The sequence below is a fragment of the Sus scrofa genome, chromosome 10, assembly GCF_054392235.1.
Source record: "Sus scrofa isolate SSC_HxYL_T2T_F1_AM1 chromosome 10, Sscrofa_HxYL_maternal_Yorkshire_Landrace_v2.0, whole genome shotgun sequence".
Classification (NCBI taxonomy): Eukaryota; Metazoa; Chordata; class Mammalia; order Artiodactyla; family Suidae; genus Sus; species Sus scrofa.
The window spans coordinates 31,853,638-32,141,995 of NC_139392.1; the positions used below are offsets into that span (position 1 = coordinate 31,853,638).

At 44.1% G+C, this 288,358-nt stretch overlaps 5 pseudogenes; 2 read left to right on the forward strand and 3 right to left on the reverse strand.

Moving 5' to 3' along the window:
* The first annotated feature begins 65,627 nt into the window (after positions 1 to 65,627).
* LOC110259055 (forkhead box protein D3-like) lies at positions 65,628 to 125,301 on the forward strand (annotated as a pseudogene).
* A 174-nt stretch (positions 125,302 to 125,475) lies between these two features.
* On the reverse strand, positions 125,476 to 217,971 carry LOC110259054 (inter-alpha-trypsin inhibitor heavy chain H5-like; annotated as a pseudogene).
* A 65,273-nt stretch (positions 217,972 to 283,244) lies between these two features.
* LOC110259061 (olfactory receptor 10AG1-like) lies at positions 283,245 to 284,206 on the reverse strand (annotated as a pseudogene).
* Positions 284,207 to 285,458: 1,252 nt separating this feature from the next.
* On the reverse strand, positions 285,459 to 286,398 carry LOC110259053 (olfactory receptor 5F1-like; annotated as a pseudogene).
* Positions 286,399 to 286,547: 149 nt separating this feature from the next.
* LOC110259052 (nucleolar MIF4G domain-containing protein 1 pseudogene) overlaps positions 286,548 to 288,358 on the forward strand; it is a 9,357-nt pseudogene continuing 7,546 nt past the window's right edge.

The window sequence follows — 288,358 nt, forward strand, 5'->3', positions numbered from 1 at the left end:
TGCAGGTTTTCCAAGTGTATACTGTTTTATCTTTCGGCAGCACCCGGAAGACCGGCGACCTGCCAAGAGCCCCTGTGTCACTGCGTCCTTATCGCCAGGGAAATCAGCTCTATCCATAGGCACATTCCCTTTGAGGCGCCTTAGGCATCAGGGTCGAGCAGAGTAGACTCCGGAGTAGACGTGCCCGGGCCGGCGCTCGGGCGCTCCCCTGCTTCCTTGAGCCATTTCCCATTGCATGCGCATTTCCGGGCTGGCCTGGGGGAACCAGACCCAGAAGCCTGGTTGTGTGGGCAGAAGGGTAGCAGGGTGCGTCTTGGGGAGGGCGGAGGAGGAATCCCTCCTGGGTCTACCCACACCCACCTTGGGCTGAGACAGAGGCGAGACAGCGGGCGAGGCCCTTAGGGCCTCTGGACCACCGTCCCTCCCCGGGCCCCGGGCCTAGAAGAACAAGATCTTCTTGTGCTTGGTGCTGGGCATTCGGCCCCGGGAGCGTAACCTGCGCACAGCCTCCCTCAGATGCTTGGGTTGGAGCGGGGGTGTCTCCCCCCACTTCTCACACACGTCCAGGGCCTCTTCCACGACCTCCCCGACGAAGACCTTGGCCACTCCGGACATGGCAATGACGACGTTCTGGCCCACCGCCGAGCCAGCCACGCTCTGGATCAGACGTTTCATGGTTGCCCTGGGGAAGGCTGACCTGCGATACACTTCGTAACGGTCCAGCTGCTCCTGGCTCATGGAAGCCACGAGGGTTCGCATCTTCTGGGCCTCCTCTTCATCCACTCGGGGGTTCCTCGGTCTCTGGCCCTCGGTGTCCCTTTTCAGCCTTTTGGCTGCAGGAGGCCCGCGGCCTGTGTCCGCCTCCTCTTCAGGGGCGCGCATCAGCTCCTGCGGGCGGTCCGCGGGCCGCTCACCGCCGCGGGCCGCCCGGGGGCCCGAGGGCCCGGCTGCCGTCTCTGCCGCCAGACCTGGGTCGCCCCCTTGGTCCCAGCTCGACGCGCTGGCCTTGTCCATGCCTGCCAGCCCGCAAGATCGGGCGGGGCCGGGGATCCCTGGCCTGGGCGCGTCTGACCAGCCACAAAGGTCAGAAGAGGGAGATGCTCAAGTCTGGCTGCTGGCTTCCCGCGCGCGCACACGCACGCCCCCACAGCCGCCGTGCACGCCCCCCACAGGACGCGCTGTCCCTCCCCACACGGTGCGCCTCGCAGTGGCCAAGAACGCGGCCCCCGGAGGGTAGACTTCTCCAGCCAGGGGAGAAGAGGAACCCCCTCGGCCCAAACGCTGCACCTCCAACCCAACCCAACCAACCCACACACTGCTGGAGAGTCCCGACCTTCTAGGGGAGAAAGCTCTGGCACTTGGGCCTCCTCCTCTTCAGGGTCAGCCACGGAGAAGCGCCCTCAGGCGCGGTGCTGTGCGACGCGGTGCTGTGCGATGTGCGACGCGGGCTCCCGCTGCCTCCAGGGAGGGCTGCCGCCGCCTTATATAGGGCGCCGGGGCCCCGGCCCCACCCACCCGGGGCGTCACCTGACCGCCTCAGCCCACAAGGGGTGGGCTCCTCCCACACACTCGGGGAGGGGGCGGGGAGGGGTGGGGAGACGTGGGGAGGCGGGGCGGGGCCGGAGCCCCCAGGCCAAGCTCGGTGGCTCTAGGTAGAGCGTTCCCCCAACTTTCCCCGGTGGCGGGGGTGGGGTGTGCTCGAGGGGCGGCCCGGTGGGGGGCTGCCCGGGCAGGGCAGATCCAGAGGGGCCCCCCGAGAAGGCAGAGCGCCAAAGCTGCCTCAGAAACCATGGCGGCGGCCAGCCGGCCAAAGATCCCGCTGGTGCCGGTCCACAGCTCCTCTCCTCCTCGGGTGCTCTCAGGACGTCCGGGCCTGGGGAGGGGCCCCCAGAAAGCCGGCAGCCTCGCTCCCCGTGGGCAGTGGGGCTGGCTGCCCGAGGACCTGGGGCCTCAGGCATGTGCCAGCCAGCACATCCTTCCCCCCCCCCACCACCCAGGAGATCCGTAGGCGGGCCATTGCCTGAAGGCAATGCTTGGCAATGCCTGGCCCCCCTTCTCTTTCTCCGCCGGCTCCCTGCAAGACCCTTGTGGCTTGACCGAAGGCAACCTGGAAGGGCCACGTCTCCCAGGGCTCCTGCTCTCAGGCCGTCCCACCCCACCGTCCACCCACCGGAATCACCCCACACCGCTGCGGAGGCGGGAACGTCCAAGATCAGAGAGGGAGCCAATCCCCTCCTCACCTCCTCAGGAATACCTCGCCACCTCTTGACCCATTCCAGGTCCCACTGGGAGCCTTGCCTTGGATCTTGTGGATCTGTTCCTCCCCCATCCCCTCCCCATGTCTTTCTAAACCACTTTGGTACACCTTTGAACCTTTGTTTTTTTTTTAGGGAGTTTTTTCATTTTGGTTTTTTTTTTTTTTTTGGTTTTTGGGGTTTTTTTTGGTGTTTTGGGGTTTTGGGTTTTTTTGTTTTGTTTTGTTTTTTGGGTTTTTTTTTTTTTTTTTTTTTTTTTTTTTTTTTTTTTTTTTGCCATTCCCTGTGGCCACACCCAGGGCATAAGGAGGGTCCCAGGCTCGGGGTGAAATGGGAGCTGTAGCCACCGACCTACGCCAGAGCCCCAGCTCTGCCAGATCCCAGCCGAGTCTGGGACCTACAACACAGCTCGCGGCAACGCCGGGTCCTTAAGCCGCTGAGCGAGCGGGGCAAGGGATCGAACCCGCAACCTCATGCTTCCAAGGCGGAGTCCTTAGCCACTGAGCCATGACGGGAACTCCCATGCAGGTTTTCCAAGTGTATACTGTTTTATCTTTCGGCAGCACCCGGAAGACCGGCGACCTGCCAAGAGCCCCTGTGTCACTGCGTCCTTATCGCCAGGGAAATCAGCTCTATCCATAGGCACATTCCCTTTGAGGCGCCTTAGGCATCAGGGTCGAGCAGAGTAGACTCCGGAGTAGACGTGCCCGGGCCGGCGCTCGGGCGCTCCCCTGCTTCCTTGAGCCATTTCCCATTGCATGCGCATTTCCGGGCTGGCCTGGGGGAACCAGACCCAGAAGCCTGGTTGTGTGGGCAGAAGGGTAGCAGGGTGCGTCTTGGGGAGGGCGGAGGAGGAATCCCTCCTGGGTCTACCCACACCCACCTTGGGCTGAGACAGAGGCGAGACAGCGGGCGAGGCCCTTAGGGCCTCTGGACCACCGTCCCTCCCCGGGCCCCGGGCCTAGAAGAACAAGATCTTCTTGTGCTTGGTGCTGGGCATTCGGCCCCGGGAGCGTAACCTGCGCACAGCCTCCCTCAGATGCTTGGGTTGGAGCGGGGGTGTCTCCCCCCACTTCTCACACACGTCCAGGGCCTCTTCCACGACCTCCCCGACGAAGACCTTGGCCACTCCGGACATGGCAATGACGACGTTCTGGCCCACCGCCGAGCCAGCCACGCTCTGGATCAGACGTTTCATGGTTGCCCTGGGGAAGGCTGACCTGCGATACACTTCGTAACGGTCCAGCTGCTCCTGGCTCATGGAAGCCACGAGGGTTCGCATCTTCTGGGCCTCCTCTTCATCCACTCGGGGGTTCCTCGGTCTCTGGCCCTCGGTGTCCCTTTTCAGCCTTTTGGCTGCAGGAGGCCCGCGGCCTGTGTCCGCCTCCTCTTCAGGGGCGCGCATCAGCTCCTGCGGGCGGTCCGCGGGCCGCTCACCGCCGCGGGCCGCCCGGGGGCCCGAGGGCCCGGCTGCCGTCTCTGCCGCCAGACCTGGGTCGCCCCCTTGGTCCCAGCTCGACGCGCTGGCCTTGTCCATGCCTGCCAGCCCGCAAGATCGGGCGGGGCCGGGGATCCCTGGCCTGGGCGCGTCTGACCAGCCACAAAGGTCAGAAGAGGGAGATGCTCAAGTCTGGCTGCTGGCTTCCCGCGCGCGCACACGCACGCCCCCACAGCCGCCGTGCACGCCCCCCACAGGACGCGCTGTCCCTCCCCACACGGTGCGCCTCGCAGTGGCCAAGAACGCGGCCCCCGGAGGGTAGACTTCTCCAGCCAGGGGAGAAGAGGAACCCCCTCGGCCCAAACGCTGCACCTCCAACCCAACCCAACCAACCCACACACTGCTGGAGAGTCCCGACCTTCTAGGGGAGAAAGCTCTGGCACTTGGGCCTCCTCCTCTTCAGGGTCAGCCACGGAGAAGCGCCCTCAGGCGCGGTGCTGTGCGACGCGGTGCTGTGCGATGTGCGACGCGGGCTCCCGCTGCCTCCAGGGAGGGCTGCCGCCGCCTTATATAGGGCGCCGGGGCCCCGGCCCCACCCACCCGGGGCGTCACCTGACCGCCTCAGCCCACAAGGGGTGGGCTCCTCCCACACACTCGGGGAGGGGGCGGGGAGGGGTGGGGAGACGTGGGGAGGCGGGGCGGGGCCGGAGCCCCCAGGCCAAGCTCGGTGGCTCTAGGTAGAGCGTTCCCCCAACTTTCCCCGGTGGCGGGGGTGGGGTGTGCTCGAGGGGCGGCCCGGTGGGGGGCTGCCCGGGCAGGGCAGATCCAGAGGGGCCCCCCGAGAAGGCAGAGCGCCAAAGCTGCCTCAGAAACCATGGCGGCGGCCAGCCGGCCAAAGATCCCGCTGGTGCCGGTCCACAGCTCCTCTCCTCCTCGGGTGCTCTCAGGACGTCCGGGCCTGGGGAGGGGCCCCCAGAAAGCCGGCAGCCTCGCTCCCCGTGGGCAGTGGGGCTGGCTGCCCGAGGACCTGGGGCCTCAGGCATGTGCCAGCCAGCACATCCTTCCCCCCCCCACCACCCAGGAGATCCGTAGGCGGGCCATTGCCTGAAGGCAATGCTTGGCAATGCCTGGCCCCCCTTCTCTTTCTCCGCCGGCTCCCTGCAAGACCCTTGTGGCTTGACCGAAGGCAACCTGGAAGGGCCACGTCTCCCAGGGCTCCTGCTCTCAGGCCGTCCCACCCCACCGTCCACCCACCGGAATCACCCCACACCGCTGCGGAGGCGGGAACGTCCAAGATCAGAGAGGGAGCCAATCCCCTCCTCACCTCCTCAGGAATACCTCGCCACCTCTTGACCCATTCCAGGTCCCACTGGGAGCCTTGCCTTGGATCTTGTGGATCTGTTCCTCCCCCATCCCCTCCCCATGTCTTTCTAAACCACTTTGGTACACCTTTGAACCTTTGTTTTTTTTTTAGGGAGTTTTTTCATTTTGGTTTTTTTTTTTTTTTTGGTTTTTGGGGTTTTTTTTGGTGTTTTGGGGTTTTGGGTTTTTTTGTTTTGTTTTGTTTTTTGGGTTTTTTTTTTTTTTTTTTTTTTTTTTTTTTTTTTTTTTTGCCATTCCCTGTGGCCACACCCAGGGCATAAGGAGGGTCCCAGGCTCGGGGTGAAATGGGAGCTGTAGCCACCGACCTACGCCAGAGCCCCAGCTCTGCCAGATCCCAGCCGAGTCTGGGACCTACAACACAGCTCGCGGCAACGCCGGGTCCTTAAGCCGCTGAGCGAGCGGGGCAAGGGATCGAACCCGCAACCTCATGCTTCCAAGGCGGAGTCCTTAGCCACTGAGCCATGACGGGAACTCCCATGCAGGTTTTCCAAGTGTATACTGTTTTATCTTTCGGCAGCACCCGGAAGACCGGCGACCTGCCAAGAGCCCCTGTGTCACTGCGTCCTTATCGCCAGGGAAATCAGCTCTATCCATAGGCACATTCCCTTTGAGGCGCCTTAGGCATCAGGGTCGAGCAGAGTAGACTCCGGAGTAGACGTGCCCGGGCCGGCGCTCGGGCGCTCCCCTGCTTCCTTGAGCCATTTCCCATTGCATGCGCATTTCCGGGCTGGCCTGGGGGAACCAGACCCAGAAGCCTGGTTGTGTGGGCAGAAGGGTAGCAGGGTGCGTCTTGGGGAGGGCGGAGGAGGAATCCCTCCTGGGTCTACCCACACCCACCTTGGGCTGAGACAGAGGCGAGACAGCGGGCGAGGCCCTTAGGGCCTCTGGACCACCGTCCCTCCCCGGGCCCCGGGCCTAGAAGAACAAGATCTTCTTGTGCTTGGTGCTGGGCATTCGGCCCCGGGAGCGTAACCTGCGCACAGCCTCCCTCAGATGCTTGGGTTGGAGCGGGGGTGTCTCCCCCCACTTCTCACACACGTCCAGGGCCTCTTCCACGACCTCCCCGACGAAGACCTTGGCCACTCCGGACATGGCAATGACGACGTTCTGGCCCACCGCCGAGCCAGCCACGCTCTGGATCAGACGTTTCATGGTTGCCCTGGGGAAGGCTGACCTGCGATACACTTCGTAACGGTCCAGCTGCTCCTGGCTCATGGAAGCCACGAGGGTTCGCATCTTCTGGGCCTCCTCTTCATCCACTCGGGGGTTCCTCGGTCTCTGGCCCTCGGTGTCCCTTTTCAGCCTTTTGGCTGCAGGAGGCCCGCGGCCTGTGTCCGCCTCCTCTTCAGGGGCGCGCATCAGCTCCTGCGGGCGGTCCGCGGGCCGCTCACCGCCGCGGGCCGCCCGGGGGCCCGAGGGCCCGGCTGCCGTCTCTGCCGCCAGACCTGGGTCGCCCCCTTGGTCCCAGCTCGACGCGCTGGCCTTGTCCATGCCTGCCAGCCCGCAAGATCGGGCGGGGCCGGGGATCCCTGGCCTGGGCGCGTCTGACCAGCCACAAAGGTCAGAAGAGGGAGATGCTCAAGTCTGGCTGCTGGCTTCCCGCGCGCGCACACGCACGCCCCCACAGCCGCCGTGCACGCCCCCCACAGGACGCGCTGTCCCTCCCCACACGGTGCGCCTCGCAGTGGCCAAGAACGCGGCCCCCGGAGGGTAGACTTCTCCAGCCAGGGGAGAAGAGGAACCCCCTCGGCCCAAACGCTGCACCTCCAACCCAACCCAACCAACCCACACACTGCTGGAGAGTCCCGACCTTCTAGGGGAGAAAGCTCTGGCACTTGGGCCTCCTCCTCTTCAGGGTCAGCCACGGAGAAGCGCCCTCAGGCGCGGTGCTGTGCGACGCGGTGCTGTGCGATGTGCGACGCGGGCTCCCGCTGCCTCCAGGGAGGGCTGCCGCCGCCTTATATAGGGCGCCGGGGCCCCGGCCCCACCCACCCGGGGCGTCACCTGACCGCCTCAGCCCACAAGGGGTGGGCTCCTCCCACACACTCGGGGAGGGGGCGGGGAGGGGTGGGGAGACGTGGGGAGGCGGGGCGGGGCCGGAGCCCCCAGGCCAAGCTCGGTGGCTCTAGGTAGAGCGTTCCCCCAACTTTCCCCGGTGGCGGGGGTGGGGTGTGCTCGAGGGGCGGCCCGGTGGGGGGCTGCCCGGGCAGGGCAGATCCAGAGGGGCCCCCCGAGAAGGCAGAGCGCCAAAGCTGCCTCAGAAACCATGGCGGCGGCCAGCCGGCCAAAGATCCCGCTGGTGCCGGTCCACAGCTCCTCTCCTCCTCGGGTGCTCTCAGGACGTCCGGGCCTGGGGAGGGGCCCCCAGAAAGCCGGCAGCCTCGCTCCCCGTGGGCAGTGGGGCTGGCTGCCCGAGGACCTGGGGCCTCAGGCATGTGCCAGCCAGCACATCCTTCCCCCCCCCCACCACCCAGGAGATCCGTAGGCGGGCCATTGCCTGAAGGCAATGCTTGGCAATGCCTGGCCCCCCTTCTCTTTCTCCGCCGGGTCCCTGCAAGACCCTTGTGGCTTGACCGAAGGCAACCTGGAAGGGCCACGTCTCCCAGGGCTCCTGCTCTCAGGCCGTCCCACCCCACCGTCCACCCACCGGAATCACCCCACACCGCTGCGGAGGCGGGAACGTCCAAGATCAGAGAGGGAGCCAATCCCCTCCTCACCTCCTCAGGAATACCTCGCCACCTCTTGACCCATTCCAGGTCCCACTGGGAGCCTTGCCTTGGATCTTGTGGATCTGTTCCTCCCCCATCCCCTCCCCATGTCTTTCTAAACCACTTTGGTACACCTTTGAACCTTTGTTTTTTTTTTAGGGAGTTTTTTCATTTTGGTTTTTTTTTTTTTTTTGGTTTTTGGGGTTTTTTTTGGTGTTTTGGGGTTTTGGGTTTTTTTGTTTTGTTTTGTTTTTTGGGTTTTTTTTTTTTTTTTTTTTTTTTTTTTTTTTTTTTTTTTTGCCATTCCCTGTGGCCACACCCAGGGCATAAGGAGGGTCCCAGGCTCGGGGTGAAATGGGAGCTGTAGCCACCGACCTACGCCAGAGCCCCAGCTCTGCCAGATCCCAGCCGAGTCTGGGACCTACAACACAGCTCGCGGCAACGCCGGGTCCTTAAGCCGCTGAGCGAGCGGGGCAAGGGATCGAACCCGCAACCTCATGCTTCCAAGGCGGAGTCCTTAGCCACTGAGCCATGACGGGAACTCCCATGCAGGTTTTCCAAGTGTATACTGTTTTATCTTTCGGCAGCACCCGGAAGACCGGCGACCTGCCAAGAGCCCCTGTGTCACTGCGTCCTTATCGCCAGGGAAATCAGCTCTATCCATAGGCACATTCCCTTTGAGGCGCCTTAGGCATCAGGGTCGAGCAGAGTAGACTCCGGAGTAGACGTGCCCGGGCCGGCGCTCGGGCGCTCCCCTGCTTCCTTGAGCCATTTCCCATTGCATGCGCATTTCCGGGCTGGCCTGGGGGAACCAGACCCAGAAGCCTGGTTGTGTGGGCAGAAGGGTAGCAGGGTGCGTCTTGGGGAGGGCGGAGGAGGAATCCCTCCTGGGTCTACCCACACCCACCTTGGGCTGAGACAGAGGCGAGACAGCGGGCGAGGCCCTTAGGGCCTCTGGACCACCGTCCCTCCCCGGGCCCCGGGCCTAGAAGAACAAGATCTTCTTGTGCTTGGTGCTGGGCATTCGGCCCCGGGAGCGTAACCTGCGCACAGCCTCCCTCAGATGCTTGGGTTGGAGCGGGGGTGTCTCCCCCCACTTCTCACACACGTCCAGGGCCTCTTCCACGACCTCCCCGACGAAGACCTTGGCCACTCCGGACATGGCAATGACGACGTTCTGGCCCACCGCCGAGCCAGCCACGCTCTGGATCAGACGTTTCATGGTTGCCCTGGGGAAGGCTGACCTGCGATACACTTCGTAACGGTCCAGCTGCTCCTGGCTCATGGAAGCCACGAGGGTTCGCATCTTCTGGGCCTCCTCTTCATCCACTCGGGGGTTCCTCGGTCTCTGGCCCTCGGTGTCCCTTTTCAGCCTTTTGGCTGCAGGAGGCCCGCGGCCTGTGTCCGCCTCCTCTTCAGGGGCGCGCATCAGCTCCTGCGGGCGGTCCGCGGGCCGCTCACCGCCGCGGGCCGCCCGGGGGCCCGAGGGCCCGGCTGCCGTCTCTGCCGCCAGACCTGGGTCGCCCCCTTGGTCCCAGCTCGACGCGCTGGCCTTGTCCATGCCTGCCAGCCCGCAAGATCGGGCGGGGCCGGGGATCCCTGGCCTGGGCGCGTCTGACCAGCCACAAAGGTCAGAAGAGGGAGATGCTCAAGTCTGGCTGCTGGCTTCCCGCGCGCGCACACGCACGCCCCCACAGCCGCCGTGCACGCCCCCCACAGGACGCGCTGTCCCTCCCCACACGGTGCGCCTCGCAGTGGCCAAGAACGCGGCCCCCGGAGGGTAGACTTCTCCAGCCAGGGGAGAAGAGGAACCCCCTCGGCCCAAACGCTGCACCTCCAACCCAACCCAACCAACCCACACACTGCTGGAGAGTCCCGACCTTCTAGGGGAGAAAGCTCTGGCACTTGGGCCTCCTCCTCTTCAGGGTCAGCCACGGAGAAGCGCCCTCAGGCGCGGTGCTGTGCGACGCGGTGCTGCCGCCTTATATAGGGCGCCGGGGCCCCGGCCCCACCCACCCGGGGCGTCACCTGACCGCCTCAGCCCACAAGGGGTGGGCTCCTCCCACACACTCGGGGAGGGGGCGGGGAGGGGTGGGGAGACGTGGGGAGGCGGGGCGGGGCCGGAGCCCCCAGGCCAAGCTCGGTGGCTCTAGGTAGAGCGTTCCCCCAACTTTCCCCGGTGGCGGGGGTGGGGTGTGCTCGAGGGGCGGCCCGGTGGGGGGCTGCCCGGGCAGGGCAGATCCAGAGGGGCCCCCCGAGAAGGCAGAGCGCCAAAGCTGCCTCAGAAACCATGGCGGCGGCCAGCCGGCCAAAGATCCCGCTGGTGCCGGTCCACAGCTCCTCTCCTCCTCGGGTGCTCTCAGGACGTCCGGGCCTGGGGAGGGGCCCCCAGAAAGCCGGCAGCCTCGCTCCCCGTGGGCAGTGGGGCTGGCTGCCCGAGGACCTGGGGCCTCAGGCATGTGCCAGCCAGCACATCCTTCCCCCCCCCCACCACCCAGGAGATCCGTAGGCGGGCCATTGCCTGAAGGCAATGCTTGGCAATGCCTGGCCCCCCTTCTCTTTCTCCGCCGGCTCCCTGCAAGACCCTTGTGGCTTGACCGAAGGCAACCTGGAAGGGCCACGTCTCCCAGGGCTCCTGCTCTCAGGCCGTCCCACCCCACCGTCCACCCACCGGAATCACCCCACACCGCTGCGGAGGCGGGAACGTCCAAGATCAGAGAGGGAGCCAATCCCCTCCTCACCTCCTCAGGAATACCTCGCCACCTCTTGACCCATTCCAGGTCCCACTGGGAGCCTTGCCTTGGATCTTGTGGATCTGTTCCTCCCCCATCCCCTCCCCATGTCTTTCTAAACCACTTTGGTACACCTTTGAACCTTTGTTTTTTTTTTAGGGAGTTTTTTCATTTTGGTTTTTTTTTTTTTTTTTGGTTTTTGGGGTTTTTTTTGGTGTTTTGGGGTTTTGGGTTTTTTTGTTTTGTTTTGTTTTTTGGGTTTTTTTTTTTTTTTTTTTTTTTTTTTTTTTTTTTTGCCATTCCCTGTGGCCACACCCAGGGCATAAGGAGGGTCCCAGGCTCGGGGTGAAATGGGAGCTGTAGCCACCGACCTACGCCAGAGCCCCAGCTCTGCCAGATCCCAGCCGAGTCTGGGACCTACAACACAGCTCGCGGCAACGCCGGGTCCTTAAGCCGCTGAGCGAGCGGGGCAAGGGATCGAACCCGCAACCTCATGCTTCCAAGGCGGAGTCCTTAGCCACTGAGCCATGACGGGAACTCCCATGCAGGTTTTCCAAGTGTATACTGTTTTATCTTTCGGCAGCACCCGGAAGACCGGCGACCTGCCAAGAGCCCCTGTGTCACTGCGTCCTTATCGCCAGGGAAATCAGCTCTATCCATAGGCACATTCCCTTTGAGGCGCCTTAGGCATCAGGGTCGAGCAGAGTAGACTCCGGAGTAGACGTGCCCGGGCCGGCGCTCGGGCGCTCCCCTGCTTCCTTGAGCCATTTCCCATTGCATGCGCATTTCCGGGCTGGCCTGGGGGAACCAGACCCAGAAGCCTGGTTGTGTGGGCAGAAGGGTAGCAGGGTGCGTCTTGGGGAGGGCGGAGGAGGAATCCCTCCTGGGTCTACCCACACCCACCTTGGGCTGAGACAGAGGCGAGACAGCGGGCGAGGCCCTTAGGGCCTCTGGACCACCGTCCCTCCCCGGGCCCCGGGCCTAGAAGAACAAGATCTTCTTGTGCTTGGTGCTGGGCATTCGGCCCCGGGAGCGTAACCTGCGCACAGCCTCCCTCAGATGCTTGGGTTGGAGCGGGGGTGTCTCCCCCCACTTCTCACACACGTCCAGGGCCTCTTCCACGACCTCCCCGACGAAGACCTTGGCCACTCCGGACATGGCAATGACGACGTTCTGGCCCACCGCCGAGCCAGCCACGCTCTGGATCAGACGTTTCATGGTTGCCCTGGGGAAGGCTGACCTGCGATACACTTCGTAACGGTCCAGCTGCTCCTGGCTCATGGAAGCCACGAGGGTTCGCATCTTCTGGGCCTCCTCTTCATCCACTCGGGGGTTCCTCGGTCTCTGGCCCTCGGTGTCCCTTTTCAGCCTTTTGGCTGCAGGAGGCCCGCGGCCTGTGTCCGCCTCCTCTTCAGGGGCGCGCATCAGCTCCTGCGGGCGGTCCGCGGGCCGCTCACCGCCGCGGGCCGCCCGGGGGCCCGAGGGCCCGGCTGCCGTCTCTGCCGCCAGACCTGGGTCGCCCCCTTGGTCCCAGCTCGACGCGCTGGCCTTGTCCATGCCTGCCAGCCCGCAAGATCGGGCGGGGCCGGGGATCCCTGGCCTGGGCGCGTCTGACCAGCCACAAAGGTCAGAAGAGGGAGATGCTCAAGTCTGGCTGCTGGCTTCCCGCGCGCGCACACGCACGCCCCCACAGCCGCCGTGCACGCCCCCCACAGGACGCGCTGTCCCTCCCCACACGGTGCGCCTCGCAGTGGCCAAGAACGCGGCCCCCGGAGGGTAGACTTCTCCAGCCAGGGGAGAAGAGGAACCCCCTCGGCCCAAACGCTGCACCTCCAACCCAACCCAACCAACCCACACACTGCTGGAGAGTCCCGACCTTCTAGGGGAGAAAGCTCTGGCACTTGGGCCTCCTCCTCTTCAGGGTCAGCCACGGAGAAGCGCCCTCAGGCGCGGTGCTGTGCGACGCGGTGCTGTGCGATGTGCGACGCGGGCTCCCGCTGCCTCCAGGGAGGGCTGCCGCCGCCTTATATAGGGCGCCGGGGCCCCGGCCCCACCCACCCGGGGCGTCACCTGACCGCCTCAGCCCACAAGGGGTGGGCTCCTCCCACACACTCGGGGAGGGGGCGGGGAGGGGTGGGGAGACGTGGGGAGGCGGGGCGGGGCCGGAGCCCCCAGGCCAAGCTCGGTGGCTCTAGGTAGAGCGTTCCCCCAACTTTCCCCGGTGGCGGGGGTGGGGTGTGCTCGAGGGGCGGCCCGGTGGGGGGCTGCCCGGGCAGGGCAGATCCAGAGGGGCCCCCCGAGAAGGCAGAGCGCCAAAGCTGCCTCAGAAACCATGGCGGCGGCCAGCCGGCCAAAGATCCCGCTGGTGCCGGTCCACAGCTCCTCTCCTCCTCGGGTGCTCTCAGGACGTCCGGGCCTGGGGAGGGGCCCCCAGAAAGCCGGCAGCCTCGCTCCCCGTGGGCAGTGGGGCTGGCTGCCCGAGGACCTGGGGCCTCAGGCATGTGCCAGCCAGCACATCCTTCCCCCCCCCCACCACCCAGGAGATCCGTAGGCGGGCCATTGCCTGAAGGCAATGCTTGGCAATGCCTGGCCCCCCTTCTCTTTCTCCGCCGGCTCCCTGCAAGACCCTTGTGGCTTGACCGAAGGCAACCTGGAAGGGCCACGTCTCCCAGGGCTCCTGCTCTCAGGCCGTCCCACCCCACCGTCCACCCACCGGAATCACCCCACACCGCTGCGGAGGCGGGAACGTCCAAGATCAGAGAGGGAGCCAATCCCCTCCTCACCTCCTCAGGAATACCTCGCCACCTCTTGACCCATTCCAGGTCCCACTGGGAGCCTTGCCTTGGATCTTGTGGATCTGTTCCTCCCCCATCCCCTCCCCATGTCTTTCTAAACCACTTTGGTACACCTTTGAACCTTTGTTTTTTTTTTAGGGAGTTTTTTCATTTTGGTTTTTTTTTTTTTTTTGGTTTTTGGGGTTTTTTTTGGTGTTTTGGGGTTTTGGGTTTTTTTGTTTTGTTTTGTTTTTTGGGTTTTTTTTTTTTTTTTTTTTTTTTTTTTTTTTTTTTTTTGCCATTCCCTGTGGCCACACCCAGGGCATAAGGAGGGTCCCAGGCTCGGGGTGAAATGGGAGCTGTAGCCACCGACCTACGCCAGAGCCCCAGCTCTGCCAGATCCCAGCCGAGTCTGGGACCTACAACACAGCTCGCGGCAACGCCGGGTCCTTAAGCCGCTGAGCGAGCGGGGCAAGGGATCGAACCCGCAACCTCATGCTTCCAAGGCGGAGTCCTTAGCCACTGAGCCATGACGGGAACTCCCATGCAGGTTTTCCAAGTGTATACTGTTTTATCTTTCGGCAGCACCCGGAAGACCGGCGACCTGCCAAGAGCCCCTGTGTCACTGCGTCCTTATCGCCAGGGAAATCAGCTCTATCCATAGGCACATTCCCTTTGAGGCGCCTTAGGCATCAGGGTCGAGCAGAGTAGACTCCGGAGTAGACGTGCCCGGGCCGGCGCTCGGGCGCTCCCCTGCTTCCTTGAGCCATTTCCCATTGCATGCGCATTTCCGGGCTGGCCTGGGGGAACCAGACCCAGAAGCCTGGTTGTGTGGGCAGAAGGGTAGCAGGGTGCGTCTTGGGGAGGGCGGAGGAGGAATCCCTCCTGGGTCTACCCACACCCACCTTGGGCTGAGACAGAGGCGAGACAGCGGGCGAGGCCCTTAGGGCCTCTGGACCACCGTCCCTCCCCGGGCCCCGGGCCTAGAAGAACAAGATCTTCTTGTGCTTGGTGCTGGGCATTCGGCCCCGGGAGCGTAACCTGCGCACAGCCTCCCTCAGATGCTTGGGTTGGAGCGGGGGTGTCTCCCCCCACTTCTCACACACGTCCAGGGCCTCTTCCACGACCTCCCCGACGAAGACCTTGGCCACTCCGGACATGGCAATGACGACGTTCTGGCCCACCGCCGAGCCAGCCACGCTCTGGATCAGACGTTTCATGGTTGCCCTGGGGAAGGCTGACCTGCGATACACTTCGTAACGGTCCAGCTGCTCCTGGCTCATGGAAGCCACGAGGGTTCGCATCTTCTGGGCCTCCTCTTCATCCACTCGGGGGTTCCTCGGTCTCTGGCCCTCGGTGTCCCTTTTCAGCCTTTTGGCTGCAGGAGGCCCGCGGCCTGTGTCCGCCTCCTCTTCAGGGGCGCGCATCAGCTCCTGCGGGCGGTCCGCGGGCCGCTCACCGCCGCGGGCCGCCCGGGGGCCCGAGGGCCCGGCTGCCGTCTCTGCCGCCAGACCTGGGTCGCCCCCTTGGTCCCAGCTCGACGCGCTGGCCTTGTCCATGCCTGCCAGCCCGCAAGATCGGGCGGGGCCGGGGATCCCTGGCCTGGGCGCGTCTGACCAGCCACAAAGGTCAGAAGAGGGAGATGCTCAAGTCTGGCTGCTGGCTTCCCGCGCGCGCACACGCACGCCCCCACAGCCGCCGTGCACGCCCCCCACAGGACGCGCTGTCCCTCCCCACACGGTGCGCCTCGCAGTGGCCAAGAACGCGGCCCCCGGAGGGTAGACTTCTCCAGCCAGGGGAGAAGAGGAACCCCCTCGGCCCAAACGCTGCACCTCCAACCCAACCCAACCAACCCACACACTGCTGGAGAGTCCCGACCTTCTAGGGGAGAAAGCTCTGGCACTTGGGCCTCCTCCTCTTCAGGGTCAGCCACGGAGAAGCGCCCTCAGGCGCGGTGCTGTGCGACGCGGTGCTGTGCGATGTGCGACGCGGGCTCCCGCTGCCTCCAGGGAGGGCTGCCGCCGCCTTATATAGGGCGCCGGGGCCCCGGCCCCACCCACCCGGGGCGTCACCTGACCGCCTCAGCCCACAAGGGGTGGGCTCCTCCCACACACTCGGGGAGGGGGCGGGGAGGGGTGGGGAGACGTGGGGAGGCGGGGCGGGGCCGGAGCCCCCAGGCCAAGCTCGGTGGCTCTAGGTAGAGCGTTCCCCCAACTTTCCCCGGTGGCGGGGGTGGGGTGTGCTCGAGGGGCGGCCCGGTGGGGGGCTGCCCGGGCAGGGCAGATCCAGAGGGGCCCCCCGAGAAGGCAGAGCGCCAAAGCTGCCTCAGAAACCATGGCGGCGGCCAGCCGGCCAAAGATCCCGCTGGTGCCGGTCCACAGCTCCTCTCCTCCTCGGGTGCTCTCAGGACGTCCGGGCCTGGGGAGGGGCCCCCAGAAAGCCGGCAGCCTCGCTCCCCGTGGGCAGTGGGGCTGGCTGCCCGAGGACCTGGGGCCTCAGGCATGTGCCAGCCAGCACATCCTTCCCCCCCCCCACCACCCAGGAGATCCGTAGGCGGGCCATTGCCTGAAGGCAATGCTTGGCAATGCCTGGCCCCCCTTCTCTTTCTCCGCCGGCTCCCTGCAAGACCCTTGTGGCTTGACCGAAGGCAACCTGGAAGGGCCACGTCTCCCAGGGCTCCTGCTCTCAGGCCGTCCCACCCCACCGTCCACCCACCGGAATCACCCCACACCGCTGCGGAGGCGGGAACGTCCAAGATCAGAGAGGGAGCCAATCCCCTCCTCACCTCCTCAGGAATACCTCGCCACCTCTTGACCCATTCCAGGTCCCACTGGGAGCCTTGCCTTGGATCTTGTGGATCTGTTCCTCCCCCATCCCCTCCCCATGTCTTTCTAAACCACTTTGGTACACCTTTGAACCTTTGTTTTTTTTTTAGGGAGTTTTTTCATTTTGGTTTTTTTTTTTTTTTTGGTTTTTGGGGTTTTTTTTGGTGTTTTGGGGTTTTGGGTTTTTTTGTTTTGTTTTGTTTTTTGGGTTTTTTTTTTTTTTTTTTTTTTTTTTTTTTTTTTTTTTTTTGCCATTCCCTGTGGCCACACCCAGGGCATAAGGAGGGTCCCAGGCTCGGGGTGAAATGGGAGCTGTAGCCACCGACCTACGCCAGAGCCCCAGCTCTGCCAGATCCCAGCCGAGTCTGGGACCTACAACACAGCTCGCGGCAACGCCGGGTCCTTAAGCCGCTGAGCGAGCGGGGCAAGGGATCGAACCCGCAACCTCATGCTTCCAAGGCGGAGTCCTTAGCCACTGAGCCATGACGGGAACTCCCATGCAGGTTTTCCAAGTGTATACTGTTTTATCTTTCGGCAGCACCCGGAAGACCGGCGACCTGCCAAGAGCCCCTGTGTCACTGCGTCCTTATCGCCAGGGAAATCAGCTCTATCCATAGGCACATTCCCTTTGAGGCGCCTTAGGCATCAGGGTCGAGCAGAGTAGACTCCGGAGTAGACGTGCCCGGGCCGGCGCTCGGGCGCTCCCCTGCTTCCTTGAGCCATTTCCCATTGCATGCGCATTTCCGGGCTGGCCTGGGGGAACCAGACCCAGAAGCCTGGTTGTGTGGGCAGAAGGGTAGCAGGGTGCGTCTTGGGGAGGGCGGAGGAGGAATCCCTCCTGGGTCTACCCACACCCACCTTGGGCTGAGACAGAGGCGAGACAGCGGGCGAGGCCCTTAGGGCCTCTGGACCACCGTCCCTCCCCGGGCCCCGGGCCTAGAAGAACAAGATCTTCTTGTGCTTGGTGCTGGGCATTCGGCCCCGGGAGCGTAACCTGCGCACAGCCTCCCTCAGATGCTTGGGTTGGAGCGGGGGTGTCTCCCCCCACTTCTCACACACGTCCAGGGCCTCTTCCACGACCTCCCCGACGAAGACCTTGGCCACTCCGGACATGGCAATGACGACGTTCTGGCCCACCGCCGAGCCAGCCACGCTCTGGATCAGACGTTTCATGGTTGCCCTGGGGAAGGCTGACCTGCGATACACTTCGTAACGGTCCAGCTGCTCCTGGCTCATGGAAGCCACGAGGGTTCGCATCTTCTGGGCCTCCTCTTCATCCACTCGGGGGTTCCTCGGTCTCTGGCCCTCGGTGTCCCTTTTCAGCCTTTTGGCTGCAGGAGGCCCGCGGCCTGTGTCCGCCTCCTCTTCAGGGGCGCGCATCAGCTCCTGCGGGCGGTCCGCGGGCCGCTCACCGCCGCGGGCCGCCCGGGGGCCCGAGGGCCCGGCTGCCGTCTCTGCCGCCAGACCTGGGTCGCCCCCTTGGTCCCAGCTCGACGCGCTGGCCTTGTCCATGCCTGCCAGCCCGCAAGATCGGGCGGGGCCGGGGATCCCTGGCCTGGGCGCGTCTGACCAGCCACAAAGGTCAGAAGAGGGAGATGCTCAAGTCTGGCTGCTGGCTTCCCGCGCGCGCACACGCACGCCCCCACAGCCGCCGTGCACGCCCCCCACAGGACGCGCTGTCCCTCCCCACACGGTGCGCCTCGCAGTGGCCAAGAACGCGGCCCCCGGAGGGTAGACTTCTCCAGCCAGGGGAGAAGAGGAACCCCCTCGGCCCAAACGCTGCACCTCCAACCCAACCCAACCAACCCACACACTGCTGGAGAGTCCCGACCTTCTAGGGGAGAAAGCTCTGGCACTTGGGCCTCCTCCTCTTCAGGGTCAGCCACGGAGAAGCGCCCTCAGGCGCGGTGCTGTGCGACGCGGTGCTGTGCGATGTGCGACGCGGGCTCCCGCTGCCTCCAGGGAGGGCTGCCGCCGCCTTATATAGGGCGCCGGGGCCCCGGCCCCACCCACCCGGGGCGTCACCTGACCGCCTCAGCCCACAAGGGGTGGGCTCCTCCCACACACTCGGGGAGGGGGCGGGGAGGGGTGGGGAGACGTGGGGAGGCGGGGCGGGGCCGGAGCCCCCAGGCCAAGCTCGGTGGCTCTAGGTAGAGCGTTCCCCCAACTTTCCCCGGTGGCGGGGGTGGGGTGTGCTCGAGGGGCGGCCCGGTGGGGGGCTGCCCGGGCAGGGCAGATCCAGAGGGGCCCCCCGAGAAGGCAGAGCGCCAAAGCTGCCTCAGAAACCATGGCGGCGGCCAGCCGGCCAAAGATCCCGCTGGTGCCGGTCCACAGCTCCTCTCCTCCTCGGGTGCTCTCAGGACGTCCGGGCCTGGGGAGGGGCCCCCAGAAAGCCGGCAGCCTCGCTCCCCGTGGGCAGTGGGGCTGGCTGCCCGAGGACCTGGGGCCTCAGGCATGTGCCAGCCAGCACATCCTTCCCCCCCCCCACCACCCAGGAGATCCGTAGGCGGGCCATTGCCTGAAGGCAATGCTTGGCAATGCCTGGCCCCCCTTCTCTTTCTCCGCCGGCTCCCTGCAAGACCCTTGTGGCTTGACCGAAGGCAACCTGGAAGGGCCACGTCTCCCAGGGCTCCTGCTCTCAGGCCGTCCCACCCCACCGTCCACCCACCGGAATCACCCCACACCGCTGCGGAGGCGGGAACGTCCAAGATCAGAGAGGGAGCCAATCCCCTCCTCACCTCCTCAGGAATACCTCGCCACCTCTTGACCCATTCCAGGTCCCACTGGGAGCCTTGCCTTGGATCTTGTGGATCTGTTCCTCCCCCATCCCCTCCCCATGTCTTTCTAAACCACTTTGGTACACCTTTGAACCTTTGTTTTTTTTTTAGGGAGTTTTTTCATTTTGGTTTTTTTTTTTTTTTTGGTTTTTGGGGTTTTTTTTGGTGTTTTGGGGTTTTGGGTTTTTTTGTTTTGTTTTGTTTTTTGGGTTTTTTTTTTTTTTTTTTTTTTTTTTTTTTTTTTTTTTTGCCATTCCCTGTGGCCACACCCAGGGCATAAGGAGGGTCCCAGGCTCGGGGTGAAATGGGAGCTGTAGCCACCGACCTACGCCAGAGCCCCAGCTCTGCCAGATCCCAGCCGAGTCTGGGACCTACAACACAGCTCGCGGCAACGCCGGGTCCTTAAGCCGCTGAGCGAGCGGGGCAAGGGATCGAACCCGCAACCTCATGCTTCCAAGGCGGAGTCCTTAGCCACTGAGCCATGACGGGAACTCCCATGCAGGTTTTCCAAGTGTATACTGTTTTATCTTTCGGCAGCACCCGGAAGACCGGCGACCTGCCAAGAGCCCCTGTGTCACTGCGTCCTTATCGCCAGGGAAATCAGCTCTATCCATAGGCACATTCCCTTTGAGGCGCCTTAGGCATCAGGGTCGAGCAGAGTAGACTCCGGAGTAGACGTGCCCGGGCCGGCGCTCGGGCGCTCCCCTGCTTCCTTGAGCCATTTCCCATTGCATGCGCATTTCCGGGCTGGCCTGGGGGAACCAGACCCAGAAGCCTGGTTGTGTGGGCAGAAGGGTAGCAGGGTGCGTCTTGGGGAGGGCGGAGGAGGAATCCCTCCTGGGTCTACCCACACCCACCTTGGGCTGAGACAGAGGCGAGACAGCGGGCGAGGCCCTTAGGGCCTCTGGACCACCGTCCCTCCCCGGGCCCCGGGCCTAGAAGAACAAGATCTTCTTGTGCTTGGTGCTGGGCATTCGGCCCCGGGAGCGTAACCTGCGCACAGCCTCCCTCAGATGCTTGGGTTGGAGCGGGGGTGTCTCCCCCCACTTCTCACACACGTCCAGGGCCTCTTCCACGACCTCCCCGACGAAGACCTTGGCCACTCCGGACATGGCAATGACGACGTTCTGGCCCACCGCCGAGCCAGCCACGCTCTGGATCAGACGTTTCATGGTTGCCCTGGGGAAGGCTGACCTGCGATACACTTCGTAACGGTCCAGCTGCTCCTGGCTCATGGAAGCCACGAGGGTTCGCATCTTCTGGGCCTCCTCTTCATCCACTCGGGGGTTCCTCGGTCTCTGGCCCTCGGTGTCCCTTTTCAGCCTTTTGGCTGCAGGAGGCCCGCGGCCTGTGTCCGCCTCCTCTTCAGGGGCGCGCATCAGCTCCTGCGGGCGGTCCGCGGGCCGCTCACCGCCGCGGGCCGCCCGGGGGCCCGAGGGCCCGGCTGCCGTCTCTGCCGCCAGACCTGGGTCGCCCCCTTGGTCCCAGCTCGACGCGCTGGCCTTGTCCATGCCTGCCAGCCCGCAAGATCGGGCGGGGCCGGGGATCCCTGGCCTGGGCGCGTCTGACCAGCCACAAAGGTCAGAAGAGGGAGATGCTCAAGTCTGGCTGCTGGCTTCCCGCGCGCGCACACGCACGCCCCCACAGCCGCCGTGCACGCCCCCCACAGGACGCGCTGTCCCTCCCCACACGGTGCGCCTCGCAGTGGCCAAGAACGCGGCCCCCGGAGGGTAGACTTCTCCAGCCAGGGGAGAAGAGGAACCCCCTCGGCCCAAACGCTGCACCTCCAACCCAACCCAACCAACCCACACACTGCTGGAGAGTCCCGACCTTCTAGGGGAGAAAGCTCTGGCACTTGGGCCTCCTCCTCTTCAGGGTCAGCCACGGAGAAGCGCCCTCAGGCGCGGTGCTGTGCGACGCGGTGCTGTGCGATGTGCGACGCGGGCTCCCGCTGCCTCCAGGGAGGGCTGCCGCCGCCTTATATAGGGCGCCGGGGCCCCGGCCCCACCCACCCGGGGCGTCACCTGACCGCCTCAGCCCACAAGGGGTGGGCTCCTCCCACACACTCGGGGAGGGGGCGGGGAGGGGTGGGGAGACGTGGGGAGGCGGGGCGGGGCCGGAGCCCCCAGGCCAAGCTCGGTGGCTCTAGGTAGAGCGTTCCCCCAACTTTCCCCGGTGGCGGGGGTGGGGTGTGCTCGAGGGGCGGCCCGGTGGGGGGCTGCCCGGGCAGGGCAGATCCAGAGGGGCCCCCCGAGAAGGCAGAGCGCCAAAGCTGCCTCAGAAACCATGGCGGCGGCCAGCCGGCCAAAGATCCCGCTGGTGCCGGTCCACAGCTCCTCTCCTCCTCGGGTGCTCTCAGGACGTCCGGGCCTGGGGAGGGGCCCCCAGAAAGCCGGCAGCCTCGCTCCCCGTGGGCAGTGGGGCTGGCTGCCCGAGGACCTGGGGCCTCAGGCATGTGCCAGCCAGCACATCCTTCCCCCCCCCCACCACCCAGGAGATCCGTAGGCGGGCCATTGCCTGAAGGCAATGCTTGGCAATGCCTGGCCCCCCTTCTCTTTCTCCGCCGGGTCCCTGCAAGACCCTTGTGGCTTGACCGAAGGCAACCTGGAAGGGCCACGTCTCCCAGGGCTCCTGCTCTCAGGCCGTCCCACCCCACCGTCCACCCACCGGAATCACCCCACACCGCTGCGGAGGCGGGAACGTCCAAGATCAGAGAGGGAGCCAATCCCCTCCTCACCTCCTCAGGAATACCTCGCCACCTCTTGACCCATTCCAGGTCCCACTGGGAGCCTTGCCTTGGATCTTGTGGATCTGTTCCTCCCCCATCCCCTCCCCATGTCTTTCTAAACCACTTTGGTACACCTTTGAACCTTTGTTTTTTTTTTAGGGAGTTTTTTCATTTTGGTTTTTTTTTTTTTTTTGGTTTTTGGGGTTTTTTTTGGTGTTTTGGGGTTTTGGGTTTTTTTGTTTTGTTTTGTTTTTTGGGTTTTTTTTTTTTTTTTTTTTTTTTTTTTTTTTTTTTTTTTTGCCATTCCCTGTGGCCACACCCAGGGCATAAGGAGGGTCCCAGGCTCGGGGTGAAATGGGAGCTGTAGCCACCGACCTACGCCAGAGCCCCAGCTCTGCCAGATCCCAGCCGAGTCTGGGACCTACAACACAGCTCACGGCAACGCCGGGTCCTTAAGCCGCTGAGCGAGCGGGGCAAGGGATCGAACCCGCAACCTCATGCTTCCAAGGCGGAGTCCTTAGCCACTGAGCCATGACGGGAACTCCCATGCAGGTTTTCCAAGTGTATACTGTTTTATCTTTCGGCAGCACCCGGAAGACCGGCGACCTGCCAAGAGCCCCTGTGTCACTGCGTCCTTATCGCCAGGGAAATCAGCTCTATCCATAGGCACATTCCCTTTGAGGCGCCTTAGGCATCAGGGTCGAGCAGAGTAGACTCCGGAGTAGACGTGCCCGGGCCGGCGCTCGGGCGCTCCCCTGCTTCCTTGAGCCATTTCCCATTGCATGCGCATTTCCGGGCTGGCCTGGGGGAACCAGACCCAGAAGCCTGGTTGTGTGGGCAGAAGGGTAGCAGGGTGCGTCTTGGGGAGGGCGGAGGAGGAATCCCTCCTGGGTCTACCCACACCCACCTTGGGCTGAGACAGAGGCGAGACAGCGGGCGAGGCCCTTAGGGCCTCTGGACCACCGTCCCTCCCCGGGCCCCGGGCCTAGAAGAACAAGATCTTCTTGTGCTTGGTGCTGGGCATTCGGCCCCGGGAGCGTAACCTGCGCACAGCCTCCCTCAGATGCTTGGGTTGGAGCGGGGGTGTCTCCCCCCACTTCTCACACACGTCCAGGGCCTCTTCCACGACCTCCCCGACGAAGACCTTGGCCACTCCGGACATGGCAATGACGACGTTCTGGCCCACCGCCGAGCCAGCCACGCTCTGGATCAGACGTTTCATGGTTGCCCTGGGGAAGGCTGACCTGCGATACACTTCGTAACGGTCCAGCTGCTCCTGGCTCATGGAAGCCACGAGGGTTCGCATCTTCTGGGCCTCCTCTTCATCCACTCGGGGGTTCCTCGGTCTCTGGCCCTCGGTGTCCCTTTTCAGCCTTTTGGCTGCAGGAGGCCCGCGGCCTGTGTCCGCCTCCTCTTCAGGGGCGCGCATCAGCTCCTGTGGGCGGTCCGCGGGCCGCTCACCGCCGCGGGCCGCCCGGGGGCCCGAGGGCCCGGCTGCCGTCTCTGCCGCCAGACCTGGGTCGCCCCCTTGGTCCCAGCTCGACGCGCTGGCCTTGTCCATGCCTGCCAGCCCGCAAGATCGGGCGGGGCCGGGGATCCCTGGCCTGGGCGCGTCTGACCAGCCACAAAGGTCAGAAGAGGGAGATGCTCAAGTCTGGCTGCTGGCTTCCCGCGCGCGCACACGCACGCCCCCACAGCCGCCGTGCACGCCCCCCACAGGACGCGCTGTCCCTCCCCACACGGTGCGCCTCGCAGTGGCCAAGAACGCGGCCCCCGGAGGGTAGACTTCTCCAGCCAGGGGAGAAGAGGAACCCCCTCGGCCCAAACGCTGCACCTCCAACCCAACCCAACCAACCCACACACTGCTGGAGAGTCCCGACCTTCTAGGGGAGAAAGCTCTGGCACTTGGGCCTCCTCCTCTTCAGGGTCAGCCACGGAGAAGCGCCCTCAGGCGCGGTGCTGTGCGACGCGGTGCTGTGCGATGTGCGACGCGGGCTCCCGCTGCCTCCAGGGAGGGCTGCCGCCGCCTTATATAGGGCGCCGGGGCCCCGGCCCCACCCACCCGGGGCGTCACCTGACCGCCTCAGCCCACAAGGGGTGGGCTCCTCCCACACACTCGGGGAGGGGGCGGGGAGGGGTGGGGAGACGTGGGGAGGCGGGGCGGGGCCGGAGCCCCCAGGCCAAGCTCGGTGGCTCTAGGTAGAGCGTTCCCCCAACTTTCCCCGGTGGCGGGGGTGGGGTGTGCTCGAGGGGCGGCCCGGTGGGGGGCTGCCCGGGCAGGGCAGATCCAGAGGGGCCCCCGAGAAGGCAGAGCGCCAAAGCTGCCTCAGAATCCTCTTAAGCGATTAGTCAGCTCATTTTCTGTTATCTTACTTCGGCCAGGAGCAGGCACTCAAGGGCCTATTTTTCGTCCTTTCACCTAGTTGCATACAGAGAGCAGGCCCTGGAACAGCAAGAAGTGTCACCTTCTACCTATTTACTTGCAGGGAGCCAGGTCTGGAATTCGGGGGCATCTACGGCTTTTTAGGAAGCTGGAGTTAGGGCTATTTACTACCTTCTTGTGGTCTTGGAGGGTTAGGCTGCATTTTAATCTTTATTCCCCACTTCTTCTCTTGTTAATAGTTCTAATGTTCAAACTGGGAATGCTACAGGTCAGTTTCTCCTTTGCTTGGAAGGCTTTGGTACTGTTGCCTAAACACCATGATCTGAACTGCGCTCACTCGTTCTCTAACAAAGGCAACAAACCTATTAATTAAGCAAGGCCCAACTGTAAGCAAAGGAGCAGGACCACTAGGGTTCCCTTCAGAGCAGAAAGCAGGGTGGTCATCCCAGGACACCTGTTGAACCATCCTTCAAACCATCCCTTGTCAGCCTCTCTTTCCCTTTGATGTCTCTCTAACCTTTCTCTAAGCTTGCTCATGAAGTCTCTGATGGCTCTCGAGTGATCCACATAGAAGCAACATTCTTCTTTTAAGGCTGCACATAACCCACCTTCTTTTAGAAACAGCAGATCTAATCCCCTCTGGTTCTGTAGAACCACTTCAGACCAAGAAGTCAGGGTTTCTTCTAGGTTGCTAACAGATTCCTCTAAGGCTTGGAGATCTTCTGTCATGGCCGCATGTAGCTCACCAAGTCCTTTTTCTAGCTGCTGTGGTCCTGTGATCAGGGCAGCTGTCCCTGTCCCCACACCGGCCATCCCTAATCCAAGTATAATGGCTAGGGTGAGGGTCACGGGCTCTCTTTTTGAGCGGGTAGGCCGATAGTCATACTCATCGATGACTACTTCCTCAGGATGGTAGTATACCTGGGGGATGAGCTGGACCATGACACAGAAATCTTTGGATTGGTTAAAGACTGTGGTAGAAACACAGGGAGTTAACCCAGTATTGCATGCCCACCACCTGTTATAACCAGGTACTAAATACTGATTTTCTGAGGCCTGCTCATAAACCATAGTACTATTCCAAAGGTGTTGGTGGGATGGGGGAGCTTTTCCTATGCATGTCACCTTCCCGGAAACTTCAGTGAGGGTAAGCTTATTTCGGGACCCCCATGTACATTGATTTCTATGCTCTTTAGTCACATCGAATTTCCTTTCTCTAGCCATTCCCTCATAATAAGGAGGCCCTGAGGATAGACAAAGCCAACAAGAAGAAGTGGCATCGGGGTCCGTGGAGGTGATGGCTTGGAAAGCTCCCTGGATGAGCCTGAAGAGTCTCTGTCCTGTCTTAACAGGAACACCCGGGGAGTTTCTAGGCATGTTGGTAGGAATCAATCCAGTGGTACCGTTGTCAGGCAGCTGTGTTATGTCAGGCCGCAGTGAGGTTAATTGGGGCACCAGCAAGTTGTGTGGTGGCTCCAGGGCCGGAGGCCCCTGTTCAGCCAGTACTTTGTTGGGTCCCACTGCCACAGGGGGTTCCGTCCCCGTCTCTATCCTAAGGCGAATGGTTAAAGTGGACCCTGCTCCCCCTCCATATTTATAAAAAACTATTCCCCAGCTCATACCATTTATCCACTTTTGAATATTTTCCTGTTTCCCTTTTTCAGTGAAACTTATCTTTAGATAATCTAAGTCTGATGGGGAACAGCTCTTATCTTTATATAGTTCCATCACTTTGTACTTGCCCAGGCCGGAATTGACAAAGGAGAATTTTACCCGGTCCTGGAGAGAGATTGGCCATTTCCAGTCTCCATCATTGGAGGTGACGCAGCTCCATCTCCTACAGAAGGATTCCCCGGAACCCCCAACAGTATTTCCCTTTCTCTGTGCCTGGGCAGCAATAGAACCCATAACTACGGACTAGGTTGGGAGGTGTGCTTTTAGCAGCGGGGTTAATCAATCAGAGGCAGAAATGCAGTTCAGGCCACCAGGTGCCTCTAGGAGCGACACCTCGGGTGCTATTAACAGTGACACCCGTATCAGGGTCAATAATCAGTCAGGTAAGGGATGAGGGTCTATGGGGGTTTGAGCCATCTATAAGGCATTTACTACTGGCCTGGAAAGTTATTGTTAGACTAAGGAACCAGGCGATGGAGGCGAAGCTTAAGGGGATTCTCAGTCTTTTCAGCTCTCCACCCCGAGTGGGGAGGTGGCGCCAGCTTGACATGGGATGCATGGATCCAGGTGGAGATTCCTTCGACTTTCACAGCCATTGGTGTGGTCAAAAGTATGAGATAAGGGCCCTTCCACCGAGTCTCGAGGTTTCCTGCATGGTGGCATCTAACATAGACTGAATCTCCAACTTGGAAGCGATGTGGAACTTGCAAGTCTCCTTCTCCTGAGTAGGCCTCCCAGAGCTGCTTCCACGCTTGCTGCCTCACCCACTTGAGCGCCTTGAGCCTAGAGAACAAAGGCTGGGAAAGTAGCACATCAGCAATATGTACAGAGGCAATTTCTACCAATGGGGGGGGCCCCATAGAGCAATTCATAGGGGGTCATCCCAAACTGTCCAGGGGTGTTCCTAACCCTGAAGAGCACAAAAGGCAGGAGAGCTATCCAATCATTAATGCCAGTCTCTGTGGTCAATTTGGTGAGGGTCTCTTTAATGGTTCTATTCATCCTCTCTACCTCTCCTGAGCTTTGGGGTCTGTATGCACAATGCAATTTCCAATCAATCCCCAATGTCTTGGCCAGTCCCTGACTTACCTGGGCAACAAAAGCTGGACCATTGTCTGACCCTATTACTTTAGGTATTCCAAATCTTGGAAAAATTTCCTCCAATACTTTCTTAGCCACCAAGGTTGAAGTCTCCTTCTTAGAAGGATAAGCCTCTACCCATCCTGAAAAGGTGTCTACAAAAGCCAATAGATATTTGTTTCCGTATTTAGCTGGCTTTACCTCAGTGAAATCCACTTCCCAGTGAGCGCCTGGGTGGCTTCCCCTTAGTCTCTTTCCCGGAGGCATTCTGGAAGGATTAGCATTAACCAGCTGGCAAGGCACACAATGTTTGACCACCAAGTCAGCCACTCCCAGTAGTCTCAGAACATGATAAGGGGATGTTCTGACCAACTGTTGCAGATGTTTAGCTCCTAGGTGGGTTAGATGATGCATCTGTTGGACATACTCTAACCCTTCTTTGTGGGGTAGGATATCCTTCCCGTCTGAGGTATAGCAGGTCCCCTCTGGAATCCTAGAGAACCGGTCTATCTTCTTTATCTCCTGCCAGTCTTCTAGGGTGTACTGCCATCCGGGTTCTGGGGCTTTGGACGTTTCCATTATAGGCAGAAGGTTAACACCCTGGGCTGCCTGCTTGGCGACCTGGTTGGCCATCTGGTTTCCTTTCGAGATGAGATCTTTGGCTTTCTGATGCCCAAGGCAATGTATAATGGCTAGCCTTTTTGGCAAATGTAAGGCCTCCAACAAGCTTAGAATTTCTTCTTTGTTCTTGACTTCCCTCCCTGTTGAGGTAAGCAACCCCCTTTGTTTATAGATGGCCCCGTGCACCTGCGCAGTCACAAAGGCATACCTGCTGTCCGTATAAGTGTTTATGGATTTCCCTTCGGCCAGCCGCAAAGCTTGCGTGAGGGCCACGAGCTCAGCCTTTTGTGCTGAAATCCCTTCCGGCAGGCTTCTGGCCCAGATTGTGTGGGTCCCATCCACTACCGCCCCCCCAGCCATCCTCTTACCTTCCACCACATAGCTGCTCCCATCAGTGAACCAGGTCAGCACTTCTCCAGTCAGCGGTATGTCTGTAAGGTCCTTGTGGACCCCAGTCTCCTCAATCAATAGTTGTTGGCAATCACGAGTCACTGGTTCATCAGTCTCTTCAGGCAGAAGAGTGGCAGGGTTGAGAGCGGCTGGTGGAGCGAACGTGATCCTCTCTGTGAGAAGCAGGCTTTGATAGTGGGTCATGCAGGCGTTGGTCATCCATCTGTCTGGGGGCTGCCGGACGATGTTCTCCAACGCATGGGGGGCTATTATAGTTATATTCTGTCCCAAAGTCAATTTGTCAGCGTCCTTGACCAGTATGGCCATGGCTGCGATAGCCTTCAGGCATACGGGCCAACCACTGGCTACAGGATCTAACTTCTTTGACAGGTAGTCAACAGGTCTCCTCCATGGTCCTAGGGATTGGGTTAAAACTCCCCGGGCTACCCCCTTACGCTCATCCACATAAAGCGTAAAGGGTTTAGTTACATCAGGGAGGGCCAGAGCAGGTGCGCTCAGCAGGGCCTTTTTGATAGCATCAAATGCCTTCTGGTGCTCAGGAGCGCAGGAGAACTCCCCTTTTTCTTTGGTTAGCGGGTAGAGTGGGGCTGCTAAGGTCGCAAACCCCGGGATCCACAGTCAGCAAAATCCAGCTGTCCCCAAAAACTCTCTCACTTGCTTGGCTGTAGTTGGGACCGGTATCTGGACTACAGTTCTCTTCCGTGCCTCCGTCAGCCATCGCTGCCCGTCCCGCAGACTTTACCCCAAGTATGTTACCTCTCTCCTGCAAATCTGGGCCTTTTTAGCTGAGGCTCGGTAGCCTAGGTCAGACAATTCCAGTAGTAGTGCCTTCGTACCTTCTAAGCAGTCCTGTTTGGTGGCTCCCGCTAGAAGCAGGTCATCCACGTACTGGAGGAGTGTCACCTGGGGGTGTTGGATCCTGAAGTTGGCCAGATCTCTATGTAGGGCTTCGTCAAAGATGGTCAGGGAGTTTTTGAACCCTTGGGGCAGTCGGGTCCAGGTGAGCTGTCCGGTTCTTCCCGTACCTGGATCCCTCCACTCAAAGGCAAAAAGTGGTTGGCTAGTGGGGTGTAATCTCAGGCAGAAGAAGGCATCTTTTAAGTCCAATACTGTGTACCAGTTCCATTCAGGCGGGAGAGCGCTCAAGAGGTTATAAGAATTCGGGACCGTTGGGTGTATGTCCTGCACCCTTTTATTGACCTCTCTCAAGTCCTGTACTGGTCGATAATCATTGGTCCCAGGCTTCCTAACCGGTAGCAGGGGAGTATTCCAAGGGGATCGGACAGGAACTAGGATGCCCTGTTGGATTAATCTTTGAACATGCAGGAGTTCCCGTCATGGCGCAGTGGTTAATGAATCCGACTAGGAACCATGAGGTTGCAGGTTCGGTCCCTGCCCTTGCTCAGTGGGTTAACGATCTGGCATTGCCGTGAGCTGTGGTGTAGGTTGCAGACACGGCTCGGATCCCATGTTGCTGTGGCTCTGGCGTAGGCTGGCGGCTACAGCTCCGATTAGACCCCTAGCTTGGGAACCTCCATATGCCGCAGGAGCGGCCCAAAGAAATAGCAAAAAGACAAAAAAGAAAAAAAAAATAGTAAAGCTTTAAAAAAAAAAAATCTTTGAATATGCGGCCAAATTCCTTCTCGAGCCTCTCTACTCAAGGGGTACTGTCTGACTGATACTGGTGTAGCACTGGCCTTCAGCTGAATAACCTGTGGGGGAACTTGCTTTGCCAAACCCATCCCTGCGGTTCCTGCCCCAGCTTGGGGAAACTGCTCCAACCAGGACTGTATATCTTGATCAGGCTTTACTAGGGGAGAATATAGTCAATATTCATCATCTAATTGGAGGGTCAACACAGTGATGGGTTTGCTATTCGCAGACACTTCTGGTTTTCCTTGTTCAAAAGAAATTTGAGGAGTTCCCGTCATGGCGCAGTGGTTAACGAATCCGATTAGGAACCATGAGGTCGCGGGTTCGGTCCCTGCCCTTGCTCAGTGGGTTAACGATCCGGTGTTGCCGCGAGCTGTGGTGTAGGTTGCAGATGCGGCTCGGATCCCGCGTTGCTGTGGCTCTGGCGTAGGCCGGTGGCTACAGCTCCGATTCAACCCCTAGCCTGGGAACCTCCATATGCCGCGGGAGTGGCCCAAGAAATAGCAACAACAACAAAAAAGGACAAAAAAAAAAAAAAAAAGGAAATTTGAGCTCCCATCTTGGTCAGTAAGTCTCTACCTAGGAGGGGTATTGGGCACTCAGGGATGACCAGAAACGAGTGGGTTACCCATCCCACTCCCAAGTCAACGGTTCTTCGGGTAGTCCATGGATACTGCCATTGCCCTGTGGCACCCATCACCCAGGATTTTTTATCTTTCAGTTTTCCTAATGGCTGTAGCAGTACTGAATGCTCCGCTCTGGTATCAACCAGGAACTCAATTGGTTGCCCCTCCACCTTCAAAGTTACCCTGGGCTCGGGGAGGGGGTCCGAACCCCGTCTCCCCTAATCTTTATCTTCTTCCAGAGCTAGGACCTTCGGTCCTTTGTTTCCCATCTTGGGGCAGTCCCTTGCCCAGTGTCCTTTTTCTTTACAATACACACACTGGTCCTTGTCGAGTGGGGTCCTATTGCCCAGGTTCCCTGACTGTCTAGGGCCTGCCCTAATTTTCCTAAAATCTCTCTCTCTCTCCCTGCTTCTCTTCCCTTCAACCACTGCGGCCAAGATCTTAGTCAAATTCTTCTCTTGCCGTCTATCACGTCTTTCCTCCCTTTCTTCTCTCTCCTTTTCTTTTCTCGGTTCCTTCTCCTCTTCTGTCTCCCTTCTGTAATACACCTTATCTGCCTCTTTCACTAGATCATGTAACAGCCTCCTGTAACCCTTCCAGTCTCCTAAGTTTCTTTCTGATATCCAGAGCTGACTGCCCTATGAAGTCCAGGGCCACTGAGGCTTTTTGGGCCTCTGAGGTAGGATCAAAAGGGGTGAACCGCCTGAAGGCTTCCATGAGCCTCTCAAGAAATACCAAGGGAGGTTCGTTCAGTCCCTGCATCACCTCTCTTACCTTAGCCAAATTAGTGGGCCATCTTGAGGTGCCCCAGAGACCAGCCACCAGAGCCTGGCGATAGATTTTCAAGCTCTCCCTACCTTCAGCCATGTTGTAGTCCCAACTGGGGCGAGTCTAGGGAAATCCCATGTCAATCTCATTTTGCAACTGCGTGGGTCGCCCGTTGGCCCCAGGAACATTTTTTTCTAGCCTCTAACAGAATTCTCTCTCGCTCCTCGGTTGTGAAGAGTGTCTGCAGCAGCTGTTGACAATCATCCCAAGTAGGCTGGTGAGAGAACATAAGGGACTCCACCAACCCCACGAGGCATTGGGGATCCTCCGAGAAAGGGGGATGGTTAGTTTTCCAATTATAGAGATCTGCAGAAGAAAAGGGCCAATACTGGAGGGGCTGCAATTAGCCCCCCGGCATGGAAGGGCCATAGGTGCGCAGCGGTAATGTCACGATCTTGTCTGTCCGCTCCGGGGTGGCTCCCCTCTGGCTCCAAGTCCCAGCAGCAGGTCCCTCCACCGCCGGAGCTCCAGGAGGGGCAGAGGGTCCCCTCGCAGCACCCTGTGCCAGATAAGGGGGTGGGGGTGGGGGAACAGGTTGGGGTTCCGGCCAAGTCAGCGGCTCCTCAATCTTGGGGTAGATACGAGGAGAGGGCTTCACTTTTTCAGCCGAGTGTTTGTTTTTCTCTCCAAGAGCCAGAACTTGGGGACCTGGTTTTCTTGATTTATTTAGCCATGGCTTAACCTATGGCGGAGGATCTTCTGCCAAATCTTGCCACGTAAGGATATAGGGCTCCTGATCAGGATGAGAGCCGGGTTCAGTCTGAAAAATAATTGCTTTAACAGCCAGGATAATCTCAGAATTAAAGATCTCCACTGATGACCATCCAACATTGAATGTCGGCCATTCAGAGGCACAGAAAGTCTGCCAAGGTCCCTTCTTAACCTGAACTGACAAATTATGAGCCCTGGATTTAACTTCAGTCCAATGGTCGAGAGTCAAACTAAGGGGGGGGTCGTCACCGTCTGTCCCATATTAAAACTATAGACAAGGACGCACAAGACAAAGGCACACAAAACAGAAACAAACAGATCCAGACACACGCGACCCGTCCGCGTCTTCCACAAGCAGGCAAAAGAGTCCGACGGCCATGGAGGGGGAAGCTTTTGTTTCAAAAACAGAACTCGGTCCTCTGACCGACAGTAGGAGACCACCAGGCATCCCTGGCTCTCCCCACCTCCCGGGGCGTCCCCCAGGGTGGCAGCCTGTGATCCTCCTAGCACATCTGCTGATCACAGTCCTCCAGTCCTTATGGTCTGAGAGGACAGCTGCAAACTGAAAGCATGCATCACAGAAAACAGACACTCAGAACAGAGACGCCGGCCGGCACACATGTTCCAAAGGGGATCCCTTTACCTCCAAGTCGGTTCTGGGGTGTGAGGGGTGGTCGTGGAGTTTCCCGGCCAACCCACCAAATGAAAAAGCCAGTAGAAGGAAAATCCCCCTCATCTGGACTCGGAAGAGGCGACACCCCAAATCACTCATGAGAAGCGGTCTTGATGCAAACAGCAAGAGGATTTTTATTCCAAGCGTGCTGGGGCCCACAGTCATACGCCACACAGGGGTAGAGGACTGCGGCCACGAGTGCAGAATCGGGACAGCTTTTATGGGGTTCACAACAAAGCCCGCACTTCGCAAACCAATCATTTTAAAACATCGAGAGCCTGCGCTCCGTGGACCAATCATTTTTTCTACAGTTCCGGAGGTCCGCATTTGCGTGGGCTCCTGGGCAGAGTGACAGATTGCAGTTGAGATAGGTCACTAGGGCTTTCAATGTGTAATCAATTCTTCTATAGCGCCAGCAGTTTTACAGAATCCAGATAAGTGATTAGTCAACTCATTTCCTGTTATCTTACTTAGGCCAGGATCTCGCACTCAAGGGCCTATTTTATGTCCTTTCACGTAGTTTCATACAGAGAGCAGGCCCTGAAACAGCAAGAAGTGTGACCTTCTACCTATTTACTGGCAGGGAGCAAGGTCTGGAATTCGGGGGCATCTAGGGCTTTTTAGGAAGCTGGAGTTAGGACTCTTTACTACCTTCTTGGGGTCTTGGAGGGTTAGGCTGCATTTTCATCCTTTCAGTTCCAGGCTAGGGGCCTAATCTTAGCAGTTTCTGCTGGCCTACACCAGAACCATAGCAATGCCAGATCCGTGCCACCTCTGTGACCTATACCACAGCTCATGGCAATGCTGGATCCTTAACTTTTTTTCTTTCATGGTAGCACTTTTAAGACTTATCCAGTGATATCATTTATAAATCAACAAAGAAACATGGAAGCTGAGTTGTAGTTGGCATTTGTAATCTTATAACCTCTTTCTTGGGGAACTAGCAGCTGCCTGGGGTCCTGGCCAAGAAATTATGTCAGACAAGTTTGTAGGTGAGATTTTTTTCCCAGAACTTTTAGAGTTATAGACTCTCATGTTTAAATGAATCTTAAATATCAGGAAATCACCCTTCATCCTCACCCATCTCACAGTTAAATCCCTTTTTCAGTACACAAAGCATCACAAACTATAGGTACCATACTACCAACTTAGAGGTAAAAATAATTTCAGGATATTTTTCCTTATTGAGATAAATTTAAAATATAATATAATAAAATTAGGTATAATTAAATTAGTCAGAATAATACTACAAAATTTGCATCCAAAATTTTCTTCATTTAAGAATACTACTTAAGAATGTTCTTACATTGCACAATTTTTAAAACACCTGTTAAAAACTGTACATTAATCAAAGAGAAACACCATTTTAATTACCCCTTTCTCTATTGTTGAAGAATCAATGTTTCTAAATTTTCACCAGCTCTTAATGGTCATGTTGACATACGTGAGTAGTAATTTTTCTCCTTTAATAATGATTTCTTTAGGGTATATTCCTAGATGTTATATTGTGGATCCAAAGAAAAATAAAAAGGTAACATATTTATTTGTGATTACTTCTAAAACACTTTCCTTAATTCTGTCTAACACATTAAAGTTAAGTAAATTGTAGTAAAGTTAAGCAAGTTATTAAAGTTACTTACTTTATGTACACTATATTCCTTTCTGATCTATTAGGCAACCCCACCTCAGAATAAGGGAATGCAACAGAGCTGCTTCATTTTGTTCCCATATACATAGAATCTTCACTTTGGATAATTAAAAAATAAAGCTCTTGGCCATCATGGCACAGCATAAATGAATCTGACTAGGAACCATGAAGTTGCGGGTTTGATCTCTGGCCTCACTTTGTGGGTTAAGGATCTGGCATTGCCCTGAGCTATGGTGTAGGTCACAGAAAAAACTTGGATCTGGTGTTGCTGTGGCTCTGGCAATAGACCAGCAGCAACAGCTCTGATTAGATCCCCTAGCCTGGGAACCTCCACATGCCACTGGTGCAATGATAACAAGCAAAAATAAATAAATAAATACATACATACATAAATAAATCTTTGAAAATGAACATTTATTTTGCTTGATAGATCTTTTGGTAGTGAACACCTATGCAAGAAGTATTTTCTTTTCTTTAATTTGTATGGCTGCACCCACAGCATATGTAAGTTCCTAGGCCAGGGACTGAATCTGAGAAACAGCTATAACATACACCACAACTGCAACAAAGTTCAATTGTTTAACTCGCTGCCTTAACCCAGGGCATGAACTCATACCTCCAGATCAATCTTAGCTGCTGCAGTTAGCTCTTAATGTATTTTGACATAGCAGGAATGAGAGTAAGTTTTTTTTTTTAATTTTATTTTGTTATTTATTTTTAACCCACAGGATTTCCTGCTGTAGCACAGTGGAAAGAATCCAACTAGTATCCATGAGGTTGTGGGTTTGATCCCTGACCTCTATCAGTGGGTCAGGGATCCAGCATGGCCATGAGCTGTAGTGTGGGTCACAGATGAGACTCTGGTCCTGTATTGCTGTGGCTGTGGCATAGGCCAGCAGCTACAGCTCCAATTTGACGCCTACCCTGGGAACTTCCATGTGCCACAGGTCCAACCCTAAAAAGCAAACAACAACAACAACAAAACAAACAAACAAAAAAAACAATCTATAGAAACTATATATTTACTGACTAGGATATTGTAAATTGTATGTGGAACATAATTTTGGAGAAGAAAAATATCAATTAACAAAACACGAATTTTCTAGAGTAAATGAGCAAGTACTTAGGTTTTCCATGTAGCAATTAAATATTTTCATAAAGTGTGTCAGAAAGTATTAAAGGATGGAGAGCTTCCTATCAGTGTCCATTTATGTTTCTCACAATGTGGAGAGAAATGATAAACAGAGTGGGAGAACTGGGGTACTTGAATTTCCCCCAGGTTTATGGTCTGGAGAAGCAGTCTTATACTTACCTATGGGAATGGCAATCCACTAAGCTTTTACTCATCACCTAATTAGGTTCATACACTGCAGACATCATGCCAGGCACTAGAGTGAGGAAACACACCTGAATAGTTTTGTGTTCTGGTGGGTATCATGGAGAGTGTGTCACCAATGACTTACATAGATTTCTGGAAACTCTCTGCTAGTAAGAGGTATAATTTGATGGTGCCTTTCTTTCCACATTTAGAGTTGAGAGCTCAAAGGTCAATTCTCATGGAAGAGGGAATAATTCTTAAGTCCATGGAGCAGCTCCTCAATTTATAAAATATATTTGAGGATTACAATGTGTAAGCCCACAGACACAGGGGAGGTTCAGAAGCATGGGACACTGAGATGACTTGGCAAAGTCACTTGGATTTAGGAGAAGGAGGATAAACCTCATCTTCTGTAGTTAGCACAGTGTTTTCTCATTAAATCACACATAAAATAATTCCCCATAGAAATTTCTCTGGTGACAGGTACTAGGTACTCAAGCAAATCACATTGTGGCTTGACTTTCACATGGATTGCTCTCATCTGACACCTCAGATGCAGATGGACATGCCCTCTCACAATCTCACCAATGGGAATGCCCAGGGCATAAGGGTCTGTGCCCCCTATGCCTGACTGGGTACCTAACAGCTGTAAAAACACTGACATCAGTCCTCCCAAACCGTAAAGAAAAGCAATTATGAAAAATGCTCTGATTCTGAAATCCTATCAGTTGTCATGAAAGTTAATTTCTGGAAAAAGTTACACAGCATAGATGGCATCTGCAAACCAAGCATGAACACTTTTCAAAGACATAGCAGCACTGCTAAGAACCAGAGTGACACTATTTGGACACGTTCCCAGGTCCCTTCTGCGAAACCCACCAGTCACCCAGGCAGACAAACAAGAAGTGAAATCCACTTCTGACAATAACTTCTAATTTTTATCATATTAAAACCCTATTCTACTGTAGAGCCATCAACAAGAGCTGGGTCATGGTAGAAGCATTCAGAAACTTCAAGCTCTCTCTGGCTGTGAGGCTGAAATCAATTCTCTGCAGGGGGATTCTTCTTGCCAAAGGCTGAAAAATGCTTACTCTCTTGCAGAGCCTCTGCCTTGGGTGGGTGAGTTCCTCCTTGCTGGGTAATATGATCCAGCTACTCCTAGCAATGAGCTTATTTCAGCAGGCAGCCTGGATCCCACTGCTGGGAAAGCTGACCCCAAGTGCCTGCATGTGAGTCTGTCCCTCTCCAATGGCAAAGGCTGAATTCTCAAGGAAGACTGAAAACATCTCTCAGGACATGAGGCAGGGTAGGGGGTGTCTGTGCACTTCAGTGACTGCCTGCTACACCCCTGCCCACCCTTGGCTGAGTGAGAAGAACATCTGGAAACTACAACACTGCAAACAAACTCCATAGGTGTGACCAAGTGGGACAGTGAGTAGCTCACCAATTCATGCTCAGGGAATCATTGCCGACCTCTGGTTCAAATGACATGGACACCCAAAGTCAATGTCCCTTACATATCAGCATCCAAGGAGGGTCTGAGGCTCCCCCCATCCCCCACCATGGCAGCAGAAATAATCCTGCCAGTAGGCAAGTGCTGAGCAGAGCACAGTCTGGGAATCACCTCCCAGGGGACCTGGGTGGAATTTGTGGATAAGCCAGAAACCAGTGCTCAATGTCACATAGTGGACAGGGCTGTGGATGCTGAGTCTGTGGTGTATATGTCAGCCATGCACAAAGAAATATCCTGCTCCAAAAAATGCCAAGAGGCCCCTACTGAGAAACTTCTAGAAGGAGCAGAAGCTTGGAGGTCAGAAAGGCTTGGGTTTATAACCCAACTCCATGACACTAGCTTTGTTATCCTGGGAAAACTTCCCAATCTAGCAGTCCTGTTAATGTGATAGAAATTATGGCAACTGCATAACTTGTAGAGATATTTTAAGTATCAAAATAGATATGGTTTGAACTGTATTCCTCCAAAAGATAAGAATTCTTGCCTCTTAAGGAGCTCTGATCTTGGTGTACTGGGATGGTCAGTTAAGGATCAGGCATTGCTGTGAGCTGTGCTGTAAGTTGCAGTTGCAGCTTGGATCCCTCATTGTTATGGCTGTGGCATAGGCCTGCAGCTGTGGCTCCCTTTCAACCCCTAACCCACGAACTTCCATATGTCAATAAATAAATAAATAAATAAGAATTAAGAACTCCCCCTTGACATCTGAAATCCACACATACCCTAGTCCGCCTTGAGACCTGCAGACTGCTTGACCTCCTCCATCTCTCACAGATCCAACTCCCTCTCACCTTGCCCATCAGCAAAGTCTGGTCTAGGACTGCCTGCACCACCTCTTGCCATCCTGCCCACTTCCACAGAGTCACCAACAAACGTCTGACAACTCCATCTTTCAACTCCACAGGGAAATACACTGACAACTAAGGTCCAGCTCCTTTGATATGTATTCCCAGTATATGCATTTCTCCCCATCCAAGTAGTGGGTGCAGTCACAGTCAACACCAATCAAGGGTCATGTGCTTCACATGGGTCTTCTTTGATGTGGACAAGTACTGGTGGGGCAGGTACTACTGTGCCATCTTGTTGTATCCCATGGAAGGAAAGGTACAGCAAGACCAAATTGCTTCCAAGGTCACAGAGCTGTTGGCCAATGAGGGCAGGAATCAAACCCATGCTAGATGACTTCAGAGGTGATGAGGTTACATGGCAACCCTACAGCAGCCTCTCATTTACCAGGTTGTATTAAGCAGACATTAGGCTTGATTCAGTGTAGTAGATTCACAATGGCCACAAACTCTGAAAAGTCACTCCATCAAGATGTGGGGCCTTATTTTCATCTACTTGAATCTCGGTTGCGTGAGCAGCTGGTTTTGTCCAATAGGATGTGGCAGAAATGAAGCCAGGCAACTTCTGAGGCTGATCCTTTGGAGAGCTGTGGTTCCCAACCCCCTCTCAGCACAGTCCACTTCTTAGAAGCCAGGTCCCACATAAGGGGTCTATAACTCCAGGCCCTAGAGGGCCATGCACAGAATGAGCAGGGACAGCCAGGACTTCTGGAGGGGACTGAATACCAGCAGTTCATCCCATAAGGAAGACCGGCCCACAGAGTCTCAAGATAATAAATTTTTTAAACTTTTTTTCCTCCTTAAAATGTACTTTATTTTTATTGAACTATAGTTGATTTACAATGTTTTGTTAGTTTCTGGTGTATGGCAGCAATTATGTTTCAGATTGTTTTCCATTATAGGTTATCAGAAGACAATGAATATAATTCCCTGTTCTATACAGTAGTACCTTGTTTATCTATTTTAAACAAGGTAATTTGTATCTGCTAATCCCCAAATCTTTTAATTTATCCCCTCCTTCCCATTTGGTAACTATAAGTTTGTTTTTTATGTGTGCGAGTCTATTATTTTCTGTAAATAAGTTCATCTCTATCATTCTTTTTTACATTCCACATATAAGTGATATCATACTTGTCTTTTTCTGTCTAACTTCACTTAGTATGTCACTTCAAATAAAGCAGTTATTGTTTTAATTCCCTAAATTTTGGGATTTTTTTCTCAAGCAGGGTTTGATGACATGAGAGCATCCAAGCTTGACTGGAATTTGCTCTAAGGTTGGGGGTGGGGGTGGGTCTGTCCATGGTAATTGATAGACAGCACTGGCCACTGAGCACAGCCTTCAACCACCTTGCCCTGGGAAAACAAACAAGACTTTGATGGATGTTCCACCACCTCTGAAGCTGTAACAGGACCACTGACACACAGGTGGAGACCTCCTCAAAGTGTCTTCAGAACAGGAGGAGGGCACCCCCACCACTACCCATGCCTGGCCCCTGCACCCCTCCCTGACCCCAAATCAGCAAAATGGCTTAGAAAAGCACCCCCAGCTCTCCACCCCCCAGAATACAAGATTCCACTTCAGGCTAAGAGTTTCTAACCATGACCCACAAGGGTCCTTCCAGAAACAGATTCTTTCCCTCTGGGGAGGGGGAAGTCTGTGCAAGGGACAGAGAAACAGTTCATGATCAGAGGTGACATAGGAGGAAGCACAGGGATATGAATCACTGGAAGATGCAAATAACTCCAGCCAGGTGAATTGCCTTGGCAACCAGGTAGAGCAGCAGAGACAATGCATGAAAGTCAAATGGACTGGGTGTGGGGATGGGACACACAATGCTGGTGCCCAGAGTCCTGTCTGATCCTATATCCTCAAGCAGTGACCATCCTCACTGACTGAACACCTATTGTGTGCTCTGGTACTTGGCTCACCAAGGTGAACATGACAGTGTCCAAATGGTGCACAGGTCTATCCTGAGATTTTCTCTAGTGGGAGGGCTCACTGCCTCAGTCCATCAGGTGATAGAGTCAAGGCAGGTGCTGCCAACCCTGGAGTTCTTGGAGCACAGCTTCCACCTGGATGAAGGCTGAGCCCCTGGAAGATGCCAGACCACAGGCATGACAGCCAATGCCAGGACCCAGTGACTCAGAGGGAAGAGGATAACAGAGTCCTCCCAGACCCTGGACCAGACACTTGGGTAGGGCCTGAAGCCATCAACCATATAGCTTTCCCAACAGCCCTGTTACAGGTCCTTGTTTCCAAGCTTCCTCTTGGACTTGCTTTGCTCAGGTGAGAACACACATCCTAGAGTTTGGAAACTGAGACCTCTTTTAATAAAGGAAGAAATTTTAGAGAAAAAGGAAAAGTGTGATGATGAATGAGGAGACAAATCAACAAGCAAAAAGTCTGCAGGGAAAACAATGATCTGGAAGATGAGGGCTCAGGTACAACCCATACAACAGAACCAGCATTTGCACAGCCCTGCTTAGAATCCATACACATATTAACTATATGCAAACACTTTGCATTTTGAGACAGTCTTTTTAGTCTTTCACTTCTCATGTTTCATTATGTCTTTGTTAATGTCCCACTTTTATCTTTCATTATTTTATCTTTTGTAGCAAAATTTCTTACAGCCAATTTTTTAGGCAGAGAAAATACAGAAAATATGCTTACAGGGAACACATCATGGACCACCAATGTGAGCTCTCACCCAGACTGCTGGCTGGCCAGTCCCCCTGAATGGAACAGGACAATGCTCTGACCTCCAAAGCTGTCCCAGGACCTCAAACCTTCATGATGGTGCCATAAATGAAAAGAAACTTCAGGCATAGGTTAATGGAGTAGCCTGCACCAGTCTAAATTGGAAAGTCTTGCCTTGATCAGGAAAATTATTCAATCCATTTTTATACTTTCTGCTTTGTCATTACTAGAATGTTCACTTAACCAATGCAAATTACAAGGAAATCTATACTTAAGAAGATTTACAAGATAATTGCTAGGATATGTTAAAATTAGGGCTTTTTCTTTCCTAGGGTTTTGTTACCCAGCCATCAGGAGGTATCAGCTCATAAAGGTGACAGGAAAAAGCAAGCCCCAGAGAACACAATCAAACCTGTTTAATTAAGTGGTGTGCAGGGTGCCCAGGAAATGACTTCCCTAAAGTACTACATCTTCATTGGGAAACAGTCTTTGTCAAAGTTTAGCATCCATTGCAAACAAAAGCATAGCCACTCATTCTTCCTTAATATCTTAAAAAATCTGGAGAACAGGGAGTTCCCGTTGTGGCGCAGTGGTTAACGAATCCGACTAGGAACCATGCGGTTGCGGTTCGGTCCCTGCCCTTGCTCAGTGGGTTAATGATCCAGCGTTGCAGACGCAGCTCGGATCCTGCATTGCTGTGACTCTGGTGTAGGCTGGTGGCTACAGCTCCGATTCAACCCCTAGCCTGGGAACCTCCATATGCCGCGGGAGCGGCCCAAGAAATAGCAACAACAACAACAAAAGACAAAAAAAAAAAAAAAATCTGGAGAACTGAACCTGGCTATCTGCTAAGTACTAGGACAGGAAAAAGAGAGTAAGGAAATCCTTCTAAAAGTCACCTTGTCAGGTGAACAGAGAGACTGATGTTCACTGGGGGATGCCAAGAGGTAACCTTAGAGCCAAGGCTGTGCCTAAGCCAGGTGCCTCCATTGTGTTATACTCAAGCCCCAAAAGCTGCTGGCATCTGAAACAATGGTGACCATCACAGGAGCTTGCTGAGAGGGCTTCCCATCCACAGACTCTGGGACGTCATATCACAGCCTTGCAATAATTTCAAGTCAAAGGGAACATTAATATTTTGCCAAAGGAGATACACACTTCCTGGTTTACCTACTGTCTGAAGGGCTATTCCATATCCAAAAGCAGGAGCTAGAGTGAGACTCTTCCTGATGCCAGGCAGAGGAAGTGCCAGAACCACCATTGCAACAGGAGACAACTGAGTTTTGGTAATACCTGCCACTTCTCCAGGGTCAAAGGGCACTTCCAGGCTGCCAGGACCAGAGTCCCTATCCAGCTGGCCATTAGCATGCCCCTGCCTCCAGCCTGCCTGTGGGGAACTCTTTTCCTGGAGGGCTCTGTCCCTTTTGGGTCCTTGGTGCCTATATTTGTTAGTTTGGGCTGCTGGAACAAAGTGCCATAGGTGGGGTGACAACAAACCTTTACTGTTTCTCAGTCTTGAGGCTGCAACTCCAAGGTCAAGGTGTGGGAGGGTGGTTTCTGTGGGTTACCTGCCTGCCAGGGAAGGACCCGCTGCAGGCCCCTCCCATGGCTGGTGGACAGTCAACTTCATGTTCACATGGCCTTCTTCCTCTGTGCACATCTGTCTCCAAATTCCCCTTCTTAGAAGAACACAGGTCACTTTGGATTAGGGCCCACACTAATGACCTCATTTTATATTAATTTACCTCTTTAAAAGCCTTCCTTCCAAATACAGCCACATTCTTTGGGTCTATATGTGTTTTCCCATTTTTATTTCTCACATTTTGATGTTAAAGTACTTGAGGTTCTTTTTCTTAAAATGTTATTGGACTATAGTTTCAGGTGTACAGTGAAGTGAATCAGTTATACATATACATATACCCATTCTGCTTTCTCATACAGGTTATTACCGCCTATTGAGTACATTTCCCTGTGCTATACAGTAGGTTCTTGTGAATCATCTAAACTATACAGTAGTATATATATGTTAGTCCCATCATCCCAATCCCCTCTCTCTCCTCCATGGATTCCCACATGGTAACCATAAGATTGGTTTTGAAATCCAAATACAATCACATTCTGAGGCACTGATGGTTAGGACACTAGCACTTGAATTTGGGGGGACTTGGCTCAGCCCACAACATCACTGCTAAGAGCATCATCATTTTGTTATAGGGAAATCACAGCACAAAGAGAAGCCCAAAGTCTTAAAAAAGCAAAGGGACCTGCACCAAACCAGGGTGGGGTGAACCAGAAGGGTTGGTGTCCAGAGAACTCAAGGGAAAAGCTTTCTTCAGGTGGCCATCAAGGTTGCACCTGAGGTCTGTGTGCAGGTGGCTGGGTCTCAGATATAACTAAGAGAGAGGCAGACAGGCACATGTTGGATTCAGTGCCCAGTGCTGGGGTCAGTGCTGAGACCTGACTCAGCCCCCTGAGGGAGTGTAGGAAAGGGGCAGCCAAGTCTGCTGCAGCCCCCACCTCTACCTTCAACTATCCCACAAGTCACATTAGCCCACAACATCTCTAAACCCAATATCACTCCCTCATTGGTCTCTGAATCACTTCCTTTTTTAAACTCAAATTTTATTTCAAATGAATACCCAGAATCAAGCTAGTAAACATGACTTAACTGCTGAATCCAAAGGGTGGACCTGGAGGGGTGGGAGGCAGATTTCAAGGTGAGGACCAGTGAGAGAGATACAGGATTCCTGGACCCATAAAGTTATAAGATGTTACAGGTTGGGGTGGAGGATCTGATGAAATAGGCATAACGTGTCCTCAGAGCCAAGCTGGAAGTAACTAAAACATCTTAGGAGAGCCAAAGAAATTCAAAATAGCACCAAGCAATTAAGGAAGTTCACTGTAAAGCTAGAATTGCAGATTCAAAGCCTTAAAATCCCCATGCATCTGTAAGGAAGTAGGGCCTTGGAATGCTGGGCTGCAGAACCTAGCCTTGTAAATCAGGAAGGAGTGGCCAGAGAAAGAACCACACACAGGCTAAAACACAAGTCATGGTCCTAGCCCCCTGGTGGATGGTTAACCCAGCCTGAGACTCTGGGCCACATTGCCATGCTGATCTGATTCCTTCACTCCAAGAAGACTTGAAGTGACAAGGAAACCAAGGAATCCCCACTGTGGCACAGTGGGTTAACAAACAGTTGAATCTGTGTCCAATTTGATCCCCAGCCTGGTGTGAATTGGGCATTGCCACAGCTAGAGCACAGGTCACAGATGCCAAAGCTGTAGCACAGGTCACTGATGCAGTTCAGAATCAAACCCTTGCCCAAGAACTTCCCTATGCCATGGGTGCAGCTGAAAAAGAGAAGGAAAGACAGAAAGAAAGGGAGAGAGGGAGGAAGGAAGGAAGAAAGAGGAAATAAGGAAACTAAAATCACCTAAACAGTATTGAAACAGGTGATAGATGGATCTCAGGCCAAACACCTGTAATCTATTCCCAGTGGACAGATAATTTCAAGCTAAAAATGATGGCAGGAGCAAGAAGAGACCAGCTACTTCTCATTCTTGAGGTCAAAGAGATCTTCGGAACTACACACTCACTGAAACTTCCTTGGGGGTCAGAGGAGGGAGGGGCAGCAGACAATAGCATATCCTATTAACTTCCCAGAAATCCTGTGCTAGAAAGCATCCTGGCTAAAAGAGGTGTGTGCATACAGGGGAGGCCCTGAGTCAAGCCAGATGTGCGCTCAAGGCCAGAAGAAGCAAGATGAATGGCCAGAGGAAGCCTGGAAGGAAGGCCCCGTATAAGTGACTTAAACTATCTCCAAAGCATGTCACTCTCTTACCCTCTTGTTCTTTCTCTCTGTCTATCTCTGTCTCTCTTTCTCTCTTCCTGCCCATCTCCCCTCCATCCACTGGAGCCGGCCAGTGGCCTGTACTTGTTCCCCACCTATCTTCTCTTCTCTCTCTTCCCTCCTAATAAACATTCTGTTTGACTCACTACTCTCAATCACTTTGCAGATTTTTCTTTCCCAAAGGAATGAATTATGGGACCTAGGTTAAGTGGTTAGGGTTCAGTGTTCTCACCCCACAGACATCACAGAACAGTATTACATGATAAACCCAGAGGAAGGCTTCACTTTTATCCCCTTTCCTGTTAATACTCATTATCCGGGCCAAAATACACAATCAAATGGCAGATTTAGACATAAGATTTCACACAGGAAGTATAATTTAAAAAAAAACTGATTACTCCCTAGAATGTTTCAGAGAACATAAGATTCCCTTCATTTTTCATATAATTAGGTCATCCTTTACTAATGAAAGTAATGAAAGAATTATTTTCATCCTTGAAACAATTTTTGGTTAAATTTCATGGGAATTTGAGTTTGTAAGTGAAATTTCACTGTTACCCAAGGCCCCCACTTATTACTGATTGTGAAAAAAAATCCAATGAAATTCATAAATCGAATATGAGCCATAAATTCATGAGCTTTAGGAAAGTTAATGCTTGGGGTTTGTACCTTGAATACATTAACTATTAATTCTAAAATCATAAGTAACTGGAAGTTCTCTTTGTGAGCAATAGGAGATGTACATTAGTGTGCTGCTTGCCATCAAGGAACACCAACCACAGAGAAGTGGTTCCCAAACTCCATCCCAGGAATCTCACCCAGAAAGGCTCTCAGTCTGCCACTGGCTCCTTCTGCTGAAAAGGAAGGTGCTGCTCATCCAGAAGCCTCAAAGTCTTGCTGGCATGGCTGAGCAGGAATCTCCCATCCACTGCTCAGAGGATCCACTCTCTCCTTCTAATAGGTGTTTCTCTGCCTGTGTGCTTGAAACCACTTGCCAAAACCAACCAAAAGCCCTGTCCTGGAGATCTTCCATCCCATGGGGACATTAATAGAACTGAAGGCCAAACAGCTTTGGTGTTATGTTGACCAGAAAATAGGCACAACCTGAAAGTTTAGAGTTATGATTTACCAGTAGAGTGGGTTTTCTGACAACTCAAGCCAGGAACTCAGCCTCTCAGGTGGCATTAAGGGGCTGCTCTGAAGAGGAAAGGGAGGAGCCAGGATACTTAGGGTGTTTTGCAAAAAAGACCAGGTAGCTGAAACATGAAAAGATTACTGTTAATTAAAAAAAAAGAAAAAAAAGACAGACATTACAAGTGATTGAACTCAGCACTTTTCTTTGTATAGGAAGAGGCAAGAGTCTGGGCTGACTGAACTCACTCCCTTGATGGGTACCTCTGTTTTCTGGGGCCAGTGTTCTGCTTTTCTCCATCCTGAGTCCCCTCAGGGTGCACAGTCAGGGTGGCTGCTGTGGCTGAGGGCTTGGTGGTGAGCAGTCCCTTCACTGCCATCCTGGCTTCCCTCAGAGCTCACCCTCAGGGCCACTATAATGTGATAGCTTGATGGCTTGATGGCCACAGCATCCTTTGTTTACTGACATGGCAGGAAATATTTTTTACTCAGTTTCCTGAGTCCATGTTCTCCAGGACAGTGTGACATGACCCTCAGAGTCACTGCATCCTTTGGAGCAAACAGCTGGACAAGCCCAGGTCCAAAACTAAGGGCTGTGCTGTAGGCCTATGACCCTCCCTCATAAGGCTGCTGGAGCCCTACATGGGAAATGTCATGTTCATGTATCACCTTTGTCTCTCCATCTGGGAAAACCCCACCTGCTCATCTGGGCAGGAAATCCAAGGCCAGGGCCCCTGCCCACTTTAGACTTGGTCTCCATCCTCTAAATGCATTTTTTTGGTCTTTTTAGGGCCACACCTACAGCATATGGAAGTTACAAGGCTAGGGGTGGAAACACAGCTGCAGCTTCCAGCACTGGAACAATAATGAGAATGCTACCCAGTGAATTCTCACCAACCAGACACCAGCCCCAGCAGCAGCCATATCAGCCTCACCCTGAGCCCTCCATGATGGAGATATGAGTGTGCATTCTGGCTTATCTGTGCTAGGAATTCTGCAGATGAGCTGTGGGGAGAGGACCCTGGGGCTGCCTGCACAGTACCCAGGACCCTGTTAGGGTCTCACCAGGCAGAGGGAGCCAGCAACTAGCAGACACCTGCTAAGGAGGCAGAGGAGCCATGAGTCTTATTAGGAGAGGCCTCTGAGAAAGACCATAGGAAATAGGCTCCCTTTTCCTTAGGACCTTGTCTTGAACTCTCTATCCCCTCCCTATCAGCTTTTAACCCCTGCTGGCCCTGGACTGCATCCCATTCCCATCCTTATCCCATCCACAGCTTACTTCATGTGAGTTGGAAAGCTAGGACCATGCTCTCAGTCCAGCTGTCAACAATAAAAAAAATGCACAATCTATGGAGATCCCATTGTTGCTCAATGGGTTAAGAACAAAACTAGTATTAATGAAGATGAGAGTTCAATCCATTGCCTCACTCAATGGGTTAAGGGTCCATTGTTTTTATAAACTCAAGTGTAGGTTTCTGATGTGGTTTAGATTTGGCCTTGCTGTGGCTGTGGCATAGGCCAGGAGCTGTAGCTCCAGTTGAACCCATAGCCTGGGAATTTGCATATGCTGTAGGTGTGGCCCTAAAGAGAACAACAACAAAAAAGCATGGTATAAAAGCTGAGATGTATGTTTAATTCAGGGTACTTGGGAGGCCTTAAGCCTGGGAGGCAGCCTTTTAGGTCACTCTGAGGATGGCTGTGAAGAAGCCAGGGAGGCATCAGGATATGGAATGTGTTTTACAACAAAGACCTGGGAGCTGGAACATCACAAGATTACTGTCAGTTAAATGACCTAGCCAAAGGAAATCATAAAAAAGGTTAAAACAATCTATGGACTTGGAGACAATATTTGCAAATGATACAACTGACATGGGTTAATTTCCAAAATATACAAACACCTCATACAACTCAACAACAAAACAAACAACCCAAACAAAAATGTGCAGAAGTCCAAAACAGAAAACAAAAATGTGCAGAAGACCTAAACAGACATTCCTCCAAAGACAGATGACCAATAGGCCTCTGAAAGAAGTTCAACATTGCTAATTATTAGAGAAATGCAAATCAAAACTACAATGAGGTACCACCTCACAGAGGTCATTAACAAGTCTACAAATGCTGGGGAGGGTGGGGAGAAAAAGGAACCCTCCCACACTGTGGGTTGGGATGTAAATTAGTACAGTCACTATGGAGAATAGTATGGAGGTTCCTCAAAAACCCAAAAATAGAGCTATGATTCAGCAAACCCACTCCTGGGCATTTATCTGGACAAAATTCTGATTCAAAAAGATGCATGCACCTCAATGGCCACTGAAGCACTATTCACAAGAGTGAAGACATGGAAAAAACCTAAATGTCCATAGACACAGGGATGGATAAGAAGAGGTGGTACATATATACAATGGAATACTACTCAGGCATGAAAAAGAATGAGATAATGCCATTTGCAGCAACATGCATGGATCTAGAGATTATCACCCTGGGTGAAATAAATCAGAAAGAGGAAGACAAATACCATATGATATCACTTACATGTGGAATCTAAAATACGATACAAGTGAACTTACCTTCAAAACAGAAATAGACTCCCAGACACACAAAATAGACATGTGGTTGCCAAGCGAGGGATGGATGGGGAGTTTGGGATTAACAGAGGCAAACTAGTATATATAGATTGGATAACCAGCAATGTCCTACTGTATAGCACAGGGAACTATATTCAGCATCCTATGACAAACCGTAATGGAAAAGAACATAGAAAAGAATGTATATGTATGTATGTATACGCATTTAGTATATATATAACTGAATCACTTTGCTGTACAGCAGAAATGAACACAAAATTGTAAATCAACTATCTTTCAATAAAACAAATTTTAGAAAGATTATGGTTTATTAAAGAAAACCAGATATCTCAAGTCAATATTGTATTTTTCTCTGAGTGGGAAGGTGCAAGAGTCTGGGCTTGCAGGGATCATTCTGTTGAGAGGCACCACAGCTTTCTGGGGCCAGTATCCTGCTTTTCTCCATCCAGACACCTGACCCCTCCTGGAGCACAGTCCAAAACATCCATGTGTAAAATTTGAAATTCCTCAGAGGAGACAGAGTCCTCTGGGGCAGAGGTAGTTCTGGACCTCTGATGTGGCTGTGGCTTCCATGGCTAAACACCCTGTAGTAAGCTCACCCTGCTGGGCTCAGCACTGGTAATTCCCCATGTAACCATTTTCCCAAAATCCATCCCACTGTTATACCCTGACCACAGACAGGCAGGGACAGGGCTAGAACCATGTCTCCCAACTCCATGTCCAGCACAGCCCACAGGCCAGGCTGCCCCTTCAGGTGCCTCCCTCCTGCCCATGGGAGTTGCCCCAGGCCTGTATGGGGGCCCTGGGGCCCTGGACATGACAGGACAAAGCTGTCCAGACCTCAGTGCTGGGGAATGTCCTGCCCACAGAGGTGTGAGCTCATGGGTGGGGGGTTACTATTAATCCCTTTGCTGTTTAACAAGCAAGGCCACCTCTGATATTCTGTTCTGTGTCCCTATCTAGATCAACCTGTTCTTGCCAACTGCCTCCTGGCCCTTGCAGACAGTCATCCCAGAAGTCACAGACCCAGACACACCAGTCAATCATGGTTCCAGAGCCCTCTGTCTGGAAGGACAGTAGGGGCTGCAGGGTGGCAGAATTTCACTGCAGAAAGCAGGTCAGAAAGAGGACAGGGACAGTAGGACCCTCCCCAACAAGGAGCCCAGCCCCCAGATAAGTGGCCAAAGGAAGGACATATGGCTGTGCCCCTAGTCCAGAACAACCAAACCCCACCCTCATGCCCATGAACCTCTTTCTGGGGGTGGCCAGTCCCCAGGAATCCCAGGGGATGGATTAGTTTTATTGTGCAGCATTTGTTCTGTGGTTTTTCAAAGCTGGTCCTTGTCACCTGCAGGGCTCCAGAGGGGCCCCTCTGTCTCCCTGAGTTTCTCAGGAGGAACTCAAGAACAAATGGGATGAGGACAGAGGCAGCAGAACTGCCACAGGGGCACAGTGATCTCCCTTTCCACATGGGTGACAAAACACAAGGAGGAAGATGGGACAGCTGAGTGCATGGTGGGGTCAGGAAGGCTACTCCAGCTGCTTGGGAGAGCTGACCTTCACTAAGGCCTTGGGCTGGGCCTTAGTTAATGGCTCACTCATCTGGGTCCCTCCCAAGATCAGCCCTACTTTACCAGTAAGAAACAGAGACAAAAAGAGAGAGAGAAACCACCCAAATCAGAGCACTGATTCACACAAGAACCAAGAGTTGATCTTGGACCCAGGGCCAATGCTCTGTATGTGCTGTGCAGTGAAGGGTGATTGCAGCAGGCCTGAGTTGTCCACACCCTTGCCTGGTCCTAGGAGGTCAGCTCTGAGCCTTTGGAATGACCTCCTCAGGGGGGTGTTTCTGTTTACCTGATGTCTTGAGTGACACCAGACTCTATGAACCAACATCATGATTTATGGTGGGGGGCTTGGGGATGGGCCCCCCAGTGAGGCTAGAGACTAAGGTCAGCCATGCATGTGGGCAGCCAGACCTATATGACTGACTCCTGGTAAAGCCCCTGGACCTGAGGCTGCAGGGAGCATCCTGAACAGGCCATAGCTCAGCTGTGCTGTCATATAGGCTTCTGGGGAACCAGATGGTGTTTGTAGGTCTCACCTTGGAGAGGGGGGTTGGTGCCTGGTCCCTCCTGTACCCTGGCCCATGGGACTCCAGATCAGCTGATTTTCACCTGGATCCTTAACTGTAAGGAAGTGTAACCACAGAAGATTCTCGGACTTCTCTGATCTCTTTGAGAAAATCCCTGAACACAAGGGTGGGTTGGGGGCTCTCAAACATCCAGTCCCATAAGTGGCTGTAGTTCTAAGGTTCTGAGTTACAGGGCAGGGTGGGGAAACTGACATCTGGATTAATTTACCAGAATGTGAGTTAGCTTTATAACAGTAAGAAATGTCAATCCATAAACAATTGCCAAAAACTGAACAGAGGAAATCTGGATTCCATTGCACCCATGGTAACCAAGGAGCAGGGCAAGTGCCTTGGCTGTGAGCCCATGTCCTGGCCCCAGGTGACTTTCCTGCAGGGACAACCCTCAGGCAGGTAACAGGATCCCATGCATAGCCCACCTATATGGCACAGAACAGCTGCCATCCCCCTGGGTAAAGACTGACAGTGCTGGACAAGGTCCTGTGCTCCCTGTGGAAGAGCTCTCAAATGACATGCTCCCTGAGTGAGAAGCAGAATGAGGAGTTGCCTGGGACTCCTGAGGAAAATGTACTTCACTCACACATACTGGGCACCTTGTCCCCAACAGTTACCCTCTACAGGGGTCTGGGCCTCAGGCTCCTTCTGAGATGCCTCCAGCCCTGGCATGATCTGAGTCACAAAAGAAAGACCAGGGTGTCACCCCAGTTACTTCTCTCTCCTGTTTCACTGCTGATGGTGGCCACTGGAGAGCCACACAGAGCCAGTCCTGCAGAAGGGGTGCCAGATGCAGATGCTACAGAAACACCACCTCTGGCCATGGAAAGCAGACTTGTGGTTGCTTGGGTGGGGGCAGGGGAATGAATGGGATGGACAGGGAGTTTGACGTTGGTAGATGAAAACTGTTACATTTAGAATGGATAAGCAGTGAAGTCCTACAGTATAGCACAAGCTTGTTGGATAGAACAAGATGGAAAATAGTATATATATATATATATATATATATATATATATCTATATCTATATCTATATCTATATCTATATCTATATCTATATCTATATTTATATATAGATATATATAAAAGAATGGGTCACTGAAATTGAAGGAACACTGTAAATCAACTATACTTCAACGCAAAATTGAAAATAAAAAAGAAACACCATATACCCATTGGCCTGTCCAGGGTTCTGACAGGGATACCAGGATGGCTGGGCTCCCTCTCAGGTTAGAGCTAGGGGCAGGCAGGGGACAGTGGCCTGAGTGATATTGGCCTGAAGTCTGCATCACACCTGGGCTCTATCACACTTGTCTATGGGGATTCAACTTAAGGAAGCCCAAGTCACTTACCTAAATGTTCTTGAGAGGGGTTTGGGGGGAGCCTCAGGATTTTCTCTAAATTCCACAAGGAAGAATGATCCAGAAAGGGGAGAGTCTTCCAATGCCTCCCCCTGACTAGACCTACCAAGCCACCACAAGGCAATTTGGATTAGGGGTGTGTATTGTGCATTACTGTGTCAGGTGGTGGGGAGCAGCCAAGTCTGCAGGGTCTCTCAGGGCAGTGGAGGTGTCCATAGGACCACATCTGGAGCAATTTCCCATGGCTGCTGCAGATGTGAGGGCAGAGGGAGATGCCACTAGGGAAGAAGAGCCCCAATCAGCATGAGGGTCCAGCAAGCCTCTTGCCCCCAACCTAGGGGACCCATGTCCAACTTCTGCCCATGTTCCCCCAAACCTGTGTGGGGACCTCAGTGTCTCCCAAAGTGATCACTCTGTGAATGCGTGCATGAAAAACAACCAATGATTCTGCAAAACAGCTGGCAGGCCACATGTACTGTGGGGTGTCTTTGCCAGCACTGTGGGGGAAGGGTGTCGATACCAAGTTTTCTGCAAATGGCATTATGTCATTCTTTTTTATGGCTGAGTAGTGTTCCATTGTGTATATATACCACCTCTTCTGAATCCAATCATCTTTCGATGGACATTTGGGTTGTTTCCATGTCCTAGCTATTGTGAATAGTGCTGCAATGAACATGCGGGTGCACATGTCTCTTTTAAGTAGAGTTTTGTCCAGATAGATGCCCCAGAGTGGGATTGTGGGGTCATATGGAAGTCCTATGTATAGATTTCAAAGGTATCTCCAAACTGTTCTCCATAGTGGCTGTACCAGTTTACATTCCCACCAACAGTGCAGGGGGCTTCCCTTTTCTCCACACCCTCTCCAGCACTTGTTATTTGTGTATTTATTAATGATGGCCATTCTGACTGGTGTGAGGTGGTATCTCATGGTAGTTTTGATTTGCATTTCTCTTATAATCAGCGATGTTGAGCATTTTTTCATGTGTTTGTTGGCCATCTGTATATCTTCTTTGGAGAAATGACTATTCAGGTCTTTTGCCCATTTTTCCATTGATTGATTGGCTTTTTTGTTGTTGAGTTGTATAAGTTGTTTATATATTCTAGAGATTAAGCCCTTGTCCGTTGCATCATTTGAAACTATTTTCTCCCATTCTGTAAGTTGTCTTTTTGTTTTCTTTTTGGTTTCCTTTGCTGTGCAAAAGCTTTTCAGTTTGATGAGGTCCCATGGGTTTATTTTTGCTCTAATTTCTATTGCTTTGGGAGACCGACCTGAGAAAATCTTCATGAGGTTGATGTCAGAGAGTGTTTTGCCTATGTTTTCTTCTAGGAGTTTGATGGTGTCCTGTCGTATATTTAAGTATTTCAACATGTATGGAACTAGAGAATCTCATACTGAGTGAAATGAGCCAGAAAGACAAATACCATATGATATCATTTATAACTGGAATCTAATATCCAGCGCAAATGAACATCTCCTCAGAAAAGAAAATCATGGACTTGGAGAAGAGACTTGTGGCTGCCTGATGGGAGGGGGAGGGAGCGGGAGGGATCGGGAGCTTGGGCTTATCAGACACAACTTAGAATAGATTTACAAGGAGATCCTACTGCATAGCATTGAGAACTTTGTCTAGATACTCATGTTGCAACAGAAGAAAGGGTGGGGGAAAAATGTAATTGTAATGTTTACATGTAAGGATAACCTGACCCCCTTGCTGTACAGTGGGAAAATAAAAAAATTATAAAAAAATAAAAAATAAAAAAATAAAACTAAAAAAAAATACTAAGTTTTCTGCCTTTCCTTTCCTTAACATGCTGCTGAGTACCTTTGAAGAACCTCCTCCCCACTGCTGGTCTCCACTTTGGAAGATGTCCCTGCAGACAGCCATGCTCACAAGAAAGATCCCTCTGGCTTCACCTTCATTCCAGCCTCACGGTGGCTGGCTGTTGCCTCTCTGTGTTGATTAATTACTACTTTGAATCCACTTTGTGACTGTGATAGAGCTCTTATTAGCTGATGCTCTCCCTCTAAAAACATCCAGGGATGAAAAAGAATTTACAGGTATATATAACCGAATCACTTCTCTGAAGAGCAGAAACTAACACTTGCAATCAAACAGACTGCAATCAAATTAAAAAAAATATCACCCATGGAGAATTAGCCCTTAGAAGGCAAATATGCAATGGCCATTCAAGTGAAAGGAATAAATATAAAAGAGAAAAGAACTGTAAATATTTAGAAAAAGTGGCATCAAGCTGCCTTGCCCCATATCCCAACCATTGCCTTTGATAGGTAAACTGCATTACTTTCACATCCATGGCAATGGAACAACAGCAAAATTACATAGCTTGACCCCTGTGCTTCCCAAATACCAGTGTGCTACCTAGGCAAAGAGATGATAATTGGTAATCTAATAAAAACATCAACAGTAAAAAAGGGAAAAGAAAGAAAATTAAGAGACAATATGTATTCAAACACTCTGAATTTTATTTCCAATGATTTGAAACAAGTAAAATCTCATACACCAGCAGGGTGATAGGTTTGTTCTGGTGAATTCCATTCTCTCTGACTTCTCCCTTGTTCTGTCTAAGGAGAGGTGAAGGCAGCAAGGTCAAGACTACCTGCAGAGCTGTAAAGCCACACAGCAGTGTGCCTTTGAGCAAAATGACCACTGGACCACTGGACAACAGACCAGCATCACTGAGACCCTCTCTACCAGATGTGTCTGTGGACTTTAAACCAGCATTGAGCTCTGGACACCAGGCTCTTAACCGGGTTGGCTCAACACAGCCCCTACTTCCTCTGCAAGGGGACATACAACAGGGACACACACCTTCTGGGATTATAGCTCTTGGGTCTGCCCAGCCCGCTGCATGTGGAGGAAGGGGGAAGATGCTGCCAAAACTGCAGGCAGGGCTGTGGGCCCATGTTCAGATGTTGCATTCTTCACAAAAGGCTCACCAGATCCTCTGATGGGGCAGAGACCTCCAAAAGTGAGAAAAAACTGGTATCCATAGCTTCTGAGGGAACTTTCAGAAGAAGCCTTGGTCCTATGTGTTGCCAGAGGCTCTGGTTGTTAAAACCATCCCCTGGGAATATGTGGTTAATGCCCAGCATCACCACCCTAGAAAATTCCTGGTTTGGCTCCATGATTATTTTCAGTTTGAAACAGACATGCATACACATACATTCATATTAGTATAACTTTACTTATATTCACTCTCACCTAAATGTCTTTCTTACCAGGTAGCTGAACCTATCAGCTTCAGTAAAGCTGGCCACACACTGAGACTTGGTCCTAACTGACTTCTGCCCTGGACCTGGGCCAAACCCACAAAGGGGAGATCCAGTGTCTCCAGCAGAAGTGCCTTTCCTCCCTAGAGGATGGGGGTCACTGGACATGGGAAGAGTTTTGTCTCAAACATATGGGGTCATTCCTACTTAGTGGAAAGATTCAAGAAGACAGGTGCACCTCTTTCCATAGGAAAGCAGCCTGAGTGGGCAAGACAATCTCAACTTTGGGATCCCAGGACCAGATGGGCCTTGGGCCAGTCACTGTTTTAAAATATGCTTTCTGGAATACTACTCAGACATAAAAAGAACAAAACAATGCCATTTGCAGCAATATGGATGCAACTAGTGATTCTCATACTAAGTGAAGTAAGTCAGAAAGAGAAAAACAAACAGCATATGATACCACTTCTATGTGGAATCTAAAATATGGCACAAATGAACCAATCTACAAAACAGAAAGACTCAGACATAGAGAACAGACTTGTGCTTGCCAAGGAGGAGGGGGCTGGAGAAAGAATGGATGGGGAATTTGAGGTTAATAGATGCAAACTATTACATTTAAAATGGATAGATAACAAGTTCTTACTATATAGCAAAGGGAAATATAGCCAATCTACTAGGATAGACCCTGATGGAAAAAGAGTATAGAAAAGAATATATATATAAAACTGAGTCACTTTTCTGTACAGCAAAAATTGGCCCATTATAAATCAACTGTTTTAATATTTACTTTAATATAAATAAATAAATCTATCTTTCTCAAACTTACATCAAACATGTCCCCCAAAATACTTTCTGACAGGAGGGGACTGAATACTCACATTCATGGCAGCACTAGTCACAACAGCCAGAAGTCAGAAGCAACAGAACGACAAATATGGTCCATCCATATCCAACAGAAGATTATTCAGCCTTCAAAAGAAGAAAATTCTGTTTCTCTTTTTTCTTTTTCTTTGACTTTTTTAAAAGCTATGCCTGCCTTAAAAAAGAAAAAAAAATTCCCTGGCTTGGGGTTAGGAGTTGAATGGGAGCTGCAGCTGCAGGCCTACAGCACAGCCACAGAAATTCTGAATCTGAGTCTACCAAACACTGAAAGAAAAATTAATGTCTCAAAAAGATACATGCATTCAAATATTCATAGCAACACTATTCACAAAAGCCAAGACATGCAAACAACCTAAACGGCCATCAGTAGGTGAATGCATAAAGATGATGTGGTCCATATATACAATGGAACATTACTCAGCCATGAAAAAAATGAAGTACTGCCATTTGAAGCCACATGGATGGACCAAGAGATGATCATACTAAGTGATGTTGGAATGAGAATGACAAATACCATATAATATCACTTCTATCCTATTGGAATCTAAAATATGACACAAAGGAACCTGTCTGAAACTGAAGTGGACTCAGACATAGAGAACAGAGCTGTGGCTGCCAAGGGGCAGGGGGGGAGAGAATGTGATAAAGTGGGATTTTGGTGTTAGGAGATGCAAACTATTGCATGTAGGATGGATAACCAACATAGTCCTACTGTATAGCACAGGGAACTATCAATATCCTATGATAAACCATAATGGAAAATAATATGAAAAAGAATGTGGGAGTTCCCGTCGTGGTGCAGTGGTTAACGAATCCGACTAGGAACCATGAGGTTGCGGGTTCGGTCCCTGCCCTTGCTCATTGGGTTAACAATCCGGCGTTGCCGTGAGCTGTGGTGTAGGTTGCAGACGCGGCTCGGATCCCGCGTTGCTGTGGCTCTGGTGTAGGCCAGTGGCTACAGCTCCGATTCAGCCCCTAGCCTGGGAACCTCCATATGCCATGGGAGCGGCCCAAAGAAATAGCAAAAAGACAAAAAAAAAAAAAAAAAGAATGTGCATGTGTATATATATATATATAAATATATATGAATCATGTCGTGGTACACCTGAAACTAACATAGCACTGTAAATCAACAATCTTTCAACTTAAATAAGAATTCATATTCATTATGAACTTTCCCCCAAAATGCAAGAGAATACTTCCCAATATTTTCATGAGGCCCGCATTACCACAATACCACCCCAAGAAAACCACAGACCCATCACTCTTATGCACATACACACAAAAAGCTCAGCAAAATAACAGAAAACAGAATCCAGAAGCATATAAAAAGGTTATAAACCATGACAAAATGAGATTTATCACAAGAATGCAAAATTGGTTTAACATTAAAAAATAAATTAATGTAAGATACCTTCTTAAGAGAATAAAGGACAAAAAAGCAGCAGATCATCTCAGTGGAAGCCAAAAAATCATTTGACAATATCCAAAGGCACTTCATGATAAAAACCTCTTAACAGGAGTTCCCCAGTTTCTCAGTGGGTTAAGGGCCTGACGTTATCACTGCTGTAGCTTGGGTTGTTGATGTGGCATGGTTTAGATCCCTGGCCTGGGAAATCTGCATGCTGTGGGTGTGGCCCCAAAACCAAAACCAAAATGAAACAAAAAACAAACAAGCACAGTCAACAAAGACTAAGCATGAATCTCACCAACCTAATAAAAGGCATCCATAAGAAACACACAGGTAACAACCCTCCAGCCTAGGAAGGCTGGAGGCTTCCCCAGATGTCAGAACCAGATATGGATGCCCTTTCTCACCATTTCTATTCAACATTGTACATGGACTTCCTGCTGTGCTGTGGCACGGTGGGTTAAGAATCTGACTGCAGGAGTTCCCATCCTGGTGCAGCAAAAACAAATGTGACTGGGAACCGTGAGGTTGTGGGTTTAATCAGCGTGTCAAGGATCCAGCATCGCCATGAGCTGTGGTGTAGGTCACAGACTAGGCTCAGATCCTGCATTGAGGTGGCTGTGGTGTAGGCCAGCAGCTGTAGCTCCAATTAGACCCTAGCCTGGAACCTACACATGCCCTGGGTGCGGCACTAAAAAAAAAAAGAAAAGAAAGAAAGAAAGCAAAGAATCTGACTGCAGCAGCTCAGGTCACTGTGGAGGCAAGGGTTTGATCACCAGCCCAGCATACTAGGTTAAATTATCCAGCAGTGCTGCAGCTGCAGCATAGGTCACAGTTGAGGCTTGGATTCAGTCCCTGGCCTGGGAACTTCCATATGCCATGAAAAACAAACAAACAAAAAATATTTTACAAACAATCCTAGCCAGGGCAATAAGACAATGAAATGCAGGCACCCAGATTAGAAAGGAGATGTGTGGGATCTCCTCTCCTGGGTAGTAAACACCTTCCCATTGGCTGCCCTGGCCCCCCATCCCATCTCTGTCCCCTGGTCCCTCTGGAGGTAGACAGCCCCCATGCTCTCAGAAAACAGCCTCTCTGCCTTATAATATTACCAAAGGAATTGCCTGACTGCACAGTTGTCACTCCCCACCTCATCCATTTAGTTTTTGGTGACAGGAAATCAGGGAAGCCTCAAAACATTTGGGAACCTAGAACATAGCATTCACTCTGTGTTTGGGGAATCATTAACCCCACACGTCAGGCTCACTGCAACCAGCTTCAGGAACACCATCTCCCAGTTCATCTGGGCTCCATGTTCACAAAATAATCTGTTTCTTTGCCCCTCCCCCAACACTCCCCAAATGCCAGTTTTGCAAACATTCCACAGTCATCTTGGTGGATGTAAACTCACATGCCACCTGCCAGGAACTGAATCCCAGGGGCCAGTGGCAGGGAGATGCCAGGTCTGAGTGAAAACACTAGGCTGGCTTGGCTCTGAACCCTCATTGTGAGGCCAAGAAAGTATAGGACAGTGGCCTGACTGGTTTTGCAACTCCTAAGAGCAGAATATACATGCTGAGGGGAAATCTAGAAACACTGATGCCTTCCAGCCCATCAGGACAGGGCACTGAACTCAGTGAACTTCCAGAACTCTGGGATTCAGAGAAGCAAGGTCCCTTCCTTGGGACCTGCATGGCTGGAGACAAGGGCCCCATGTGCAGCACCAGCAAATGCCTACAGCTTGCCAGACCCCTGCCAATGATGGCATGGACAAAGAACAGTGCATCAAAATCAGGAAGGAGGCAGAACAGGGAGAGGGCAGAAAAAATCCCAGACAGGAGTTGCCATCCCATTTGCTTTTAGGGGGCCAGCCAGCAGGAAGGAGTGCCCCTTCTGCTCCTCACATAGTCCTCCTCATCCCCAGGGTAGGGATCCCAGGCTGAATTTTCTTTTTTCTTTTCTTTTCTTCTTTTTTTTTTTTTTAGGGCTGCACCCACTGTGTAGGTAAGTTTCCAGGCTAGGGGTAGAATCAGACCTGCAGCTGCTGGCTGAGGCCACAACTATAGTAATGAAGAATCCAAACCACATCTGTGACCTACACCACAGCTCATGGCAATGCCTGGATACTTAACCCTCTAAGAGAGGCCAGGGATCAAAACCCTGTCTTCAGGGATACTAGTCAGATTCATTACTGCTGAGCCACAATGGAAACTTCCCAGGCTGAATTTTCTTTTCCCTCCTCCATGGCCACCTTGAGCTCTGCTCAGGGTGTGTGACCAATCCCCTGGGCCCCAGGCCTTCTGGGACCCAAACTGGCAGGCAACAGTCCCCCCTTCCCATCCTGCACTTCCTCAGGATCAAGCCACACCATGGGTCCGTCAGAGCCCCTGAGAAATGGTCCTGGCTGTCCCCAGGCCACTCCCCACCCAGGCCGGGATTATGGGCTCTGCTTCTCATTTTTCCACATAGCCCTGGGAGGAACCCTGAGTGAGGATACACTGGGGCAGGCACCCCAACCACAGGGCCTGGCCATGCAAAGCAGGCAGGTGGCATCCAGTATCATTGTACCTAGGTGTCACCACTGTCCCTAGGAGGGAATCACCTTCCAGAACCTTGGGGGTGGGGCTGAATCTCACTCACATCTCTCACCTCCCCTTCAGGGGACTTCAAACAGGGGTGCAGGGACCCTTTCAAAGGGGCACAGGCTAAAGTGGGAAATCCATCAGTTACAGAAAAGCCAGGGATCCCCCTTTTCCCAAAGCTCCCTGCCACCCCTGGGGTCTTTTACCTACTAAAGGATTTCCAGCCTCCTCTGCATCCTGGTGGAAGGGACTCCTGGACACCAAAGGGGGAACTTCAATTAAGGCTTTAACCCAAACACCAAAAACAACAACCACCACATCACTAGGAGAAGCATTTCCAGTAACATTTTCCTTTTCCATTTCTAAAAATCCATAATGTATTCATAGTGTTTGACCACAGGACTTTCTCAATCCAGAAATGATTTATTTTAAATACTTAGTGACCTGAGGTCACAGGAAATTTTAAAAAATCAATACATGTATATTTTCCCTGCACAGAAATATGCCTGACTTACTCATAAAAGACCCACAAGCATAAAAATGTATCACATCAGGATAAAACCCCTCAGGTAAGTGTCAAACCAAGAAGAAAACAATGAGCAGCCCCAAAGCCCCTCCAGGGACCTGCCAAGGAAAGGTGGGAGTCCAGTCACAAGATAAAGTTAGGGAGCTGTTACTTTTTAAATGTCAATAGGTACCTCACAGACTAGGATCTACATCTTTGGCAAATCTTTAAACCCTGATAGAGCACATTTTCAGAGGTTGGCTTGAAAATGTATGCAAAGTCTAGGAAATTGGTTAATGGAGGGAGTTGATGTGGGAATAAAGAAGTTCAAGGTGCCATTAAGTGCTCTTGTGGGTATTTGCACCTCTCATATGAAAATGTTAAAGGAAATGTGTGAGAGGACAGACAGAGGTTTTTTAAAAAACATTTAGGGAGTTGACAGAAAAAAAAAATTTTTTGGGGAAAAAACCCTGGCCCAGCAAGGCAGGGCCACTGTGGTGTGCAATGATTATCCACCTGAGGGTGCCTCCAGGTGAGGCTTCCAATTCAGTCCTTTTATTATTTTTCAGCTGTGCCTGAGGTATGCAGAAGTTCTGGAGCCAGGGGTCAAACCCACACAACAGCAGGAGTGACATTGCCAGATCCTTAACTCAAGGAGCCACCAGGGAGCTCCCAAATTAGGACTTTTATTTTATTTTTTATTTTTTATTTTTTATTTTTTATTTTTTTGTCTTTTGTCTCTCTTTGTTGTTGTTGTTGTTGTTGCTATTTCTTGGGCCACTCCCGCGGCATATGGAGGTTCCCAGGCCAGGGGCCGAATCGGAGCCGTAGCCACCAGCCTACACCAGAGCCACAGCAACGCGGGATCCGAGCCGCATCTGCAACCTACACCACAGCTCACGGCAACGCCGGATCGTCAACCCACTGAGCAAGGGCAGGGACCGAACCCGCAACCTCATGGTTTCTAGTCGGACTCGTCAACCACTGCGCCACGACGGGAACTCCCCAAATTAGGACTTTTATTTTAAGCAGCATCTCAGGACTCTGGCCAACCATCCTCATCAGGGTGTGTTCCAAAAACACCTGACAGAGTGCGTTCCTGGAAGCCCTCTGGGAAGCTCCAGGCCTGCTTCTTTGCCCCCTAACAGAATTTCTAGGGAGCAGGCCAGAAGCCAATCATCTGTGAGGCCCATCATGTGAAATGTGCAGCTGGGAGCTTGTGGCCTCATTCCATCCTGAGAGTGAAGAAGACTCTGACATGGTCACCAGGACAATTTTCAAACCCTGACCCACCCCACCCTGCCCTGGCTTTAGGAAGCCAACAACATCATGGCAGGTGGGGTCGGGGGGGCACTCTTTATTGCAGCAGCCAAGTAACTCCTGTCAGCCCTGATGTTTCCACCCCTAACCTCCCAAGTGGCATGAGCCTCTGCTGACCCATCCCCAGGCACATACATCAAGCCTGACCAAGCTCACCCACCCCAGCCCTGAGAGGCATGGATCTGCCCCAGTACTAGGGACTGTAAAGCCCTTGAGGGGCAGGAAGGCTTGGGCTAGATATGTTCTTGTTCCCCAAAGGCCCATCTCAGTATAGCTGCCTGAGCCAAGGACATTAACATTGTTAGCCTCCTCAAAGAATTTCTTGGATTTGCTTTCAAAGGGGGAAAAAAAAGGCCTATGCCATCAAGAAGTGGGATCAGAAACTCTGGTTTTCACTTGCTTACACTCTGTCACACCACAGTAAGAAGAAAAATAATCACCTAATCAGATAAAGGTTCCCACTGGGTGATGCATGGTGTGGGATGGGGAGATTAAGGACAGGGCTCTCCCACAGCTTGGGAGCAGTCCCAGGTCCGCACTCACCGGTTGTGTGGCCTCAGGCCATAGGTTTACTCCTCTGTGCTTCAACCTCCTTATCCATAAAGTGGGAATAATCATCAATTGCACCTCTTTCTGGAGTTTTCAGTCACTTAGAACAGGAACAAGACCCTTCCTACCAGATCCTGGGTCAACACAGACCAAGGCACAATGGGACACCTCAGGCCTCACCCGGGTGTTTTATATCCCCCATCCCCCTCCTTGCCCAGACTGGTTGGTTATCCTCTCTGACCCCTATGTCACCCAATGACCCTGTAGTACTGTGCAGTAATTGTCCCATCCCTCCTCTTCTCCCCTCTAGCCTGGAACTTTCCGGGGCAGCCCCTGAGGCAGCTCCTGGCCCTCAGATGACTAACTCTTTGGTTATTTATGCAACATGCAGAAAAAAATTCAGTATCATCTAGATCTCCTCTGAATGGATGGCATTTGGATGGGTGGGTCAGGGGCTACAGGCAGGTCACAAGGGTCACCTGGCCTAGCTCTCAGCCCTTCACCCCATCAGTCCAAGATGAGGGCCTGGGGCTCCCAATATGAAAAACACCAGCCTTCATGGGCTTTGGGGCACTTTCCTACCACCCTTCCACAACGTCCCCCCTCAGTCAATGCAGAGAAGGTAAATAAGTTTGTCCAGGGTCACTTGGATGATGGAAGATTTCAAAGGCCCTCTCCCTTTGGCTCAGGAAAATAGGAGGCCCCTGAAGAGGTTGTAAATGTACTTTTCTACTGACATTTCAAGCCCACCCTCAACCTCATCTTAGTGACTAAGGTCTCCAGGTCCAACAGCCTGTGGCCAAGCTGGGCCTTATGCTTACAAAGCAGGAGCTGGAATCCCTGGGAGGTGAGATCAGGGGTCAGGGGTCAAAGTGAACTCATCCCCACAATTCCCTTGGGGTGGAGGCACACAGATTCTTTTTTTTTTTTTTTTTTTTTGTCTTTTCTAGGGCTGCTCCTGTGGCATATGGAGGTTTCCATGCTAGGGGTATAATCAGAGTTGTAGCCAACGGCCTATGCCAGAGCCACAGCAACTTGGGATCCAAGCCATGTCTGTGACCTACACCACAGTTCATGGAAACGATGGATCCTTAACCCACTGAGCAAGGCCAGGGATCAAACCTGCAACCTCATGGTTCCTAGTTGGATTCATTAACCACTGTGCCATGATGAGAACTCCAACACACAGATTCTTAATAGCTCCTAAACTGAGCCCCACTTTGGCAAAGTCCCCTTTACTCCTCTGGGGTAATGGGACACCAGAACTCTATCATTCAGGCCTCTATGTCATATCTGAAAATAAAGCACAGAAGGCAAAGAATTATCTTTCTGTGAAAATCAGTTGTGTCCAGTGTTTTCCTGTATATTGGTTAACCCACCATATCTAAGTTTCAAGCTCTTTCTTCCATAATTTTCCCCATCACCAAAGAACTGAACTATAAGATGCAGGGCTAGCTTGGAATCCCTGCATCTTCCTCCAGTGGCATTCCTCACATTGGACCCCCAGCAGGATCAGCCATCCAGGCTTCTCCCAGATAATGGCCCCCAGAGGCTTGGGCCAAACCACCTGTACATGGTGACCCCTAGATTCCAGGGGCCTTTCCCAAAACCCCAAGCACTTCAAAATAAATAAATAAATAAATGAATGAATGAAAACCTCTGGGAAATTCACCTGAATGTGAGCATGGCTTTTTAAATCAGCTGGTACTTGGAGCCAGTAGGCAGAAAGACTCCCTCCCCACCCCCAACCCCACCCCCACCCCCATGGCACAAAGGGGTCTAATTTGTTCAAAGCAGCCAAGTGTTGTCAACAGTGCCTACTGGGGACAACCTTTATAAGCAAAATCCCTTTCTTCATAAAGGGCTCCTTTTGATACTTGAAGAATCACAGCCTCTATTAGGGGCCCAAAGAAGCACCAGCTCCCACCCAATTCTTTCTTCTGGGAAAAGCAGAAATTGCTCAGCATAATAATGGAATTATTATACAATTAGAACATTGTACCCCAGAAGTAATTCATCTAGCCACTTTTGAAGCAGCCTAACTCCTACTAAGACAAAGGTCTCTCTAAGGATACTGTGACTTCCTGGGCAAAAGTCCAGTTTACCATTTAATAATCTGCCTTAGGGATGCCACATCAACCTTTCCCCCTTAACCATCATGGAACCCTCAGTAGGCACAAAGCTCCAGGTAAACAGTGGTTTCAACCCTTTATCAAACCCAGCATCAGTGTCTCCAACAAGTGGTTTAAAAGCCTGGTTTTTCAAAAGCAGCCACTCCCTGGGGCCTCTCTGAACATCCCAAAACCTTCAGATGCCAGGCAAGGAATAGGTGGTCACTCATTATTATTTAATGTGACAGCCAGGACACTTGGAGGGAGCGTGAACCCACTGCCCATGGACTCTTTCTGCAGCCATTTTAGCAAAGCTGTGGTGCCAAGTCCCAGATAGGGTCAACCCCCCATCCTCCACATAGAACTTCAAAATGAAATTACCTCTCTACTTCTTGGAGCCTAATTTAATTAGCAGATTTACTTCATGAATCTACAAACCTGAGTTCAGAGAAAAAGAAGTCATGAAAATATCTTACTACCTCCAAGTTCCACATGGAAACCACTTTATTTTCAGATGGCCTTGGAGGCATGCCAGGACCTTGTCCAGAGCTGCTGGCCACCATGGCCCCAGGTACTGCTACCTGAGCTCCTACTTGAGGGGCCCAAGCACCTTCTCAGATCTGCTGCCCAGGGTCCTTTTAAAAGCTCTACCAGGAAAGCTCAATGTCACCAGAAGTGGCCAAGCCCCATTGGAATGCCCCCAGCACCACAGAAACCCTACCAGACTGCACCCACCCTTCCATCCTGTGCAGAGTGTGGGCTCACAAACCCACCTGCCAGCCTGCATCCTCCCAACCCTGGCAGCAAGGTCCCTGCTGGCACCAACAGTCTCAGATCACAGATAGAGAGATCCATCTGGGGCCCAGAGCCCTGGGAACCAGAGCAGGAAGGTCCATTCCTATTCCTGCACCCTCTGAACCCATGCAGGGATGCCCTCTGAGAGGATCTCACCTGCTCCAATGGTTCTGGTGGCTCCAGGTTAGGCCGTGAGTGGGTGGTCTTGTCTCCAGGTCCACACTGCACCAGGAACAGCCTACAGAGGTGCCTGAGTCTTGGGCTGCATGGGCAGGGCTGCTTAGCAGCCTGGAGGACAGATGCTAGATTAAAAGTTGCCAGAGAAACTTGAGAAACTCCAGCATACTGATGCCAGCCTCTTGTATAATTCACAGGAAGCAGTGCTAGGGAAGCAGGGAGCGGTGAAGGAGTCAGTCCACCAGCAACAGCCAGGCTGGACACCCCACTCAGGCTTGGGTGCCCAGTGTGCCAAGGCCTGGAAACTGGGGTGGGTTTTCTGCTGGAACCTGAGGTCAGAGGGGTCGACCAGGGACACAGAGGTCGACCTGTGACACCCTGGCTTGGGCCCAGTAGGTGCACTGGCCAGGCATCAGGAAACCCCCTTCTCCAGCTGGGCACACCTGAATGGTTGGTCTGAACACAGGTGGCACAGGATCTCTGGTTACCTGGGGGCCACAGCATGTGTCCCCAACTCTGCATGACCCCTAGTGGCTGAGTGTGACTTCTACCGCCAGACCTTCAGAGCCCACTTACCCAGGGAAGTGGGTTGCGACCTAGGGCTAGGAGACCCCTGGCTGAAGGTGGAGGTAGATCCATCTTTGTGGCCCCATAGGGAGGCACTAGGGATGAGAGCGGTTCATGCATGGAGAACAAAGGGGGTGCTCCCGTGCTCTGCCCCCAAAACATTTTAAAGGGGTCCTACTCCAGAAAGAACACCAGGAACTGGGATGGTGAGGGGGCAGAGAGGGTGTCTCTACAGGGAAGCGACTCCCACCAGGACTCCAAGAATCCTTTCCCCAACCCCCCATCCTCAGGCTTTGGGCGCCAGGGGGGCTCCCTACTGTCCTTCCCAGCAGCGCGGGGTGCCCTCGCCACTCCATCCCCACACCCACACTGCCACACACCCCTCACCGCCGCATCACCTGGCTCAGGCATAGCTCCTGGTGTCTGGGCGGGTCTGAACCCCTGGGAGAAAGACAGCATCTACTTGCAAGGTCTTGGCCTTGGAACCCAAAATGCCCAGGTGCCCAACCTGGGCAAGCTGCGGAGCCACTGCTGCTGCTCAGCCCCTCCCCTCACTGCAGTTGGGGTGGGAGCTCAGGGCAGCGGTGACTCTTCTGGGTCTTCCCTCAGCCAAGCACTGAAGGTTGGGAACCGCCAGGGTGGGGGAGCGGTCCTCTTTCAGCCAATGGTCACCCACATACCCCAGTCCCAGATAGCTCCCACTATGGGCAGCTAGCAGGGTCTGTTGCGGCTTCTGGGGGAAGGCAGGTGCTCCGCCCTAACCACCATGCCTGCCAGTGGTTCAGGCCTCTGAGGTGTCAAGGCACTGCTTTTTTTTTTTGTTTGTTTTTAGCATATATTTCTTTCCTCTTTATTTCATTAAAATATATGGTACATGGAACATTATATTATAATTATATTATCATTATCATGCTTGATGTTCTTTAGTACTCCAAGTATCTTTTTGTCAAGAATCTCTGATGCCTTTACAAACCAGTAAACAATTTCGTCCAGCTTTACATCATATAACATTGGGATGACATAAAGTGGGGAAAACAAGAGTTGAAGCTAGACAGGAAGGCTTTGGAATAATTCAGAAGAGACCACACAAACTCTACAGAATGTATTTGAATCTGTTCTACTCTTTGGATCATATTCCTCCCAGAAGAGATAAAAGAAATCCTTACTCCACCAGAGCATGCTGAAAATACTGACTACACTCCAGGGACTGTTGTGTTAGGCATTATTTCCTGTGTGCAGGGAACACAGCCTGAGGTTTGGAGTCAGACACGTTGAGCAGAGGCCAGATATTTCAACTCTTAAGAAATTTTTGGAATATTACAAATTCTGAAAGACTCTAATAATGTTTTCCTTTTACCAGTTTTTGCATTACTGCAGAACTGTGGCCTACTCTCTTTTCGTGCTTTTATATTTCATGCAAAATCTAATAATAAATGCAGAGAGATTTAAAATATTATTTATTTATTTTATGATTTTTATTTTTCCATTATACTTGATTTATAGTGCTCTGACAATTTCTATTGTGTAGCAAAATGACCCAGTCTCTCTCTCTCTCTCTCTCTCACACACACACACACACACACACACACACACACATTCTTTTCTCACATTTTCATCCATTGTTCCATCACAAGTGACTAGATACAGTTCCCTATGCTATACAGCAGGATTTTATTGTTTATTCACTCCAAGTGCAATTGGTTACATCTATTAATGCCAGACTCCCAGTCCATCCCACTCCCTCCCCCTCCCCCATGGCAACCACAAGTCTGTTCTCCAAGTCCATGGGTTTATTTTCTGTGGAAAGGTTCATTTGTGCCGTATATTAGATTCCAGACATAAGTGATATCATATAGCATATGGTATTTACCTTTCTCTTTCTGACTTACTTCACTTAGTATGAGAGTCTCTAGCTTCATCCATGTTGCTGCAAATGACATTATGCTGTTCTTTTTTTATGGCTGAGTAGTATCCCATTGAATATTCTCTGCCATCAATCATACAAATGTTTTCTTAGGTCAGTCTCCCAAAGCAACAGAAATAAAAGAAAAAATAAACCAATGGGACCTAATCCAACTGACAAGAGCTTGCACAGCAAAGGAAACCATAAAAACAGACAGTCTACAGAATGGGAAAAAAATAGTTTTGAAAGATGCAACTGACAAGGGCTTAATCTCTAAAATATACAAATAGCTTATACAACTCAGCGGCCAAAAAGCCAACAACTCAATTGAAAACTGGGCAAAATACCTGAATAGACACTTCTCCAAAGAAAATATACAGATGGCCAACAATCACATGAAAAAATGTGAATCCACTGAGCCAGTGCTGGGAGGAATAAAATCTGCTTCCTGTCATAAAGCGTCAGTGTCCTGTCTTTCTGTATGAGAATCCTACAACACTGGATATTCTGAGAAGCCCAAAAGAAAGAAAATGAGTTCCATGCTCTTTTGTTTTGTTTTGTTTTTGTTTTTTGGTTCTTGTGGACAATGTATAAAAGTTGATTCAGAGAAATGAGAAGAAAACTTTGGATATGGCAGATTAAAATGAGATAATTGGAGATACTTAGTAAATATCCATAAATTGTGTTATGGAATAGACTTGGTTTCAACCTTTACATAATTTCCAAAAGCTAGACTTTACTAATATCACAGGTTTATTTTTTTGTTTTTGTTTCTGTTTTTTTTTTTTTCTTTAAGGCTGAACCTGTGGTATATGGAGGTTCCCAGGCTAGGGGTCAAATTGGCGCTGTAGCCCCTGGCCTATACCATACTCACAGCAACACCAGATCTGAGCCTTGTCTGTGACCTACACCACAACTCACAGCAATTCAGGATCCTTAACTCACTGAGCAAGGCAAAGGATTGAACTTGTGTCCTCATGTGTTCTAGTCAGATTCACTTTTGCTGAGCCGCTATGGGAATACCCTAACATCACAGTTTTAAAGTGGGTATGGAACATGTGCAAATGGAATAATAAAAGAAGTTAGCTGAGAAGGGAGAACAAAAATAGAGTTGACCCTGTCTCAGAGGATGAGATTCAGTATCTTCAGAGGCAGTTGGATTCATGAGATGGACCAGTCTACCTATTTGAGTAAATACAATTTTAGTTGAAATGCTTACATGTACCATAACAATCTGTAATTACTTCCCTGCCTATCTCATTTAAATGTGAGAATATAGAACTCAAAAGACAATTAATGACTTAGCCAAAAAGTCAATTTTTATTTTGCTCTTGTTTCTATAATTATTTCTGGATTTCTGTTCCAGTTAACATTGTAAACTTAATCACATGTTTCTCTCCCCATATTTTTATATATTCCCTACAGAAGAGTAACATATTTCATCAGCTACATTTACCACATATTGAAATTAAAAAAGCTTTTACCCCTTTGTTGGCATATTTCTAATGTAAGATATTTGAGGGATTTGTGGTGAATATAAACTTATAGACTATTTTTATTATACTGGAGATCATTGTATAACATCAATATCAGATGGTCAACTTAGTCCACCTCAAAGCCTCCAAAAATGAGGTAGTGCTCCCTGAGGGGTTACTGTACAGTTTTTACTTGATTTGGGATTGTCTTGCTTTGAGTTATTTCATCAGACATAAAGATAATTATTCAATGCCATACACACTTAGTTTCTTGATCTCATCAAATGGTTTTTGAATATGTTACAGAAGGCAGATTGTTAGGTATGAATAGAGAAGGGGAACATGGGGCCAGATGGCAGGAAACTGTGCATTATGCAAAGAGTGGGGTCCATGGGCAGACAAAGAAAAGTAGGAACCTCCACACTGACCGACTCACACATTTTGGGGTCATAAGTTCCCTAGAGACAGACTAGGAATGGTGGAAAAGAGTGCAGATCTCCAGCATCTGAATGTAACCTGTTGCTCTTCATGCCCTCATTATAATAAAATTATAATAGAGTTAGCTATGCAGATAAGTATTACCCATCATGCACCAACACCATGACACTTCCAATAAGAGCTAAATAAGGGAGTTCCTGTTGCAGCTCAGTGGTTAACAAATCTGACTAGGAACCATGAGGTTATGGGTTTGATCCCCGGCCTTGCTCAGTGGGATAAGGATCCAGCATTGCTGTGGGCTGTGGTGTGGGTTGCAGAGGTGGCTCAGATCCCACGTTGCTGTGGTTCTGATGTAGGCAGGCAGCTACAGCTCTGATTAGACCCCTAGCCTGGGAATCTCCATATGCAGCAGGAGCAGCCCTAGAAGAGGCAAAAAGACAAAATAAAAAAAAAAGAGAGAGAGAGCTAAATAAGGATTAAAATCCCTCCACCCTTTAAGAAGTTGGAGCTGAGATGAAAATTAAGGAATAGAACCCCCAAACCCAATCTTCCCAGTGAATAGTCTGACTATGCAATTGGATGTACCTTATAAACAGTATGCCAAAGAAAGAGTGCATCTGCTTGACTCTCTGTCTGCCTCCCTTTAAGAGGTGTATTTCTTTTTTTTTTTAACCTTTTCTAGGGCCACTCCCAGGGCATATGGGGAATCCCAGATTCCCAGGCTGGGGGTCTAATCAGAGCTACAGCCCCTGGCCTACACCAGAGCCAGAGCAACATGGGACCCGAGCCATGTCTGCAACCTACACCACAGCTCATGGCAATGCCAGATCCTTAGCCCACTGAGCAAGGCCAGGGATCAAACCCCCAACTTCATGGTCCCTAGTCGGGTTCATTAACCACTGAGCCATGATGGGAACTCCCAAGAGGTGTATTTCTCACTTAAATAAACCCTTACTTTTCTGTCTCAATTTTTCTCTCATTTCTATATCTCTGCTGTGAGGAGACAAGAACCTAAACTTCAGGATCATTTCCACTTGATTCATGGCCATAGTCAATAAAAGTCATCCCTCAAAAATAACATTTTCATCCACATCTGTAACACAATGCATATTTTACTTATTTTTGTCATTTACTGTCTTATAATTTTCTGTTTCATAGTACAATAAAATCACAAAAACAAAGATGGGATACTAGGATGAAGTTGGCACATAACATCTTGAATTCTTTGAATAAATGAATATATGAGCATGTGAATGAGTAAATTCTAGACATATAATATACATATTGGGGTAAAACATAATAATACTATTATATTATGAATAATGCTAAAGTTATAATTTCCTATCTAATCTGCCTCACACTGTTAACTCATAGGGCACTGAGACTTATCTTTAGTCAGAGGAAACAAGCAACCATTGGGAAATCCCATGGGACCTAAGCTTCCTGAATTACCATACAATAAGGATATTTAGGGGGAAAAGCATGCATTGAATTCTTCTCTAAAAATAACCTGCATCCCTCCAAAATGCTTCAACTGTCTTTTTCTGCCATTATAATTCATTCTTCTCAAAGGCACTTCCTAACTTCTTACTAGAACCTTTTTAAACATTCAGGATAAAGAGAAATTTATTCCACATGGAATTTTGTAAAAAAGAAAATCTATGTCTTATTTGGAGCTGAAGTTAAGTATTTATTGTTTTCACTTGGTTGTTAATACTTTATCCTCCAAAACCATATGTAGCACTTGAAGGTTTCCTGCACATAGGTAATGGTATCATTCACATAACTTCACTCTCTTCTGTTATTGTTCCCTTAGATTCATTTAATTTGATACATGTGATTTAATCTTTCATCACATTTATGATTCAAAAATACTTTTCAATTTAATATAAAACTCAGTAGGTGCATAATCTATAACTGAAGATTTTTTTTCACCAAATCACTATTTGTTTCCAATGACTGTTGTAAGAAAGTCTGAGGTGCCCAGAATTGAAAGGAAAAATCATCACCCTCAAAAATAAGTGTAATTTGGAGTTCCTGTCATGCCACAGTGGTTAACGAATCCGACTAGGAACCATGAGGTTGCGGGTTCAATCCCTGGCCTCCATCAGTGGGTTAAGGATCTGGTGTTGCCATGAGCTGTGGTGTGGGTCACAGATGGGGCTTGGATCCCACATTGCTGTGGCTCTGGCATAGGCCAGCGGCTATGGCTCCAATTCAACTCCTAACCTGGGAATCTCCACATGATGTGGGGGCAGCCCAAGAAATGGCAAAAAGGCAAAAAAAAAAAAAAAAGTACAATTTCTTGGAGTTCCCATCATGGCTCAGTGGTTAACAATCCAACTAGGAACCATGAGGTTGCGTGTTTGATCCCTGGTCTTGCTCAGTGGGTTAAGGATCCAGCATTGCTGTGAGGTGTGGTGTGGGTCACAGACAGAGCTCAGATCCCACATTGCTGTTGTTGTGGAAACCGCAAAAACCATGGCAACGGAAGGAGACAAACAGCACTCAGAGAAATTGGAAAGCAAGGTTTATTCAGCATCAGTGCGGGGTCAGAGGAGTCACCTCCAGAGTCTGAGCACCAGGTATTTGTTCTCAGTAATTTTATACACTACAAGGTCTTGATTTTCCCATGTAAGCATCCCGGACCTCCCCCATCCCCAGGCAGACAGTGTTCCTCCCTAAGAAACTGAGCAAGCAAGGTTACAGAAGCGGAACTGATAAGCAATGCTGGGTACCTGATTAGCAGGGCTGCTGGCTTGGACAGAGGGCACACAGTTGTTACATTATTACAAGAAGGGTGGTATAGTGATGAGCACAGCTGGAAAGGATTGCAGTTGCCTTCTTAGCCAAGGGGGGGTTGTTCTTTATTTAAAACTCCATTTCACTGTGGCTGTAGCATAGGCCAGTGGCTACAGCTCTGATTAGATCCCTAACCTTGGAACCTCTATATGCAGTGGGAGTGGCCCAAAAAGACAAAAAAAAAAAAGTATAATTTCTGATATACATTTGCTCCTTCTTCTTACCTACAAGTCTTCCCCACACCTGTAGCTTCTCAATCTACCTCCTACACTCTGTATTTATAAACAGATTTGGGATCAAGGTCCATAGTCCCCCATTTAGCACCAGGAAATAATGGTTATGTTCAGTTGTGAGCACAGGTGTTTTGTATACCGTATCCTTCCTTTCCAGTGATATCTATCCTGGAATGACTTTCTCATTGCAGACCAACCAAGGGCTCAGTACTGTAATAAGGATTTTAGAAATGATAAAATTATAAAGTATGAGCCTAATTTTCAATGTTTCTCTTATGAGAATTATCCTGGGGAATAAGATATATAAGAACAAATGATACACGACAACATATAATTCTTACTTATTGTTACAATATATGCATATAAATAAAATAGTAGTGTGAATACTGTGAATTGAGAAAAACTGAAATATTTCCAAGTAATGTAATCTAGGGAATAATAAAAACATGTAGTAGAAGATAAGTCATCAAATACTTTTAGTTAGCTCAACTAAATAGGCATCCTAGCAGTTAAATTTACACATATATTTTTTGCAGCCAACAAAGATCATTTGATTATTCTCCTTTTAAAATGAAATAAGAATTGAATCAACTCACCTGACTGCAAAAGAATTTTATTTATTTATTTAATAAAGTTGCTTTGCTAAGGTTGTGGATTCTGGGGAAATTATTGCTGAGGATTCAACTTTTTTTTAATATAGTGATAAATCTGAAAAAATAATAACAATCTAGAGTATGTTGCAATGAATAGTGTAAGAAAATGACTTTTCCTCTAATCTATTAAAAAAATCAGTGAGGTTCCTGATGGCTCAGAATGTTAAGGTCTGGTGGTGACATCACAGATGCTTGGGTGGCTGCTGTGGCACAGGTTTGATCCCTCACTAAGGAAATTTCATGTGCTGTGGGTGCAGCCAAAGAATGAAATCAAATACAATAAATTCAGAAATGATAAGAGAAAAGTCAACCAAAAGTCTGAACCTTAACATTAAGCTGTGTCACATATATATGCCAGCAAAACCTTAGGGATGTTAACCCTGGAGAATAACATTGAAATATTGCCTAGGAGACCAGGAATAGAGGAATTAGATGAAGTAATGCTTATGTGATATTTTGTGGTTGCATATCATTTTTTCTAAAGTTTGGTGAATAATTTTTTCTAAAGTTTGGTGAATAATTTAATCATGAACACTATCTGTATTTTAAGAATGTTGAACCAGAAAATGTATTTTATCTTTAAATACTTGGAAAATTCAGAAATATACCAAAGGAAAATAAGCTATTGAGCAGCAATCCCCAAATTCTTAATCATTATTGCATTTCTTGTTTTCCCTGTTTATATGAATATATATTTATCAGTGTGGTCTGGATATAAAACTTATATAGTAAGTATCATGTCATAGTTATAGTGTTTAGTACATGTTCCTTAACTTAACATTGTACTGTGAGCTTCATTTTCTTCTTCATTTTCATTTTGTATGAAAATCACAGGGTTTCTTAGGACAATACTGTTTGCATTACTATTCCAAATATGAGCACAATTCTATTAAAATCTTACATTTATTATTGAAATTGAAAAAAAAAGCTGGCTCTGGTTTTCAATTTATAGTTTAGCTTTATGAGAAGGATAACATATTTATTATTTAAAAAGCTGCCATATCTTAACATATAGACATTGTGGGAGTTCCCATCATGTCTCAGTGGTTAATGAATTTGACTGGAAACCATGAGGTTATGGGTTCTATCCCTGGCCTCACTCAGTGGGTAAATGATCTGACATTGCCATGAGCTGTGGTGTAGTTTTCACAAGTGGCTCAGATCCCTTGTTGCTGTGGCTGTGGTGTAGGTCAGCGGCTACAGCTCTGATTGGAGCCCTAGCTTGGGAACCTCCATGTGCCATGGGAGAAGCCCTAGAAAAGGCAAAATGACAAAAAAAAAATAGACATTTCAATGTCAGTGACTTTGCTAATACTGTTATTAGAAAACTTTTTTTTCTAGAAAGCATCATACAGTAACTATTTTAGATTTGGTGTTCTAAAATTTCAACTATTAAATTCTATTCAGGGAGTTCCCGTCGTGGCGCAGTGGTTAACAAATCCGACTAGGAACCATGAGGTTGCGGGTTCGGTCTCTGCCCCTGCTCAGTGGGTTAACGATCTGGCGTTGCCGTGAGCTGTGGTGTAGGTTGCAGACGCGGCTCAGATCCCACGTTGCTGTGGCTCTGGCGTAGGCCGGTGGCTACAGCTCCAATTCGACCCCTATCCTGGAACCTCCATATGCTGCGGGAGCGGCCCAAGAAATAGCAGCAACAACAACAACAACAACAACAACAACAAAAAAGACAAAAAGACAAAAAAAAAAAAAAAAAAAAAAAAGAAATTGAACCTGGGCAGCCTGGATGAAAACCAGGAATTCTCCACAGGAGGAGTTCCCGTTATGGCTCAGCGGTAATGAACCTGACTATTATCCATGAGGACACAGGTTAGATCCCTGGCCTCTCTCAGTGGTTAAGGATCTGGCCATTTTCATCAGCTGTGGTGTAGGTCACAGATGCAGCTTGTATCCCATGTTGCTGTGACTGTGACTGTGGCATAAGCTGGAAGCTAAAGCTCTTATTAAACCCCTAGCCTTGGAAATTCCATGCATCATGAGTGTGGCTCTAAAAAAAACAAAAATTAAATAAAAATAATTTAAAAACACAAGAAAACCCATTTCAGAACAACAACAACAACAAGACCTTCTCTCCACAGTATCCAAAAACCAAATAGAATGAATGATTGGATCTCTGGGTTGCTCAGTTTCACTAAAAGAGTATAAAAAGGGGCTATAGAGATCTAAACTTAAATGTAAGTAAAAGGAAAGGGTGGCTCTTTAGGAATAAATGGAGACAAAAAATAAAGCTTCACCATGTCTCTCTGCATTTCCCATATTCTCTGACTAATCTTCATATTAGCCTAGAGCTCTCTCTCCAGGATCATTTCATTTTTGATGTTCTCAAAATTTTCTACTGCTTTAAAATGATCTGCAAAATTCTCAAAACCCAGCTTATACATATCTGAAAGGTTTAGGTGCATTCTATATAAAAGTCTCATTACAGGGCTTATGTACAGAGAAATGAAAAACCAAGGCTTTTTACCAGGAAGCAGCATTTATTCATGCTGGCACTAGCTCAGTGGATTAATATCCAGAGGCTGAGCCCCAAACTCAGGGGGGTATCACCTTATATACCCCCTGCTCATGAATACAGGTTTTGCTATATTGTTGTAGAACTACTCATGGGCACACAAATGTTGGTGTTGCATGTTGCCTTTCCTTTGTTCTGGGAAGGCCCCCCCCCACTACACTATTAGCATAATTCAAAAGCATACTCTAATCATCCTTTGAAATCATGATTTGACCCAAACCAAGCTTCATTGATCATTGCCTACAAATGGAGAGACCATTCCTGCAAGTATATGTAAAAATAGCATACTTGAAAAAAATAAAACTTCAATTCAAATTTGCCTCCCAAATCCAGGCTGATATATAAATATGTGTGTATAGATAGATATAGGAATATAGATAGGGATAACTTTGATAATGGAAAGTATAAAGGGTAGCCAGGGCCTAGTGTTCTGGTTTCCAGGATAATTCAAGTGATTACTGGCAATATTCTTAACTCTTTATTTGATTTAATATGAATCATTAGTCTGTCACATATTTCAGAAAAGATTAAAGGGTTAAAGTAGATCTGATAATGGACCTTGTAAGTCCCAGTCCAGTATTATTTCTTATTACAAAAGAAGCAGTGTTTTATTTCCTTAAGTTTATCTTTGTTTGACATAATGTAAATAAATGTTGCTTTTACTTTCCCCCAAAATTCCCACTCTGACTCTATATTCTTTTTTGTTGTTGTTGTTGTTGTTGCTATTTCTTGGGCCGCTCCCACAGCATATGGAGGTTCCCAGGCCAGGGGTCGAATTGGAGCTGTAGCCACCGGCCTACGCCAGAGCCACAGCAACGCGGGATCCGAGCCGCATCTGCAACCTACACCACAGCTCATGGCAACGCTGGATCATTAACCCACTGAGCAGGGGCAGAGACCGAACCCGCAACCTCATGGTTCCTAGTCGGATTCGTTAACCACTGCGCCATGACAGGAACTCCGTGACTCTATATTCTTAATTTGTGGTCTCATTCTCCATCAAAGTAGTAAAGAGTAGAATTTTTTTCATAGAGTCCAGTAGTACAAAATCCCTCTGCAAATTAGTAGCAATGAGTATGAATTTCTTTCACTTACAGGCAAAACAAATAGAATACCCACTAGATGGCAAGGCAATACCACAATTTAAATCAAGACACACATCAATGTAGTCATTGTTTCAGAGATACTAAAAGAGAAACAAATAGAAAATAAAACATTCATGCTTTGACTATAAAGTTGGAAGTTGTTCATTCTATCTCCCTTTCTTTCAGTAATAAGGAGACATGTTCAAAGATGGTAAATTATTTGGCCATATGCAAGCATACCTCAACTTTGAATTTTATTATTGTTTCTCCAATTTTCAGTTTTGAACTAGAAATGATGTTTTGGCTTTTGGTCACTTACACAAAAAATTTGGAACATAAAGAGTATTATGATGAGACAGAATGTCATTTAATTAATTAAATCATGGCTATATTATCTAATTAATTGAATTCTTCATAGTCCATGATTTAATTATTGTCATACTTTTACTATTGGAGAAGCAAGTGACTGTCTTACTAAACAAGAATTTAAGTAAAGCCTACCTATGTTATGTGAGACTTTTGTATATTTGGCACAATTGCTGACACATAGCAGTTAATAACTAATTAATATTTTCCCCAAATCAATAGGAGATGAGTATTATTTTCCATTTTTGAGAGATTAAAAAAGTGAGATAGCTCAGAAAATCCACATAATCTGTTCCAAAGACAGGCACCCATAATTAAATGCAGTTCTGAAAGGCATTCATTTGTGTCAGATTTATTTTATTTTTTTTCCATTTTGTCCGGATCGGGCAGAAGATGAGGTACTGGCCCTACTACTTACCAGGATAAGATTTCCCTAGATAAGACAAGTCACTTAATAATATCTGGCAATATTTAATAAAAATGAATCTGAATCAAGGTAGGTACTTCTAAGAACCAAAAGACTTAGAATATTTGAGTAGACACTGCATGGTGGTGTAGTTAGTGACATCTACCTGGAAACAGCCAGAGTTTAATAGCCTCTGATAGGACTGAACAAGGACTAACTGGGCATGGCAAGAAGGCCAGCTTATCTGGCAAAGGGAATCATTAGAATATCAGGGAAGGTGAATTTCCATCTTGGCTCAGCAGTAATAATCCTGACTTGTTCCATGAGGAATGAGGGGTCAATCCCTGGCCTTGTTCATTGGGTTAAGGATATGGTGTTGCCATGAGTGAGCTGTAGTGTAGGTCACAGATGTGGCTGCAGCTCAGATCCTATGTTCCTGTGGCTGTAGCATAGGTCAGCAGCTGCAGGTCCTATTTGACCCCTAACATGGGAATTTCTATATGACACCAGGTGTGACACTAAAAAGTAAATAAATAAAATTAAAAAAAAATTCCAGGGAAGAATACTGATGTTTAAACTATGGACACTCTCTACACATTTTAAAAGCATAAGATACAATTATTAGTTGAATGTGATGGTTTATTTAATTGTTTTAACCTTTATTATTCACTGTGAAGGATATCATGTGGACTTTTGTGGCCATTGATGATAGCTCTCATACACTAGAGAGAATTCTACTTTTTATCTTCAAAATCCTGCTTTATATGCACATATTTGAATACTAATTTCACTGAAAGGAGAAAAAGACGGAGGAGAGTGCTAGAGTTTTGAAAATAAAGTGTAAATACATTAGTTCTGAAGTCATGAGTAAATGCAATGAGATATTTTAAATACTAAGGTTCAGTGTTTTATAAGTTAAGATGTTATGGTGTGATTTAGTGGAATGGTTGCTTTTCAGTAGTTCTCAATAGTTCTTCCTTAGCTTATCTATGATTCTTGAACTTCTAGTAGAAAAGTTTTTACTTGTCCTAAGATGTAAGAATTATTAACACATTATTAGAGTTGGTCTTATATTACTTACAACAGTGACTAGAGGGAAGAGGAAATGAAAACAATAAGAATGAAAGGGAGGAAAGCCAGCCTGAGGTACTAAGACTAGTGATGTGGGAACTGAAAGTAGTTCAGTTTCCCACATCTTTGCAGTTTCAGGATGGCTGATTAGGAAGAGTTGAACAGTTAGTAAGAATCAATTTGAAAGAAGCCAATTTATGCAAATGAATGAGGTGTTAAAAGAGACTCAAAACTTTTACTTAAACCTACTATAATTATCCTCAAAAGCCTTACTGAATGTCAAAAACAAATATTTTGGAAGTCTGAGATGACAAACATTTTGAAAAATAGAGATGTTTTGTTGTCCTTCTGGTTGACTATAAAATAGAATATTTCATTTTTAAATTGAGCCATTTTAAATCTATTATGTTTGTAAATTAAATATAAGATAATTACAACAAAATATGACCATGTATATATACTTCTTGATTCTAAATTTGTTGATTTTTTTTCTATTTATTACCTTTCCACATAGGACATATAACAGGTAAATTTTTCATGTATAACATTATCCACATATTATACTTCACATATTTGCACTTTTTGTATTTTCACTCAAGGTTTCATTTCTGTGTATGTGTGCTCAATAATAAACAGTGAGAATAGGAAAGAGATATAAGTTTGCTTTTTTTTTTTTCCTACAGAACCACTTCTTGAATTCTACCAGGGTAAAATACCCAATTATGTTTGATAACAGCAGTATACGGTTACATGGTAATAGGACTATATGGTTACTTATATTCTATAAGTCAGTCTTCATTTCAGTTACCTAAGATGTTTACCAGGAATTAATGTTTTTAAGAAAGGGACAAACTTTTCAAATAATAATCAAAAAGGGAAAGCCTGGAGTTCCCTTTGTGGCTCAGTGGTAATGAACCGGACTAGTATCCATGAGGACACCAGCATAATCCCTGGCCTAGCTCAGTGGGTTGGCAGTTGCCATGAGCTGTATTGTAGGTCACAGACACAGCTCCAATCCCACATTACTGTGGCTGTACACAGGCCAGCAGCTGCAGCTGCCATTAGACCCCTAGCCTGAGAACCTACATTTGCCTTGGGTGTGGCCCTAAGAAAGAAAAAAAAAAGAAGAAAAAAAAAGAAAAAAGAAAGAAAAGAAAAAAAAAGAGAAAGCCTTCCAAATAAAAATCAAATTTCTATTTCTTCAACTTTTGAATTCTTTGTTTTATAATTTGCCCAATGACAAGGAATAATATGCATCACTATATTTCAATACATCATAATCTATTAAATATATTATGTATATCATCATATTTCAGGTGTCTTCAAACTGCTTCAAGTCAGGGAAATAAATGACATTACAGAATTTATTCTCTTAGGATTTTCCCAGAAAAAAGGAAATTGAAGTCCTCTGTTTTTTCTGTTATTACTTTGTTACCTTCCAATTTTGATTGGAAACCTGCTTGTTATGATTTCTATACCTACAGTCCATTTATTAACCAGCCTAGGTATTACTTATTGAGTTACCTCTGGCTCTCAGACTGGTTACACATCCAATTTGACTCTCAAGGTGATTGTTGACTTGCTGTCAGTAAAGAAGACCATTTCCTACAATGGCTGCATGACCCAGATTTTACCGTGCACTTCCTTGGGGGATTGAGGTCTTCATCCTCACAGGGATGGCCTATAATCACTATGTGGCCATCTGCCAACCCCTGCATTATATGGTTATCATGACCAGGCAGAAATGTACCATGATTGCTGCTTCCTGTGCTGGGGTATTCCTACATTCCTTCAGTCAGGTTCTCCTGGCCATCTTTTTACCTTTCTGTGGCTCCATTGCAATAGATCATTACTTCTGTGATGTGTATCCTTTGCTGAACCTGGCCTTCACAGACACAAGCAGAATTGGTCTCCAGGTCATTGCCAATTAGGGCCTGATGGGCCTGATGACTTTTGTGGTCTTGATAATATCTTATGCTGTCATCTTATATACTGTCCACTCCTACTCTTTAGAGAACTGACAAAAAATTCTCTCCACCTGCAGTTCCCAGATCACTGTGGTAGTCCTTTTTTTTTGCTCCTTTATTATTTATTTATATTTGAACAGCCACTACTTTATCAGAAGACAAAGCATTTGTTCTTTTTTACACTATCATTGCTCCCATGCTGAACCCTCTTAATATACACTGAGAAATATGGAGATGAAGAATGCCATAAAGAAGCTATGATGCCACATCAAAGGAAGAAAGGAAATTAACAGAAAGACTTCCTTGATTTTTAAAACTGAGCTTGGTGAATATATGACATCTCTACTCCAAAACCTTTAAAATGTGTAATGCTTACCTGTCGTCCTTGTGTCTAGCAACATACATAGGATCAAATGTGAGCAAACATTTACAATTCCCTGGATTGTCCAGGCTCTCTGCTATGCTCTTCTCTAGTTTTCTTATTTACATCTCTTCTGCCCCATTCATCCTTTGGCTGTGTAACCAATTTAGATATTTAGCAGCAGACTCTCAAAGGCACCATGCAATTCAGGTCAACACTGAGAACCCATATTACTCATTCTTGTGTGTAACTATATTCAATGAAGCCAATTCTTCATTGGCTTCATTCAATTATGGTTTAAAATATAATTCCAATCTTTTACTTCCATCACTTAAGAGAATGTTCTTTAAAATATCTAATTTATGACCTGCAAAAATATTTCTTAAGGAAGTCAGCTTCTGCTCTGATTATGTTGTAGTCAGTGGAAATCTGGGGTTTCACATATGCTTGAGGCCAGTACTCTTTCCTAAACCACACATGGAACAATTTTCTTTTGTTTTAATGCATTTTTTATCCCAGCTTCATTCATGTATAAATCAACTGCCACTCACTGGCTAGTTCTAGCACCTTAGACTGTACCAGGTAGGGCATGAATTCTGACCCCAAGATTGCTTACTAAGTATGAGAACTGGCACCTATACCCAACACATCATCTATTACATGGAAGTGATAATGAGAGCACTCAGCTCACAGTCTTGTGATGATTTGATTTGTGAGGTGCTGAAACACTGCCTATTACACAGTATATTTTCCATAAGCAGGAGCTATTTTTATTGCCCAATCCTCTGTTATGCCTCAAAAAAGTAACCATTCTAATGATGACTTTCCTCTAGAGCAGTAGGGTTGGGAGGGTGGAGAAAAAGTTAGGGAACACTCACCTGAAGGTCATGCTCCTGTTACTGGTGAAATTAAATTTTTCTTGTAGTAAGTGGAGAATATCACTTAAAGTCAATGGCTACATTTTTCCAGCACTGTAAAAGTTTAACACAGTTTTTGTTTTCAGTAGGAATTGAGAATCATCCCAGAGAAAATTTGCCCAACATCAGAAAAGGCTAGGAGCAAAATCAATCCACTGGATACACATTCCCATTGTGGTGCAGTGGTTAATGAATCTGACTAGGGACCATGAGGTTGCGGGTGTGATCCCTGGCCTTGCTCAGTGGGTTAAGGATCTAGCATTACCATGAGCTGTGGTGTGGGTCACAGATGTGGCTCAGATCCCACATTGCTGTGGCTATGGTGTAGGTCAGTAGAAATGATTAGATTAAGAAGAACTATGGGAGAAATTTTTAATTAAAAAGAAAAATTAAAATCATTTTTTGTTTTTAATTAAAACAATTAAAATGCTAATAATCAAATGCTGAAAACTTGAGACTCTATTACTATATGGAAAAGAAAAACAAAAGATACAAAATGAGTAAGGGAGATTATAATTAATAGTTTAGATAAAATTTGTGTATACTTAAGATTTATGAATTTGCCTACAATTACCTTCTGAAAAAAATGGTTAAAATAAATTCTTATTAAATAAAACATTCTTGAAATGTACAATAAAACATAAAAATTTTAAATCCTGCACATGCAGATATAAGATGAAATATTGCTGAAATTAAAAAGAAACTTAAGGGCTTCTTCCTGGCCCTCCAGCACTGAGCGTCGCTAGACACAAGGAATGAACATGCAGCTGGGTGCTGGCTGCTGGGACCCAGTCTGCACACCCAGCAGAGGCCACTGGCCATGGAGCCAGCACCTGCCCTCCACCCCAGCCATTGGCTACTGCTGCCAGATGCTGCTACTACTTCTGCACTGAGCACCACAGGGAGCCTTGCTACCAGCTGTGCCCAGCTGCTGAGCAAGAGGCAGGGGTCTGTGCATGTTTGGGCACCACTGATGCCCCCACTGTTGTGACACCCTCTAAAGCTGTGTCCAGGGAAGCCTGGCAGTCTACATCTCTCCACCAGCCCTGGTGCCTGGGACCTGAGTGCACCGCCATGGAGGCACCTGAACTGGCTAAGGTAGCCTCAGGGAATGCTTACTCCTGAGGGAGCCAGGAGGAGACCCCCAATAGAGTGCCCACATACTTCCCGCCAGCTGGAGGCACCCTAGCCAGAGCCTCCCACCTGCCTCCTGCAGGACTTCCACATGCTGGCCACAGTGTGAAGAGGGTGGTTCTGAAAATTGTAGCTGGTCCAAGAGAACAAGACCAAGCACCTCTTTACCCTGAATGTGATGAGCAACCCAAAGCCATCTACCTGAAACAGGAGCAGCACATGCACAATGAGAAATTTGCTGAAGGAAGTCAGCCACCCCTTCCCATTGAAGCTGTTCTGAGGGGCCATGATGACCACTTCCAGTACATGCTGATGGAATTCCTGCCTGATGGCAAGCTCCTCAGCTTCCTGCACAACCCAGGCCCTTCTTTGCCACCACTGGGCTCTTCTACTCAGCAGAAATCTTGTGGGCAAAAAAATTTCCAAAAAATAATTTGAAGAAAAGTTGCAGTTAAATATTATTTTTTCCCAACATCTACATCATATCCAAATAGCCTTCATTCTTGCTTTTATTTTTTGACATATGTGTCTAAGGATTAATCTGCCTTGCAATGTGTGTATGAGCAGAATAAATAATAGCAAATTCATATTGAAGATTTATTGTATGTCATATACTCAGTATTTCTTTTCATCTTCACAAGGGCCCAATGAGATGAGCACTAAAGGTCCTTATTTTACCTATGAGAAAACTCAGTAACAGATTAGATATATACTTTGCCTAAGGTTGCCAGGCATTGTTCCACAAACTGCCTGGTAAATATAGGGAACAAGGAAATATGGAAGAAAGAGGCAGACCACTCCAGATTGGCAGATAATAGTTTTTATAAGCAAGGGAACTTATGCAGGAGGCTTGTCTTGGATGGCTGCAAGACAAGCAGATCTCTGCCCCTGCCTGCCAGAAATTTCAAGTTCATATAGAGGCCTTAACTAGATTCAGTCAGATATTCAGTGCAGATGGTCTCAATAACACCTTAATCTTAGACTGCATCCATGAAAATGTCTCTAGCTATGGGAACAAAAAATGGAGGAGGTGGGTGAGGAGCCTCTGATTGCCTAGGTACAGCTCACTGTTCAACCAGTGGCCATGGCCCTTGGTAGCCTCCCCTAACATCAGAAAAGGAGGACATAACCAAAAAAATGTTGAGAATAGCTACTTCTAGAGGAAGGGAAGCAGTGAAGAGAAGATGGGAGATATGACTGACTTTGGAGATGATAATAGTGCTCTATTTCTTGATTTGGGTGGAGACAGGGTTATTTCCATCATAGTTTTCTGTCTCTGTGTCCATCTCTTTCTCTTGGTCTCTCTGTGTTGCAAGTCTTTTATGTGTTACGTTTCATAATTAATATATTAAAAATATATGTGCCTTTAAAACCATATCCAAGGCACTGAGGCAACCCAGGATAGAGAATAAAGTTTGATTTGCCTTCAGAGAATTAACTTGAAAGCAAGTCCATGTATTTCACTTTTTCCAGTCTGTTTCCTACACTCAAGGAAACCCATATTTTTTATCATGGAAAAGTTTGCAGGAGTCCAGCTCCAGCAGCCAGGGATGCGCACCCTGTCGGAGATGGATGTTGTCAGTGAATGCACATGGAGACAGCCTCTTTGTCTCTTTTTCAGAGTGCTGGACTGCTCAAATTTTATTGGCATAGATGATTGTTTATATAGACAGTTTTCAATTACACCACAATGTTAAAAGTACACCCAAAGGTCAAGTTCTAAAGGTTAACTCCCAGATTATGCTTCCTAAAAGGCTACAGACATAAGGATTTGGCATTCACAAGTCTTATTTTTAGATTAGTGTTTATCTTGAAAGCGTCACGGCAGGAGGACAGTATGAGAAAATCAACTTCAGTTAGCTATCACTTAAAGTTTCTAAAATCAAGGACAACTCTTATAGCTAGGTTTCTTTGACCATGAATAATATATGTATAACTTCATCTAAGTCAGTAGTACATACCAACTTCGAAATCTTACAGTATAACTAGTTAGTAGATAAACACTATGTTTTTAATTAAATTGGATTTGAATAGGGAAAAGTCCATTAGGATGAAATTTTTATATTATTGTTATAATTTTGTTAAATCACAAATCACCACAGGAAAATAAGAATGGAAAATAAGAATAATAAGCAAATAACAGGAAAGACTGAGGAAAAACTGATTAAAAAGCAAAACAACAGGAAAGACTAGGTCACCTGGGAAACAATCCATGTTCTCCAGTGAAAACATGGAAATTGTTTTACCGGGAAAGCCCCAATTCTTCCCCATTGACATCAACATGAGAGCTGTGTAATCTGAGGCCTGCCCTCAGTTTTTCACCATACAGGAATGCTGAAGCCTTCCCTCAGTTTTTCACCATACAGGCAGGCTTTTATCCTGACCAGAAGCCCACCTTTGGCTTTCAACATTCAGGTGAGCTCCATTCCTTGGTTAGGAACCTGCCTTCAGGTTTTTCTGCCATCAGGCAATGTCCCTTCCTGGAGTCCCTGCATCTCCTCGGCTCCCCGCAAAAGTTAATGAATATAATTGTATGTATTTAAATTGTACAACATGATGAATTTATGTGCATATATATGGTGGAATTATTACCAAGATTAAGGCGATGAACACATTTGTCACTTCATACAGTTAACCACTTGTGTGTGGTGAGAAAGCTTAAAATCTACTCTTGGCAACTTTCAAGTATATAAAACCATATTACTAATTATAGTTCCCATGCTGTGGATTAAATCATTAAAATTTATTCCTCTTATAATTGAAAATGTGTACCCTTTGACTTACATCACCCCCATTGAATCTTGTTTTAAGATGTTATGATCCTTTTCTCTGTGATGCATCCTTTGATCAAGGTCATATTTTCATATTTATTCCTACTATTAATACATAAGAACTTCCATGGATTTCCTTCTGAGCTTTCCTTTCTCTACTTTTTTTTGGGCCATGTCTGCCACATGTGGAAGTTCCTGGGTCAGTTGTTGAACACACAACATGGCATTAATCAGAGCCACAGCAGTGATGCTGCCAGATCATTATCCAGCTGAGCAACCAGGGAACTCATTCTCTTCTCTGTTCTGCAGACAGAACATTTTCACTTTGGAGCACAGAGAACACATGGGAGTGAATCTCCTTCCTAGGTGAAGAAGTAAGTCTAGAAATATCCCCGCGGTAGGGGAGGCAGAGCAAAGCCTTGAGAATGTCATAAGTTTAGGTTGTGACTTAAACATAATGAGTTAATATTAAGTCATAAGGAACAGAAGGAGGAAATAAGCAGAAGGAGAAGCATATGCTCTGGATGAAGACTGCTGTGGTGTGTTAATCAAAATTTAGCTCGGTTATTCACAAGACATATTTTGTATAGTTAGAACTTGGATAGAATCTAGGCAACTATGAATGTTAAACAAATGTGCTTCTGTTCAGCTGCCTATCTTATAAAAATAAAACCTCAATTTCAGTCATTTGGGGGAATTTATTATGAATTACTTTTTCTTAATTAAGTTGTCACCTTCTCTGTCAATTCCTTTTTCTGAGAAGATTTGAAAAAGAAAGCATCATCAACATAGAGCAATATTGAGGAAAAAGTATGGAATTCATTGGACCACTTCTGTTGTAAATATTTGATACCTTAGGGAATAATTATTCATTGTATCTTAAGCACTAATTCATTTTTTGCATGCAATCTCAGTGTATCATTTAATTTTCTAATTTTAAAAATTTACTATTTTTTGACTGCATCTGCAGCATGCAGAAATTCCCAGGCCAGTGATTAAACCCACAGTGACAACACCTGATCATTAACCTGCTGCACCACAAGGGAATTCTTTAGTTTATCATTTTATATTTAATCAAAATTGATAAATTTTCTTCTCAAATTTATATTTTAAATAAAAAATACAGGATGCATAGATGTTTACTTTTTGACCAGAGTTAGGTTGTAAAGAAATGGTAGACTGGTATTCAAATCAAGTTTAAAGATTCCTGGTTTAATGCTCATTTTTTCCCACCAAGAGCTTTTATTTTTTAAATTTTTTTTCTTTATTTATTTTTTCATTCTTCGTAATTTTTAATTTAGAAATGAATCTGCTAGTCCCCATTTAGGATAACATTTGTTGAAGGATTTTAATAGTTACTATTTATCAGGATAAGGAATTTCTTTTTTTTTAATATATTTTTTTAATTTTCCCACTGTACATCAAGGGGGTCAGGTTATCCTTACATGTATACATTGCAGTTACAGTTTTTTCCCCCACCCTTTCTTCTGTTGCAACATGAGTATCTAGACATAGTTCTCAATGCTATTCAGCAGGATCTCCTTGTAACTCTATTCTAGGTTGTGTCTGATAAGTCCAAGCTCCCGATCCCTCCCACTCTCTCCCCCTCCCATCAGGCAGCCACAAGTCTCTTCTCCAAGTCCATGATTTTCTCTTCTGAGGAGATGTTCATTTGTGCTGGATATTAGGTTCCAGTTATAAGTGATATCATATGGTATTTGTCTTTGTCTTTCTGACTCATTTCACTCAGTATGAGATTCTCTAGTTCCAACCATGTTGCTGCCAATGGCATTATGTCATTCTTTTTTATGGCTGAGTAGTATTCCATTGTGTATATATACCACCTCTTCTGAATCCAATCATCTGTCGATGGACATTTGGGTTGTTTCCATGTCCCGGCTATTGTGAATAGTGCTGCAATGAACATGCGGGTGCACGTGTCTCTTTTAATTAGAGTTTTGTTTGGATAGATGCCCAAGAGTGGGATTGTGGGGTCATATGGAAGTTCTATGTATAGATTTCTAAGGTATCTCCAAACTGTTCTCCATAGTGGCTGTACCAGTATACATTCCCACCAACAGTGCAGGGGGATTTCCTTTTCTCCACACCCTCTCCAGCACTTGTTATTTGTGGATTTATGAATGATGGCCATTCTGACTGGTATGAGGTGGTATCTCATGGTAGTTTTGATTTGCATTTCTCTTATAATCAGCGATGTTGAGCATTTTTTCATGTGTTTGTTGGCCATCTGTATATCTTCTTTGGAGAAATGTCTATTCAGGTCTTTTGCCCATTTTTCCATTGATTGATTGGCTTTTTTGCTGTTGGGTTGCATAAGTTGCTTATATATTCTAGAGATTAAGCCCTTGTCCGTTGCATCATTTGAAACTATTTTCTCCCATTCTGTAAGTTGTCTTTTTGTTTTCTTTTTGGTTTCCTTTGCTGTGCAAAAGCTTTTCAGTTTGATGAGGTCCCATGGGTTTATTTTTGCTCTAATTTCTGTTGCTTTGGGAGACTGACCTGAGAAAAACTTCATGAGGTTGATGTCAGAGAGTGTTTTGCCTATGTTTTCTTCTAGGAGTTTGATGGCGTCCTGTCGTATATTTAAGTCTTTCAGCCATTTGGAGTTTATTTTTGTGCATGGTGTGAGGGTGTGTTCTAATTTCATTGCTTTGCATGCAGCTGTCCAGGTTTCCCAGCAATGCTTGCTGAATAGACTTTCTTTTTCCCACTTTATGTTCTTGCCTCCCTTGTCAAAGATTAACTGACCATAGGTGTCAGGGTTTATTTCTGGGTTCTCTATTCTGTTCCATTGGTCCATGTGTCTGTTTTGATACCAGTACCACACTGTTTTGATGACTGTGGCTTTGTAGTATTTCTTGCAGTCTGGGAGAGTTATGCCTCCTGCTTGTTTTTTGTTTCTCAGGATTGCTTTGGCGATTCTGGGTCTTTAGCTGTTCCATATACATGTTTGGATTGTTTGTTCTAGTTCTGTGAAAAATGTCCTGAGTAGTTTGATAGGGATTGCATTGAATCTGTAGATTGCTTTGGGTAGTATGGCCATTTTTACAGTTGATTGATTTTCCCAATCCATGAACATGAAATATCTTTCCATTTCTTTACATCTTCTTTGATTTCTTAGATTAAGTTTTATAGTTCTCGGCATATAGGTCCTTTACCTCCTTGGTCAGGTGTATTCCGAGGTATTTGATTTTGTGAGGTACAATTTTAAAAGGTATCGTATTTTTGTATTCCTTTTCTAATGTTTCATTGCTGGTATGCAGAAATGCAACTGACTTCTGAATGTTAATCTTATATCCTGCCACTTTGCTGAATTTATTAATCAGTTCAAGGAGTTTTGGGGTTGAGTCCTTAGGGCTTTCTAGGTATAGTATCATGTCATCTGCATACAGTGAAAGTTTGATCTCTTCTCTTCCTATATGGATGCCTTTTATTTCTTTGGTTTGTCTAATTGCTGTGGCTAGGACTTCCAAAACTATGTTGAAGAGCAGTGGAGAGAGTGGGCATCCCTGTCTTGTTCCAGATTTGAGTGAGAAGGCTTTCAGTTTTTCCCCATTGAGGATTATATTTGCTGTGGGTTTATCATAAATGGCTTTGATTATATTCAGGAATGTTCCCTCTATACCCACTTTGGCGAGGGTCTTGATCATGAATGGATGTTGGACTTTGTCAAATGTTTTTCTGCGTCTATTGAGATGATCATATGATTTTTGACCTTTTTTTTGTTAATGTGGTGTATGATGCTGATTGATTTGCATATGTTGAACCATCCTTGTGAACCTGGGATGAACCCAACCTGGTCATGGTGTATAATTTTTTTGGTATGTTGTTGGATTCGGTTGGCTAAGATTTTGTTGAGAATTTTTGCATCTATATTCATCAATGATATTGGGCGATAGTTTTCTTTTTTGGTGGTATCTCTGTCTGGTTTTGGAATGAGGGTGATGGTGGCCTCATAGAATGTCTTTGGGAGTATTCCTTCTTCTTCAACCTTTTGAAAGCGTTTAAGGAGGATGGGCACCAATTCCTCTTTATATGTTTGATAGAATTCGCCTGTAAAGCCATCTGGTCCTGGACTTTTATTTGTAGGGAGTGATTTTATGACCTCTTCCATTTCATTTCTAGTGATGGGTCTGTTCAGTTGGTCTGTTTCTACTTGATTCAGTTTTGGCAGGCTGTAAGATTCTAGAAAATTGTCCATTTCTTCCAGATTGTCAAACTTGTTGCCATACAGTTGTTCATAGTATTCTCTTATGGTTTTTTGTATTTCTGCTGTATCCGTTGTGATTTCTCCTTTTTCATTTATAATTTTGGTGATTTGGGTTCTTTCTCTCCTCTTTTTAGTGAGTCTGGCCAGGGGTTTGTCAATTTTGTTCACCTTTTCAAAGAACCAGCTCTTGGTTTTATTCATTTTCTCTATTGATTTTTGAGTCTCTATTTTATTGATTTCTTCTTTGATCTTTATAATTTCCTTCCTTCTGCTGACTTTAGGACTTTTTTATTCTTCTTTTTCTAATTTGTTTAGGTGGAGGGTTAAGTTGTCAATTTGGGATCGTTCTTCTGTTTTGAGAAAGGCCTGGATTGCTATAAATTTCCCTCTGAGCACTGCTTTCGCAGCATCCCATAGATTTTGAGAGGTTGTGTCTTCAGTATCATTTGTTTCAAGGTAGTTTTTAATTTCCTTCTTGATTTCTTCATTGACCCATTGGTTTTTTAGTAGCATGTTGTTTAGTCTCCATGCAGTAGGTTTTTTCTCTTTCCTTTTCCCATGGTTGATTTCTAATTTCATGGCATTGTGGTCAGAGAAGATACTTGAGATAATGTCTACGCTCCTAAATTTATTGAGATTCGCTTTGTGTCCCAATATGTGGTCGATTCTTGAGAATGTTCCACGAGCATTTGAGAAGAATGTGTATTCTGATATTTTTGGATGTAGTGTCCTGAAGATATCAATTAAGTCTAACTTTTCTATTGTTTCCTTTAGGATCTCTGTTGCTTTATTGGTTTTCTGTCTAGAGGATGTGTCCATTGATGTGAGGGTGTATTTAGGTCTCCTACTATGATTGTATTCTCATCAATATCTCCCTTTATGTCTGTTAATATTTGTTGTATGTATCTGGGTGCTCCTGTATTTGGGGCATATATGTTGATGATAGTAACATCCTCTCCTTGGATGGATCCCTTAATCATTAAGTAGTGTCCTTCTTTGTCTTTATGTCTTTTGTTTTAAAGTCTATTTTGTCTGATATGAGCATTGCAACTCCTGCTTTTCTGTCTTGTCTATTGGCGTGAAATATTTTTCCCCACCCTTTCACTTTCAATCTATATGTATCTTTTGTCCTAAGGTGAGTTTCTTGTAGGCAGCATATTGAAGTTTTTTGCCTTTTTATCCACTCAGCCCCTCTGTGTCTTTTGATTGGGGCATTCAGCCCATTGACATTTAAGGTGATAATTGATAGATGATTATTTATTGCCATTTGAACCTCGTGTTCCAGTTGATTCTATGGTTCTCCATTCTTCCTTTGTTTTTTGGTTTTTTTTGGTTGGATGGTCTCCTGTTATTATCTGCTTGAGTGTAATTTTTTTTCATTTTTTGCCAATGCAATATTTAGTTTTGGCTTGTGGTTGCCCTGTTTTTTACGTATACTAACCCCTTCCCATAATTGTGTGTTTTAGCCTGATGGTCCTGTAAGTTCAAACACTTCATTATTATATTAAAATTAAGAAGAGAGACATACATATAAACAAAAAGGGTTATTTACCTGCTGACATCCCTTGCCCACATCTTATGGTTTTGATGACTCTTTTTTATTTTTTTATTTTTAATTTTATTTTGTTTGAAGCATGTTCATGATTAAATATATGCTGGCTTATTTGAGTGCCTGCTCTCTGATTGCGGTTTCCTCAGTCCTAGTTCTCCCTCTTCTTCTTCTTTTTTACTTTTCTTTTTTCTTCCCTTTCCTTCCTTTCTTTTTGGTTTAGAGAAGCCCTTTCAATATTTCCTTAACCTGGGTTTTGTGTTGCTGTATTCTTTAAGTTTTTGTTTGTTGGGAAAAATTTTTATTTCCCCTTCTATTTTAAATGATATTCTTGCTGGATAGAGTATTCTAGGTTGCATATTTTTTCCTTTGAGCACTTTAAATATCTCTTGCCGTTCCCTCCTGGCCTGTAGTGTTTCTGTAGAGAAATCAGCTGATATTCTTATGGGGGTTCCCTTGTAGGTAACATTCTGTTTTTCTCCTGCTGCCTTTAGGATCCTCTCTTTATCACTAACTTTTGCCATTTTTATTATGATGTGTCTTGGTGTGGGTCTATTTGGGTTCAGTTTGTTTGGGGCCCTCTGTGCTTCTTGTATCTTGAATCCAGTATCCTTTAGATTTGGGAAGTTTCCAGCAATAATTTCTTCAAATATATTTTCCATTCCCTTATCTTTTTCTACTCCTTCTGGAATTCCTATTATGTGTAGATTGGCCTGCTTTATATTATCCCATAGGTCTCTTATATTGCTTTCCAGTTTTTTGATTCGGTTTTCTGTCTGTTGACCGGATTGAGTGATTTCCATTATTCTATCTTCCATATCACTGATTCGTTCTTCTGCATTATTCATTCTGGTTTTTACTGCCCTTAGTTCAGTTTGCATCTCTGCAAATGAATGTTCTAGTTTTTCTTGGCTCCTCCTTATATTTTCTAGTTCCTTTCTGAGGGTATCTGCATTACTGTTCATATCTTCTCTTAATTCCTTCAGTATTTTCACTATTTCTCTTTTGAACTCCAGGTCTGTCAGACTGCCGAGATCTGTTTCATTGTTGACTGTTTTAGGTGAGTTCTCCTGTTGGTTTGACTGGGGGTGGTTTCTCAGCTTCTTCATCTTGCTTGTTGTTTTCTTTCTCCTGAGGGAGTTGTACTCTCCGTTATCGGGCAGTGTTTGCCTCGTCACTGCCGTGGAATGTTTCCTGAGGGCTGGCGTTGTTGGTCAATCTTTTTTGAGGCAGTGTGGCTTTTCTGGAGTGTTGATGGGGCTAACAGCATTTATTTGAAGCAAAGGAGGGCTTCCTGAGGGCAGACAGGACTGGGAGGTCCACAGCACGATGGTAGCAGATTTCACTTGGCCATGCAGAGCTTGCTCTGGTGTTTTTAGGCTGTGGGGTTCTTGCAGGGGGTTGGCGGTGTTGGGCAGCTGTTCCTCAGGAGTGCAGCACCCCCTGGGGGCTGTAGCAGCTATCTGGGTCTCTGGGAACCTAAGAGGCTCTTCCCTAGGGCAGCCCAACTCAGAAGGACAGCCTGAGAATGTAGGTGGATCTTTTCACAGTCTGGCCGAGCTTGTTGCAGCTTTTCTGGGATGCAGGGGCTCTTTCCTGCCTGGAGCTGGCAGTCCTATGCAGCTGATCCACTAGGGCACCCCCTGGGGACTTGGGCGGGTAGCAGGGCTGTTGGAGACCCAAGAGCCTCCTCCCGAGGGCAGCCCAACTCAGAAAAACCGTCTGAGATCTTTTCCTGACTTGGCCATGCTTGTTGCAGCTTTTCTGGGCTGCAGGGGGTCCTGCCTGGAGCTGGCAGTCCTATGCAGCTGGTCCACTAGAGCATCCTCTTAGGGCTTGGGCAGGTAGCAGGGCCGTTGGAAACCCAAGAGGCTCCTCCCCGGGGCAACCCGACTCAGAAAATCCGTCCGAGAATTAGGCCAATCTATTCACAGCCTGGCTAAGCTTGTTCTAGCTTTTCTGGGCTGCAGGCGTTTTCTCAGGGGCTGGTGGTGTTTGGTGCTGCTCTGTGGAAGTGTAGCCCCTCCAAAGGCCAAGCAAGCCTGTGCAGGGACAGCCCCTGCGGTGGTAGGCTTCAGGCAATTGTTGAGGCCAGCCCTCCTGGATGGCAGGCAGCCCCAGGTCTGTGAGAGCATAGGGCGTGGTGGGGGTGGGGGGAGGGAATGCACTGGGAAGCACAGCTTTCTGCCAGCTAGCAGGCCTGTACGCTTGCTGTGGTGTGGGTGTTATTCTATGGGGACCCACCCCTTCTTCTCTCCCCTCCTCAGCACTGGCACAGACCAGGCTCTTCTCCCAGGTTCCCTCTGATGCGGTTTTCCACTTCCCTACCCCTGGAGTATTGCTCCCTTCCTCTGCGACAGCTTTGTTTTCTAGTCTCCCAGGCAGTCTCTGCCCGGTCAAATGGTTTCTAGACCTCCCAAGCAGTTTCCGCTCTGCCCCGCCCCCCAGCCTGGGGTCTAACTTCTGGAGCCGAGGTCTAGGTGCCCAGCCCCCACCCAGGCGGCAACCCCCGGCCCTTTCTTGGGGACTAACCTCTTGAGCCGAGGATTCGGTGCCCAGCCCCCACCCAGGCATCTCAATTTTTGGTGACTGTGCCCGTAGATCAGATGGTCCGTTGGGTTCTTGATCGGCTTTTCCATACTCCACCTTACTGCTACACTCTTCTCTGCATCTGGAGATTCCTCCGGTTCGCTTGATCTTTCGCCCTTGTAGGTGACTTTCCAGGGTGCGGGATCCCTTTCTCCTCCGCAGTTCCCTTTCGGGAGCGCCCGTCCCGCTCAGATTCACCTTCTCTCACTCTCCTCTTTTCTCCTGTTCTGCCCAGTAATATCACGAACTTCTTGCCGTTATTGGAGTTTAGGTTCCTCTGCCAGTGATTGGTTGCTGTTCTGTGCGAGTCATTTCTTCTGTAGATGTGCTTTTTTTGTTGTGTTTGTGGGAGAGGGAGCGCGTGTCCCCCTACTCCTCTGCCATCTTGTCCTCTTCTCTCTAATTTAATTTTTTATTACTCACATGAATTTATCACATCTGTAGTTGTATAATGATCATAACAATGCAATTTCACAGTGTTTCCATCCCATAACCCAAGCACATCCCCCCAACCCCCAAACTATCTCCTCCAGAAACCATAAGTTTTTAAATATCTGTGAGTGAGCATCCATTCTGCAAATAAGTTCAGTCTGTCCTATTTTCAGATTCTACATGTCAGTGAAAGCATTTGATGTTGGTGTCTCATTGAATGGCTGACTTCACTTAGCATGATAATTTCTAGGTCCATCCATGTTGCTAAAAATGCTGGTATTTCATTCATTTTAATGGATGAGTAATATTCCATTGTGTATATGTACAACAGCTTGTTGATCTACTCCTCTGTTCATGGCCATTAAGGTAGTTTCCATGTCTTGGCTATTGAAAAGAGTGCTGCAATGAACATTGGAGTACATGTGTCTTTGCAAGTCGTGGTTTTCTCTGGATAGATGCCCAGGAATGGGATTGCTGGATCAAATGCTAGTTGTATGTTTAGTTTTCTGAGGAATCTCCATACTGCTTTCCACAGTGGTTGCACCCATGTACAATCCCACCAACAATGTACTAGGGTTCCTTTTTCTCCACATCCTCTCCAGCATCGATACTTTATTTTATTTATTTTTTTCCATTTTTTTATTACTCAAATGAATTTATCACATCTGTAGTTGCATAATGATCAAAACAATCTGATTTCACAGGATTTCCATCCCACAGCCCAAGCACATCCCCCCACCCTCCAAACTGTCTCCTCCAGAGACCATAAGTTTTTCAATATCTGTGAGTCAGCATCTGTTCTGCAAAGAAGTTAATTCTGTCCTTTTTTCAGATTCCACATGTCAGTGAAAGCATTTGATGTTGGTGTCTCATTGTATGGCTGACTTCACTTAGCATGATAGTTTCTAGGTCCATCCATGTTGCTAAAAATGGTGGCACTTCATTTTTTTTAATGGCTGAGTAATATTCCATTGTGTATATGTATCACTTCTTCTTGATCCACTCCTCTGTCAATGGACATTTAGGTTGTTTCCATGTCTTGGCTATTGTAAATAGTGCTGCAATGAACATTGGAGTACATGTGTCTTTGCAAGTCGTGGTTTTCTCTTCATAGATGCCCAGGAGTGGGATTGCTGCATCAAGTGGTAGTTGTATGTTTAGTTTTCTGAGAAATCTCCGTACTGCTTTCCACAGTGGTTTCACCAGTTTACATTCCCACCTACAGTGCACTAGGGTTCCTTTTTCTCCACACCCTCTCCAGCACTTATTGTTTATAGACTTTTGGGTGATGACCATTCTGGCTGGTGTAAGGTGGTACCTCATTGTGGTTTTGATTTGCATCACTCTAATAATGAGTGACGTTGAACATCTTTTCATGCATTTCTTGGCCATCAGTATGTCTTCTTTGGAGAAGTGTCTGTTTAGATCTTCTGCCCATTTTTTGATAGGCTTGTTTGTTTTTTTGGTATGGAGCTGCAGTCAATACTTTATTTTAAAATAGACTTTGTGTTAGATGATTTGGCCCAACTGTAGGGTAATATAAGTGTTCTGTACATGTTAAAAGTAGGCTTAACTAAACTATGACATCCCATAGGTGAAGTGTATTAAATTCATTTTCAACTTATATTTTCAGCTTATTATAAGTCTATTGGGGTGTAAACTCTTTGCAAATCAAAGAAGATCTGCAGTATTTCCCAAAGATAAATTTTACCACTGTTACTTATAATATGTAGATGACTATATTAATAATTTAACTTAATGAAGGAAATTATGTATGACTGGGTCATTTTGCTGTAGAGCAGAAATTGATAGAACATCATAAATCAACTATAGTAGAAAAATAAAAATTAAAAAAATATATAATTTTCAAAGGAATCATATTAAAAAGATTTTTGATTTTAGGCAGTCCTCCATTTCCCCAGCATGTGATGTAACATCTCCCTCAATTATTGTAGTCCTATGATCAAGAAATGCAGTCCATTTCAAAAAATTGCCTAAATTCTGAGTTGAGTGATTAGGATTTTAAGGTCTAGTCCTTGAAATATAGCAGTGGGAGTAGGGTAAGTACTGCATATTGAGCTTGGCACACTAATCTTGTTAGCTATATTACAAGACTAAAAGTAGTTGAAAATATAGCACAAGTTAGATTTTTTGTCAATGAATGATATTTAGAAAATTTACTTATCTCTTTTACTTAAATTTAGTATAAAAGAATGTTTCCAGGTAAAATATGATCATAAAGTTAATGATGCAAATAAATAAAGAAGAGCACTAATTGAAATGAGCAAGTATTTTGGAACTTGTACAACTTTTGTTCACTGCTGGAATAACTTATGGACACCAAAAATGAATAAAAAATATGTCACTCATCATAGGGTAAACTTTGTGATCACAAAGTATTCAGCTTCTATCTGTTGCAAGGGTTATTTGTGGGGATTTGCAAATATTATTTTCATTTTCTGTTTTTCTTGTTTTTTATGGCCACACCTGAGGCATATAGAATTCCCAGGATAGAGGTTGAATCAGATCTGAAGCTGCTGGCCTAAACCACTGCTACAGCAATGCCAGATCCAAGCCACATCTGTGACCTACACCACAGCTCACAGCAACACCAACACCTGATCCTTCAACCCAGGATCTGGTGTTGCCATGAGCTGTGGTGAAAGTTGCAGATACAGCTTGGATCTGGCATTGCTGTGGCTGTGACAAAGGCCAGTAGCTGTAGCTGTGATTATACCCCTAGCCTGGGAACCTCCATATGCCCTGGGTGCATCCTAAAAAAATGCAAAAAAAAAAAAAAAAAGACAGGAGGTAAGTGATAATGAATACAAGGGTATTTTTTGGAGGGATGGGAACTCTCATTAACTTAATTGTGTGAATGGCTTTCATTCTTGTCAAAACTGATCAAATTGTATACTTTAAATATGTGCAGTTTATTATATGCCATTAAAAGTTTAAAAAGTAACATAGGTTAAGGATGTGTAACCAAAGAATGAGTTTGTAAGAGGAGATCCCTCAAGACTGGGATTCAGACACTGTTGTAAAATGTAATATTTGCCAGAACTTCCACAGTCAAAGAATAAGCAGGAAGTGTGTCTGGAGAATAGAATGTCTCAGGTTAGAAGAAGGATATTCAGAGGTTGAGTGGAGACAACCAGCTTGATTCAGGGTTGTTTGAGGCTGAGGTATGTATGAATCCTAGTAGGAAGTCTAGGGGAAAAAAGAAACTTTCTTGGATGCAGGCTTGGAGTTGCTGAAGGGTGAGAAGTCAGATATAGGCTAGGACTTAGGACCCTTGTTTTGGAGAGGGAGATATAAGATCCAGGTTTCAAATGTCTGCTCCAATAGTGTCAGGATGGTGTAGTGAGGTTATGACGAGTTTTGTCTTTGGGCCATGAGCTAACTGAGGAATTGCATACTTGGGTATCCTTTTCTCTTCTTTTCTTTTCTCTTCTGTCTTTTTTTAATGCCATGCCTATGGCATATGGATGTTCCCAGGCTAAGGACTGAATTGGAGCTGTAGCTGCTGGCCTATGCCACAGCCACAGCAATACCAGCTCCAAGCCACATCTGTGACCTACACCACAGCTCATGGCAACACAGCATCCTTTACCCACTGAGTGAAGCCAGGGAAGGAACTCTTGTCCTCATGGATACTAGTCAGTTTCATTACCACTGAGCCACAGTGCGAACTTCTTTTTTTAAATTTTCCTTTTAAAATTTAAAATTAAATTATAGATAATTTATAATGTTGTGCCAATTTTTTGCTGTACAGCAAAGTGACCCAGTTATACATTATCTACCTGTCTGTCTATATATTGTCTTCTTTTTCACTTATTATCTTCCACTATATTCTACCCTAAGAAACTGGATACAGTTCTGTGTGCTATACATTAAGACCTCATTGCTTACTCATTTGAGATGAAATAGTTTGTATCTACTAACCCCAAACTCCCCATCTATCCCACTACCTCCCAGGCATAGTTTTTGGAAATGGAGCAGAATCCTGAAAGAAGTAAAACAAAAGGACCAGAACCAGGAGGAAATATCTTTTCTCCTACAATTTAACTGCAGTGTCCTCTACTGACTTTCTCAACAAGTATGCTCATTGAAGCTCCTTTACCACAGGACAGGGAAGGAAAGAGTGAAATGAGCTGAGAGGCAATAATTTCCTAACTGGTTCACCAAACAGAGCTCAATACTGAAAAAAAAAAAAATCTCTTTTATGAACACACATTTTCTTAACTTTCTGTAGGTCCAGAGAGCATCAGCAATTTGTCTTATCTTCAAGTTTATATGTGAACAATTCTTCAAATTCTTTTCAGCTTCGCAATTCACACAGCAACAATTGCTTTCACCCAGCATCATTTAAATATCAGTTAACATCAAGTCATTATAGATTAGAGAAATTGTCATGTCACACATAATTTTCAGCTCATCCAGTCTGACATTTCTAAAGTAAATAATTTGGGTTCACTGACGTCAAAGCTAATAGCAGTCTCTGAATCCAAGTCTACTTTTACTTCCACATAAAGCTTTTAGCATATTAAATAGGACAAATTGATTATGTTTCTCTTCTGAAAATATCTTTTGACATGAAACTTTTCTCATGGCATTTTTCATCTTTGTATTTCTCACAATATAGATTATAGGACTGAACATAGGAGAAATTATGGTATAAAAGAGAAAATACTTTATCCTCAGGGAAAGTGGTAGGAGTTCTGAGGTAGGTAAAGATTAAAGGTCCAAAAGATAAGGTAACCACGGTGATGTGAGACCTACAGGTAGAGAGGGCTTTGTGCTTTCCTTCAGCTGAGTGATTTCTTAAGGTAAATAATATAATGTCAAAGACCCAAACAAGAGAACAAAGGTTACTAAGGTAACCATTCCTGAATTGGCAACCACAGGGACACCGTCATGTAGGTATCAGTACAGACAACTTTCAGCAAAGAGAAAATATCACAATAATAGTGATCAATTTCACTGGGGCCACAGAAAGGCAAACTGATAATCATAGAGAGGTGAGAAAAGGAATGGACAGCCCCACCAGTCCAGGCATCCAAGACCAGAAGTTTGCCTCTTGTCCTGTTCATGAAAATCATGTGGTGGGGAGCTCTTGCAGATGGCAACACAGTGGTCAGAGGCCATGACTGTAAGTAAGGAGATTGCAATAATTCCCAAGAAGTACAAGGAAAAGATCTATAACATGCAATTACCATAAGAAATGGTTTTCTTTCCCAGGAGCAGGTCACTGATCAGTTTGGGTGTCATACATGTGGTATAGCAGATGTCAATGTAGGATAGTGGCTGAGGAAATAGTACATTGTTTGGTGAAAAAGCACACTGCATCAAATGGAGACAAGGATCAGAAGTTTTCCCAGAAAGATGGAAATATAACAAAATAAGAACAACACAAAGCAAAATATCTGTATGTTCTGGTCAGAGGAAAGGCCCAAAAGAATGAACTGTGATATATTTCTATGATTTTCCATATGCTAAGTTTGTTGCATATTATTCAAAAATAGTTGAGTATCCAAAAGAAAAAATAAAAAGCAATTGGCATTTGGATGAGGATATTTACAGCAAAAATGTAGTCATATAAAATCATTAACAAATCATGGAAATCCAATTCATAAAATGTTATTGATTTTATTGGTTCTTGGGAATTATGGAGAAACTCTCTAGTAGTTTTCATTTCTATCTAAATATCCTATAATACTGGGAAAATTAATTATGTATTCCATTCAGTGTTCCCTGGTTTTAAAGTTTAATGATTAACATATTACTATTTCCCAAAGGGAAAGGGGAAAATTATGTGAATATCATCATTATTGTTTACAGAAAAATGAACATTTATTGCATTATTTCTGTTTTCTAGTGACAAGTTAAATGTGTTTTTTTACACACAGTAAAATTTTCATTTTACGTCATTTTTGTTTCTCCAACAGGATGTGGACTACTCCCCTGTATTCACTGCATGTATATGTATAAGGAATATAAATAAAATTATGATGTATTTGCCTGAATTTTGAACTGCTTCAGTGGACAATTTATTTGCAATACAGAAAATTTAATTTGCCATGAGTGAAATAAACAACTTTATAAACCTCAGAGACAATCTTATGGTAGAAACCAACTAACTAGAATATGTAACTGCGAATCTTAGAAGCCTTGCCAAGATTGATATCATAAAAACAATTGTAAAATATATGCATCTGTTCCATTTACCTTTTTAGTGTTAAAGTCAATGCTTTTGTGGTAAAGTGTGCATTTCTTAATACTAATGGTATAATAAGTGAAGGAAAAAGAAAACTGCTTAAATTTCACAAGTGTTTGAACTATGCACCTTTTATATGTTTTATTGTATTTATATGTTTACAGTGTAGGCACTGAAATTCAGTAAAAGGTAACATTAAAAACAACACTAAATCATAATTTATGATCAGAAAATATTTAAGTATCATTTGTTGAAGGAAAAAGAGAGTTTCATGAATTTGCTTACATCATATTCTGTATGATTTTTAAGACATGAAGAATGCAAGAGTAGGAAAAAATGCACCCTGTAGAGGGGATCCCACCTAAACACTATTCTTCACTCTGATGAGGACTTGTGTGAAATCCAGACAGCATTTCTACCTTATTTTTAGATCAGAAAGGGAGACAATATCCAGGAGTCTTTTTAAAGTACACAAATTTTTGCTATAAAGCTATGTAAATATTAACAAACTCAGCATTGCCCAAGTCATATAGCTATATTACTACATGAAATAATTTTAGCTAGCAAATAGACATGACAATACTTTTAGTACCATCTTAGTTTAATATATATGATTACATGAGGATGATGATTGAGTTGGCCATATCTTCAATATCTCACCTTGTTAGTGTCCATTTTTAAATGAAGACAATGGATCTCATCATCATATTTTCTACAGACCAAAGTACATAAATAGAATGTATTAATTTTGCCTGGCTTATTAAAAATATGTTGTCACAATTGCAGTTACAATAGATGTCCATAATATGACAATGACGTATAATTTTCCTTGAGCAAATTTAAGTAAGCTAATTTAAAGAGAATCAGGGAGTTCCCGTCATGGCGCAGTGGTTAACAAATCCGACTAGGAACCATGAGGTTGCGGGTTCGGTCCCTGCCCTTGCTCAGTGGGTTAACGATCCGGCGTTGCCGTGAGCTGTGGTGTAGGTTGCAGATGCGGCTCGGATCCCGCGTTGCTGTGGCTCTGGTGTAGGCCGGTGGCTACAGCTCCGATTCAACCCCTAGCCTGGGAACCTCCATATGCCGCTGGAGCGGCCCAAGAAATAGCAACAACAACAACAACAACAACAACAAAAGAGAATCATTTACAAAGAAGGACATTCATTATAGGAATGACTTGATCATAGAAAAATGATCTATTTCACTGTTTCAATACAGAAGAATCTGATCAAAAGTAAATCAATCAGCATCCTCAATCAGAAAGCTAATACACTCATAGAAACTAAATCTGATTTTCATTCAGTCTGGCACTGGCTCCTCTGGATGAAAGCAAAGGGGAAAGGGAATTATAGAGAATCAAAAAAGTAGGAAATATTGGAATATATATTTCATATTCTTACAAAATAGCACATTAGTGGTATTGCTAGGTCATGGTAAAAATACACATTTACAGCTATAAGAATTATGGTGTAGACTAGCATTTCTGTGAATTCAAATTATTTTGTAACATCTTGGGAGTTCCCATCATGGCTCAACAGAGGCAAATCTGACTAGCATCCTTGAGGATCTTGGTTCAATCCCTGGCCTCACTCAGTGGGTTAAGGATCCTGTATTGCTGTGAGCTGTGATGTAGGTCACAGACAGAGCCCAGATCCCACATTCCTGTAGCTGTGGTGTAGGCCAGCAGCTACAGTTCCAATTTGAACCCAAGCCTGGGAACTTCCATATGCCACAGGTGTAGCCCTTAAAAACACACAAAAAATTATTTTGTCATATTTTTGTCAGTTTTTAATGTCCCTGTTTATACTATTAAGGAATTAATTCCTTATGGTTAATTAAATAATGTTAATGAAATTAATGTATAAGTGAAATTTTGCTAAAGATACTAACAATAACACAATCTAATGAATAAACTGAAGGGATAGAATGACCTTTCTTTGAAAGAAAACTTTCAAAACATTAAACTCATATATAATGAAAGTAATGTAAGTGGTTTTTATAAAGGCAATGTGGAAAGAATTAGAAAAGCTGAGAAGTGTAAAATAGAGTAAAAACTAAACTCATTATGTTGATTCAACATTACTATATAACTGTAAACAACCAGTAGGGATCTTTCAGTTTTTTAAAGTTTCTGACATTCACACATTTGACATTGGTTGAATTAAGAAATCCTGATGACTGGCTAATTTTTCACTTCAATTTTTAATATGTGGGTTTATATAAAACTTGCCATAAGGTCAGAATTTATTTGTAGATTAACAAAAGGCAAATTTTATCATAGAGCATAAGTTTAGACAATCACCAAACTTTAGTTTCAATAAAGGTTTTAAATATTTTGCTTTCCAAAACTTACATGTAAAAGAGATGACTCATAGGAAGTATAAGTGCACATGTAGGTGCAATAAGAAACAAAGTGTCCTTTTTTGAATTTCTCCAAAATCCCATGGAAAGAATATTTGACCTGCCTGTATCTCAGAATCCTTATGTATGCAATTAAGATTCTGATACCTAGTTAAAGAAAATAAGACATACATGAACTCATCATGTGAATTTCTCTGGTATGTTACCTAGTACATAACCACCAGACAAATTTCCTTTCCATACAATTAACTTAACTGACTGAGGTGAGTCTAATTTATTTTGGAAGAATGATCATTTGAAAGGTGGTAGTTCTCTGTAGATTAGATGCATAAAAGTCACAGAGAACCTAAACATTTCAAAAATTTAATAATATTATTCTCTGTTATTCAAATTCTTCTTATAATATGCAATTAAAACTAAGCATCACTAAAGCATGCCCTACTCTTACCCAGATCTTTATATCACAATTAATGTATGGCCTCACAATAACAGAGAGAACAAATGTCAAAAAACATGTAATTAGCCTAAAAAATTCAGGATGATTCCTTTTGAGTTGCCTTCAGGTTAATTTTTAGCTCCTTAAGAAGCCTGCTTCATTCGTTCTCTACATTTGATACCCACTGTGTTAGCCTTTCTCTGGCATATAAACCTGAAATGAAATGCAAGACTATAAACCATTGATTCAAACAAAGCTAAATTAATTCTCTGCAAATATCGTCAATATTGCTTTTCTGGAAGAAATCCTATTGTATTTCAAGGGAAATCAAGAGTTATATACCTTTGAATTCAGAGAATTATATAGCCATTTACAGGGATGCAGTTTGGTCTTTAAGTTGCAAGTATAACTTGTTTTCACCTGAACTGAATCAAGAGTAAACAAGGAACAATTTTATATACCAGCTAAAGGAGTGTGCACCTATACTCCCTATGAGTCACCTCTTTTATACCTATGCCTGGAGGAAATTTTATCTGAAAGAGCTAAATATAAACTGTAAGAACTTACATTTTTGAAAGCTGGAAGAAATTGTTTTCCCAAAATCATTTCTAAAAAAGAAATTGCCATAGTCACTAACCAGTCATCCAGGGTTATATTTCTCAGTTCTAGGAATTTTCAGGCTGTAAATTCTTTTCACCTTTTGCATTAGCCAGGATCTGGACACTGACTCCAGAGGGCAGTATTCTTTTTAATTTTTATTTTGTTTTTTATTAAATTATAGTTGATTTACACTGTTGTTCCACTTTCTGCTGTACAGCCTAGTAACCCAGTCATACATATATATACAGTATACGTACTCAGACCCAAAGAAGCTAAGGAAATTCTGACAGCTCTAAGTTTCCCTTTTGAAAAGCATGAGGGAAATGTATGCAGTCCCAAGGAAGCACAGGTTTTCCTTTAGAGATATGTATTTCTCCTGAGGGGAAGTACAAAGAGAATATAAGTGAAAGATGCAGAGTTTTAATAATAGACAAGGACAAGCAACACAGATGTATGAGTCACTTAATAAAACTACTAGCTAGCTGGCACCCTAGTCCCAGAGGTTTCAAGGTGTTTACTTCCACATTTATTTCATACTGGGTTTTGAAAGAAAAAGGAAAAGGGAATAATTAAACTAAATTTACTTTCCTTTCTTTTTGGAAAAATAAAAAGATACACACTAGCTGTGAAACTTCTAGTGGGACTCAATATTGTATATTATTAAAAGATATTGAGTATGATTGCCTGTACTCTACACTGAATCCTTGCTACCTGTTGCCTGCAGTTTGTTATTCTCATACTCCTAATGTGCCCTCCACCCCTCTCTCTCCATTTTGGTAAACATAGTTTTGTTTTATATGTTTTAAGTTCGTATCTGTTTTGTGTATAGATTTATTTGTATTATTTTTTTAGATTGCACACCTAAGTGATATGATATAGTATCTGTCTTTCTCTCTCTCTGACATTTCATTTAGCATGATATACTCTAGGACCATCCATATTGCTGCAAATGGAAAATTTTTTTTGTCTTTTGTCTTTTTAGGGACACACCCAGGGGGTATGTAGTTTCCCAGGCTAGGGAGTCTAATCAGAGCAGTTGCTACTGGCCTACACCAGAGCCACAGCAATGCCAGATCCTTAACCCACTGAGTGAGGCCAGGGATCAAATACACAACCTCATGGTTCCTAATGGGATTTGTTTCTGTTGCGCTATGATGGGAACTCCTACAAATGGAAATATTAATTATTTTTTATTTCCATGAATTTTCAGGAATTATAACTTAAATTTTTTTTTCTGATTATTGGCCAAACACTGGAGTTTGATACACATGTTGCTTTTACTTCATTGATAATGTCTATTAATATATTTTTAATAGTTTCCATCTCCTTATCTAATTCTGTGTTCTGGAAATTGGTTAATATCTAACTTTCCATTTTCTGAATTTTTCTTAATTGTAGGTACTCTGTTTTATCCATCACTTCAAATTAAAATATTACTATTATTATTATTATTTGCTTTTAGCACCCTGGACAATTTTGAGACTCACATTCCTAAATCACGTTTTTAAATTATTATTTATTTTATATAATAAATATATATTTGTGTCTGATGACTACAATAAAGGTGGCCATTGTATTAAATATTCTTCAATATGTGTTTTCAATATAATTTTCTCCTATATTCAGGGTTTTTTTATTTTTGTATTTATTTTGCCGTGTGATTGAAGCAGAGAAGGACCCTATGATACTTCCCTTCCACCATGTCCTCTGCCTGTCTTCTGTCTGTAGAAAGCTTTAGCTAAAGAATAAGTTTAATCAGAGAAGTGAGAAAATACAGAAGCAAAGGAAGCAGTCAAATAGGACAAAACTATAGTTTTTTCACTCAGCAAAGTCAATGATTTTTAGTTCCTCTTCAAGAGCTATAGAAAATATTCTGAGCCATACTCTGTAAGCTGTTTTGTAGAGACTGAAACCCTCACCAGGTGGAAGAAGTTAACTGCATGATGAGCAGACTGTAGCTATGACAGAAGCTGCCACAGTTCTGAGAACTGGCCTCAAAGAAATTGGAACAAATCAATCATGGAACTGTACTTAAAACAATCAATGTGACACCTTTCAAACCACTGTATGCAATTTCAAAATGACTGTCAGAGCTAAACTAACTATGCTGTTTCTGAATGCAGCCACCTTCCTCTGCCTATATACCCTTGACACTCTACTTTAAAAGATCTTGCTCACTGAGAGTCATTAGGAGTAGTTGGCCTTTCAACAGGAATCCACCATCCCCACCCTTGTTTCCAACCTCCAAACTAAAGTAAAATTTTCTATCCTCTTCATTGCCTTTAGAGTGGCAAGTGCCGGGTGCCACTTTCGGTAACATGATCATATACTTTGGGACAAATATTAAATATTTTTCTTTCATTTTTGACTTTCAATTCAAGAGGATTTACTCCAATTATACCAGAAATAGAAGTCTCTGGAAAATTTTTTTTCTATATTGTGTGTTTGTGCACATATATGTGTATATGTGTTTGTGTGCATGGCGACCCAGGATTAGCATACACTTACAGCATACTTTCTTTATCCAGAACCACTGCCTTTATTTGGAGAAGACTTAAACACATTTTTCCCCCCTCAGGATCTAAATAAACAATATTTACCAGTTTTATTTACCATGAGAAGCAACTTCATATGCTCCAGTAAATAACCTACATATTAAAATTTCCCAATGGTGATTCTCTACATGTTAATTTTGTTATTATCTAATGCTCCATTTCTGAGACCTTTTTTGAGCTCCACTGTATACACCATTTTTCCAATAGCTTTCTTCTTTTTGCCTGTGATTAACAGGTTGCTTTGCATTGATTAACATATCCCAGATCCTATGGATGAATTCTAGAAGTGTCAGAAGTGTCACATATTTCCAAAACTTTTATTCCATCCATTCTAGGGTTTTTCTATTGACAATACTTTTTATCTAATATGTTTTATGTAAGTAATATACTAGAAGTTATTAACATAAGAACACAACCACTATGTTAAAATTTTGTCTTAATAACAATATAAAGCATGTGAAAAAGAAACAAAAGAAGGCATATATTCACTAAAAGTCATGCTACAAAATGTTCAAAGCATTACTACTCATAATAATTCTAAATGGAAAATGATCCAAATAACTGTTAACAAGAAGATGGATAAATTAATTGTCAAATATTCATCTGTGATGCTATCAGTGAATTAAATTAATTAGAAAAATGAAAACATGAGGAATGAGTCTTACAAACAAATAATGACAAAAACAGACAATTAAGAATATAATTCCTATTATAAAATAGGTATAATTAATTTTAGAGATGAAGACAGTGATTATCTTTGGGAGACAGTAATTTTAATGGGGCATGAGGAGGAGTTCTGTCATACTGGAAATTCTGATTCAATCTGGTTACTGATTATGTGATATTGCTCAGTTCATGATAGTTCATAAGCTGTGCACATATCATATATGTAATTTTGTGTATTTACAGTCGAGTAAAAGTTTAACAAATTTAAGGTAATATTTAATTCAGTTTCTTAGCATTTTAAGAATGCTGAGTATTTACATGATCTATTTTATTTTTTAAGTCAATGCCAAAAAGTGATATAGTTTTTTTTAGAATATAATCTGTTTATTTTGTATCACAAGAACACAAGTATTAATGATTAAGTCAGATGGAAGAGGGTAAGAATAAGAATAATACTCAATTTGCTGAGGTGCCAGTGCAGAAGCATACAACAACAGAGAGTATAAACTTCCTGTTTGCCTACTTCTCTCTGAAGCAGATATTACACATGGTGATGAGAATGGATTTTATTTACAGTTGGGGACTCAGGGAACCATGGCATAAAAAGCAGAAAAGCTTCAGAAAAGTGACTTTGTTTCCAGGAGTATACAACAACATCAAATTTTCCAAATTTCCAAATTTCCAAAGAAATGAGTGGTAAAGAGCTGTGTAATGCAGTTGCTATAGGAAATGATCTTCCTTCCTGCCAGTAAATCAGTTATAAGTTTGGTGTCACAGTAAAGGTGTAGCAAAAGTCAGAGAGAGAAATGTAATTAAGGAAAATATACATAGGTTGCTCAATTACCTGACTGCTTATGATGGAAATCATTATGAGCACATTTCCTATCCAAATAGCAATGTGGCAAAATATTTAAAAAAAGGACAAGCAAAGGATTTAAGGTTCCTGTTTTGTGATAGTCCTAAGAGAATAAATACAGTAACATTATTGCTTTTCTCCATAGTCCAGAATAGATAGAATATATGTCACCTGAAATGAAATAAATGAGCCTATATTTAGAAATTTTTATTGAAAAGAGTGATGATATTCAAGACACTAAGTGGGATTAATATGCCTCCTTAAACTGTCTCAGAGGAAAGAAACAATTATTCATTTAAATGCTCTCTACCAAGACTCTATGTAAACATATACTAATTGATTTCTGTTAAATCTTTTAGAAAATCATGATCAATATCTGCCTTAGATGACATGAATGCCTCTGATGAACCAACAACAGAGTCTTGGATGCTGCTGAAAAGATGACATTAATTGACTAACAATGTGTTTCACAGAATACTTATAATATTAAATTAAAAAAAATTTGGATCAATCATTACCAGACTCTTCATGATGTCTGCAATTTCATAGTATATCTTTTCAGCCCTAACCTCACACTTGGCTTCTCAATCAATTACCATCTAAATATCCTCTTCAACTCTCCCTAGTACTGATTAAATTCACATTGCTACTCACACCGTGAAAAATCACACTGTAATAAAGATGGAATTTTAAAACAAACATACTGTTTCCAATTCAAGAATTTTAAAAACTTGAATTTAAGGACTAATTACTGAGAAATTGTTCCTGAAGATTCCCAAAATCAGACTTCAGTAATATTAGCCAATAATTATGAAAGCTATTTATTTGAATTTGATTAAAATAATAATGCCGTATATACTACTGGCTTGAGTTACTCATTGTAAATACTTGAAATATGTTCCTTATACCTCCCTTAGGTATGTTAAGTCTTTCACATAATTTTGTCTCTAAGTCAAAAAATAGTGGGAATGTCCTCAAGCAAAGCCAGTTCATCAATCTGTCTATATTTATTAAGAATTTACTAAAAATGCTACGTGAATATTAGCTATACTTAATTTCCTACCTAGCAGTTTTCTTTGATTCAGCTTCTTCATAGACATAGAATTATCATGATTAACTGTTGCATATTTTAGTGTCTTTAAAAATTGAGTACAAATCATTCATTATAATTTTGGGATGAACCCTGGTTATAAGACTTAATTCAGGTTGTAGCTGTAGATATAGTCTTTGTGAATTAGTTTCATTTAAGAAAGTTTTACAATTAGGAAACCTAGGAAAATATTTCCTGCTTTATAAAATTCAGATTGGTTTTGAGGAACTTTCACCACAGATGAGAAATCTTTTGTAAAGACTAACATTGTGTAATTTGGACAGTACTATAGTATTAAAATAAATACACACAAAGAAAAATAGGTTAAATTACTTTATAGAGGCTTTAGAAATTTTATATAGCTAGTGAATAGAAAACAAGTTTATAATATGAGTTTTCTTAATCCACTGCCTGAGTTTATAAATTCTCAAAAGGGAAAAACCAAAGCAACAAGATAAATTTAACATTAATCCTGCCTCATCAAACTCTGAATTTTGTACACATTTCTTGATCTTCCAGAAGAAACCAAGATACCTCCTGAAACAGCCACTGTCCTATTTTGGCCACTCAAATTTAAATCAAAGATGTGAAAGTGGAAACACAGAAGTATAAATTAAGCTAAATAATCTATGAAAACACATAAAACCAGTCAGTTCAGAAATCTGTCATTAATAAGCCAGCTCTAAAAATTAACACATGTACAGCTCACACACTTTGTGGGAATAAGTCTCTTATTGCCTCAAGCATGAATACTAACATGACATCTCAGCTCTTGGGCATGTATTTAAAAAAAAGGAATGGGAAAAATATTTGTGGGCATACTCATATATTGCTGCTGCTTTTTTTTTTTTTTTTTTTTTTTTTTGTCTTTCTGCTATTTCTTTGGGCCGCTCCCGCGGCATATGGAGGTTCCCAGGCTAGGGGTCGAATCGGAGCTGTAGCCACTGGCCTACGCCAGAGCCACAGCAACGCAGGATCCGAGCCGCGTCTGCAACCTACACCACAGCTCAAGGCAACGCCGGATCGTTAACCCACTGAGCAAGGGCAGGGACCGAACCCGCGACCTCATGGTTCCTAGTCGGATTTGTTAACCATGCACCACGACAGGAACTCCTGCTGCTTCTTACATCTATAAATTTTATATTCTTGGCTCCTAAATTTCCTATCCATGAAATGAGGAAACTAGACTCATTGTTCTAAGAACCCTTTACACCATTATGTCTTTTTCAGAATTGAAATTACCTTAATCTTGGTCAATGCTGAACATCTCCCTGGAGTTGTAATAGTTTGTTCCCTTTAACATCCATTCATCCAATAAAATAGGCAGTATTTTTCTGACTTTGATCGTATTTTCTAGAGCATGTCATCCCACTCACATTTGACAACCATATTCTCTTTGAATTTAGTGTTCCCTTAAATCAAAAATTTCTTAGATTATAAAATTTACAAAAAAGGCTATTTCAAAATCAGCTGTTACTTAGTGTTTTCTTAAGCCAGTAGTTAAAATATATTTTCAACAAATATCACATTTTTGTGGAGGCTCATGGCAAAGGAGAAGGAAATAATTTACTCACCTGTTTTTCCTCTGCACTTATTTCAAATCTATTTTTCTTCTACATTTTTTCTGTCTTCTCTTCATTGAAATTACATTCTTTAACTATTAATGATTTCATGTTTCTCATTTAAGGACTACTTTACAAGTTTCACTTTCTAATTTTCCAAAATATATATAAATATACAAAATTCACATAATTCTAGTAACTTCAGTCACCTAACACACCACTGAATTAAATAAATGATGAGAGCTTACCATATAGAAAAATGTTTGAAGGCAAGAGTACTTTGTTTCCCAAAACCAGCCATGTCGAGTTTTTATGGACTCTGTATTTATATCACTACATCATTCCTGAGGGTTTTTGGGCTCAAATTTCAGTAAAAACTTAGATGAAGTTTAGATCCTAAAGCTTCATTTGTTCCCTCCCAAGGCATTGCTTATTTAGTTCCAAGTTAATTATTTATATATCTGCAGATAACCAACTGACCAGTTAGTGTCCTTTTAGATCCAAGGGACCAGAGAAACTCAACAAGTGGATTAGAAGTACCCTGAAGAAAAAGAGATAACTCTGCAGCATGTTGTTAGAATCCCATTATTAAGTCCTTGAAGACTGAGATCTGCTATTTCTGCAGTTTGAGCTTTTTCCCCTTGCTATCAGATAAGGAAAACTATATTTGTGGTCTTTATGTTAAGAAAAAATCTCAATACATCTCCATCTAGTGCTTTTATCACAGTCTCAAGGGAAAAAAAAAAAGTATCTTTAATATATTTCCAGTTAAAGTGACTTTTTTTTTTTTTTTTTTTTTTTTTTTTTTTTTTTTTTTTTTTTTGTCTTTTTGTTGTTGTTGTTGCTATTTCTTGGGCTGCTCCAGCGGCATATGGAGGTTCCCAGGCTAGGGGTTGAATCGGAGCTGTAGTCACTGGCCTACGCCAGAGCCACAGCAAGGCAGGATCCGAGCCGCGTCTGCAACCTACACCACAGCTCACGGCAACGCCGGATCGTTAACCCACTGAGCAAGGGCAGGGACCGAACCCGCAACCTCATGGTTCCTAGTCGGAATCGTTAACCACTGCGCCACGACGGGAACTCCTAAAGTGACTTTTTTAATGGAAAGTTACAGACATAGAAATCTTTCTTTCATGACTCCCTAGGTTTACAAAAGGCTTATTGAAATCATTTGTCAACAATGGAATGGAACATACTGTAATTTTACTCCAATATTTTATCATGTTCAATAGCCTGTAATCTTTTATACATTTATAGTCAAAACTAATGCTTGCTTCTGCTCTGCTCTGTAAGCTCTACTAATAAAAGCGAATATTTAGTTAACATACACACTAAGTCAGGTATGCATCAATTGATGGAGTTTAGCTTATTTATCTTTAGGACAACCATATGACTAGCTACTATTAGCAATCCCATCACACAGATGAAGAAACTGGGGTATGGGAATGTAAAACAAAAAGAAGTGATTCTCTAGAGACAGAGGTTACATTTACAGGGAGAAAGAACATTTGCCTTGAAAAGGATAGAGGGCTTTTCTGTTTGTTTTTGGTGTTTGTGTTTTTGTTTTTGTTTTTCCTGAGAAAGTTATATGGGAATTGCTTTGAGTGTCTTATTTAATGATTAAAGGGTTAAAATAATGAAGTATACATATAACCAAGATTATGCTCCAAAGTACTGAAAATTAACACAAGCTATAAGTCTGCTTTGCCTCTAAATATAAATTACCAAAGAATTCTGGGAGAACTCCTTATGACCATTCTGTTTTATACAATCCAAGTAAACTTTTTTCCCCCAAACTTTCTATCTTTGCCTTTTAGATATCACCCCAATCTTGATTCAGTAGTGTCTTTTCTTTTCTTTTCTTTTTTTTTTTTTTTTGTCTTTTTGCCATTTCTTGGGCTGCTGTGCCATGATGGGAACTCTGAATGTCCCTTTTAATATGTGGTGAAAAATGTCATCATTTCCTTGTTCTACATCATGGAGGGAAATGGTCTCTCTCACCATTAAATATTAAGCTAGGCTACTGATTATTCATAGACATTTGTTTTAGGCCAAGGAAGTTCATTTTTTCCTAGATTACTGGGGGTTTTAATCATGAAAGTACATGGAATTTTGGTAAGAACTTTTTATACATCTATGGATATGATCTTATGTTGTCCTTTATTCAGTATGTTAATATGGTGAATCACACTGATTTTTTTTTCAATTGTTGAACAAGCCTTGCATTGTTTGTATGAACCTCATTTGGTTGTGATGTATTACCTCATGGTTCCTAGTCAGATTCATTTCTGCTGTGCCATGATGGGAACTCTGAATGTCCCTTTTAAAGTAATTAGCAGGAATTAGCAAATTCATCAAGAGTGTTTTCTACTGCAAAAGCAAAGCACCTTCAGTATAGGAAATTTGGAAGATATAGAAAAGCCTAAAGAGGAAAATGAAATGCCTCCATTATTTCATGGTTGCTTTTAAAATGGGGTACAGCCTTTGGGCACTTTTTTTGATGCCTGTGTATTTTATTTTATTTTATTTATTTATTTGTTTTCTTTTTACAGCAGAAATAGAGGCATATGGAAGTTCCCCAGGCTAGGGGTTGAATCAGATCTGTGGCTGCTTGCCTACACCAAAGCCAAAGGAATGCCAGATCTGAGACATGTCTGAGGCCTATGCTGCAGCTTTGTGGCAATGCTGCATCCTTAACCCACTGAGGGAGGCCAGGGATTGAACCTGCATCCTCACAGACACTGTGTTGAGTTCTTAAGCCACTGAGCCACAATGGGAACTCCTATGCATATATATTTTAATGAAATGGGATCCCACTGTATACATGGCTTCTTAACTTGATTTTCTCACATACCAAAAACCAGATGTGTAGCCTTCCACAGCACTCCAGATATATTTTAGTAAGTGGATTAACTCCATTTGTGTATAGATAATGAATGATTTCTGGTATAACAAAAAATGGAATAACCTTTTAACATTGCATATGGTCTGCTCCTCTACCAAGAGTGGTGAAGAGAAGTAATGAAGAAAATCTGGATATTTCAGTGAGAGAGTTTTAGGTGAACATGATTGAAGGTGGCGGCATGAAGCATGTAGTGTGTGAGCACAGAGCAACACGGAACTGCTCCTGAACCTTGCTGGCTGCCCCAGCATCCTGACTAGTTCTCTCAGCTAAGAGTCAGCAGGACCACAGTGGAGTTTTTAGCTCTACAAAGGCAAGGGAAGAATTTCAAAGTGATAACCAATCCCTTTACCTCAAATTCACCAAGAGAAAGAAAACACCATCTTCTTTTGTGTGTGTTTGATAATTGAAAATAGTGAAAATGGACCACTGTTCAGCCATTGCTTCAACAATTTTACATCATTGTTTTTCAAAGAAAGGGGAAGATAGTTGGTAGACAGGGGTCTGTGAGATGAGCAGCAGAGACTTCAAAGTTACTTCTCTTTTTTGCCTTTTTGTCATTTTATGGCCTTAAGCACAGCATACAGAGGTTCTCAGGCTAGGGGTCTAATCAGAGCTGTAACTGCCAGCCTACACCACAGCCACAGCAATGCCAGATCCAAGCCACATCTGTGACTGACACCACAGCTCCTGGCAATGCCAGATCCTTAACCCACTGAGCAAGGCCAGGGATCAAACCTGCATCCTCATGGATACTACTCAGATTCATTTCTGCTGTGCCATGCCGGGAACTCTGAAAATCCCATCTTCAAAGTGAACTCTAAGTTTTGCAGCTCCTAGCGGGAGAGAGCAGGAGGCTTGGCTGAACCCCCCAAAGAATATTTATCAGCATCTGGTAGGTGGCAGAGACCTGAGGAAGCTCTACATCCTAGTGCAAAGGGGAGGAGTTGACAGTTCAGAGTCTGAGACCAACAAGCAAGCAACCTAGAGGGCCCCATGGCAGGAGTGGGGGAGAATTAAGCAGCTCTGGGCACTTAGGAGTGTGGGGGGTTTTCACAGCAATTATTCTGTGGAAGGTGACCACATGCTGAGAAGGACAAACAGAATGTGAGGGTGCAGGTAGGGCTATGTGTTGGCAGTGAGTTTCCAGGTGGAGTACTATCAATACATATGCCACAGGAATTCCCTGGTGGCCTAGAGATAAAAGGATCTCACGTTGTCACTGATGTGGTTCAGGCTACTGCTGTGGCACAAGTTCAATCCTTAACAAAGGAAACTCCGCGTGCCATGGGCATGGCCTAGATAAAGTGCACCCAAATTAGGAGCTCCCATTGCAGCATGGAGGAAACAAATCTGACTAGGAACCATGAGGTTGTCAGTTCAATCCCTGGCCTTGCTCAGTGGGTTAAGGATTCGGCGTTGCTGTGAACTGTGGTGTAGGTCATAGATGCAGCTTGGATCTGGTGTTGCTGTGGTTGTAGTATAGACTGGCAGCGTTAGCTCCAATTTGACCCTTGGCCTGGGAACTTCCAGATGCTGCAGATGAGGCCCTAAAAAAGCAAAAAAAAAAAAAAAAGTACCCAAATTTTAAAAAAATACAGAAAGTCAAGAGCAGGAACAAGAATCTCACCCCCACTAACTTGCAACGTCAGGCAAATTTTATCACCCCCACCCCGGTCTCAATTTTCTCATCTGTAAAATGCATTGGATGAATAAGAGCACTTTTAGATGTGAACTTGTAGGTAATTCTCACACATATTCTTCAGGTTCATCCTTTTCATAGCTAATTCATTGGGATGGTATTGCTCACTCTCATTGAACCTATGATCATTTGCAGCATTTATTTTTAAAATTAAAATTAGAATTGATAAAAGGGAAGACCTACTGGAAGGGATTGGGAATTAACCTACATGCAACAACAAATCTGAAGTTATTTGTCAGCATGCATAACGTTTTTTCTAGAAGGAAATCACAGTTTAAAAACTATCCATATGGCATCTCACCAAAAAATCAGCCAAAAAAATATTAGTAAAGAGACTTTGGGGGGAAAAATGCCAAATGCAAATTCCAAGGATGTTCAGGGTAAAATTAGAAAACTTTATGTTGTGGGATATCTGTTGGGTGGATTTCCTTTGCCCTTCAGCCCTGGGAAGATACAGCCTTGACTTGAAAAGAAGCTCTTGGGAAAACAAAGAATCAGAAATCAGAAAATTGCCAAAATTGAAACTGCACTGTGGAGCTGGGGGCTGCCAAGAGCGGGGTAGATTTGTCCCACGTCTTAGGATTGGTCCTCAGCATTTCTTTTCCACTTTCATGGTTCCCTCCCACCCCACACCCTGCTCACAAGCCTTTTCATGAGATTCAGAAGCAAAGGCAGCCAGAGAAAAAGAGTTGGACAAATAGGAGTCAGTAACAGAGGCCCAGGGGCTGAAATGGCAAAGTATAAAGGAGAACTGAGTAAAAAATTCAAACAGCAAAGGGAGAAGAGGCCTAGGCCCGGGGCTGGAGTCCCAATGACTGAAAACAGGTAATGTCACTGTTGTGGCTGGTGGTGGTAGTTGTGAAAGCTCCCTGGGGCCAGGCATCAAGTCTGAGACTGATGGACCTGCACCATAGCTGCAGCAACACTGGATCCTTAAACCACTGCACCACAGTGGGAAATCCAGTTTTGTAGTTTTTAAATGTTTTTCCTGAGGTATAGTTGATTCACAATGTTGGGTTCATTTCTGGTGTGCAGCGAACTGATTCAGTTATATGAATATATTCTTTTTCAGGTACTTTTCCATTACAGTTTATTACAAGCTATTGAATTCAGTTCCCTATGCTAGACAGTAGGACTTGTTGTTTATCTATTTTATATCTAGTCGAGTGTGTGTTTAAATCCCAAATTCCTAATTTTTCCCTCCCCCCCTTTCCCCCTTTATAACCATAATTTTGTTTTCCATGTTGGTGAGTCTGTTTCTGTTTTATAAATAAGTTCATTTGTATCATTTTTTAGATTCCACATATAAGTGGTATCATGTGGTATTTGTTTTTCTCTATCTGACTTATTTACCACACTTAGTATAACAAAATTTCTAGGTCTAAGGCTTTGTGTTTTTTTAAGTAATTTTTTAATTAAAAATAGCCACACACCTTAACAAGTGTGGCTATGAATGCCTGGGATGAGATCTAGGCCCATCAACAGAGGAATTGATAAAGAAGGTTATATATGTGTATGTATATATATATATATAATATATATGTATGTATATATATACACACACACGTTACTGTGTGTGTATATATATATAATTTATTCAGCCATATATACAGTGGAATATTACTCAGCCATAAAAAATGTAATCTTGGGACAATATGGATCAACCCAGAGGGTATTATGCTTAGTGAAATAATCTGACAGAGAAAGACAAATACTGTGTGCTTTTGCTTATCTATGGAATCTAAAACAGAAAACAAATGAAAAAACACACAGAGACAGAGTCATAGATATATAAAACAAACAGGTGGTTGCCAGAGAGGAAGGAGGGAGGGCAAAGGAAAGAAATAGGTGAGGGATTAAGAAAAAAATTTCAAGTTATGAAATAAAGGAGTCAAGTGGATGAAAGGTACAGCATGGGGACATTTTTTTAAAAGAAAGGAACAGAGCAGAGGAGTGGCTAGGAGCACCAGGGGTGGGGTCTTAGACAAGAACATGCACACACAGTTCTCCCTGGAGCTCACCCCCTGGCCTGGGGAATCTGTATTTCCAGAGCACTGAGTTGTACCAGACGGGATTCTTTTGTTTCTTTTTAGGGCTGCACCTGTGGCATATGTAGGTTCCCAGGCTAAAGGCTGAATCAGAGCTGCAGCTACCAGCCACAGCCACACCAGATCTGAGCCACATATACAGCCTACACCACATCCAGATCCTTGAATCACTGAGCAAGGCCAGGGATGGAACCCGCATCCTCAAAGATACTAGTTGAGTTGGTTACTGCTGAGCCACAACAGGAACTCCCGAACCTGCCTCCTTTTCAATGGGAGTTAAAACATTATTTCTTTGCTCACTTACATTGCCCTGCTGCCAACTTGTTCAGCACAGTGTTAAGCCTCAGTAAGGGAATAAAAACCACATGAAATTCCTGCATGTACACTCAGGTCAGTGGCCTTCCTGATCTTTATTTTGAAGGACTTCCCTTGCCTTCTGCTCTTTATCTAGTGCTAAGGAAGGAGGAGCTTCTAGGGATTAGGGCAGGTGATTCCTTGAAGGTCAAGTGCTCATCCTTGAGACCCAGTAGAGAAACTGCAACACATGAATTGTCCTAATCATTATTCCATGTGGCAAAAAGTGCTAAAAAACTGTCTCTCTACCATGAGAAGTGCATATATTGTCATTTTCACATTTCACAGTTCATGACTGGCCATAGTTAAGTTGAGTTTCATTTTTTTCTGGGTGTGTTTTACTTGTGGCCAAAGGAGGGAGAATATTTGGGCCTCTTGTTGGTTAAGTCTTGTGTCCATTTCTCAGTCCCAGGCCAGCTTCTTGTGAACAGACACTTTTCTTTCTCTCCAAAGGCCCCGGGTGATTTTGCAGGCTTCCTCTCCCTTCCAGAACACCCACAGCCAATGGAGTCATTGTCTAGCTCAATCTTTTTCTTGTGCTTTGCTCAAGAGCTTTGGGCTTAATGCTTAGACCTTATCTTTTTCAGCCTTTTCTGCTCAGAAAAGCAGCCTCTTCTGCAGAGAAGGAGGCGTGGGTGGCTGAAATAACAGACACAGAGCAGCTACAAGAAGCCTAAACCTCAAAAGTCATTCATGTTGATGTTCAGTTTCAGGAAACAAGAAATACACTTACCTTTCCTGGTGAGCTTATTCTATTTGTTACTTCACTTTTCAGGAAGTCTTGTTGTGAACCGCTGCATTGATTTCATAGCCCAACTGATGGTTTGAATCCTTCGATTGATAGTGTGAGTCTATCTGATCCTGACTCTCTTAAATGACACCTGACACTGTCGTTCCTCCTGGTTCCTTGATGCTCAAGGATGGATATAGGTCCCAAAATTTCCTCCTCTGGACCATCAGGCCCTTCTTCCAAAAACACCCCTCTCCAGCTCTAGGCTGGAAGAAACTCTTTGGTAGATGAATATATGGGATGCAGAATGCCACCAAGCATTGCCTGGGCTCCTGAGGAGTAGATTACATCCTTCCCTGCCAAAGGCAGATGACTTTATTCTCACATGGGGGCCCATTATCCCTAAGATGAAAAGTACTTTCATTGTACCTCATCATAGCAGCATCAAGAATCTGAATGAGACCTGACTGATGCTGGGGAAAAACCTGTGGTCATCCATCTTCATCTTCCCTGCTGAAGTCATCTTCCTTGCCATGCTCCATCCTAGAGATGGTACCCAGCCCAGAAAAGTGCATGTATGGTGAATGCCCCCCAGTGCCACTACTTCACTACTGAGGACTGACTAAACAAGCCTGGCTACACAAGCATTAACCTACAGTTCTTTGGAAGTCAAGGCTTCAAAGGATTCCAGGATGGGGATTATTCAGACCACCGGCTTCCCCAAAATGACCTTCCAGTGCAACTTAATCCTTAGCAAAATCTAAACTTCCTTCATTTTGTAGACGTTGACAATACAAGGGGCCCCAAACAAGGAAAAAATACAAAGTGGGAGGACTCACATTTTACGCTTTCATAACCTGCACGAGGCATGATTGAGGGGGCCGTGCTGCCATGAGGAGAGACATATAGGTCAGATAAATAGGATTGAGCCCCCAAATAAACCCTCACAATCACGGTCAGTAGATTTTCAATAAGCATTGCCAAGACAGTTCAGCAGGGAAAGATTCTGGAATAACAGGACATCCATATGCAAAGGGATGCATTTGAGCCTCTGCCTCCCACCACAGGTAGAAATCAGTTCAGAAGGGATCAAGGATCTAAGCGTAAGAGCTACAATGATAAAACTCTTAGAAGGCTCCATAGGCAAACATCTTCCTGACCTGGGATGAGGCAATAGTTTCCCCTCCCCCAGAAACATTGTGATTGACCTTAAAAGTGCCGACTTGGTAGCTGAAGACCTGTTACATGTTCAGGGCATTGTTAATCTTGTTACAGCTAGAGCTCCAAATGCATCTTTAAAATGTGTCTGTTGGTGAAGATGAGTGCTTGCATGCTTGACACAAATGTTGTTCTTTGTGACTCAACAAAGCCCAGATAAGTATCTTCCAAGCTTGGGCTCCTGGGGGTGGGATGGGGGGGAGCCATGCTGCACATGCTTCAGTTTAGGGCAGGGAAGAAGTTTGTCACCAGGAAGGGCACTTTCCCTCGGTGAGAGCCAGGACCAACGGAGTCCTGCTGATCTTAAAACTGTTTTAAATTTAGCTTGGAGTCTTTTATACCTTCATAAACAGACATGAAACTGGGGTTTCAAGAACCACAGAACTCCTGAGACCAGATGGCATGGACCATTCTGATCATCTCTTCAGAGACCCTGAAAGAGGAAGTAGAAAGACAATCCTTCCCAAGGCAGTGCGGCAGCTGCCCAGAAGTGTGGGGAGCTCTCCCTGAGCTGCAGACTCCTCACAGCCAGGCAGCATCTGTTGTCGGGGGGGCAGTGCTGGAAAAGACCATTTCCTGGGTTTTCATTCATATGGTTGTAGCAGCAGCCCTCCTAAAGCAGCAGCGGAGAGCTAGCAACACCATTGGAGGGCCAGGATGTGCTGAAATGTGCCACAACATAGTACCTGAATGAGCTAAAATGTGTCCAGTGTTGGCTGTGTACTAAAGCTATTCCAAGAATGTGACTTGTGTTAACTCATGTCATCCTTACAACTGCTTTATGTGATGGCTCCATTTTACCAAAGACTATAAATTGAGACCCAAAGAAGTTAAGTAATAGACCCAATTCACAGAGCTACTCACTTGGGCTTGGGTTCCAGCCAGCTGACTCCAGAGTCTGGGTGTTTGACCAGCCTTCTCTTTTGCTATGCAGCCCAAATTAAACTGCAAAATGAGGAGTCCCCATTTTAGCTCAGTGGGTTAAAAGCCCAACTAGACTGGTAACTGTAAGGACACAGGTTTGATCCCTGGCCTTGCTCAGTGGGTTAAAGATGCCGAGTTGCTGTGGCTGTGGTGTAGGCTGGCAGCTGCAGCTCTGATTTGACCCCTGGGAACCTCTATATGTGGCAGGTGGGGCCCTAAAAAGAGAACGGAAAAAAAATGAAATTGTCCATTCCTGGTAGTATTAGTTTCTTGTGACTTCTGTCACAAATTATCACAGATTGGGAGTTCCCGTCGTAGCGCAGTGGTTAACGAATCTGACTAGGAACCATGAGGTTGCGGGTTCGGTCCCTGCCCTTGCTCAGTGGGTTAACGATCCGGCGTTGCCTTGAGCTGTGGTGTAGGTTGCAGACGCGGCTCGGATCCTGCGTTGCTGTGGCTCTGGCGTAGGCCGGTGACTACAGCTCCGATTCAACCCCTAGCCTGGGAACCTCCATATGCCGCAGGAGCGGCCCAAGAAATAGCAACAACAACAACAACAAAAGACAAAAAGACAAAAAGACAAAAAAAAAAAAATTATCACAGATTAGTAGTTTAAAACAATATAAAGTTATTGTCTTCTGGTTTCAGAGGCCAGAGGTCATAAATGGGTCTTCTGGACTAAAGTAAAAATGCAGGCAGAGCCTTCTGGAGGCTCTAGGGGATGGGTGATTTCCTTACTCTGCAGCTTCTGGAGGTGGCCTGCACTTCTTGGATGCTGCTCCTTCCTCCATCTTCAAAATACATCATTCACTCCAATCTATCCTTCCATCCTGTGCCTCCTGCCTCCCTCTTATAAGGACCCATGTGATTGCATACAGTCCACTGGAAGCCCCTGCCTTCCTACACCCCCCACGCTTCCCACCCCTCTCCACCACTTCTGTCGCTCCCTCCATGGAAATCAGTATCCCTCTTACAGAGAACTTATTATAAATCATCCCACACTAAGGAATGAATCCTGAATTTGCTCAAGCACTCCTATGGAAGACACTCGAAGGCATGCATCTTACACCCCCACTATCTCTAGTGCTTGGCAGCGCCCTCATTGCAAATATAGGTTAAGTGATAAGGAATATTTTTGAACTCCTGTGGCTTATGTCAGGCCTCAAAATGTTAAAATGCAGAATCTCAGTTGCAGCCACATCGGAGCAGTGTGTCTTAGTGAAGCATCTCAGCTAACACAATCATTCACAAGCCTGTTCCTGTCCCCTCGGAGCCTAATTACACGAGCTCAGCTGGGTGCTAAAGACCCCACTGGGAAAAGAACTGTGGACTCTGCCTGCAGAGCCACACGTTAAAGCTGGTGATTTATGACTCTTGACAGGAACATCTGGCCTTGTGCCCTATACCAGGGGATACCATAGTGGCAGCCAATGAGCCCATAGGTGACCCCCTTCCCCACTGCCTTCTCCCACAGATCTGGATTTGTATAAAGTGAGACAACCAGAAACTCCAGAGGGTACCTATAAAGAGGAGTGGTACATCATGGGAAGAACCCCAAGTTAAATTAGCACTTGGCTGTGCTGGCTTCAACACTCCACTCCAGTCTCCTGCTCAATGTGGTTTCTGGCCAAGCATCAAGTGCCTTCCTGCTGGTCCTCTTTCTTCTTAGAGGCTGCCTGGCAACCATTCAAATCTCCCATCCTCTTCTTTCAAAGGCCACTAGTCTCCTTCCCTCGGGGCCACGGAAGAGCATGGACAGCATATACTGATAAAAGGATTCACTTCTAGCCAAGTGTTTACCCAAGTGCTCATGGCTAAACACATTCCCCTCCAAGAGCCTCTTAAATTAAGGCTTCTGGGCACTGCCTTAACCCTAAGAAGTTAATCCTTAATGGATAATTATTTCCTACAAAGAATGGGGTGGAAGTGGCAAGGTTTTGGCATCTCTTATAAACATTCACTCTGAGATACATATTCTTTTAGAGTAAGGTCACCCTTGCCAGCAAACCATGAGATTTGTGCTAGGAGAAATATGCAGGCTCTTACAAAGCTGATCTTCAGGGGATGTTACAGGCTTGAGGTCCAACAGACAAGTGAGGCTTGTTGGAGAGAAAAGCATGTTTTTAAACAGAAATATAGTTTGTAAGAGAAAAAGTCTTGTCCTAAGTACTAGAGAAATTCCCCTTCTCTTCAAAAATTACACATTTTCTCAGTGTTTTTGGGATCACTAACTTGGGTATATAAAAGTTTGGAAAACATACCAGAACGGAAATGCAAAATGGTACAAGGTCACTTTTGGACATTGCAGCCTCTTATGAAACTCAACATATTCTTCTCATAAGATTCAGTGATCATGCTCCTTGGTATTTACCCAAATGACTTGAAAACTTACATCCACACAAAAACCTGCCTGGGTCTGTTTATAGCAGCTTTATTCATTTTGGCCAAAACTTGGAAGTAACCAAGATGTCCTTGAGTAGATGGATGACACATAAATTGTGGTACATCAGACAAGAAGTAGTATTCTGAGCTGAAAAGAACTGAGCTATCAAGCCATAAACAACATGAGGGGAACTTAAAAGCACATTAATTAAGTGAAAGAAACTAACCTGAGAAGGCTATGTATGCAAAGTATGATTCCAAATAGCTGATGCTCTGGAAAATGCTCAGCTATGGAGGCAGTGAAACCAGTGCTGGTTAAAGGGTGGGGTGACGGTGGGAGGGATGAGCAGGTGGAACACAGAAAACTTTTAGGGCTGTGAAACTACCTTGTATGATACAACACCCAGTGGCCCCTTGGACCTGAGGCAAAACCATGTACTTGGGGTGATGAGGATGTGTCAATGCAGGTTCACCAATTGTAACACGTGCACTGTCTGGTTGGGATATTGATGGTGGAGATGCTGATGGTGGGGAGGCTCTGCATGTGTGGGGTGGTGGGTATATATGTAATCTTTGCACATGTCTCTCAATTTTGCTGTGAACCTAGAACTGCTCTCTAAAAACAGGAAGTCTTTAAAAAATTACCAGTATCGATATTTCCCCCAAGATTAAACATATTCTTAAAATGGGACTTTCAACTACAGGGGCTTGGGCATCCCTGACACTTCCCCTCCCCCTGTTGCCCCTGCTTAGGCCCTCCCTAACTGCTTGGCGCCTGGCATCCTGCGCCCGCCTGCACCGCTCCAACTCCCCACGTCTGGCCAAAGGACCGAGGAAGGCGGGCGAAGTAAGGGGGTGCGGCGTGGAAAAGCCGCTGGGGCGGGGAGCGGCAGCAAGCCCCTAGTCCGAAGCGCCAGGGACAGCTGGAGCTTGCAGAGCAAGGCCGCGGGGGTCGGACGGCAGCGCCCGCGCCCCGCGATGCCAGCCGGTAGGTGTGAGCCAAAGCAAGAGGGCCCGAACCACCTACGCCCCCCTCCGCTCTCCCAATCCCCCATTTTTTTCCGGGGAGCCCCAAAGCCCTTTCCTGAGGTGGGCGGCAGCCCTGAAGACCCCCGTCTTACGCCGCTCCTTCCCCGCCACTGCCACCACCCCCGAGGAGGGATGATCTTCTCCGGTGGCGGCAGCGCCAGCGACATGTCCGGCCAGACGGTGTTGACGGCCAAGGATGCGGACATCGATGTGGTGGGTGAGGGCGACGACGGACTGGAAGAGAAGGAAAGGGATGCAGGCTGCGATAGCCCCTTGGGGCCACCCGAGCTGTGCCTGGACGAGGCCGAGGAAAGCCTGCAGAAGAACCTGACTCTGAGCGGCATCTGTGAGTTCATCAGCAACCGCTTCCCCTACTAACAGGAGAAGTTCCCTGCCTGGCAAAACAGCATCCGCCACAACCTCTCGCTGAATGATTGCTTCGTCAAGATTCCCTGCGAACCCGGCAACCAGGGTAAGGACAACTACTGGACCCTGGACCCGCAGGCTGAGGACATGTTCCACAACAGCAGCTACCTGCGGCACCGGAAACGCTTCAAGTGCCACCAGCAGGAGCACCTGCGCGAGCAAAGGCGATGCAGAGCTTCGGCACCTACAGCCTCATGGCGGTGGCTGGCGCCGTGGGGCCCTATGGCCGCCCCTATGGCCTGCACCCAGCGGCTTCGGCCGGCGCATACTCTCACCCGGCTGTTGCGGCAACCGCTCCGCGCTCCAGTACCCATACGCGCTGCCGCTGCCGCTCGCAGCACTGCTGCTCCTGCCTCTGCTGCCCTTGGGTGAGCTCGGCCGGAAAGCGCCGCCTTAGGCTCTCAGCTTGGTCCAGGCCTGCAGCTGTAGCTCAACAGCTTAGGCGCCCCCGGGGCCGCCGCGGGCACTGTGGGCACCACAGCGTCTCTCATTAAGTCCGAGGCGAGTGTGCAGCGGGCGTTCAGCACCGAGAACATCGCCTGGGGGCTAGACAGCGGGCGCTAGAGGCGCCGGGATAACTGGGGGCACAGGGGGTGGCGGGGGTGGCGGGGGCGGCGGCGCGGCGCAGTCCTTCCTGCGGCTGCAAGGGACCTTGCTGTCCTCAGTGCTCATGGCCACACACCAGCCGCTCTCTCAGAGACGGACGACGGCCACCATCGCGCCTATTCTGAGTGTGCCGCTCTCTGGACAATTCTTTGGAGCCCGCAGCCGCGGCAACTGCCGCTGCCACTGCTGCAGCTCAAGCCAAGTGGCCAGCTCAATAGGGACGCGCCAGTGGCCGGGAAGCAGGGCCTGGCGCTGCCTAGAGCGTCGGCTGCATTTGCAGGCTGCCTCCCCTGCCCGAGTCCTGGGCCCCCTGCCCGAGTCCCGGGCCCCCTGCCCAATCCTGGACTCTGCCTCTCCTCCATTTCCACTCCTGACAATCTCCCCGCGACCCCTCAACACAGACCTTCAGCTGCCTCCACCTGGTCCTGCACACCTAGGTATCGGAGCAAACTCATACCGCGCGCCCACGGGGAATAGTTTTCCCTATAGGTAAAACCGAAAACAGAATTTTCCAAAAATGTTCCCCGACGGCGCCTGCTTGCAGTACCATGAGGATGGGAGGGAAATTCTTTGTACATATTTGTATAAAAATTATTGATTTTCCTTTTGGGGTTTTTATTTTTTAAGAAAAACAAAATCAGTAGATTTAGAGCTCTGAACTTTCACTTTTTTTTGAAGGTTCACTCTCCGCAGTTTTATGTGAGAAAAAATGTATAGAGACGTTGGGAGATTTTAAATATAAAAATTTTTCAAAAGGCGAAAAGTGTCATTCTATTATAAAGGTCTGTTTATATATGAATGAATAGATATGGTATTCTAAATGTTATTCCATCATGTTGTACACAACTTTGTAAATAAATGTTTAAAAGTCTCAAAAAATAAATAAATAAACATATTCTTATTTATTATTTTTTTGCCACACCTGCAGCATGCAGAAGTTCCTAGGCCAGGGATGGAACGCAGGTCACAGGAGTGACAATGCTAGATCCTTAACTGCTAGACTGCCAGGGAACTCCCTAAACGTATTCTTAAATGGTCACTACGCAGGATCACCAAGTAGAACCGTAATGAATTTTAGGGCAAAAAGATTCCTGCTTTTGAGATACTCAGAATGTTACCCACCATAATATTTTTGTGTGCTGGGTTATAAATAGTCTCCCATTAATATTGATAATTATCCTTTCATAAAGGTTCATTTAGGATCCTATGCTCTTTTATTTTCATTTAAAATCTGTATGCCCATACTATATTTATTTGCCTTATTAAAATGTATATTTATTCCTTCCTACTTCTTTTATATTACTTTATTACAGAAAATGTAGAAAACAGAGATCTTAAAAAAGAAAACAAAAGTCTTCCATCATTCTACCACTAGGGATTCTTTCTGTAATTTTTTCTAGTGTATTTATTTTTAACAATCAGGGCCATCCTATATTTAACCAGATCTTTTTTACATTTAGTAGAGTTTGAATGTCTTTTTGCATCACTAAATATTCTTCTGTGTAATAGATATAAGTCCATTTGTAGAGACCTGAACTTTCCCCCCAAATTGAGGACGGGGAAGGTGATGATCACACCTTACAACACCTCTTCCATCACTCCATGGCCAGCATCCCCCACCCCACATCTTCTCTCTCACTCACACACACACACACACACACACATACACACTCCCTCTCTCTCTTCTCTGATGGGACTGATTTAGACTCGAGCCATGAAATACTGGTCTGTTAGGCCACAAGGGAGGTCTTTGTACTGAATGGTCCTTGAGTTGTCTGGGACTGATGGAATGAAGAGAGAAGATGCTCCCTGCAAATGGAAGTTAGGAGGAGCAGATGTTATGAGTAAGCCAAGCGAGCTGATTTACAAACAGAAGCAGTGTAACAGTGCCCTGTAGAGAGGCAGAGGCAGGAGACCACAGGTGTCTGTGGGTGAGAAGGTGAGCGCCTTGATACCTGACTTCCTTTTCTAGCTCCCATGTGACAGTGCTGAGTTCTTCTCCTTAGGTGTTCATGAGTTTTGTTTGTTTTAACCTTTCAATATTTCACCCCTTTTACTTAATTTATTTAAATGGATTTCAACAGAAAAGCATTCACTAAGACTATAATGTCCTATCGAATAGCTGTCTAGTTTTCTCTTCTGTAAATCATAAATCAGTTAATTCCTTGTTGGCTATCTATTTTGTTTCTATTTCTTTTTTTCTTTTCTTCTTTTTTTTTTTTTGGCATCACCCATGGCATTCAGAAATTCCCAGGCTGTGATCGAACCCCCAAATGACAACCCTGAATCCTTAACTGTTAGGCTGCCAGGGAACTCCCCAAGATGTTTCTATTTCTTAACTATTCTAAAGAACACTAAAATAAATGCCATTGCAACTAAATCTTTGCAAATAATTCCTTAGGATAAATTATTAGATGAGGAATTATGAATTAAAAGAAATTAATGTCATTTGCCAGTAGCAACATATATGAACGTTCCTGTTTTCTGCATCTTCACTGGTATTAAATTGACAGTTGAAAAAAGTAAACTATTCCACCATTTAAATTAGCCAAAATTCCTTGTCTCACAGGATTAATGTATATTTCTATGATTGCTGGAGTTACAGTTACCCCCATATACTTCTTTAGTCACTGTTCTTCCATGATGAAATACTGTTCACGTCTTTTACTCATTTTCTATGACTTATTTATGTCTTGATTTCTGAGAGTTCTCTTTTTAAAACTAAGAATAATAGGCCTATAGAGTTCTTGCTGTGGCTCACCAGCTTAAGTACCTGACTAGTATCCATGAGGATGCAGGATTGATCCCTGGCCTCGCTCAGTGGTTTAAGGATCTGGTGTTGCTGTGAGCTGTGGTGTAGGTCACAGATGTGGCTGGAATATTCTGTGTCATTGCTGTGGCTGTGGTGTAGGCCAGCGGCTGTAGCTCCAGTTAAACCCTAGCCTGGGAACTTCCATATGGTGTGGGTGCAGCCCTAAAAAGAAAAAAAAACGAATATTAAACTTTTGATTCTCACATATTTTAAAGTTACCTTTTACTCATTAATTATTTGCCTCCTAATTTTATGTACAAAATATTTGATATACATTAAAATATATTAGTATTGTCTATACATATTTGTATGTTCTTACTATATTTTTGTAGTGGTATTTTCCCTTATGGTTTATTCTTTCAGTTTCATAATTAGAAAATATTTCACCTACCTAAGATTATATACTTTTATACTTTCATTTTTAAGTGGGCACATTGAGAAAAACAATGAAATACCGTAGCAATGGAAATCAAATACTTAAATGACATAAAATGGAGGCACAAAACAATGTATACATACTAAAAGACAAAAGCCATGACTAAACCATTTTTATATGTTCAGCATACTGAAAGTTACAAATTGTGAAACTATTCTTTCTTTTTTCTTATAATTTATAAATTATAATTTATAATTTATAATTCTTATAATTTATTATAATTTATATAATTATTTTCTTATAATTCTTACATTATAATTCCTTATAATTTATTTTCTTAGTTTATCTTATAAACTATTTCTTATAATTTATTTTACTTTATTTTTTATTTAAGTAGATTTACAGGGTTGTGCCAATTTCTGCTGTACAGCATAATGACCCAGTCACACACATATATATATATACATTCTTTAATTATACCATCTTCCATCATGTGCTGTACAGTAAAAACCATCTTTCTGTGGGGGAATAGAAATGCGGTAGTTTCATCTCAGATTAAATTTATTTTTTAAAATTTTCCATTCTTGGAGTTCCTGTTGTGGTTAAGAACCTGTCATAGTGACCCTTAGGATGTGGGTTCCATCCCTGGCCTCACTCAGTGGGTTAAGGATCCACTGTTGCTGTGGCTATGATGTAGCTCGCATTTGACCCCTAGCCAGGGAACTTCCATATGCCACAGGTGCAGCCCTCAAAAGAAAAAAAAAAAATTCTCCATCCTGGTTACATTCACCCTCATTATTTAAGCCCTTAAAAATTGCTAAGGACAAAATAAGATGAGAAAAGATTAACTCAGACGGCAAAGACTTTTATCCAGTCCTCTCTGTCCCATGGATAAAATTGCACAGGGACAAAGATGAGAAAATTCTCTCTAAACCCAAGTGCCCCGACCCCATCCTTTGTGCGGTGAAGGAGGACGTTATCATTGAATGTGAAATACTGTCACCTAGTGGACCGTAGACTTCATCACCCACCTGGTTCCTGTTCAGAAATGTCCCTGGAGAGTCTTGAATTGGCGGCCACAGTCGTCTGAAGCCCATAATTCACAAGCCTATCCTTCTCCTGTGTTTTTGAAGAGGGCCCCCGGTTGCTGGAAAGGGAAGTAAGACAAGTGCATTGGGAGTCAGAGCCGTTGTTCAGCAGTGAGCTCTGGCAGGGACCGGGGAGGGATGGGTGGAGGAGGAGGGTCAAAGGGGAGTTTGAAACCCACACTGCCAAGTGCACACTGCAAACTGGTGGTCGGGATGTGTCCTGCATCTGAAGGAGAGATTGTCTTGCCATTTTAAAGATGAGAAAACAGCAGCTCAGAGAGGCTGAGCGGTTTCTTGTGGTCACACAGCTGGAGATCAAAGGAGCTAGGATCCTGGAAATAACAGGAATAAGTGAAGACACCAAGAAGGGTCAGAATATAGCCTCAGATGAGTGATGGAGGAGAGATTTTTGATTGATGGAGGGCCTGTTGTCCTCTTGGGTTGTGTCCAGACAGACAAAGTTTAAAACTGAATGATGGAGTTCCTAGGCCAGGGGATCAGATCCTAGCCACATTTGTGACCTACCCCACAGCTGTAGCAATGCCAGGTCCTTTAACTCACTGTATCAGGTCAGGGATGGAACTAGTGTCCTGGAGCCACAGGGATATCGCCAATCCTGTTATGCCACAGTGGGAACTCCAAATTCTTTCTATTCAAGCATAAAAATACATGTCTTAGTTAGTAAGAGTGCCTTCAGTTGATAAGCTCATAGTTCCCATACAAGGTGCTTTCATGCAGGTGAGTAACCAGGCCCTCTATTAACCCTTTGTTTCAAAGTCAGACGTCCTGGCTGATCCTATGTAAGAATTCCTACAAATGTGTTATAGTTCTGTGCCCTGGTTATCCACCAAGACCCAAGCCCAGCCAGGATATATTCTCACTTTTAAGGAAGGCTGTGCTTCCTTCCCTAAGCAGTAGAGCTGCAGGAAAATTGTCTCATTTCTATTCAAAGTCTATGCTGTTTCCCCCTCCCCCATAAAGGCATTTCAGGGAATACCAAGTGCATGTCTTTTTTGGGGGGAGACTTCCCGTTGGCAGAACCAAGAGGGCTGATTTATAAATTACACCTAGGTGTGCAAAATAGATCAATCTTCCCTGGACGGGAGCCCTCTACCTATACCTCCCTGGTGGATCAGATACTGCCCTTAATTTCAGCTAATAACTTCTGCAAACACTGTTAGTTCCGGCCAATGAGGCTGCAGCACTAGATCAAAGCTTTTGGAAAAGTGAAAATGAGGTCCTTAGTTTTGAAGATTGCTGTACTTGAAGCATGACCTCCCTGTTTAATCTTCATTGATTCATATTTGAAATAAGGGACCTCTGCCTCTGTATTAGGCCATTTTCACTGTTCACTGGTGAAGTAATTTGCTGCTGTCTTTTTTTTTTTTTTTTTGTACTATCAGAAGCAGAACACTTGCACTTAGAACAAAGTCTTTATAGGAAAGAGGAAATGCTTGCTGTGGCATTCCTCTCCCAGGATCTGATGCACAAACACGTAGTTGATGAAACAAATGTTGCTTTCCTATCAGACACCGAGAAAGAGGAATTCTTTCTAACTGCAGACTAATTACTTTGTGGGGACTTGTTCCTGAAAGAGTGTGTGTGTCCCAATATGTTGGGTAAATTTTTGGATCGTGGATCACACTGATACATGAAACACACGCACACTGGCACCCTATGACACACTGTAGACCCTTGCCCTCAGCTTTCCTGGAGGGTGCCTCACAGCTTCACGAATGGAAGAAGAGGGAGGGTGTGGGACTTCAAGCTCTCTTCAAGGAGAAAGAACTCAAAGCCTCTGGCCAGAATGAGAATCACCAGACCCTTAATGCCCCACCATCTCACTGTGATGTCCCCTCCCCCACCTGGAGCAACCTGGCCAACTCCTTCCTGCATCCTCCTGGAGAAGGTATGTGGCCCACTCCTCACCCCACCCCTAGAAGGGCCTTATACACCCCTAACCAACCAGCAGGTATATTGCAAGACCCCTCTTTTCCAACCAATTATGAGGTCAACAGGTGTATCCTGAGATCACCCCTCTCCCTGGGCTATAAAAACAGATAGGACCACGTGCTCAATGTCAGTGCTTCCTGATTATCAGGAAGGTAGTACAGCTGCACCAGCAGCACCTCTTATCTCAAAAACTCTTCTTTCTCTTTACCTGACTATGCTGGAAAATTATTTTTCCTACCCACGTGCACAGACCAAGACAGAAGGGAGATGAGGTTTAGGGGGGAGAGAGGGAGGGCTGGGGACTTGGGTACCCAGGGCACTGCTTACTGGCCACTGGAACATGTCTGCCCTTTTTCTCACCCTCTTGACTCTGACCTGCATGGGCTGAGGATGGTTGGTGATGAAAATCCAAGGGATGGGGCTGCCTTTCCTCTTCTGGCCCCAGGAGGCCGAAATCTGCAGCCCAAGGCCATCTTAACAGGAAGTTCTGATGGCTGATGTTACATGTTCACCTTGACTGGCTGTGAGGACACCCAGAGAGCTGGTAAAGCCTGATTTCTAAGTGTGTTGGGGAGGGTGTTTCCAGAAGAGATCAGCATTTGAGTCGGTGGACTTTGTAAAGAATATCACCCTCTCCTATGTGGGGGAGCCGCTAATCCACTGAGAACACAGGGTGGCAGGGGGGCTGCTTCTCTCACTGGAATTGCAATACCCATCTTCTCCTGCCCTGAGACAGGGGTGCTCCTGGTTCTCAGGCATTTGGACTTGGATGGAACTGCACCTCTGGCTTCAGGGCTCTGCAGATGTAAGAAATCTCACTGACTGCCTGAGCTGGTTCCTGACAGTCTCCTCAGCTATAGCCATTTCTACAAATCTCCTCGACTGTATCTATTTCTGTGTCTATCAGTATCTATACCTATATTTATAGCTATCTAGATGAGGAGTATGTAGATATATAAAACCATGTATAAATTATAAATGAGGGGTTCTGGTCTTGGCTCAGCGGAAACGAATCTGACTAGCATCCATGAGGATGTGGATTTGATCCCTGGACTTGCTCATTAGGCTGGGGATCTGGCATTGCCATGAGCTGTGGTGTAGGTTGCAGATGGGGCTCAGATCTGGTGTTGCTGTGGCTGTGGTGCAGGCCGGCAGCTACAGCTTTGATTGGACCCCTAGCCTGGGAACCTCCATATGCTGTGGGTGTGGCCCTAAAATAAAAAGATCACCCCCCAAAAATAAAAAAAAATTATAAACTAGATAGATAGATAGATAGATAGATAGATAGATAGAGATAAAAGCATAGCCGTAGCTGTAGACATAGACATAGGTGCCCTACTGCTCCTGTCTCTCTGGGGGACCTTGATTAATACACATACAAAAGTCAGAGGGGACCTTAATTCATTGGACACAAGGCCCACGATGATAGGGCGGATGAAGTGAATTTTCCATGGTCCCACAGCTAATGAGTTGTGGGGTTGGGTGTGGTGGGAACTGGTGGGGGGTGGGAAAAATGGGTAAAGGGGATCAACCCTATGCTGATGGATGGAAGCTAAACGTTTGGTAGTGAGCCAGCTATAGGGTGGATAGGAGTAGAAACAATGTTGTACACATGAAATTCTGTATAAAATTACAAATATGTATTAGCTCAATAAAAAGAAATCTAAAAACAACTATAAAGGCACAACTTTGCTCTGTTATAATGGGCTTACATCTCAGAAAGTCCACATGGCAGCAGTTTTCGTATTTCCACTTCATTAGTGCTGCACAGAGAGCGTGTCTTACTTTTTCATATCACTGGTTTCTTATCCTCTCAACAGAAACTCACAGCAGAGGAGAAAAAAGAAAACAAGGTTCAGAAAGATGAAGACAGGGAGTTTCTGCTGTGGTGCAGTGAGTAAGGACCTGGCAGTGTGAGCATGTGGGTTCAATCCCCAGCCTGGCACAGTGGGTTAAGGACCTGGCAGTACTGCAGATGTATCATAGACTGCAGCTGCAGCTCAGATTTGATCCCTGGCCTGTGAACACATTTGCCATGGGGAAGGAAAAGAAGAGAGAAAGAAAAAAGGAAGAGAGGAAGAATGAAGGAAATAAAGAAAGAAAGATGGAAGGAGGGAAGAAGGAAAGTTGAAGACAGATGAGATGGAACACAATAGAAATCCTAGTACTACTGCTGACTCCAAATCTGAATTTTAGAGCCCCCTGCTCTGATATTTTCCCTTCATCTTCATTTATCCCTCTAAAACACTAAGTTAAACATGAGCCAATCTGAAATCTGACTCTTGTTTTAAAGTATAGAGATATGACATGTTCCTTTGGAATTTCAGTCTTTCCACCCCAAGGAGAATCCATTTCAGTAAAGGGCTATGAACAGGACAGTTGTGGACAGACTTTTCCATCCAGTCTTGTCCTTCAACCTGATAAATCTCCCCAGAGCAGAAAGTAGAGCAACAAAAAGCCACAACAGAGAGTAAAACCTTGTGGGCACTTGGTGACCAATAGCGGGCACTTGGTGGCCAACAGCACAGAGACAAAGGCTCAGGCTGTGTGGTGGTGAGCTTTTCATTAATTGCATGGGGCCTCAGGAGGTGTTTTGCAAGCTCTTTGGCAGAGTCCGCCTTTCTGTTTACCTGCCTCCCCTTGCTCTGCCAAAACGTACAACTCAAAACACAAGTGGGTGTCTCGAGCAATTCAAAACCTGAGATCATTTTTAATTAGGCTGAAAATAAAAAGCTAGCCGTTCTGGAAGATACGTTTTCTCTAGCTCCTTTCCTTTGAAGGCTGCAGTTAAGCATGTTTCCAGAACTCATCCTTGTCATCCAAGGAAAGGGGGAATATGAACCTAATTGGTTCATATAAAATCAAGTTTACCCCTAAAATAAACAAAACTGCAAAGCTGTCATTTACCAGATGCCCAGGTGCTGACAAAAACCTTCATGACCAGAGTTTCATATCCATTCCTTTGGGGCATGATTTAAACCAAGAAATCTGTTTTCAGGAGGCTAGTGAGGAACCACTTCAGGGATTGTTCAAAAATGATGAAGCATTTTTGTCTCCCTCTCAATCCTATAAGACTAAGTGAAACTGATCTCTGATCGATTATTAAACACTCTGCATTAAATGGTTGGGGGATATTCTGCTCATTAAATCCATCGTTCCAAGCAGAGTTATTTCTGCTAGATTGTATCATGGGCAGGGGGTGGGGGGTAGGGCACATATAATGAGAAGGAAATAGTGGTGTCAGGCTGGCAAAACTCCAGATAAAGTGAAAAAAAATGAAAAACAAAACCCTGTTAAGCAACCTCACCTGCAAAATGAATGCCATTCTTTTTGAAATTAAGGAATAAAGTGAATGCATGTCAGCACCATTGCTGTGCAAGGCAGGTACATACTATGGGGTGTAGAAAAATACCTTCTAATGAGATTTTTCCTTCTGATTGGAAGACAGTTACCTATGGGACAAGATTTCTCATTCACCTTGGATCAATCCATTGAAGTAGCCATGCTAACCAAGGCTAATGTGTTTTTCTTTTGGAGGGGTCATCCATTATGATTATTTCTGGCATCATTTGTTTGTGCCTTTTAAAGGATTTTGCACACCAGTGCCTTACACCATGACATTTAATGTAAGTGAGGGTTCCCTGGTCTTCAGTGGAGCACTTGTGTGAGTATAGGAGCTGTCATGATGGGTTTATTTACTAGATGTGTTTTCCTTCCATTCGCATAGTTTTGACTTTCTCCCCCACTTTCCTGGGAATAACACCATCTTCTATCTAACTGGGGAGAGAAGATGATGAACTTTTTCTTCAGAATCCACTAAACTAATACAGTTAGTCTGTTTGTTGCTAAGCAACCGAGCTGGGTTATCTAGAAGCAGCTCAATCCACTGTCAGGTCCTTGTTCCCTTTTTGATAATTGACCAAGCAGAGAGTTTGCCAAAGAAATTATCTGCCCCAAGTTTTGCCAAAAAAAAAAAAAGAATAAAACAAAATTAAAAAAAAAACCTTTTATCTTAGATAAAAAAATTGCAGCATATTCATACCACCTAATGCTATTTGGTAACAAAAGGTATGGGCTATTGAGGTATAATATATAATGCAGATGAACTGTTAAATAAATGCCTTAGAAAAAAGCCAGTAGGTACTACATGTATTTCATTTCATTTCTATGAAACTCTAGAAGAGTCAAAGCTAATCCAAAGTGACAGAAACGGGGCTGTGCTTACCTGGAGCTCCAGGTAGGAGTTGCCTGAGATTGAGCACAGAGAACTTTCAGGAATAATGGAAATCTGTGCTTGCACCCCCTTAGCATGCATGAGGACTCTGGGGTCATCACCCTCACCCCTCCTGGCTCCCCCAATTCTGCACTGTCTTGTCCACATGGTGTGTCTGTGTCCAACACCTGAGGGGCTCTCTCCTGCACACCTGTACCCTTCACAGGTGGATGGTGGTAGGGAGGGGGGCATCTTGCAACACAGCCAACTCCAAGGACTCTTTCCCTGGCAATGCCCCTCTCTGCACACACCTCCCCTGTGATTCCACCCTGCAGCTGTAACAATGGGACACTCTAGGTCACCTTAAAACCCCTCCTGTTTGTGGGCACCTCCAGCACCTTGATGTGCAAGTCTAGAGTTCTGGTTTGTCTTCCTGGGGAGACCTGTTACTTTAAACCCAAACACAGAAAAGTGGTCTGTGAGTTTATGGTGAGTCCCATCCAGACTTGGGATGTTTGCTAATGTGTCCCCAGGTGGTCAGGAGCTCTTGGTCAGGTGTGCCTTAGGATTGGGAGGCCGGTGGGGTGGTGTCAGGGAAGGGTACTTAGCAAAGTACATAGTACCACTTCCCTGGGACCCAACGACCCAGAACCTGTGGATGGTGAGAGCCGTTTGGAGCTTTAGGATTCTAGCAGAATAAAGAGCTAAACCAGAAGCCTCTCCTCATCAAAGATTTGGAGCCCACCAGCTGGTCCTACATGTGAATGAAGAAATTGATGCTCCAGAGAGTGTGCGACAAAGGACCACAGACTCCTGGTCTCTGGGTCAGTCTTCATTGTGGGGAGATGATTTCCTATTTAGAGTGGAGAGCTTTCCAGTTCAGCCAGGATGAATAGATTTGATTACACTTGTTATACATGTTCACATCTCTTGTTCTTAGTCCTGTGATTTTCTAGGTCAATAATATTATGTCCCAAACTGTGAATAAAAGCCAGCTTTTTTTTTTTTTTAAAGGGGGGACTGAATACCAGTGACTTAATATACAATATTCTACTGAATGATGATTATTAAGTCCATCTGAGAGGATGAGAAAAGTCAGAAAGTAATTTTTGTTCTTTGGTGGGTGAATGTGAGGCAAATAATTGATCAGACCTCAGTCAAATCTTTGCAAGAGTAACTTTGTCTTAACATCTGAAATGGAAGGAAATGGTACCATGATGAGAAGTTAACTCTGTCCTGATACATCTTTGAGAGGGGAGGGAAAACTGGATTCTGGGACCCCAAAAGCAAGGCTTGGTAAGGGGCCAAAAACAAGAAGCTATAAATACTTGGGGGGGAGGGCAGAGCAGCAGATGGTTGCTGGGGAATGAGCTGTGCTAAGGGCGCTGTGAGTTTCCTGAGTCTCTGACCTGCCTGTTTCTCTAAAACCTTATTAGAGCTTTGGGGAAAGAGAATGGAAAGTTGCAAGACAAAGAAAAGTTAGAAAAGAAAAGTGGGGGTGGGGTGAGTAGCAAAGAATATTTACTGAAACCTGTGCCTCTCTCTCCCTGTGGGATTGATGTGTAGAAGGAGTGGCTTTATTCATCCCGAAAAATAGCAAAGCACTACCTCTGACCCCCATCCCTACTCCACCCAGGCCACACCCCCTGAAGCTAGATTGCTGAGCAGAAAAATGAGGGGTGGGGGCTACAGGCCTGAGGGTGGGTGCAGAGCTGGTCTGAGCCCAGAGGAGCCTCCTGCTGACTGTGGGCTTGGGCCCATCACTGTGGTCTCTGCTGTGCAGCCCTGCCCTGTGGGTGAGAACAGTGATGCTACCATTCTGAGCCATTTATTTAGTGAAGTGATGTGTTCACCAATTTTGTGCAGATTACACCAAGACTTAGGTTTCTATTTGGCTCCAATCAGTATTTCCTTTGATAGAGAAGTTACCCATTGATCCTCTTTATGATTTAGGCATGGTTCATCCTATTGTGGACTCCCTGAGGGCGGGACCCTTCATCTTTCCCTCCTTCTCCCCCCTCCCCTCCCCTCCCCCTTTCCCCCCTTCCCCTCTGCCCTTCACCTCAGGCAGGGCTTCTCTCTAGAGCAGGAATAGCCCTTTCTTCAGCCCATTGTGTCCTCTGTAAGCATCTCCCAGGATCACAGATTCTCTGATAGCACCGGTCACAGCTTCTCCTGGGGTCATGCTCCAGAGCTGCTGGCACAGCTTTCTGTACATCACATTACACTCAGCGTGGAACCTGCCAGTCTGAAGTGGGCAGAACACACATTCCTTTCTCCTCAAGGAAAGAAATGATGGCAGGTGGGCTGTGGTGGGTCCACCTGTATCTTTTTTTTTTTTTTTTTGCTTTTTAGGCTGCACCTGTGGCATGTAGAAGTTCCAAGGATAGGGGTCCAATTGGAGCTGCAGCTCCCAGCCTACACCACAGCCACAGCAACACAGGATTTGAGCCAATCTTCAAAGTACACCACAAGCTCATGGCAACACTGGATCCTTAACCTGCTGAGCAAGGCCAGGGATGGAACCCACATCCTCATGGATATAGTTGGGTTCATAACCTGCTGAGCCACAATGGGAACTCCCCACCTGTATCATCTGGATGTACCAGGACCTGTGTACAGAGGCCAGATAGAAGCCGATGTCCATCTCTCTGTCAGGTCTGGTGGAGGAACCCTGATACTTGTATTCATGAAGTTTATGCTGAAGAGAACTGAGAATCTCATGTGTAACAGTTGGAGTTCTGGGGCCATTGGAGCAAGCCAGGCTCACTGGAGTCCACAGGGGGCCAAACTCCGGTCTGAGGTGATGAATGGTATAGCAGAAAAACTCAGGGGTGCACCAGAATCCCCCCCTTCTTTCTCCAGGCCTCATGGTCCATTGACCACTGGCCTCCTTCCCAGAGATGCTGCCCTACCTGGCAGAGATGTGTCTCAGACCAGCCCCTGGTATGCTGCTTCCTGACCAGAGCCACTGTGCCCCCCACAGCAACACCCAGGCCTTTGGTTGATAGTTCTTGGCTGTTGATGGTCTGTGGCTTGTTTGTATGTTTCTGTGCAGTGGAGGCTTAGACTTGGCAGTGATGTAGGTAAGGGTCTCAGAGAAGGTGCCCCACTAAACCTGAGAAATTAGAGAAATTTGAGCTGCTAAGTAAGAAGTACAGAAAATATCTTGAAACAAACAAAAGTGAAACAATGACATATACTGAAACAGATAGTATGCTGCCCAAGCAGTACTGAGGGAATTTAGAGCAATAAATGTCTATATTAAAAAAGAGGAAAGAAATGAAATAAGCCACTTAACTTTGTACCTCAAGGCAATAGGAAAAGAATGAACCAAGCCCCAAATTAGCAGAAGGAAGTAAATAATAAAGATTAGGGCTGAAATAAATGAAACAAAGATTTGAAAAAATTTCAAAATCAACAAAACTAAGAATTATTTTTGCAAAGGTAAACAAAATTGACAGATCTTTAGCTAAACCACTAATAAAAAGAGAGAAGATTTGAGTAAAATCATAAATTAAAAAGGAAGTATTGAAAATGGTATCTCCAGAATAAAATAAATCATGGGACTAACGTGAAAAATTATTTGCCAGCAAACTGGGTATCTTAGAAGAAATGGATAAATTTCTACAAAGATATAACCTAACAAGACTGAATTATTAAGAAATAGAGTTCCCTTTGTGGCTCATCGGTAACAAATCTGACTAGTATCCATGAGGATGTGGGTTCAATCTTTGGCCTCGCTCAGTGGGTTAAGGATCTGGCATTGCCATGAGCTGTGGTGTAGGTTGCAGATGAGGCTCAGATCTGCCATTGCTGTGCCTGTGGTGTACGTCAGAAGCTGCAGCTTCGATTTGACCCCTAGCCTGGGAACCTCCACATGCCGCAGGTGCAGCCCTAAAATAAAGACAAAAAAAAAAAAGATGAAATAGAAAACATGAAGAGAACAATAAAGAATAAATAGAATCAGTGATCAAAAACCTCCCAAAAAGGAAAACCGAGAACCAGGCGGCTTCAATAGTGAACTCTACCAAACATTTTAAGAATTAATGCTGATCTTTCTCAAACTCTTCCAAAAAATGGAAGAGAATGGAACACTTGCCAGACTCATTTTATGAGGCCAGCATTACCTTGATAGTAAAGCCAGACGAAACAGCACAAAAAAAGAAAACTATAGCTCAATATCCCAAGTGAACATAAATAGGTAAAGAACTCATACAACTCAGCATAAAAACAAACAAAATGATTGAAAAATAGGCAGAGGGCCTGAATAGACATTTTTCCAAAAAAGACATACAGGTGGCCAACAGGTACTTAAACAGGCTCAGCATCACTGAAATGTAAATCAAAACTATGAGATGTGACCTCACCTTTGTAAGAATGATTATAATAATAATAAAAAAAAACCAACCGGAGGTAAGGAGTGTTGGCAAAGATGTGGGGAAAGAGAGAATCCTTGTGCACTGTTGGCAGGTATGTAAACTGGTGCAGCCATCATGGAAAATAGAATGGAGGGTCTTCAAAAAAGTAAAAATAAAACTACCCTATGATCCAGTAATTCTACTTCTAGGTATTTACCTATTTATTAATTAGGGTGTTGGTTTTCTTCCTGTTGAGTTTTAAAAGTTCTTTGTAGGCATTTCCATCATGGCTCAGTGGAAACAAATGTGACTAGCATCCCTGAGGATGCAGTTCCATCCCTGGTCTTTTTCAGTGGGTTAAGGATCTGTTGTAGCCGTGAGCTGTGTGGGATCAGATGCAGCTCAGATCCCGAGTTGCTGTGGCTGTGGCATAGGCCAGCAACTACAGCTCCTCTGATTGGACCCCATCCATATGCCAAGTGTTCAGCCTTGGAAAGAAAAAAAAAAGAGTTCTTTGTATATTTCGGAAAATGTCCTTTATCAGGTATGGCCACTCCGTGGCTTGTCTGCTCTTTCTCTTGGCAGTATCTTTGATAGAGCAGAAGTTTCTAATTTTAATTAAGTCCAGATTACCATTTATTTTTGTCATGGATCATAGCATTGGGGTTGTATCTAGTAAGTCATTGCCATACCCAAGATCATTTGGTTTTCTCCTACATTCCTGTCTATGTCTTGTAGAGCTTTGCATTTTATGTTTAGGTCTGTGATCTACTTTGAGTTAATTTTTTATGAAAGTTGTAACATGTGTCTAGATACTTTTTGTTTGTTTGTTTGTTTTTTGCCTGTGGATGTCCAGTTTTTCCTGCACCATTTGTTGAAAAAACTAGTAAAGTATTTTTTTTTAATTTTTAATTAATTAATTAATTTTTTTTTGGGTCTTTTTGCCATTTCTTGGGCCGCTCCTGCGGCATATGCAGGTTCCCAGGCTAGGGGTTGAATCGGAGCTGTAGCCACTGGCCTACACCAGAGCCACAGCAACGCGGGATCCAAGCCACGTCTGAGACCTACACCACAGCTCACGGCAATGCCGGATCCTTAACCCACTGAGCAAGGCCAGGGACCTAACCCGCAACTTCATGGTTCTTAGTCGGATTCATTAACCTCTGTGCCACGATGGGAACTCCTTTTTTTTTTTTTAAATAATGTTTTCTGGAAGACTGCTTCTAGGTTTGATGAGGGCATGACACCAAAGCACAGTTGAAAATGGCTGTTTTCTGCAGGTGAGGCTAAAATTATTGGGCAGAGTCCAATTAGTTGACCTTGAATGTTCTGGGCCTCTCATGGGCTAAAATCTAGAGCTGTGGTTGATTAAAATCATAGAAATGATCACTCTCATTTGCATACATTTTTTGGGGCCCTGCCTCCATGTCCCCCTCTTCTCCAAAGGTCCAAGGGCTGTTCCATCCATTTACATCTCTGAGACATCACTACATCTATGCTCCTAGGGCAGTTTTGTCTGTAATACCCACATGGTCTTGGACTGTTTTATGATAGGAAAGATCCAAAGACCCAAACGTACAAGCTCCCCAAAAGACCACTCTCTCCCCTCCTTAATCCTGTTTCTTTGTAGTAGGAACAGTAAGTATCATTAACTCTTCATATGGCACGCAGCTCGGTGTATAGCAAAGCAGGGGACACAGAATTTAATAAATGCTGGAGTTCCCATCGTGGTGCAGTGGAAACAAATCCAACTAGGAACCATGAGGTGTGGATTTGATCCCTAGCCTTGCTCAGTGGGTTAAAGATCTGGTGTTGCCATGAGCTATGGTGTAGGTTGCAGATGTGGCTTGGATCCCCAGCTGCTGTGGCTCTGGTGTAGGCCAGCAACTGTAGCTCCGATTGGACCCCTAACCTGGGAACCTCCATATGCTGCAGGTGTGACCCTAAAAAGACAAAGGACAAATAAAATAAAATAATTATAAAAAAGAATTTAATAAACGCTTATTGGTTATTTGATGGACTGGGAAGGTTCTTGTGAAAAAAGGAGGGTTAGGAGTTCCCTGGTGGCTCAGCAGATTAAGGATTTAGTGTTGTCACTACTATGGCTCTGGTTAATGCTGTGGTGTGGGTTCAGTTTCTGGTCCAGAAAATTCCATATACCATGGGCATGGCCAAAAAAGTTTTAATTTTTTTAACAAAAGGAGGATTAAGTGACTCCTGACTTGTGAAAAAATTTTTGCAGACATGATCTTAAAAACCACTAAGGAAACCATGACTTTATTAAAGTTTTTTTTACTGGCAAAAACAGCCCTCCCTTTGCAAATGGGGAGTGTGCAACTTGAAGGCTGTCAAATAAAGATGCTTTTGCTGCAATATGTACTGTGTGTGAATGTATGTGCATGTATACTTGTCCACATATATGTGTATATATGTGTATGTACTAGGAAATTATTAATCCTTGCCTTCTTCATGTTTTCCAATTCTGTAGCAATAATTTAAAAATTAATGCAACAATCAAAGTTAATATCTTAACATTTAAATATTCTCTCCCTGGAACTATGTCTGGTCATTTATGAGGAGCATGATAATGTGAGAAAAAAGAATATATGCATGTATGTGTAACTGGGTCACCATGCTGTACAATAGAAAATTAACAGAACACTGTAAACTAGCTATAATGGAAAAAATAAAAAGCAATACATTAAAAAGTAAATAAATAAATATTCTCTTCCTGTGAGTTCCCTGGTGGCAAGCAAAGTAGGTTAAGGACCTGGCATTGTCACTGCAATGGCTGGGGGCATCATTGCTGTAGTTCAATCCCTGGCCCAGGAACTTCTCATGCTTCAGGTGCTGCCAAAAATGAATAAATAAATAAATAAATAAATATACACATAAATACATACTAAATAAATAAATAAACACATAAAATTTTTAAAAATTCTCTTACTGGGTACCATTCATTTATTTATGAATATATAATGAGTTTGGTACAGAGGAATGAACAAGTTGTGCCTGGCCTCCACTATCAAGACCTGTTTAAAAGATGCTGCAATAAAAATGTGTACTTGAAATGATTATCTATTCAGAAAGCACGTCCACCAATTAAATGCAAATGTACTGCTGGTTTTCCCACTACCCCAGCCCAGCTTTGTTGGCTGACCACAAAGCATATCCTTGGATGGTTCAATACCATGTCTTGTTTTGTTTGTTTTGTCTTTTTGCCTTTTCTAGGGCCACACCTGTGTCGTATGGAGGTTCCCAGGCTAGGGGTCTAATATGAGCTGTATCCACCATCCTATGCCAGAGCCACAACAATGCAGGATCTTTAACCCACTGAGCAAGGCCAGGGATCAAACCCACAACCTCATGGTTCCTAGTCAAATTCATTAACCACTGAGCCACGACAGGAACTCCTGTTTTGTTTTTAATTGCAGCTAAATGCATCCTTTTTAAACAACATGTTGTTGTAGCCTAAGAAATCTCCAGCCTCAACAATGTACTTTGTTGTTTTTTTCTTCCATGTAGCCAGGAACTGGATCAATAAAGTAAAAGCATAATGACTTTCCCCACTTTATTTTAGTAGGTTATCTGATACTATTTGCTTTTTCTGTCTTGGTCAATATTGTTGTCTCCTGGGAGGCAGAGTTGATGTCTCTACTCAGCCCATTTCCCAGCATCCTAAATAAAAATCCAGCCAGGACTAAGGATACTGACCATGCTGATGATTTTTTAAGTGATTATCAAGCAAGTGACGGTGAAGCCTAAGTTCTATCAGAGTCATTTCCTTTGCTGTTCCTGGGAGCCAGGTGACCGCACCTTTCACCTTGAGCCCCCAGCTGCCTTAAGGATGAGAACTCTGCTTTGTAACCAGGCAGCACTGAGCCCAGCCACCCAACACTGACTGCTCAGTGACACATTTCAAAGCTCAGGCACAATAAATTGTGCTGCATTATCCAACAGGAGGGAAGAAAGGCACTCTTCCACCTGCCACCTGGTTTTCTGTGGCGGTCGGAAGATCATGACTTTGTGGGGGTACTGGCCGTCTCCCATCCTCATTCCTTCACCCCTCTGCACCTTCCTTCCATCCCTTCCTCCTGGGGGCTTCAAGGGCTCATTTCAAATGGTTAAGACCCTCAAAGACAAAGTTTGGAGCTGCCCGGCTATGGCTGAGAAAATGAGATTACACACAGAATAATTATGTCAGATCCTCTTGGGTGTTTAAGCTTAATCTGGTCTCAGAGAGCCAGCATGTGTGGCGGCTTTTCTCCTTCCAAACTGGACTTTCATGTCAACTATGACAGTGGTACCCAAGAAAGCTGGCTAAAGATCTCTCATCAACAACATGAAAGATTGTTTACCAAGAAGCATCAGCAGTATATTTGTATAAATCCACCTCACGCTGTAGCTGTGAGCCTTGCTCAGGCTCTCGCTTTGTATACAGGTAGACTGAGGCATGTCTCCAAAGAAATGGAGGATTTGTTTATTAAAACAGAGTTGACTTACAATTCTGTATTAGTTTCAGGTGTCCAGAAAAGTGATTCAGTTCTATATATAGACATACATGTATATATTTTTTAGATTGTTTTCCATTTTAGGTTACTGCAGTACACTGAGTGGAGTTCTCTGTGCTATACAGCAGCAGGTCCTTAATGGCTATCTATTTTATCTATAGAAGTATGTGTATGTTAATCCCAAATTTCTAATTTATCCCTCTCCCTACCTTCCCCTTTGGTAAACATAAGTTTTTTTCTATATATGTGAGTCTGCTTCTATTTTATTTTATTTTATTTGGCCACACCTGAGGCAAGTGAAAGTTCCTGGGCCAGGGATCAAAGTGAAGCCATAGCAGTGGCCCAAGATGCTGCAGTGACAATACCAGGTCCTTAACCTGTGTCATCACTGGAAAACTGTTTCTATTTTAGGAATAATTTCACTCATATCATTTTAAGATTCCACTTATAAGTGATATCATATGATATTTGTCTTTGTCTAGCTTACTTCACTTACTTGATCTCTAGGTCCATCCGTATTGCTGCAAATGCCATTCTTTTTATGGCTGAGTAATATTCCAGTAATATTCTATTGTGTGTATATATGGGCCACATCTTTTTTATCCATTCATCTGTTGATGGACATTTAGTTTGCTTCAATGTCTTGGCTATTATAAATAGTGCTGTAAGGAGCACTGAGATGCATATATCTTTTAGAATTTGGTTTTCTTTTTTTTTTCTTTGTCTTTTTATGGCTGCACCCATGGCATATGGAGGTTCCTAGGCTAGGGGTCCAATCAGAGCTCAAGCTGCCAGCCTATGAACAGCCAAAGCAACGCTGGATCTTTTTTTTTTAATTTAATTGTACAGTGGCATTATTTAATTATAATTATCATAAATACTTTGATGGAGAAGAAATCAGTATCAGATCTAAGAAGACTTCAGCATTCCAAGAATGATGTCAAATGACCCCCTTCATGGTGGATTATGCACTTATTTACTATGAGATGTATTTCTTCTCCAGAGATTCCTTGTTTGTGTATCAATTGTAGATTTCTGGTTTACAGTTATTCTGAAGTTTTGATATGAGTCTATATGTATACAAGATTGTTTTAAATTGTTGGTCTCTTAATTGCAAGTGCATCTCTAGCATCCTGCATTTGTACCCACCTCTTCTCATGATTTCTGATTTTGGTGGTATAATTGTGCATGGATGATTTCATACCTTTACTATATATATACCTTTACTGGTGAGCCTTGTCATTGTGGAATTTTTGTTTCCTGTTGCTGTCTTTTCTTTTCTGCCTAGAGAAGTTCCTTTAGTGTTTGTTGTAAGGCTGGTTTAGTGTTGCTGAATTCTCTCAACTTCTGCTTATCTGTGAAGGTTTTGATTTCTCCTTCAAATCTGAATGAGAGCCTTACTGGGTAGAGTAATTTTGGTTGGAGGTTTTTCCCTTTCATCATGTTAAGTATATCATGCCACTCCCTTCTGGCCTGCAGAGTTTCTCTGAAAAATCTGCCAATAACCTTATTGGTGTTCCCTTGTATGTTACTTTTTTCTTTTCCCTAGCTGCTTTCAAAATTTTCTCTTTGTTTTTAATTTTGGTCAGTTTGATTAATATGTGTCTCAGTGTATTCCTCCTTGGGTTTATTTTATATGGTGCTCATGATTCCTGGATTTGAGTGAGTGGTTCCTTTCCCATGTGAGGGAAGTTTTCAGCTATTATCTCTTCAAATATTTTTTCTGTCCCCCTCTCTCTCTCTTCGCCTTCCCGCACCCCTATAATACCGATGTTGGTGTGTTTAACATTGTCCCAGAGTTCTCTGAGACTCTCTTCATTTGTTTTCAATCTTTTTTCTCTTTTCTGTTATGCATCCATTATTTCCACTAATCTGTCCTCCACCTCACGTATTTGTTCTTCTGCCTCCTGTATTCTGCTGTTAGCTGTTTCTAGTGAGTTTTTATTTCAGTTATTGTATTTTGCATCTCTTCTTGTTTAAATTTTATATCTCGTATTGTATCTCCTTGCTCAGTGTTTCCTGTAAGTTATCCATCTTTGCCTCCAGTTTATTTCCAATGTCTTGCATCATCTTTAGCATCAACAATCTAAAGTCTTTTTCCTGGATGTTGAGAATCTCCTCCTCACTTAGCTGATTTTCTGGGGTTTTTCCTTTCTCCCTCATCTGAGTTATAGTTCTCCGTCTTGTCATTTTTAGAGGTTTTTGGTGTGGTGACCTTTTGACAGATAATAGAGTTGTAGACTCTGTTACTTCTGGTGTCTGCCCCTGTTGTGGCTGAAGTCGGTATGGGGGTTTGCTGTAGCCTTCTTGATTGGGGGGGTGCTGATGCCTGCCCACTGGTATGTGGAGCTGATTCTAATTCCTCTGGTGTGTGGGGGTTAGTCTCTGGATGGGATTAGAGACAGCTGTGTGCCTGAGGGCATCTTTAGGTAGCCTGTTTACTGAGGGGTGGGGCTGTGATCCCACCTGGATTGTTGTTTGCCCTGGGTCTTCTCAGCACTGACTGACTGTGTTGGGCCAGATTTACCCAAAATGGCCACCTCCAGAGACAGGCAAGTTGCTGAATATTTCTAAGAGCTTTGCTTTCAATGTCTGTCCCTCACAACAAGCCCCATTCACCCCTGTTTTCCCAGGATGTCCTCCAAGAACTGAAGTCAGGTTTGACCCAGATTCCGATGGAGACCTCACTCTGCCCTGGGACCCAGTGCACGTGAAAGTCCGTGTGTGCCTTTTAAGAATGGGGTCTCTGTTTCCCCAGTCCTGTGGAGCTCCTGTACACAATCCCCCCTGGCCTTCAGTGCCAGCTGCTCCAGGGGTTCTTTCTCCCATTGCCAGGTCCCCGCACATGAGTGTTTGATGTGGGCCTCAGAACTCTCACTCCTGTAGGTGAGTGTCTGTGAACCAGTTAATTTTCAGTCTGTGGAGCTTCTCACCCCAGAGGTATGGGGTTGTTTATGTCATGAAATCGCCCCTCCTACCTCTTGATGTGGCCTCCTCTTTTTCTTCTGGAGTAGGGTAACTTTTTTAAGGTTTCCGGTACATTTGGGTGGAGATTGCTTAGCCTTTAGTTGTGAATTTTGTTGTTTTTTAGGAGAGAAGTTGAGCTCCAGTCCTTCTATTCCACCATCTTTGCAACGCTGGATCCTTAACCCACTGAGTAAGGCCAGGGATCAAACCCACAACCCTATGGTTCCTAGTGGGATTTGTTTCCACTGCACCACAATGGGAACTCCCCCAAAGTATGGTTTTCCCCAGATACATGCCTAGGAGTGGGCTTACAGGATACCATGGTAGTTCAGTCTTTGGTTTTCTGAGGAACCTCCATGCTAGTCTCCATAGTGGCTGCACCAGCTTATATTCCCACCAACAGTGTAGGAGGGTTCCATTTTTTCCACACCATCTCCAGAATTTATTGTTTGTAGACCTTTTGAGGATGGTCATTCTTACCCATGTGAGGTGATACCTCATTGTATGTTGATTTTCAGGAGTTGTTGAAAGCTGTGGATTGTATCCAGAATGCACTGCTGCTGGATGGGTCCCTTGTGGCCATGAAAACAATACAGACAGTGGGGGTTTCCTGATATTTGAATCCCAGCTCTGACATTAAGTAGCTGTGTTACCTCAAGGAGGTAATTTCACCTCCTTCTCCTCATCCATTAAAATAAATGGAATCATCAGAGGTACAGGGCTCTGGGATGCAAACGTGCCCTGATTTCAGTTCCCAAAGGGACAAAAGGCAAACATTTAAACATACTTAGAATTGGCAACTTTGATGTACAATGGAATAAAACTCTTTTTTTCATTACATTATAGTTCCCAGCAGGGAAAATTATGTAGGCTGAGTAGATTTCTAAGAGAAACTGTGGGATTCACAAGGAAATTATAGCTCTTGAAATCTTTATCCTCCAGATTGTCATGTTTTGTGTTTTTCCACTTGGGAGAGGTTACTTTCCTCACCTGTCTCATAGAAGTGAACTAAAGGTTGGAGGATGTCTTTGTCTAAAGTTCCAATTTGTAGCCCTGGTGCTTCCAGACTTTCAAGCTGCTCTTTCCAAAAAATTAAGCATAAACTGTTAAATTTGGAGCTGCTTTCTTTTCTCTGCGATATTTATGAAATAGACACTCTACTCATTTGTTCTGCTCTGAGTTCTGGTTATTTTATCCACCCAGAGATGAAAATTCAGTGCACAGGTCCTAGAGCAAATATATTACATTCATTTTGTTTTGAATGAATGAACTCTTACTGCTCCTTATTTGTGGATAACTCCTGATATATATTTAAGCTTCCATGGCATACGAAAGTTCCGGGGCCAGGGATCAAATCCGAGCTGGTGCTGAAACCTACACCACAGCTGCAGTGGGAACCCCCATCTCCTGATGTATTTAAACAAGAGAATTAAATTTGTATTTCTTTGCTTCCTTCCTTCTGGATATTTCTAGATTAGCATTTCTTAGCCTGGAGAACATGGGCCCCACTTTTAGAGCTTTCCCCTCTTTTTAAAAATTAAAAAAAATTTCTTTTTCTTTTTGCTTTTTAGGGCCACCCATGGCATATGGAAGTTTGTAGGCTAGGGGTCAAATCAGAGCTGCACCTGCCAGCTACAGCCACAGCAATGCCAGACGCAAGCCATGGATGTGACCTACACCACAACTCAAGGCAATGCCAGATCCTTAACCCACTGAGTGAGGCCAGGAATCAAACCCATATCCTCATGGATACTAACTGGATTCATTTCTGCTGCACCACAATGGGAACTTATGGAGCTTTCCCTTTAGAAAGGTATAAAATGGTTTTGAATCCTCTCACTAGAGTTAAAAAGACTTCATGTGTCTGTCTATACCTGTAACTTTTTCTCAATGTGGGGGAAAATATCAAAGTTTTCATCTGCTTCTGAAGGGAGGCTATGATTCTCAAAAGACCTGATTGTTTCAGGTAGTAATTTATAGGATTTGACTTGTTGACAGTATTGGAGTTCTTTTTTACTGCTACTGGGATCCCGAGTTGCTGTGGCTGTGGCATAGGACAGCAGCTGCAGCTCTGACTCAACCCACAGCCTGGAAACCTCCATATGTTGCGGGTGTTGTCCAAAAAAAAAAAAAAAAAAAAAAAAAAAAAAAGCAAACAAAAAATAAAACTCCTCAAATTTCTTTTTTCCTTCCTTTCTTTTTTCTTTCTTTCTTTCTTTCTTTTTTTTTTTTTTAGGTCCACACCCACAGCATATGGAGGTTCCCAGACTAGGGGTCGAATCAGAGTTGCAGCCGCCAGCCTACACAACAGCCACAGCAACTCGGGATCTGAGCTGTGTCTAGGACCTACACCACATCTCACAGCAATGCTGGAACCTTAACCCACTTAGCAAGGCCAGGGATTGAACTGGCTTCTTCATGGATACCATTCAGTTTCATTACTGCTGAGCCACAATGGAAACTCCTAAAAGTACTCAAATTTCTGAATTGTCAACTTTATAGATCAGAACCAGTCTGGGGAGAATGGGGACCTCTATGTATCCTCATCTTTAGCATCTCTTTGTGACTCGTTTGGCACAAAGTTAACACGAGACATTTATTTGTCTTAAGAAAATCCTTTTGTACAATGAATTTATCCAAGATTATGAATATCCTGAGGCCTGCAATCTTTTTAAAACTGCATGTCTTGGAGGTCCTGCCATGGCTCAGTGGTTAAAGAATATGACTAGGAACCATGAGGTTGTGGGTTTGATCCTTGGCCTTGCTCGGTGGGTTAAGAATCCAGCGTTGCCATGAGCTGTGGTGTAGGTCACAGATGTGGCTTGGATTCTGCGTTGCTGTGGCTGTGGTATAGGCCAACCGCTGCAGCTCTGATTCAACCCCTAGCCTGGGAACATCCATATGCTGCAAGTGCAGCCCTAGAAAAAGACAATAAAATAAAATAAAATAAAACTGCATGTTTTTAGGAAAGATGATTATAGGTTTCTTCTTGCTCTCTCTACCCAGCAAACAAAAAAATGTTGTAAACCCTCTTTTTTTGCTCAATAATTGAACTACCAAATCAGATCACTTTTGTGCAATTTTATACCTCTTTTTCTTTCCCCTTTCTCCTCCCTCATTCACCAGTTTTTAATTCTTACTGAGCTTAAGTGGAAAAAATGTCTCCAGGAAAAATAGTTGCAGGAATTGAGTAAATACAGAGACTGAATAGATCCGACTTGTATAAAATAATGTAAATGATAGTATATGCCAGGAAGTTTCCTCTTCCCTCCCACTACCTGCAGAATTAATCATGTTATTATTACTGCAGTAGTCACTCTGACCACACCCATTTATTTTTTAATGGTTTGTATTTTTTCCATTACAGTTTGTTTACAGTGTTCTGTCGATTTCTGCTGTATAGCAAAGTGACCAGTTACACACATTTATATATATACATTCTTTTTCTCACATTATCCTCCATCATCCTCCATCACAAGTGACTAGATATAGTTCCCAGAGCTACACAGCAGAATCTCATTGCTTATCCATTCCAAAGGCAATAGTTTGCATTGATTAACCCCAGATTCCCAGTCCATCCCACTCCCTCCCCCTTCCCCTTGGCAACCAAAGTCTGTTTTCCAAGACCATGAGTTTTTTTTCTCTGTGGAAAGCTTTATTTGTGCCATAAGTTAGATTTCAGATATGTGATATCATATGGTATTTGTCTTTCTCTTTCTGACATACTTCACTTAGTATGAGAGTCTCCAGTTCCATCCATGTTGCTGCAAATGGCATTATTTTGTTCTTTTTATGGCTGAGTAGTATTCCATTGTGTATATATACCACATCTTCCTAATACAATCATCTGTGGATGGACGTTTGGGTTGCTTCCATGTCTTGGCTATTGTGAATAGTGGTGCAATGAACATACAGGTGCATGTGTCTTTTTCAAGGGAAATTTTGTCTGGATATATGCCCAAGAGTGGGATTACTGGATCATATGGTAGTTCAGTTTTCTGTGGTACCTCCATACTGTTTTCCATAGTGGTTGCAACAGCTTACATTCCCACCAGTAGTGCAGGGGGGTTTCCTTTTCTCCACACCCGCTCCAGAATTTGTTATTTGTGGACGTATTAATGATGGCCATTTTGAATGGTGTGAGGTGATACCTCATAGTAGTTTCATATAGACTCCAAGAACATCCTGAAATCAAAAGAGATAAATCCACATGAAAAAAAAAAATCAAGATCTCCCCACAGAAACTAAATTAGTAGAATTTTAAATTGCATTTAATTCATGGGCTGACTTGATGACTAATTGTAGAAATTTCAACTCCATTTAAGTCACGTGTTGACTCAATGACCAACACTGTGGAAAGACCAAGCAGTAAATGTAGAACCCCTTCCCACGGTGTCTTCAATCTCTTCAGGTGGTTGCACCCATGAAACAGCAAGGAAAACATATATAGAACAGAGTCCAGTTTAAAACATGCTCTCATTTATTTCTACAGCAATTTAGAAGAGGGTTGAATTGGAGAACCTGAAGCAGTCCAAGACAGAATTCTAAAAATAGTCTTGGATGAGGCCCAAGGCGTGGAGAAAGCACTTGTAACTGAGGCAAAAAAAAAAAAAAAAAATGGAGAAGGCTCCCCCAGAAATCGGAGATCCCCAACTGGAAGATCTGGAGTTGGCCTGGAAGAGAGTGGGAAATAGAGGGTGAAGGGATAAACCTGGGGCTGCTGGCAGCAAGGGTTGAGCCTCGTCTGTACTGGTCTGGCAACTGGAGAAAGAAGGGGGATGAGGATGGACTCCTGGTGAGAGAGACGCATTCCCTTAGGTTCAGATACATCCAGGGTAAAGCAGTGTCTATGGCATCAATGACTCACAGATGTTTTGGATAGTTGCAAAGACAGAGGGGACACAAGAGGGTGAGGGTTGGGTGATTATAATGGTAGGGAGAAGAAAAATAAGTGAACAGCTTCATTTCATTAGATTCCTGTTTGGGACCTGGGCTTCACAGGACCAACCCAACCTGCTAACATTTCTCTCTCTTTCTCCTTTTTTTTTTCTTTTCTTTTCAAGGTTGCACCTGTGGCATATGGAAGTTCCCAGGCTAGGGATCAAGTCAGAGCTGCATTTGCAACCTACTCCACAGCTTGTGGTGGATCCTTAACCCACTGAGCAAGGCCAGGGATCGAACGCACATCCTCACAGAGACAACGCTGGGTCCTTCGCTCCCTGGCCAGCATTTCTGCTTCATGAAATGCTTTCATGGGTAAGTTAGCTTCCATGTCATCAATAAAACCCCTCAGAGGTCTTATCAGTCTCTTTCATGGGATCATGGGTTCCTTAACAGAGATGAACTTCTTCATGCACATTTAATAATTCAGGAAGTGACCTATAAAACCAAATTGACCCTCCATCAATGTAGTTTATGAAGGATGACCTTTATTTTCTCTGCATGGATAATTCCTTAACTTAGACTCCAGTACACACTTGGAGCCTACTTATGATGGGATGACCCAACTGCTGCACCTCCATTATGGTGGCTAATATCAGAGACCCAGAAATTAACAAGAATTGGCAAGAATATGGAAAAATCGAAACACTTGTGTACCATCGTGGAAATGTGAAATGGTACAGCCACTGCAGAACATAGTTTGGTATTTTCTCCAAATATTTAAAATAGCACTACCACGTGTTCCTGCAACTCTACTTATAGATACCCAGAAGGACAGAACACAGGGTCTGGAACAGATATTTGCACACATTATTCACAATAGGCAAAAGATGAAATCAACCCAGAGGTCCATCAACAGATAAATGGGTGAACCAAACAGAATACAATGGATTATTATGCAGCCTTAGAGACAAAGGAAATTCTGACATGTCCTATAACATGGATGAATCTTGAGGACATCATGCTAAGAGAAATAAACCAGCTACAAGAAGACAAAAACCAATGCCATATGATTCTATTTTTATACAGAACCTATCGAAGTCAAACTCAGAGATTGAAAGTACTGTGGTAGGGAGTTCCTATTGTGCCTCAGTGGTAATGAACCCAACTAGCATCCATGAGGACACAGGTTTGAACCCTGGCCTTGCTCAGTGGGTTAAGGATCTGGCATTGCTGTGAGCTCTGGTGTAGGTTATGGACATGGCTTGGATCTGGCATTGCTGTGGCTGTGGTGTAGGCCAGCAACTGTAGCTCCGATTCAACCCCTATCCTGGAAAGCTCCATATGCTTTGGGTGCATCCCTCAAAAGACAAAAGCCAGAAAAAAGTACTTTGGTTGTTTGGGCAGGAAGGGAATGGGGAATGCCACTTTAATGGGGACAGAGTTTCTGTTTTGCAAGAAGAAAGTGCTCCCAAGAAGGATGGTAGATAAAATTACCAAGGACATTTTTCACAGAACTCGAACAAAATATATAAAAGTTTGTGTAGAAGCACAACAGACTCAAAATAGCCAAAGACATCCTGAAAAAGAAAAATGGAGCTGGAGGAATCAGGCTCCTGGATGTCAGACTATACTACAAAGCAACAATCATCAACACCTTATGGTACTGGCACAAAGACAGAAATAGAGATCAGTGGAACAGGATAGAAAGTCCAGAATGAAACCCATGCACCTACAGCCAACTAATCTATGACAAAGGAGGCAAGGATATACAATGGAGAAAGGACAGCTTATTCAATAAGTGGTGCTGGTAAAACTGGACAGCCACATGGAAAAGAATGAAATTAGAACAATCCCTAACACCAGACACAAAAATAAACTCAAAATGCATTAAAGACCTAGATAGAAGACCAGACACTATAAAACTCTTCGAGGAAACCATAGGACAAATACTCTCTGACATAAACAACAGCAATATCTTCTCAGATTCACTTCTTAGAGTATTGACAGTAAAAACAAAAATAAACAAATGGGACCTAATCAAACTTAAAAGTTTCTGCACAGCAAAGGAAACCCTAAACAACACGAAAAGACAACCCACAGAATGGGAGAAAATTTTTTCAAGTGAATCAACTGACAAGGGATTGATCTCCAAAATTTATAAATACCTTCTGCAGCTCAATATCAAAAAACCAAAAAAAACCATCAAAAAATGGGCAGAAGATCTAAACAGACAGTTCTCCAAAGAAGACATACTGATTGCCAAAAAACACATGAAAAGATGATCAACATCACTCAGCATTAGAGAAATGCAAATCAAAACCACTCTGAGGTACCACCTTACACCAGCCAGAATGGCCATCACCCAAAAGTCTACAAACAATAAGTGCTGGAGAGGGTGTGGAGAAAAAGGAACCCTAGTGCACTGTTGGTGGGATTGTACATTGGTGCAACCACTGTGGAGAGCAGTATGGAGATTCCTCAGAAAACTAAACATACAACTACCATTTGATGCAGCAATCCCACTCCTGGGCATCTACCCAGAAAAAAACATGACTTGCAAAGACACATGTACTCCAATGTTCATTGCAACACTATTTACAATAGCCAAGACATGGAAACAACCTAAATGTCCATTGACAGAGGAGTGGATCAAGAAGAAGTGGTACATATACACAATGGAATATTACTCAGCCATTAAAAAGAATGAAGTACCACCATTTTTAGCAACATGGATGGACCTAGAAACTATCATGCTAAATGAAGTCAGCCATTCAATGAGACACCAACATCAAATGCTTTCACTGACATGTGGAATCTGAAAAAAGGACAGACGGAACTTTGCAGAACAGATGCTGATTCACAGATATTGAAAAACTATGGTCTCTGGAGGAGACAGTTTTGGGGGTGGGTGGATGTGCTTGGGCTGTGGGATGGAAATCCTGTGAAATCAGATTGTTATGATCATTATACAACTACAGATGTGATAAATTAATTTGAGTAATAAAATAAATAAATAAATAATAAATTAAAAAAAGAACGATGGTTGTGTTATTATAAATGTACTTAATACCGCTGAACTGTATGCAAAAAAATGATTAAGATGGTAACTTTCATGTTATTTGTATTTCACCACAATAAAAAAAATCAAAGAAAAAAAATTTGACCTAAAATGACTAATGTTGCTTGAGGCCACACCCAGCAGAAGAGCCCCACCCCTGCACTCCTCATATTCTGATTCCTGGACCAAGCATCTAACCAGATGCCCTATTAAGCCATAAATTATTTCTCTTTGATACTGGTTTTTTCATCTTTTAATACAACAGCCTTATTGCTTCTGATAATTACTCTGTCTTGATAACTCTTTTAAATCTAATGAGGCTTGGCCAGCTCTGCTTAACAAGGTGACATGCCATTAGCTCCTTGCCTTGGTGTCATCCTGTCACCGCAATTACTATATCACTAGCCAGGCAATAACTGGTCTTTTCCCATTGGCAAAACTGTGTGAAGTGACCAGCTGTCAGGTTGCTTAGTACTGGTGTTTAATGAACTTCCGGGACCACTCACAATCCAGCATTTATTCATTTTTTTATTTTTTATTTTTATCTTTTTGCTTTTTAGGGTTGCACCTGCAGCAAATGGAAGTTCCTGGGCTAGGGGTGGAATTGCAGCTATATCTGCCGACCTACACCACAACTCACAGAAACACTGGATCCTTAACCCACTGATCAAGGCCAAGGAACAAATCCACAGCTTCATAGATATGAGTCAGTTTTGTTACCACTGAGCACCAATGGGAACTCCACAATCCAGCATTTAATCCCACCCACATTCCAGGTTGAGGGGCTCCCTGGGATAAATCTGTTTTCCACTAGTGGATAAGATCTCTAGGGAGGGTACTTTGCTTTCTCATCCCTGCTCCCAGGAATTTGAATGTCCTGTCTCAAAAGCCCCTGAAAGAAGCAGGAAGATGTATCACACAATGAGCACAAGGTTTAGTCAAAAGATGCTTCAGCAGTCTTGCTGAGATTTCACTAACTGTGTGGTTTCGGGCAAATGCCTTAGCCTCTCTGGGCCTAGTTCCTCATTGTAAAACAACATGCTCCTGAGGGTTGTCTTGAAAGTTCAGTGAGTTCATTGCTACCTGGGTTGCCAAGACACACACATCAGCCTGGCAGAAAAATAAGGTAGTCAGTCCCCTTTGATCTGCTGCTGAAATGAGTTGGGATGTAGATCAACATGAAGTCATGATGCTGTCAAAATGGATTTCTTTAGGTTTTCTTTCTCCCCCTTATTCCATAGACCAACTTCTGCTGTATCACCCCCAAATCACTTGAGGGCAAGAAAGGGAGTCCTGGGGGGGTCTATTTATTTCTTTGCTTCCAAGCTTATTTGAAGTTGGTTTCTATAAATGAACTTCAGAGGGAAGGGTTTTTTTGGCATTGCCACTATGATTTCCAAATGAATCTCAACACACATCTTGATTAGAAGGTCAGTTTTCATCCCAGCATGCGGATTCCTCTTATTTGGGGAAGACACAAAGTCAAGTCATTTGTTCAATGGGACCCTGCTGTCAAGCACAGGGACCTCTACTCCATACTCTGTGATAACCTATATGGCAAAAGAATCTGAAAAAGAATGGATATGTGTCTATGTACAACTGATTCACTTAGTGTACACCTGAAACCAGCACAACATTTTAAGTCAACTATACTCCAATCATTTTTTTTTTTGCTTTTTAGGGCTGCACCCTTGGCATATGGAGATTCCCAGGCTAGGGGTTGAATTGGAGCTACAGCTGCCAGCCTACACCACAGCCACAGCAATGCCAGATCTGAGCTGTATTTGTGAACTACACCACAGTTCCCAGCAATGCCAGATCCTTAACCCACTGAGTGAAGCCAGAGATCAAACTCACAACCTCATGGTTCCTAGTTGGATCTGTTTCTGCTGTGCCACGATGGAAATGCCCAATAAAATTTCTTGTATTAATAAAAGGACACCTCACAAAATCAAATACACCTGACCAAAGAAGTAAAGGACATATATGCTAAAAACTGTAAAACTTTTATCAAAGAAATCAAAGAAGATGTAAAGAAATGGAAAGATATTTCATGTTCATGGATTGAAAAAATCAATATTGTAACAATGGCCATACTACCCAAAGCAATCTACAGATTCAATGCAATCCCTATCAAACTACTCAGGACATTTTTCACAGAACTAGAACAAACAATCCAAAAATTTATATGGAATCACAAAAGACCCAGAATCGCCAAAGCAATCCTGAGAAACAAAAAACAAGCAGGAGGCATAACTCTCCCAGACTTCAAGAAATACTACAAAGCCACAGTCATCAAAACAGTGTGGTACTGGTATCAAAACAGACACATGGACCAATGGAACAGAATAGAGAACCCAGAAATAAACCCTGACACTTATGGTCAGTTAATCTTTGACAAGGGAGGCAAGAACATAAAGTGGGAAAAAGAAAGTCTATTCAGCAAGCATTGCTGGGAAACCTGGACAGCTGCATGCAAAGCAATGAAATTAGAACACACCCTCACACCATGCACAAAAATAAACTCCAAATGGCTGAAAGACTTAAATATACGACAGGACGCCATCAAACTCCTAGAAGAAAACATAGGCAAAACACTCTCTGACATCAGCATCATGAGTATTTTCTCAGGTCAGTCTCCCAAAGCAATATAAATTAGAGCAGAAATAAACCCATGGGATCTCATCAAACTGAAAAGCTTTTGCACAGCAAAGGAAACCAAAAAGAAAACAAAAAGACAACTTACAGAATGGGAGAAAATAGTTTCAAATGATGCAACTGACAAGGGCTTAATCTCTAGAATATGTAAACAACTTATACAACCCAACAGCAAAAAAGCCAATCAATCAATGGAAAAATGGGCAAAAGACCTGAATAGACATTTCTCCAAAGAAGATATACAGATGGCCAACAAACACATGAAAACATGCTCAACATCACTGATTATAAGAGAAATGCAAATCAAAACTACCATGAGATACCACCTCACACCATTCAGAATGGCCATCATTAAGAAGTCCACAAATAACAAGTGCTGGAGGGGCTGTGGAGAAAAGGGAGCCCCCCTGCACTGTTGGTGGGAATGTAAATTGGTACAGCCACTATGGAGAACAGTTTGGAGATACCTTAGAAATCTATACATAGAACTTCTATATGACCCTACAATCCCACTCTTGGGCATCTATCTGGACAAAAATTTACTTAAAAGAGACACATGCACCTGCATGTTCATTGCAGCACTATTCACAATAGCCAGGACATGGAAACAACCCAAATGTCCATCGACAGATGATTGGATTCGGAAGATGTGGTATATATACACAGTGGAATACTACTCAGCCATAAAAAGGAATGACATAATGCCATTTGCAGCAACATGGATGGAACTAGAGAATCTCATACTGAGTGAAATGAGTCAGAAAGACAAAGACAAATACCATATGATATCACTTATAACTGGAATCTAATATCCAGCACAAATGAACATCTCCTCAGAAAAGAAAATCATGGACTTGGAGAAGAGACTTGTGGCTGCCTGATGGGAGGGGGAGGGATTGGGAGGAATTGGGATCTTGGGGTTATCAGATACAACTTAGAATAGATTTACAAGGAGATCCTGCTGAGTAGCATTGAGAACTATGTCTAGATACTCATATTGCAACAGAACAAATGGAGGGGAAAAATGTATACATGTAAGGATAACTTGATCCCCTTGCTGTAAAGTGGCAAAAAATAAAAAAAAATGAGTTCCCATTGTGGCTCAGGGGGTGAAGAACCACCTTAGTGTCTGTGAGGATGTGGGTGTGGCCCCGGCCTCACTTAGCTTGTTAAGGATTCAGCTTTGCCACAAGCTGTGGTGTAGGTCACAGACATGTGGCTCAGATCCAGTGTTACTGTGGCTGTGACGTTGGCTGGAAACTGCAGCTCTAATTCCAGCTCTAGCCTGGAAACTTCCAAATGCAGCCCTAAAAATAAAAAATAAAATAAAATAAAGAATGCATTTGCATAACTCAAAGTTTGAAATTAGATACAAAGACGTAAACTGAGAAAGTTCCCCTTCTGGTAGCATTGTTATTATTATTTTTTTAATTTATAAGCAAATATAAATAGATACATCTTTGTGTGTTAAGCATCTTTCATATGCTTTTTAAAAAACTGTTATTGAAGGATAGTTGATTTACATTGTTGTGTTAATTTCTTCTGTATAGCAAGGCAATTCAGTTATACATATATTCTTTTTCATATTCTTTTCCAAGTGGTTCATCACCATAGTGAATATAGTTCCCTGTATATACAGTAGGCCCCTGTTTCATATACTGTTTTGTACCTGGATTTCTCCATACCTACACCTAGATATCAACATAAGTATTTTTCCTGGCTATATAGTACTCCATTAACATGGTGTATTCACTCCTTTTCTATTTCTGGGCATGAGTTTTTTCTAACCCTTTGTTATTGTGACACAAACCATGTCACAGTGAAATTTTGTGCATGTTATTGGACAAGGACAAATGCATCTGTAGATGAAATGTCCAGAGTTGGGGTTCTAGATCAAAGGGTACAAGTATTTGCATTTGGGGGAGGTAGAGTCCCCTCAATAGGGGTTTGACATCCTTCAGCCCCACCAGTAATGGGTAATCTGAGGAAGGGCAATGCAGTGGGACTAAGATGCCAGGAGCCTGGCTCTTGCTGAACAGACATTCCAGTGTGGGCACCTGCTGACAACCTTCAAGTACAAATACCAAGATAACTGCACACTGTGATACAATGTCGTGATGATGGTAAAACATGATGCTGAGGGAGAGAGGGGTGCAGAGTGGTAGGGGAGGGGTGAGCCAGGAGCCATGAAAGGTCTCTGAGGAGTTGACACTTCTTATAAGAACGCAATGACGAGGCAGTCATGAGATCACAGGAAGAACATTCCAGAACATCTAAGGGAAAAACACGTGAAGGTGTTTAGGCTCCTTCTAGAAGACAGTCTTTGCTCTCCTCACCCACAGGAAGACCTACACGGCACACAGCTGAATCCTGGGCCTCCCATCACTCTTTCATCAGGGGCTGTTGAATTTAGTTGTTCTATGTATATCCAACATGAAGAATGTGTAAAATTAGGTGGTGGGGGGAAACAAGTTCTCTTCACTGCTTAGAATCATATCTTTCTATTGATCACACAGATTTTTTTCATAATTTTTTAGTTTTCAGGATCTAGTAAATATACACTTTTAAAAAAATTGTTCTTTAAAAATATAATCTAAAATTTACCATTTTAACCATTTTAAAGGTACAGTTTGATGGTGTTATGTATAGTCACATGGTTGTACAGTCTCAAATTAAGCCTACACTGTGAAAAAGGTTGAAACTAGAGAGAAATCACTGGAATTTGCAGCAGAGTTACATGAGTGACTATTATTCCAAAGTTCCAGGGAAACCAAAGAGGGAACTGTAACTTATGGATGAAGATGAAATGGAGGGTCTTTGAAGACTGGAAATGTCCTTCCAGGAGTTCCTTTTGTGGCTCAGTGGAAAGAGATCTGACTAGTATCCATGAGGACTTGTGTTTAATCCCTGGCCTCACTCAGTGGGTTATGGATCCAGCATTGCTGTGAGCTGTGGTGTAGGCCGGCAGCTGCTGCTCTGATTCAACCCCTAGCCTGGGAACGTCCATATGCCGTGTTTGGCCCTAAAAAGACAAAAATGAAAAAGAAAAAAGAAGAGGAAAAGAAAGAAAGAAAAATGTCCTTCCCCTAAAGGGCTTTGATCAGTACAACAGCCTCAGCTCTTCCTCACGGCACACTCCCATCCAGGTTAGGAAACTGCTGCATTTTTCCAGCTCCCACAGGGCATGTTCATGCTTGAGGATGAAATGCATCTTTTACTCAGCTGCAGAAAAGATTTAGCACCAAGTAGTAAATGACTGGATCAAACCCAGGCACCAGCAGGCCGGTCAGAGGTCTCTCAGAGGCTCACCTGCTCACCTGCTCAGCTTGGTACCACCTTTGTATACAGCCTGGGACACCCAGGTCATAATCATCATTTTAGGTTCTTCCCAAACAAGTAGGTTACCAATGGATGAAGTGGTTTGGATCCATATCAGAATTGTTTGCCCTGTTCATGCTCCCTGGCCTCCCATACCCCCAGTAATTATGGGGAAGATTAGAATTGGCTACTCTCTAGTTTTTATAACAAATGCATTAATTTAAAAATCCATTAATTTCATATTTGGGGCAGAAGGGGAGTGCTCACAGCATGTGGAAGTTCCTGAGCCAGGGGCCGAATGACAGTGGGAAATCCTTAACTGCTAGGCCACCAGGGAAATCCATGTCATCTATTTCTTTTTTTTCTTTTTACTGCTGCAGCTGCGACATATGGAAATTCCCAGGCTAGCGGTCAAACTGGAGCTGCAGCTATGGCCTATACCACAGATACAGCAACACCAGGTCCTTAACTGACTGATCCAGCCCAGTGATAGAACCCACATCCTCCCAGAGACAGCATGGGGGTCTTAACCTGCTCAGCCATAATGGGAACTCCTCCATGTCATCTTAATAAATGACAACAGGATGTACTTGGAGTCCTCTTTTATGGAGAGATTGTACAAGTAGCTGACCCGAAGAATACAGAGGTACTTCAGAGAAATCCACTAATGGAAAATATACAGCCGTGAGCATCAAATTGGCCCGTGAGAGAAAATCCCTCATCTTTCCATCCTCTTACACTGAATTTTTCCACTCAGGGTGCCTTATGACAGCGGTCCGCTAGATGGCAGCAGCCACCCGTTTATCTGCCAGTGCGCAGGTTTCCCTTGGGTTGCACCCAATTTTGAGACTCAAAAGCTAGAGGACCAGATTTCCTTAGAAATGACTTCTTAATGAAAAAATTAAGATCGCCTTGAATACAAAATGCCTATGAAGGTCCCAGTCTTCTAGCTGCGCGGCTCACTTGGCTGCAAGGAAAGCGACTCCCGCAAGAGCTTTTTGTTACCAAAGCCCAGGCGATCCTTTCCCAGGTGGATAAAGGCATCAGGGAAAAAAAGATAGGAGCAGCACCTCTCATTTTCCTAAGTGTCGCTGTTGCCTGGAAAGTGCACCCGAGCTCTGTGTGCTTCCGTCCCCTTCGGCCCATGGTTCCCATGGCCAGCGCTGGGGTGGGTTCCTGGGGAAAGGGGAGCGACGGGGACAGACCACCATCTGGAAGTCATAAAGCCATTTTCTGAAGTATTGGTGTCACTTTGGAGACCGGTGCCCGTGTTTCCAGGCCTTTCCCCGGGTTTGGGGCCCGTGTTGGCATGGAAAGCGTGTAATTCCACGGGGCGGTGGGGTGGTGGTGCTGGCACCTCCATCCACAGGTTCGGCTGTGACCTTGGCTGCCCAGGCTCAACCCAGAGCCTTTCTTCTGACTCCCTCTGCCCCCTTCCTCTTTGTCACGCTCCTATTTGTTTGTTTGTTTTTATTAAATTAGAGTTGATTTACAATGTTCTGACTCTTGTTTTTTTGGTAACCTCCAGCCAGAACAATCTGCCACTTTACTCCTTTTTTTTTTTTTCCTTTGCAAAGTTTCATCTAAAATATTTTTTAGGGAGTTCCCATCGTGGCTCAGTGGTTAACAAATCCGACTAGGAACCATGAGGTTGTGGGTTCGATCCCTGGCCTTGCTCAGTGGATTAAGGATCCGGAGTTGCTGTGAGCTGTGGGGTAGGTTGCAGAAGTGCCTCGGATCCCACGTTGCTGTGGCTCTGGCATAGGCCAGTGGCAACAGCTCCGATTCGACCCCTAGCCTGGGAACCTCCATATCCTGTGGGAGCAGCTCAAGAAATGGCAGAAAGACAAAAAAAATAAAAAATAAAATAAAATATTTTTTATTAAAAGGTAATAATCTGATTATTTCAGAGTCACCAGGAACCAGACTTGTCTTTGGTGGGCTATGATTTACAGACCTTTGCTGCCTAGGACCCCCCTTAGCCTGGTGGCAAGGGGGCAGGGGCTGGAAGTGGGCTCTTCTGGCACTGGAGCCAGCATTAACATCAGCCCTGTGATTTGCTCTGAGCTCCTCAGGTAGGCGCCCTGACACTTTGCTTTCCTTGCTTTCTACTTTTGGGAGGAATTCAGGCAAACAGGCCTCCCTGCCCTTCCCTGACTCTGTGTGGCCAAAAGTTTTTGGCTGGGTGGGCAGGCCGGGGGCGGGGTCTCTCACCAGCTCCCCACCTGCCTCCATCCATTTGAGGGCCTATCTGGTATTTGTTACATTCATTGGCAGAACTGGCCCAAGTTTTCTAAAGACACTCATCTAGGTTGCCTCCCAAAACGGACTTTATTTTTTAAGTTGAAGAAGGAAGGGTGTGGGGAAGTGGGGGTGAGGTTTCCAGCCTACATAGTGTCACTGGGAGAGTGGACTGATGGTGTTCATTTTATTTAACTTAAGCAAGATGGGATGGGGGAGAGGATTGATAGATTGGATGGATGGAGGGAGGGAGGAAGGGAGGAAGGGAATGGATTATGGGCACATAGATCTATAGACAGATAAATACAGACAGACAGATAAATCAATGATGAATAGATAGATAAATAGATAATACACAGACGATAAGTGGAAGGTGGTTAGATAGACCTTCTAGTTCAGCTTATTGTTCATAACTACAAAGGTCATCCAAAGAAAAAGCACAAATAATTTATTAGTTAACTTTACACTGAAATCCCATTAAAGATGAGCTGTTTGCATATTTTTGGTATAAGGAGCTCCAGGTCCTCTTCTAGTGTGAGCTATCCCAGCAGATGCTGTAAGAATGCATCAGTGTTTGGACAGGCTGCGACCTTGGTCCTTGGAAGAGGCAGGCAGTTCTGGGGGAGCAATAAGGCCTTCCTCTGCACATAGCAGAGTAAGAATTCAGAAGCAGAAGAATACGCACAGTGTGTATCCTGCCTTTAAATGGCAGAAGGCCTAGGAGACCTCAGTGGGACACTCAGTGTGTCCCTGTCAGAAGCCCGGGCATGCGAATCAAATGTCATCTGTGAGTCCTGCCCTTTGACCCAGCCAGGAGCCCTCTGCAGGGCAGTTACTCTGGGAAGCTAGGTTACTTTGATGGGAGGGAATAATCAATAGAGATTTGGTCCTTTGGCTCAGAAATTGAAATAGTCAACTTGAGGTCACATTAGAAAATGCCCTTGTCAGTTTCTCTAGCCACTTCCTGGGCTGTAGGCATCCTTTGAGTCTGCATGAGTGCTCTGGAGAAGCCACTTTAAAAATAAGAGTGATTAATTAAGACCAGGTCCAACTAGCCCTTCTGCTTTTTAAAAAAGATCCCCCTGAACAACCGATTTGTTGTTTTATGGATTGAGGTAGATACAACCGGATCACTTGACTACAATGCCACATGCCTCAAATGTCTTACTGAAATTGATGAGACCCCAGGGGGACCCTTGTGGTGGGGGAGGTCATGCAATCCCCCTCCCCTCCAGGGAAGAAATGGAGATTGCTTCAAAGGTTTCAATCTTGTGATCAATCACAGTAAGAAAAAAGACTTGGTGCAGATATCGGGTATGGTCAGGCCTTTCTTTTTACGTCCTTGTTTTGGCTTTTCCTACCTGGATGGATATGAAAATATTGTGTTGGCATTCTGATTTTTCTTTCATATTCTCTCCTAGTGGAATGTTTTCAGGAAGCAAAGAAAGAGATCCTTGGAGAATCCGGTCCAGTTTGACCACTTTCAATGTGTAGTTAAAGAACAAGAAAGTTATCAATTTCCAGAGGGTTGGTTGTTGTTTTAAGAAGCCTTGGAAAAGTGGCAGAGTCAACAGCAGAAGAAAATAATCTGGTGGCCTCCTGAAATCCTTAAGACTATGAACACTCTTCTACCCACAGGGGCACAGACCCACCCAGGTTTTGTTTCCTGGAAATGTTGGTTTTAGCCCAAGAATTGGGATGGGGGCTGGATCATGTAAATCAAATGGGGTTGCCATCACGGAACTGGCAACTAATCTAAAGACTTGGGTTTTTTTTTTTTTTTTTTCTTTTTGGTCATTCCGAGACATATGGAGTTTCTGGGCCAGAGATCAGTTCCAAATTGCTGTTGCAACCTATGCCACAGCTGTGGCAACTCTGGATCCCTAACCCACTGTGCCAAGTTGGGAATTGAACCTGTGTCCCAGTGCTACAGCGATGCCACCAATCCTATTGAGCCACAGTGGGAACTCCAAGCCTTGGATTTTTTCAGATGGTAAAAGAGAAGCCATGTTTCCCACTGGAGACCCATTTGTGGATCTTTTTTTGATGGGCAAAGCCTACGAGTGTGGGTTTAGCATCTCCTGTTCCTTCTCCTCTTTGCTTAATTACCCAACATTTTGGGTTGAGTCTTGGGTGTCCTTGTGGAATACCACCCCTGTGGGCTAGAGGGAAACAAGCACCCTGGTTGATGGGATGTTGGGATTATTCCTCATGGCATTGGGGGTATACGGAGAGCAATTGGGATAGAAACCAGCTTGGGAGGGTTTAGTCTTTGCATCAGAGGAGACGCTGTTGTCAACTTTCTGTTTGCTGGGAGCTCAGCTTCATTTCCCTCCCTCTGGGGGTCTTCACCAGAAGGTCCTTTGTGGGATTGCTTCTGCCCCCTTGGGTTCCATTAACAATAGGAGTTTCAGGACTTTCCAAACCAGTCAGGGTTCACTTGCAAAGAGCAGGGTCTGTGCTGGTTAGTTTAAGCAGAGGATTTGTTACCAGGCATTACATGACTCCAGGTGGCACCACTGGTGGCACTGAAGGAATTGAAGAAACACTAGGCTGAGTTTCAGGAGAAACTCCCAAAGTCACAGTGCAGAATGGGCCACCAAGAAGCTGCCATTCTGTCATCACTGGAAAGCCACCTGCCATTTCAGCGAGGTCCACAAGCTTGGCTGTGTCCACACCAGCTTGAGTCTCTTGCCCCCTGCTGCCCCCCCCTTTTTTGCTTTTTGGGGCTACAGCTGTGGCATATGGAAGTTCCCAGATGAGGGGTAAAATCAGAGTTGCAGCTGAGGCCTACACTGCAGCCAGGGTAACACCAGATCTGAGTGGTCTGTGACCTACACCACAGCTCATGCATTTTTTTTTTAAGTGTAGGGAATTCCCTTGTAGCCCAGAGGGTCAAAGATCTGGTGTTGGGTCAAAGCTGTGGTGCAGCTTCGATCCCTGGTCCAGGAACTTCTGTGTGCCATAGGCATAGCCAAAAAAAAAAGTAAGTTCAAGCTACCCTTAGCTTTCTTTTGGAGTTTGTGGCCCCCTTTTGTCACTGTTAAATCAAGAGGGTTGAATAGTGAAGAAGAAAGAAAGAGAAGGGATCGTGGGTGGCAGGAGAACATTTCTGGAACTCTAGGGAGTGGATAACTGGAAACTCAGCAGTCCTGGCAGTGAATTGCAGGCTGGGGAGTCTTGCTAGATGGATGGGGTCTGGCAGATGCCTGATCTTTTAGGTGGGGACTGAACATGAGCTCATGTCCAGCTTCCCACACAGACTTCACCCATGAAGGACGTCTACTTTCCTCTTGCCAGAGTCCCCTGTCCTGCTCATGTTTAATGACAACCTGACTTAATGGCAGAAGATCATGACTGTTTGCAACTACTCCTGGCATCAACACATCAGAACAAAGGAAACAAACAAGAAAACAATAGGTGTTTGAAACTTGAATGGTTTTTATTCCTTAAGTAAATGATAGTGTCTCTTCCTCCAAAGCCACATCTAAGACTTAGAAATGGGCTTGTCTGAGGGGCCACAAGAATAACGTGGGCACAGATGGATCTGGAGTGCAATTATGCCAGAGAGATATAAGCCAGACACAGAGGACAGATGTCACATGAACTCACTTATACATGAATTCTAAAAAAAATGTGGAGCTCATAGAGAGGAGAATGGTGGTGACCAGGGGCTGTTGGGTGGGAGAAATGGGAGAAACTGATCAAAGGGTAGAAACGTTTAGTGATCAGGTGAATAAACTCTGGAGATGGCAGGTGCTGGTATGGTGCCTCTAGTTATCAATGACGAGCTGTAGGACCTAAAAGTGGCAGAGCATAGATCTTAATTTTTCTCAACACATGCCCCCCCCCACGAACATGCAAAGATAAAGATGGGGGGAGATGGATATGTTTGATGTTAATAGTAGCTTGTCAGTGTGTGTATATATTATATACGTATATTTTATATAAGCATAAACATCACATTGTACACCTTAAATATATACATTTTGTCAAAGATAAATCAAAATTAAATTAAAAAAGAATAATGTAAATAATGCAGTGACCCTTACACTCTCTCTCTGAGTCGCAGGAACAGGAAGAAAAGTATAAATGAAGAGACGTAGACCACTCATCCCAACGCAGCCAAAGGGGGACATTTAACCTGAAAATCCAGTTTATTGGCATCAGAGACACAAAAAGCAAATGTATTCAGCTGAAGGGTCACTGCAGCCTCACAGCATTTTTAGAAGCTGTTTCCTGCTGGAGTCCTGGCAGGATTACCCACCTTTCTAAAAGTTTGCAACTTAAAATGGCAATAACAACTGCTTTGTTTGTGAGTCTGCAAGTTCAGGCAGGCTGGCTTGTCTTGGCTCTGCGCAAGGCTGGGGGCTGCAGTCTTCCCAAGGCTCATCCATCCCCAGGCCTGGTGGTCCAGGCTGGCTGCTGGCATGTCTGCCAGAGCATCTACATGTGGCTTCCTTACAACATGGCAGCTGAGTTCAAGGGTGAGCATCAGGAGGAAGGGATTGGCAGAAGCCATGTTACTGTTGCTGACCTGACCTTGGAAGGCACCTTGTCACTTCCACAGTGGTCATTCACTCTCGTGACCTCAAAAGAAGGTCCACCCCAATTCAAGGGTAGGAAGAATAGGCTCCACCTCTTCCTGGGGGCTGTGGCTCCAGAAAAGCATGTTGAACTAGAAATACAGTTGTGTGCATTTCTGGACCTACAGTCTGCCCCAGAGTCCACTGTGCAGGATGTCCAGAGGGCTCTAGGGGCAGCTCGGTTGACAGTGGACTGTCTTGTCCAGTTATGAGGACCCCTGCTCTCCAAGGCCAGCCTCTGCTGCCTCCTCCTGGGGACACTGAACATCTCTCTACTCTAAGCTTCTGCCATTTTCCCATCTTTCAAGGCTCAGCCCCCGACCGCCAATGCCTTTTCCTGATGTTCTGGTTCACAGCATTCAAGAAGTGGTTTTTTTTTTTTTTTTTTTTTTTGGCCACCCTGTGGCCTGTGGAGGTCCCAGGCCAAGGATCAGATCCCAGCTGCAGTTTCAACCTAAGCTGCAGCTCGGCAAGGCTGGTCCTTAATCCACTGTGTAGGCTGGGGATCAAACCTGGGTCCCAGCACTCCCAAGATGCCGCTGATCCCTTTCACAACAGCGGGGGCTTCCAGTGAGTTGTTCTTGATTCCATTGTATATTCCTCACATCACTCTAAAGCTAGTGTCCCTGGGTGACATATCAACATGGAAGGAAAGGGCAGCCCCACCCCCACCCCACCCGTGGCATGTTTAAAAGTCTGACCTCTCATTTCAATGCTGGGCTGCCCTTCAAAGACCAGAAAATAAATGTCAGATTTGTGTTCTTGCTTTTCTGATCTTCCTGCCATCCTGGCTTTGTACCTCTGGGGATGGGAAATTTGGATGTTTCAGGGTTGCTTTGAATTAAACATGAAAAGCACGGAGGCATGTGACTCTGGGGGTGGTGGGAGGGAAGGAGGGAAGTGTCCAAACACTGGAATTTGGGGGCTGGATGGGGGGACGCTCCTCTCTGTCTGTCCCCCTTTGTGTGGGAAAAGGGCAGGTGGTAAGAGGGCAGAAGAAATGACTATTTCAAGTTGCTCCAAAAACTGGGAATGGGTGGGAATAATGGTCACTCTCAGATCAAGTTCATGCTGGTTGGACTTAACAGCAGTCAGCCATAGTGGGGCCTTGGCCTTGACCTGTTTGGAAGGGGGCTAAATGCTCTTCCAACAAAGCCCTCCAGCTCTACCTAATGTTGTGCTTGTGAATTTTCACAGGTAATTTCCGCTGACTCTATTAAAGCTTAATTTTCTCTACTGCTGGAAGGTCCTGCATGTTTCTTAATCTGAAAAGCCCAGCAGGGAGCGAGAATGTGTTTGTTCCCCTCCCAGCTCTTCCCTTAAGAACTCTGCTCCCACCTATCTTCAGGAATGATCTTGGCCTAGGGGGCAGGCTGAACCCTCCCTGGGACCTGGAGGGTGTGTCTTGATCAGAGGTGAGAAACAGACCATGAGATATCAGGGGTAGGAGCTCAGAGGCAAGAAGGAGAGGGAAGGTGGGGGTCCTGGGGTGCTAGGCACTGGGTTGCTGGGCTCTGGGGTGAGCTGTGGTCGGACCAAGGTGTAGAGGAATGGAATGATAGCACTGCTCATCCAAGGATGTGGGAGTTTCAATCAAAATTCAGCTCTTTTGGGTTTGAATGTAATGTGCTGTTTTCATGTCAAATTTCACATTTCAATTGGGTCCTTCCTGTTGAATTCTGCAGTGTCTCTGTGTTACCTACAGCACACGCCAATATGTGGCAGGGAAATGTGTCCTGGGAACTCATTAGGCTCAGGGGGAATGCAAGTTTGTGCCAGGAAGCTATTCACAGAGAGTAGATTTTTTTTTGCATTCTTAGTTAACAGTTAAGAGCTATGAGATTGATTAAAAGGTGAGAAAATATTTATTGTAACATGTTAGGCAAACCTTTCACTCCTTACCTACTTTTAAAACAAAGATTGAGTCTCAAGGAGAAGCCCCCACCTTTTGTTTTCTTTTTCTTTTTAGGGCCAATATGGAATTTCCCAGGCTAGGGGTCAAATTGGAGCTGCAGCTGTGGGCCTACACACAGTCACAGCAACACTGGATCCTTAACCCACTGCCAGGGATCAAACTCACATCCTCATGTTTGTGAACTGCTGAGCCTCAATGAGAATTCCCAACACTTTTCATTTTTTTCACTTTTGAGTATAAATGCCTTCAGGGCAGAGACAGCTGCTCTCAGAGGAAAAAACCTCATGGCTCATCATACAACACCAAATAGTGTGGTTGATGGTGAGAATTCAATAATACAATGTACAAAATCTGACATGTACAAAATAAGTACAAAATACTCCTCCTTATGTAAGAATTACACTATACATTCTGTTCAGATGAGGGCTGAACTGAAGCAAGTCACGGGTCTTTTTCTTTGTTTCCCATGACTGTCTCTATAGGTATGGCCCTTTGGGGTTGTGGTCATTCATCATCCAAAGGACATGAAACTTGAGTCCTCCATAAAATAAGATTGATTCTGAATGTGCTGCCCCTTTGCTGTCACGTCTTAGACACACATGTGGAGGCCGGCATGGGAGATGTTGTCCATTTTTGTTGCTGTGACACCATGCAGTGTTTCTATAACACAGCTTTCCCACTTTCCGGGCAAGCCGACTTACATGATGCTAGGCAGGCTGGAAAGGGATCCAGGGCACTTTGGGATTGCTATTCGGTTTTTTGTGTGTGAAAAGTTTAACTCTGGCTAGAACCAGGCAGACACAGAAGCATAGGCTCAACATCCTAAGGCGAGGATCCTGGAGTTCCTCAGAAGGTATTGAAGGAATGCATCCTACCTTTTCTCCTGTCTTTTGCAGGGTGTGCTGAGTGTTTCAGGCTGTCTCTAGCTGCACAGACTCTGGAACCAAACTGCCAGGGTTGGAATCCCAGCTCTAGCACTTACCAGCTGTGTGATCTCAGCCAAATTTATTAACTAGCCTCTGCCTCTGTCTCCTTTGCTGTAAAACAGATAATGGCAGAGTTGTTGTGAGGGTGCCATTTTGATATGGGTAAAGCTCTGCAAACCATGCTTGCAACAGATGTTTTGGGGTTAATGACTTTTCATACTTCAAACTTAGATCCCTTTGCTATTTTTGTAAAGAGGAGGTAAGAAACCAAGGAATTCATTTTTCTCCCTCATGGTTAGCCAGTCATCCAAATCTCATTTATGGACTAAGCCCTTTCCACATGTTTTATTGGTTGAACATTTTCCTTCCAAAAGACGTGTTGATGTGACCTTATAGGGAAGTAGAGTCCTTGAAGATGAAATTAGTTAAGATGAGGTCATACTGGACAGAGTGGGCCACTTAATCCAGTATATCTGGTGTCCTTAGAGGAAGATGAAAAGATGAAAACATAGGGGGAAGATGGCCATAAGGAGAGGGAAGCAGAGATTGGAATGGAGGGATGGAGACACAAACCCAGGAGCCCTAGGTGGCCAGAGGCTGGTGAAGGTGAGGAAGCTGTTTCCTAGGGTCCTCAGAGCACAGGTGGCCCTCTGATCGCAGGCTCCATCCTCCAGAATCTCAAGACAATGCCTTTCTGTTGTTTTAAGCCACTCAGTCAGTAGTAATTTGTTATGCCAGATCTAGGAAACTAAAACCACATATAACAAACACGTTTTTGTTCTTTTGGCCTGGTGATTTATTTCTGTGCCTTAATGATTTTTTTTTAATTGAAGTATAGTTGACTCACAATGTTTCAGGTTATAGCAAGGCAATCCAGTTATACATATATACATATGTATTCTTCATATTCTCTTCCACTATTGGTTATTTAAAGTTATTGAATATAGTTCCCTGTGCTGTAAGTAAGTCCTTGTTGCTTGTCTATTTTATATACAATAGTGTGTATCTCAATTCCAAACTCCTAATTTATCCCTCCACCTCCTGCCTGTCCCCTTTGGTAACCATATTTTTGTTATCTACATCCGTGTGTCTGTTTCTGTTTTGTAAATAAGTTCATTTGTATCATTTTCTTAGAGTTCCCGTATAAGTGATAAAATGATATGTTTAAATGACCTACAAATCTAGTTCAGAAGAAAGACAACTTGAACATTCCCATTTTCCCCAATGATAGATACAATTTGACATCTTGATGCCAAAATGGCCAAATCAGCAGGTATTACTGGCCAAGGTAAATATTCTCATAATTTTCAAAAAGTCTGAGCCCCTGGTGTGCCCCACTGCTCACTCCTGAGCATCCAGCACTGACATTCTTTCTGATGTGACACTGCAAATAAAGAGTTTAAGATCTCAGCCACCACATCTCCTTTCTTTTCCTTTCCTTTCCCTTCCCTTCCCCTTCCCCTCCCTCCCTTCCTTCCTTCCTTCCTTCCTTCCTTCCTTCCTTATATTTGTTTTTTCAGGCTGCACCCTCAGCATATGGCACATCTCCTCCTTTTCTTAATTGAGGAAGGTTTATAAAACTTAGTGGGACACTGCTGATGATTAATAAACTCCATCCACACATCACACTAAAGACCGTATTATTGCAAAATAAGGCTTTGTTGCTTGTTTTATGACAATATTAATTGCTTTTTAAGGATTGTCAGCAAAGTTGGAGAGAAAGTGCCAATGCCAGGTTCTATTTCACTTCAGTAAAGAAAATCAGATTAAAATAATGAATGACACTCCAGGAACTATGAGGTTTCCTGGGGGAACAAATGACAGTCCATGGGGTCTTAGCATGAGACTGTGTCATAAATGGGGATGCATTTCATAGCAGCTAGGCATCAGGAAATATGCTTTTAATCATCACTTAAGATGTAACCTGTCAGAGGTATTAGTGTCACTCGTTTCTAATGACAATTGATTTTCAGATTGCATTACCCAGAATGTCAGGTAAAATGGAGATCCTGATTCCTTCCTGAAACCTTTAGTCACCACATGTTTCTGTGTCAATCTTGCCAGTGTCAGCAGCTGCCAGATACCCGATCCACCCACATGTGGCCCAGGCAGAGAGGCCGGCCTGTCACCATAAAGTGATTCTGATGAATGAGATTCTCCAAAGTTGAGCCTGGCACATGCGTTTTGCTGCAAAGTGACGGGGCCCAAGGGAAGATGCAGGAGGGATTGGGTGTTTCACTTGGGTCCATAGGCCAGCCTCATCAACAGAAGGGCAGAGTCTGATGGCAGAAACAGCTGTCTGAGCAATGCCTACCTCTGGCTAGACTTTCCAAGGGTTTCCCAGTCTTTTCTGAACCGGCTAGGCAAGTCCTGGAGAGGCAACACCAGGTGCGGATATGCGGAAGGGAGTGAGAGAAAGGAACAGAAATCTGGTTAGTAAAGGATTCCCCAGCTTTAGGTCATTCATGTATCACATGCCACATTTCCACTTCTCTTGCCATAAGCCGGTACTATCTTTTCAATGATTTACTTAATATTTTCCTTAAAGCTGACAGAGTAAACTTCATAGTTTACTTTGCAAGAAGTACTTACATCCAGAGTGTAAACAGCTGAGTCTTACAGGTTTGAAAAGAAAACTGTTTCAGGTATAGACAGACACTGTGGCCTGCGGGTGACTTTGCCTGCCAGGATTTCTTTGTTAAAGTGGATATCTGAGAGGAGTTAAAGGCACAGTAACACGATCTGGGAGCTTCTCTTTTTCATTGTCAGAATCAGAAAGAACTGGCCAAGGAATAGCTTTCTCACTATCAGACAACCTATTATTGCTTTTTATGTATAAAACCTAGAGACCTGTGGTCTGCATCCCTCTGTTTAGGAGATGATGACATAATCTGTGCATAACGGTGTGAGGACCACTCTGGAAGAGGGGAGAGAGAGAAACTGGAGGGAGGTGGAAAGAAAGGAGAAAAAAGAAGAGCGATCAGGCCTCATTGATCCAAGTGTGCTTCTCTCTGCTGGGGAAGAAATGTCGCTGAAAAGAAAAACAGTTACAACTGGCCCTATGCTCTGTCTCCATGTGCTTTCAGCCTTTCCATAAGAGGTCATTGCCTCCATGTCATAGAAACTGGAGCCACAAGGACATAGACTTGCTGTCTTCTGGAGATGTTTTAGTGCTACAGAAAACAGAGAGGTGTGTGGAGACCTGAGGCATCTACTAAGAAGTCACCTGAATCAGATTCTGGGGGACAGGTGGCAGCTGTGGGGAGTGGTAACTGAGGGGTCACCCTAACTGCATATTCCAATGCTGTGGGAAATGGAGAGTGATCATCTTCACACCAGCATGCTTCGTATGACAGAATACGGTGTCACGGCTGCTTGGGTCCCTGGCTTTCTGGGCCAGGGGCCAAGTATTGCTTCCTGATCCACTATGGTCTGCTGACTATGAAAGTGGACAATCAATGCTGGACACCAGGTGGCACTGGTCATTCAAGTTCCAAAGCCCAGAAGTACTGGTGTCTTCATTAGAGGCTGAGCTTTGAATTCACCAGCAGCTTCATTGAATGGCCTGATGTGATTCCCATGGGTGCCCCCCCCACCCCCTCGAAGTGGCTGCTGGTGAGAGGTTCACATTGCGCTCATCCTACCCCTCCAGGTGACTCTCCTCAAGACACGGCCTGGGTTGGGCTGTCCCTCCTGAAATTGCTGACCCTGGTGTTTGAGATAGTGGCCACTAACCTTGTCCTGCTCATCTGAGACTGGACGGTAGTAAGAATCTGAGTTGCATTTCCACCAGTTCTGGGGGTTGACATTCAAGGCAGTGATGTGGTTTGGAGCCAGGAGGATGCGGGAACCTGCTGACTCCTGGCTGTTCAGGCTCTCATTGTAAGGGTTCACCTGTCACTCACACTTGAAACCTGGTCCTCCAGGCACATAAACCAGTCCATTGTAATCATCATGAAGCACTTTTGGCAAAACCCATATAAGGGCAGAATGTGAGCCTCAGTGGGTCCCCTGAGCCTGGGAGGAGTCTGCAGACTCCTTCTTACCTCTGGTGACAACTGCCATGAAAAATGAGGATGGCCTCTCCTCCATTTCAAGTCACGGCACTCCTTTCTTTGCCATAGGTGACTGGGAACTAATGCTAAATAATAATGTTCTCTCACATTTCCTGGAGATGCTGGAAGTGGACACTCTGTGGACGCTGACCAAGCTGTATTCATGGCTCTGTAGGAGAACTTGGGTCACGTGACACATGTTCCCCATGGGAAGGAAGCTGATCTTGGCCAGGGTGAGCTAAGAGCTCTGGATCGCTGTGGAATGTGCCTCCCTACCCCTCAACTAACAGGGTCAGACCTTAATAGTGATACCAACTTGTAGGGCCCTTCCAATTGTCATCGCCACTCTGGTGGTCTCCATCCAGGGTTAAGGAAGCCCAGAGGATGCTGTGCACAGGACCTGCCTGAAGGTTCTCTAGCTCTGGTGGATAAGACAGGAACCCAAGCCTCCTCATCCCTCCCCAAATGCTTTCTTCCTATGGTGAACTGCCTAAAATGTTAGCTCAGCAATTCCAGGAATTACCCCGACCCATGACCCTAGAGACCGGGTTACAGCCATATCCTAGAGCTAGAATAGTGCCCCACAGGACTCATAAGTTAAAGCCCTCACTTCCAATGTCACTGTATTTGATGTAAAGAATGAATCAGGGTGAAATGAGGTCATAAGGATAGAGCCCTGGGGTTCCCATTGTGGCTTAGTGCCAACAAACCCAGCCAGTATCCATGAGGATTCAGGTTTGATCCCTGACCTCACTCAGTGGGTTAAGGATCCAGCAGTGCCATGAACTGCAGTGTAGGTCGCAGATGTGGCTTGGGTCCCTCCCCACATTGCTGTTGCTGTGGTGTAGGCTGGCAGGTGCAGCTCCAATTCGACCTCTAGCCTGGGAACTTCCATATGCCAGAGGTGCCACCCTAAAAACAAACAAAAGAACAAATGAAAAGGATGTAAGGGTAGAGGTCTGGTTTAACAGGATTAGTGTCCTTATAGGGAGAGACACCTGAGAGCTGTTTCTCCCTCCACCACCTGAAGATACAGCAAGAAGAGGGCCCTCTGCAGGCCAGGCAATGGGTCCTCACCAGGGACAAAATGGGCAAACACCTTGATCTTGGAAGTCCAGGCTCAGGGTCTTGAGAAGTGAAATGTCTGTTGTTTAAGCACCCCCATTGATGGTGTTTTGTTATGGCAGCCAGAGCAGATGAAGACACCACATGCCAAGATTAGGAAACCCCAGTGCTGCATCTGAGAAATAAGCAGGGGTTTCAAAGAGGTACTAAAACCTCCATCTATAAGGACACAGCTGATACAGGGGCTCAGGGTGGTGACTGATACAGTGGAGAGGGTTAGGGTGCAGGTGCCAGGGCCCTATTCACTGAGGTCTCCTCAATTACAGTGAGTGTCAGGCTGGATGGGTTTCATCCCCGAAGATCAGGAGACAGAGGTTTGGCTCAGTCTATTGCTGAATCTTGTTTTCTCCCACAGGCAACAATGGGAGGGGATAGAGCGACTGACTTGGAGAACTCAGGGTGGGAGCTCAGCATTCACTCCCAGCCTAGTGAGGCACCTTCTAACTCCCTCTAGGGAATAGGGTCCAGGGGAGCACACACTTTTCCCTGCCAGCAGAGCAGAAAGAGAGAAACATGAGGGGGAAGTCTCCACACCCAGGGTTGGCACTTCCCCCCAAATCCCTGGTGGCTCACAGCGCCAGGCAGTCTCCTGGCCTCAGAAGCCAGGGAAACAAAGATCCCTTGGGAGTGGGATGATCCCACCAAGTCTTTGCTGTTGTGTTCAGAAACTCCAGTTCAGAACAGGTGTCCTAATTACCTTGAGGTGTTAGTGTTGCTTCATAGAGTAATTCACTTGCTTGGCTACATATCTGGGTAGGTAGTGGTCTTTCTGGAATACTTAGGGAACACCAGCTTTGGCCCCAGTCTCTTCTTGCTTCCTTGCAGCTCCTGGGAGGCAGCCACCAAGATCTCCATTTTACACAGGAGGAATGCTCTAGAGGCATCCGTGGACCATCCTGAGCCCTTGTGGTCAGGTCCAGCCCAGAGGAGACCAGCTCCTTCACCGCTTGCTCACCAAGTGCTCTTCTCAATTCCTGGGGGAGGGGCAGGACCCCACTCCCTTGATCACAAGCAGGAACTCCAATAACATGAGACTACTGGGATCCCTCTTTTTCTCAATTTTGTCTAATGATCCTGAATCTCACTGCAGAGAATACATTTTCCTGCTATTTCTGGGCATTTCTCACCTATATGCCTTATTTCATATAGGAAATCTCTCGTAAATAGGTCCCCTTTGAAAACATTTTTTTGTTTGGGGGTCCAAAAGGGCCTCCAAAAGAATTTTAAAAATTAAGTTAAAAAGAAATAGATTCTTGGTGAACTGATTTTCCAAGGTTTTATTTTTAAACTGTATGTATTATTTTGCAATTAGACAACAACTGTGCTTTTGTCATTGAAAATGGTGCCTAACTTCCAATTGGATCCCAGAAGGGGCATTTGGCACTGTGTCCTTTCAAACCTCTCTCCCTCCCTCCATCTCTTTCCCTCTCCCTCATCTCTCTCTCTCTGTTCCCTTGGGATGCTTGCTTCATGGAATGTTCCCTTGGAAGCTTTTCTGACAGGAGGCTAATGCAATGCCTCTGAGTCAAAGCACACAGCACTTTCATGTTTTCTCTGCCTGCTACTCACAAGTGAAGCAAAGTCCTTTTCAACACTTGGAAGCTTAAAGAACAGAATAGAAAGCCAAATATATTTGCAATACTTTAAGAAGTAACTTTGGAGTCTCTGCCGCTCATCTCACAGATCCCTTGTCAACCAACTACCTTCCTCTTTCTTTAAAAAACAATGATGTAAAATTGTTGAAGCAATGGTTGAACAGTGGTCCATTTTAATTATTTGGAATTATGACAAATACTAGTCATTTGAGAGGATTTTTTTTTCTTCAAAGTTTAGATTCTTGCCGTGAGAGTTCAGCCAGAATTTCCTGGGTGTGTAGATGAGAAAAGGAGGTGACAGGAACAACGTTTTTCTTGTGTCCGTGATGTCAATCATGTGATTGGTCACGTGATCACCTGAGCATGAGGATCTATGTGGGCCTTCAGGTCAGAAATTAAATATATATATATATATATATATATATATATATATATATATATATATACACACACATTTAATTTATGTATACACTGTACAGCTTAGGTATAAACACTTGGGTGATAGGAAGAATCATGGGAGCAGAAGTAATGGAGTCATATGGACAGCAGGAGAAGGAGGGGAGGGGAGGAGGGGGGTGTGGAAAGATGAGGAAGTGGAGGAGGAAGAAAAGGAGAGGGAAGCATTACCCTATTCCATGCTACACAGAAGCTCGGTATTTTGAGAATTAAAAAAAAAATTTAAAACAAGGTTTTCTGGCTCTAAAATCCACGTGTACTTTTTCCCTTGGCCTCCTGCCTCTCAAGAATCTTTTTGTTGTCGTACAACCTGCTTCCTAAGGATCAAGGGCCCTGCTTTGAGGGTCCTAATGTCCCTCTGACCTGCAGATGTTCCCCACCCATGGACCCAGCCAAACTGTGTGTCAAGACATCCTAGGAGCTTGTGAACCTCTGTGCCCCACCCCTGCTATGCTGCTGTGGGGGATCTGGAATATTCTGGCATCTGCCCGGGATTTCCCATGGCTATGGGTCCAGCCCAGATGCTCAGCTGGCCTTCCCTCTTCTCTCTGGAGCCTCTGAGGGTTTTGTTCTTCAGGCTGGAAAGTAGAGGACTCAGGGGATTTTTTTTAATTGTAGTAAATTTTTTTTTAATTAAAGTTACTATTTTAACCATATTTTGTAGGTTATTCATTTTTTGGAGGTGGGGTGGGGGTGGCTGTACCTGCAGCATATGGAAGTTCTCAGGCTAGGGGTCCAACCATAACTGCAGCTGCTGGCCTGCACCACAGCCACAGCAATGCCAGATCCTTAACCCACTGACCAAAGCAAGGTATCAAACCCCCATCCTCATGGATACCAGTCGGGTTCTCAACCTGCTGAGCCATATCAGGAACTCCAGGTGGGCTTCTCATGACTTCCATCCCCATCCCCTGGTCACTACCACTGTCATTTGATCTGCAGCGTCCCTCTTACCCTCGCCCCTGCACAGGCTGCAGCCCCCACCCCACCCCTGCACTGTACTTTGCAGACCCTATCCTGTCACCAGACCTGCACTGACAGATCTGACCTGAGCACAGTAGGCCTCTAGCTGCCCTCTGGGGATGCAGAAAGCCCCGTCCCGGGGATCCCATCCCCCCACTCCTCCCTGAGCACTAGCGCCCTCTGCTCTCCCAGTGATGCTAAAGTTTCCAGCCTGGTGGGGAGCGGCGGGTGTGCAGAAAGTGCCAGGCTCTTATCAGGGTTCATCTGTCTAACAGCAGGCGCCAGGCTGCCAGCATCCCCCAGACTTAGGTTTCAACCATTTTCTCTGCTTAATACCTCACTGCCCACTCCCCACTACACATAAAAACCCCATTCTTCCTAGAGGCTGGCAGCTGCCGCCCTGGACCTCCCACATGGGTACACCTCAGCTCTGCTGAACTGACAGGGCTGCTCTTCCAGCCTTTCAGCTGAAACCCTAGCCACCCAGGCAGAGGGGCGCCCAGCCCTGGCTTCTAGGAGGGGTGAAGGGCACCCAACCTGGCTGCCAGACTGCGTGGTCATCATCAGTCACTGAGGCTCAGCTTCCACCAGCTTGACCCCAGAAGCAGTTAGAATAGGCTTGCTTCTCCTGATCCAGGAGGAGGGCTTGGGAACACTGTGGTCTAAATGTGAAAGTCCTGAGGAGGAAAGGAACTGAGGAGCCAGGTGGGGAAAACAACAGCAACAACAATTCTAGGCATTGACTTAGAACTAGGCTCTGCTCTTTAAAGGGATGGGCAGATGGGCAATGAGATGACTAGAGTAGTGAGGGTCACTTAAGGACCCATCCTGGAGGAATTCGGCTTAAATCATAGCACAGGGCACTCAGGCTTGACTGCAATTTGCCACCTGAATGCAGAAGCAAAAGATCTGCTTTGGATAGTTTTAGTAGAGAATTAACCTGGGAGATAGCTTTTTTTCATAGAGAGGGATTTCATATTTTATCATGTGCCCAGAAGTGCCCATGACTCCAAAGAAGTAAAACATAAAGATGCTGTGATCTGGTGAAAGCAGTCCATACATGCTCTTCTGCAGATTGGGTTTTAATTATCCGTCCATTAGACAGCTTCCTATGTTAATACACATCACACAATACACAGCTCCTTTTCAGAGCTGTAAACTGTATCAATGTGTCCTGAGTTATTGTCTTCTGATGGCCATTCATGGCTTTTTTTTTTTTTTAATGCTCACACCTGCCGCATATGGAGGTTCCCAGGCTAGGGGTCGAATCAGAGCTGCAGTTGCTGGCCTACACCACAGCCACAGCAATGCTGGATCCTTAACCCACTGAGTGAGGCCAGGGATTGAATTTACATCCTTATGGATACTTGTCAGGTTCCTAACCTGCTTATCCATGATATGGGAACTCTGGGCCATTTTTTAGTGTTTATGTGTTTGTTTTTATTTTTATCAGAAAGAGGCAAGTCACATCCTGTTCATGAATTTTGAGAATTCATGTGAGCTTATGAAGTATATTCATAAAAGCAAAACAAATTAAAAAAATCCAGACATTGCAATCTGTCAAGATACCTTTTGGCTCCCAAGTGATTGGGGAGTTGCTTTGCCTCCCCCATCAGCTCTTGTTCCAGAGTTCTGGGACCAGGTGCCTGGAGCAGAAGCAGCTGGTGTGGTAGACGTGGCAGGCAGATCAGAACGAGGCCATGGGGCACAAGTCCCTTATGGATCTAAGGCCCCAGGGCCAGGGCACCCAGATACAGTGTGCAGATGAAAGGAGGTGCAGGGGAGAGAAGGTGCACCCATGCTGTGTGGAAACCAAGCTGGGGCTTCCAGTAGAACCTCAGCATTTGTCACCTGCTCTGAACGAGGGCAGATCCTCATTCCATTTTGCTTCTCTCAGGTGATCTGTGGTGATGAAAGATGTTCAGAGAGGCTGGACAGGGAGCCAGGAGTGCTTCTCTTTAAGGATTTTACCTTTGGGCCATGGAGACCTCCTGCCCCCATCCTTCTGTTCTCCAGCAGCTGGGAACAGACTCCCTGGCTTGGCCTGTGGACCCTGCTCTCAGTCTGGGTTGTCCCTTTGGTTTCTGATTCCCCACCAGGCTGGCTTATCACCTCTAAAGAAACCAGGGTGTGTCGCCCTAGCCAGCGCTGAGTGCCTGACAGGGAAAAAGGAAAGGTCCTTTGCTTCCACAGCCTCAGCCTGAGTCTCTCTGCCAGGTATGGCCAGAAGCTCATTAATCATGTCAAGAGCTGCATTGTCTGTGCTGCTCCCAAGCAAGACAAGTGACATTTAAAAGCCACTGGATGGGAATGTGAGCTCTGTCTCTCTCCATTTCTGTGTATTTAGCTGGGTTGGGTTCCCCCTTCTCCTGCAGGCTCTCCTTGCCTGAGCTCCGCAGACATGTTTCCATGTTTTTCAAGCAGAGGGTGACTGGTTTCAGAATGCTGCCAATTGGGAGAATCTTCTTAGGATGTTGTTTCCAAGGAAGAGGGAGAAAGATGAGCTTAGATCAAGCCTGTGTCTCCAGCCTGCAGAATTTCCCTCCCACTTTGAGCCCAGGCCAGTGGCAAAAAGTAGTCCCAGGTTTCATGCAACAGATGCCAATTTTAGAGAGAAAAGGCAATCCTGCAAGCACCGCAATCAGGGACTTGTAAGAGAGCCCCCTTTGCCGGCCTGCTTCTCCACCCTGGGTTGCTCAGCCCACAGGAACAGGAGGGAGCCTGCGTCAAGGGCCCAGCAATCTCAGCAGCTGCTGCAGAAGCTGCTCCTGTTTTGTCCAGAGCATCCCAGAGTCATGGGAATAGCAGAGTCACTGCATGCAGGCTAGGCCCAGACATCATCTGGGGAGCAGGACAGGCCATCCTGACTCCCTGGGAGTTTAGTTCTTCTCTACAATTTATTGTCCTTTAGAGTGTTTGCATTCCAGTAAGTTCTTATATGAAATACTCCTGGAAGTCTCCCTCTCCATCCTTACCTGTTCTGTGGGAACCAGACCAAACACCAGCATCTCTTCACCCCCCACTGAGAGCAGTCTCTTCCTTTTTAACCCACCCACCCACCCCCGACACGTTTTTTTCTGCATCTTTTAAGTGCACAGTATTGATTGTCTTTCATTTTTTTGTTTTTTTGGCTACCCTACAGACTATGGAGTTCTGGGGTCAGGGATCAAATCTAAGCCACAGTTCTGACCTACACTGAAGCTGTGGCAATGCCAGATCCTTTAGCCCACTGCACAGGAGCCAGGGATCGAACCTGTGTCCTGGCACTTCAGAGACACCACCGATCAGGCTGTGCCACAGCAGGAACTCCTGTCTGTCTTATAATGAATTATATCCACCATGATCTCCAGGGCAGGATGTGGAGGACACCCTATCTCCCCTACATGGTCAGTGCCGTCTCTATATTAGTTGAGTGAATAAGTGAATTTATTTGTTGTGGAGCATTTTCTCTTCTGGGAAAATCTGCATGAACCATTCAAAATGTTCCCATCTTTCAATGATACACAGATTTTTATCTTATGTTTTCATCACCAGGCCTCAGGGTGTAACTTAGTTTTCCAAGCCAGGCCAATTAAGAGATTGAAAGGCTAAGAAGCTGCCTCCAAGTCACACAGGAGATCTTTTGGTTTCTAGACGAGTCCTGGGTTCCAGCCTTCTTGCAAAACAAATAACACTTCAGGCTGGAGCCAGACCCTCAGACTTGAACTGTTTCTGCCTTTCCCTGGAATGGGTGGTTTCTCCTGTGACATTGCACATGACATTCAGAGGGCCTTCATAACCCTCACAGAGCTCGCCTTATTTCCATGGCAGAAAGATGGAGCGGCTGAGCCAACATGAAGCAGGCAGTGTGCCAGGCGGCAGCAGGGCAGTGCACCATCCCCACTCCCGTCTCCACCCAGGCACCAGCAGGGTTCACTGTATTGTCCATCTCGATCCTGTACATCCGATACAATGTATTCAAAAAGCACACATCCCATGCAATGTATTCAAAAACCACACTGACATCTATTTACAATGCATTTTGTACTTGTAGTTCAATGAAGTTATGTGATGCCTTGATAAACTTAGGGCCTGTGCATTTCATCTTATGTAACCAGAAATTCCTGGAGAGTCATCAGAAACTTGGACCTTCTCTGACACAAGCACAGCTGTTGTTTTGAGAAAATAATACAATTAACAGAGAATTTTCAGGAAGAATTCTCTATCAATAAAAATTGGTGTTGAGTTGCCTTATGAAATGTATGTTGGACACACGCACCCATGCATGTGTGTGCAAGGACACACACACACACACATAACATGCACACACATGTGCATGCACACGCACTTCCAGGTTTATTTGCAACCATCAATATTTAAAAGATGGTGCCCGAACGTCTTCCTTTCCTCTCAGATCCCAAATCCCTGTGATATGAATACAGACACTCTGAAGATGGAAAATCTGCTTTTATTCCTGAGTTTGTGGTGATGGCAGAATGATGAAAAGGAAGTGTCCTCAGCAGTCTACACAGCGCCAGATCCTGGAACCACAAAGTGGGTGAGATCACAAGGGGAAGGGGGGAGGGGGGAGACCAGCCTGAACTCAGGGGCTATCCACAGGTTGGTAAGAGGTAAGGCATTCAGCAAATGAGGCTGGTGAAAAATCTTTTTAATCTCCTAAGAGAAGCAAAGGGATCCAACATTTCAGAAAAAGAGGAAGAGGCTCAAACTGTCAAGCCATAGGGCTCAGAGACGCACATCGCTAGCAAGGACATCTGAGATACAGTCTGCTTAACCGGATAAAGACAGAACTGAATTTAATGAGTGAAGCAACTGACCAGGAGGTGAAAAAACAAGGGTTCAAATGCTGACCACTGGCACAAGATGACACCGAAATAAAAGAGAAGGTAGAAGCGGCAGGGTAGTCTGGCCAGGGCAAGAGTTTCAGACTGGAGACTTCTAGGAGGGTCTCTGAAACAAAGAAGGAAGAACCTCTGGGGAATAAAGGTATGGAGAAGCTTGAAAGATAAGAAATCACTGAAGCGGCTGCCTTGAGGGAGTGAGATGAGATGGCATCCAGGGTGGAGCTCAATCCTTACGCCTGGAAGGCCTAGGAGTGAGGATCTATGTATGAGACAGTAAACAAGGGAGCTCCTTCTGCAGTTTTCTCAGCACAGGAGGAGTCGAGTTAATGTGGAGATGGGGGGGGGCGGGGGGGCACATGTTCTAGAAGCTGGAGCAGAACTTAGGATGCCATGCACAGAAACGAAGTGATGCTCTCTTCCATTCCTAGAGCCTGGCTGTGCTGGAGGGTCAGGATGGGTCATCCTCCCGAATGCCCAGCCCCTGCCTCCCAAAATAGTGCACCACTGAGAAGACAGGTGACGTACCTAATATGAATGGATAGAGAACGTCTGGTCCCTTTCATTTGGGGAATGTGCCTCTTTAAATTAGGAGACCCTTAATGACGACTCATTCAGATGGCTCTCTCAGCTGAGAGAGGGGATTGGGAACCAGGGATGGAGACTTGCAAAGGAGCCCAGCTCTTCAACCCTTAACAACTCATTCACGTTAGTGAAGGGAGTTCTGGTTGTGGCCCAGAGGGTTATGAATCTGACTGCAGGGGCTTGGCTTGCTGCAGAGGTGTGGGTTCAATCCTCAGCTGATGTGGTGGGTTAAAGGATCTGGCATTGCCACAGCTATGGCTGGGATTCAGTCCCTGGCCTGGGAGCTTCCATATGCCATGGGTTCAGCAACTAAAATAAATAAATAAATAAAGATAGCAATGATGTAACTTGAAGTGTATGCCTTCCAACACCACCCTCCCTCTCTCTTTTTAGGGCTGAACCCACAGCATGTGGAAGTTCCCAGGCCAGAGGTTGAAATTGGAGCTGCAGCTGCTCACCTACACCATAGCTCGTGGCAACACCAGATCCTTACCCAGTGAACGAGGCCAGGGATTGAACCTGCATCCTCATGGATACCAGTCAGGTTCTTTACCACTGAGCCACAACAGGAATTCCCTCAACCTTCCCACTTTAAAAAATGTTTTGTTTTGTTTTTCTCTGAATAGGAGAATAGGTGATAGGCACCTCACTGGAATGCTTTTCTGTGCTCTGAGATCAGGCAGCCTCAAAAGCCGGGTTACCTGGCCCCGCTCTGCAGCTCCGAGGCCACATCTGAAACACAGCTCCAGCTCCTGGCACTCACACAGCTGGCAGGCCACGTGGCTCCAGGGACGTCTGCCCAACTGGGCCCAGGGTTCATGTTAACAGGAAGGTCATGTTAACAGAGCCTGCCCAGGCCCTGGGCAGCTAGGCCCCTGCTCCTCCTCCTCTGAGCTCAGAGTTAGGGGAGAAGCTGTCAGCATCCTGGTGCTGCTCATGCTGCTCGCTGCCATGAAAACAGGCAGCTGAGTTGAGTCAAAAGTAACACAGCTGCTGGCCCTGGTCTGGTGGGGTCACAGAGTGGAGAGAGACGGAGACTCTGAAACAGGATTGAGCCTCCATCCCACTAACCCAGCTCTGGCTCTGAAGCTCCCGTGGCTGCCAGGCCCACAGAATCACGTGGATGTCCTTCTGCTGTGATAAACAGTTTTCTTCACTTGATTCTTCTCCCAGTGCTACGTCTGCTTCCATATGGCATGAAAATTCTAGGGTCACCACCCACTGGAAGAAACCTTCCATGAATCCAGCACAAAAGCCTTTATTTGATTTAGTGTCACATCAAAATATCTCACTTCTCTGACCCAAATCTGCCTCTCTCTGCTGTTTGGTTCCAACTCCTCCTGCATCCAGCTGCACCCTGACTGCAGGGAGGACCAGGCTTCCTGACTCTCCATGGTCCCCAAAAGACAAAGCCAAGAAAAAGCTGGGGCGGGGGGGGGGGGACCCTGAGGCCACCAGCAGCCTCCCTTTCCCTCAATAGTGTGATCGGATTCACAGGCTCCACGGGGGGAAGGGTGGGTGTCCCTGACTTTTAAAGCCCCCCCTTTACCCCTGATTTCAGCTCTTCCCTGATGGAATCTGATATGTCCATGCTCTGGAACCAAAGCCCCTGGCTCATGCTGACTTCCTGGCCTGGCCTGTTTGGGATGTGGGAGGGCCTCTGAGATCTGGAAGCAGTTCCTCACTTCCTGCTGTGCACATGAAGCCTGAGCCCCACAGGTTGGCTCTGTGCAGCCCCTAAATCCCCATCCCAGTTCTGCAAGAGCCTGATTTATCACCTCCTGGGGGACCGTGAGAAAATTAGATCAGAATCAGGACCAAGGCTGGAGATGCAAGTGCAAGATTCATCATTCCACTGGCCGGCTCTGCAGCATCAAGACAGGCCCGTGAAATACACCCATGAGGGCCATCCTGTTTATGAGAAGCACTCAGCTTTCTGGAATAAGTAGGAGAAAAGTCAGGAGGTTTACAAAGCCCAATAGGAAGATACTGTTATCTGGGCTGCAATGTTTCTATTTTGAATCCATTTTTTTTAAATGAAAACAAATGTTCAAAGGGCAAGAGATGACAGCAGAAGAATACCCTCTCCTAAATGACCAAATCGTGTACAACGATTAAATCTATGTGCTATTTGCCTGACCCACATCCTGGGCCTAAGAGGCTCCCCTGAGGTTGGTCACACACCCCAGGGACTCCAGACACCACCCTTGGGTGACAGTAATGACCAGGCCCTGTTTAGGGCTGGTGACAATTGAAGGACACAGAGTCCATGGGAGGCTGGGCAGTGCAGCCAGCGGTTACTGCGGAAACCTGTCCTCTGTGTCCAGCAGTGCAGGACAGGAGATTCCTAAGCATCAGTGTAAGGCAAAGAGCAGGCTGCCCAAACTCAGCCACTTCCACAGAAAAAACAAACCTTCTGGACACCTTCCTTCCACAGAGTCACTTCAGGGTAGGCTGTGAGACAGACAAGCCAGTTGGTACCAGGTAGAGGCTTCTTGCTATTAACTGTGATTTGGTGCCATCATCTGTCTCTATTGAAGATGGGGGAGGGGAGGAAGAGGAGCAAGAAACCCCATTCTTGCATTCATGTCCCCACCCTACCCTTCGCTCATGCAGATGGCGGACCTCCTCTCCCACCAGGGGTGGGACACAGGTGGTGGCCACCTGCCAGGAGACCAGACACCAGCAAGTGACAAGAACCACACCATGGGGTCCCGGATGATGCTTCCCTGTCATGCACCCTAGTGTTAAGGCTGCTGGTGTCAGAGTCTCCAGGGTGTGCCGGGGTGGAAGGTGGTCTCTGAGTCAAAGGAACGGGCTGCCAGGTAGTCCTTGTACTCCCCATCAATAAGGTTGTCAGCATTGTTCCCGGCAAACCAGCAGTCCACCTGCTCTTCCCTGTTGTAGATTTTCTTCTGCTTCCACACCACTGGGACAGACTCAGACCTCCTTCCTACCCTGTGGGGACTGGAGGATTGGTAGGGTTCTTGCCAAGCCCAGCAGCCTCCTCGGTGAGACTGGCCTCCTGGTTCAGGAACTGACCTGAGAGGAGAAAAGAGGCATCAGGTCTAAGTCAAGTGCAAGCAATGCTGTTGAACCAGTGACCTCAGTTCTGGCACCAGGGACCAGCAGATGCACGTGTGATACCCAGATGAAGGGGATTCATGACATCAGGGTGGCGGGGTGGGAGGGTTAATTGATTGTGGTCCTAGGCTGGATTCTCCCAGAGGCACCCATTCCTTTTCCAGTGTCCAGTTTGTGGAAAGTGAGTATGTGAATGCAGGTCCCCCAAGTTCAAATACAAGTGCTACTTTCACCAGACAGCAGCAAACACAGACCACTGAGCTCTGAGAGGGAAGTGGGGCCGAGAAGGAAAGGGCAGCACTGTCTACCCCCTATTCCCTCCAAGCTCATGCTCCTCCATTCCCTGGGGGGGCCCCCTCCAACCACTCCCTCCTCGTTGGGGCACCCAAGAGAAGAGACATGGATGAGAACATGTGCTCCTGTGACTGGAGAACCCCAGGGACTCCAGACACCACCCTTGGGTGACAGTAATGACCAGGCCCTGTTTAGGGCTGGTGACAATTGAAGGACAGTCCATGGGAGGCTGGGCAGTGCAGCCAGTGGTTACTGCGGAAACCTGTCCTCTGTGTACTGCTGACTTTCCTGCTCTCAGATTTTGGACCACAGATAAGCCCACAAAGCTGGGCTGGCCTGCTCTTGCCCATTCATCTCATCTTTTCCTCTGCAGAAGATGGAGAGTTTTGCCTCTTACTGTTCAGACCAAACAGTTCCCAGGAGTCCACATCAATCTCCCTTCCTCCCAAGACTGGAGACCTTATTTCTCTCTGATTTATACACCAAACACAAACACACTTTACGTGTATATGTATGTATTTGCATTTGTATATACTGTGGGGTTTGGGTCAGGAGTTTGGTGTTTTCAAGCTACAAGGCAATTAACATTCTTTTTTTTTTTTTTTTTTTTTTTGCCTTTAGGGCTGAATCCACGGCACATGGAGGTTCCCAGGCTAGGAGTCTAATCAGAGCTGCAGCTTCCTGCCTACACCACAGCCACAGCAACATGGGATCCAAGCCGTGTCTGTGACCTACACCACAGCTCAAGGCAATGCCAGATCCTTAACCCACTAAGTGAAGCCAGGGATCAAACCCACAGCCTCATGGTTCCTAGTTGGATTCATTTCTGCTGTGCCACGATGAGAACTCCCCAGTTAATGTTCTTGGTGTATTTGCAGAAAAACCCTTTCTATCCCTAGTATGACTCAAAAGGGCTCTTACAAAAATCTGGATGATCTCACTGTGAAGTGCCTCAGGCCCACAGTTAATGTCAACTTTCATAAAGAAATACAAGATACTGATCTTTTGTAGGATGAAAAGATGGCACACATTAAAAATTAAAATTTTGGAGTTCCCATTGTGGCTCAGTGGGTTATGAACCTGACAGGTATCCATGAGTATGAGGGTTTGATCCCTGGCCTCAGTACATGGGTTAAGGATCCCACATTGCTGTGGCTATGATGTAGGTTGTCAGCTACAGCTCCAATTCAACCCATAGCATGGGAACTTAACTATGCTGCAGGTGTGGTCCTAATAAGCAGAAAATAAGAAAAGAAAAAGATTAAATTCCTGGTCCATATTTCTGTCACTCTTTGGGTATGAATATGACCAAGTGACAGTTGTCTGAACGTCCTCGTGCTCACACATTATTTCTACTCAAAGCTGCCAAATCCCTTTACAAGGAAAGCTGCTGCTTGCTCCAACACAGAGAGGTGAGGTCTGGAAGTCATTACTCTGTGCAGCTCCCTAGAGGAAAGTGTTCTTGCATTCCAGAAAGCATGTGTGTTCAGAGGAAGGACACACTGCCCATTGGAGACTGTGTTTCCTCTTCCTGGAGCTAATCTAGGTTGGTGCTGGCCATCCAAACAGGTCACCCAGCACACAAGCGGGCGGGCCATAAGAAAGACTTGCAGGGCAGATGTGTATATTTTCAGAATAAAAGCCAGCCCTTGCACTGCTACTCTGTTCAGATTTTTATTATAATCCCAGGAACAGGAACAAGTGCAAGTCTATGGTATTGTTTCTGCTCTTTCCTTCTAAAGCCAAGGATTAAGCAAATAATAAAACAATTAAAAACCAAGCAACCCTATGTTTCACATATATGAAACACCAGAAGCTGGAAGCATGCATACTTCAGATCTCTAAAATAAATGTCTTTTGGACTCAATCGTGATGAACATGGGCCTCTGTCCACCCATGCTTTCATCAGAGGTCCTGCCAGCATTTATGTAATGGTTTGATGATGACCCTGGATCTGAGACTGTCTGGTGCTGACAGCTTGTGCTGAATGAAAATGGGCCTTCAATGGAATTAGAGACTCTCATATTGAGTGAAGTAAGTCAGAAAGAGAAAGACAAATACCATATGATATCACTTATATCTGGAATCTAATATACGGCACAGATGAACCTTTCCACAGAAAAGAAATTCATGGACTTGGAAAACAGACTTGTGGTTGCCAAGGGGAATGGGGAAGGAGTGGGAGAAACTGGGAATTTGGGGTTAATAGATGCAAACTATTGCTTTTGGAATGGAAAAGCAATGAGATCCTGCTGTGTAGCACTGGGAACTATGTCTGATCACTTGTGATGGAGCATGACACTGTGAGAAAAATGAATGCATACATGTATGTGTGACTGGGTCACCTTGCTGTGCAGTAGAAAATTGACAGAACACTGTAAATCAGCTATAATGGAAAAAATTATTTAAAAAATCATCATTAAAAAAGAAAAAGAAAACAGGCCTTGACATCTCATTCAATGAGCTGAGGTCCTAACTGGCTTCAGGGGATTCCTGGAGTCTGCTTCACAAACATGTGCACTCTCAAATCATATACCCACACATTCTTTCCTTTACCTGATGTTTTAGAGATTTTAATTCTTGGGTTGTTTGGTTTCTTGAGAGCAGGTCCTAGAGAGGAAGAAAGAGAACCACCACTGTTACTCATTATGGAGGAGGAAGTAAGAGGTACCAAGGGCTGAGGTGAGTCAAATACAGCTTTCGGATACATTTGTGATGATTTTAAAACCTCTCTTTTCAAGGAGGAGCTCAGCCTCACAACACAAAGTGAAGATGTAGCAGGAGGAGGCTTATATATTTCACTCTTTTATAAATTAGCGAATGTTCTTTTTGTCTGTGATTTCTGGGTATATAGTAGGAGGAAATGTTCTATCTTACTTAGGGATAGTGATAGGGGTGAGGGAGAGTAGAGTTGTCTAATGCCGACAGAGTTTCAAGTTTGCAACATGAAAAATTTGGGAGATCTGCTTCACAACAATGTGAATATACTTGGCACTACTGAACCCCTACATTGAAACATAGTTACAGTGGTGAATTTTGTGTTAGACTGTTTTTTGCAAAACAGCACTTTAAACCCTCCCAAATATAGACAAATGTAAAAGAAACAGAGTGATAATCCAGTTCTCTAGCCATGTGCATAATTCATAAAGGAGCAGGCAAAAATAAACATCCAATTAAAGAATAACCCGAAAGGAAATTACGTTCTGCCAGTAAAATGAATATCTTCTTTCAAATTCTGTTTTAACAAGTTTATGCTCCTGTTCACTGATGTGGGTTCCTGGAAAATTAAGATCACAGTATCTCAATGTTTTTAAGGCCCTCTTCTCTGCCTGGTTCCTGGCCAGCAGGACAAGGAAAGAATTAGGTGGACCATGAGAGAGGCACATCTCAGTTTTGACAGCTGCTCTGAGGAGCCTTAAACTGTCACAGACACTTGAAAAAACCCTACAATTAAAATTTTTAAAATATCAGACCTTTAAAAAAGGGGAGGTTGTCTAATACTTAACTGACACTTCAGGGAAATCCCCTCCCCCTCTCATTCCTCCCTTTTTCTTTTTTTTTTTTTTTTTTTGGTCTTTTTTTAGGTCCACACCTATAGCATATGGAAGTTCTCAGACTAGGGGTCAAATTGGAGCTGAAGCTGAGGTCTACACCACAGCCACGGCAACATGGGATCAGAGCCACATCCTCGACCTACGCTGTAGCTTGTAGAATCACCGGATCCTTAACCCACTGGGTGAGGTCAGGGATCAAACCTGAATCCACAAGGATATTAGTAGGTTTCTAAAAAACTGAGCCACAGCGGGAACCTCCAGGAAACCCTACTCTAATGACACTTCTGGGCCATCAATTGGTTGTGCCTCATCTGTGTTCTTGGCCCCCTGGGTCTCCTGTCATTTGAATTTGCTTTTCCCTGATGCTGAGACAAACCCCACTCTTTCTAAAAAGGCAACATGTCATGTTCCACCTCTACATCACAGTCTGACCTTTTCAGTACATTTCTAGTTCCTCACTCTTCATGGCATTCCTCATTGTCTATGGAACATAAAATCAAACATACACATAAAATGACAGAACTCTGAAATACTTGAAAACATAGAAAGGCAGTTAAAAATGAGTATTTGTTCACTTGTCTATTCATCCCCATGCCTCCAATAATGCCTGGCTCATGGCAGGCACTTCATATTGATGATGCATCAATAGACTGACCTCACCTTTTCTAATTTCTCTACAGAGATCCATCGTTTATATCAATACCAACACAGAACATAAGCTCCAACCAGTCTCTGAAAGCTAGGGTCTGCTGGTAGAACACTGTGTATAAAAATTATTATTATTATTATTATTATTATTATTATTATTATTATTTTAGGGTCACACTTGAGGCATATGGAGGTTCCTAGGCTAGGGGTCAAATTGGAGCTGCAGCTAAGGCCTACACCACAGCCACAGCAACACGAGATCCAAGGTACATCTGTGACCTATACCATACCCACAGCAACGCTGCATCACCAACCTACTGAGTGAGGCCAGGGATCGAACTTGGCATGGATGCTAGTCAGGTTTGTTACTGCTGAGCCATTATGGGAACTCCCAAGTTTATAAGTTATAATACAATAAAATAAAACAGGTGACCCTGACCTGAAAAGGAGCCAGAGTGGCTGCGTGGGCCCCTACCCCCTGCTACTGTGCTGTTACCTGGCTGCAGGTGGTCACCCCGCAGGCTCTGCATCACTGTTTTGGGCCCCGTGGCTGTTGACATGCTGGCCAGGCCGTAGGTGGCCTCCGGGTGTGTTCTGTGGTGCCAGCCTCAGCTTCATTAAGGTGAACAGTGAGAGGAAGCGCCAGGCCACTGCCAGGGCCTGTGCCTTCCACCTCAGCGGGTCCCTCTCCTGTTCGTGGTCACTCTGCAGCCAGGAGCTCTGGTTGGGGTCCTCCTGGCTGCCACCTTTGGGCCCGGGGCCCCTGGGGACATCACTCCCCACCCACCAGGGCTCCACAGGGACATCCTTCTTGAGGTGACAAACTTCTTATTGTTGCTGGCTGTGACCTCCATGTTCAACCAGTCCTTTTCCCTGTCCACCAGCTTTCCCACCACAATGATCTCTGAGCCTTTGAAGTAATTGGGGAACATGGTCCTGGTGACTTGTTCCACCACGTTGGGCAGATAATCCATGCAGATGTCCAAGAGGAGATGGGTCCTGATCTCGTTGTAGAACCTGGAGAGGAGGAAGCAGGAGGGGGTCAGGCCTGCCCACTGCAGGCAGCACAGTCCCGGAGGAAGTCTAGGGCCGTCGGGGCAGGTCTGATCTCAGAGGCAACCATGTCCAACTTTCTAGCCAGCATACATTTGTTTTTCTTCTCTTTTTTTTTCTTTTTCTTTTCTTTTATTTCTTTTTAGGGCTGCACCTACAGCACATGGAAGTTCCCAGGCTATGGGTTGAATCAGAGCTGTAGCTGCTGGCCTATGCCACAGCCACAGCAACAAGGGATCTGAACCGTGTCTATGACCTACACCCCAACTCATGGTGATGCCGGATCCTTAACCCACTGAGTGAGGCCAGGGATTGAACCTGCGTCCTCATGGATGCTAGTCAGGTTTGTTACTGCTGAGTCATGATGGGAACTCCCAGCAGACCATTTCTGACAGTAGGCTGTGCAGTAGTGGCTTGAAAAGCGCTGCTGACGGGGAACTCACTGTCTCTCAAGTTTCCCCACCTCTCATCAGTGGCTCTGGGGAAGAGGAGGAATCTTCTTGCCATGAATCACAATCTTCCTTCCTGCAATTTCCACCCACTGGTCTCAATTTTGCTCCTGGAGCAGCCCAGCATGAAGGCATATAATCCACTCAGCACTTAGATGCTTGAAAACACTGGTGTTTAGAAGTTTCCAGACACTGCTGTGTGGTCCTGACAGTCTTCTTTCACAGAACCTGCTAACTATCCCCCATATGATACAACTTCAAGAACCGCTAACCCCTCCCACTCTTTGTTCCCAGAGCCTCTTAAAATGTTTTTCTTAGAACCAAACACACCTTCCAGACAGGCTCTAAGTGGCCTGTTATACTTGACTAGTCTGACCCTGATACTGACACTGTGCTTTTGGCCACAGGGCATCTGCTTATTTTAGCTTTTCTCCTAGTTACGTCACATGGAGAGAGTTACAGTCTCTTCCGAAGATCTGGAGGGCATAGGCTGTGGAGTTAGACTTCGATCTCAACCCCTTACTTACTGTGTGTCTTATACATGGGACTTGACCTCTCTGAACTTCAGTTTCTTCCTCTATAACACTGTCCAGTTGAACCGACGCTCCCCATCTTTCACAATAATTGAGTTTTCATCAGGCACAGGCCCATCTAACACATAGGACACCTTCCAGCCTCCACTGTGGCCAATAATGAGAAGCAATGCAACAGCTGTGATGCTTGTGTAAATTAATGTGGCATGCTTCCTTTTCTTTTCCTTCCCTCTTTTGGGGCTGGACCACTGAAGCGATGGTGACCTGATGGTGACCTAATTTCAGCCTTGCAGAGAGTGGTGAGCCCCAAGGGGTGCAGGGCAATAAACAGGAAGGAACCTGAGACTCTGAATGGTGTCATGGGGCAGAAGAGGGCCTGTCCAGACCACACAGGGAGAGTCACCTGCGTGGCCCTTGGGCCTTTGCCCTCATGCACCTGCTCCCAGGACTCGAGTGAGGGTCCCCGGAGAGAACAGCTGCAGATGTGCCTGGCTCCTGTAAGTTCCCTGTGAACGGTGGGTCCTGATAGTGTGTCTGTGATACAGCGGTGGGTGGACACAGTGGATCTGTGTCCAGGTCACTGCTTTGTCTATGAACACAGTATTTGAAAATGAAGGAAGCAAATTTGTGTTTCTATTTAAATCTTTGACAAAAACCAAAAAGTAAAAACAAATAACAAACAAAAAAAAAGGAGTTCCCATCGTGGCTCAGTGGTTAATGAATCCAACTAAAAACCATGAGGTCGTGGGTTTGATCTTGGGCATCACTCAGTGGGTTAAGGTCCTGGCGTTGCCATGAGCTGTGGTGCAGGTCGCAGATGCAGCTCAGATCCCAAGTTGCTGTGGCTGTGGTGTAGGCCTGATTCGACCCCTAGCCTGGGAACCTCCATATGCCATGGGTGTTGCCCCAGAAAAGAGAAAAAGACAAAAAAAAAATCTTTGCCAAAAATGGTGGAGGAAAATTGTGAGTAGTTCCTGACCAAGGACGAATCCGATCTGCACACCTGCCCTGGAGACTTCCAGTTAGGGTCATGGGGTTTCTCTCTTTTCTTATTGGCTGCATCGGGTTAAGGACGCAGGCATTGTCACTGCTTTCAATCCCCCAGCCCAGGAACTTCTACACGTCAAGGATGCAGTCAAAACAAAAAAAATTCCTTCATCATACCACAGCCCTCATTTTATAGGTGGGGAGACCGAGGCACAGACAATCTTAAAGCCTCAAGTCACAGGACAGGAACTGATACGAACCCAAACCTGCCTCATTTCAGGACCCACTGTGACATCTCCTGCGGAGGGAGCGGTGATCAGACGCGGGTTCAGGTGCAGCAGGGCCACCTCCTGTCCCAGCCTCCCGCTGAGTCCCACCCTCCCTGTGTGAGGGGACCCGGGTGGATCTGATGAGCTGGGCGCTGGCATCCTCATCCTCATGGACACACCACGTGAACCCGCAGTTCTCCAGGGACAGCTCCTCCAGCAGCCTGAAGTCCACGTCATCCCTGATGCCCACAGTGAAGATGCAGACACGGCCCCTGGCGGCCTCTAGGGTGTTGTCCAGGATCTCGAGGGTGTGGGTCTCATTCACAGTGGGCTTCCCATCTGTCAGGAAGATGGCCAGGGACACGATGCAGTCCTCGAAGTTGTGGTGGGCCACATAGTCGTTGAGCAGCATGATGTCCCTCTGCAGGGCCCTGTTGATGTCTGTGCCTGTGGGACATGAAACAGCACACTTAAGCCTCCTTTACCTGGTCACACTGTCATGGCTCCCTCATGGGCATCTGCAGGAGAGACATGTGCACTCTGCTGTGAGGCCAGGTCCATGGCCTGCCTAGGATCCTGACCTGACCGGTGTCTGCTGGATGAACAGGAAAGGCACCAAGCCCTACCACCCTCACCCAGGCATCTCGTGGCACCTAGGTGTAGAAGCCTGCCCTCCCTTAGCCTCAAGAGTTTCTACATCCTTCTCAGAGAAGGGCTTGGAAAGGGACAGAAGGGTGTTGGGTGGAAGGATCTGGAGGAAGAGGGCATCACAGAGGGAGGATTTCCCAGCGTGGCTCAGCTGTAGCAAACAGGACTAGTATCCATGAGGATGCAGGTTCCATCCTTGGAGGGTTAAGGATCCAGCATTGCCATGAGCTGTGGAGCAGGTTGCAGACACGGCTCAGATCCCTAGTGGCTGTGGCTGTGGTGTAGGCAGGCAGCTGTAGCTCCAAGTCTATCCCTAGCTTGGAAACTTCCATATGCTGTAGGTATGGCCCTAAAAAGACAAGAAAGAATGGGGGGTGGGAGAGAAAGAAAGAAAGAAAGAAAGAAAGAAAGAAAGAAAGAAAGAAAGAAAGAAAGAAAGAAAGGAAGGAAGGAAGGAAGGAAGGAAGGAAGGAAGGAAGGAAGGAAGGAAGGAAAGGAAAGGAAGAAAGGAAGAAAGAGGGAAGAGAAAGAAAGGGAAGTTCCCTTTGTGGTTCAGCAGTTAAAGAACTCGACTAGGATCCATAAGGATGTGGGTTCAATTCCTTTGATGCTAAAGTTCTCACTCCACTTTAAAGCCACGCAGAGCCCAGGCAAAGGTGGTACTTAGCTTTTCTAACACTGGACACCAAAGCACAGCAGGGCTTGGCACTCAGCCTCTGCTATGCTGTGGCATCTCCTGCACACTTCGCAATGTTCAGGTCCTATCCCTAGGGAGAGTGCCACAGAGTCACCACAACCATCTCACTGAGAGCTCTCCCCCGACTGGAGTCATCACAGGACCCCAGTGCACCAACTGTAGGGACCACTTGAGTAAAGATGGCCATAGCTGATGCTCACAGAATTTGCTTAAGTCAATGGTCATTCTAAGCACTTGAAATACTTTGGCACCTTTCACCCTAATAACAGGTCCTTCATGACCCTCATCTTACAGATGAAGGAACTGAGGCACAGAGAGGTTAAATGACTCAGTTAGTGGAGCTGGATTCAAATCAAGACTGTCTGCCTTCAGAATCTCTACTCATCTCCTGAGGTGACACTTCCTTGAGGGGAACAGATTAATTTTCTGTTCACCTGCAGAGGCTAGGGCAGTGAAGTCCCAAGACAAAATAAAAGAAACCAGTAAGGTTTCCAAAGTTTAGATTCCAAAAGTATGTCATGCACAATGACTGTTTTCCGAAGCTTTATTCCCCCCCGATACCCAGAGTATTCTAATGGTAAGCAGTGCCATTAATATCAGTTCTATTTAATGCATATTTGAGTACACACTGCCTGTCAGGAGCTACACCCAGAACCAGGAGCATGAAAGATTAAAGAGTGTCTTCCCTTGACTGGACTGTCTTGTCAAAGTCCCGTCCTTGATCATCATGGTAACACTCAATCTAATCTCTTATTTCTCCTCCAGTAAAACAATCCTAGGTCACACTGCTGTGCCAACTACTAGGAAATCCTATGGTAAATCAAAATTCCATCACAACAAGATCAAGTTCCATCAAAGTTCATTTGGGGAACCAGAGCTCAGTCTTGGACGGGAACAAGCAAATATACGAGAAATGGCAGGTGGAAGAAGACAGAGCTGGATGTCTTCTGTTTCCAGGTAGCCAAAGCAGAACTACCTGAGATGCCCAGGAGATGGCGCCTCTACCACGGGCCTCAAAGAGAGATGGTTCAGGTCCAATAAACGCTCCAATACGGGAGCACCTGTCCTGGCCCCCATCCTAGTGACAACAGCAAGGGTCAGACCCAGGTCCTGGGCTGAAGGAGCTTATATTGAGCACGGCTGGGTAGCACACGGCTCTGACTCTCCAGATGTCCTAAAGGTCTTGACGGCCTTTTCCATCATCCACGTTTGTACCCAGGCAGCACCCTAGCCCAGGGTGCCAACACTCTGAGCCCTTTGTACCCATAGCATCTCCCAGGCCATCTGGGGTCCCACTCTGCTCAGGCTGCCCTAGTTCCTCCCAGAGGACCCACGGCTGATCCCACCGCCAACCTCGGCTGCGTAAGGAGTCAGATTCAAACACACAAAACACTGAGTCATCCACTCGGCTTTCATGCCCCATCCCCAGGAACAAGGGACAAAAACAGCTTCTTTGTTTGGGATCCATAAGATAAACCAGGAAAGGCTCCAAAACCTATCGGTGTTCCCCCAAACCTACCTGACCATCTTACTTCGGGGCCTGGAAGAGCAGAAAGAGAAGCTTCTGGAAAAAGCTCTCTGCTGTTATCTCCTTTCCTGTGACCAGCATCAGATTTCCAATCCTCATCTCTGGGCAGAAAATTAGCTACTCACGTATCCACGCAGCTTTTGGGCCAAGCAGGGCGGCCACTCACCTCCGGAGGGTGATGTGGTGAATGTGGACCTTGCCGTCTTTGACGTTGTTGGGAGTGACAGACACCAAATGGTCCTTCCACATTTTGATATGGTTGGAAAATCCAATTATAATGAAATGATCCTGGGGTCTGAGGTCATGCAGCATCGTGAAAAGGGCATCCTTGGTCTAGGCAAACACAAAGGCAAAACCAGTCACATCTGCTGCATTTGCCTGCACGTCCCCTGGCTTGGAGACACCAGGAACAGTCCCAGGGCCAGTTAAGTACCTGCTACATATAGGGACTTGGATAAACATCAAAAACCTCTGTCACCCAGCTGGGAAAAAAATGGCATTAATTTGCTCCAATTTTATGCAAGACACAAATGGCATTTCAGATGTGAAATGTCACATCTGCTGGAACCACAGTGCATCGGCCTCTGAACCTCCTCCACCATCTATTCCCTTGTTCTGGAATATTCTTCCCCACTGCCTTGTGCCCACGTTTCACCCGATAAACCCCTAGATAGTCTTGAAAACCCAGCTATCATGCTATATTTTCCACTGGAAACATTACTGACTCCTCCAAAGAGCAGATCTTCTCTCCTTGAGGCCAACACCATCCTCTATGTGCTTCTAAGGGAACGTGCCAACTGCCATCATGACTATGGTCTGCTTTGTGCCTTTTTCTCTTGCTCTAGGACAAGCTCTTTGGAGGCAGGCTGCATCTCTTTTCTTATGGCCCATAGCTGAGTCCTGGGCTTACTCCCCACTTCTCTGTCTTCTTGAGCTAGTACACTGCTCTCTCCCTCATGGTGCCGATGGAGAGAAAGCAATTATGTATTTGTGTGTTTACTTGTTGGTCCGACTCCAGTCCACTCCTCTGGGCCAGAAGATTTTTCTGTTCCATCACTTTGATGGCACACCCAGCTATGCCTGGCCATGGCAGATTCTTGGACACATGTTTCCTGAATAAATGAAATGGGGAAAAAACTGTCCCTCTGTGACTAGACTCCTCTGAACAGCTGTTCCTATGCTCCTTCCCCACCCTCACAACATGACAGCTGACACCCTGGGGGCTGTCAGTAAAGATCTATTGAATGAGGAAGTGGGGTTGGGGGGATTCTATAGAGTGAATTGAAAGGATTCAAGTGAGACACGGCCCCCATCCCTGAGAAGTGAAGACAGAGAACACTGAAGGGTGTGTGTGCAGGAAATGCAGAGCCAACTGATGGATGGCATCAGCATGAAAATGAATAGAACCACTCACTACAATACACAGATGTGGGTGGAGGGCCCTGAGTGCTGATGCTGTCATTTGCCAGGAAGCTGGCTCCAGCCTGGCCCCCACCCCTCCTTCCACTCAGAGCAAGCACCACCCCAGCATGAGCACCACCTCAGTGTGAGCAAGGATGGCTTAGCATCATTCTCAGTCTGGGGTCTAGACTTCTGGAAAGTCTGAAGGTCCACACCTGGGAAGGGCCCAACAGGAACACAACAAGCAGGCACTTGGAGCTGTTCCTGCCAGTGGAGCTCAGGCACCCAGGGTGTGGGCTGGGACACAGGGCCACTCAGAAGCCTTCTAGGATCCTTAAATGGTGTGCCACAGCCCTCCACAGGGACTGACCTGGCTCCTCTGCTGATATTTTCCCATTGGGATGGGTGCTCTGCTCTGGGAATAGTTGTTCAGGTTCCCCCCTTCCTCCCCTGAGCTCAGCAGCAACAGGTTTCTTATGACTGTGTGAGGCCACAGCTGTAACTTATCTTCACATGCACTGGGGAGAGCAGATCCGTGGGCTCCTAGTGGCCCCTTTCCTGTTTACTTACGACCTCTGGATGGTCCCCAGGTCCTCCTCCCAAGGGGCCCGGGCAGAAGCCACCACCGTTAACCCTTTCTGAGCTCTGGCCCTCTCCTTAAATCAGCACATGGCCTTGGTATCTCTGAGTTCTGGAGAAGGTTTGGGCAGGAGGAAGGCCAATGTCCAGAGAGAAGAGTGAGTTCGAGGGGCTGAAGTTGCTATTTCTGCACCTGTGTTTATATGCTGAAGATGAACAGAAACTGGGTTGGATTTTTCCCAAGAGCATGGCCTGGAGAACAGTGTAAGCACATTCTAGAAATCAGATGCAGCCCCAGAAAGGCAGAGAATGTATATTCAAGCTGGTCTGAAGGCTGAAACTACACTGAAGGCATTGCTTGGTTGGATCCACCCCCTGGGGATCCCAGGAGGGCATCTGGCAAACACTGGTCCCTACACAAAACCCAAAGGACTCCTTGTGACATTCAAGGTTGTTTGGTCTGAAGGAAGATACGAAAGTTACACAAGCACCATGAACAGAGGAAAATGAGATATACATACACATATATACGTATACACACACACACACACACACACATATTTTTTAATCTTTTTAGGGTCGTATCTGAGACATATGGCAGTTCCCAGGCTAGGGGTCAATTTGGAGCTGCAGGTGCCAGCCTATACCACAGCCACAGCAATGAGGGATCTGAGCTATGTCTGTGGTCTACACTGCAGCTCAAGGTAACACCAGATCCTTAACCCACCGAGTGAGGCCAGAGATTGAACCTGCGTCCTCATGGATACTAGTTGGGTTCATTACTGCTGAGCCACAATGGGAGCTCCATGGATAGATTTCATATCATGCAGTTGGTAAAGAAGTACCAGAAGGAGCATTTAGATAACATTCCTTTTAATCCGAGCCATGCAGGACCCCAAAGTACAGGAATGACCCCCTGCTTGAAACCCTTCCATGGGGGGACTTTTCCTCTTACAGGACTTCCCTGGGCTTGATAGGTGTGGGGGAGTATTTCCTTTGAAAACAGTGTCTTAGAAGTTGATTCCAGCTCTGCTCTGAGTTTATTCTTAAGTCTTTTAAACTCTGTCCATTTAAATTCTTTCAGGAACAAGGTGAATTAAATAAAGATAAGTTCTGTTTCAGATTCTCTGCTCATCCTGTGTGCTTGGCCATGGTCCTCCTGTCTCAGTGGGTCTCCAGGGAAGGGAACTATGTGGTCCCCCTGCTGGTGTCTGCAGGAAGGGACAGGGCTGGGCCCTGGGGGTCCTTTTCATGTCTCACCCATGCTACCCCGTTAGGGCTGCTCCCAGGGAAGGGGGTGTCCTGGGACAGCTCTATACTGCACACTTTGGACCCCTTCATTAAGCCGTCCCAGTTTCAAGGGTGCAAGGTCCCTTCCCTTCCCTGTAAATCTGAGCCTGAGCAACTGCGGGCTCTTGGCACAGCTCTCAAGGGTGAGAATTCTCCTCTGCTACCTGCCACGTCTGGAACCACAACGAGATGTTCCCCAAGCAGAGAAGCATGTTGTAATAAGCCCCTCAGAGTGAGCAGTCAGTGGGACCTGGGGAAAACCCAGCTGCCTGCCTGTTCCTTGTTTCCACCCCATCAGAGAAGCCACTGATGCAGCTTCTGTTTGCACTGAACTGTGCTCACCAGGAATGAACTCTGACTCAAAAGCCTTTTGTACTGCAGGCCCTGGGTTGTTACAGGCAAGTCCATGACATCATAGAGGAAATGCAAGTTCAAGGGTATCCGACACTAGCCATGCTGTGCTCTTAGCAGAATGGTCCTGTTGTTCCCTAAACAGTCCTATCGCTTGCCTTGTTCTAGGATTCTCGCTGAAGATGACAGGCTCCCCTTCCTTGGCCCACCCAGTCCTTGTGAATGAAACCAAGAGAAAATCATCTAGGATTCTTGCCATTGGAAACAAAAGAAATCTAAGATCTTCCAGAAGTCCACTCTGAGCCAGGAAAGAGAATCATGATCAGCAGATACATACCCAGAAAATATCCCTAAGTTTCTGAGAGATAATATTGGTGAAGGGATTACACCTAAAGGAACTGGTCACAGGTGGGCAGAGATAACAAACACAGGTGGGGACCAGTGGAAAGTGAATCCAGAAGGTGCTCCTGTGAGCTGCAGTCTCTCCTGCTGCCAGCAGGGGGACCTTCTTGCCCAAGACGATGGAGTCTGGCACTGCAGTCCTTCCATGTGAAGGGGCAGATGAGATCAAAAATAGTCTGTGAACCCATCAAAGCTTGTGACATCACATCCCCATTGCAAGCTGAAACTACCTGTCTCAGCCGGCAACGAGGGAGATGGAGATGTCCACCCTTCCAGCATCTGCTCAGGCCTCCATTCCAAGCCACCCAGGAATCCCGGTCACGGCTAAGACCAGAGCAGATGCTGCCAGTCCCTGGACATCAACTACACTTAGTGCGAGTATTCCAAGATCACGGCATTTCAAGATCACAAAAAGTGTATTCTGTAAAAGGCAGCACAACCTTATATGTACACACTCCAAGCCTCTGGAGTGTTTGAAGGAAAGCATTCTGAAACTGTATTATGATGACCCACCAAGCAATCAGTTAAAAAAAACAAAAACAAACAAAAACCCAACATACCCAACTTCAGGATCAAGGCAATAAACAGAAAGACCATTTATGCTTAATATATTCATGCCTATATCATTGCTACACTTTCCAAAAAGTCGAGCGAGTGGTTTCAGAGAAGAATCCAAGACATTCAAAAATGTTCCCACACTGATGACAGTATATAAGCCCACGTCAAGAGGCTATGTCACATCATAACAGAAAACAGTGATAACACAAAGCCTGGTCCCCTCTGCCGCCTCCCTGCCATAAATATCTCCTGAAATGAACCCATTATACAATTCATACTAAAAGTAAAAAAAAATTTCAGCTGTAATATAAGAAACATAAAGCATCAAAAATCCATCTCTGTCAAGTCTGAGGACTCTTGGTGAAAGAAACACTATTTTTCACCTGGCCAAAGTGTTATTTTTAAAGAAAGAACAAAAACTAAGAAGCTTTTTTCATATAGTTGGAAAATTGGGGCTAGAAGTCACTGTATTTTCCATTATTTCAAAACAGTTTAGTAAATGCTAAATATTCACTTGAAATTTCATGAAGAAGGAAATGGAAAAAACAGTATTTCTTTGGTCTCTACATTTTAATGGCCACACAATTATAAAGATCATATTTCTGAAATTAAATGGAATCATAAAGCTCCCATATTAAAAAACATATTACTACGTTAAGCTGTTATAATTTCATTTACTGTTTCATTTCTAATTTCAAATGCTCTTTCAAAGCAGTACTGTGCTAGATTATATCGCAACTCTGGTTCCCATCACCTATTTTTTTTCTTGTCTTTTTTGTCTTTTTAAGGGCCGTGCCTGTGGCATATGGAGATTCCCAGGCTAGGGGTCTAATTGGAGCTGTAGCCACCGGCCTACACCACAGCCAGCATATCTCGGGATCCGAGCTGAGTCTTCAACCTACACCACAGTTCATGGCAAAGCTGGATCCTTAACCTACTGAGTGAGGCAAGGGATCGAACCTGAAACTTCATGATTCCTGAGCCACAATGGAACTCCCCCATTACCTATTCACTAACATGTTTACCCAATCAACATATAATAAATAATTATATGTCAACATATACTTAACAAAACATTAAATGGTTATTCCTTCATAACAAGAGAAAAGCCATGTTTTAGTAAAAATTCAGATCTAAATGACAGTATTAGAGTTCTCGCTGTGATGCAACAGAAGTGAATCTAATATTTGTGAGGATGCAGGTTTGATCCCTGGCCTTGTTCAGTATGTCAGGGATCCAGCATTTCCGTGAGCTGCAGTGTAGGTCACAGATGAGGCTTGGATCTGGCATTGCTGTGACTGTGGTGTATACCAGCAGCTGTAGCTCTGATCGGACCCCTAGCCTGGGAACGTCCATATGCCATGGATGCAGGCCTAAAAAGCAAAAAATAATAAAATAAAATAAAACAAAATAGAATAAAATAAAATAAAATAAAATAAAATAAAATAAAATAAAATAATAAATCCCAGCATTACTTCAGGACTGCTTCTGAAGAGTGAACAACTCTTTTGTTAACAATTAATAATTTAGTTAACAACTAAATTCTGGCTATATAAAAAAGTCTGAAAAGGTTTAGATGTTAGAGCATCTTTTGCAATATAAACATAACTCTATTTCATTTGTCTTGTGTTTGGACAACAATAATTCTAACTTGAGAAGCAAACTATCTCTAATAGTAATGCTGTGGATAATGTTAAGATTCATCATCTAATGTTTTGACTTTGCTTTGACAAATATATCAAATATTTACCCAATATGTCATTGCACATTTTTCTAAAGAGCTCTTGGCCAATAGCATTTCTTTGATTCTTTATGATGTATTAAGCACATCTATTTTTCGTGCTTGATGTAGAAATAACTCAAGACTCAAAAGAGATGATTTTTTCATTCCTCTTCATGTAAAAGGTTGGTATTTATCAGGATTTGCTTACATGACTGATCCCAGATATCTCACTCTGGCCAAGAACACAGCCTCAGCACCCCTACTTGTCAGCTCCAGGTGGTGATCCACAGGGATGTCTTCCTGCTCCAACAGGAAGTAAATAAGAGGATGCTGACCAGGAAAAGTTCACTGAAGTTTACAGATCTTTGTAACTGACATCCTTCACCCGTGTTGTGACACACCTACTGACCAATAGGGCTGAGTTCTTTGTCCCAAGTGCTGGTGTAGATTCTGAAATTTGCAGCATCCATGTCTGGATTCTGGAACCCTGCCAGAATCTATAGATTGTATAGATTTTGTGGAGTGACTTACTCTGACTGCACATTCAACCTTCCCTTATATATGTGTTTCATGATTCCCGTGTCCCTGGCATAGGTCCACCTGGGCAGCTCACTTTAAACACCCAGGCACGTGCCTCGACAAACATCAAGAGCAGAAGAGAAAGATGCGGAGAGGCTGCGAAAAAGCCATGGCAAGTGTGAAGCAGTGGGACAGTCATGCAAGAAGTACACACAGCATGTCAGCATGTGCAGACCGTTTCCACAAGAAAAAAGAGCAAGGGGAGCCACCCTCCACCAGGAAGGACCCCTGGGTCTGTCACCTCTAAGTTCCCCTCCACTCTGAGAATCTGTTGCTTCCTTTGCTTCCTTACCAGCTCAGCTGTGCGATCTAAAGGATTTGTTACATAAAGCTTTCTCCAAAAGTTCCTATCGGGATGGTTTTCAAGATATCTAGTCCAAAATAACACAGAACCCCATGGTTCCACCACCATGCACTCTCATGTCATTCTCATCATGTTTTTCCCCAACCAAGAATTCACTCCCCCTTTCCTGTCAAGAACACTGCATATTCCATCGTCAAGGATGAGTTCCCATGTCACCTCCATCACTTATCTTTTGTCCACTACCACAAGCTCTTTTCTTCCATAAAATTCTTTCCACTATCAATGTGGCATGTTGGACTTGACTGACATGTGATTCTTCCATATTTCTTCTCTACAGCCAAATTTTCTAAGGTCTTTCATTACAGTGACTTAAATTTTTTAATTGAAGTATACCTAATGTATCATATATAAATTATAAGTATACAATATAGAGATTCACAATTTTTAAATATTATGAAATATTGGCTATATTCCCTGTGTTATGTGATATATCCTTGTGGCTTATCTTATATCCAATAGCAGTTACCCTTTAATCCCCTCCCCTTCTTTGCCCTCCCTCCTTCCCTCCCCCAGCTGGTAACCACTATGTTGTCCTCTGTACCTGTGAGCCTGCTTCTTGTTACAGTCACTGCTTTGTTGTACTGCTTTTGTTGCTTTTGTAAAAAGATCATATGGTGTTTGTATTTCTCTGATGCTTTTCTTATACATACTTTTTTCTCTTGCTTCTGTATTATGCACGTATTCTCTCTCTCTTCCCCCTTCTCCTTCCACCCACTGAATTAACTTCTGAAAGATTCACTCAATTATTCCCTCCTCTGAGATGCATTTGTTATCTGTCCACACAACTGAAAAGAGCTGACTGGCACCTCCATCATGCCAGGACAGGACTCCACGTGTATCTGTATCACAGTGAGTCCTTTGCACACAACTTTCCATATGACTTTTCTTCTCAACCTCTTGGGAGAAAAAGGCTCTGTCTTATTTATCTTTGTATCCTCTATACCTAGTGCCTCTCCTATAGCACATACCAATATGTCTTTCTTTCTTGGAGAATCTGAAGTCTAGACTGAAAGCCAGGATGGGATCTGGAGGGACAGTGGTGTCCTAAACCAGAGAAGGAGGTTGCTGAGACATCAGGCATGGGCAGCTCTTGGGAACTGCACCTGCTGCAGCATCATTCAGGTACAACCAGGAATAACAAAGCTTTCTGACATGCTGACAAGTGTGTCCACATTGGTTACCTTAGTTAATCCTCATTGACTTAGGAGTTTATCTTGTTGTTAATTGTAGCTTAAGATTCCTATTGAAACCTTTGCAAAGAAAGTCTGCTGATCACCATCCTCACTGGAGAGGCTTAAGGGCAAGATCTGGATGCCAGGAAGGGAAAGCTGGGCTTTGCGTTATGCCAGGACCATGCTTTCAGATACCAACAACAAGCCTGCACTCTGAAATAATAAAAATGATGATGACAACGATGATGATGATGTGGGCCTACCCAAAGCTCTGCATTGCTCATTTTTCCTTCCAACTACAGCCACATACTACCTTTGTTCAGAGCTTCTCAAAACTTTCTATTTTTTTTTTCTTTTTTTGCTATTTCTTTGGGCTGCTCCCACAGCATATGGAGGTTGCCAGGCTAGGGGTTGAATCGGAGCTGTAGCCACTGGCCTACGCCAGAGCCACAGCAACGTGGGATCCAAACCGCATCTGCAACCTACACCACAGCTCACGGCAACGCCGGATCGTTAACCCACTGAGCAAGGGCAGGAACTGAACCTGCAACCTCATGGTTCCTAGTCAGATTCGTTAACCACTGCGCCACGATGGGAACTCCTTATAGATAATTTTTTTTTGTCTTTTTGCCATTTCTTGGGCTGCTCCCGCGGCATATGGAGATTCCCAGGCTAGGGGTCGAATCGGAGCTGTAGCTGCCAACCTATTCCAGAGCCACAGCAACACGCCATTTGCAAAGTGGATGAAATAATACTACCCACACAGGTTGCTATCATGCCATGTCCATAGCAATCAATTATTAAAACTATATTTATTAGATACTATAACGTTTTGGAGAAGTTCCCATTGTGGCTCAGCAGTTAATGAATCCAACTAGTATACATCCATGAGGATATAGGTTCAATCCCCAGCCTGGCTCAGTGGGCTAAGGATCCAGTGTTGCTGTGAGCTGTGGTGTAGGTCAGAGATGCAGCTTGAATTCTGAATTGCTGTGGTTGACCATGAAGAGGATCTGGATAAATCCATGAAAAAACCCTAGTATTGGATTATCTGTAGTAATTGCCCTCACACTATGTGACCATCATGAATTGGCAGCTATGTGGCCCGCTAGTGGGAGTGATATGGGTGGGAGGCTTTCTTCATGGATTTATCCAGGCCCTCTTCATAATTAGATTACCCTTTTGCAGTCCTAACATCATAGGTCATTTTTTTTTTTTAGTCTTTTTGCCATTTCCTGGGCTGTTCCCTCAACATATGGAGATTCCCAAGCTAGGGGTTGAATAGGAGCTGTAGCCAACAGCCTATGCCAGAGCCACAGAAATGCAGGATCCAAGCTGTGTCTGCAACTACACCACAGCTCACAGCAATGCCAGATCCTTAACCCACCAAGCAAGGCCAGGGATCGAACCCACAACCTCATGGTTCCTAGTTGGATTTGTTAACCACTGACCCACGATGGGAAATCCAAGAACCAGAAAATTTTGAGAAATATAAAGAAATAAACTTAGTTAAGGCAAAATATTAAAATAAATCTCATGATGGCTTAAGGACAGTTGCTAAAAGGCATCCAAGTACAGCACTTACCAAATCATTGAAGTCTTTTGAATCCTAGTTGAGTGCAGTCTTCATCAAAGTAGAAATAGTTTTCACTCAGCTTCTTAGAAGTTACATTATAGCTGTAACCTTACCCTTCGGTGATGGATTCAGGGTATGAGCCCTCTGAGCAGCTACCACAAAGCACAGATGTGCATCATTCTAGTTGAGCCCTTGAGGCTGATTCTCCTTTGACAGAGGTGTTAATCCCTAATGCAGTGAATTTCCATCCACCTACTTTAACAATAGGGTGTTCCCAGGGGGAAGACCATCACTGGGTCAGATAGACATGCAGAAATATAGATTACAGTATCAACCATTTACATTGTTTCCTGCACTATTATCTGTATCTTGATTACAGAATAGCCACAAGCTATCACCCAACAAAGTCATATGCTACTTAACATGCAGTGCTTTGTCTGCTTCCTGCTGGAAAATTTATCTTTAAAGCTGAAGTAGTTTAGGAGATGGGATTAAGATGGCGAGAATAGAAGGACTGGAGCTCAACTTCTCTCCTAAAAACAACAAAATTTACAACCAGATGCTGAGCGATCTTCAACCAAATAGACTGGAAACTTTCAAAAAGGTATCGTACTCCAGAAGACAAAGAGGAGGCCATATCAAGAGGTAGGAGGGGTGATTACATGATATAAACAACCTCATACCTCCTAGTTGGAAGCTCCACAGACTATAAAGTAACTGTATCACAGAGACTCATCTATGCAAGTGAGAGTTCTGAGCCCCACATCAAACTGCCACGTGTGGGGATCTGGCACTGGGAGAAAGAGCCCCTGGGGCATCTGGCATTGAAGGTCAGTGGGGCTTGTACACAGGAGCTCCATAGGACTGGGGGAAATGGAGATCCCATTCTTAAAAGGTGCACACAGACTTTCACTTGCACTGGGTCCCAGGGCAAAACAAAGTCTCTGTAGGAATCTGGGTCAAACCTGACTGCAGTTCTTGGCAGACATCCTGGGAAAACAGGGGTGAATGTGGCTTGTTGTAGGGGAAGGTCACTGGAAGCAAAGCTCCTAGAAATATTCAGCAATGTGCCTTTCTCTGGAAGTGGCCATTTTGCAAAAATCTGGCCCCACCCATCAGTCATCTCTGAGGAGCCACAGGCCAAACAACAATTCAGGTGGGATTGCAGCCACACCCATCAGTAAAGAGGCTGTCTAAAGACCACCCAGGCACAACGCCAACCCAAATCTCACCCAGAGACAAAGCCCCAACCACCAGAGGATAGGAATCAGCTCCACCAACCAGTGGGCAGGTATCAGTCCTTCCCATCAGGAAGCCTACAGCAAGTCCCCCTCCCAACCTCAGCCACAAGGGGGGCAGATGCCAAAAGTAAGAGAGCCTACAACTCTATTATCTGTCAAAAGGTCACCACACCAAAAACCTCTAAAAATGAAAAGACAGAGAACTATTACTCAAATGAGGGAGAAAGAAAAACCCCAGAATAACAGCTAAGTGAAAGGAGATTCTCAGCTTCCAGGAAAAAGACTTAAGACTGTTGATGCTGAAGATGATGCAAGGCATTGGAAATAAACTGAAGGCAAAGATGGAGAATTTACATGAAACACTGAGAAAAAAGATACAAGATATAAAACTTAAACAAGAAGAGATGCAAAATACAATAACTGAAATAAAAAGTTCACTAGAAGCAGCCAACAGCAGAATACAGGAGTTAGAAGAACAAATAAGCGAGGTGGAGGACAGATGAGTGGAAATTACAGATGCAGAACAGAAAAGGGAAAAAGATTGAAAACAAATGAAGAGAGTCTCAGAAAACTCTGGGACAATGTTAAATGCACGAACATCTGTATTTTAGGTGTGCCAGAAGGAGAAGAGAGAGAGAAAGGAACAGAAAAAATATTCCAAGAGATAATAGCCAAAAACTTTCCCAACATGGGAAAGGAACCACTCACTCAAATCCAGGAAGTGCAATGAGCACTATATAAAATAAACCCAAGGAGTGATATCCCGAGACATATTAATCAAACTGACAAAAATTAAAGACAGAGAAAATCTTGAAAGCAGCTAGGGAAAAGAAACAAATAACATCCAAAGGAACCCTGATAAGGTTATCAGTAGATTTTTCAGCTGAAACTCTGCAGGCCAGAAGGAAGTGGCATGATATACTTAACATGATGAAAGGGAAAAACCTCCAACCAATATTACTTTACCCAGCAAGGCTCTCATTCAGATTTGAAGGAGAAATCAAAACCTTCACAGATAAGCAAAAGCTAAGAGAATTCAGCAACACTAAACCAGCTTTACAAAAAATACTAAAGGAACTTCTCTAGGCAGGAAAGAAAAGGCCACAACCAGAAACAAAAATACCACAAATGACAAAGCTCAACAGTAAAGGTACATATACAGTAAAGATAATGAAATCATCCATGTACAATTATGCCGCCAAAATCAGAAATCGTGAGAAAAGGAGGGTACAAATGCAGGACACTGGAGATGCACTTGCAATTAAGAGACCAACAACTTAATACAATATTAAAAATAGTCATCAAACCACAAGAGGAGGGAACATATATTGTAGACATATAGACTCTTATATCAAAACTTCAGAATAACTGCAAACCAAAAATCTACAATTGATACATAAACAAATAAGAAAAATCAACTCAAATACAACATTAAAAATAGTCATCAAATCACAAGAGGAGAGAACAAGAGAAGGAAGAAAAAAGACTAACAAAAACTAATCCAAAGTAATTAATAAAATGGCAATAAGAACATAATTATCAATAATTACCTTAAATGTTCATGGACTAAACACCCCAACCAAGAGACACAGACTGGCTGAATGGATACAAAAACAGGATCCACATATATGCTGTCTTCAAGAGACCCACTTCACGTCTAGGGACACGTACAAATTGAAAGTGAGAGGATGGAAGAAAATATTCCATGCAAACGGGAATCAAAAGAAAGCTGGAGTAGCAATACTCATATCAGACAACATAGACTTTAAAATGAAGAATATTTTAAGGGACAAGGAAGGTCACTACCTAATGATCAAAGGATCAATCCAAGAAGATGTAACAATTTTAAATATCTATACACCGAACATAGGTTCACCACAATATATAAGGCAACTGCTAACAACCTTAAAAGGACAAATTGAAAATAACATAATAATAGCATTCCAAAGAGCAAGCTGTGAAGGAGAAAAGGAACCTACCTCCTGGGTAGCCACCTAACTGACAAAAGATTGGCTGAGTCAGTGGGACCTCTAAGTTGCTGAGAAAAGTGTAGCAGCTGGACTGAAAACAGTAAAGCAGAGTGAGAGCTGAGGGACCTCAAAGTTGCCAAGAAAAACGCAGCAGCTGGATTGAGTACAGCAAAGCAGAGTGAGAGCCACACAGATCATCTGAACCACCAGCCCAGACACCACAGCCTGAAATACTTGGGCGGAGGCTGGTGCTGAGACCCAGGCTCCAGAGGATCCTGCACTAGGATCACCCTTTACAATACCTCATATGTGGGCTAAGTGAGACGGGTTGATTCATGCATGGCCTACAGGTGGCAGGAACAAATCACTGCAGTTGTCACTGACTCTAGAGGTGGTCATGGCCTGCTCCCAATAGGGGTCCATGAACAGGCACCACCTATGATTCTAATCACCTCAGAGGAGGGCACTGTGATCAAACACAAGCTGTTGTTGCTCTCACTCCCCTGGGAATTCACACACCCTGCTGATGCTATTGACAAATGCTCTGGCCACCTTGAAGATTTGCCTAGAGCTTATTACCACTTTCAAGGGCCCTGCAACTAGGAGTAGCCTGTGCCACCTTCCTGCAGGTCCTTGCTGCTATTGAGAGCCCAATGACCAGGCACTGACTACCCATTGCCTCCTCCTCCCTGAAATCACACTGAGCACCCTGGAAACAACAGCCTGCTCACACCAAAGAAAGAGACCGAAAATATCCAAATTCCTACACCAAAAATAAATAGTAAGCCCCCAAGAAATACAAAGGGGAATTCCTGCATAGAAGTAGCCTTAGAAGACTACAGTTTGGCTTCCCTGAACTCACAGAAAAAGAAAAACACAAGCAAGATGAAGAAGCACAGAAAACATTTCCAGTTAAAGGAACGTGAGAATTTTCCTAAAGCAGAAACAATGAAACAGACCTCTGCATTCTGACAGACGTGGAGTTCAAAAGGGAGCTAGTGAAAATACTGAAGGATTAACAGAGGATATTAACAATAATACAGATTCTGTTAGAAAGGATCTAGAAAATATAAGGAGGATCCAAGAAAAACTAGAAAATTCATTTACAGAGATACAAACTGAACTTAAGGCAATAAAGATCAGAATGAATAATGCAGAGGAATGAATCAGCGATGTGGAAAGTAAAATACTGTAAATCACCCAATCAGGAGAACAGACAGAAAACCAAATGAAAAAACATGAAGGCAATATAAGAGACCTATGGGATAATATAAAGTGGGCCAATCTACACATAATAGGAAATCCAGAAGGAAAAGAAGTAGAAAAGGGGATTGAAAATATATTTGAAAAAATTATGACTGAAAATTTTCCAAATCTAAAGCATACTGATATCAAGATACAGGAAGCACAGAAGACCCCAAACAAGCTGAACCCAAACAGGCCCACATCAAGACACATTATTTTAAAAAATGGTAAAAGTTAAAGATAAAGAGAGGATTCTAATGGCAGCAAAAGAAAAGTAAAGCATTAATTATAAGGGAACCCCAATAAGGCTATCACCTGATTTCTCTACAGAAACACTACAGTCCAGAAGGGAGTGGCAAGATATATGTAAAGAGATGGAAGAAAAAAATTTCAACCTAGAATACTCTATCCAGCAAGAATATCATTTAAATTAAAAGGGGAAATAAAAAATTTATCCAACAATAAAAAGCTAAAAGAGTACAGCAATATGAAACCCACTCTAAAAGAAATACTGAAAAGCTTTCTCTAAATTAAAAAAAAAAGAGAGAGAGAGGAATAAAAGAGAAAAGAAGAATTAGGATGGAGGAAATGACAATTGGCGAGCAATCACTTAAATAAGCCAGCATACAGATCTAAATATGAAGATGTTTAAAAAAAAAGACATCAAAATCATACAATGTGGGGAAAGAACATAAGAAAATATAGATTTTTAAAAAATTTTATTTATTTATTTATTTTTGGGTTTTATTCTTTTTTTAATATATTTTTTAAAATTTTCCCACTGTACAGCAAGGGGGTCAGGTTATCCCTACATGTATACATTACAATTACATTTTCCCCCACCCTTTCTTCTGTTGCAACATGAGTATCTAATTTTTAATGATGTGTCTGAGCCTATATGACTATCAGGAAAAGCAAGCAGATAAAGGAAGGGCTTAATGTATTTCAAAGAACAGGGCAACCACAAATTAAAACCAAACATTATATTCACAAAAAATGAAAAGTATTCAAGCATAAAATAAAAGAAGAAAAGAGAAACATAGAATCCACTGGAAAACAAGGTTTAAAGTGGCAATAAATTCATATATATCAATAATCACCTTAAATGTCAGTGGACTGAATGCTCCAATCAAAAGACAGAGAGGCAGATTGGATAAAAAAGTAAAAAGCTTCAATCTGCTGCCTCCAAGAGACTCACCTTGGAGCAAAGGACACATATAGATTGAAAGTAAGGGGATGGGAAAAGACATTTTATGCCAATGCACAAGACAGAGAAGCAGGAGTTGCAATACTCATATCAGACAAAACAGACTTTAAAACGAAGGCCATAAAGACAAAGAAGGACACTATTTAATGGTTAAAGGACCCATCAAGAAGAGGATATTGCAATCATCAATATATATGCCCCTAATATAGGAGAACCCAGATACCTACAACAAATACTAACATACATAAAAGGAGAAATTGATGGGAATACAATCATAGTAGGAGATTTTAATGCTCCAATCACATCAATGAACAGATCCTCTAGACAGAAAATCAATAAGGCATCAGAGATCCTAAAGGGCGCAATGGAAAAGTAAGACTTAATTGACATTTTCAGGACATTACATCGAAAAAAATTCAGAATAGACATTCTTTTCAAGTGCACATGGAACATTCTCAAAAACTGATCACATACTGGGGCACAAAGCTGACCTCAACAAATTTAAGAGTATAGAAATTATTTCAAGTATTTTCTTTCTTTCATAATGGCATGAAAGTAGAAATCAACCACAGGAAAAGAAGTGAGAAAAAAACTTACTACATGGAGACTAAACAACATGCTACTAAAAAATCAATGGGTCAATGAAGAAATCAAGAAGGAAATTAAAAAATACTTTGAGACAAATGATAATGAAGGCACATCCACTCAAAATCTATGGGATTTTGCAAAAGCAGTACTCAGAGGGAAATTCATAGCAATACAGGCCTTCCACAAAAAAGAAAAAAAAGAATCTCAAATTAACAACTTAACCCACCAACTAAATGAATGAGAAAAAGAACAAACAAAACCTAAAATCAGCAGATGGAAGCAAATCATAAAGATCAAAGGGGAAATCAATAAAATAAATATTAAAAAGAAACAATTGAAAAAAATCAATCAAACCTAGAGCTGGTTCTTTGAAAATATAATCAAAATTGACAAATCTCTTGCTAGAAAAGAAGAGGAGAGAAAAAACCCAAATCAACAAAATCAGAAATGAAAAAGGAGAAGTCACAACGGATAGTACAGAAATACAAAAATCCATGAGAGAATACTATGAAAAACTATAGGCCAACAAGTTTGCCAACCTAGAAGAAATGGACAACTTTCTGGAGACTTACAGCCTGCCAAAACTGAATCGAGAAGAAATAGATCAAATGAACAGGCCAACCACTAGAAATGAAATTGAATATGTCATAAATACACTCCCTACAAATAAAAGTCCAGTACCAGATGGCTTCACAGGTGAATTCTACCAAACATACAATGAGAAACTTATACCCATCCTCCTTAAACATTTTTAAAGGTTGAAGAAGAAGATCACTCCCAAAGACATTCAAGGATGCCACCATCACCATAATTCCAAAACCATAAAAAGATAACATCAAAAAAGAAAACTATAGGCCAATATCTTTGATGACTATAGATGCAAAAATTCTCAACAAAATTTTAGCTATCCGAATTCAACAAGATAAAAAAGATCATACACCAACAACCAGGTGGGATTCATCCCAGGTGCATGAGGATGCTTCAACATATGCAAATCAATCAATGTCATACACTACATGAAAAAAAAAGAAAAGTCAAATCCACGTGATCATCTCAAGAGATGCAAAGAAAGCATTTGACAAAAGTCCAATATTCATTCATGATAAAAACTCTTTCCAAAGTAGGTATAGAGGGAAAATACTTTAATATAACATAAGCCAATGATGACAAATCCACAGCAAATATAATACTCAATGGAGAAAAGCCTTCCCACTAAAATCTGAAACAAGACAAGGATGCCAACTCTCACCACTGTTATTCACCACAGTACTAGAAGTTCTACCACAGCAATCAGACAAGAGAAATAAAAGGCATCCAAATAGGAATAGAAGAGATAAAAATCTCACTGTATGCAGATGACATGTTACTATATATAGAAATCCCTAAGGACTCAACCCATAAACTACTTGAACTAATCAACAAATTCAGCAAAGTAGCACGCTATAAGATTAACATTCAGCCACATTTTTGTATACTAACAATGAAATATTAGAAAATGAATACAAAAATACAATACCTTTTAAAATTGCAGCCCCAAAAATCAAACACCTGGGAATACACCTGACCAAGGAAGTAAAGGACATATATGCCAAGAACTATAAAACATTAATCAAGGAAATTAAAGAAGATGTAAAGAAATGGAAAGATATTCCATGACCATGGGTTGGAAAAATAATATTGTAAAAATGGACATACTACCCAGAGCAATCTACAGATTCAATGCAATCCCTATTGAATTACAAATGACATTTTTCAGAGAACTAGGGCAAACAATCCAAAAATTTATACGGAACCACAAAAGACCCACAATTACTAAAGCAATCTGAAGAACAAAACCAAGCAGGAAGCATAACTCTCCCAGATTTCAGGCAATATTACAAAGCCCAGGTCATCAAGACAGTGTGGTACTGGTACCAATACTGACAGACAGACCAATGGAACATAATAGAGAATAAAGAAATAAACCCAGACACCTATGGTCAATTAATCTTTGACACAGTAGGCAAGAACATAAAATGGGAAAAAGACAGACTTTTCTGCAAGCATTGCTGGGAAACCTGGACAGCTGCATGCAAATCAATGAAACTAGAGCACACCATCACACTACGCATGAAAATAAACTCAAATTGGCTGAAAGACTTAAATATAAGACAACACACCATCAAACTCCTATAGCAGAGAACATAGGTAAACATTCTCTGACATTAACCTTAAGAATATTTTCTCAGGTCATTCTCCCAAGGCAACAGAAATAAGAGCAAAAATAAACCAAAGGGACCTAATCAAACTGACAAGCTTTGGCACAGCAAAAGAAACCAAAAAGAAAAAAAAGACAATTTACATAATGGGAGAAAAGAGTTTCAAACCACGCAAAAAAAAAAAAAGAATGAAATAATGCCATTTGCAGCAACATGGATGGAACTCTTATACTGAGTGAAGGAAGTCAGAAAGAGAAAGACAAATACCATATGATATCACTTGTATCTGGAATCTAATAAATGGCAAAAATGAACACTTCCACAGAAAAGAAAATCATGGACTTGCAGAATAGACTTGTGATTGCCAAGGGGGAGGGGGAGGGAGTTGGGTGGTTGGTGAGCTTGGGGTTAGAAGTTGCAGACTATTGCCTTTGGAATGGATTAGCAACGAGATCCTGCTGTGTAGCACTGGGAAATATGTCTAGTCACTTAGTGAGGGAGCATGATAGTGTGGGAAAATAGAATGTGTACATGTGTGTGCAACTGGGTCACCATGCTGTACAGTAGAAAAAAAATTGTATGAGGGAAATAACTATTAAAAATAATAATAATAGTAAAAGAAAATTGAAATCATATCAAGCCCCTTTTCTGACCACAATGCTACATGACTGGAAATCAACAACAAAAAAACTGCAAAAACCACAAAAACATGGAGAATAAACATCCTAGTAAACAACTAATAGATCACTGAAGAAATCAAAGAGGAAATTAAAAAATACCTAGAAGTAAATGACAGAAAAGATATGACACTCCAAAACCTATGGGATACAGCAAAAGCCATTCTAAGAGGAAAGTTAATAGCAATACAAACCTGCACTTTCTTTCCATCCCATTTCCAGAGCTCCGGAGGTCTACTATCCAGGGCTGGGCAGAAGCAAGGCCCCATGGAGCCGAAAACCTGTCACCATGGGGCAGCATGTTGCCCCTCCCACACGCACAGAGGGTTCTGGCTCAGCCGGGCATTTGTAAGGAGCCTGCCATTTACCCCTCTGCCACCGCAGTCAGGCCCCAATTTGGTTTGGTTAAAACTTACCTTAAAGTTGGCCTGAAGCTGAGGCAGGGCTCTCCAGGGCACACTCTCCTCTCTCCTCAGCACGCCCTCCAGAGGGGGTAGGGTGGGCAGGGGGAAATCACTGGAAGGGCAGCTCCTCATGGTCTCCGCAGGTCCGCATGTTTTCAACAGTTCACCTTTGCTCTCCTTCAGCCCAGCTCCTAGGCCTCCTGCTAGTCCCCTGCCTCTCAGGAGCCCAGCGCAGGGGACATATCCCTCTGCCCACAGCCACGCCCACAAGCATCAGTTCTCATTCTCTAGAGTGGAAATTCTACCTGACTTGCCTTGGTAGTAGGATTCCCACCCCTCCGGCTTCCGGCTGGGGGCTATGTCTTCCTGCGTTGAGTCAGGGACCTTCCTGCAGCTCCAGCAGCCAACTGCAAGATAGGAGACTAGCAAGTGCCTCCAGTAATGTAGCAACGCCCTGAGGAACAGTCTGGACCTCACTCTAGGGCCAGGTTTGGTTATAGCCAGCACATAGATTTGTGCAGGGAATTAATAGGAGTTTGATGGTGTCTTGTCTTACCTTTAAATCTTTACTGCATTTTGACTTTATTTTTGCCCATGACTTGAGGGTGTATGTTCCAGTTTCATTGATTTACATGGCACTGTCCGGTTTTCCCAGCACCAATTACTGCAAAGATTGTCATTTTTTTTCCCATTTTATGTTCTTGCCTCCTTTGTGGGAGATTAACTGATGGAAGGTGTCTGGGTTTATTTCTGGGTTCTCTATTCTGTTCCTTTGGTCTGTATGTCTGTTTTGGTATCAGTAACATACTGTCTTAATTACTGCAGCTTTGTAATATTAACTGAAGTCTGGGAGAGTTATGCCTCCTGCTTGGTTTTTGTTCTTCAGGATTGCCTTGGAAGTTTGGGGTTTTTATGTTTACATATAAATTTTTGGATTACTTGTTATAGTTCTATGAAAAATGTCATGGGTAATTTCATAGAGATTACACTGAATCTGTAGATTTCATTGGGTAGAGTGGCCATTTTTATGATATTGATTCTTCCAACCCAGGAGCATGGAATATTTCTCCATTCCTTTGAATCCTTTTTAATTCCCTTGGTTAATATTTTATTGTTCTCAGCATAAAAGTCTTTAACCTCCTTGGTCAGGTTTATTTCTAGGTAGTGGATTTTTTTGGCCGCAATTTTAAAAGGTATTGTATTTCCATATTCCTTTTCTAATATTTCATTGTTAGTATATAGAAATGCAACTGATTTCCAAATGTTTATCTTGTGCCCTGCTAATTTGCTGAATTTGTTGACCACTTCAGGTAGTTTTTGTGTGGAGTCCTTAGGGTTTTCTGTATGTAGTATCTTGTCATCTGCATACAGTGACAATTTTACCTCTTCTCTTCCAATTTGGATATCTTTTATATCTTTTGTTTGTGGGGTCGTTGCGGCTAGGACTTCCAATACTATGCTGCATAAACGTGGTGAGAGTGGGCATCCTTGTCTTGTTTCAGATTTTAATGGGAAGGCTTTCAGCTTTTTTCTACTAAGTATTATATTTGCTGTAGGTTTGTCAAAAATGATTTTTATTAAGTTAAGGTATGTGCCCTGTATACCCAGTTTGACGTGAGTTTTTATCATGAATGTATGTTGGACTTTGTCAAATGCTTTTTCTGCATCTATGGAAATGACCATGTGGTTTGACTTTTCTTTCGTTAATGTGGTATATGACATTGATTGATTTGCATAAGTTGAACCATCCTTGTGCACCTGGGATGAATCCCACTTGGTCGTGGTGTATGATCTTTTTTGTATGTTGTTGGATTCAATTGTCTAAAATTTTGTTGAGCATTTTTGCGTCTATATTCATCAAAGGCATTGGCCTATAATTTTCTTTTTTTGGTAGTATCTTTGTCCGTTTTTGGTATTAGGGTGATGGTGGCTTCATAGAATGCCTTTGGGGGTGTTCCTTCTTCTTCAACCTTTTGGAAAAGTTTAAGGAGAACGGGTATAAATTCTTCTTTGTATGTTTGGTAGAATTCTCCTATGAAGCAATCTGGTCCTGGACTTTTGTTTGTAGGGAGTGTTTTTATTATATATTCAATTTCATTTCTAGTGATCGGTCTGTTTAGTTGATGTATTTCTTCTTGATTTAGTTTTGGCAGGCTGTAAGTCTCTAGAGAGCTTTCCATTTCTTCTATGTTGTCAAATTTGTTGGCATATATTTTTCATAGTATTCTCCTATTTTATTTTTTGTATTTCTGGGTTATCCACTGAGATTTCTCCTTTTTCACTTTCCGGTTTTTTTTTTTTTTTTCTCTCTTCTTCTTGGTGAGTCCAGCCAGAGGGTTGTCAATTTCCTGAAGACAAGCATATCTACATTTCTGGGTAAAATTTGAAGGAGCTGGACTTAGCCTACTATTTGACTTGAGTGCCACCTAGTGGGAAAATAGCCTGTGTGACATGTTAACCAAAGGGTTGTAGAAACTACAGAAATGATAACTAACCAGGTTGCCCTAATCTGTGCAGGGGATGGTGTTGTGTGGCTTGTTCCCCTACCTATTCAGGAAATCGTCCTAAGAATTGATCTTTATATGAACATTTGTTGTAACATTGTCTGAGCTTATTTGTCGATAGAGATGACAAATTCCCAATTTAAAAGAAACAAACAAAAAGTATTGCCAACTATCTTCAGTAACTAGCTTTTCAGTGTGTCTTAATTTCCATTTTCCTCTGAAAGGTCTGAGCAGCAGTGTTGCACCTCAGTTAAGAATTTTGTGTAAATAAACTACACTCCAAAAAAATTTAATTAAAAAAGTATCCTGTGGATGGTATATTTGGCATCTATCCTAAATAGATTTCAAAACATATTAAATCTTACAGAAAGATGTTATTCCTGCCCCCAGAACAGTCTCTAGAGCACCATGTATTTATAATTTTATCCCAAATATTTCTTGTAACTCTTCCTGTAATAGCAAGAATCTTCCATTTTGTAGTACCTATAATTGCAGATGTGGTTCAAATTAGTTTTCATGGGACAGACTGCTACAGTCACTTTTCTCCCATGGTTTCATTTTCCACTTGAGCCTGTTACTAGTACCATAGGACTGTTCCATTTAGCTTCTGCTTTTTGGGTGACATTTCCAATCTCAGGGAGCAGGAGAGTTATCCAAGGGATAAATAATCCAACAAAGCAGAATTCTGACAGTTCTCCCTTAAAGATGAGGGCACTTTTGAAACTTTTCTCATAGTCCATGAGGTCTCCTGTGGCTATCTCTCTCCCACACCAGGTGGGGTCTGGACTCACTTCTCCTGCTGAGTGACTGCTGTTCCTATGTGTCATGCATCCAGTGCGACTGCAGTATTGAAACTAAGGGGGAAAGCCTCTGTCAGTGTTGACCCCCTTCTAGGAATGCTCCCCCACCACCTCAACTCCCATGTACAGAATACTGGGAGGGGGTGTGCAGGCTAAGCAGGGGTGGCCAGGCAGTGCCGGGGCAGTGTGGGCAGGCATTCCTTCTGCTCACTGGAGCATCCCAGATGCAAAAAGAGCTTACTGTGAGGTTGAGCACTGGTACCATCAGTAAACTTGGCCTTTTAAGCGAGAGGCATGTGCCAAAATCAATAGAAACTATAGGTTTTATATCACTTCTATTTTGGGGCACAGGAAGTGGGAACAGAGCTGGCATGGGGGACCTCCCTAAATATCACGTCAAAAGAAGAGCACAGAGGAAAACTGACAGGAACAGTGATGAGCTTTGAGGTCTCCTTGGGTGTGTGCAGGACCAGCCTGCAAGTCCACCTTCACATGAGAGTTGTCATGAAGTAGCCTCCTACTGGGAATCTAGCCCCTGTGGCTGGCCTCTCATTCCTCCATGATGCAGAGGTGGGTATGCATCAGGAGAGAAGGTTCTGGAAGGCCTGTGCAGGAGTGCTTTGTTCACCCTAAGACACTCCATCGGAGCACATAGCTGTCCAGTTCATTACTCTGGGCCTCTGGGTGAGGTGCGAGTCTCATTCTGTGAGTTAACAGCATCCTCTGAATTCCACTCCCAGAAGCTTTGTTCTTGATGTATCTTTCCAAGCAGATGCTGTGAGTTGGGTACACCTTCTGCCTAGCTCTCTGGACATCCAGCCATTGGGTGATCAGAAAGCAGGTGGCTCAGGCCAAGGAAGAACAAGCTGGCTGAACATGGCCCTCCCCAGGCTCCCTCCTGCCCAGGCTTGTTTCACAAACATACAAGATTCCTTCATCCTGGGATCCCCCCTCCCTCCCTGATCCTTTCACCTCTTCTCATCTCTCATGACACCCAAACTGGGTGAGGCCTTCCTGACTTTCTGGCTGGTAGGAGGCCCTGTTACCATCCTGACTAGGGTCACGCCTCCAGCCTGACCTTCCATCTGGGGACCAGTCCTCATTTCTCCCTTGTTGCCCAGCATAGCTCATTGTGTGGCTGAATCCATCCCCAGTTGTTGACAACTTGAATTGTTCCCTCTTTCCAGTGTCAGACCTTTTCTGATTCTAGGACACAGGAGCCATCCCACCTGTTCCATTCCCTCCACTGATCTGGTCCCAAGTCATGCCCTTGGGCCTTCTGAATCCCTTTGGACCTGTGTCACTCTCCCCACCATTGTCACCAGATCCACCCAGTACTGTCCCTGCCATCTTTCTCCTAGACCATGGAGCTTCTAAGCCCTCTTTCTACTCCCAAGTTTTCCACATAGTGTTTATAGTTTTGATTTTTTTGTTTTTTTGTTTTGGTTTTTGTGGGGTTTGTGTGTGTGTGTGTTGTTTTCTTTTTCTTTCTTTTTTTCTTTTGCACCCAGCAGCAACCCAGGCCACTCCAGTGACAATGCCAGATCCTTAACTCACTGCACCACCAGGGAACTCCTAGAATGGTCATTTTTAATGCAAACCCTGTTGCCAATTTGTAGTAGTAGCCCCCCTTCACCCATGAGTTCTTACTGTTCGTAGGGTAAGAGCAAATGCACATGGCACTCCCCCCCAGCAGACCCACTGTCTTCAAGGCATCTTAGAAATTCATCTCAGCCCATCCTTCTTTTGAGTGAGGGTGACACCTGAGCTGAGCCCCAGATGATGAGCAGTTTGCTTGGGAAGATCTCAGCCCAGAACCTTCCAGGCAGAGGGTCACAAGAGCAGCACGCCCAAGTGGAAATGAACTTGGTTTGTGTGTCAAACAGAGAAGGCCAAGGCCACCAGCTGGGTGGGGTACCCATGGTGGAGGGAGATGTGAGGGGGCTGAGGGGAGGGGTTGTGATTCTTCCTGAAGGGCAGCAGGAGCTTTGGACAGATTACTACAGAGCAGATGACCTCATTGATAATTTAACAGGGGCATCTTGGCTTCTCTCTGGAGAGGAGGGAAGGAAGTGAAAGCAGCTAAGAGGTTCCAGCAGGAATCCAGGAAGGCTTTGATGGAGACTGGGACCAGGGGGTGGCCAGAGAAGGAAGACCCAGGGACAGGTTCCAAGTGACAAAGTTGAGGTAGTCAGAGCAGATGTGGCTCTGGGATGAAAGTGTGCTCTAGGGAAAGGGTCCTTCAGGGATACTATTATCGACATGTTTTAAAATGTGCTGCCTGCCTCTTGGCAGTTTCTCAGCATAAGAACAACAAGGACAAAAAGATTCATTTTCTTTAAAAAGTTGAGAGAGAATTCACATAGAGTACACTTTGCCCACTGAAAGGATATGATCCACTGGATTTTAGTCTATTCATAGCTAGGGTGCCTACCACCACAGTCAATCTTAGAACATTTTCATCACCAAAGAGGAAAGCCCATACCTGTTAGGATCCAGTCCCCACCCCCTCTGCCTGCTGCTTCCTGGGGACCACTGATCTGCTTTCTGTCTCCATGGATTTGCCTGTTTTCGACGGTCCCTGTCAGTGACATCAGGTGATGTGTCTCCTGTTGGAGACAAGCCCACCCCCTCAATTCTTCCCCCCAGAATAGCACTTACCCTGTTGATGCCTTAAATGTCTTCACTAAATGGCCTCACATGTCAAATAGTAGCCCGGGGAATACAGAGATGAAAAGACTCTTGTACCCAAACAGGCACTTTTCCTTGTGCCATTGTATTGTTTTCCAATATTCCTGTCCAAGAAGTTACTGTCTTTTCCACCTGCTTGCTTGCTGAGCCCAAAGAGGTTTGTTTGGGATTTTAGACATAATTAGAAAATTAGTTGCACGTGACCCTGACTTAAGTACATGTTCTCCCCTTTAAAAAGTCATCAACGAGTTATCAATGGGCATGTGGAGAAAATGGTGATAATATTCTTCATCAAGAACTTTGTTTATGGCCAAAGGGTGTAGCCCATAGCTGACTCCAGTCCAGGGAAGGAAGCCCTCAAGAGGCTGAGGACATTGTAGGTTCCAGATTGATGTTTTTTTTTTTTTAATCCAGAGAAAATTAAAAACATAAGAAAACACAAAGTGTAGTATAAATACCAGGTTTTATGGATTACTATGCAGAATTGGCAATGGTTAATATTTTGGCATTTTTTTAATCATAGGGTTGAAATATTCCTGAAAAAAGTCAAAGTCCCCTTCAACCTCTGGCCCAGGTTCCTCTGCCCAGAGGCAAATGTTGTCATGATTTCACTGTGAATCCTTCCTGTCCCTTGTTCTCTTGTATGTATCAGTGATTGCTGTGTCTATATGGCTTTGTGTTGTTGTGCGAAAAAGAATATATATACCTGGTATCACACTGAGAATGTCCTTTATAACTTAAATGTTCCACTTGGTGTTATAGTTTTAAGATTTGTTTTTATTGATAGTTTCCATCCATCCATCCTTCTACCCATCTGTCTATCCACTCATCCATCCATCTTTTTGTATTAAAGGAATATATGGTTTGGATGTTTGATCTCTATTTTAAGCAACTCAGTTATATCTTTTGTAGTATGCATTTACATTCCTTTTTTTTTTTTTTTTTTTGGATGAAAGCATGGAATCTAGGTTTATTTGTGGTTTCATTCATTAGTTGCTAAGGCCAAAGAGAACCCTCCTCTCCCAGCCCCTGACACCCCTCTGCCTTCATTTTCTTTATAATGTGACAGTCAGCCTCATTGTCCTTAAATGGAGTTGTTTAAGCTTTACAGTTTTAATCAGGTACTTGGTGAGTCATTAATTATTTAAAATGAAGGATAAGGCTCAGGGGCCCTCCAGTGAAAGCCCTCCCCTCCCCTCCCAGGAAGTCATGCCCTGATCTTGGTTATCATTCATCTCATGTGGCATCTAAAGACCAGGAGAGGCTTTTTTTTATAGGCATTATTAAAAAAGCAAAAAGCCTGTTGAACCAGCTAAGGCTTGGGTGTGGTAAGGATTCTAAGCCTAATATTCCTGTTAGATGTTAACCTAGTGCTCAACATATGTGAGCAGTGGGGCTGGCTCTAGGGTCTCTGTCACCCCAGGACAAACGTTTGTCCCTATGGGCTCTTTTGCTTAGAATTCATGTTAGTACCCATGTTAAATCCCTTTGAGAAAAGAATGTTTGGTCTGGAATTCTTACACCTTTGTAGAAAGCTGTGTAAATACCATACTGTGATGAGAGTGTTGAATTTCAAAGGCCGCACTGGGGAAGAGCAGAGATCACCTCCTCCCTGGTTTCCCAGGCTGATAAGAGTGATCCAGAAGGTGGCAGTTGGAGGGTGCAAATCATCGGTATTTGATTTTCTGCATTCATGCAGAGGGTGAGGCTGTTTTCCAGAACCTGGGCTCTCTGGTTGGATTTCTATGGCTCCTCATGCAGGGGCCTGGACCTCCAAGCCTCAAGGTTCTGACTCTTCTTCTCACAGAACTTTTTTCTAGGGGTATGGATAGGATCCCTTAGTCTGCTTGGTCAGCAAAGCGGGTCAGAGCAGTGTCTGTCCCCATCCGACTGGGCAGCAGGCTCCCATCCCCCTTTCTCCCCATGAAATCCATGTCACAAGCCACCTTCTCATGCACCCCCTACCCTCCCCACCAGGTGAACATTCCTTATATTTGGCTCCATCTTGAGATGTGGATCAAGTTGAAACTTATCAACCATTCATTCCAGCCCCACCCCAGGTAGTTGTGTGATGCTGGGGCAGGTCCAAGGTTCTGGGTGTTCCTCTTTGGGTTGGGGCTGCTAACACCTCCTCTGGGAGAATGTAAGATGATCATACATTTGATGCATTACTGAGTTGGGGTCCACTTCCCACCACTTACGGGATGGATTATGTACTCAAAAATGTCAGTAGAAAGGGAAGGTGTCTTTAAACAGAATGCTGGCAATCTGGAGGGATGATGGCCAGAATTCCCCAAAAAACACCTCCAAAGATTCTGTCAGGACATGAAACTTTTAAATGAAAATGGAGGTAATCTCAGATAATTATTGAGATGGGGGTCAGAGTCTCCACTGTTCCCCACTGCATGCAGACTTGTCCCCTCTTGCTCTAGATGTTTTCTTTTCTAGCCAAATCCATGACATATGGAAATTCCCGGGCCAGGGTTCAAAACCAAACAACAGCTGCAACTTACACCATAACTGTGGCAACTCTGGATCCTTAACCCACTGCATTGGGGTGGGGATTGAACCCGCACCACCACAGTGACCCAAGGTTCTGCAGTTGGATCCTTAACCCACTGTGCCACAGCAGTAAGGCCTATCTGTTAACTGTTCACACAGTTTGGTCACACAGTTTGTCTGGGAGTTGACCAAAGGGGAAGCTAGGGAAGAGGTCTGGACACCTGTTACTTATTCTTCATTTCTGCTTCTTTGATTTACAGGAAGAACTGACAAGTGAGTCCATGTATTGTGTGATTAAAAGATTTGAAAGGTGGGAGTTCCTACTGTGGCATCAACAAGATCGGCAGTGTCTCTGGAGCACTAGAACACAGGTTTGATCCCTGGCCACAATGGTAGTTTAAGGATCCAGCATTGGCGCAACTGCAGCATAGGTCACAACTGATCAGATACCTGGCGCTTGAATTCCACATGCCTTGGTGGCCAAAGAAGAAGAAAGGATTTGAAAGGTGTGCTTGGGCTGAAGAAGAGTAAAGCATGCGTGTGCCTGGTTTCAAAATTCATTACAATGTAGCTTTGCTAAAGTGACAAGAAAAGGGCCTTCCTGCTGGGGATGGTTTCCTGCAAAGTGCTGCTTACTGACATGTCTCCTCTGCTGGCCCAGGGGCTTGAGGCACATGGTTTGTGTCAGGATGATTTCAATATCCCCATCCTGCTCTTATCCCAGCCCCACTTACTTATTCCAGAAGGTCCTCTCTTGCCAGCATCTGATCCTCTGCTTTGCTCTGGGCCTTCCTGAAATTGTGATACCATCGGGGGAAATTAACTCACCTCCAAGGAGGGTATGAATCTCTGACAGAGCCCAGGAGGTTCCTGTCCATTGCTATGGCCTTGACAATGGCAGAGGACCACTAGCTGGGCCCTTAAAGGTCAGCGGGGTGCACAGTCCTCCTTCCATTTCACCACAGCAATCAGGTGCTGCTGTCAAACTTTTCTTGTTTGAAAAGTGTTACTGATTAGAAAAACAAATCCAGGGCCACTCTGGACTTCCTCAGTGTTAAATATTCAAAAGCACTAGCTCATGGCCTTCAGCCTCTTTGGAGCAGGCTGTCCTTCCTGTTCAAGGTCACCTGCAGTCTCTCCCATGGTGTATAGACACATCCCTTCATGTGTTTCCTCTGACAGCATTTTGATGTTTGCCACCATGAGTACAGCCTGATGGGTCTCTGTCCATGTCAGAAAGCATTATTTCATTGGGATGATGGCATTTGGAAACCCCCAAGGCATGGTTTGAGTTGCAGAAGCTGGCAGGTACACAGATGGCACATGAACAGCTGAGAGGCCAGGATACTGCTCCATGCAACTTACAGGACTCCTGGGTGTGTCTGTTTATTGCAGGTCTTTTAAGTGAATCCTAAAGAAATCTGTGGTGATGTGAAATGTGCCTCTTGTGCAAGGAAGGGTGTTCTCAGAACTGGGGTTTCTTTCAGAATATCCTGCATTTTTACTGAACACAACTTACAAGCCTCAGAGCTGGGGTGTCTGTCCATGCTGGGGTCTGTGCTTCCAGCTCCATGTCCTGCATAGGGTGATGAAGGAAGCCCCCTCAGCACAAAGACCCCAAGTGCTTTGTCATTTCACCCAACCCCCTGATTTTTCTGGGAGGAAGTCAAGAGCGAGCTTGATTGATATCTCAAACAAGGAATGTGCATGGGCAGAAGGGTGGAGGAGGGCATGTGAACAGTTCATATAATTCAACCTGTGCTGTGGATGCTCATCCTCCAGCCTCCAGACAGCTCGCTAACGATACCTGTTGCAGATGGTGTCATATTCACTGTGCGATCAAGCTTTGTCTGGGTGCTTCCTACCCTTAAAACATCTTACAGAACAGCCACTGTTGGCAGCTCCCTCTCCCAGGGCCCATAGCAAATTTGGAAAATAACTGGCTCACTTACATAAAATTCTCTTTCCGTGTTGCTGTGAATCAGAACAGCCTTGTCCAGCTTTGGCTGGCTTCACTCCTGTGGGCCAGCCCATTCTATAGAGACACTGGACTCCAAAGCACCAGGTTTGGTGACCTGCTGTGGATCACATGTGTTAGTTGGCCACACAGACATGGCCCTGTGTGGCCCTCGGGGGGAGGCAGAGATTTGGCTGTATTCAAAGTGTGATTGGTTGTGTTCTGTCCCCCAATATCCATATGTTGGGTCCTGACCCCCAGCACCTGACTGTGACTGTATTTGGGGAGGAGAGCCTTTAAAGAAGTGATGAAGGTAAATTGAGGTCACCAGGGTGGGCCCTGATCCCATAAGAACAGTGTCCTTAAAGGAAGAGGAGGTCAGGACACAGACACACACACACACACAGAGGGAAAACCCTGTAAGGACACCAGGTGAGACGGCAGTCTACATGCCCAGGAGAGAGGTCTCAGGAGGGACCAGCCCTGCCCACACCTGGGTCTCAGACTCCAGCCCCCAGGACTGGGGGCAATGCTATATGTTGTTTAAGCCACTCTGGTTGTGGTGTTTTGTTTCAGCAGCCTGAGGTAACTCCTACACATACCCTGATCCAGGGTCTCCTGTGGACCACCCAGATGGGGTGCCTGCTGTTCCCTGTCTCTAGGGCCCTGGGTTCCTCCCTTTGTGTTTAGGTTTTTCAGCCTCATGTCTCAAAGAATAGCTACAACTCATGTTGACCACTTAGGAGAGTGAGACTCCCTCTTCATGATTGATTTCATCTTGACCAGGAGCTCTACCAGCAGAAACGCTGAAGTTTGGTACAGATTAACCACACACTAACCACAGCTCTGCTCACTCTTGGTGTGGGTATCCCCCTCTAGGGTCTTTGCATTGTTCAATTACATGATGAGTTCCAAGTGCATCTGGTGCAAACTGGCCCCAGAAGTGGTAGCTGCCACCGTTCTGGTCCTGGTCCAGCCCAGACCTTGCTTTCCTATTGGGTTATGTCACCCCATGCAGTATATTTATGGAACTTTGTGTTCAGTGCAGTTCAGGTCCATTGACAGCTAATGAGCTGCAGGTCTGGTGATGCCAAGAGAAGGACAAACCCAGGCCTCATGCAGCATCTCATACTCAGTGGTAGGGGTGGTGTTGGTAGTGCCAGGAGAGGGGCAGAGAGAGAGGGCAGGTCAATGGGAATAGATGTGACCTGGAAGAGAATGTAGATGATTCCCAGGGCTTGAGAGTGCCTCCCTGGTGGGGGCACTGAGGCTGGCCTGCTGGAGTCCCCAGAGCTTTCTGAAAGCTGGGATGCCATTGACTCATGACATCAAGGGGGGTTTCAGTAACCATCCCCCTCTTCCTGACAGAACTTACACTTCTCTGCTGTGTAGGCATCCCCTCCCTTCCCCAAACCACCTGGACCCCATGATGAGGTGATTAGGGCTCCACTGGCGTGGGGAAGGGAACAGCCCTGTGACATGGCTCTCAGAGATTATCTTTATCCTCTTGCAACTGTTCTATATCTTAAGCCACCAGCTCAGCCCAGACACACTGGGAAGTTTCAGATGGATCTGGATGTCACAGCAGGAGACCAGTGAGTGACAGTTGCTACTCCTACCTGTCAGTCAGGGCAGGGATGTCATGAAGCTAAGTATACTTTGCCTCCCCTCCCAGGAGAGAAGAAATACAGTGTGGGAAGGCTGTGACCCACAGGCTGGATAGGTGGGTGTGGGGAGCAGCTGTATTAGCTTGGATGGTCCGTGGGCAATAGGTTCAACTCAGGGAGCTCAGTGAGCAGCTCTGCCCTGAAGAACTGGAGGGAGGGAAAGTCCTGGATGCTCTTGGCTGGTGTGTGTGTGTGATTTCAACTGGCAGAGGAGGACAGTCAGCTGGAGGCATGTACCCAGGGTGCATGTGACCTGGCATTCCAAGGTATTTCCCTTGAGTGTTTAGGCATTGCTAGAGAGAGAAAGTGTGTGAGTGTGTGTTTGTGCACACGTGCATGCACACATATGTGCTTGTATGTATATGTGTTTGCATTTGTGTATTTTGTGTGATTATGTACATACATTTGAGTGTGTTTCCATGTTTTACATTTATGTGTGTATGTTTTTGTGTGTTTACATATACGTGTTTGTGTGCATGTATGTGAGATGCCAGTGCACACATGTTTGGGGCTGGGGCAAGGGCAGAGGTGGGCATGTGGCACTGACAGGCAGGATGTGGGAGCAATTGGCTTCAGAGGGAACACGATGGCTACTGGGGAATCCAGCTGTCCACTCCTCTCATATATACATCTCATGCCTGAGAGGCATGGGGTGAGCTCGGCACAGGGCCAAGAGTAACCTGAAGAAGAAAGAATGGGGGCTTCTAGACAACAGTAAGGGGCAGGCTAAGACTTAAGTACTCCAGGTCAGGGCTTGATCCAGACTGATCTAGAAGGTGAGGCACAGGGCAGAGTCAAGAACTCCTCATAGGGGAGGTCCTGCCCCTTAGATGGGGAAGGAAGGCTGGAGGAGTTTGGCAGATCCCTTGAGTCTCCCTGCTCCATGAACTTGGCTTCATGGTCAGCACCTTCCTTTCTACCCATAGCCCTGTAGTCTTTCCACCCTGTAGGTTGCTGAGTAGGTTCAGAGATTCTTTTCAGCCTTGTGAATTCACCCAGGAGTAAAAACCTTTGTTTGAAGTGCTTTGTTGTTCCTTGGAGGGCTTTCTTTTGTCCACATTTTCCAGAGCCCCAGCCTCCAGGTGGATGGAAGAACACCCTGTTCAAGGCTCTCCCCCTGATTTTTCCCAGAGATGTAGACGTGGGTCACCAGTCCAGTACTGTGTACCTTGAGCTTTGTCTCAGTTCATTTTATTAATTAATTAATTAATTTATTTATTTTGTGTGTGTGTTTGTGTGTGTGTGTTTAGGGCCACAGCCACAGCATATGAAGGTTCCCAGGATAGGGGTTGAATCAAAGCTGTAGCCACTGGCCTGCACCACAGCCACAGCAACTTGGGATGTGAGCTGTGTCTGAAACCTACAACACAGCTCAGCAATGCCAGATCCTTAACCTACTGAGTGAGGCCAGGGATCAAACCTGTGTCCTCATGGATACTAGTCAGATTTGTTTCCACTGAGCCATGATGGCAACTCCTGCTTTGTCTATTTTTTTTTTATACTAGCTGCCACTTACTGAGTATTTGTAGACCTTACCTTGTGAAATCTTCATGTCAGGCCAGTGAAGTGGGGATGAAATTAAATGAGTGTAGGGATTCCAGCTCAGGTCCTTGTGCTTCCAGAGCCTGTTCACTTTCCTATGTGCCACCTAAACTTAAAACTCCCTTGTTGTGGCGTTATGGTCTTAAGTCCATCGTCTATATGAATGTTGGTGTAGACTGAGTAACCGAGGCTAGAAGTGGCAAGGGTGTTTTTTGTTTGTTTGTTTTGTTGTTGTTGTTGTTGTTTTGTTTTTGTCTTTTGCCATTTCTAGGTCTGCTCCTGCAGCATATGGAGGTTCCCAGGCTAGGGGTCGAATCATAGCTGTAGCCACTGGCCACAGCCAAGCAATGCGGGATCTGAGCCGCATCTGCAGTCTACACCACAGCTCATGGCAATGCCAGATCCTTAACCCACTGAGCAAGACCAGAGATTGAACCTGAAACCTCATGGTTCTCAGTCAGATTCCTTAATCACTGAACCACAATGGGAACTCCATGCTTTGTCTATTTTTATTTGTTTTTATTTATTTATTTTTTATTTTCCCACTGTACAGCAAGGGGGTCAGGTTATCCTTACATGTATACATTACAATTACAGTTTTTCCCCCACCCTTTCTTCTGTTGCAACATGAGTATCTAGACATGGTTCTCAATGCTATTCAGCAGGATCTCCTTGTATATCTATTCTAAGTTGTGTCTGATAAGCCCAAGCTCCCCATCCCTCCCACTCCCTCCCCCTCCCATCAGGCAGCCACAAGTCTCTTCTCCAAGTCCATGATTTTCTTTTCTGAGGAGATGTTCATTTGCGCTGGATATTAGATTCCAGTTATAAGTGATATCATATGGTATTTGTCTTTGTCTTTCTGGCTCATTTCACTCAGGATGAGAGTCTCTAGTTCCATCCATGTTGCTGCAAATGGCATTATGTCATTCCTTCTTATGGCTGAGTAGTATTCCATTGTGTATATATACCACCTCTTCTGAATCCAATCATCTGTAGATAGTGCTTCAATGAACATGTGGATGCACGTTTCTCTTTTAAGGAGAGTTTTGTCCGGATAGATGCCCCAGAGTGGGATTGCAGGGTCATATGGAAGTTCTATGTATAGATTTCTAAGGTATCTCCAAACTGTTCTCCATAGTGGCTGAACCAGTTTACATACCCACCAATAGTGCAGGAGGGTTCCCTTTTCTCCACAGCCCCTCCAGCACTTGTTATTTGTGGATTTATTAATGATGGCCATTCTGAATGGTGTGAGGTGATATCTCGTGGCAGTTTTGATTTGCATTTCTCTTATAATCAGTGATGTTGAGCATTTTTTCATGTGTTTGTTGGCCATCTGTATATCTTCTTTGGAGAAATGTTTATTCAGGTCTTTTGCCCATTTTTCCATTGATTGATTGGTTTTTTTGCTGTTGGGTTGTATAAGTTGCTTATATATTCTAGAGATTAAGCCCTTGTCAGTTGCATCATTTGAAACTATTTTCTCCCATTCTGTAAGTTGTCTTTTTGTTTTCTTTTTGGTTTCCTTTGCTGTGCAAAAGCTTTTCAGTTTGATGAGGTCCCATGGGTTTATTTTTGCTCTAATTTCTGTTGCTTTGGGAGACTGACCTGAGAAAATATTCATGATGTTGATGTCAGAGAGTGTTTTGCCTGTGTTGTCTTCTAGGAGTTTGATGGTGTCCTGTCGTATATTTAAGTCTTTCAGCCATTTGGAGTTTATTTTTGTGCATGGTGTGAGGGTGTGTTCTAATTTCATTGCTTTGCATGCAGCTGTCCAGGTTTCCCAGCAATGCTTGCTGAATAGACTTTCTTTTTCCCATTTTATGTTCTTGCCTCCCTTGTCAAAGATTAGTTGACCATAGGTGTCAGGGTTTATTTCTGGGTTCTCTATTCTGTTCCATTGGTCCATGTGTCTGTTTTGATACCAGTACCACACTGTTTTGATGACTGTGGCTTTGTAGTATTTCTTGAAGTCTGGGAGAGTTATGCCTCCTGCTTGGTTTTTGTTTCTCAAGATTGCTTTGAAAATTCTTGGTCTTTTGTGGTTCCATATAAACGTTTGGATTGTTTGTTCTAGTTCTGTGAAAAATGTCATGGGTAATTTGATCGGGATTGCATTGAATCTGTAGATTGCTTTGGGTAGGATGGCCATTTTCACAATATTGATTTTCCCAATCCAGGAACATGGAATATCTTTCCATTTCTTTACATCTTCTCTGATTTCTTTGATTAAAGTTTTATAGTTCTTGGCATATAGGTCCTTTACCTCCTTGGTCAGGTGTATTCCGAGGTATTTGATTTTGTGAGGTACAGTTTTAAAAGGTGTTGTATTTTTGTATTCCTTTTCCAATGTTTCATTGCTGGTATACAGAAATGCAACTGACTTCTGAATGTTAATCTTATATCCTGCTACTTTGCTGAATTTATTAATCAGTTCAAGGAGTTTTGGGGTTGAGTCCTTAGGGCTTTCTAGCTACTGTATCATGTCATCTGCACACAGTGACAGTTTGATCTCTTCTCTTCCTATATGGATGCCTTTTATTTCTTTGGTTTGTCTAATTGCTGTGGCCAGGACTTCCAAACCTATGTTGAAGAGCAGTGGTGAGAGTGGGCATCCCTGTCTTGTTCCAGATTTGAGTGAGAAGCCTTTCAGTTTTTCCCCATTGAGGATTATATTTGCTGTGGGTTTATCATAAATGGCTTTGATTATATTCAGGAATGTTCCCTCTATACCCACTTTGGCGAGGGTCTTGATCATGAATGGGTATTGGACTTTGTCAAATGCTTTTTCTGCATCTATTGAGATGATCATATGATTTTTGACTTTTTTTTTTTGTTAATGTGTTGTATGATGCTGATTGATTTGCGTATGTTGAACCATCCTTGTGAACCTGGGATGAACCCAACCTGGTCATGGTGTATAATTTTTTTGGTATGTTGTTGGATTCGGTTGGCTAAGATTTTTTTGAGAATTTTTGCATCTATATTCATCAATGATATTGGGCGATAGTTTTCTTTTTTGGTGGTATCTCTGTCTGGTTTTGGAATGAGGGTGATGGTGGCCTCATAGAATGTCTTTGGGAGTATTCCTTCTTCTCCAACCTTTTGAAAGAGTTTAAGGAGGATGGGCACCAGTTCCTCTTTATATGTTTCATAAAATTCACCTGTGAAGCCATCTGGTCCTGGACTTTTATTTGTAGGGAGTGTTTTTATGCCCTCTTCAATTTCATTTCTAGTGATGGGTCTGTTCAGTTGGTCTGTTTCTGCTTGATTCAGTTTTGGCAGGCTGTAAGATTCTAGAAAATTGTCCATTTCTTCCAGATTGTCAAACTTGTTACCATACAGTTGTTCATAGTGTTCTCTTATGGTTTTTTGCATTTCTGCTGTATCCGTTGTGATTTCTCCTTTTTCCTTTCTAATTTTGGTTATTTGGGTTCTTTCTCTCCTCTTTTTAGTGAGTCTGGCCAGGGGTTTGTCAATTTTGTTCACCTTTTCAAAGAACCAGCTCTTGGTTTTATTCATTTTCTCTATTGATTTTTGAGTCTCTATTTTATTGATTTCTTCTTTGATCTTTATAATTTCCTTCCTTCTGCTGACTTTAGGACTTTTTTGTTCTTCTTTTACTAATTCGTTTAGATGGAGGGTTAAGTTGTCAATTTAGGATCTTTCTTCTTTTTTGAGAAAGGCCTGTATTGCTATAAATTTCCCTCTGAGCACTGCTTTCGCAGCATCCCATAGATTTTGAGAGGTGGTGTCTTCAGTATCCTTTGTTTCAAGGTAGTTTTTAATTTCCTTCTTGATTTCCTCTTTGACCCATTGTTTTTTTAGTAGCATGTTGTTTAGTCTCCATGGAGTATGTTTTTTCTCTTTGCTTTTCCCATGGTTGGTTTCTAATTTCATGGCATTGTGGTCAGAGAAGATACTTGAGATAATGTCTATGCTTCTAAATTTATTGAGACTCGCTTTGTGTCCCAATATGTGGTCGATTCTTGAGAATGTTCGATGTGCATTTGGGAAGAATGTGCATTCTGCTTTTTCTGGATGTAGTGTCCTGAAGATTTCAATTAAGTCTAATTTTCTATTGTTTCTGTCAAGATCTCTGTTGCTTTATTGGTTTTCTGTCTAGAGGATCTGTCCATTGATGTGAGGGTGTATTTAGGTCTCCTACTATGATTGTATTCTCATCAATATCTCCCTTTATGCCTGTTAGTATTTGTTGTATGTATCTGGGTGCTCCTGTATTTTGGGGCATATATGTTGATGATAGTAACATCCTCTCCTTGGATGGATCCCTTAATCATTAAGTAGTGTCCTTCTTTGCCTTTCTTTATGTCTTTTGTTTTAAAGTCTATTTTGTCTGATATGAGCGTTGCGACTCCTGCTTTTCTGTCATGTCTATTGGCGTGAAATATTTTTCCCCACCCTTTCACTTTCAATCTATATGTATCTTTTGTCCTAAGGTGAGTTTCTTGTAGGCAGCATATGGAAGGTTTTTGCCGTTTTATCCACTCAGCCAGTCTTTGTCTTTTGACTGGGGCATTCAGCCCATTGACATTTAAGGTGATAATTGATAGATGATTATTTATTGCCATTTGAACCTTGTGTTCCAGTTGATTCTATGGTTCTCCATTCTTCCTTTCTTTTTTTTTTTTTTTCTTTTGGTTGGATGGTCTGTTATTATCTGCTTGAGTGTATTTTTTTTTCATTTTTTGCCAATGCAATATTTGGTTTTGGCTTGTGGTTGCCCTGTTCTTTAAGTATGCTAACCCCTTCCCATAATTGTGTGTTTTAGCCTGATGATCCTGTAAGTTCAAACACTTCATTACTATATTAAAATTAAGACGAGAAACATACAAACAAACAAAAAGCGTTATTTACTTCCTAACATCCCTTGCCCACATCTTATGGTTTTGATGACTCTTTTTTATTTTTTTATTTTTAATTATATTTTGTTTGAAGCATGTTCATGATTAAATCTGTATGCTGGCTTATTTGAGTGCCTGCTCTCTGATTGCGGTTTCCTCAGTCCTAGTTCTTCCTCTTCTTCTTCTTTTTTACTTTTCTTTTTTCTTCCCTTTCCTTCCTTTCTTTTTGGTTTAGAGAAGCCGTTTCAATATTTCCTTAACCTGGGTTTTCTGTTGCAGTATTCTTTAAGTTTTTGTTTGTTGGGAAAAATTTTTATTTCCCCTTCTATTTTAAATGATATTCTTGCTGGATAGAGTATTCTAGGTTGCATATTTTTTCCTTTTAGCACTTTAAATATCTCTTGCCATTCCCTCCTGGCCTGTAGTGTTTCTGTAGAGAAATCAGCTGATATTCTTATGGGGGTTTCCTTGTAGGTAACATTCTGTTTTTCTCTTGCTGCCTTTAGGATCCTCTCTTTATCACTAACTTTTGCCATTTTTATTATGATGTGTCTTGGTGTGGGTCTGTTTGGGTTCAGTTTGTTTGGGGCCCTCTGTGCTTCTTGTATCCTGAACCCAGTATTCTTTAGATTTTGGAAGTTTCCATCGATAATTTCTTCAAATATATTTTCCATCCCCTTATCCTTTTCTACTCCTTCTGGAATTCCTATTATGCGTAGATTGGCCCGCTTTATATTACCCCATAGGTCTCTTATATTGCTTTCCAGTTTTTTGATTCGGTTTTCTGTCTGTTGACCGGATTGAGTGATTTCCATTATTCTATCTTCCATATCACTGATTCGTTCTTCTGCATTATTCATTCTGGTTTTTACTGCCCCTAGTTCAGTTTGCATCTCTGCAAATGAATGTTCTAGTTTTTCTTGGCTCCTCCTTATATTTTCTAGTTCCTTTCTGAGGGTATCTGCATTACTGTTCATATCTTCTCTTAATTCCTTCAGTATCTTCACTATTTCGCTTTTGAACTCCAGGTCTGTCAGACTGCAGAGATCTGTTTCATTGTTGACTGTTTGAGGTGAGTTCTCCTGTTGGTTTGACTGGGGGTGGTTTCTCAGCTTCTTCATCTTGCTTGTTGTTTTCTTTCTCCTGAGGGAGTTGTACTCCCCGTTATCGGGCAGTGTTTACCTCGTCACTGCCGTGGAATATTTCCTGAGGGCTGGTGTTGTTGGTCAATCTTTTCTGAGGCAGTGTGGCTTTTCTGAAGTTTTGATGGGGCTAACAGTGTTTCTTTGAAGCAAAGGAGGGCTTCCTGAGGGCAGACAGGACTGGGAGGTCCACAGCACGATGGTAGCAGATTTCACTTGGTCATGCAGAGCTTGCTCTGGTATTCTTAGACTGTGGGGTTCTTGCAGGGGGTTGGCGGTGTTGGGCAGCTGTTTCTCAGGAGTGCAGCACACCCTGGGGGCTGGAGCAGCTATCTGGGTCACTGAGAACCTAAGAGGCTCTTCCCTAGGGCAGCCCAACTCAGAAGGACGGCCTGAGAGTGTAGGCAGATCTTTTCACAGTCTGGCCGAGCTTGTTGCAGCTTTTCTGGGCTGCAGGGGCTCTTCCAGGGGGCTGGTGGTGCTGAGCAGTTATTTCACAGGAGTGGGGCACGCCCTGGGAGTTGGGCGGGTAGCAGGGCCATTGGAAACACAAGAGGCTCCTCCCCAGGGCAGCCCGACTCAGAAAGACCGTCTGAGATCTTTTCCCGACTCAGCCAGGCTTGTTGCAGCTTTTCTGGGCTGCAGGGGGTCCTGCCTGGAGCTGGCAGTCCTATGCAGCTGATCCAGTAGGTCTCGGCACCCCCTGGGGGCTTGGGCAGGTGGCAGGGCCTTTGGAGACCCAAGAGGCTCCTCCCCGGGGCAGCCTGACTCAGAAAAATCCGTCCAAGAACTAGGCAGTTCTATTCACAGCCTGGCTAGGCTTGTTCTAGCTTTTCTGCGCTGCAGGCCTTTTCTCGGGGGCTGTTGGTGTTTGGTGCTGCTTTGTGGAAGTGTAGCCCCTCCAAAGGGCAAGCAGGCCTGTGCAGGGACAGCCCCTGCAGTGGTAGGCTTCAGGCAATTGTTGAGGCCAGCCCTCCTGGATGGCAGGCAGCCCCAGGTCTGGTGAGAGCGTAGTGGGTGGTGGGGGTGGGGGGAGGGGATGCACTGGGAAGCACAGCTTTCTGCTAGCTAGGGGGCCTGTAAGCTTGCTGTGGCGTGGGGGGTATTCTATGGGGACCCACCCCTTCTTCTCTCCCCTTCTCAGCACGGGCGCAGACCAGGCTCTTCTCCCAGGTTCCCTCTGATGCGGCTTTCCACTTCCCCACCCCTAGAGTATTGTTCCCTTCCTCTGCGACAGCTTTGTTTTCTAGTCTCCCAGGCAGTCTCTGCCCCATCAAATGGTTTCTGGACCTCCCAAGCAGTGTCTGCTCTCCCCCGCCCCCAGCCCGGGGACTAACCTCTGGCACTGAGGTCTTGGTGCCCAGCCCCCACCCAGACGTCCCCCGGCCCGTTCTCGGGTACTAACCTCTGGAGCTGAGGATTCGGTGCCCAGCCCCGACCCAGGCGTCTCAATTTTTGGTGACTGTGCCCGTAGTTCAGATGGTCCGTTGGGTTCTTGATCGGCTTTTCCATACTCCAAGTTACTGCTACACTCTTCTCTGCATCTGGAGATTCTTCCGGTTCGTTTGATCTTTCCCCCGTGTAGGTGACTTTCCAGGGTGCGGGATCCCTTCCTCCTCTGCAGTTCCCTTTCGGGAGCACCCGTCCCGCTCGGATTCACCTTCTCTCACTCTCCTCTTTTCTCCCGTTCTGCCCAGTAATGTCACGAACTTCTTGCCGTTATTGGAGTTTAGGTTCCTCTGCCAGCGATTGGTTGCTGTTCTGTGCGAGTCATTTATTTTGTAGATGTGCTTTTTTTGTTGTGTCTGTGGGAGATGGCGAACGTGTCCCCCTACCCCTCCGTCATCTTGTCCTCTCAGCCATGCTTTGTCTATTTTTAAAAGCATCTCAGAAACTAGCCTCTACTTCTTTGAAAAAAATTATAGAAATTCAAATCATGTCCATTCCTATGGAGGTTTTGCACTTTTGCCCTTGTAACTGTCAATGTTCAACATTGGGACAAGTTGACAGTTAATTAGGAAATCTAAACAAAGGTGATAGTCCACAAAGGACCTGTACTTAAAGAGCCTCTTCTGTTTTCTTGGTGACTGTTCAGTGTTTTATAATTTGTCTGTGCTAAGGGTGCCCTGGGCTTCTATGGAGAGGAAACAATGTGTCACATACAGCAAGGAATCAAGAGTCAGGCTGAGGTTGATCCTCCACCATTTCCTAGATATAGAATCTTGGGGTAGTTACATGAGTCTTGGGGGCTCAGCTTCCTCATCTGGAAAATGGGACTAAGAATGATTGTTATTATATTTTAATATAAAATTATATAATAGTTACTGATAATAATAATCATATAAATAATAATGATTATATAATGCTCTCCATTCACAGTTGTGGTGAAGATAAATAAAGTTAGCACAACTTCTGGCATATAGGAGTCAATAAATGTCAATCATGACTGTGTCATCATCATGATCCTATGTTATCATTATGTTCACCATCACCATCATGAACAGCACTGTCATCACCACCATCACCATCCTCACCACCAACATCACCACATAATCACCATGAACAACACCATTACCACCACCAGCATCATTACCACCACCACCATCAGCAGCAGCACCATCATCATCATATAACCATCACTACCACTTCATACCACCATAATTATCAACATTCCCATAACAACCACAACCATCATCATCACCCCCACCATCACACCCCATTAAGATCAGAGCTCCTTAAGGGACAAGAAGCCTTATCTTTTTAGGGAAGCCAGTTCAGCCCATAACATTATTATTGTCTATGTTCTATCTTTTCCTTAAAGCATCCCTACAAGTCATGTAGCTGCCATGGTTTCCATGACAAAAACAGGACTGCTAGGTTGGTAAGTTTGCCCAGAATCACAAGGTTAGAGTATGCAGGTGGGTTCTAAACCCAAGCCTTCCTGACCTCTAAGCTCCTGCCCCTTCTAGAAGTTTCTCAGTGGGGGCCTGTTGGCATTTTTTGGATCAGGATATTTCTTTGTGCACAGATGGTCTATATACCACACAGGCTCAGCATCCCCAGCCCTTTCCACTAAGTGACAGTGGGTGCTAGTCTCTGGGCTTATCCACAAATGCTACCCAGATCCCAGGGGGGTGATTCCCAAACTGTGCTCTGCTCAGCACTCACCTGCTGGTAGGATGTTTTTCTGCTGTCATGGTGGGGGATGGGGAGATCCTCAGGTCCTCTTTAGATGCTGATATCTAAGGGAACTTGAGTTTGGGTGTTCAAGTCACTGGAACCATGGTCAGCAATAATTCCCAGAGCAGGAATTGGTGAGCTACTTACTGCTCCACTTGGGCACACCTAATAGGGCTTGTTTGTGGTGTTGGAGTTTCGGGATACTCTTCTCACTCAGCAAGCATGTGCAGGGAGTGTAGCTGGCCCTACACCACCTCAAGCCCCAAGAGGTGCTTTAAGTCTTCCTCAAGAATTCAACCTTTGCTACTGGAGAGGGACAGACTCACATTCAGGCACTTGGGGTCAGCTTTCCCAGCAGTGGGATCCAGGCTGCTTGCTGAACTAACCTCATTGTTTGGAGTAGCTGGGTCATCTTACTGAGCAAGGAAGAGGTCATCCACACAAGGCAGAGGCTCAGCAAGAGAGTAGGGCCTTTTGTATCCTTGGGTGAGCAGAATCCCCATGTAGAGAGTTAATTTCAGACGCATAGCCAGTGAGAGCCTGCAGTTTCTGCATGGTTCTGCTGTGACCCAGCTCTTGTTGATGGCTCTGCAGTAGAATAGAGTTTTAATGTGATAAAAATTTGAAGTCATGGTCAGAAATTTCATTTCCCATTTGTCTTCCTGGCTGACAGGCTGATCTTGCATAAGGGACCTGGGAATGTGATCTAGTAGTGTCATTCTGGTTCTTTGTGGTGCTGCTATGTTTTTGAAAATTGTTCATTATTGGTTTGCAGGCACTTTCTATGTTGTGTAACTTTTTCATAAATTAAGTTTCATGGCAACCAATAGGATTTCTGAAACAAAATGTTTTCATAATTGCCTTATATTATGGTTAAGCAGGGCTGGCATAAGTGTTTTTAGAGCTGTTAGGTTCTGAAAGACACAGACTCTTATGACCTGGGCATTCCCATTGGTGAGGTTGTGAGGGGACATGTCCATCTGCATCTGAGGTGTCAGATGAGAGCAACTGGAATGAAAGTCAAGCCACAATGTGATTTGCTCAAGCTGTGGCCCTCTGTTCTCTGGACCAGCTGCAATGGCATCACCTTGAAATACGTGAGAAATACAGCTTCTGGGGCCCAACCCAGACCCGCTGCCTTAGACACACTACTGGGAGGGGGAGGGGGTTACAATCTGCATTTTAATAAGCATGCAAGTTGAAGAACCCCCACAGATGTGAGAGAACTGCCTGAGGTGGTTAGGGCTGACCAGGGAACATGGCCAGCCCCAGAGAGCAGAGCTAAGAGTGAGAGTGAAGGCCACAGAAACAGTGAGTCAACCTGAGCTTTCCCTTTTTCTACTTACCAAAGTAATGAGAAGGTCGTATTTTTTTTCACCCTGAAAAGTCAGAGGCTCCAGGGCACATAGAAGCAGGATAAAACATCTCTGGCATCTCAAGGCATGTGTCCACCTGGCCTCCTGTATCACTAACCAGGTGTCTTTGTCCCTCCCCTGCACAAGTGCACTTGAGGTAACCCAGATGCCACAGTGTGGGTTGCAAAGCAGTGGATTCTGTGTTCAATTAACCAGAGCCTGAAGGATATCCTGAAATATGGGCTGTTCCGGCTGGTGAGTGATGGCATGGCAGCAAGTTCTTAGATGAGGAGCAACTTCTGTGGGAGTACCCCCAGGTCTTGGGCAAGGACATCCCACCATCCTATCTTTAGGTACTGGTCCCTTCTACAACCTGTGCACTGGTAGGGAGGAGCCTTAACAAGCTCAAAGTTTGACTTGGGTCTGGAAATTACTCTTAAACAATTAGGGAGTTCCTGTTGTGGTTAGGTGGATTGAGATCCCAACATAGTGTCTGTGAGGATCAGGTTCAATCCTGGCCTCTCTCAGTGGGTTAAGGAGCCAGTATTGCTGTGAGCTGTGGTGTAGGTTGCAGATGTGGCTTGGATATGGTGTTGTTGTGGCTGTGGCCAACAGCTTCAGTTGCCATTCAATCCCTGGCCCAGGAACTTCCATGTGAAGCAGGAGTGGCCCTAAAAAAATTTAATTTCCTGTCTTGAGGTTTCAGCAAATTTGATTATGATTTGTGGGCTTCTGTTGCAATTTTTAGCCATTTGTATTCTCACTGTGGGTTTGACAATTTGTTAGAGAGAAACTGGGGTGGAAGAAAACCATGTGTCTGACCCCAATTGGTGTCACCAACTGTGAGCCCTGGGGATGGAGGATAAGGCTTACTTCTTCCTTCCCGAGTTAGACTTCCTGCCCATGGGCACCCCATGTTCACCCATCTCTTATCTGAATCATGATGCCTGGAATGACCAGTGGGCTCTATGAGCTGCAAGGGCCAGTCACATGCTCTTGGGGCTGCCTCATGAAATGCAGGGCACATGCCTTGGACAGTCCTACATCCACAGCATGTGCTCCAGTCCCTGTCCTTGGGAGCCTAGGTTTGTTGCACTCTGAGATATGGTGTTTCCGCATGATCTATTAAGACAGAGATACAAATAGGTGGAAATATAGGGATGTCTACCACTGCCACATACATTTCTGTTATCAAGTGATGGTATTCATTTCTTCTTCATTGGCAGTGACAGCCTGTGAGGGTGGAGCCATAGGTGGCATCTGGATCATTAAAGAGGTGACTCTGAGGTCAGAAATATCATGGACCAAGGCAGCACCTTGTCTGCACATTCCTAGGTTTGATAGTGACTTTGAGACTGAGTTTTGGGGGTCCCCATTCAGGTGGAATGTGTTGGACCAGAGAGTAGTGTTGCCATGGAGGAAAAGATGGTATGCTGCTGGGGAGTCATTTGATTCCTCTTCTGTCCTTAGTTTTCTCATCTGTAAAATGGGTTTCCTTGGAGTTCCCTAGTGGCTCAGCAGCTTAAGGATTGGTATTGTCATTGCTGTGGTACAAGCTCCCTGGCCTGAAACTTCCTCATGCTGCAGGGACAGTCAAAAATAAGAGGGATCTATTGAAAAGCCCCTCTTTTGGGGCCATCTCAGAACCAACCACTTCCTCAACCTGGCCCATGTGCACAAGTCTGTTAAGAATCTGGTCTGACAGAGCTTATGTTCTGGTGAGAGGCAACAGGCCAGCTCATTGGGGGGTGACAATATAAATAGGGCAAGAGCAGGATGTCCAGAGCCTATGCCCAGTCCAAAAAGCATCTGGGGGGGGTGACACTGGCCCATCGTCCCCACACCACCCCTGAAAAGTGAAAGAAAGGAGGTGAACCCAGGCAAGACTGTGTCCTGTTTTTCAGAGCAGCTGGCACACATATCCTTCCAGTGTCCATCCAGGGACTGCCAGGAGCCAAGGCTTGGGCATTAGACAGACTGTCTATCCATGTCACTGTGGGAGCCTGTGTGGGAGCCCAGCTTTGAAATCACAGCACTTTTAAGACCCTCCTCTTAAGTGGCTGTGAGGATACTTTGAGGTTTACTGTAGAGCTGTGCACTTAGCAGAAGTCCTGGAAATCGGCAATGTTGCCGCAGCTTCTCCATGCTTAGCACTCGTTGCCATGAAGCATCATTGACACATCTGTTCATTCCTCTCCTTGGGTCACCATCCTGCCAGATGATCAGCTGTGTGAGTCTGAGCTGGGCCTGCAGCTGGCCACACTGAGGTAGTGTGGTTGGGAGTTGGGTGCCTTGGGTAATTTCAATAAGACTTGGGAAGCTTCTTATGAAACATGGAAAAAAAGAGCAAAAAAAGTGTTTGTGTTTCTGAGCCTGCTTCCCTCTGTAGCCACAAGCTGTAAACATTAAGGCTCTGGGAACAGATTTTTTTCTGCTCCTGTTGAGGGATGTTATGGAGCCAGGTGTATTTTTTAATAACTGGAAAGTCAAACCCTTGTTTTGATTTCCTGAAAACCTGTCAACTTAGCGAATGCTTTTTGGATCTCCTGATGTCACTGTTGATGGTTCCTGAAACCTCAGAGCTGTGACAGAGTAAGAGAAGCATAGGAGGTGTTGCAGGGATATCCCAGAATGAGGTACACACACAGCAGCTGTCCTGCTTGAATCTATAATCAGAGGGGAAAGATCCTAAAAGGGGCTGCATCTCCTCCCAACAAGGCAGATCAGAAGGTAGACCCTGCCATTCTTGACCACACACTCAATCCAGTGTATACACACAGTTACACACATAAGTGTATACACGTAGTTGCACATACGTGTGTATGTGCATGCACAGTTGGTTGATGTTGTGGTTCTGTTCTCTATCCTTGCTTATTTTCCTCCACCCATTTTATCAGTTACTAAGAGAGGACCAAGCATTACCCCACTCTAAGTGTCCCTGAACAGCAGCGGGGAGGTGGAGGTCCTCAGAGAGAGCTGCCCTGAGCCAGGCCAGAGTGGTGACCTGGGGTTCTAGGGGTCCCTGTTGGCCCTGACCCTTTAGTGGTCTGTGGGGGAGCAGTTGGGGAACAGAACTCCTGAAGGGGTGGCCCTGGGGCCACAGAGGAGCAGGGCCCAGCTCCATGTTTGTGGGCCAGGGGTGCAGAAATGGCTGGGATTGGGATGGTGGTCAAGGTGCTCTGAGCAAGTGGTTCAGTCACTGGGCCATGAACTTCCACAAGCAATGGGTGCAGCCAAAAAAAATGAAAAGGACTTTGGTGTGAGGGGAGAAGTAAATGTGAAAACAAAGCACAAGAATAAGAAGAGCATATTCAACACCAAATATGAATGTTGTTGGAAGGCCCAGGAAAGGCATTGGTGTGTTTGGAGGTCAGTGTAAAGGCCACAATGGGCGATCAGTGTTTGAGAGCCTTCCCTTTGGTATAAAATATGTCCTTTGCTTATAGAGGAAACATTGGAAAGGTGCAGCTTTCAGAATGCAATTGAAGCTGAAGGAAGAAAATGTTTTTCTTCATTTCCTTCTTTACATTGGAAGAATTAGTAGCAGTTGTAATTTACTCTGTAGTCACCATCCACATCTGAAATTAGTCATTTAGTTCTTCATACATGTTTGAGCATATTCATAAATATTTCCCTGAAAAATATTAACACAGACTTATTGAAAAAATATTATCAGCAGTAGAATTGGTAGGAATTTATTTACATGAAATGCTATTATAAAAATAAACTTAATTTCAGTATCAGAATACAAAATGTCTAAGTAAGATCCTCAACTCTGCCTAGTCAGAAATATTAAAGCCCATCTCTGAATTTTTTGTTAGGAAAGAAAATCCATAACCCACTTTTATACTTTTATTACTATTATTATTTTGTCTTTTAGCCTTTTCTAGGGCCGCTTCCCTGGCATATGGACGTTCCCAAGCTAGGGGTCTAATCGGAGCTGTAGCTGCTGGCCTATGCCAGAGCCACAGCAATGCCAGATCCAAGCTGTGTCTGTGACCTACATCACAGCTCACAGCAACACCAGATTCTTAACTGAGTAAGGCCAGGGATTGAACCCGCAAACTCATGGTTCCTAGTCAGATTTGGTAACCACTGAGCCATGACAGGAAATCCCTGCATAGGGTTTACTAGTGAAAAAATGTGTGTAAATGGGCCCACATAGTTCAAAGGTCAGCTGTACTCAAATGTTCCTATAATGAAAAGAGTAACCAGCCACCAACAGCAACTTATAAAAGTAAGTCAGCAAGTATGAGTTTCTAAAAAATAATAGCTTTGTATAGTAATGGTCATAGAATGACAAAAGTTTTGAAAATTATTATTTGTCAAAACAAGTATAACTTGTCTTAGTAGTAAACGTGTTGTATCCAGTGATTTAAAAGAATCTCTTTTATAAAATGTATTTTTCTTTAACCCTTGGGGGAATTGCTGTTTTGTTTGTGTGTGTGTGTGTGTGTGTGTGTGTGTGTGTGTGTGTGTGTGTTTATGACTGCACCTGTGGCATGTGGAGGTTCCCAGGCTAGGGGTCTAACTGGAGCTGTAGTTGCTGGCCTATGCCACAGCCACACCAGATCCATGCCATGTCTGCAACCTACACCACAGCTCATGGCAATGTTGGATCCTTAACCCATTAAGTAAGGCCAGGGATTGAACCTGCGTCCTTATGGATACTAGTCAGATTCGTTTCTGCTCAGCAACAATGGGAACATCGAGAAAAGAGCAATGTCAAGAGTGGAATGCAAAAGTAGTCAAGACTGGGTACTGCAGATTCTCATCTGGTTCCTACAGATTTGTGGTGTGGTTAGGTTTAATTTTACATGACATGAAAGAATCATTAAGCATATATAACCTGATTTGAATTGCAGCTGTTTGCATTTCCTCTGAGAGAACTTTCTTACCTAGTCTGGAAAGGGGATGCTTTGTAGACCCACTGACCCTCCTTTTGTCCCTGACCTGTCGCTGAGTTGCTGTAGCTCTCCGCTTGGCAGTGAATGAGTGTAATGATGGTGCAGATGCTAAATAATTCTCCTTTAAAACAAGGATCCATGGAAATCAGTAGCATGGCTGCTCTTGCTTTTGAATCTATTGCCAAAAGACATGGGAAAATAACTGCTTCTCTCATGAAGATTTTAGGAGCACATCAAATGAATATTCAAATAAAACATATATACTTAATAGAGTTCTTAGTTTGTATGGACCCTTTCTTTACATTTTCAATCTTAAAAATGATGAGGTTATCTTACTTCCCTGAAGTTTTAGAAGATAATTTATTTAGAATTTTTTGTAGTCTACTGTATAAAGTATTTGTTTTAAAAGAGTCTGTTCTGTATGATTGCTGATGGCCGAGATGGTGAATAGAGCCAGAGCAGACTTGTCACAAGTGCACTTTAGCAAAGGGGACTCCTGGTTCATCAGTTATTTATCTTTGACAAAGTGTGCTGAGTTTTTCTGCATTTGCTTAGAAATTCATCTTTGTAGTATAGGAAATATTGAAAGATATTATACATAGACGCATTTTGCTTTAAAAATTCAGAATCAGGATTTCCCGTCGTGGCACAGTGGAAACAAATCCAACTAGGAACCATAAGGTTGTGGGTTCAATCCCTGGCCTTACTCAGTGGGTTAAGTATTCACCATTGCCATGAGCTATGGTGTAGGTTGCAGATGTGGCTCAGATCTGGCATTGCTGTGGCTCTGGTGTAGGCCAGCAGCTGTACCTCTGATTAGACCTCTAGGCTGGGAACCTCCACATGCCATGAGTGCAGCCCTAAAAAGACAATACACACACACACAAAAATTCAGAATCATAGTGTAATTGTTGGGACCACATTATACTGATTTAACCTCTTCCCATTTTTTTGTTATTTCTTATGTTAAAATTATAATGATTTTAATTTTTGCTTAATATCACATTCTTTATTCATTATTTGAATGTTAGTAATAAAACAGGGAATTAATGCCATTGTTTGGTTATTTTTCTTCCTACTAGAGCCTTAAGAGCCTTTCTTTTTTTTTTTTTTTTTTGTCTTTTGTCTTTTGTCTTTGTTGTTGTTGTTGTTGTTGCTATTTCTTGGGCCGCTCCCGCGGCATATGGAGGTTCCCAGGCTAGGGGTCGAATCGGAGCTGTAGCCGCCGGCCTACACCAGAGCCACAGCAACACGGGATCCGAGCCGTGTCTGCAACCTACACCACAGCTAACGGCAACGCCAGATCGTTAACCCACTGAGCAAGGGCAGGGACGGAACCCGCAACCTCATGGTTCCTAGTCGGATTCGTTAACCACTGTGCCACGACGGGAACTCCAAGAGCCTTTCTTTGTTAAGAAACTGTACAGTGTAATATATTTACTACATAGTGTTACAGGAATCATATATAATTTAAAAGAAAAAAAATTTGAGAGTATCACTTATTACAACCAGCATCACTGTTACAATAATTGATCAAATATGCTTGAGGAAACCCAATCTATGTTTAGTGAAGTATTGTTATCTCTTTACAAAGATTCAATGATTAGTTATATACAGATGACTTAAAAAAATCTCAGCTCTGATAAATGCACACATTTAAAAACAATTGTTTGACATTATCAAGGAAATTAAAGAGGATGCAAAGAAATGAAAGATATTTCATGCTCCTCAGTTGAAAAAAAATACTATTGTAAAAATTGCCATACTACCCAAAGCAATCTCCATATTCAGTGAAATCCCCATCAAAGCACACAAAGCATTTTTCACAGAATTAGAACAAACAATCCAAAAAATATATGTAACAACAAAAGACCCAGAATTTCCAAAGCAGTCCTGAGGAACACACACCAAGAAGGATATATAATTCTTCCAGACTTCAGGCAATATCACAAAGCCATAGTAAGCAAGACAATGTGGTACTGGTACCGAAACCAACATACAGACCAATGAAACAGATTAGAGAACCCAGAAATAAACCCAGACCCCTTATGGTCAATTAATCTTTGACAAAGAAGGCAAGAACATAAAATGAGAAAAAGAGGCTTTTCAGCAAGTATTGCTGGGAAACCTGGATGGCTGTATGCAAAGCAATGAAACTAGAACACATCCTGATACCATGCAAAAAAATAAACTCAAAATGGCTGAAAGACTTAAATATAAGACAAGACACCATCAAATTCCTGGAAGAGAACATAGGCAAACCATTCTCTGACATCAACCTTACAAATGTTTTCTCAGGTCAATCCCAAAGCAACAGAAATAAACGCAAAAATAAACCAGTGTGACCTAACCATACGGAAAATCTTTTGAAGATTAAAGGAAACCAAAATGTAAACAAAAAGACAACTTACAGAATTGGAGAAAATGGTTTCAAATGATGCAAATGACAATGGCTTAATCTCTAGAATATATAAACAACTTATACAACCCAACAGCAAAAAAAACAATCAATCAATGGAAAAATGGGCAAAAGACCTGAATAGACATTTCTCCAAAGAAGATATACAGATGGCCAACAAACACATGAAAACATGCTCAACATCACTGATTATAAGAGAAATGCAAATCAAAACTGCCACGAGATATCACCTCACACCATTCAGAATGGCCATCATTAATAAATCCACAAATAACAAGTGCTGGAGGGGCTGTGGAGAAAAGGGAACCCTCCTGCACTATTGGTGGGAATGTAAACTGGTTCAGCCACTATGGAGAACAGTTTGGAGATACCTTAGAAATCTATACATAGAACTTCCATATGACCCTGCAATCCCACTCTTGGGCATCTATCTGGACAAAACTCTCCTTAAAAGAGACACGTGCACCCGCATGTTCATTGCAGCACTATTCACAATAGCCAGGACATGGAAACAACCCAAATGTCCATCGACAGATGATTGGATTCAGAAGAGGTGGTATATATACACAATGGAATACTACTCAGCCATAAAAAGGAATGACATAATGCCATTTGCAGCAACATGGATGGAACTAGAGACTCTCATCCTGAGTGAAATGAGCCAGAAAGACAAAGACAAACACCATATGATATCCCTTATAACTGGAATCTAATATCCAGCACAAATGAACATCTCCTCAGAAAAGTTTTGTTGTTTTTGAAGTGTCCAGATACATAAACATGTTTTCTTAAATGATGATTTTACATGATTTTTACTTTTTTTTTTTTTTGGCTATTTTAGGTCCACACCCAAGGCATGTGGAGGTTCCCAGGCTCGGGGTTGAATCAGAGTTGTAGCTGCCGGCCCACACCACAGCCACAGCAATGTCAGATCCTTAACCCACTGAGTGAGGACTGGGATTGAACCCTCATCCTCAGGGATCCTAGTCAGGTTCGTTAACCGCTGAGCCACGAAGGGAACTCCAACCCTCTTTTTTTTTTTTTTTTTTTTTTTTTTTTGTTGCTGTTGTTGTTGTTGTTGCTATTTCTTGGGCCGCTCCCGCGGCATATGGAGGTTCCCAGGCTAGGGGTCGAATCGGAGCTGTAGCCACCGGCCTACGCCAGAGCCACAGCAACACGGGATCCAAGCCGTGTCTGCAACCTACACCACAGCTCACGGCAACGCCGGATCGTTAACCCACTGAGCAAGGGCAGGGATCGAACCCGCAACCTCATGGTTCCTAGTCGGATTCGTTAACCACTGCGCCACAACGGGAACTCCTACTTTTTTTTTTTTTTAAATCTGCACCCATGGCATATGATGTTCTCATGTTAGGGCTGAAATTAGAGCTGTAGCCACGAGCCTACACCACAGCCGCAGCAGTGCCAGATCCAAGCCGCATCTGTGACCCATACCACAGCTCACAGCAATACTGGATCCTTAACCCACTGAGTGAGGCCAGAGATTTAATCCGAGTTCTCATGCATACTAGTTAGATTAAATTCCACTGAGCCATGATGGGAAAGCCAATATTTTGCTATTCTTGAGGAAGGTTTTTGTTAAGGATATCATTTGAAGGTTGCCTTTCATGATAGCTTTCATTCTGTTGACCTTAGCAAAAATGTACAGTAGCTTTTCATGATCATTGCCTATCTTTTCTTATTGAAATGTATCTTTTGTGTTTTTAAATGCATTTATTTTGTACTTCTGACTTTATTATTGACTTGAAATAAAGAAGAAGAAATAAAAATGAAAATTTACGTGAAAGCCCTTTTATCTATTAATGGGAATATGTTAGAATGATTATTAATAATTTGGGTTTTTTTAATGAATCATGTTATATTTGAGTGTGGCTAATTATGCTTTATAGGTGAAGAGGTGGCAAAGATGAAGTAAAAATAATTGCAAGTGGTGAGCTATGTATTCGTAGGATTTTACAGCAGGAAAATAAAGGTGGAAGTAACCTCATCTATTCCTTTGTTTTGCAGAGGGAAAGTAGGCCTAGGGAGAGAGCGCAACAAGCTTTTCTTGGTCAGGTTGGAGACACTAGAAATAGCACCCAGAGTCTGATGAGCTCAAGAAGCCATCAGCAATACCATAACTGCCAGGAAGGTCATTTATACATGTGCAGCATATGGATCACTAGAGTTGTTTGTAGACTTAATAAAGACAAATGTCACTAAAGTAGCATGCATAGTAGTCAAAATAGAGAAAATATCAAAGTTTGTTTCTAGCTTAGAGGATAAAAAGAAGCAAAATCTGTTAAATTATAGGAAAAAATAGAAAACTATTTTAAATAATTGCATATAATTATGCATCATTCTCCAGTGTCCTGCTTTTTATTTTCCTCTTTTTTTTTTAATTTAGAAACTCATCACATCTACGGATATGTACTAAATTATGGTATAGATTTGTCTATATTTTGATACGAATTTCCTTTTGACTATTGCCACTTCTGAAGGGCATAAAGTTTAAAAAAATTACTTTTATAAAATAAGTATATTTGAAGGATATTTATAAGATACATGGAGATTATAAGGAATAATTCAGTGCACCTGTAAGTACACATGTGAACACACCACTGGACCTGACAGCTGACTTTACCATTATCTGTGTGCCCCCATCCAATTTCCTCCTATCCCCCCTCTCAGGTGCCCTTTGTGAGACCATGACCTGGCTTTCTGCTGCCCTTGTTATAAGTCACATGAATGGAATAACTACCCCCCCTCCCGTGTATTTTTTGCACCCACTATGTACTCACACTGTCTTTCAGAGCCTGGACCCTGTTGTCTGCAGGGATGCTGCTTGCACAGCTCTGCCGACTGTTCTTCCTGCTGCAGATGAACACCTGTCCCGACTCCACTCAGCGTTGTCATTGGGTGCCTGCCCAGGGGCAGGTTGCCTGTGCGGAGACTGTTTATATCATTCCTAGTGGATGGTGCAGAATAGCAGGGCTGTACCAACAGCAACATTGAAATGGTCCATTTATTCTGTATTCTCACCCACATTGACAGTGATTTTTGCCCACATGGTAGTGTGAAGTGTTATAAGGTCTTTTTCACTTACCAGGGATGTTTTGTATTTTTTCAGGTACTTCTTGGTTTTGGCAAAATTCCCAGTCAAGTCATTGTGTATGTTCTTACTGAATAGTTTCTTTTTGAAAACTGGCATATAGGAGGAGTTCTAATGTAGTCTGGACAGCAGCCCACAGCCAGTTACTTCACGTGCTGCACATAAGTGTCTTCTCAGCTTCTTTTCTCATTTTCTTTGCCTTTGGAAGGGTCAACATTTTCCACTTTCATTGTGTCAAATCCATCTTCCCACACTCTCATTCCCAAGATCCTGAAAATATTAGCCATGTTTTCTGACAAGCCATGTGGTTTTTGTCTTCATGATGAAGCCTATGGTATACCTGTAATGCTATACTTGGGTAATGTGAGAAGTTACACTCGTGTTGTTGTGGGGTTTGTTTGTTGTTTTTTGGTGTTGTTATTTGTTTACCTTGTTGATCAATTATTTGAGCACCATTTTTTGGAAAAGTCCTTATTCTGGTCTGTTAACTTTTCCATAAATTAATTTTCATGTTTTTGCTCTAAGCTTGCTTTTCTATGTTTTTAGTTAATTTAGGGACCCTTTGCTAACACTACACTGTCTTATTTACTATAGATTTACAATGACTCATGATCTGATAAGGACTTTATCAAATTCTAATTCAGGAGTTTCTTGGATCATTAACCTTTGATAAACATTTTAGAATGGGCTTCTCAGATTACACACAATCCTATCGGGATTTCCTTTGATATCAAATTGGGTTTAAAGGTCAATTTGTGTGATAATTAATATTTATGATAGTGGAATTCTTAATCTATGAATATGGTAACTTATTAAAAATATTAATAAAGCTATACAATTTTGTCTAACATCTTTTGATATTTGTAGATATTTTATTTTTGGATGCTGTTATATTTCTTGAAATTATATTTTTACTTTTTTTTGTCTTTTTGAGGGTTGCACCCACGGCATATGGAGGTTCCCAGTCTAGGATCTAATCAGAGCTGTGGCTGCCAGCCTATGCCACAGCCACAGCAGCACCAGATCCAAGCCGTGTCTGTGATCTACACCACAGCTCATGGCAATGCCAGATCCTTAGCCCACTGAACAAAGACCAGGGATTGAACCAACAACGTAATGGTTCCTAGTCAGATTTGTTTCCACTGTGTCATGATGGGAACTCCCATATATTTATTTTTATTGATTTTTGTATATTACTTAAGTTTAACATTGTGTCATGATTCTTCTAAATTCTATCCATACACAAATCACCTCTGATTAAAGACAGTTTATGTTTTCCTTTGGATTTTATTTTTTTAATCCTTCCTGATGAAGGGACCTCCAGGGCAGTGATGAGTAGAAGTGATGAACAAGAGCAGCCTTACTTATTTTACTGCCTCTGTATAGAAATTTTTAATAAATGGCTTGGTGTGCTTCAAAAGAATATATATTCTGCAGTTCAGTATAATGTTCTATACATCTCAGCTGAATCAAGTTTTTAGTTATATTCAAATCAAATACCAGATTAAGTAAAGTAATTTGTGTGTGTGTGTGTTCTTACACCATCTATAAATTTTTGGCAAAAGCCCTTACATTGATGATGGAATGTTAGTTCTTTGTAATTCCTCTAAGTTTTTGCTTTGTCTATTTTGATGTGATTACATGACACTCTGTATGATGACTGGAACCTTTAACATTCTGTAGGAACCCTCTTTATACTCTTTGTTTCAAAGTCTGGTCTTATATCCATACAGCAGTTTTCTTTTGGTCAGTAGTCACATAGTTCAAATGTTTATTTCCAAACTTTTCTATATCCTTGTGTTTCAGGTGTTTGTTACTTTACAAATCTGTGTTTCTTTAAAATATTTGAGATTTACTTGAAGCATAAATCCATGTATATTCATTTGAAATATTACCACAGAATATTTTGTGCTTTATATATTTAAATTTTTTTTTCCTTTTTGAAGGATTGAGGATTGTTTTTCTTTTTTCTTTTGTCTGTTGCTCTTTTTGACTGCTCTTTTATTGCTTTTGTCATAGTAATACATCACATTGCTTATCAAAGTCTGAAGTCACTCATCCCCTCCTTAGTGATCCTAGTCGCTGTAGAACACTCACCACTGACATCACCCCCTCAGTTACATGCTAGTGTTATCGTGTGCTCTATGTCCAGATTGTGAGTACCTGCAGGACACCATTTCTATTATCTTTCTGATAGATGCCTAGTTAGTTTACCTCACATATTTACAATTTTTGGACATTATTTCATCTTGATGTCTTAGATCATCTCAGTTTCCTTTTTTGCCTTGAGTATATCTTTTAAAATTTCTTTCAGTGAAAGAAAACTCTCTGCATTCTGGCTTTCATTATAGCTATTGAGTAGTCCACTGATAGCCATTTCTTTGAAGGTTATTTGGCTTACATCTCTGTTTTTATAGTTTTGCCTTAACATTGTTAATTTCTGTAGTTTATAATGTACCTAGGTATCTATTAAGGTTTTTTTTTTTTCTCTTATTCTACCTGGTATTTTTCTTATAGGTGTATAGTCTGGCCTCTTCCATCAGTTCTGGAAATTTTTGGCTACTTTCTTTTCTTAGACATTGCCTCAACCTCTTTTCTCAGCATTAGATTCTAAGTAACTTATTCAAATATAATCATCCAATCACTAATTCTGTCTTCACTTGCTTCAATCTTCTGTTAAACCCTCACACTTAGTTTTAATGCCTGGTATAAGGTCATGGACAAACAGTACAGTCCTACCAAGATAAATTATGGCTTCATCTTAATGTCTGGTAAATTTTCTAGTTCTGCTTTTGAAAATGTTTGTTTTTAAAAATAATTTCCCGCTCTTTATTAATACATTCAATTATATCTATACTCTGTTTCTGTGGAAAAAACCTAGACACGCAAGATGGGGAAATTAAAAGCAGGGCTGGGACAGATCTTGAGTCAAAAAAATACCTGGGGTGCAAGATTTAAGAAGATATGCTCACAATGCAATGCAGAATCAACCTGAAAATGAATTAATCCCTCTTACATTATGTGCTTATTTAACTATAGTCTTATCCTACTCTTAGCACTAATGAAAGTAAGGAATAGAAAATGGAAATCATTGGCAAGTTAAGTTTGAATTACTTGTCAATGGGAATGAAATGGGATATTAAAACAATCATCACAGTTTTATAAAATTTCCAAATTTTTATGTTATGTGTGAATGCTCCATGAATTCTCTGCCAATACATTTTTAGTATTATCATTTCTCCTCTGTGGTTCTAATAGCAAGAGAACACATGTCTATGTGGCAAACAGTAGTAAAATTTGGCTACTTCCTTTTGTATGCCTTTTCCTTCACTAGCACCACATGATCTAAAAAGTAAGGACCAACAAGATGTTTCTAACTGGGAGCAATATAGATCTTAGAAAGTGGTTGTGGGGGACAAGATGGTGGAGGAGTAGGGGGACACGCTCACCCTTTCCCACAAACACAACAAAAAAAGCACATCTACAGAAGAAATGACTCGCACAGAACAGCAACCAATCGCTGGCAGAGGAACCTAAACTCCAATAACGGCAAGAAGTTCATGACATTACTGGGCAGAACGGGAGAAAAGAGGAGAGTGAGAGAAGGTGAATCTGAGCGGGACGGGCGCTCCCGAAAGGAAACTGTGGAGGAGAAAGGGATCCCGCACCCTGGAAAGTTACCTACCGGGGGAAAGATCAAATGAACCGGAGGAATCTCCAGATGCAGAGAAGAGTGTAGCAGTAAGTTGGAGTACGGAAAAGCCGATAAAGAACTGAATGGACCATCTGAACTACGGGCACAGTCACCAAAAATTGAGATGCCTGGGTGGGGGCTGGGCACCGAATCCTGGGCTCCAGAGGTTAGTCCCCGGGAAAGGGCCAGGAGACGCCTGGGTGGGGGCTAGACACCGAGACCTCGCCTCTGAAGGTTAGTCCCTGAGAAAGGGCCGGGGGATGCCGCCTGGGTGGGGGCTGGGCACCGAGACCTCGGCTCCAGAGGTTAGTCCCCGGGCTGGGTGGGGGGGAAGAGCGGAAACTGCTTGGGAGGTCTAGAAACCATTTGATGGGGCAGAGACTGCCTGGGAGACTAGAAAACAAAGCTGGCGCAGAGGAAGGGAACAATACTCTAGGGGCGGGGAAGTGGAAAGCCGCATCAGAGGGAACCTGGGAGAAGAGCCTGGTCTGCGCCCGTGCTGGGGAGGGGAGAGAAGAAGGGGTGGGTCCCCATAGAATAGCCCCCATGCCACAACAAGCTTACAGGCCCCCTAGCTAGCAGAAAGCTGTGCTTCCCAGTGCATCCCCTCCCCCCACCCCCGCCACGCCCTACGCTCTTGCCCAACCTGGGGCTGCCTGCCATCCAGGAGGGCTGGCCTCAACAATTGCCTGAAGCCTACCACCGCAGGGGCTGTCCCTGCACAGGCCTGCTTGCCCTTTGGAGGGGCTACACTTCCGCAGAGCAGCACCAAACACCACCAGCCCCTGAGAAAAGGCCTGCAGCCCAGAAAAGCTAGAACAAGCCTAGCCAGGCTGTGAATAGATCTGCCTAATTCTTGGATGGGTTTTTCTGAGTCAGGCTGCCCCGGGGAGGAGCCTCTTGGGTCTCCAAAGGCCCTGCTACCCGCCCAAGTCCCCAGGGGGTGCCCTAGTAGATCAGCTGCATAGGACTGCCAGCTCCAGGCAGCACCCCCTGCAGCCCAGAAGAGCTGCAACAAGCCTGGCCGAGTCGGGAAAAGATCTCAGACGGTCTCTCTGAGTCAGGCTGCCCTGGGGAGGAGCCTCTTGGGTTTCCAGCGGGCCTGCTACCAGCCCAAGCCCCCAGGGGGTGCCGAGTCCTACTGGATCAGCTGCATAGGACTGCCAGCTCCAGGCAGGACCCCCTGCAGCCCAGAAAAGCTGCAACAAGCCTGGCCAAGTCGGGAAAAGATCTCAGACGGTTTTTCTGAGTCGGGCTGCCCTGGGGAGGAGCCTCTTGGGTTTCCAATGGCCCCGCTACCCGGCCAAACCCCAAGGGGGTGCCCCACTCCCGTGAAATAACTGCTCAGCACCACCAGCCCCCTGGAAGAGCCCCCTGGCTGCAGCCCAGAAAAGCTGCAACAAGCTCGGCCAGACTGTGAAAAGATCCGCCTACATTCGCAGGCTGTCCTTCTGAGTTGGGCTGCCCTAGGGAAGAGCCTCTTAGGTTCTCAGTGACCAAGATAGCTGCTCCAGCCCCCAGGGGGTGCTGCACTCCTGAGAAACAGCTGCCCAACACCGCCAACCCCCTGCAAGAACCCCACAGCCTAAAAACACCAGAGCAAGCTCTGCATGACCAAGTGAAATCTGCTACCATCGTGGTGTGGACCTCCCAGTCCTGTCTGCCCTCAGGAAGCCCTCCTTTGCTTCAAAGAAACACTGTTACCCCATCAACACTCCAGAAAAGCCACACTGCCTCAAAAAAGATTGACCAACAACACCAGCCCGCAGGAAATATTCCATGGCAGTGACGAGGCAAACACTGCCTGATAACGGAGAGTACAACTCCCTCAGGAGAAAGAAAACAACAAGCAAGATGAAGAAGCTGAGAAACCACCCCCAGTCAAACCAACAGGAGAACTCATCTAAAACAGTCAACAATGAAACAGATCTCTGCAGTCTGACAGACCTGGAGTTCAAAAGAGAAATAGGGAAGGTACTGAAGGAATTAAGAGAAGATATGAACAGTAATGCAGATACCCTCAGAACGGAACTAGAAAATATAAGGAGGAGCCAAGAAAAACTAGAACATTCATTTGCAGAGATGCAAACTGAACTAGGGGCAGTAAAAACCAGAATGAATAATGCAGAAGAACGAATCAGTGATATGGAAGATACAATAATGGAAATCACTCAATCCGGTCAACAGACAGAAAACCGAATCAAAAAACTGGAAAGCAATATAAGAGACCTATGGGATAATATAAAGCAGGACAATCTATGCATAATAGGAATTCCAGAAGGAGTAGAAAAAGATTAGGGGATGGAAAATATATTTGAAGAAATTATCGATGGAAACTTCCCAAATCTAAAGAATACTGTGTTCAAGATACAAGAAGCACAGAGGGCCCCAAACAAACTGAATCCAAACAGACCCACACCAAGACACACCATAATAAAAATGGCAAAAGTTAGTGATAAAGAGAGGATTCTAAAGGCAGCAAGATAAAAACAGACTTTTACCTACAAGGGAACCCCCATAAGAATATCAGCTGATTTCTCTACAGAAACACTACAGGCCAGGAGGGAATGGCAAGAGATATTTAAAGTGCTAAAAGGAAAAAATATGCAACCTAGAATACTCTATCCAGCAAGAATATCATTTAAATTAGAAGGGGAAATAAAAAATTTCCCAACAAACAAAAACTTAAAGAATACTGCAACAGAAAACCCAGGTTAAGGAAATATTGAAACGGCTTCTCTAAACCAAAAAGAAAGGAAGGAAAGGGAAGAAAAAAGAAAAAAAAAAAAAAGAAAAAGAAGAAGAAGAACTAGGACTGAGGAAACCGCAATCAGAGAGAAGTCACTCAAATAAGCCAGCATACAGATTTAATCAGGAACATGCTTCAAACAAAATAAAATTAAAAAGAAAAAAATAAAAAAAGAGTCATCAAAACCATAAAATGTGGGCAAGGGATGTTAGGAAGTAAATAATCCATTTTTTTGTTTGTATGTTTCTCGTCTTAATTTTAATATAGTAATGAAGTGTATGAACTTACAGGATCATCAGGCTAAAACACACAATTATGGGAAGGGGTTAGCATACTTAAAGAACAGGGCAACCACAAGCCAAAACCAAATATTGCATTGGCAAAAAATGAAAAAAAAAAAAATACACTCAAGCAGATAATAACAGACCACCCAACCAAAAAAAAAGAAAGGAAGAATGGAGAACCATAGAATCAACTGGAACACAAGGTTCAAATGGCAATAAATAATCATCTATCAATTATCACCTTAAATGTCAATGGGCTGAATGCCCCAGTCAAAAGACATAGAGTGGCTGAGTGGATAAAAAGGCAAAAACCTTCCATATGCTGCCTACAAGAAACTCACCTTAGGACAAAAGATACATATATATTGAAAGTGAAAGGGTGGGGAAAAATATTTCACGCCAATAGACATGACAGAAAAGCAGGAGTCGCAACGCTCATATCAGACAAAATAGACTTTAAAACAAAAGACATAAAGAAAGGCAAAGGAGGACACTACTTAATGATTAAGGGATCCATCCAAGGAGAGGATGTTAGTATCATCAACATATATGCCCCAAATACAGGAGCACCCAGATACATACAACAAATATTAACAGGCATAAAGGGAGATATTGATGAGAATACAATCATAGTAGGAGACCTAAATACCCCCCTCACATCAATGGACAGATCCTCTAGACAGAAAACCAATAAAGCAACAGAGATCCTAAAGGAAACAATAGAAAAGTTAGACTTAATTGATATCTTCAGGACACTACATCAAAAAAAGCAGAATACACATTCTTCTCAAATGCTCATGGAACATTCTCAAGAATCGACCACATATTGGGACACAAAGCGAACCTCAATAAATTTAGGAGCATAGACATTATCTCAAGTATCTTCTCTGACCACAATGCCATGAAATTAGAAACCAACCATGGGAAAAGCAAAGAGAAAAAACATACTCCATGGAGACTAAACAACATGCTACTAAAAAAACAATGGGTCAAAGAGGAAATCAAGAAGGAAATTAAAAACTACCTTGAAACAAAGGATACTGAAGACACCACCTCTCAAAATCTATGGGATGCTGCGAAAGCAGTGCTCAGAGGGAAATTTATAGCAATACAGGCCTTTCTCAAAAAAGAAGAAAGATCCCAAATTGACAACTTAACCCTCCACCTAAACGAATTAGTAAAAGAAGAACAAAAAAGTCCTAAAGTCAGCAGAAGGAAGGAAATTATAAAGATCAAAGAAGAAATCAATAAAATAGAGACTCAAAAATCAATAGAGAAAATGAATAAAACCAAGAGCTGGTTCTTTGAAAAGGTGAACAAAATTGACAAACCCCTGGCCAGACTCACTAAAAAGAGGAGAGAAAGAACCCAAATCACCAAAATTAGAAAGGAAAAAGGAGAAATCACAACAGATACAGCAGAAATGCAAAAAACCATAAGAGAATACTATGAACAACTGTATGGCAACAAGTTTGACAATCTGGAAGAAATGGACAGTTTTCTAGAATCTTACAGCCTGCCAAAACTGAATCAAGCAGAAACAGACCAACTGAACAGACCCATCACTAGAAATGAAATTGAAGAGGGCATAAAAACACTCCCTACAAATAAAAGTCCAGGACCAGATGGCTTCACAGGTGAATTTTATGAAACATATAAAGAGGAACTGGTGCCCATCCTCCTTAAACTCTTTCAAAAGGTTGAAGAAGAAGGAATACTCCCAAAGACATCCTATAATGCCACCATCACCCTCATTCCAAAACCAGACAGAGATACCACCAAAAAAGAAAACTATCGCCCAATATCATTGATGAATATAGATGCAAAAATTCTCAACAAAATCTTAGCCAACCGAATCCAACAACATACCAAAAAAATTATACACCATGACCAGGTTGGGTTCATCCCAGGTTCACAAGGATGGTTCAACATACGCAAATCAATCAGCATCATACACCACATTAACAAAAAAAAAAAGTCAAAAATCATATGATCATCTCAATAGATGCAGAAAAAGCATTTGACAAAGTCCAATACCCATTCATGATCAAGACCCTCGCCAAAGTGGGTATAGAGGGAACATTCCTGAATATAATCAAAGCCATTTATGATAAACCCACAGCAAATATAATACTCAATGGGGAAAAACTGAAAGGCTTCTCACTCAAATCTGGAACAAGACAGGGATGCCCACTCTCACCACTGCTCTTCAACATAGTTTTGGAAGTCCTGGCCACAGCAGTTAGACAAACCAAAGAAATGAAAGGCAACCATATAGGAAGAGAAGAGATCAAACTGTCACTGTATGCAGATGACATGATACAGTAGCTAGAAAGCCCTAAGGACTCAACCCCAAAACTCCTTGAACTGATTAATAAATTCAGCAAAGTAGCAGGATATAAGATTAACATTCAGAAGTCAGTTGCATTTCTGTATACCAGCAATGAAACATTAGAAAAGGAATACAAAAATACGATACCTTTTAAAATTGTACCTCACAAAATCAAATACCTCAGAATACACCTGACCAAGGAGGTAAAGGACCTATATGCCGAGATCTATAAAACTTTAATCAAAGAAATCAAAGAAGATGTAAAGAAATGGAAAGATATTCCATGTTCCTGGATTGGGAAAATCAATATTGTAACAATGGCCATACTACCCAAAGCAATCTACAGATTCAATGCAATCCCTATCAAATTACTCATGACATTTTTCACAGAACTAGAACAAACAATCCAAACGTTTATATGGAACCACAAAAGACCCAGAATTTCCAAAGCAATCTTGAGAAACAAAAACCAAGCAGGAGGCATAACTCTCCCAGACTTCAAGAAATACTACAAAGCCACAGTCATCAAAACAGTGTGGTACTGGTATCAAAACAGACACATGGACCAATGGAACAGAATAGAGAACCCAGAAATAAACCCTGACACCTATGGTCAATTAATCTTTGACAAGGAAGGCAAGAACATAAAATGGGAAAAAGAAAGTCTATTCAGCAAGCATTGCTGGGAAACCTGGACAGCTGCATGCAAAGCAATGAAATTAGAACACACCCTCACACCATGCACAAAAATAAACTCCAAATGGCTGAAAGACTTAAATATACGACAGGACACCATCAAACTCCTAGAAGAAAACATTGGCAAAACACTCTCTGACATCAACATCATGAATATTTTCTCAGGTCAGTCTCCCAAAGCAATAGAAATTAGAGCAAAAATAAACTAATGGAACCTATTCAAACTGAAAAGCTTTTGCACAGCAAAGGAAACCCAAAAGAAAACAAAAAGACAACTTACAGAATGGGAGAAAACAGTTTCAAACGATGCAATGGACAAGGGCTTAATCTCTAGAATATATAAGCAATTTATACAACTCAACAGCAAAAAAGCCAATCAACCAATGGAAAAGTGGGCAAAAGACCCACCTAGACTATTCCCCAAGGAAGATATACAGATGGCCAGCAAACACATGAAAAAATGCTCCACATCGTTGATTATAAGAGAAATGCAAATCAAAACTACCATGAGATACCACCTCACACCAGTCAGAATGGCCATCATTAATAAAACCACAAATAACAAGTGCTGGAGGGGTTGTGGAGAAAAGGGAACCCCCCTGCACTGTTGTTGGGAATGTAAACTGGTACAGCCACTATGGAGAACAGTTTGGAGGAAACCTTAGAAATCTATACATAGAACTTCCATATGACCCCGCAATCCCACTCTTGGGCATCTATCCGGACAAAGCTCTACTTAAAAGAGACACGTGCACCTGCATGTTCATTGCAGCACTATTCAGAGTTGCCAGGATAAGGAAACAACCGAAATGTCCATCGACAGATGATTGGATCCGGAAGAGGTGGTATATATACACAATGGAATACTACTCAGCCATAAAAATGGATGACATAATGCCATTTGCTGCAACATGGATGGAACTAGAGACTCTCATCCTGAGTGAAATGAGCCAGAAAGACAAAGACAAATACCATATGATATCACTTATAACTGGAATCTAATATCCAGCACAAATGAACATCTCCTCAGAAAAGAAAATCATGGACTTGAAGAAGAGACTTGTGGTTGCCTGATGGGAGGGGGAGGGAGTGGGAGGGGTAGGGAGCTTGGGCTTATCAGACACCATTTAGAATAGATTTACAGGGAGATCCTGCTGAATTGCATTGAGAACCTTGTCTAGATACTCAAGTTGCAACAGAAGAAAAGGTGGGGAAAAACTGTAATTGTAATGTATACATGTAAGGATAACCTGACCCCCTTGCTCTACAGTGTGAAAATAAAAAAAAAAATGTTTAACTTTTAAAAGACATTAATAAAAAGAAAGTGGTTGTATATCTAATATAGTGTTCATAATTTGATTCTGAAATTAAGGAAAGCAACAGACACATTTCAAATGAAATCATCAGTCTTAAATGGGAAAAAAGTCAGTTTTCCTCATGCCTCAGCAGTTAATGAAAGCAACTATATCCATGAGAACACAGGTTCAATCCCTGACCTCACTCTGTGAATTAAGGATCCGGCATTGCCATGAACTGTGGTGTAGGATGCAGATGCGGCTTGGATCCTGCATTGCTGTGTCTGTGTCATAGGCATGCAGCTGCAGCCTCAATTTGACCCCTAGCCTGGGAACTTCCATATGCCATGTGTGTGGACCCAAACAGACAAAAAAGGGGGGGAGGATGAATATGCAAGAGAATAAAATGTCAATCTTTATCACTTTTATGAATGAAAACATTTAACATTAACATATTACTTGAACAAAACTATTCCCAGTGCCATGTAAGAATTATCAATTTAATAATATATCTAAGGTTAAACTTATGAAAATCAACATTTAAAACTATAAATTATTTAAAATATGCTTCACAAATTTGTCAAAAATATCAAAAGCAGGAAACATACATTTAGCTAGAGAGTATGGGAGCAAGTATATTTTACTTCAGTAATCAGTGAACTTAGACTCAACTTCTCTTTTATTGAGATAGAGTTGGACCATATAGGAATTTTAAAAAGAAAGATGGTTAGCATGATATAGCTTTAAATAATATCTTGGAAAACAGGAAACAAAAATCAGTGTAAGTGAACTACTCTTGTGTTAGTGAAGGACTGGCAATATCATATTATTGAATTTTTTCCTAATTTACTCATGTTATATTACAGATGAAGAAACAAAGGCTCAAAGATTTACAGGACTACACTAAAAATATTTCATTTGACTAAAAAGATTCATGAGCATTGTAAGAAAGGTAACAGATCCATAGCAATTTTCAAGAGGAAAAACTACCAAGAAAATAACAAATGGAGGAGTCCTGCTGTGGTGCAGTGGGTTAAGATTTGGAGTGCAGTGGCTCAGGTTGCTATGGAGGCACAGTTTTGATCCTGGCCTGGTGCAGTGGGATAAGGGTCAACATTGCTGCAGTTGAGGCATAGGTCACCGCTGTGGCTAAGATTTGGTCCCAGGCCCAGGAACTTACATGTGCTATGGGTGCGACTATTAAAAAATAAATAAATACATGGTGATCTGGAGAGTCAAACCATATTTTTGTTTTTACAATGATGTTGCTCTAGCCTCTTAGAATACTAATAAAATGACTAAAACACTCCAAATAGAAACATCTGGGGATTGAAAACAACAGCAGTCCAAGAGAAGAAATCTCATTAATTTAGTTAGTTTTCTTCCAGGGGATATATGTGTGTGTGTATGTGTGTGTGTGTGTGCGCACGCACGCATTCATGTGCACACACACATGCTTGCATGTGTGCCTTATCTGTGGAAAGAGGAAATTTAGGATGAATTTTTACTCTTCCTTGTTTATCAGACTGCCTCAGTGTGACCAGACTGGCTTCTAGGATCAATGCATTTGCAATCATTTCTGACATATGAATATTACTATTTATGTATTTTCCACTTCTCCAGTTTAATCCCCATGTAAAATCTCCACTAGAAATTTCTTTTAGAGCCATTCCATATACTTTCTGAATACAGCCCAGGATAAACAAAATTTTATCAACAGCCACTGGAATATCACTGGCAACTGTCAAGAAGACCCAGAGCATTGCCTTATGATCATATATTTAATGATTTGCACTTCTTGACAATTCTATTGTGCTTCTCTATGCATTTCTAATTCAGTAGTTCTGTATTGTAAAGGGTCTTTTCACACACATTTTCAACTACCCATTTGAATCCTTCATTCTCCTGTCATCAGTTGATCTTGAGTATACATGTCCCTGATTTTCCAGTCTGTAGTATCAGATAGTTAAAAGATTGTTATAATGGTTATTGAGTACATGAGAATTAAATAGTTTTTGGTAAGATACTAGGTGGAAAGCATAATACGGTTTTATTCAGAAATATTATCTTGAGAACACTGACCCAGAAATAATTAAGAGGATTTAAAGCTATGAAAATAGAGGCATCTTGGAGGATGTTCATTACCTATGTATGTGTGTGGACAGCACAAAAAATGGTGGCTTTTTGTTTTACCTTGCATGTTGTGTGAACCTCCAGCACTTTTCCTAATCCTCAAAAATAATAAATGACTGTTCTCTCAGCTAAAAGTGAGGCAGTTGCTCTTCCAACATGCTGATTTTTCTGTAATTTAAAGCATATAGTGTACATAAAATAACTTGTACAAGCTCTAGCTTTCATAACTCTATAGTTACTAAAATTAAATGAAAAAAAGTTTTATTCTTCTGAATTTTAATCAAATTTCCACACAACATGAAATACTACTGTGAAATTAACTATTCTTTGTATCATGTGATTAATTAGGGAATGGAGTGTGGGTTAAAGAAATCATTAAGTATTATGAAAATCCCAAACAATTTAAATTTTAAGTTGCAAATTCTCATGAATGTTCTGACAATATTTTTTGTTGTAATATTATCTTTACTCTGTGAAATCTAACACCTATGCTATGCATAGCTATTCAGCCTTTAGTGTTTCAATTTGCCTGATTCATTTTTTTTTCACCTTTAATGGACACAAAGTTATCTGAGAGGTAAGGGCTCTGACCCTTTTCATTTTTGGGATCAATACAGATCCAAAAAAAATACAGTACAATTAATATATGTTTAGTATTTGATGTTGGTTGAATGAACTCTCTATTTTTTATCTGCCCTTACTCCAGTCCCCTACCAGGAAGTAGATAGTTGCTTTAATTGAACATTATTTGCAATAAAATACATCTTCATTCAATGTCTTGCATTATAAAATCAGATATCAGTAGTCACGAGAAAATTATTATGGACAAAATTATCAGAGAGATTTAAGTTTTATCATCATGTCCCACATCAGGTTGCAATGAAAGAGATGCATTTTTAAGATGCTGTATATATCATTATATATTGGAATTTACTGGGTTTAATCACATAAGAATGATATTTTAATGTATGTTCTTTCATATAACTTAGGTAAAACTAAAAGGAAGATACTTAGATTTTGGTTTAGATTCCCTTGCTCAAATCTTGACTTCATAGCTCATTAGTTATTCAGTTTGACCTAAGAAAAATTTGGAAAAAAAAGTCATATTTCATATGTTAGATTCTTTCATATATAATTAATACTTTAATAAAACCTATTTGAATGTACCTCTTAAATTAGAATTTTGTAATCCAGCTATGTTCATATAGTTGACCAAGACATGAATAGACATCTTGGTCAATCTTGGTAATCCTTTGATTTGAAGGATAAAAGTACTTTTCTAGGTCACACTAGGTGGGAAATCTGAGATTTCAATATAAGGTTTAGAGTCCAAATATAATTTTTTTTTTATTTTCCACATAGTGTTCTCCAAACACATGAGTTAAATAAAGATTAGAATCATTATAAGGCTAAAGTTTCCCAAAAAGTATGTCAATTAACATACATATTTTAATGGATTCCTTTAGTAGATCACCTGTGGGTGAATTTTTCAAAATTTGCTTGTGTATTTTTATTTATTTTCACTTTCTTTCTATCACCTAAATCCTATTTTGTATCTGACTCTCTTCTGTATATATTTTATATATAATATATGGATTATTGAAAGAAAGAGGACAAACAAGAAATTTTGATTATTTATTTATTTACTTACTTATTGGCTGCACCTGAGGCATGTGAAATTTCTTACATCAGGGACCAGAACTGCCACAACATTGAACTAAGCCACTGGCAGTGACAAAGCCAGATACTTAAACTAATTTACCATAAAAGAACTCCAAAATTTTTAAAACATAAATGTATTTTTAATGTACATACAATACTTTAATGAATTTTAGTGCTAGTAATTATTTATTTTATAAGATATATTATTAATATAACCATTCAAACTAAACTAGAATTTTTATAATACATTCATGTGTGTATTTATGTTTCCATGAGTAATATGTCAGTGGTCTGAATTAACAAATAAATCAATATTTGGCTTAATTATATATTTTTACTGTATAATTCTATAAGGAGTAAATGAGCCTTTTTTTCTTTTTTTTTTTAAGTTTGGTAACCCCACATTTAAAAAGCTATTATTTCTATGTATTAAGATAAATTTTTGCATGAATCTGGGAGGAAATTTCTGGGGAAATAAAAATATGTGACTTTAGTTTCCTTCAAATGGTAGTTTTAAGCTGATTTGCTCATCTTCTGTTTGATATACAGAAGCCTCAAAATAACAAAAATATAAGTGTTTAATGGTATGAAATCATTGGTAGGTCATTGGATTAGACTTAGTCCTATGCACAATAGATTTTTCACTTTTTATTTTGATCTATAACGCCCAGAGGAAAAACAATAGTCACCATGCAGAAATCTTGTTTCTAAATACAATAAATACAATATTTAATTGTTTCAATGATAGAGGCTTTAGATACAGATACTAGTGACTCTAACGTTTTGATTGTTATGCACCTTTCTTTCTTCATACTCCACAAAATAAGCAGCAATCTGAAGGCATGGGGAAAAAAGGCAACAATAAAACACTACATTGTGACTTATAGAGTGATGTACTTCTTTAGCAATAGCTTCTATAAATAGTTTTATCTACTATCAAGAGTTATTTACAGTCAGCCCTTTGGATACAAAAATTCCACTTCCTTTGATTCAATCAATTGTAGAGCAAATGTATTGGGAAAATAGTAATTTTCAGATTTTCCAAAATTTTGATTGCAGTGAGTCAGCAACTATTTACATAGCATTTACACTGCATTGGTAATTTCAAGTATATGGGAAGAAGTGTATGTAGGTTATATGTACCATTAACCCACTTTAATAAGAAACTTGAGCATCCTCTCATTTGGTTATGGGGGAGAGGGGTTCTGGAACCATCCCATCCCCCTGAGGGAAACTGTATTTTATAGTAATTACAGAAACTTCATAAGCAACTCTTATATATTAAAGGAATAACCATAAATAAGTTTTGACAGTAATATGTCTCAAAATACACCAAAGGATTTTGTAGGAATAATGAGAATAATCATAGACAATACATTTAATTGGAATTAGGTTAAAATTTGAAATGAATGACAGTAAAATAAACTGCATTGGCCAAAAATTTACAATTTTCTTTTATGTGTTTCAAGAAACAGAACTATAAAACAAAAAACAAAAACAACAAAAACCCCAGTAACCTGTATTTTTTCCCAAAACTTTGTGCATTTATCTCCAGAATAGTCAGTTCATTATATCCAGAAATATAATGAAAAGAGATCATAACCAATAAACAGGACATAAAATGATTTTATTGGAAAAAACCTTTCTCATATGACAATTTGAAAAGTAAATCCCAATAATCTGGGACATTTTAGAGTAAAATAATTTTCACATTGATTATATTCAATACGATCTTGTGATATAGGAGTATTTGTTCCCATTTTACCAATTGTAAACTTCATGCATGTTGCAGAAAATCTACGATTAGCATTCAGATGTGTACTTTCAATTACAATATTTTGTATTAAAATTCCTACATTCATTTTTTTGTGAATTCTAAGATGATGTGATATGAAAATAAGAGGTGGTAAATTTAACAGAAAATGAACTTGAAATTATTCCAATGTGCATAAATCAACACTATTTTAATCATGACATACTTAACCAATAACAAAATTAAATAATGTCTTCAATTTATTTATACAAGGTAATGCATCCACTTTGACTCAAATTTATCATTACTGCCTATTCCTTCAGTGCCTGAATCTCTTCTTACAAGGTCAACAGTTATATTGCATAAGACCCACCCCAAAGCCATAATTTTCAGTTAATTGCCTCTTCAAAGACCCTCTCTGGAAAAACAATTATATTCTGAGTTATTGGGGCTTAAGATTTCAGCCTGCAAGTATTGGATTTATTTGTATACAAGCACTCACACAAACATGCTTGTGTACATGCATGTGAACATGTGCAGAGGCATATGCATGTTTGATCTTAACAATGAATGTATAGTGTTATCTTTCTTCTCCATAAAACTCCAATTGGATAGGCTCCAATTGCAATTATAAGTTACCTTCCAATTATATCTGACAAGCCTGAGCAATTACCATCTCATGTATAGCAAAATCACGGCTCATGAATTCCCGATCCACTTTGCATGGTAACATTGGCATTTGACTCCAGATTAAATCACTTTGCTTCATCCTTATATCTACACATTTACAGCAAATAAATCCCAGCCTTTAATTCAGAGACCACAGATTCTGTGTTCAAGTTCCTGCTGTCATGACCATGCCATTTGAGAGGATGTATTTATTTTGCCTTTATTTTTTCAATCAGAGCACTGACATTAAACCCATTCTGTATTTCTTCACAACATACAGAGACTAGATATTAAGATTTATCAAGATCATATTTAAATTTAAAAATGACAAGACCAGGAATTCCTGTCGTGGCGCAGTGGTTAACGAATCCGACTAGGAACCATGAGGTTGCGGGTTCGATCCCTGCCCTTGCTCAGTGGGTTAACGATCCGGCGTTGCCGTGAGCTGTGGTGTAGGTTGCAGACGTGGCTTGGATCCTGCGTTGCTGTGGCTCTGGCGTAGGCTGGCGGCTACAGCTCCGATTCGACCCCTGGCCTGGGAACCTCCACATGCCACGGGAGCGGCCCAAAGAAATAGCAAAAAGACAAAAAATAAATAAATAAATAAAATAAAAATGACAAGACCTATCATCATTGGTTTCCCTGCTGGTTCTGACTCATCTTTGGTTCTGTTCTATTGGTTCTGACTTTCCTGAGAACTCTGACTAATGCAGACTTTGCTACTGAGAATAGCTCTAGAGAATCAGAATTTTAATGATTAATTACCTAAATGTGTTTTGGAATCTCTGTGGTTGGCTGCCTAAGATGATTAAGCATTAGTATTATCTAAAGATGCTAATATAGTTTCTAGTTATATTCTAGTTTTCTTCACTGATAGTCTATGACATGGTCTGACAACAGATATATGAAATTATTGCAATTGGTTATTTGTAATAAAGTAGAAGGAAAAAGGATCTGGGGGACTAGATGCCTGATATTTTCACACATTTTAATCTGGCTAATGAATAGAATAAAGTTGACTTCCTGATTCTAAAGTCATTGGAAAATTTAAGGAATGGAAATGACAAGCTTATGGATTAAAATTCCCAACTTGAGAGCCACATAAATGGCTTCAAAATTTCAGTGCCTGCTCTTATCTCCAGTAGCTGCAGAAATGAGTTTTCTGAAAATACAACCCAGTATCCCTCATCCTCGCAGAGTGTCTACTGTTAAAATGAGGGCACTGATTGTAGGAAAAAAATGGAATCCTTAAAACTGTAACAAGAACATGTGAGAAGACCCTGATGAAGTTGAGACATTGATCCTACAAATTTTCATAAGTCTATATGTCCAACAGAAGCACCATTCTGATTACTCTGTTGGAGATAACTCTGAAGATATAGCTGATAACTCTGCAATGGCTGAGGGAAGGGTTATGGCCTCTTCTGAGGCAGTCATTGTGCAAATCAATGCTGATTCTCATCAGGACCCACCCCCTCCACCCTTCTTTGCTTCTGGACCTATAAATAGACAGGAGTCCCATAAGCCCATAAAGGTGAGGTTGGAAGTATGACCCATATGGAGGTACACTACACTATGAAAGAACTGATTTCTCTCATTTATATAGACAGTAATATGGGGAACATGGCTATTAAGGGTGAGGGACAATGGTGAAAGGAATATAGTGTTAGAGTAGACCAAATTTATTGCTTGGGGCCTACAAAGGCAGAGTTAAAAATAATTCTAACTCCGGCTTTCCTATCTTATCCATTGGCATGACATATCTTTTCCCATCCCCTCATTTTCAATTTATATTTGTCCTTTGCCCTAAGGCAAGTCTCTTGTAGACAGCATATTGTAGGCTCTTGCTGTTTTATCCAATCTGCCCCTCTATGTCGTTTGATTGGAGCATTCAGTCCATTGGCATTTAAGGTAATTATTGATAAATATGTATTTATTGTCATTTTAAACCTTGTTTTCCAGTTGGTTCTGTTTCTCCTTTGTTCCTTACTTTCTTTGGTTGGTTGATTTCATTTTATTTTATGCTTGTGCCTTTTATTTTAGCTTTTGTGAATGTAAAGTTTGGATTTGATTTCTGATTGCCCTGTTTTTAAAGTATGTTAATGATTTCCTATATCTACTTGCTTTAGCCTGATAGTCACATAGGTTAAAACACATTCCAAAAAAAAAAAAGTCTAGATTTTCTTAATTCGTTCCTCATATTCTATTATTTTGAAGTTCTTTTTAAGCATATTTGTCCTTTTTCTGTACCTTGTGTGTATCATCACTTTTACAACAGTTTTTTTTTTCTTTTAGATCTATATACTGGCTGATTTAAGTGATTGCTTTACAATTGTGATTTCCCCAACACTATTTCTTCTTACTTCTTTTTTATTTAGAGAATCCCATTCAGTATTTCTTTTAGAATGGGTTTACTATTGCTGTACTCTTTTAGTTTTTGTTTGTGGAGAAATTCTTTATTTCTCCTTCTATTTTAAATGATATTCTTGCCAGGTATAGTATTTCAGGCTGCAAATTTTTCCTTTTGACCTTTGAATATATCTTGCCACTCTCTTCTGGCCTGTAGTGTTTCTGTAGAGAAATCAGATGACAGTTTTATGGTGGTTCAGTTGTAAGTAATTCCTTATTTTTCTCTTGCTGCATTTAGAATCTTCTCTTTTCTTTATCTTTTGCCATTTTTATTATGTCTTCATGTGGGCCTATTTGGGTTCAACTTGTTTGGGACCCTCTGTGTTTCCTGAATCTTGATATCTGTTTCCTTTAGATTTAGAAACTTTTAAGACATAATTTCTTCCAATATATATTCAATCAACTTTTTTTTCTCCCCTTTCTGGAATCCCTATTATGTGTAGATTGGCACAATTTTTATTATCCCATAGATCTCTTATATTGTTTTCATATTTTTTTCATTTGGTTTTCTATCTGCTGTTCTGATTGGGTGATTTCCATTATTCTGTCTTCCGAATCATGAATTAGTATCTCTGCATTATTCATTCTGCTCTTTAGTGCCTTTAACTCAGTTTGCCTATCTGCAAATTAATTTTCTCTTTTTCTATGTTCCTACTTATATTTTCTAATTATTTTCTAAAGTAATTTGCCTTACTGTTTACATCCACTCTTAATTCCTTCATATTCATCCTTAATTACTATCTCCATTTTTAACTCAGTGTCTATTACATTGAAGAGGTCTGTTTTGTTGCTTGCTGCTTCAGCTAAATTCTCCTGCTTTTTTAACTGGGAATGGTTCCAGAGCTTCTTTATTTTATGTGAGTTTAGGGAAACCAAATATTCTAGTCTGGGCAGGCTATTTCTATGCAAAACACCCCTTTGTATTTTGTGGGGTGGGTTACTATTTATTTTTGGTGTTGTATTTTGGATACTTGTCTCTTTCTTCAGTGTGATCAGTACATCCCCTTGATAGAGTGCTGAGTGTGTTTCCAGGGAGAAGGAAACATAGGGCTAGGAAACATGGTCAGGGCTAGTTGTCAATGCCTTGTTGCTGGGCTCTTGGCAGTAGCAAAGACCTAAAGGAAGGTGGCACAGGCTACTCCTAGTTTCAGGGCCCTGGGAAGTTGTAGTGAAACTCAGGAAAGTTTGGGCTTTGCCTGGAGCATTTGGCAGTGGCAGTGGCATGGTGTGTGAGTTGCAGATGAATGAGAGCAACAAGGGGTGGTGCTTGGTCACAATGCCCCTCTATGGTGCCCTCTGAAGTGATTGGCATTGCAAGTGGTACCTGTTCACAGACCCCAAGTGGTGGCAGCCACACCTACCTCTAGTGTTAGAGATAATTGTAGTGGTTTTTCCCTTCCACCTGCAGACCACTCAAAAGGTACCCTGTCCTATTTAGCCCAGGCAGGAGTTGCTGCACAGGATGCTTCTAGTTGCAGGGTCCTGGGAAGTGACCATAATCAAGCATGTGTGGGGCTTCCAGGAAAATTTAGCAGTGGCAACAGCAGGGTGGGTGGGTTCAAGGAAGTGAGACTGTCAATGGGTGGTGCTCGGTTGTAGTACCCTCCTTTTTGCCAAACTCTGAGGTGTCTTGGGCTACAGGTGGAGGCTGTTCATAGACCCCTAGTGGTGGCAGGCCATGCCCCTGCTCTGGGTTCTGAGATAACTGCTGTGGTTTCTTCCCACCACCCATAGATCACGCAAGAGGCACCACATTATGCCTAGCCCCCTGCAGCCCTTAACCCACACAAGACAGGAAAGCAGGAGTTGCAATACTCATATCAGACAAAATAGACTTTAAAAAGAAGGCCATAGGAAAGACCAAAAAGGATGTTATTTAATGATAAAGGGATCCATTCAAGAAGAGTATGTTAACAACCATCAATATATATCCCCATCATATAGGAGCACCTAGAAACATACAACAAATACTAACAGATTTAAAAGGAGAATTTGATAGGAATACAATAATAGTAGGAGACTTTAGCACCCCAATCACATCAATAGACATATCCTCTAGAACATCAATAAGGCAACTGAGATCCTAAATGACACAATAGAAAAGTTAGACTTCACTAACATTTTTAGGTCATTACATCCAAAAAAAAAATCAGAATGTTTATTCTTTTCAGGTGCACTTGGAAAATTCTCAAGGATTGACCACATACTAGTACACAAAACTAACCTCAAAAAATTTTAGAGTATAAGTATTATTTTAAGTATCTTCTCTGACCACAATGGCATGGCTAGAAGTCAACCACAGGAAAAGAAATGAGAAAAAAATGACTACACAGAGATTAAAAACATGTTACCAATAGGTCAATGATGAAATTTTAAAGGAATTTTAAAATACCTTGAGACAAATGATAATGAAGAAAAAAATCATTCAAATCTATGGGATGCCACAAAATCAGCACTTAGAGGAAAGTTGATAGCCATACAGGCCTTCCTAAAAAAAGAAAAAAACCTCAAATTTCCAAATTAACCCACCACCTAAATAAATTAGAAAAAGAAGAACATGATTTCCCATTGTGTTGCAGCAGAAATGAATCTGACTAGTTACCATGAGAATGTGGTTAGATTCCTGGTTTTGCTCAGTGGGTTAAGGATCTGGCATTGCCATGAGCTGTGTTGTAGGTCACAGAAATGGCTCAGATCCTGCATTACTTTTTCTGTGGCATAGGCTAGCAGCTATGGCACCAATTTGACCCCTAGCCTGGGAACTTCCATATGCTACAGGTGTGGCTCTATAAAGAAAGAAAAAAAACAAAGAAAGAAAAGAAAAGGAAAAAAAAACCCTAAAGTCAAAAGGAGGAATTAAATCATAAAGATCATAGAGGAAATCAATAAAATAGAGATTCAAAAGACAATAGAAAAAAATCAATAGGAAAAAAAAATAAGAGCTGGTTCTTTTAAAATGTAAATAAAATTCACACTCCTCTGGTCATACTCACCAAGAAGAGAAGGGAGAAAACCCAAATAAACAAAATAAGAAATGAAATACGAAAAATCTCAACAGATACTACCAAAATACAAAAAAAAAAGAGAGAGAGAGAGAGAATACTATCAACAAATATACCAATAAATTTTACAACCAAGAAGAAATGGACAACTTTCTAGAGACTTATAGCCCACCAAAACTGAATCAAGAAACAAGAGATCAACTTAACAAACCAATCACTAGAGAGTAAATTGAATACATAATAAAAACAAACCCTCCAAACAAAAGTTTGGGGCCAGATGGTGTCACAGGTGATTTCTACCAAAAACGCAAAGAAGATTTTATACCCATTATTCTTAAACTTTTTGAAAAGGAAGAAGAAGAAGGAGCACACCCAAAGACATGCTATGAAGCCACAATCACCCTTATACCAAAACCAAAGATACTACCAAAAAAGGAAATCATAAGCCAATATCTTTCATTAATATAGAGAAAAAATTCTCAGCAAAAATTTATCCAATTGAATCCAGCAACATAAAATTATTATACACCACAACCAAGTGGGATTCATCCCAGGTTCACAAGGCTGGTTCGACATATACAAATCAAACAATGTCATACACCATATTAACAAAAGAAAAGTCAAAAACCACACGATCATCTCAATAGATGCAGAAAAAGCATTGGCCAAAGTCCAACCTCTATTCATGATAAAAACTTTTTACCAAACAGGGTATAGAAGGCACATACTTTAACATAATAAAAGCCATTTATGACAAACACACAGTAAATATACTTAAAGGAGAAAACTGAAAGCCTTCCTGCTAAATCTGGAACAAGACAAGGATGCACACTCTCACCACTTTTATTCAACATAATATTGGAAGTCCTAGCCACAGCAATCAGATGAATAAGAGAAATAAAATGTATCCAAATTTTAAGAGAGGAGGTAAAATTGTCACTGTATGCAGTCGACATGATACTATATATAGAAAACCCTTAGCACTCCACACAAAAACCACTCAACTGATCAATGAATTCTACAAAGTATCAGGATACAAGATTAACATTCAGAAATTGGTTGTATTTCTATATACTAACAATGAAATATTAGAAAAGGAATGTAAAACAACAATAGCTTTTAAAATAACACCCCCCAAAAATTCAAATTCAAATACTTGGGAATAAACCTGACTAAGGAGAGGAAAGTCTTATATGCTGAGAACAATAAAACATTAATCAAGGAAATTAAAGAGGATTCAAAAAAAAGGGAAAGATATTCCATGATCCTGGATTGGAAAAATTAATATCATAATAATGGTCATACTACCAAAAGGAATCTATAGATTCAATGCAGTCCCTATCAAATTACCCATGACATTTTTCATAGAAATACAAAAAGCAACCCCCCAAAATTTTATGGAACCTTAAAAGACACAGAATTGCCACAGCAATCCTTATGAACAAAAACCAAGCAGGAGACATAACTCTGAGAATTCAGGCAATATTAGAAAGCCACGGTAATCAAGACAATGTGGTACTGGTACCAAAACAGGCATATAAACGAGTGGAACAGAATAAAGAACCCAGAAATAAACCCAATTACCTTTGGTCAATTAATCTTTGACAAAGGGGGAAAGAACATAAGATAGGAAAAGGACAATCTTATCAGTAAGTTGTGCTGGGAAAACTAGACAGCTGCATGTAAATCAATGAAAATGGAACACATCCACCTGTGCTCAAAAATAAACTCAAAATGGCTTAAAGACATAAATGTAAAACAAGACATAATCACTCTCCTAGAAGAGAACATAGGCAAAACATTTTCTGACATCAACCTTACAAATGTTTTCTTAGGTCAATCTCACAAACAAATATTAACAAAGGCAAAATTAAACTAATAAGACCTAATCAAACTGACAGTTTTGCAAAGCAAAGGAAACCATAAAAAAATACAACCTGTGGAATGGGATAAAATAGTTTCAAAAGATGAAACTGACAAGGGCTTAATCTCTAAAATATACAAACAACTTAACAACAACAACAAAAAAACTAATGACGCAATTGAAAAATGGACAAAAGGACTGAATAGACATTTCTCCAAAGAAGATATACAGATGGACAACAGGCACATGAAAAAACGTTCAACATCACTGATGATTATAGAAATGCAAATCCCAACTACTCTGAGCAGTTCCCATTGTGGTGCAGTGGGAAAAAAATCCAACTAGGAACCATGAGGTTGCATGTTCAATCCCTGGCCTCACTCACTGAGCTAACTATCTGGCTTTGCCATGAACTCTGGTGAAGTTCACAAAGCATCTTGGATCCCATGTTTCTGTGGCTGTGGTGTAGGCTGGCAGCTGTAGCTCTGATTTGACCCCTAGCATGGGAACCTCCAAATACCGCAGGTGTGGCCCTAAAAAGAAAAGAAAAACAAAACAAAACAAAAAACAAAGCAAAACAAAAAATACTATGAGTTACCAACTCACTGATCAGAATTGTCATCATTAACAACTCAACAAATAACAAATGCTGAATATAGTGTGGAGTAAAGGGAAATCCCCTACACTGTTGGGGTGTATAAATTGGTTTATCCACTATGGAAAACAGTAGGGAGGGACCTCAGAAAATTAAATATAGAACTACCCTATGATCCAGCAATCTCACTTTTGGGTATATATCTGGGCAAAACTTTCCTTGAAAAATATACATGGCCCCGTATAGTCATTGCAGCACTATTTACAATAGCCAAGACATGGAAACAATCTGTGTCCATTGACAGATGATTGGATTAATAAGATGTGATATATATACATAATGGACTACTACTCAGCCATAAAAAAGAACAAAATAATGCCATTTTCAGCAACATGGATGGAAGTAGATACTCTCATACTAAGTGAAGTAAGTCAGAAAGAGAAAGACAAATACCATATGATATCACATATATGGAATCTAATATATGGTACAAATGAACATTTCTACAGAAAAGAAACTCATGGGCTTGGAGAAAGGACTTGGGGTTCCCAAGGGGGAAGGGGAGGGAGTGGGAGGGAATGGAATTTTGGGGCTTATATATTCAACTATTTCATTTGCAGTGATCAGCAAAGATATCCTGATGTACAGCCCAGGGATCATTATCTAGTCACTTGTGATGGAACATGTGAGAACATTATGCTCCATCATGTTCCATATGTAGTGACCTATATATGACTAGGTCACTTTGCTGTATAGTAGAAATTGAAAAAAAAAACACTGTAAATCAACTATAATGGAAAAAAATCATAAAAATAAATTCTAACATGTTTTAGTGGTTAGTTGGATAAAACACAGAGCAAAAGTTGAACTAATTTGTAATGGGGAACCTGCCTTGGTTTGATGTAGGTAAAGTGACCAAAGTCTTATGGAGACTGGAATGTTAGAGTGGATTTCTCATTCAAGATCTATTCACTCACACTGGGAGTGTGCAAAAGACATACCATTCACCAGCAAGGTACAAAATACATTTGAGAAAGGAGCTCCAGCATTCTTAAAAACATCCATGATTGCTCTTCTCTATAGTTTAGATCTTACAAGGGCTGCAGCTGCTAAACTGGGTATTGTAAATACAGTGATATGAATTGGATCTCAGAGTGGCAGGAGCCACCTGGCTGTGCTCAACTCTTAGAAGTAGAGTGGTCGTTGGAGTTCCATTGTGATTTGACAGTTTAAGGATATAGTGTTGTCACCACTCTGGCTCTGGTTACAGATTGGGAATGAGTTTTATCCCTGGCCCAGGAACTTCTACATGCCACAGGTACGGCCAAACAAAACAAACAGACAAACAAACCCAAAAAACTGAGGTGGTCCTAGTTACTGCAATGAACAGCAGAGTCAGAATAATTTGATTCATACAGATCTATGACATTGGTTAATTTATCATAGTTTTCTTAGATGTAAAATTAGGAAACCTATTAAATTTTTACTTGATCTACATAAGCAGAAAAGATTCAGATCAAACCAAAGTCTAAGTAACATTATTAAAATGCATAGTCACAGCTCCTTAATTCCCAGACTTGAGCCAGTTCACAGACCCGGAATCCTTTCAATGAATTGTTCCCTTTAAGGAAGCACCCTAGTTAAATACCCCAAGTTTATATTTGTAATATTTACCCTGACCTTTATTAAATGGAGATAGTTTTTCTGGGGTACCTACACTTGGGAAAGGAAATTATCACAGTTTTCTGGAACTACTGAGCACTTACACTGACCTGGTATTGATTCCAGTAGAGACCCAAACTATCACTATGGCCTTCCAGTCAGAGTAGAACTTTATGGAGGGCAAGTGAACAATAGAGTTTTAGCTCAAGTCTGTCTCACAGTGAGTCCAGTGGGTCCCTGAACCCATCCTGTGCTTGTTTTCTATCAGTTCCAGAAGACATAACTGGAATATATATATACTTAACAATTGGGAGACTCCCCACATTTGTTCACTGAACATTGGAGTTAGTGGTATTATGGTGGAAAAGTCCAAATGGAAACCATTTGAACTGACCATGCATGGGAATATGGTGTGTCAAAAGCAGCACCATATTCCTAAAGGCATTGCTGAGATTAGTGCCACCTGCAGGGACTTAACAGATGCAGGGATGGTAATTCTAACTATACTCCCATTCAACTCTCTTTTTCGACTGGTGCAGAAGACAGAAGTTGAAGGAAAATAATGATTATCATAAGCTTAACCAAGTGCTGACTTCAGTTGCAGCTGATGAGCCGGATGTGGTTTCATTGCTTAAGCAAAAGACCGCATCCCCTGGAGCCTGGTCTGGATGCAATGATCTTCACACTTGTCTTTGAGATCTACCAGGAACCATTTGCTTTCAGTTAGCAAGACCAGAAATACACTTTCACTCTCTCACCTCAGGGGTGTGTAAATTCTCTGACTCCATGTACTGATTTAGTTTGCAGAGCTCTTACTCACCTATCCCTCTTAAAAAGATAATACTTTTCCATTACACTGATGGCAAGATGCTGACTGGTGCCAGTGAGAAAGAAGTAGCAACTACTCCAGTTTATTGGTAAAGTTCTTTCCAATCATAGGATGGGAAATAAATCCAGGTAAATTTCAGGGGGCTTCTACCTCTGGAACTTCTATAGGGTCTGTGATGTGGAGCATGTTAATGTCTCTTCTAAAATGAGTAACAATTATGCATGTATGTGTGTGTGTGTATTCACTTGGTTGCACAGCAGAAATTAGCACAATATTGTAAACTAACTATACATTAATTTAAAAAATAACAAAAATTCTACACCTGGTGTCTTCTACAACAAATAAAGAAGCATAACATCTAGAAGGCCTTTCTGGATTTTGGAGGCAACATATTCCATATTTGAATGCGTTCCTACTGCCCATGTACTAAGGGACCCTAGAATCTTCTGGTTTGGAGTGGAGCACACAGCATGAGAAGGTTCTGCAACAGGTCAAGGCTACTGTGCAAGCTACTCTATCACTTGGTCCGTATGTTCCTGTAGAACCAATGGTACTCATTGTGTCTGTGGCAGATAAGAGTGCTCTTTGAAACCTTTGGCCAAGCCTTTTAAGGTGATTACAGTTCAAGCCCTTAGGATTTTGGAGAAAGCCCCTTTCATCCTCTGTGGATATATACTATTCTTTTTAACAGTGACTCTTTGCCTGCCACTGGGCCTCAGTAGACAATGAACACTTGACCATTATCAAGCAAGTTACCATAAACCTGAGTTACCTATTAGGAACTGGTATTATATGATCAAAAAATTAAAATAGGAATTCTTGTGGCCCATTGGATATGAACCTGACTAGTATTCACATCCTTGGCCTCATTCAGAGGGTTAAGGATCCAGAATTGTATTGAGCTCTGGTGTGATCACAGATTCATAGATGTAGCTCAGATGTGGGTTTGCTATGGCTGTGGCATAGGCCAGCAGTTGTAGCTCTGATTTGCTCCCTAGCCTAGGAACTTCCATATGCCTCATGTGGGGCTCCCAAAAAATGTTAAAAATATTTTCCTTAAAGACACATATGTATTAAAATTAAAATAAAAGCATAATGTTAGATGTTTATTCTTATAATTACTACATTTTATATTTATTTCTAATTTGAAATTTCTACTTGCATCATGCTACTACAGGCAAAAAAATTTGTTTGACATTATTGGTAGATCAATATTGATAGGAATAGATTTTTTGTGTTTGTTTTCTTTTACTGAAAGTTTCTAATGTTTCTATTTGAAATCTTTAAATTATTTTAACATTCTATTAATGTGTAGCTGAAGCATAATAAAAAGCAGATATTAGAAGCTCATAATTTGACATAATTTATATGTGTATATACCAGTGAAGCCATCATCTCAAACAAGGTGAGGAACATGTCTATCATACCTCAAAATGTTCTCATGCTCTCCCTTTTCCCCATTCCCCAAGCCTCAGAAATAATGATATTGAAATTTAATTCTGTTGTAGCCATAGAATATATTGTGTTATTTTTTAATAATACTATTTTTAATTAGTGCTGTTTTTGGTCTATCTTGATGAATATTTCCTTTAAAAGATGCACATGGCATTGTGTTGGGAACTGCAGACTAAAAATTTTAGGTCATGCACTTTGACCTCAGTTTCAATATCTAATAATGTGTGTGATTTGTGCTGTTGTATGATTACTGATGACTTTTCAAATTGTGATCTTGACTATTCAGCAAAGAGAATTTTATTTCAGAGAAGAGTCAGGTTGTGAAAGAAATGTCCATATATAAAGCAATTCAAAAATCTACCATGTATGAGCATTCCAAAATAACAACTAAAATGCACATTGCAAAATAGAAAGAGATTGTTACATTTTTAAAGTCTATGAATAATATACAGTATAGAGAATAATAGAGACATCTGAATAATAGATCCCCAAACTCTTTAAGTATCACTTTGTAAATCTATTGAAATTTCATTACATCTTTATATCATGAGCTTTGTTTTTTGCTGTAGTTCTCTTTCATTTTCAGAAGTCTAGACTGGATTTTTGACAAAGGGATGGAATGATTTCCATTGTTGAAGAGGATAATTTGGAATGATGAAGTGCTACTCATGTTTCTTAATGTTCCCTTGGCCAAAGTAACCACATAGATAAATCAAGAGCCAGTCTAGAAAAGATGATAAAAAAGTGGATACAAGAAGAAATCATGTATGGGGGCCTTTATTATATAGATATAACATGATTTTCTAATGAATCCATAAATTTACATTATAATAAAAATAATATTTATTAAAATATTTCTCAACATGAACTTTATTTGCTTTTTTTGCTTAGAAAAACAGTACAGCTATAAACATTATAATACACATAAGTTATTTGTATTACTACTTTTTTACACTTATATCCCTATACATTTAGCCCTTTTTTTTTCCTGTGAGGAAGTCACTTAGTAGTGAGTCTGCAGCATCTAAGAGTGTTTTGTTTCTGTAATAATGTTATGGTAGTGTATATAAAGGCATTAATAAAATATAAAAATGGCATAATTTCAATCATAGAACATATTGCCTATCACATCATCTGGTTTAATTACACATTTCTATACACTAGCTTACTGTTGGAGGTATTCATCTTTATTTTATTTATTTATTTTTTTAATTTTTATTTTTTATTTTTTGTCTTTTCTAGGGCCTCTCCCACAGCATATGGAGTTCCTAGGCTAGGGATCTAATCGGAGCTGTAGACACAGGCCTATGCCAGAGCGACAGCATTGCTGGATCTGAGCCACATCTGCAACCTACACCACAGCTCATGGCAATGCCAGATTGTTAACCCACTGAGCAAGGCCAGGGAGCAATCCCACAACCTCATGGTTCCTAGTCAGATTCATTAACCACTGAACAACGACGGGAACTCCAGAGTGGGGAGGATTCATCTTTAAATTAAAACATTGCCAAATAAATGAACACTTCAGCCTTAAATCTTAGGACATAAGGCTCTACTAAAAGGAAACTATATCACTACCTTATTAAAAATTTTAAAACATTACTGAAAAGTATATTTCAATTAGGACTACATACTAAATAAATACTTGAAAGAATAATTTGTATTTTCCAAATGTCTCACAATGCCAATAATTTTGGAAGAAATTTCCTCATTGCCTTTCTCACATCTTTGTTCTGCAGATTAAAGATTTGGGTCAAAACTGTATAAAAATAAAGGGCAATTTATCTATTCCTTCATGATGATTTGACTTAGGTTTTAAATATGTGACAGTGGCTGATCCATAGAATACAAGTACAACTATGATATGAGAAGAGCAAGTGGAAAAGGCTTTGGTTCACCCTGTTTTTGATGACAATTTCAAGATAGTGGCAATAATTCTGATATATAACCCAAGAATCGACATAAAAGGAAGAGTGACAAATAATGCAGCAAATATATATACCACCATCTCATTCACAAATATGTCTCCACAAGACAGCTTCAATAATGGGGGTATATCACAGAAGTGATTGATTTGGTTAGAACCACAAAATGGCAGAGAGAAAATCTGGCATGTTTGTCCTATCTCAACTGGAGTTCCACTGATCCATGAGGCAACCACCAGCTGGAAACAGACCTTGGAGTTCATGATTAGAGGGTAGTGTAGAAGGTTACAAATGGCCACATAGTGGTCATAGGCCATCACAGATAGAAGAAAAAACTCTGTGACTCCCAGCATAAGGAAGAAGCACATTTGTGTAGCACAGGTTAAAAAATAAATATTTCCTTTCCGGGTCCAAGGCTCCATGAGCATCCTGGGAAGAGTGACAGATACATAACAGATTTCTAGGAAGGAAAAATTCCTGAGGAAAAAATACATGGGGGTCTGAAGAGTGGCATCTACTTTTGTTATTAGAATAATGATGCTACTCCCCAATGGACTAATCAAATAGATGACTAAGGAAACCACAAAAAGAAACCAGTGAAATTGGGGTCTATCAGCAAAGCCCAAGATAACAATGTCCATCATTATAGTAAGATTTGTTTTGGTAATTTTCAAACTATTTTCTCTCTGTGCATTTATATTTCTTGACTGCATTTTCTTCTTTTATAATTGGATCAAGACATGGGCTTTCATTGTAGTAAATTCTTAGTTACTTTGTCACCTTGTGTTCTGTGATTCTGGGAGATATGTGAAAGCAGAAGCTATAAACTCATCTGCAGAAAAAATAAATTCAATAAATAAATTGCTTAAATTATGTTCCATGTTAGATCTGCAATTTAATTATGCAAATATTAGTCCTATTCCTAGATATTTTAATTTAAATTGTGGTATGAGAAGAGAGTATGCAGATGACTTATTTTTTTTTTTTTTGGTCAAAACTCAAATTCAACAATTACTTGGCCACGTTCATGGTTTTCTTTATCAATTATCTGGTCCATAGCATAATATCTGTCCTATAATATCTAATGCAATGTCCTACTGACTATTTACATATCTGTTCTAACCTTGACATTAAATGCAGTGATTCAATATGTAAAGAACACAGCACAAGGTTCTGTCTAATATGTTACTCCACAGATGCTTCTGAATTAAATTAAAAATAAAAATTACAATTAAATCTAGAAGTGAGAAAGGATTATTATAAATACATAAAAGTCAATTTTTTTTTACTTTTCATCACCCTGTAATTTTCAAGTAATATTATTTTTAATTTTTTGTATTAAACTATATCACATTGCTGAAAAAAACACAACTTTTGGCCTTTAACTAATTTTTATTCTAATAATATTTGGGATAATGTTTTATTTCAAGCCAAAATTAAATGTTCCTAGGGAAAAGTAAAATCAATAAATTGAAGTAAGTACTAGAGAAACAAACTTCCAGCTGGAAATGTAGCTATGTGCCTGTCAGAGAGACAAGCCATATCATTAATTCAGTGTGCCACAGTGGGAACACCAGAACCTGTGAATTTTTAGATTCAAATAATCTTCTACAGATCATAAATGGTGAAAGTCCATCAGAAAAAAAAACCCCTGACAATTATAAGTATTCTACATGGTTAATTTCATGCTCTGTTATTACTTTTATCTCTAAATACTTAATCTTTTATTTCCCTAACCAAGATTACTTGATAAATAATCCCTATTTTTGAAAACTTAATGGAAATAAAGAATGATTGGATAAAATATCCATGTTCCCAAATAAACTTGGTAATTTCTACCTAATTACATATTAATTCTTGAGTAATCTTAGAACATGATTACTTAGAAAGTATCCTAATATATTCTAACTGTAAACTTGATCTACCATTTGAAAGTTCACTGATTTCATTAATACAAAATTTAGTTCAGTAAACTAACCAGTGACAGAAATGAAGGGACTTTTTCCTAGTAATTACATTCCATAGAGCTTTTTTACTCCCTTATCCTGAGTCTGTAGATCAGAGGGATCAGTATGTGGATCACCACTGTGTAAAACATGGAAGCTCCTTTGTCCTTATTGAGGGAGTAGCTGGAAGTAGGTCTCAGATAAATATAGATGGTGGTGGAATAGAACAGAATCATAGCTGTTAGGTGAGAGGCACAGGTTGAGAGGGCTTTGTGCCTCCCCTCCTATGAATGCATATGAAATATGGAGAAGATAATGTAAGAGTAGGAGGTGAGGATCACCAGCAGAGTCCCAACCATATTCACATCAGCAAAAGTGTAAAAGATGCTTTCATTCAGGTGTGTGTCAGAACATGACAGTTTAAAAAATGGAGTGATCTCACAGAAGTGATGGATGACATTGGAAATGCAGAATGGCAAGCTGCTTACATAACTTGTATTAAACTTGGAGTTCAACAGTCCAGCAGTAAGAGCCCCTCCTGGCATTTTTTTTAATGCAAACTGTCTTGGACATATTCAGGGTGTAAAGTAGAGGTTTGCATATGGCCACATAATAGTCATAGGCCATTCATCCAAAAAGGATGCATTCTGTTGTGGCAAAGTCTATAAAGAAGAACATCTGCAGGAAGCACCCAGCAAAGGAGATACTTTTCTTTTTTGATAATAAGTCTACTAGCATCTTTGGGGCGATGCTGGATGAGTAAAAAATGTCCACAAAGGACAGGTTAGTGAGGAAGAAATATATGGGTTTGTGAAGGTGAGAATCCATCCTGATTAATAGGATCATTCCAACATTCCCCCAAACTGTAAGTGTCTAAATCACACACATACAAAATGCATAAATAGGGTAATCTGTAGCTCCAGTGTGTCTGATAATTCCAACAGTAAGTAAAATATCATTTGTTCTGGCCATTTATTACAAATATCATGTGCTTAAGTTTACATTGGGTGTAAATATTTTATCATCTAAAGTTAATAAGAAAGGTAGAAACGTTAATGATTTTAATCACATAGAAAAAATTCTAGGATATTAGAGCATAGTAAATAGAATGGCTGAAGTAAGAATAAAATTAGTGGACAAATGAATAAGCATTGGGATTTGTTAAGCAATTGTCTGTATTGAATCTGGGTTGTGGGACTCTCAAATCACTGATGTAAGCCCACATATTTCCCTTTTGTGTCTGCAAATGCAACATATATGTTCTATTCTTTCTCTTCTACCCCACATCCAAAATTCAAATTAGAAATATCCTTGAAATCTTTCTCATTCTCCCAACAGGTATGTGTATTTAACTCAAATGCATTTATTCTCTTCAAGACCATTCTTTATATTCCCAACTCCAAACTCCATGCATTGCCACTCCAAAGTCAAAAGCAGCAAAAATAGCCCATTTCAGATAACTGATATTTTGACATCCATCATGATTTTCAGAATATTTTTGTAATGTTTTTAACAGTGAACCAAACAACTGTTCTCATTACAAAATACACTATCAAATTAATGCCACAGTATCAGTAGCAGACACTGTACCTGTGCGAGGCAGTGAAAGACAGCACCAGATATTCAAAGTATCTTCCCAGGTCTTACTTGTGTAGCCTTTTATTTTCTTTTTTATTAGAATCGATTATAAATCAGTTGATGTGTAAAAAAATGGAGAAGAAAATTTTCATTTGTTCAATGAAATGAAAATACTGAAAAATCATAATATATTTTTGTAAAAACTTTAGACACCTTCTGAGTAAATACACATGCTGCCCTTTTATTTTGTTTTCCTTAAAGATGATTGGTAAACCAAGGGGACTAGATTAAAGGTTTTAATTGAAGAATCAATATTCTAAATATGGAAATTGCAGTCTCAAAAGGAAATAAATACAATCAAATGGAATCAAGCATTGTGTGGGACTTGCAACATAAAGGAGTTCTTAATCTCTAAGGTAATCTCAGTTACTTCAAAGATTTTGGCCAAAATTTTAAAAATAATAATAATTTCAATTTGCTATTTACTTGCACCTTTCTTTGTAACTATCTTATTCCAAAAAGGTACATAGCCCACTACCAAGTTTTTATCCTCCCCTGTGTGTGCACCTCTGTGTGTGTTTTTATGTGTATGTGTGTATACCCCTCCCTTGTCTGGGTAAATTAAACCTCCAATCCAGCTCATGAGAAGGGGACGCTAATTACATCTATTGTTTAAAAAAATGATACACTGAGCAATTAAGACAATATGTAAGAAAATCTAAGTTTTTAAATATCATTTCACAAGTAATGTTGGTTGGATTGTCTGTGATTCTGATCTTACAAGGAGATGAAACTCCTTGTAGCAGTGGGTGAGGAGAACATTCCTAGAAGGTGGGTCAGCACTGACAGAGGATTTCTCCCTAAGCTTCAATGCTGCAGTCCCTCCATACACATAACACAGGGAAATAGGGGTCATTCAGGAGGAGATGCGGGTTCCAACTCGGCCTGGGGCAGGAGAGGGATGGCCACAAGAGCCAACATAGACTATGAGAAATGTTTCAAAAATGCCTTCATCTTTAAGGGATAACTGTCATAATTCTGCTTCGTGGGATTATTTATCCCTTGGGTAAGTGTTCTGTCCTCAGAGATTGGAACTGTCACCCAAAAAGCAGAAGCTAACATACCAGACCTATGGTACTGATAATATGCTTGAGGTGGAAAATGAAACAATGGGAGAAATGTGACTGTAGCAATATATCCCATGAAAACCAATTTGAACTACATCTGAAATTATAGGTACTACAAAGTGGAATAATCTTGCTATTATAAGAAGAGTTATCGAGAAATATTTGGGATAAAATTAGGAATACCTGATGCTCTAGAGACTGTTCCTGGGGCAGT